General features: G+C 40.8%; 6 protein-coding genes across 8 annotated transcripts; 3 read left to right on the top strand and 3 right to left on the bottom strand.

Annotated features, from left to right (window-relative positions):
* Positions 1 to 7,086: 7,086 nt before the first annotated feature.
* On the bottom strand, positions 7,087 to 26,329 carry RRAGD (Ras related GTP binding D). The gene is made up of 7 exons (XM_082302737.1): positions 26,020 to 26,329; positions 19,253 to 19,548; positions 18,637 to 18,836; positions 17,547 to 17,661; positions 11,822 to 11,964; positions 9,921 to 10,069; positions 7,087 to 7,998 (listed from the first exon to the last, which is right to left on the bottom strand). Exons 1-7 carry the CDS (start codon positions 26,165 to 26,167, stop codon positions 7,847 to 7,849), a joined length of 1,203 nt encoding a protein of 400 aa, XP_082158863.1. The 5' UTR covers positions 26,168 to 26,329; the 3' UTR covers positions 7,087 to 7,846.
* A 61,224-nt stretch (positions 26,330 to 87,553) lies between these two features.
* On the top strand, positions 87,554 to 119,780 carry ANKRD6 (ankyrin repeat domain 6; the record flags this gene model as incomplete). Its single annotated transcript, XM_082302349.1, has 15 exons — positions 87,554 to 87,673; positions 96,176 to 96,274; positions 104,452 to 104,550; positions 105,054 to 105,152; positions 108,395 to 108,493; positions 109,404 to 109,502; positions 111,096 to 111,194; positions 111,421 to 111,498; positions 112,314 to 112,418; positions 112,667 to 112,807; positions 113,035 to 113,211; positions 115,219 to 115,371; positions 115,927 to 116,040; positions 117,781 to 118,123; positions 119,221 to 119,780. The coding sequence occupies 15 exons, from the start codon at positions 87,554 to 87,556 to the stop codon at positions 119,778 to 119,780; spliced, it is 2,385 nt and encodes a 794-aa protein (XP_082158475.1).
* A 3,534-nt stretch (positions 119,781 to 123,314) lies between these two features.
* LYRM2 (LYR motif containing 2) lies at positions 123,315 to 124,668 on the bottom strand. The gene is made up of 3 exons (XM_082302675.1): positions 124,606 to 124,668; positions 124,310 to 124,450; positions 123,315 to 123,717 (listed from the first exon to the last, which is right to left on the bottom strand). The coding sequence occupies exons 1-3, from the start codon at positions 124,648 to 124,650 to the stop codon at positions 123,637 to 123,639; spliced, it is 267 nt and encodes an 88-aa protein (XP_082158801.1). The 5' UTR covers positions 124,651 to 124,668; the 3' UTR covers positions 123,315 to 123,636.
* A 161-nt stretch (positions 124,669 to 124,829) lies between these two features.
* On the bottom strand, positions 124,830 to 218,728 carry MDN1 (midasin AAA ATPase 1; the record flags this gene model as incomplete). Its single annotated transcript, XM_082302889.1, has 102 exons — positions 124,830 to 125,766; positions 127,110 to 127,252; positions 128,900 to 128,963; positions 129,952 to 130,066; positions 130,160 to 130,233; positions 130,912 to 131,086; positions 131,704 to 131,819; positions 132,205 to 132,294; positions 134,067 to 134,224; positions 135,692 to 135,862; positions 136,330 to 136,531; positions 136,690 to 136,791; positions 137,169 to 137,330; positions 138,842 to 139,161; positions 139,823 to 139,955; positions 140,599 to 140,742; positions 140,985 to 141,166; positions 141,396 to 141,533; positions 141,757 to 141,898; positions 142,017 to 142,178; positions 142,550 to 142,722; positions 142,951 to 143,097; positions 143,444 to 143,670; positions 144,200 to 144,679; positions 145,703 to 145,818; positions 146,914 to 147,019; positions 147,951 to 148,077; positions 148,497 to 148,643; positions 148,812 to 148,968; positions 150,409 to 150,604; positions 150,794 to 150,867; positions 151,316 to 151,425; positions 151,702 to 151,848; positions 152,974 to 153,098; positions 153,799 to 153,893; positions 154,132 to 154,227; positions 154,894 to 155,129; positions 156,105 to 156,378; positions 157,057 to 157,218; positions 158,194 to 158,890; positions 159,981 to 160,090; positions 160,296 to 160,677; positions 160,777 to 160,991; positions 161,133 to 161,303; positions 162,185 to 162,311; positions 163,126 to 163,357; positions 163,498 to 163,708; positions 164,552 to 164,672; positions 165,025 to 165,185; positions 165,772 to 165,905; positions 166,553 to 166,662; positions 167,344 to 167,476; positions 168,288 to 168,401; positions 169,421 to 169,641; positions 170,752 to 170,954; positions 171,438 to 171,583; positions 172,131 to 172,339; positions 173,467 to 173,583; positions 173,861 to 174,020; positions 174,533 to 174,803; positions 174,946 to 175,206; positions 175,301 to 175,390; positions 176,176 to 176,364; positions 176,943 to 177,050; positions 177,142 to 177,339; positions 178,234 to 178,356; positions 178,883 to 179,091; positions 180,529 to 180,726; positions 181,458 to 181,688; positions 182,250 to 182,379; positions 183,489 to 183,633; positions 184,141 to 184,271; positions 184,361 to 184,499; positions 185,440 to 185,578; positions 185,655 to 185,789; positions 185,917 to 186,058; positions 186,779 to 186,925; positions 187,999 to 188,207; positions 188,582 to 188,760; positions 189,210 to 189,361; positions 190,153 to 190,263; positions 190,428 to 190,575; positions 191,171 to 191,284; positions 192,497 to 192,593; positions 193,886 to 194,030; positions 195,025 to 195,128; positions 196,554 to 196,765; positions 197,261 to 197,321; positions 197,421 to 197,569; positions 198,110 to 198,222; positions 199,190 to 199,285; positions 199,946 to 200,027; positions 201,051 to 201,244; positions 202,800 to 202,914; positions 204,432 to 204,535; positions 206,003 to 206,134; positions 207,369 to 207,581; positions 209,538 to 209,730; positions 209,810 to 209,917; positions 211,252 to 211,476; positions 212,919 to 213,145; positions 218,627 to 218,728. 102 exons carry the CDS (start codon positions 218,726 to 218,728, stop codon positions 125,578 to 125,580), a joined length of 16,722 nt encoding a protein of 5,573 aa, XP_082159015.1. The 3' UTR covers positions 124,830 to 125,577.
* A 255-nt stretch (positions 218,729 to 218,983) lies between these two features.
* On the top strand, positions 218,984 to 240,321 carry CASP8AP2 (caspase 8 associated protein 2). 3 transcript variants are annotated; one of them, XR_014227368.1, is made up of 11 exons: positions 218,984 to 219,347; positions 220,470 to 220,545; positions 221,621 to 221,701; positions 223,103 to 223,203; positions 224,375 to 224,449; positions 225,771 to 225,886; positions 227,960 to 230,442; positions 231,446 to 234,380; positions 235,973 to 236,072; positions 237,396 to 237,893; positions 240,178 to 240,321. XR_014227368.1 is itself a non-coding variant. In XM_082303226.1 (10 exons), the coding sequence occupies exons 2-10, from the start codon at positions 220,497 to 220,499 to the stop codon at positions 237,450 to 237,452; spliced, it is 5,958 nt and encodes a 1,985-aa protein (XP_082159352.1). In that variant the 5' UTR covers positions 218,984 to 219,347; positions 220,470 to 220,496; the 3' UTR covers positions 237,453 to 239,831. The 3 variants fall into 3 exon arrangements, 2 of the variants coding, with proteins under 2 accessions (XP_082159352.1, XP_082159351.1); XM_082303226.1 differs by lacking the exon at positions 240,178 to 240,321 and having other exon boundaries at positions 220,470 to 220,506; positions 237,396 to 239,831; XM_082303225.1 differs by lacking the exon at positions 240,178 to 240,321 and having other exon boundaries at positions 237,396 to 239,831.
* Positions 240,322 to 244,225: 3,904 nt separating this feature from the next.
* Positions 244,226 to 256,213, top strand: GJA10 (gap junction protein alpha 10; the record flags this gene model as incomplete). The annotated part of the gene is made up of 3 exons (XM_082303227.1): positions 244,226 to 244,268; positions 247,528 to 248,867; positions 256,164 to 256,213. The coding sequence occupies exons 2-3, from the start codon at positions 247,544 to 247,546 to the stop codon at positions 256,211 to 256,213; spliced, it is 1,374 nt and encodes a 457-aa protein (XP_082159353.1). The 5' UTR covers positions 244,226 to 244,268; positions 247,528 to 247,543.
* Between the last annotated feature and the right edge of the window lie 3,136 nt (positions 256,214 to 259,349).

Here is a 259,349-nt window from a genome sequence, read left to right as displayed (position 1 = left end):
TTCCTTCTGGGAAGGGAGCACCTGTCCTCACAATTACACATGAGGCAGAGGGAAAGCAGTCAGGTTTGTCTGTTGGACTGCCATCAACCCCATCCATTCCAAAACTGTTACTCACAACTTTAATGTGCACTTGCATGTTCCTGCCTGCATACAGCTCTGACTGACTCAGCAATAGAAATGAAGGATTGGTGATCAGGCTCTTAATTTAAAGCTCCTCAAAAAGCATTTACCAATCAGTGTAAGCTTACTGTGTCATTAACCGAGATATTTTCAGTTACCAGCTCTCTTCACCAGCCTCCTGTAGATATGTGGGACACACAGGAGTTTCTCAGATGGTTAGTGGAAATCTGTGGCTTGATTCAATTGCACACACATAAGCATCTGATGCTGTCTGAGGTATCCTAAGGTACGCCAGATATCCGTACAGAGCAGAAAGGTATGGGATACTGGTGCCATTCTGAACACAGCAGCAGCATGAGGGCAGGTGAAGTGCCTAGAAGCGCCTTCAATGACACAAGGGGTCCATGTGGGCACCCAGACTAAAGCCCTAACTAAAGCCACAACAGTCAGGAGAGCCCAGAGAGTGGCTCTGCTGACTGAACATGCCTACCCTCTGGCAAATTGCATTGCTCCCTGGACTCCAGCTGACTGTACTGCCTGATCTCCTCTGCCTGATACCAGGTCGCTCTCCTCTGCATTTTCAGCTGCTTGGGCTCCACAGTCCAGTCCTGGTTGGGCTTAGCCCCGGAGCCTTGGTTCAGCATTCTCAGAGAATGAGCTGCACAGCAGAGCCATGCAAGGTAAGACAGGCCCAGACATGGAGGTAGGGCTGTTGAGATATGGTCCAGAGAAAAGGCAACGGTGTTGAAAAGGTGTAAAATGCTGGAAGTAAAAAGCAGGGAGTCAAAAGATGGAAGTTTGGTGACACTTGAGCCAGGGAAGACTCATTTGTTGTCTTGCACAGGAAGGTGAGCATGTTCATGCTTAGTCTATATTAACCAATAAATTACTACTTTACATTCCTAAATTGTCTGTAGCTGCTTGCAGGCTTTTTTTTTCCTTGCTGAATGGTGTCTAGCAAAGTGACTCATGGGGATGCAGACTTGCAGGGGATGCAGGCTGCAGAGGAATGTTATTATTCTGGAAGAGAAATAACAAAAGCTAAAACCAACTGTGCAGCCTGGTGTTGTCATAACTATTCAAATGACAGGATTTTTATGGGGACTATTAATGGTAGCAATATAAAAAGGGGGGAGAAGAAGGAAAGAACTTCTTCCATCCTGAGAAACTTCTATGAAAGCATTCAGTTCATGGGAGCAGGAAGCTTTCATGGGAGAGAGTGTACTGAGTAAAGCAGAAAGACATTTATAATCTGTCAAGAGAATACTAAATTTAAAGCAAACACTCAAGTTTCTGCATAATGGACTTTATGAAAAATACAAAATTTGAATGACAACTGCTGCTTTATAGACAGAAAATGTGGAATTGAAATATGAAATGGAATTACTGAAGGAACAGAGCTAGAAACAGTGCTGAGGAAGGGGAACAGGACTGGTGGGAGTGAATTAATTTGTGTGCCTCTGCTGCAAAACTTGCATTCAGCACTTAGGATATGAGATCAAGGCAGCATGATGAATGACATACTGACAGCCCAAAGAAGTTCAAGCAGCTGCAAAGGGAGTATTGGAAGAGAAGCAATTTGTGGATCAGACCATTTGGCTCACCAGAGGACAATTCAGTCATTGAAAATGGCATTGCAGAGAAACAAGAGTATGGTTCCACTTCTCAGCACAGGGTTTGGAGACAAAGATGGTCCCAGGACCTTTTGATCTGGCACTACTGGATTTGCCAGAAGGCACACCTGTTCTCTCTGTATACTGCTGTGCAAAAGGAGTTGAAACAGGTTACATTTCCCACAGCCCAGATGGCTCTCATTATCAGAGCAGCCCCAAAACCAGATGTGGATGTGCATAAGCAATGGGAAAATTCAATCCATAGTTGACTTGACCTCAGAACAAGCCAGAGTTGAATGATACCACCGCACTGGATGGTGGGGCTTCTAGAAACCCCAGGAGTGCTGCTGAAAGGTTTTAAGTTTATTGCTGGGGCATCCATCACTCCATCCAATTAGGCAGTTTTATCACCAGCATTAAGAGGAACTCCAGCTTCAGAAGAGAGCTTGCAGCACTAGTTGTGATGGAGTCTGAAAGCACTACTGGCTCCTAAACTGTTGGATGATTGTTTTATCTGGATAACAGAAAGCTGAGGAAGGACTAGTGCAGTATTTATCAAGGAAGCAAGCACTAGGTATGCGACTTGGGGTTTGTGTGGGAAGGAGTAAGGAGGCAGCCCAGTTTTGAGGACCAAGAACATAAATTTGCAGTGATGCATGGATTGAACTGGCTGAGTGGGCACCTACCTGACACATAAACACCAAATGCAAACATAAGTTCATCTGGGTCAGAAATTTGCAGTGCTGATGAGGAAGTGAGAATTGACACACCACAACTTACACCCATTTTCACTGGCAAGCTGAGGTTGCTCTTGGATGTAGTCAGACTGTTTGCTCTCCCTGTGCTGCTCTCCTGCTTTAGAATTCTTTTTGATTTCCAGTGTGAATGTGTTCATATGGTTTACTTACATTTGTACTGACACTATGCTGCAGTTCAGCACAGTTAAGAATAGCATTTAGTTTGCACTGAATGGAGATAAAAACCTACACAAAGGGTAAATCCTGCTATAAAAGGAAAGGCAGCTTTGATACTGTCCTGTTGCTCCGTGTCAGGGCTCCTTGGGCCTTTGAGGACCATATGGTGTAACCAACCTCAACCACATCACCTCCCTGTGGCAGATCCTGCTGTGATAAGCCCATTATCTTTCCTTAGTATACATTTTCACAGAACCACAGAATCAATTCAGTTGGAAAAGACCTCTGGGATCAAGTCCAACCTATGACTGAACACCACCAGGTCAACTTAGCACTTAGTGGCACTATGTCCAATCTTTCCTTAAATACCTTCAGTGATAGTGACTCCATTACCTCCCTGGGCAGCCCATTCCAGTGCCTAATCACCCTTTTTGTGAAGAAATTCCTCCTAATATCCAACCTGAACATTTTGTGTAAGGCAGCTTGAATACACCGCAGTGTTCTGGCCTACACACTGTACTTTTTGCTACTCTGTACTTTTTTTCTTGCTTCTCATGTTTGCGCTCACCCATGTATCTAATCCCAATGCTTCTCAATTTAGGCTAGTACATGTTAGTTGTTGGCTTGGTTGTTTTTGGTTTTGTTTCTTTAAGAAAGGACATCAATGGGTTTTTTTCTCTTTTTCTTCTGCTATTCTGCCATTCTGAAATAAATAATCCTTCTTTCTTGTAGCAGGTCCAGGTATTAAGGAAAATATTCAGCACAATATCTTCTCTGACTAGTGTCATGAAAATCTTTCACCTTATTGAAAATGTTAGTTTAGTCCAAGAGGCATTGTGATAGACTGCTGCACTAGGGTTTTTGTCCTGGACATATTTAAATATTTTTTTAAATTTTAAAATATGTTCTGGAGATGATTAATAAATGTTTAAAATCTGACTACAAATATAAACTGTAACTTCAATATGAACATGTATTTTATGGCATGCATAAACCCCAGGATTACATAAGTATGTTGACTCTTTTTAAGGATGTTAATAGCATGTAATGGATTTTTACAATTTAGGTGGCTTCGTACTCAATATTTTTTCAGTACTTTTTAGCTCAAGACCTAGCTTCTGGCTCATAATGCCTAGAAGCCAAAGGGAATAGGTTGGCAGGAACCAAGGAGACTGGGTATCAGAACTGGGTACAGAGCAATGTGAAATTCAGAGATAGCAAATTGAGAAAGGTAACACAGAAGATACCAGGGAGAAAACAAAAGCAACATTCTGCTAGTGTCATTTTTAAATGTAGCTATTTGAAGATATGTGCATGAACTAATATGCAAATATTAATACAGTGAGAAATCAAGTGGGATGTCAACCATATGCCACCATATAGAGGAGCCCAAAAGAACTTCCCAACCAAGCTTATTTCTCATTTTCCACATAGCTCAAATGAGAGAATTTGATGTGTTTATCTGTAACTGAGCAAATTCACATGCGGCTATTGATAAATATTTAGAATCTGAAAGAAATTTTGGTGTTAATGATCTGTCTATCAAACAGGACAGAGATAAAGCTGCAGCACAAAAATCATGACAATGTCATGTACATCAATCAGTACAAAAATGGAAAAACCTGTGTTCAGTTTAAGAAAAAAATATTCTACAGTGACTATTGCAAATGACAGTGACAGTAAATATTAAAGTCATTAAAGCAAACAGTGGCTGCTGTATACAACAACCTATTTAGGGTTATTTTCTTTAATTCCTCAACTTAATCTGATGATGCATATAAAAATAGAGGGAGTTTGTAGCTTAACATTTCTTTTAAAAATTCCTGCAGTACTTTCACAGAATGAACTCCCTTAATATCAAACCATCAGGAGTGCAATTTCACATGCAAGAAACCACAGCATTTTTGTTTTAATGAGAAAAAAACCTGTGCTATCATGAAACATGAGATCTCAAATGATCCATCTGACTTATGCTTTATCAGAGTATTTGCTCCTGTCAATTACACTTCCATGCCAATGCACAGCATGTTGGCAATCACAGGATTTTAGAAAGTATTTCAGCACTGTAACATTTTAAATAGCCATTCCAGTGCATGCTCAAAGGTGCATTTTAACTCTTCAGAGAATCCTTTAAACACTCTGAGCTGCTGACTGTTGAATTACTTAGGGGGACTTCCTCAACTATAACAAGTTCTTGGATATAACTATTGTATAGTTATCTAGCTCCTGACTTTAAAATGTCTGTGAGATACTAAATTGGTTTAGGTTTATTATAAACCAGTGTTTTAAAATTGCAGGGCTAGTTCACTAATGGTCCCTAGCATTTTTAGTCAACTCCAATGTGGATACAAAAATGCTGCTAGCAAGGATTTTCTTGCTATTTTCTAAGTCCATGAGAGACTTTTCTCTCTCACAGAGATAGTGGCAGAGTTATGTAAACAACCAAACACCTGCAGCCTTGAAAAGCCTTGTTTATGGTATAGTAGAAAAATATTTTGACAATGGATGTTTTAGGATTTTAGCCAATCACCCAAGGGGTGGCTGATCCTTGTCCAATTGGACTATGAAGAAAAAAGTCTATAAAAGTTTGTAAAATAATTAAATGAATCAATCTTGCTGCACAATTCCTGCCTGCTGGATCTTCTCTCCTCCTCCCTACGGCTGCGGGACGCGGTGATATACCCTAGGGTTGCAGTAATACTCCAACGATAAATAAAAAATGGAGACTCTTGAATCAGGTACTATAGAAATACTGGACTATTTGGAAAGTAATTACTTCTTGCACAATTTCTAATTTTAGAAAAGGTGTATCAACACTGCCTTGTCCTAAGTGGCTCTTGTAGCACATGGGGTATTTCACTTCTTTAAAATAAAAACTAGAATCTCAATAAAATTTAAAATAAAGTTTTTTAAAAGAAAAAGCAAGTTTTAAAATATGTTCTTAAAAAGAATGCCTCACTCAGTACTCAATCACTTCAGCTAGAATATTACAAAATGATTACTCAAAAGTGAAATGAGTCATCACCTAACCTGAAAATACCGAAGTTAAACACTAAAACGAATGAATTTTTAAAATTCTTTCAATTTTATATTTGAAACAGAAGTAATCTGATGAAAATTATACTTACTCTGATAATATCCAAATGGAAATTTTATCTTGGCTAAAGTCACCTTCACTAAATCATGCTAGATAGTCTATTCCAAATTCTAAGGGGGACTGCAAGAGCTAACTCCACTGTCTTAAACAAGCTGATGGTCTCTAATACAAGGGCATGCATGACTACATGGAATTCAGGCCAAATATATGGAAGCTACATTCAGTTATGACTCACACCATAGCCACTATGATGAGATACTTTATTTACACATTAAGAAAAAATCTGGCCCAGCCTGGTAGGTGTTCTTAGTCCCACATAGCCACCTACACCTGGATACGTGTAGGAGTGAAGAGCAGACAGAAATTGTGACCCAGTGGTGGATCTCAACAAATTGAAAGTCCTGTGGAAAGCTGCCAAAAGGTGCTTCTTACCCATCACTGCTTTGGTGAACTCTGAAAACAGCTTTCCATTACTTTACCTGAGGGGCTAGTCAGAAGAATTGCCCTCAACTAAGCTATTACTGGTGACAGTACCAAAAGGAATCTGAACTCTGTGTTTTTGAAAACACACTGGTTTGACTACAGCTACTGTCACTATTCTTCACACCAGCACCAGGATCAGTGGTTTTCACTATTATCAATATTTCTTACCTTCCTGAGCACCTAGAACTGCATTACTTACCACACAACTCTTGACAGAGCTATTGGTTCGATCCTCCTGCCTGCCTCCACAGCTATTTTGGCTAGGGGCAGATTAGCTGTGAATAAGGTACATTTCCCCTTACCTGTTCCTGGTGTACAGCAAGCTGCCTCCCATTCTGGTCAAGTTCTTCTCACTCCCAAAAGCTGCCAACAAAATCACTGGACTATGCATGCAATTGGTAAAAAAAAGTTTCCCTTCCAACTAGAAACTATAGTTTTGTATCACTAATTAAACAAAAACACTGAATACAGAACATGGAAAGTAAGTGTTGCTTCTTTTTAGGTTTGAGAGTGCTTGCTGTCCTGGCTGATCCTGTGGTAAATCTCCCCATATTCAATATTAAAATAAGAAGTAGTAATGTAGGCTGATTATTACAGCAGGTAGATTGTCCAGTCCTCATTTAATGGTCTCGTCTTGATTTCAGTCACAGATGTACCCATTAGAGGGAATCAGAACCCAGTGCTCACATCTTTATGACTTATCAGTACATCAGAACATCAGGGTGGAAATACATACAGATTCTTCACTGCGCCAACTGTACATGTGCAGGCTCTCAACACAAACTTAGCCATGTAAATCCAGCCGTACAGATACAACATACTCCTCTGAAGCCTTAGAAAAATACCAGTGCAACATAGAGCCATTTTACAAAACAATCATCTTTATAGAAAGGTATTTTAGTGGTATATGCTGAGGTAAATAATAAAAACAGACCCAAGAGAGGGCATGACCAGTGTTAAGGAGAACTCTGGATGAAATTTGGCCAAAAGCCTGTTTTATAAAAGCTAATATTTACCTACCAGTTACGATCCCTGGTAAGGTGCTTATTGCTGTAATACTTCAATATTATTCTTCAGTTTACAAATTGAAAAATATATGAAATTAGATCTGTATGAATGTTAGGTATTAGTTGTCACAAATTTAAAAAGGCATTGTACCAAGTTTTCTTAATTGTTTACTAACCAATTTGATTGTAGCAGGTAAATAAACTACAGCATACATTTTACCTGACACCATGCATCAAAATCACCAAAAAACCTAAGTTTATCAAAGTCCAACTCCACAAGGAAAACATGAAAAAGTGCAAATTATGTACCCAGTATTTCTGTCACAGCTGTTTTTTCTTAATATGGCATGAAAAAGGTTTACAGCATATATTAAGAAAATTCTTACAAGTGTTCACCTCAATGTTTATATATACAACATTTTGCTCAAAGTGCTCACTATATGAAAAAAACTGATTGGATAAAAATATTTAAACAGTGCTTTCTGAACGTTCAGGGAAAATTCATATAATACATCAGTCCCATTTGTTCTCCTCTTCACTCAGTGCAATGAGATGCAGAAGTCACATCAACTTCCTGAAAACTTTGCTTGCCACTTTGCCAGAAAACCTCAGTTACAGTGGCATTCTTGGTGTCCCATTGGGAGTGGGTCTTTTATTTTTTTGTAGGTGGCTTTGATGTTTTCGAGATCTTACTACTTTCATTCTTACTTCAAACACTTCTTGTATGGCTTTTCGAAAACAATGGAAATTGTAGTCTATTAATCCTACAGAGACAGAAATGTTTTACATATTAATAAGGACATTCATATAAATAAGGTAATGAAAATATTGCTTATATTCTATGTTTAGTGAAATACCATACTCTCTGTCTGGAAGTCATATTCAGTAAACTGTCCAGGAATTTCTTCTGTGCTAAGCAAAAGCATATTTGATAAATACAAATAATTCAGTAAGCATTACAGCTTGATACCATGTCTGCTATTAAATATACCTGCAAGTTTTAAGAGAAAACAAATAGAAGTTCATTGGCAGATAACAGAGCCTTAATTTCATAAAGGGCTTTGAAAAAGTGCTCAGTATACTAGAAGAAAAACTGAAATCTTTCATAAAATATGGTGTCATTTTGGAAATAACTGTGATAGAAATAAGTAGCATCTATTAATCAAGAAATGTTCCTTTTTTGACAATACATAAACTTTGAAATGGATATTTGATAGAACTATTACCAAATCTCAGCCAGCTCTATTTCATCTTACATTGTAATTAAAAAACAACACAATAGACATGCTGTTAGGTTAGATACTTACATAATAGGCAGATCACATTACCATGTCAGTGGGCTGAATGTGATCCCACAGAAAAGCTGTAAAGCCATATAGGTAGTCAATTGGAAGACTTACTGAGTGCTACAATTCTGTAATACCACAATACAATTTTAGAATTTTGGTACTGAGCTCATGACCTCATTCAATGTTAATGCCATCAGCTTTCTTAAATACTGCAGCATTTTCCACTTCAATTTCCCTAACAGGAGATACATATTTTTAAGTGGTTTAAATCCACCATGTTACACTTTGGGGTTTTTTCCCAGGAATTATCTTCCCTCTCCCTAGAGTTCAGACAAAATATTACTTGGAAATCATGAGGCATAAAAAGCTCATCTCCACAATAATACCAGAACTGAACTGCAGAAGAGTGCAGGCTACCAAGTTTCCCAACTATGCAGACACAACAACCTCACACAGTTATGGACAAACCCTAATGGCTGTTTATTCACCATGGTGTCTTTTCTGAAACAGTGCTGCTAGTAAGTATGCAGAAATAACACTTTTTATGCTTACAACAGAAAGTGTCTGCATCCAACATTCATATGCAATAAAGATGGTAGAGGTATGGAAGAGACATTTGACCAGTTTAAGTTCTACCAGAAGCTCACCAGGCTGTCAAACAGCCCAGCAGACACGGTACAAGTGCTGCATTCACAAACACACCAACACTGACTGGTGAATTAATAGCACAAGATGGGGCACACAAGCCCAGATGACGGCTTGCTCTTCCACTGTTGAGTTTTGGTCTCAGGGCATGTCACAAAGACCAGTAACTCAGTGAACATCGTGCCAGTGAGCAGAGAGATCATGAAGTAAGGGTTCAGTATTGACCTTGACCAGGGTCAGAGAGACAACAAGGAAATTTTATGCACTTTAACTACAAAATATTAAAGCAGTCCTAAACAGGACTAGGTCCAAAATATGCAACTTTTCAAAAACCTCCTTTCAGATATAAGAAAAGCAAGAACAATCTATCAGCCAGTTTCAAAAATTTTCCCTTGGCAAGCAGGGAAGCTATTCCAAATGTGTATGCTGGTATCAACAGTTACAAATCAGTGTCAGTCAAGACAAACAAACACAGTCTACAGTTGCAGGTGGAAGCTTTACTGCATCGGATGTAAGTTTTCAAATGCTTTCGTATCAGAATGTTGTCAAATATGCTTATGATTTCATCCCATCTTAATGCCAACACAAGTACTTCATGCCTTTAAACATGTTATGTAAGCTTTATCAAGCTGTACTTACCTCAATATTTATCATACTGTTAGAAACTGTTAACAGCTAGTAACAACCTCAGTTATTCATTAACTCAGTAATACAAGGGAAAATTAATGCAATACCACAAAAGGGGAAAATACCTTTTCTCTCAAAGCTTTCTTCTCTGACAAAACAAACAAGAGCGAGGAATTTTGTCACCTCTTTTAAATAAAGGACAGTTGTATTATTCAGTTTTATGATTGCCATTGATTCTTTGTCATAAGGAGTTCCAGTGCCATCATCTTTAAGCCTAAAGAGCAATATTCAAACAAACAAGAAAAGGTAAGACACCAGATTAGCTAGCAAAAGTACTGCTACATTGGTTCTCCCACCAAAGAATCTCAAACTTTATGAAATCTTCATTTTAACCTTTCAGGGGATCTCTTCTTCAAACTACACACTACGTAAACTAAGAAGACAAAGAGATTGTTTATCCGATCACACACCAAACCTTAGATCTGGAGCTAGAAATCAGATTGTTTGGTTGCCACGTGCCTGAACTGGAACCTTATTTTTCCTCTGTAAGTTACAAGCCATTTGCCACAAGGCTGCTTTTCTTTTAATCAGTGCTTTATATTATGACATCATAAACATGTGAAACAGTAGGTCTGTACTGGTAAGTCCAAACCCAGTAACCTTGCTTGAGCGGTGGTGGCTGACTGATAGTTTAAGACATCATGAGACTTTCCTCATGAGATGTTGGCTTTTGCAACATCGTATTATGAAAAGAGATTTCTCCTTCACAGATGCTGTGTCATGATGATCACTGTATTATGTTTTTGTATGTTGTAACATTGTAATTTTATCCTCATTCCTGAATGCACACACAGAGATTGTTAAATGGGTAGTTGTCACCAATCTCCCAGAACAATTAGTCTCAATAATATATTAAGTTCCACAGGAACAGAGGACAAGAAATTAATTGTAGTATCATGTCTTTGGTCTGTAACTAAAAAGTGGCAAGCAGATCTCTGGTGATAAATGCTAAATGGCTACACAACCAGTGGCAGAATGATATTTTGTAAATAAAGAGCCCCACAAGTGGTGTTGTACAGATAATTATTAAATGGACAGTCTTTTGAACTACACAGCAGCATCTTTCTCTCTATAAAAATCAGCCATCCTTTATTTTATACCTCTGTAAAACAAGTTCTTATACAGTTACTGAAGTGATGACTCCAAAATCTGAAATGCACAGTAGAATATACAAACTTCAGAGATTTTAGGTAAGTATTCAACAGTTTATTGCTCCAGTGCTTACTGCACATCTGCACCAGGACTCTCCCTTGTACCTTCTCCAAGAGTGCAAGTCTGTCAGTGGGTACAAATGCACAGCTACCTCAGCCCACCACTCTCTAAGCATGCTGTGCATTGGCCTCCAAGTGTAAGCATCTTAATGCACTAACTCTTCATGTGCTCCTGCCTTTCCTAGGAATGGCTGGCATTACATTTAGCCAAGGGCCAAGCCACTGAAAACATAGCTTGCAAGGAGATGTACATGCCAGCCCAGGAGATTCCCACTTGCTAATGTATAAGAAGGGGAAACTGAAAAAAACCAGAAAGGTTATGTAGGGAATAGAGGACAAACAGGGAACTGAAGTGAGAGTGAAACAACTCTCTGAGGTAATTAGAGGCCACTGGCTATTAAATGAAACTAAATATGGCCCCACTTCTTTTTAGAACAGGAGGCATCCTTCTGTTGACTTCATCCCTAGGGAACAAAAAGATGATGTTTCCTTTTATTTTAGGTTGGTTTCTTCCCACTTCTTCCTCCAAATAAAATTATTAGCATAGAAAGAGGAAGATGCTCACAAAAGAGGCTGAACACGGAGCAGTGCTTGTTGCTGGGAAGGATCAGTCCCTCAGAAGCCAGCCGCTTCCTCCTCCCCTCTCCTGGCAAATTACCCATTCTCATTATTGTTTATACCCACATCACTCTAATTTTGAGGCTATTCAGATTGCCAGTACACAACTTTATGGAAAACATTAATAATTTACTTACCCATATATACAAGAAATGTCAATCACGACATCTATCATATCACAGCAGAGCTCGTAAGTTTGCATATCCACTGGAGTGCTGTCCGTTGCAATATAGATCTTACTGACTACATCAAATAAAAACGCTTTTTCAATCCCAGAATTCTATTCAAGAGAAGAAAAAAAAGAAAAAAAAAGTGGAAGCCACGCTTTCAAATTAACACCAAGCTTTTTTGCTCCCTTACTTGCCTGCTGTACAAAACAACTAGGCTAAAGAAGTTAAACTGCAATCAAGCTCATTTTGAAAGAACTGTACATACAGCACTGTCATATTTGTAACAAACCACAGTGCTCACAGACCTTCCAGCAGTATCTGCCTCTGAGCAGACATAATGCCAAATTACACTCCCAAACTTCTCCACCTGGAGAGAGTACATTTCTTTTCAGTGGAAAATGCGGGGGAGCAAGGGGGGTAAGAAAAACCTTCCAAGTTCAAGCTTTTGGCGTTTTAATTGTAGCAACAGACATAAAAGAAAGCTGGAATCCAAAGTTTTTCTAGCTGGAAATATAAGAAGATAGAAACAAAGGAAAGAAAACACTGATGGACAAAGAAGACAGTATTGTTCAGGAACTGATCTCTCAAAGAAACTAAGAATTTTTTTCATTGGTCTGTAGCTGTTCTACTGTCTGGTTCTGTAGAACATCTTTTAGGACCACAGGAGAAAGACCAGTGTTTTGATGGTGCCTTCAGGTTTCATGTAGCACTGGTGGTTAAAACCATGTTTAAAATGCTAAGGCTTGTTAAAGTGATGACAGCTATGTTCCTGTCATCTTGCCAAGCTGGTTAAGATGCTCTCCATACTGGAGATGTATCGTATCCACAGCTCTGAGAAGCTAGCCAGGAATGCTAGCTCTTACCCTTTGTGTAGATAAGGTGAACTGCCATAAGGCTCTGCTTCCTGGAAAAAAAATGTGTACGGCTTAACTGAAAACAGTAGCCTTGCTGGCTATCTGGATATCAAGGGATTACACCTGAGCAGTTGTCCCAGCATGAAAAGAAAGGGCAATTTCCCAGTATTGCTAAAGTTATAGAATACACTTCAGTATCCACCTATACCGGAAGACAAGCAACTTTCTTCATCCAACTGAATTGTCTCCATATATGGGATTCCCTTTTTAACATGGGTTAGGACTGCTGCCACAGTAGTTTTGTAACCACCAAAAACCACACTGAAAATCCCTAACAAGTTTTAACAGTTTCAGCTTCTTTTGTAGTTACAGAACTTTTCCTTTTTTTTCTTCTTTCTTTTCTAAGTCAACTATTTAACACATAGTTAAGTGACTAAAGTGACTCTCCTGCTTTCCATATTTCCTGAAATAGCCAGAAAAATTTCCAACACTATATATGCTATTGAACAATGGCCAGTGGCATTTTCTTCTTTAAAAGGCATCATTCTTCCATCACTGCACACAGAGCTAAGGCTGCAAACATCCATTAGTAATAACAGAGTATAGAGGTGAATTTCTTGCATTTCATAATGGAAAAGACTCTCTGAGCGGCATATTTCAATAAGTCAGTAATAAAAAATATCAAAACAAATATACACTGTGGATACCTTAAGTATATGGGCTGAAGCACAGGATGTACAAGGAAAGTCTAAGAGAAATGGCTTTGTTCAACCTGAAGAAGAGAAGGCTCATTGCTATCTACAATATCTAATGTAAGGGTTCAGAGAAGCCAGAGCCAAACTCTTCTCAGAGCTACAATGTTGAAGGATAGAAGGCAAAAGGCACAGGCTGAAATTCTGACTTGATGTAAGGAAAAAAAAAAGGTAAGAGTGGTGAAGGATTGGAAGCATGCTGAACTGAGAGTTTGTAGAGTTTCTATCCTTCCAAATGCACAAAGCTGAACTGGACCCAGCCATAACCAGCTTGCTGTAACTGGCCTGACTCTGAACAGCAGCTGACCTCTAAAGGTCACTTTCAGCCTACAGGGCTCTATGAATCTATGTTCTTTGAGCACAAAGAACAAAAATGTATGCATATTTATGCTGGTTGTTCTGGCCACATATGGTAGTTCCGTAATTTTACTTTTTAAACAGTAATTCTGACAGCACCTCACACAGTTCAACAGATGCTGTCAAATAAGATTAATTACAAGATTCACTTGAAATATCATGTAAGTACATAGCTGTAATTAGTGGCCAAAATTGTATTTGAAAATACAAGTAATTTCAGACAGAAGAAGCTGGAACATGAGACCTGCAGTGTCATTCTGGAGAAGTCAATTACAAAATTCTGTATTACACAAAGAGAGACATAGCAACAATTTCACCTGTACAATTGCACCGCTAAGATGCACTTTAAATTATTAGGATGTCAGTGACAATATAGTAACGTTTAACAATGAGAAGTGATGTTTTCATCTCAGAGCTCCAGGTGCTGCAGCCTGCCTGTACTTGCAGTGACAGTTCAGAAAGTTCTCATCTTGAGACGTTTGCCATGCCAGCCATTACCCGTGCTGGTAAGGGCAAAAATTGGTCTCTTAACTTAAGCTTGTTTTCAATTGCAACTCATCCATTGTGGTAGGACCTGCTGAGAAACTGCACGTATTTGCTTCCTTAGAACTTTTTATGGTGACAGAAATCTCTGTGAAATGGTAGGATGGACTGCCAGGAGTAGTAACCACTAAATTGTACCCACATGTCTTCAAATATTTCATTTGCCAGGGTTTTTATTACAACTGTAACCGAAAAATCAGAGGAGTTCCCAAAATTTTTGTGTGGAAATTACTCAACACCGTCCTCGCTCCACCCCCAGCCCCGAAAAAACCCAAACAGAAATTGTAGAAACAATAATAACAAGTCATAAAAAACCCAGGAAAAGGTGGATAAAAAGTACTATTCAAAGAGACATTATATCATTAATACTCAGGGAAAATGGCAATAAAAAATCAACTGTTTCTGTTACTAGAGCAGGTGGGTTCCTCACTGAATGAAGGGCTGCCACTGATTAAACGAGAGCAGGGTCTCAATAAACACCAGTTCTCTCTGACACAACCCTACAGTCTGAAGAGATGATGTAGTAAAATGTGCTAAAAGCACTCTGAATCAACGTAACAATATTCCATGGTTAATCTGAACCAAGACATTGTAAAAAATCTGCAATGAATATATGAAATTTTATTTTGGATAGGTAAAGATCATGAGGTACTTGAAATTCAAACCATGTTTCTCAACTATTTGTTGTATGCATGATGATGTAGAAGACAGCTTCTATTCGTTAAATAGAATGGGTTCAGTAAAAGTGGTAGTATTACTCCAATTCCTAGGATAGGTAAGCAGGCCTATCTTTTTCTGTCTTTAAAGTATAAAGAGTAAGCCAGAATCTGGCCCTAAAAAGTGATTCTCAGAAGAACTTAAGAGGATATTGCCAGTCACATCCAGTTAGGAATTGATTTTGGACAATTATTTAAACAGGTCTTACATCAAACAGCAGATTTCATGAATTAATTTAAAGCACTACCTTTGAATTTACAGATTACAAAATTTAAGTCATTAAATGATCAAACCTGTACATAATTTTATTTTTACTTTAATAATTGTTTCATTTTATGCATACATTTTAATATCCCTCGAAACAAACCAAACAACCCTCAAATGAAAATACACATTCCCATGTCACACAGCTTGACTGGTTGATAAGGCGACAGTAATTAAGAAACAGGCATCCTTCTATATGAAGCTGGTAAGTGCGTTAGGTAAGATTTACATGGATTTTGAGTGCCAAACAAACTGTTATTTTATGACTTACAAGTAGTTAAATTAAAGAATGCAGAAGCAGTATTATCACACTGATGGTTCCTTAAACATGCTTGCACACTGTGGCATTATAAACTTAGGCAAAAACCTGCTGTGAACCTGAGAGTGATTGCAGGTCTATTTTTGTAATCGTCAAGTTTTTGTGTTAGAACTCTCCATGGCATGTATGAAAGCACTTCCTCATGAATGCTGCTGCAAAACCAAAAGTAGAACACGAATACACCCACACCCTGATATCCAACACGCTGGCTTCCTGAGGTAGGGTGTGACCAAAATCCATGCCAAAATTTGTTGTTACTAAGTTGCCAAGGTAAAGAAGCACCCCCTAACTAATTGTATACGGGAGAACAATGTTTAATCTTCCTGTGGTTTTAAACAATCATTCTGAGTCTCTCTGTCTACAGACAGAAGATACAAGCATGCTCTGAGCATAGTGATGCAGCTACACGTGGCCCTTGGTCACCAAGAAACTGGAGCCAAGAAACAGTCTGAGACTCTTTCCCATACTGAACAGGCGAAATAGCACACTGCCCTTGCTTTTCTGGACTTCCCATTTATTTGAAGTACTTGTTCTTCCTTACAAATTATACCTGATATTCAAGGTATGATTGGGGCTGGGTGTTCCAGACACATGAGCAACTGTCATCAGTCATTCAGGAAGCTCCTTGTGCTCAGTTCATGTGGAGATTCTGTACAAACCCTTCACCAAGTCCAAACAGTGAGGAGACTCCATACAAAGCTCTGACACACAATGAGGGACTGGGGTGACTCTGGCACAAGGAAGACTGTTATTCAGACAGCTTTCTCTGTAAGACTGTGTGCCAAAACCACTATCTAAATGGTCTAGAATTGTTGGCATCATTTCTTCATTACCTTTCTGTCATGGAGTTTTGAGACTACGTGATAATAACTAATATACAGTCCAGCTGGTTTGGAAGAAACTGATCTTTGTAGTAAACCATTCATTATGAAACAGTATAAATATGTTGTTTAATAGTAAGAGAATAATAATTTCTTATGTCAAAATCACAAAAAGACACAACAAAATACCTTGCTTGGAAATTGAAGCTTCAGAAATTAGTGCTAGATCCAAGTGCAAAATTAGAATACTGTGAGAAAGGGTGCAGTTTTTGGAGCCACTATGACCACTAAAATAGGGAGTTTCCCCTTTTCACAACCTACTCACTGTGCTCCCCTTCACTCATTGCCCCATGTTTCCATCTCTTACCTTGTGTCATAACAAGAGCATGTTGGACTCCACCACCACCTGCTTTTAACTAAATTAAAGAGTGCATAAGTGCATGTCATAGAAACCCCAGGAGGGAACAGGTGAGTGTCAGAACCACTACAAAGGAAAGGAAGGGATCAGACATACAAGAAGAGTGGAGCAAGCAATCTCTTCCACAGTGATAACAAACCACTAGAGATACAAAGCTCCCTAACTGGCCTTCAGAGTAACTATGGAAGTGGTAAAAATTGTGGTAGACGCTACGTCTAAAAATTTCGCAACGTAAGAAGATTTTCTTAAGCTTGGTAAACTTCTGATACAAAGTAAAATTAATTCTGGGAAGCACTATAGACAGCTCCACAAATGAGGTTGGACTAGATTATGTCTTTAAAGTATTTATTCATACAAGTTTTAAGCACAATTTAAACAAATGCATGCAGCACAGACTTTTGCAACATTCAGATTGAGGCTACAATGTGACTCAGGAAATACTGTGAGTATCTCAGCTGATCACCAATGCTGTTTAATAGAAAGGGAGGTGAGGCCAAGCTGCATGGAGGTGCATTTCAACTAAGTTCTGATACTTTCTCTGAGAGTTCACACTGCTCATGATCTCTAAGAAGGCAGTGCACAGAGTATCTGAACATGCATGTTGGACATAGCCAGATCTACAGACAAAGGATATGGTAAGTACTTACTGAAATAAAGATGTTAAGCAGGTTTTCCAGTGTTGGGAGCTGTGGAATCAGTTTCTGTACCACTTTGCTAAATGCTTCAAATATAGAATGATCATATATGCTTGTCAGATAAAAGCTGGAAAAAAACGTCACCACATTTTCCTTTTAGCACATACTGTGAACATGATGTACCTTTCATAATATGAGTGAAATAAAATATTGTCAAACAGTAAGTGCCTATAGTAATGCAATTACCCTGTGATCAAAAGTCACGATATGATTGCAGCACAGGACTTCATCTCTCTATTAAAAAAACCCCAGCCTAGACACTGAAACCTAGACCTTGATGTAGAACTTTTTAATGCGACTCCCATGCTGGTATCCTTACAAAACTATTTATCAAATTGCAGGAGGGGAGTATTACTGACTATGTCTGTTGTGATCTAATTTTTGAAAGCTGTGGACCCATTTATCAGTGTAGTGATGCAGTCGAGTAGTTAAGAGCTCTAAAGCTGGCATGTTCGCAGAGCAGGCCTCTCTTTTTAATGTATTTGTATTTGGCTTTAAAGTGCTAAGAAAGCCATGACAAATTGATGTCCTCTGGTTCCCAGCCTGCAGAAGTCCACTATTTGTCACTATTTGCTACAGTAATCCACTTTACCAGAAGACACAAGGCAAGAATACAGCACAGGTCCTCCCAAGTGGCTCCAAGCCAGCTGCAGCAGTGAGGATGAGCGACTGGGAGGGGACTGTGTGGCAGAGAGCTCTCAAAGAAGGCAGAAGTGATGTAGTGGCATACACTCCACTGCCTGGAACTCTACTGGTTGCTGTCACTGTCCAAGCCAACTTATTTCAAGACAGCAACTGCAGCAAAAACTGAAAGGACTCTGGCATGTTTGTCATCTGTTATTAAGCAGCTCTCCATCTTTCACTCCGAGACAGCAATCAGAAATAAGATACTTTGGCTCAGGTCAAATGTAGCATCTCTGATTATCCCTTTCCTTCACAGATCAAAAGCACATTGCCTGCTACTTCAAGAAAACAGAAAATGGTAACTTGTCAAATGAACTGCTCTCCTCTTTAGCATTCTCTGCACAGCAGCTTTTCTCACCTGAGGTGAATCTTCTCCAATCCAGCATCTGCAAGGTCATCATTTGCCCTCTGGTGAATATCCCTCTGCGTTTCAATCTTGTGATCATCAGATAAACCATCCACTTTATGGATAAAGATTTCAAAGTTGATATCTGGATTCACTTTATAGGCTCTGGTCACAGTAAGATGCAGCCGAGCTAATGCTTCCATATAATCATCCTAATAAAGGAAAAAGAAGAGCTACAAGTTATGAAAGTATTTTAAAATATATGTATTAAATTTTATGATACTTATTTTTAGATAGTACTACAGCTCAACAACAGCTTAATTTTTTTTATGTTTTATAAGTAGAAGCCTGAGCCTACATCCAGCATGTGCACCAATCTCATGCTGTCAGCACTGAGGAATCTGAGTAAGAACCTTGAGATGTTAAAACAAATTAGTTAAACTTCTGAACATACTGCAGAGAGAGATTAAAAATAGCCAAGCAGCTCTTCAAGTTTTAATGACTTCTTTTAATGTGTGTTTGTGATGTAGATTATTTATTTGCTTTGAAAAAACCTTATGCTTTCCAACCCATTTGTCTATTGCTGAAGGAAGAAAAGAAAAGAGTAGCTTAAAGCCCCTTTTTTTACCTGAGAATCAATAACAAATATCAGTGCTCCAGTGCCTCTGAAAATCATCTCATAATCAAACGTAGGGTCAAAGAAGTCAATTTGCCCAGGAAAATCCCATATTTGAAAGTTGACAAAGGAGCTGTTGGAAACATCCTCTCTGCAGATCTTGTTTGTGCTCTCCAAGAAGAGAGTCTCATTCGGCGACATTTTGTGAAAGACAACTTTCTGAATGGAAGACTTTCCACTTCTTCTCAATCCCATGAGCAGGATTCTTGGCTTAACTTCAGTACTGAAGGGATCATTGAAATCCAAAACTGAATAAAACCACACAAGAAGAAAAGGAATATACTATGGCAATATAATTAGAAACTGCCAGATAACATGCATTTGATATTTATTTTCAGGAAATTTTTATTTGAATTTATGCAAATGTTACCAATGTTTAAGCTTAGAGAGCAGTGCTACAGGCATTTTAACTTATTTGCCCCTTAGGCTATACTATCAGAAAATCTACTTCTCACCTCTAAGACACAAACTGTAGAAGCCTTGACTGCTCTGTTTGTACGTGAAAAATCTGTTATCACACACAGACATCCTAAAATACCTAATTTTACTCTAATTAACACTATGCCAGATATATTCTTCTTTAAGAGTATCATCTGATAACAAATACCCTTTTCAGCTGATAGCTACATCACACTGCTGGAAGAACAGAGTAAGACTGTGTTAAGTACTTCTGCATGATCTTCCTACCTGAGGGCTTCCCTTCTCTAAAATCAACCAACCAATAAATAAATAAATCAATGAAATCACAAATGCAAGGAGCTACAGGAAGAGTTCAACTCAGCAGGCACACAATTCTTCTATGTTGGAACGTGCAATACTGAGCTCACGAGGAGTCCTTTTCTAAGGTGCTTAGGATTTCACCTGCTGCTCAGTAATTTGTGTTACAGTCTGTAAAGTTTTGTTACCCAATAAATAAGATTACAGCGTATCATCTGCCTATTTGTAAAACAAAGGCCTGGAAACACAGGAGTTTCATTGTGTTACCTACCCCAGTTTGAAATTGGTACCACTTTTCCTGGTGCTGATGCAAGTTATATCAGCATCAAGCAGTTCTAACTATGCTGTTATATCTCTAAGGACATGAATGCATAGCTATCCATTCCTGTAGGCACACCAACTTTAGCTTCAGGAATCTCCAATCAAAACACCTACAGCAGTCTAAATTGCTGCATTTAGTTGGCCTGTAACTTTGAAATGTCTTTTGGTGCTGAGGTGAAATAGCACTGCCCTTGTAAGTAAAAAGCTTTCTACACCTCTGTGAAACTTTCTGCAGTGCCAAACACAAGCAACACAAAAAAATGAGTTGTCAGTGCTAAATCCACAGAGTACAACTCCGAGTACACAGAGGTCAGGTTTAAAATACCGATCACACAACAGGCTAACAGGCTACTGATCACACAACAATCTAGTGATGTTTGGTAGACCTCCCAACCATTGCACTACAGACTATTCAGATAATACTTCATAGCACAACATAATTGCATTGCATTTCCTTCCCTTTTTCTGCTGGGTAGGTTTTGAATTGCGGAAAACTGGCACATATTTATTCACATGCATAATTCTTGAATATGCCCTGCATACATTAAGCTTTACTCCCAAAATATGAAAATCCAAACCAATAAACCTTAGCAACAATTTGAACCTGTCAATTTATTACATAGCCCTCTCCGCCAAAAAAGATGGAAAGCTTAAAGGAATCTTTCCTAGGAACATGTTTTGCACCCAGGAGTGGTGACCACATCTTGTGTCTTCTTGTGTCCCTCAAGCCTCATTCACAGCTTCCAGAAACACAAGAGCAGGGTATGTCTGCCAGGAAGGTACAGAAGCATGTCCAGGTCTGTTTGTGCCTCCCAATTTGAGTGACAGAGAAGTAGAGCTTCTCAAACTGAAGGTATTGCAGTGTTAGCATAAAACATCTCCTGGCACCATCTACTGGCTTGTGGGAGGTTGTGCCACTCGGTGTAGCCCCGTGGCACCAGTGACTGACAGGAGTTTTCAACTCATATCGGTGGGATACTGTCCATTTCAAATACAATTGAAAAGCCTTGGCAGTTATTACCACTTACTGTGGTCTTGTCAATTATCACACATGAGCACTGCCAGGCAGGAGTAGTGCACAGGGGAAATGCCTTCAGGCAGAACAGGGATAGGTAACTGTAAGAATCTCATCCTACAAACACAGCCACTTCTGCTGATCCACACACAACAAATATAGGAGGTAAGAAACTGAGGTCAACATGCTGCTCTACTCTTCCCATCAACTTGAATAGGGGTAGTACCTCCTGTGGCTGAGAGAAACATGTGCCCTACAACACTTCACACCTACAGAAAACATCAGCTCTAAGATGATGTAACAAAATTTTATGTTTTGGGGGTACTGTGTTGTCAATTAACCAAACCAAACATGCAAGATTTAATGGTGTATCCTCCATCTCACTCTGATTTTTGGCCATCAGAATGGAAAATAATTTATCCAAAGCTTTAAACAGACTTTATAAAAGCATATAAAGAACAGTCTTCAGGTTGAGGTTTTATTGCATGTTTCAAAAAAAAAAAAAAGCCTCCCATTTGCTCTGTACACAACTGAACTTACAAAGTCTCATCTACCATGGATTTGTACTTTGTGTCCCCTTCCTCTTCCCACCACAATAACACCAACTTCCTCCTGTATGTCTTATGACATCTCCTCCAAATAACAGATATGACATGCTGTGGCTGATCTGGAGCTCAGCACATTTCAGCTGGCTACACCGTGTACACCCGTCTGCCAGCTGCTGCCACAGAGAAAACACAAAGCTGCTCCCCTGTTCCTCTGAGGACACTTCATTTAGCTTTCTCCTCTCTTCTGAATGCCAGTTTTCCTCAAACTTGTGGGAACTTAATAAACTTTAAGACGTCTTTTGTTCAAATTTGGTTGAAGGTGGACAGCAGTTTCCAAGGTTCTGACCACTGACGAGACAACCTGAGGACAGGCTACCTACCTAACTTCCTTTTCTTTAAGAAACAAGCTAAAAACCCACATATATCTGAAGAAGTATTTTAAATAACTTGGTGGTTTTATGTTGTTGTATTAAATTATTCCAGGCTGTTAAGATTTTTACTGATTGTAATGCTTAATACCAAGAAATTGCTTTCTATTAAAGCCATACTAAAAAAAAATACAGTTGCAACTGCAAACAGAATTAGCGATGAGAAGAATGAAGACCAGCTCTTCTGCTAGTAAGACTGTTATTTAGCTTTTGAAATCCTGCCAGTTCAAAGACAGGGAAATGTTAAGAGTATCATCCAAACCTGATGAGATAGCAAGGCTTCTATAGCACTTCCCTCTCAGAGAGAGTTAAGAGATTACCTTATATGTAAAGGAATTGGACGATGCTTTGCCTGCCCACATTCCTTTGCAGGAGTACTTGACAACTCCTTTTTTAATTTGCCACAGAAATGCCAGTAGATGTATCACTGCAACTTCCCAGTCTAGGTTACTGAGTGAGATCATAATATGCCCAAGAGAAACACTAAACTCTTCTCTGTTCTATAACGGGAAAGATATTTTTCCCTATTGTGAGATGCAACACATTTCCTGCTTCATTCACTTCTGCAAAAAGTAAATGTAAAATGCCAGTCTCTAATGCATATCAACAGCCCTTCATATTTCAACTTTTCTAAGCAGCCATAAAGAACAGAAGCCATGCTGGTTAGAGACTATATCCTTTGAAGTATTCACGAATTTAACTCAACAAACCTAAAAGCACTTTCCACTAGAGAAGCACTCAATTCCTTACAAAACTTCTGTTAACTGCAGTTGTGTCCTAGCTTAGGGAGTGTGTTTTGCATGCATTGCAACATGCAGAAGAGCACAGCTCTGAGGAGTTGAGAACTCCACGCAGCAGTCCCGACCTGTCTCACCAGGATGCACAGTACAGAACAAATACTTTAATATCTCCTTTATGCTATTAGATACACATGGATAACTAAAACAGTTTTTGAAGCCCATCCTGAATTCCAGATCAACTGCAATTAATTATCAAAGCAGGTGACTATCAGTGCTTCCCAGGTGTATGGGATGGGGATGCCATGTTCTGTACATCCCACCAGCTTTCAAACATCCAAATAAAAAACATCACAGCTCATCTGTTCAAGTAACATAAAGCCAAAAGGAATTGTTTCGCTCATGTTACCATCCGCAAGTAACAAGCCTTGGAGTCTAGCTTTGAACTAATACAGCTAATAATGTGGTTTTTTTCCCACTAATGCAGTTATATTAAGTTTTAACCATTTCTGTGTAAAGGAGAGGTAGCCGTCCCAAACTTTCTACTCTTACCTTCAAACCCATTCATCTTGTAGCATTTCCAGTACTACTGTGACTGTGGTATTTGCAGCACTTTGGATTGCTGTCAAGACAATGCCCTTACAAAACACATACAATGAACATCTTCAACTCTAACACATGGCCTGAGACTAAAGAGTTAACAGAAAAAGCTTGTATGCAATAAAGAAGGCTGTTCAGCTACTGTGGGTTTATAGACATTGAAGAAACGCCTGGTGGAAGGAAATTCTTGTGGCTACAGAAAAGACTCAGAACCAGAAGACCTGGTTCCACACTGCCTCAAGTGCAGCACTCTGCAATGCAATGTCTTAAAGCCACTTCCTTGGACACTCTGCAGAGGGCTTCCCTGCTTCTAAACACTTTTTAATTGCATATTAAAAAAATTTGACTAGGCTTTATGTAAATTTTAGTGTTTTCAAGTCTCTGAATATGTGTAAGCTAAGGACAAGAGCCATGGTTTTAGCCATTGAAGCTGGAGACACAAACCCAGTATGGAGTGAGAGATGACCAATATGGAGTTTTGAAATCTTCTGCATGCTTACAAGAATCAATTATGCTTTTACTTTTAAGCCTGGCTTCTCTCTTCACTGTCAACAGCCATGCATTGAAGTCGTCCTTCTTATACTGCCCTTTTCATTCTTTCTTTGTAGAAAAGTGAAGGCTGTGATACTGAATTTTGGACTACTTGCTGTACAGAGCCAGGAAGAGAGGACAAAATATAAGGGAAAGCCTCTTGCCCTGCAGCCCAGTGTTACACAAAACACAGACCTGAATCCCAACCCCCTCCATTTCAGATGCTGTATGTCTCTTTCTCCAGACAATTCAAAATGCAACAGAAAACCAGGGAATCTGGACAGTTAAAATAGATTTTGTTTTAATCCTGCGTAAAAAAGTCCCTGCAATGGACTGTCTTCTCCTACTATTCACTATGTAAAGGTTTTTTTCTGTTAAGTACAATATTTTGGTGTTATTGTAAAAAAGCAATTGCAATTTTTAGCAGTCTAACAAGTTCCTATTCAGAAATATCCAAATAAATTCATCTGAACACAGAATACGGATTACTTTCTACAGAAAATATTAACTCAGTGTAGCACTAAAGAAATTAATTAGAATTTCTTCTCTTTGCATCAAAATGAAGGCAGTTCTTTAGCAGGTTCAAGTAAGACTTTATTTAGTCTCAGTTATACCCTTACAGTCTAACATTCCTATGGCTTTTAACCATGAAGGCTTATACTCAAAGCACTGACCTTCCTCCCCTCCCCAAAATTACATTAGTCAATGCAGCACCTCCCATGGCAGCCTGTAGGACTGGGCCTTTAAGGAGAAGAGTTCCACACACTAATATAGAAGTAGACTTAAAACATGTGGCCTTTTATTATGCTCTTATAAAAAAGCACTTCTTTTTTTATCCTGCTAAACTGAGAGTTCTCCAAGCTCCTTTGTGAAATATGTCTCAGAAGAATGAATTCAGGCTCTGAATGAACGCAACAGGCTCTGAGCTGGCATTTCCTTTTTCTACTGAATGAGACTGCTTTTCCTGGTAAGCCCGTCCTTCTTAGCATCACCATCCATACTGCCACGGACATGCAGTGAGTAACGCGGGTCCTCACAAGCACAGACAGACATTTAGCAGAGCCTGCCACCGTGGGACTGACACTCGCAGCTGCGGAGGAGCCCCGGACACAGAGCTGCGTGTGGCCGCTGCCTTTTATAGCGTGACACCCAACCCCCCACCTCCTTGGCACACTCGGGTCACATCACCAGGCTGTGGCTTCTAATAAGTAATAACTCCCACCCCAGACAAGAAGAATACTGATGAGAGATTACACACACACACTTTGCCTGCACTCCCCTTGCCTCCTTCCTCCTTCCCGACGCTTCCTGTTACCTGTCAGCCCTTGCCCCGCTCCTGCCTCAGAGCTCCCTGCACCCTCTGACCCACCGAGTACGGTGTCCCCGTTCCGGCCCTTCCCATGGCCACCTCCGCAGCATCCCCGCTCCTCCCGGCCTCTCAGCGCCCACCCCCGTCCCCAACTGGGCCTGCCCTCCCTCTGGACGCCTCGTCTACCCCGCACCGCTGTCCCTGGCTCCCCTCGGGGAGCCTCGCCTCGCCTCCTCCCTGACCCACATCCACGGGCCGCCAAACCTCACCTCCTGGCGGCTGCCCCGTGCCCCCCGCCACCGTCCCGGCCTCACCCCCACCCCCGCCCCCGCCCTGCCTCACTCCACACCCACACTCGTTGCCGGCCGCTGCCCCGCACTCTCCTCCGAGCCCGATGCTGCCTCTCGGCCCTCCGGGAGGAGCCCCAGCCTCCGCCCCCGCAGCCCCGCGGCCGCTGCCACGCCGCTCCCCGCCGCCCCCGGTGCCGCTGCGGCCGCCGCGAGCGGCACTCACACGCCTCATCGCCGCCGCTCTCCGCGTCGCCGTCCGAAAAGGACTCGGCCCTGTCGGCGTAGCCCGCCAAGCCCACGATCTCCTCCTCCTCTTCCTCCTCCTCGTCCCCCTCTTCCTCCTCCGGCAGCTTCCTCGGCACCTGGCTCATGCCGGCCGCACTCCTCGCGGGGCTCCGCGGCCCCTCTGCCTGCGGCGGTCGGGGCGCGGGGGTGCAGGTCCCGCGCTGGCGCCGCGCCCGCCGCCGCTCCCCTCCTTCCCCCCGCACGGCGCTGGCGGAGCGCGGCGCAGCTGCCGGCGGGGCGGGCGGGGAGGCGGCGTGACCCGCGTCACCTGACGCGCCCGGTCACGGGCCGCCGGGGCCTCCGCGCTCGCCCGAGCCCGCTCCCGCTCCCAAGCCCAGCCCCGCCGCTGGCACCCTAGCGCCGCCGGGCATAGCCAGGCGCTCCGGGCTCACCAGCGGGTCCGGGGACTGCCGGCGCCGCCGCCGCCCGCCCCGGCCCTGCTGTCCCGAGGGACACCCGTGGGAGCGGTGCACATGCGAGGCGCTGCTCCTGGCGTGCGGGGCACCATGGGTGGGCGAGCGGAGTGGCCAGGTGTGCCAGGCAGCGGCACCGAGATGGCACCTGGCCCTTCTGTTACAAGCAGCCCTGCTCAGAACCCTTAGAGTCATAAAATCAGTTAGGTTGGAAAAGACCTCTGAGGTCATCGAGTCCAACCTATGACTAAACACCACCATCTCAACTACACCGTGGCACTAAGTATCACGTCCAGGCTTTCCTTAAACACCCCCAGGGGCGGTGACTCCACCACCTCCCTGGGCAGCCCATTCCAATGTCTAATCACCCTCTCTGTGAAGAATTCCTGCCTAATGTACCACCTAAATTTCCCCTGAGGCAGCTTAAGACTATGTCCTCTCGTTCTGGTTGCCTGGGAGAAGAGTCCAACCCTTATCTGACTACAATCTCCTTTCAGGTAGTTGAAGAGAGTGATAAGGTCTCCCCTGAGCCTCCTCTTCTTGGTCGTGTCATGCAATCTCACCCGGCACAAAGCCCAAAGATGGACTCGGGACTCTCCTGCATCTCCCCTACACACCTTCAGCATGTGGGAGACTGTGGGACCTGGGCGGGACCAGTGTGTCTTTCACCAGTCTAAGCTCCAGAGTGTGTGTGTTAGTCCCTGGCTGTTATCCCATGCTGCCCACTGTGGTGACCGGCAGCTGAATTCCTTATTCACCAACACCAAATTTTCCTGTGTTTTTGTTTCTCTCTTACTACTTCTTCTTGTCCTGTTCTCCCTCCTTGCATTCATTATAATGATTAGATTTCTGTTTGGAGTCTCCACGTTTTTCCCTGCAGCTGGTTATTTTTTCCCACCTCTGTGTTGCACTAACCCACTGGAGATAATGGAGGTACAGGTCTGTTCAGAGGCGGGAGAAATCCCCCTTGTCTATTAATATACATATTTATCGAAATGCCTGCCTTTATTCTCAACTGATCAACCTGCTTAGAAGTTTTGCTTGAACAGATTAACAATGTACTAAAAGATTATGGGAAATGTTTCAAAGTTAAACCCTGTAAAAGAAATTAGAACTTAGGTTTGGAGCAGGACTTTTTTACCAGTCATGTTTTCAGCATTGTGTCTTGGGACAGCCCTGGCAGGCATTAGCCTGCTGAAAACTGATGGAAAGAGGAAGAGTTTCCAGGTGTGTAATGAAGGGCCATATGTCTCACACACCAGCTGACCTCTTATGCGCACAAAGGGCTGTTAGGTCTCAAGGCCAGCTTTGGATATTGGGTCTTGCCCAGAAATCTGTCTGTATTAGGTTTCTTCTATACAAAGAGCTATGAAACATGACCAATGAGAGAGAGAATAATTTGGATATATTAAATACTAAATCAGGCTGTAGAAACTTAAAAAAGAGGACTGGTTACAATGCAGCTCTTCCCACAACCTTCTCGCAGCTGACCTCCTACCTGACCACAGCTTCAGGTTCAAAGCCATGTAGACTCCAGGCCCATTGCCGGATAGGCTTTTAGAGTAGGGCTGAGGAACTTCTGCCAATCCCTTGACATAAGCCTCAGGGCTTGCTCCTCCTCTGTCCTTTTGCCACCAGGTTGTTTTCAGTCCCCTCTGCACTGGGCCTTTTTCTCCTTTTCCTTTAGTCGGGTCACTTGACTTTGAAGCTGGGTGCACATAATGAAACAGCACCCAGCCTTCAGTCACAGGACTTGTAGTAGGGGCAGGTAAATAAGAGGTTGATTCTTTGCATATATGACATGTACAGTGTTAGATGTGACTGTGTCCATGGAGAGCTGTAGTTCATAGACATGATATACTTTCTGTTTCATTCATTTCTCTTCCCACTAGAAAAAAAAATCCAGAAAAATACAAAACGGACTGTCTGGATTAGAAATGGTTAATGTCAATTAAGCACAGGGAATGGTCCCACTGACATCCATGCAATCAAGGAGCCTATCTGCATCTAGGTTTGCAAGATCATGATAGGGTCTTGTCCTGTTCCTGCTAAAGAGTGAAAATTTCCATAAAATACATTGTTCACAGATCAGTGCCAAGAAAGCCTTTTTCTACAACGTGCTAACATCTTGTTTCTCAATCATAATGATCAAACATAACCAAAATAGTTCTGCAAACTTTTACATATATGGAACTTAATTAACATACAGATTAACTGTTACTCACAGAAATACTTCTATTTCTACATTAGAATTTTGCACAATATCAAATTAAATAAAATTCACATGAAGTAAGCCTATCCTGAATATGGAAATAAGCAAACAGAATTGTAGTGTGAAGAATCACAGTGCATTTTTATGTGTTTTAGCAACTACTCTTTAACTTCGGTAATGACACCAGACTTCAGATTAATGTTGGAGTTTTGACAAAGCCTTGCTGAGATCAGGGAGGCATCAGAACAGTAAATCCAGTCAGTCATTTGTGGGGAGCACCAAGGGTTTTGATGTGAACCTATGGTATGACTATTGCTACAGAACAATGACTACCATAGTAATTGCTTAGTGAAAAAGGCATAAATAGAGTAATCTGAAAAAACATTCAAAAGAATGTATTCATGACATAACTAGGAAGTGGCTGTGATACTTCATTGTTTAGCTTGTTTAGGGCATCAGTTCATTTAGGGCATCCTGAGAATGCCTTCAAGCCAGAGAAAGAGCCTTTGAAAGCGACCAGGCATTGTATGGGGAACAGCTGCTTGTTTTCTATTTTCTCCTTCTTCCAGTCCCACTTTTATCATTTTACTCAGCCTACTCATACAAACTCCTTTCTCCTCTACCAGCGTCTACAGATGGTCCTGTCTAACTTGCCTCCCTACCAGTTTGTGAATTACTGACATTCACCCATAATTGCCCATACAAACACATGCCTTGGGTGAGCGGAAGGTCCCAGGGATGTTGTGGTAGCTGGAGGGGTGGGTGAGGCAGTAAGGAGGCACAGTCAGCTTTCAAGGCGTCCCTCTCTGACCTTCAGCTCAGACTTCAAAGCCCGCTGACTGGCTCCCTGCTGGAGGGAAGGGCATCTAGCCTGCCCGAAATTGGGGAAATTTTATTGTGTCCGGTTTATTGTGTCCGGTTCTGGACTCCTCAGTACAAGAGGGACATGTAGCCGCTGTGGGTCCAGCAGAGGGCAAGGAGGGTGATTCAGAGACTGAAACAGCTCTCTTACGAGGAAAGGCTGAGGGAGCTGAGCTTGGTTGCTGAAGATGTGACTGAGGGGAGACCTCACTACTGTGTATAAATATCTAAAGGGAGGGTACCAAGAAGATGGATCGGCCTCTTCTCGGTGGTCTCAGCCATTCCAACACGAGGCAATGGGCAGAAAGTGATGCATGGGAAGTTCCACCTGAACATGAGGAAGAACTTATTTACAGCCCAGAGAGGCTGTGGAAGTTACCTCACAGGAGATATTCAAGAGCTGTCTGGACGCAGTCCTGTTCCACGTGCTCTAGGGACAGCCCCGGTTAACCAGGGAGGTTGGACCAGGTGACCCACTTTGGTCCCTTACAACCTGACCCACCCTGTGATTCTGTGGCTTTGTAGCGCTTCTGCTCCTACGCAAATTGTTATGAGCTTCCATAATCAAGTTGCAAAGGAGCTTCGGTCCAGGAGAGCGTCCAGCCCGCGTGGAGCCTGGCTCCGGCCAGAGCCCTGCGTCCCTGGCGGGGCTCCGCGCTGGCTCGGCCGCTCGCCGGCGGGGCGGGAGGCGGCCCGGGCCGATGGGCGCTGCCCGCCCGCGGCGGCCGCTCGGTGTCGCCCTCGCAGCGGGCACGGAGCGGCGGCGGCACCACCCCCGGGGCAGCCCCGGCTGGAGGGGCAGTGCCGAGCCCGGCCCGGTGGGAGCGGGTGCCGCGGGGGAAGCGCAGGTGAGCGCGGAGCCCACCCGCGCCCCCGCCGCGGGTTGCGTGTGGCTGCGCTGGGGCGGGGGAGCGCGGCGGGGGCCGGGCGGGGCGGGGGCGCTTCTGGCGGGGCCGCACAGGTGATGGCGGAGGTGGCCGGGCTGTGGCGGCGCTGACGGATGGGGACGGGGACGGGGACGGGGACGGGGACGACCGCAGCGAAGCCAGTGCCCCGCACCTGAGTAGTGAAAGTGTTGCCTTATTCCAGACCGGGGAGGGACCCCAAGTTAGGAAGACACGGACCCTTCGGTGTGCCGCGGAGGTACAAGAGCCTGTGTCGACGTAGGAGTTCAGTTGCAGGTTTGGGGGTGAAAATGAGGAGTCTTAACGCTCTTGTTCCAACTTTTAAGGGCGCGTCTGATGAGAAATGGAAATCTGGCTCAAAGTCATCCTTCCTGTTGTTGACATCACCTGAAAGCTCCACTGGAAATATTTCCACTAGTTTGCTGCAAACATCAGCCTCCCCTGAGGTCTCAACACCTTGTGAGTACACACTGGCTGCTGATAGAGCTCTAATTGTGGAAATCCATGGCTACGGCATGTAATTGTTCTGCAGTGTTCTTTTTATTGCAAGCATTAATAAAGGGCTTATCGTGCCCTGGGGTGTTGTGTGCATTATAGCATAGGCTGTAGACAGTGCTCTGTTTTTTAAAAAAGGCATAACCAATATCTTCATATTTTTATAATTATATGCAAAGTGACTGTTCGGGTTTCTGCTTGGTATTTCTGCAATAGACATGACCAAAAGGACATGTTGTCTGCTACTGAATACCTTTTGTTCACAGGGAAAACACTGAGAGGTTAGAAAGTAGCTTGTTGGTAGGTGCATCAGTGAATCTTTGCCCCATGAGTTACTTAAATTAACCTAGAATGTACTACCAACGTTAAAGGAGTAATTGGGAAGATCAGTAGGTCTGCCTCTGTCCAAAAACAGAGGAACATAACCATGTCTTAACTCTTATGCAGCACTGGTTAGGCATGGATCCGATCCCCTGGTAGGACTGTTTGAGTCTATGGTTTATTCTGAGGAGAATGTTATTTACTTTCTTTCAAGGTGATGTGTCACGCTGCGCAGCTAGTTTTATAACAACTTATTTTGGCAGGCTCAAGTTCCAAGTATTGTGTAATCTTCATTCTCTAGATAGGTGGAAAACAAAGTGTTTCTGGAGATGTGTGATTACGTGTAAGATATGTAGTTGCATTGCAGACCACAAGACATGGTGTAATGACTCTCATTCAGAACTTCATAATAATTTCTGAGCAGAAAATACTAAAAATATAGTTAAATACACTGCATGTTGCAAAACCTACAGTTGAGTGGCTGCATAAAGTGTTTAGATGCTTGGTATGTAGATCGATGATGTATGCCTCTTTGTCCGTGAGGACCTATTAGTCTGCAAGGCTAAATGGGGATTGTGTAGCAGCAGTAGTAATGTCCCTGCTCTTCTCCTTGTTTTTTTGTTTGAAAAAACCTAATAAAATAAAAAAGGACCTTTGTGATAGTAGTCAGTTGGAAAATTTTCACTTTCCTCTGCTCCTTAATATTTACCCAGATAGTGCTACCAACCTCATATAGGAGACTGGCTTTGAACACTAGAAATGAACAGCCAGTAAATGATGGGAAAAAATAAACTGATAACCTCCTGATCGTGCAGGTGCTTTCGTTCACGATTTTTTCACAGAGGTCTTTTTGGGGAACAGAAATTGTGTGAAGTTGTCTGCACTAATGGGGCTCCCATGTTGGCTGTTGTAGTTGCAGCACCAGGCTTAGCATCTTGCCCTGTCACAGGTGGCACGTTCTGGAGTTCACATTATCAAACTTATTATGTTCTTGGACTAGATGAGATGAATGATCTCTTAATAAATCAGGTGCTTGTAGGGTGTGGTACTGAGCAATTGAGCCTCAAGCTGCATTTCTCCACATGTCTTCAGCTTCACCTCTGTTTGGCTTTGCCAGTGAGTAATTTTGTGATGTATAAAAAAAAGACCTTACTGCCCCTTATTTGCTAAATCTGCATAACAGGATGAACAATGCTTATTGGTTTGGATAGGTGGTGTACCAACGAACATTTGTAAAGCACTTTCAGGTTCTTAAATTAATTATACTGACAACTATATTTATTCTCATTAGTTTCAGATGTGCAATTCCTCTTTTTCCCTCAACAGTTAGGACTTTGGATGAACTTGCAGAGAATTCACAGCTCTATCTTTTTTTAGAGATATATCAGTACAACACGTCCATAGTGGAAGTATTTTATTTAAAACCACAATTGAGGTGCCCTATTTTATTGGCAAGATTGATCAGGGAGATATATTTGTCAAAGACATAAATTTATTGTAATTCCTTTGGGCAAATAAAAATTTGAAATAAATATTTTTGGTTACTTTTGTTTATTCAGGGATGAAATATGTGACTTCCTCAAAAATGATCCAGCCAAAAATAGAGGGTGTAGAGCTGTACTTCAGAAAGACCTTAATTCATAACAACAAGGGGCTAATTTTCTTCCCTGCCTCCTATGCAGCTATTTTGATCCCCAAAATCTCCAGAACAGTTTCTGAAGTACAGTACTAGAAATATTCTTGCATATCATTGCTAACTTGTGAGCCCTTTAGGAACAGCTTAGTTGCTTCTCACTTGATTACTCCACTCCCTGTTAGCAGGTGCAGCTGAATAGTTTGTTACAGTTTATTGACAGCAGTTGTGAGAAAAGTGAAATCCTGAAATACCCCAGGTCTTGCTTGATCTGTCACTGAATTATGTGTACTGGTCTCTTTCTAAACTTTTTCCACTCCTTTTGTCCCTATTTGGTTTATCTCATGCTGCCATTCGGAAGACTGTTGGATTTGTGAAGGCAGGTGTTCCAAAGTTAGGAAGAGTCAGAATAAGTGTGTGGAGTCCTCGCTTATTTGTTGCATGGCTTTCAAATGCATGAGGGTTGAGATACTGCCTGTGACTGGGATGTTCTCTGTGTATTGCTTCCTTTGACAGGTTGTGCATGACACAGTGATGCTTTGTATTCAAAGTGGTGCTGGTTTGGCCAGACAGGTATTTTTCTTGTTTTCTGGAAAATTCTGAGGTCCAGTTGGAGGTGTGTCTTAGGAGTGAAGCAGGAAGGATACTGTTGGTGTGCAGTAGTTTGATACCAGTGTCAAGAATGCTATGAAAAAAAAACGGTGATGAAATGAGCGTCAATTCAGGACACATTTTTGAGAGGTGTGTGATAAATGAGGCATTAAGGCCGCACAGGACTTCGAGCTTATTGTCTATTATTAATCTAGCTTATTACCACTAACAGTTAGTTGGATTTATTGAAAGAGGAAGAGGTCCTGTTGCGATAAATGAATCCCCATTGGATGGCCTAATGGATACAGTACAACAGCTTGAATTCTTGCATTATCCAGTTGTGGGGAGGTTGTCTTGGTAGCCTTAGTGAGGTACTTCTGATGCAATATCGAATGCATAGGTAGCTCATGGTATGATGCAGGACTGTAGGTTGCTGGCTTGCTCTTGCACTGTTTTACTTTTGATCCTTTGTCAGGGATCCTGCCATGTGTGACATGAAATTAATTAGAATGAACAGGAAGACTCTCTCTTCCAGCCAGCACTCATATCTTCCTGCCTTCTCCTCTGTGGCTCCTTCCTTCCCACTCCCCACACCCACTGCTTGTCCTCCAAACCCTAGGTGCATCTCAGCCAAGCCACAGCCATGGGGGGAATCTGGCTGTGATTAGGGATGGGATTTGGGCACGTCTGTGGGAAGTGGTGGATGGAAGTATCTGGTATGGATGCCAGCCAGATGGAGCATACTGGTGCTACGGGCTAGCTGGGGTGTGATGTGCTGAGCATAGGTAGCCTAGTGGGATTGCTGTAATCCTGAAGAAATATTTATATACTCCTACGTCAGAAAAGCCTAGGCTTTTTTTCTTACATTGTGTTCAAAAGCGTATTTGGAGTACTATTCAAATCATGAAATCATACCTCCTTCAAATCCTGGATTTAAACAAGCTTCTCCTAACATCCTATCCCTTATTTTCCCTTTCTCTCTCATGATTTGCCACCTTCCCCACCTAAGCACCATCCACTTTGTGAAGTGAGCCACTGAAGATACAGGTTTTGTGTGCGTGTCTTGACATGCTGTTGGACAAAAGCATTTTCATTTGCACTATGGAAAATGCATTTGGATTCGATGGAAATTAGTTCCTTAAGAGTGTGCATCTTCATTGTGTGTGCATTGCAGTGGGATAATTTCCAGTTTGAGATGCCAATTGCTTTAAGCCAGTCAGGAATATTTTCTATTGGTTTTAACAGCATCTGCAATATGACATCTTAGGAAGACCTGTTGCTAGTTTATTTGTATTGTGTCAATACACTTCTGAGTTCAAATGCCCCAAATTGTATCGGATGGGTCAGTCACTGAGGAAAAGTGCCAGCTTTATAAACTAAGAAAGCACTGTGAATGTATGGTAATTATATATGACCTTAATATTTGAGTAGCTTCTTAACAGTGATCAGAGTGAATCATTTTAGATATGTTTTACTTGTATGCAGAGTTTGATGTCTGTGTGCAACAGATGCAGAAGTTGCAGCTGGTTTGGAGTCTTGGGTAGGATGTGATCTTTTCACTGTATCACTGCTGTCTCAAATAATTGCTCTAATAACTGCCAGGTAGATCTGTTGCTTAACTTAGTTTGTTAGTATTTTGTAAAGCTTACATATGAGTAATTTTCCTTCATTTTCTGTCTGAGCACTTTCGGGATTAGACTCTGGTCGAAGTCTTTCAAGAGGGATGGAGGGTGTCTTTCTTCTGGCTGCAGAATATCTGCCTGACATCTACAGTCTTTCATTGATGTTATTGTTCTGGTTTAAATCCAGATTTTGAAAGTGCAGCACTTTCGTATCAGTTTGGTTTTTCTGGACTTTACAGCAGCTCCTGAATTCTTGCAAGTTTGTGTTTGTGGATACAAAAATGCTACTAGCAAGAATTTTTTTGCTATTTTCTAAGTTCATGAGAGACTTTTCTCTCTCACAGAAGAGGTACCAGAGTTCTGTAACCAATGAAACACCTGCAACCTTGAGAAGCCTTGTTTATACTATAGTAGAAAAATATTTTGACAATGGATGTTTTAGGATTTTAGCTAATCACCCAAGGGGTGGCTGATCCTTGTTAAATTAGACTATGAAGAAAAAAGTCTATAAAAGAGTTTGTAAAATAATTAAATGAATCAATCTTGCTGCACAATTCTGCCTGCTGGATCTTCTCTCTTCCTCCCTACGGCTGCGGGACGCGGTGATATACCCTAGGGCATTTTAATATGTGTTGTTCTTTTTTCACAGCTTCTGTGTAAAATCAGGCCATGCTCTTTCTGTGTGCTTTTTTAAAAATTATTTTTAAGTTTATGGTGGTTTTTAATGTTTATTTTTAAGCTTATGGTGTAAGTATTGATATGAATGGCAGACTCAGGTGTGGAGTAAGCTTAAACATGAATTTGAAGTGTAATATTTTTTTAATGAACAGTCAGCTACCAAGTTGGATTCTCTTCTTTCCCTGTAAGACTACACTTAATCAGTTTGGAGAAGCCAGGGTGTGCACTGGTGAGGCTGTCATCCATTTCACTTTCTCTGGTGTCTCGACAGGCAAGTGGAGGTGCCCCTGCAGGTCAGCAGCTTCATTACCAGCATGCCTGATAAAGCAGAACTGGGTTTGGTGATGAATGAGGACAGCTCAGTCAAGAGGGTATGTTGATGTTAGCTGTGTTAGTTGCTGTTAGCCTCAAAATAAGCAAGATCAAATTTAATTTTTTAAATTCTAGTAATGTAAAGAGTTTTCAAAAGCTTACCAAGTGACATAGATGCTTTTGACATAGGTGGAAAAACAGAGTGCCTAACATTAGCAGCTTCTCTGTGTGACCATTTCTACAAATCATACTTCAGTTGAAGGCAGGGAGAGGTGGACATCTCTCACTGACTGGGACACGACTGTCTGTCTGGGCAGATTTCTTTCAGCTCTTCCTGCACTGTGGCCAGGAGCTGAGCAAGGTATGATGAGCCTTGTTTGGAGGTGCAGGTGAATGGTTTCATGGTCAGCCTGGCTAATTCTCATCTCTAAATTGGCTGTATTTCATTTGCAGGGAAAGATGGCATATATTCTCTTTAATGCCTTTTACTCTTGTAGGGCATCCATGTCAGTGAGTCTCTCAAGCTGAGGAGGGAACATGAGTGAACGGTAAACATCCTGAGAAGATCAGAGAAGAAAGGCTATGAAAAACACAGCTTAAAAGTTGCTTTATGATGAGAGCTATTTCTTCTCACTTGTTTTGAGCCTGAAATATGCTGGTTTAATCTGATGCCTTCTAGTATTTCTCCAACCTGATTTTCTTCTACTTAATTATATCCTACCTTTGGTTGTCTCATGTTCTTCTTCCTTGAAACTTTTCTAGTTTTGCTAAGCCTTTTCCAAGAAGAGAAGGCCAGAGTTACAACTTCTAAGATGCAATTGAGTTTGTTAGATTAAAGGTGGGTTTGGTTGTATTCTCTGCAGTAATGATTTTTTTAGCACTCTTCCTGCTTTTTAACTGTGCTGATGCTTTTGTAAGAACAGTCCACCGTCAACCCAGGATTTCATTCCTGAATCATCCCAAACCCATCATTATGCATACGAAGTTGACGTGTTTTTCCCCACCACAAATACCAGACTGTGTTTAAATGGTGTTGAAATCTACCAGCCATTTTAACAGTTGTAATCTTTCCCTGTCCCCTTGTGACTCACTAGTGGGTATAATGAACACAATATATGCTTAATGCAGATGGCCGTGGGGCTGCAGGCTTAGTGTCCTTCTCCTGGGAAGACTGACCTTGTACTGTTTATTTCCTGTCTAACTGGTTCTCTATACAGATGAAGACTTTTCCTGTTATCCCATGACTGCCTACTTTTCATAATACTGGGATTTTTTTGGTGGGTTTGCTTTTTTTTTCTTTTAAGCGGCTTTCCTTCCTTTGAAGAGAATCTTTGGGGATTGGACATGAGTTATTGAGGAATAACTTCACATCAGTGAAACCGTGGTAACAGGCTATGTGTACATTCACCACAAATGTGAAGTAGCTTAATTTAAACGTCTGTCTTATGTCCAAACAATCAACATTCAGCTCTAACTTGTCTACATTGCAATCACATCCCAGCTTGCTTCATAAAATTTTAAGTTTCAGTGTTCTGTTTGGGATTTAGTTTTGGTCAGAGTGTGCCCCAGTGTATTATAGTAACTCACTTCTGTTTCTCGTTCTTCCTACTTGTCAGACCAGGTTGACTATTTCTATATTTAGCTCTGCTTTGCTTATTCATCCTTGCTCAATAAGAATTTTACACTTTGTTTACCTGGAAGCAAGATGGGACCCAGTGTGAAAGTGAATGGCAGAATTAAAAGAGTGGTATGAGTACTTGCACTAAGTAGCATGCCATATCAATAAACCAAAGCAGAATTTGTAGATATAAGCTCTGATCCTTGGCAGAGTCTCTTAACTGAAAAAACCTAATATTTTAAGAAATTGTTCCTAGATTCATAGTCTCCATACAAGAGTAACATAGGTCAAAAAAAAAAAACAAAACCCCAAATTTTTTCTGCCTCCTTTCTGTTCCCCTTGTCTCTGCCCATCAACACATAGTTGAGAAGTTTAAAAGCTAACTTCTGAGTTCCATATTCTTTCAGAGAATTTAGCCTTTCATGTCTGTAACTGCAGACATACAAATGAGGCGGGTGTTGCTGCTTTATTTACTAGAACTGTGCCAGGTTTTTCCTCTTTTTGTTTGTAATCCTCAAAGTAGGATACTTGGCATGGAAGATAGAAACACATTTTATTCAAAGTCAAACATACAGAACTTGGATACATGTATTTCCAGCTTTTAAAAATATTTCTTTTGAAAAGTTGTAATAATATGAATTTGCTTGCATTTCATATGTGGGTTTGTATATGCAGCAAATGTCTGGATATACTTACATGGGATGAGCTGGTTTTGGTAACAGGCACACCAAGAAAACAGGTAAGGGTGCATTCAGAAGAACTCAGCACAGCCCTTGAAAGAAAAAAACCCCAACATTTTAAAGGTTTATTTGTTCTCCTCACAATTTGAAATTAAGACTCTCTCCTTGACTGAAACAAGTGTTGAGCTACTCAGGAGGCTGTGGTTTAAAGCTAGTTTTGTCTGGGACCTGTTCTCAGTCTTTCCCAGACATGGAATAAGGAGTGTCAGTGAAATTGAGAACTTGCTCTGTGTTTCAGTCCTGTGTAACTCTCATGAAACACACGGATACTCTGCCTTAGTGGAAAAAGCACTAAATGCTCTTTTCAAGTAAGCTAAGCCAGGGAGAGTTGTCAGAGGAGAGAGACACTATGATGGAATTTCTCAGTCCATTAGTAAATATGTGCTACAGTGTTTCACGCTAAGATGAAGAATTTTTCTGTCATTCTAGGGAGCTGTATACTTGTCATCTTCCCCAAAATACTAAGATTTTGAAAATCATTAGCTATATAGGCAGTGTCTTAGTTTGACTGATATTAATAAAGTTGCATTGTAAATTTTAATGTAGCAGCAAGCATCTGTTGTATGTCTGTCCTTCTTACTTGTAAAAAGCAAACTGACCTTCAGTTGATCAGTTGTCATGATTCAACTTTTGAGTATGAGTACCCACTCTTCTGCTAACAAAAGTTTCTCATGGTTTGTTTATGTTAAGCTTAGCTCAAAATACATATGGTCTTCCAAGAAAAACAGAATCAGGCAAAAGTGTCTGTAATGCAAGAGTTAGCAGATTTTACAGTACCACTTAAAAATCACTTCCCTTATGCTCTGTAAGTGGCATTTTCAGGCCTTCCTTAATGAGGGATCAAGAATAAAGTGATACTAAAGTAATGACTCATTAAATAAATCACATGATTTATACTCAAATAACAGTATGGCCCATAGAGAGGTAATTATCAACAGCTTGTGTGTAGCAAAATTATAATTAGTTTACTGTATTAAATCTAAGAAGGGTAGAACTGAAAAACAAAACCCCTAACCAGTTTTGGCATTATTAGTTTAAAGACGGATGCTTCTTATCTTGTTCTTTTCTAAATTGAATTTTATGTTGTATTTTGTATCGGTAATGCTGGATCAAAACCTGATTTCCCTGCTTCTGTGGCTGATCTCATTCAATTCAATGACTGTTTATGTGAATAAGACCCAAAGAATGTGGCTTTGTATGAAAAATATCCTCCCAGAGGGAGTTGTAGTAGGCTCACGCTTAATATAAAGGGGAAAAAAAAAAACCCAAAAAAGAAATGAGTGTTTATGTTTCCTTGTCTTGTTGTACAATGATTTTCAGTGTAGTTTCATATTCCGTGAAATTAAATCTGTAGCCAAGATGATATGATATTGGACAATTTTTATAATTCATCATGCAGGTCTGTGCAGTTGAAACAATAGGCTGAGTGTTTTTAGGTGCAGATAGCCTGACTAAAATGATGTGTTGCAAAAGGAGTTGCAGTGCATTTTCGATAATGTTGAGCAGAGATACTTGTGAACTCTGCATGGTGTGTTACAGTCATGGGAGTAGTTAACAAGATAAAGAAAATCTCAGCTTTCTCTCTGTTTACAAAACTGGCCTTTCTGGAAGGTCTGGAAAACAAGAATACAAATATATAATCTGCTTGCCTTCTCTTTCTACCCCTCCTTTCTGCCTCCCTGTATTGAGCCAAGAATAAATGGGAAGGCTAAATGTAAGAAAACAGCACTAGAGTCAGTGCTTAGTTTTTGCTCTCTGTTTTATACACCACCGGGAGCTGGTAGTTGTGTGGCGATGCAGCTCCCCTGGTAAGGTGTGATTCAGTCCTGTAGTGCCGACAGAGCAGAACTCTGCCCTTAACTCCTCCTCACTCACACTGCAGTACCTGCAACTCCACAGATGGATCAGCATAGTTCAGGAGGGAAGTTTGATTTTGTCTGCTCTGAAACGCCAGTGCGTGTTTCTACCATATTAGACCACTCCTGTGATTTTAAGGTAATGAAAATGTCCTTGACATCTTGTCCTTTTTCAATTTAATTTTCCCATTTTCTCTTCATTTTGTGCCACTTCTAAAAGCTCTGTATTGTTCCCCAATTTTGTCTTCCCCCCTCTTTTGTCCTAGTACTTTTGCATCATTGATCTGAGAATCATCTGATTTTCTTTGATCTGTTTCTCCTCCCCTACAGATCTCCTATTGTTTTGCTAGCTGTGCTCCTGACAGTGGTTAATAAATTCTGAGTCACCACTTGGAACCCAGAAGAGCTGTGAATAGAGCAAAAGGTTGTTTGACAATCCTTTAAGAAAGAATTCGTCAGAGAGTGAAAAATGATATGTGTCCCTCTTCCATACCTTTCCAGGTGATCTTTACAGATCAGACTGATTGTCGTGACGCATCTTCCAAGGCTTTTTGAAAGCTTTTTGTTCAGTGTTTTCTTCCTTGTCCTGTCCTCTACCCTTTACCTGTCTCAATTTGCAATCTTATTTTTTCTGCTTTCACTTCAACTCTAGTGTTGTTTGAGTCTTGGGGCATGTTTTTCCATCTCTGACAGCTTTCAACTCTGTTCCAACATCAGTAGCTTATGGGCTTTTGTGGTTGTGCTTCCAGCTTTGGTAGGCTTCCAATCCTTATCAGTATATTGGTTTTTTTGATAACAGTGGTCCACTGTGTTCCTTGGTAGGGAGTGATGGTTAAGGAATATCTATTTCTATCTTACTGGACAGGAACTGCCACCTCCTTGGGATTTTTATTGTATTTTTCTTCTATGTTGTAAAAGTGAAAATGGAATCCCTTTCAAAAGGGTGTCCTCGAATATACAAGGCACAGAGATGCTGAGCTTCATGAGGGTAGGGAAGCAGGCAGCCATGAGGAAAATTTTTCTGCCTGTTTCTGGGAACATGGTCCAGGCACGTGATGTCACTCTAGCATGATCCTGCCCTTCTCTGTTTTTCCATCATCAGGTTTGGGGTTTTTTTTGCTTCTTATTTCTTTTTAGAACATGGACAGTCTTTGTGGACAGATAATGTAAAATGTTTTCCATGTCTTAACACAGTCTTATATGAGCTGGCCTCTTGTAAAGTATGAAGGAGACTCAGATATCCTGAAATTTCAGAGTATTCATTAACTATAAAGCAGATAACACTGAACTCCATGATCCTTTTCAGTCTCAAAATAAGACCAAAGCATGTATTTTGACTGAAGACAAATTAGAAACATAAGGGGACTGAAATGGATGCAACAAATAGCATCATTCTCCATGGTTCCTATCAGTGGCTGACCAAGGAGGTGCTTGTACTAAGGGATCCTGACTTCACCAAGGTGCTGTAGGTAAGCCCATGTAGTAGCGCTTTTCCAGATTTTCCTTTCTTTCAGGCTGTGGGAAACATCCACAAGCATTAAGAGGCTGAGTGTCTTTAAACCAGAGAGATGGCTTCCACTGCAGGATTGCTCCTTTGGGTTCCTGCAGTGCCTGGGAGCATACAGGGAAAGAAGGGGGGGTCAGGGAGTAGTGAGGGGGAATGGGGTCCTTTGTGTTCCCTTCGAACTCTCAGCTCTCTGTACTTGACACGAGTACAAATATTTCTGGATGATGAAGCTGTGACTTCTTGTGCGCAGCAGCCACGAGGGCAGAGTCTTCACTGGGAGCTGAGGTTCTGTCCTGCAAGAGGAGAAGCTTTCAAGAAATGCAGTCTCTGTAGTGTAGATTCTTGAATCACCTAAAATTATACTAGTGGTGATCCTTTTAATCTGTACAAAGAGCCTGCTGGTGTGGGAGATTTTTATTTTACCTGGTTGCGTATCGCGTTTCGATGCAGCAGATGGCATGTGTATGACAAGTGCCCTTTGGTAGGAGAGTAAACACAACAAGAAACACACCCCAACCCCCTGGCATTTTCTTAGGCCTTTTGTAACATCAAAGCACCCTTGTGCAATGCTCATTACAGTCACCTGATGCAAGAGCCAAGGTTTTGTGATAGCTATTTTCTTCTGTTGTTCCTATGTTAGTACAGCTGGCAAGATTCTCGAGATACAGGGAAGAGCACGTGATATTCAAGGTGAGATGTGTTAATTGAGCTGTAGCCTGCACTGAGAGAGATTAATTGCAGTTACTTGTCCTGGAAGTATTTTTTGTTGATCCATAGTTTTTTAAAATTAATTGAGATCCTACTTTGCAATACAAGTAGGACAGGACAGAAACATACGATTTTGTTTATTTTGAGCTTGGTGGGGAGGCAGTCCTCATGATTCAAATGCTGAGTTGAAACTGTTGCTCTGCATGGCTTGAAGAAAAGAAATGAAGAAGGACGTTTTGGGAATTGGGCTGTTCAGTGGGTTGGAACAAAAGAGCACTGAGCTAGGGAACCACTTTTGTTATCTGACTGAGATTTCCACCAGTGAACTTCTGCATGGAGTGGGGAAGAGTCTTCTGCAGAACTTCCAAAGAATTTGACAAGTATTAAAGATAGCACAGAGGGTGCCCACAACCCACTGAGAGATCCTTCAACTCCATGTCTGCCAGGGGGCCAGGCAAGAGGATCAGAATTTCCAAAGTGTTGTCTGCATGACCTATTTGGAGATTACTCACAAACATCACCTGTACAGATACAGCTGTGAAGGGTAACTTGACCTTGTGGTATTACAACTTCATAGGGGAATTTAGATGTCTTTTTGCAAATACTGTTTCTTTGGCATCAAACTCTTTATAGTCCATGACTATTTCATGATAACGGTGATTGGCTTAAACATCAAAGTCTTATTTCTGTGGGGAATCAAGTCCCTAGTCTGGTCCCCCAAGTCCAGAATTTGTCATCCTTTTTGACCCTTCCTATTTTGTAATTACTTCAGACATCTGCTTTCCACCTATACTCTCTAATTACCTAGGGGCAAAGTTAAGCTTTCCTTTTTGTTGTTCAGAGTATCCAGTGGGAATGGCTTCAGAAAACCGTCAGACTGACACAGGATATAAAGCAAGCCTATGTTCCTTCTCTGTACTTTGTAAGTCTTACCCATGTGCTTTCTCAGACTTTCTGAAAGACTATGTTTCTCCTGGTTCATGACAACCACCCTGATGGGTGCTTTTCTACACCAAAGCAGGTTATTTGCTGACTTTAAAAAATAAGACTGAGTTGACTTTTCAGATAGTAATTGCCAAGATTCTCTCTCCGTATAGGATAATTCCCATGGTCACGTTCTGTCTTTGCAATAAACCCTATTTCAGTTTTAATTCACCTTATTCTTCACATTAACTGTGTTATCTCCTGTTTCAGTAACAAAACCTTTAGGAATTAGGAATCCAAATGTAATCCTGTTGCACTTATCATGCATTAAAAACCTCGCTGACAAACGGAATGTCTAAGATGAGCAGAATCATGGAGTTGTACACTAGTGCTACTGTTCTCATCTACCTGTGTTTATTTTGCATGTTGTAAAGCACCAGCAAGAACACTGTGGAGGAGTGATCTGAGTATCAGAGCGTTGCATCCTTGGATATGAACAGTTGATGAGGAAAATCAACTTTGCTGTGCTGACTAGGATTATTGACTTAGTTCTGCTTGTTGCGGAGAAACTGCCTTACTTTGGGTTGGTTTGGATATTCTCGCATTATGGGTGGAGGAGTGTCATGGTTTAACCCCATCTGGAAACTAAGTCTGACACAGCTGCTTGCTCATTCTTCCCTACTGGTGAGATGGGAAGGAGAATCAGAAAAAAAGCCCTAAGAAAGTAAAAAAAAAACCCAAACCACCTTCATGGGTTGACATAAGAACAGTTTGAAACACAGTAAAATATAATGCTAATACACTACTAATGATAGCAGTAATATTATACTAATGGTAACAATGCTACTACTAAAAAAGAATAACATAAAACTCCAGAAAACTAAGTGATACACAGTGCAATTGCTCGCTACCCACAGATCAATGCCCAGCCCATCTGCAAGCAGTGATTGGCAGCCCTCAGATAACACACTTCTGTTCATGTACCGAATGTGTTGCTTTATGGTATGGAATAGCCCTTTGGCCAGTTCAGGTCAGCTCTCCTGGCCATGCTCCCTCCTGGCTTCTTGTGCTTCTCCTCACTGGCAGGGCATGAGACACTGAGAGTCCTTGACTTAGTGTAGGCACTACTGAGGCACAACCAAAACATCCATGTGTTACCAGCATGATTCTCATACCAAATCCAAAACACAGCACTGAACCAGCTACTGAGAAAATTAGCTCTATCCTAGCAAAGACCAGGACAAGGAGAAGGTGTAACAAGAGTGGGCAGGGGGTGAAATGGACTGGTGCAGCTGAGGGCTTTTAGTAGATACTTCTTCAAACCTCTGTCGGCAATGTTATTCACCCAATTCTGGGACTGTCTTCAGACTGTGTTTACATAAACTAAACTTATTCCTGGATTCTCATGTTGTAGTGTCTGAGTCAGCAAATGTGTCCTACTAAGATATTCAGCCCAGTATGTTTTGATGAAACAAAGGTCTTGTACCAAAACTCTGCTGCTGTCATTATTGTGTGGTCTGTCCCAGCACATGCCTTTTCTCAAGCATAACTCCCCTTCTTCCCCCAAAATCTACAACTGTAAAAGTCTTACTGGCCTGCCAGCACATGTCTTCAAAGAACCCAAGGGGCATTTTTAATGAGAATTGCTTTAGAATTCCTGGCTTGATTTATGAGGAAAAGAGAAAAATAATCATAGAAACATTATCCTCTTATCTGTTCAAATTTTTGCCTTCAACTTTATGGTGATAACAGCTTAACTTTTTGCAAATGGAATAACCAAATGTTTACCTGTTTTCCACTTAGAAATACAGACTTTCTTTGCTTAAATGCAAGACAGTTTGAGAGAAAGGGAAGTGGAAATGTAAAGGACTAGAGGTCTGTGTTCTAAATTGTGGAATAAATAAACGTTCAGAGCCTCAGCACTGGAAGTTTCCTGAAAACTTTTCCTGTAACTTGTCTTTGGGAAATAAAGCTGTAAAGTTTTTTAGCAGTTTGCTATACTGTTTTAAGAAGGTTTTTGTAATTTGTACAAAGTGAGACAAACATGGCAACAGGTCTTCACTTTTGATTTCCTTTCATCAGCCCACCAGTGTTAATTATGCATTTCTTTCTTTCTTTCTTTTGAGCAAAACCACATTACAGCCACAGAAATAAAGCAAGTACAATCATTCTGCATTACTTATATTAATGCATTCATAATCATAATTATATCATAAGCATGTTCACAGGTACAGAAATCCACTCCAGCCCATGCTGAGGTCACCAGTTACAACAGGTGCCCTAAGTCTTATCAGCATCTTCACTGCATTTCAGAAAGTGCCAAACCTGTTCTCATTTATGCTGCACTCAGCCACTAGCCATAATTTCTCACTATTCAGTAACACCTCTCTCTCCTTCCCCCCCTCCAAAAAAAAGCTTGACTCCCAACATTCCTCTCATGTCTTACAAATATTTGTGTGAGACTGTGGCAACAAGCTGACTCTATTCATCACCACTAGCGAGTCCTTTTCTGCTTCCTTCTTAAACCTGTGTTTTCCAGCACTTACTCCTGTAGTTCAGGTGCTGGAGAAGGCGTGTACTGTGGTTTTCAACAACCTTGAGTGCAAATCCTGTGGATCGTTAGCATAGGCAAGTGGTATGAGAGAATGCAGAGGCATGGCGTACTGCTGTATATTTGGTTTTCCGTGGCTTTTATTTGAAAAAGGAAATTAAACATGAAAAACCATAAGAAGAGAATGCTGTGGTGTAAACCTTAAAGACATCATCGTGTATTTGCTGCTCTGTGGGAGACGTGCCCCGTGTGCTGCATAGGAGAAGCAGTGACTGGGCAAGGCTCTGGAGAGGTAAGAGTGCACTTTTGTGTGGAAGCTGTGACCTGGAACTCAAGAGCAGGAGCAATGCTTGACTAATTCTGGCAGTTCTGCTCTCTCTATGATTTGCTTGGCAGCTTTAGTGTTACATTAACTCCTCCTTAGTGTTACATTAATTCGGGGCAAACAAGTTCCTTAGGTTTCCTGTTGCACTCCCAAACAAGACACATTAATCAAAACTAGGGTAACTTTCTGTACATACCTCGCTTTTACTGTATTCTTTTGCAAGCATTTTCACTGCATGCAAGTCTGAACAAAATGTGTTTCATGGCTTTTGTTTCCTTGTTTTAATACCTATCACTGTAAGTACTGTACTGAGGGGTTGGATCTCCAGGGAAGTTTGTTTGCACTGCACTTGCGATGGTCAAGTCACGTGAGTTTAAATCCAAGGAACGAAATAACAACAATATTATTATTATTATTATTATTATTTTGTCTCTTGTCTGGTCCAGAGCAGAACTGCCTCTGAAAATGCAGAGGTGGTGTTCTTCGAGAGGAGACTGGCACTCTGTTGCAAAGGTTGCCCAGATGCCAGTACTCGAATAAGACATTTTTTGCCCATGTTGGTTCTGCTGACTTTGTTTCAATCTCTTAATTGGATTTTATAAACTTTGAATCAAGCAAGCAAGAGCAATATTCTTCTCATAAAAATGGTAGTAAAACCCCCTGCAGCTTCTGAAGTGAATTTCTGTGTACCCTTATCCTAGTAGGTCTGTTAGTAAATCGACATGCAGTCTAGCAAGGAGGAAACTTTTCAAGTAGAACTTTTCCTAAGCAGATGAAAATACAACTCTCCTGCTCTCAATCTGCAAATCTAGTTCATATAAAATCTCAGATGCCTTGTAAGAGAACAGCTGCAAGTCTGTTGATGCAAAATTGCAAGTATTGTTCTTGTGTATAAATAGTTTGTAAATATTACTGGAGGTACCAAAACAGAAAATGTAAAAAGAAAACTGTGCTCACCAAGGGGACAGTCCTGCTCTGCTTGGTGCTTCTGACAGAAGTTGTGCTGTGGAAGACAGGAACAAGATCGATTTCAGATTCTTCTTTTCTTTACCCTCTGCTGCTTCCTGCTGAACTACCTTTTTTTTTTTTTTTTTTTTTCTCCCAGTAGCCTGAAACACATTCCAGAAATGTCTGTCTGAGGTAGAAGAGTAAGAGTGCCAAGGCTGCTGATGAATAAGAGACTTTGTGATGAATCTTGTAAAATTGGACCTTTTCATTCAGACAGTGGTCTCCATTACTGAGTCTTTTGTTGTCTTTTGAATTGCTGAGGAGATGTTAAGTGTTGTCCTGCAACACTTCCCTCTAGCGTACCTGAATTACCAGAGGGGTGAATTGCTTTGACGGGGTGGGGGGGTGGGGAAAATGCAAGAGGAAGTTGACTCAGTTTATTAAATCTGAAGGTGCAGCAATGGTATTACTTCACTTCTGAAACTACCCAGTTTTGGGATATTTAAGTTCACGTTGGAAGTTTGATTTTGAACTTGCTGATCCAAGCTGAGAGATGATAATGAAAACTTTTGACTTTAAAATCACCACTTCTTAAACAGATACTCAGATCCTACTGACTCCCAGTTCCTTTGAATAAATCTGTACGTTCTTTTTTTTTTTTCTCAATTCTAAGCTATTTTGCAACAATATTATTATTCTAAGATTTGGTTTATTTGTTGATATTTCGACTTGGAGCTTCCTACAGGGAGAATTTGGATTGCATGTATATTTTATCCAGGCAATGTCAGAATCCCAAACATACATTTTTTTCCTGCATAGAGTTTTCCTGTAGTAACCTGTGGCAGTTTCTATCAAAGGTGGCGTGCAGTGTGTGGTCAGGGCTGCAGCAGCTGTGTCCCAGGAGTGCACCTTGGTGAAGTTAGCCATCATGCCTCAGATTGTAGTATCTGATCACTAATAGGCAATAGTAATATGTAAACATAGATGTGTAAGCTGTCACTTCAAGAAGGAGCACTTGATGCAATGGAGGAACTGCCTTGTAGTTCGACAGGAGTCCTTGCTTGTGAAAGCTTGCAGTTAGGAGAATTGAGTCTCATTGACTTGTCTCCAAAACCTTAGCTCTTCATTAGGTCTGACAGGGTATCACACAAATGTCTTTGAAATTAATCCATTATTTGAAATTCCTGTGGTCATTTTTAACTTAAACACCTTGAGAGAGAGAGAGAGACGTGTCTTTAAATAGTTCCGTATTTTTCCCTTCAATTATTGTAGGAGCTCCTACTGTCTCCATTTGCAATGCTTCCTTCTCTCCCAGGTTGAAGTGGGCAGCTCTGTTACAGCAAACACTGTGGTATCCTTTCAGCATTGCTTCCAGAGCCATCAGTTTCCAGCTTCAAGGGAGCTGCCCTGTCTCCAGAGATTCTTCCAGCTTTTTGTGTTGGCTGCTGGTGCATTGGCTTGGCAGCCACTCTTGTCTGGGAGAGCTTTTTAGAGACTCCAATGCTTATTTTGTATGGAAATCTTCTGGACAAAATGTCTAATTCAGGAGGTAGGCAGCTGCTTTCCACACTGCACCAAGTTCTGCATTTCACTTCTTTGTTACGTACAAGGGGTTTGGCTGGGAAATCTGTGCTCCCTCTCTGTGCTGCTTGTTCTTCTGAGCAGTTGCAGCAGCCAGCATCCCTTCAGATCTCAGGGGAGACCTCGGAATGCAGTGAGAAACATCCAAATCTTTTCAGTGCTGGGGAAATGCCCCTGGCAGGGTGCTTGTTGAGGAGCACTGCAAGATATCTGGCTAGATGGGGCTACTTCCCTACATCACCAAGCAAGAAAGGAGAGAAACCAGAAGTGGGTACAAAAAGTTTCAAGAGCAAGGCAGGCTCTTCTCCCTGTACCTGTGAGGGAAGCACCCCGACAGCCCATGCTACCTGCTGCACCTGATGCAGAACTGCACTGATGCCTCTTCCCTTCTTCCCGCAGTCCAGAGATGTCGGATGGGCTCCCTGCTCTCCATGACGGTTTTGTTGTGGCAGGACACCCCAAGGACACAGTCCTTCTGAAGAGCTTCCACACTTATGGGGATAGTGCAGGCCTGCCAGATGCACACCACAGATGAGTGAATAGTATAGGGTGAACCTGGTCCTGATTTCTAATGTGAAACCTTGCTCACTGATGCAGGGGGAGAAGACAAGCACACTCCTCTTTTAAAAATGCCTTCTGTGACCAGTTTTGTCCTCCGCCCTGCAAAAACTGATAAAGCATTTTAAGGGAATGAATCCTGTCATAAACCAACATTGCTGCTTTTGTTCACATGAGAAAATTCACTGTGGAGTCTGTTCTTCTAGTTGGGGAGTGCAGCACTGGCCTCTTGGGAAGCAGATAGATCCCTGCAGAAAATAGAGCTGTAGACACATGGTTCCCTGCAAGTGTGCTGAGATACCCTTTTCTCTTGTGCCAGCAGGTGACAGTCTCCCCTCCCAGCAAAGGGACTTCCTCAGTCTTAACTCTTTAACAATACTGTAAAAGTGAGGCTCTGTTCTTAAAGCAAGATGGAGGAGCTGGCATCCTCAGTTTTCTTCAGATATGTCTTAGGTTTTTTTATGGGCTCATAGAAGCTACTGATTCAAGTCAGAAAATACAGAATATTGTGAAAATTGCAATATGAGCCTGCCCAAGAGAATTTGTGGCTGTGTATTACACTTTCTGCAGAATGGTGTGGAGAGGAGTAATTTTCTGCCCATTCTGACGGTTTGAGTGTTTTGGTTTTTTCTTTTTTTAAACCAAAAATCTAGGTTGTTGCCTAGTGTTGTTGCTACAGATCTCCAAGAGGTAGCGTCCAGGACTGAACATGTTTTGCAGGATGTTTGCATTCTTGTCACTGCTCTCCTCTCCCTAACCCCAGCTTGCCACTTCCTCATTCATTTAAGGAAGACAGAGGGTTCTTTATTGTGTGATAGTCAAAATGTAATGTGATAGTGTTGCAGGAGAGCTGGTGGAATGGTACCAGCTGTTTGGTGTTTTCTGTTTCAGGGAGACCTGTAGCTATAAGGATGGCTTCTGTCTTACTCAGTCCCTAAGCAGGAAGGGAAGGCAAGTTGGGAAAGCTTTGTGGCACCATCAGTGCAGCCACGAGCCTTTCCAGGGGCTGCAAGTCAATGTGGATGGTGTTGTGAGTTAGGTGCCTCTTAATCTCCTGAGGAAGAACAATGCCAGCTGCTCAGACGGAGGTAAGTGTGGAGCTGGGTCTCACCGCATGTGAAAACCTCTGAGTTGGCAAACCAAATAGATGTGAAAACCCGCAGAGAATCTCCGAAAGATCCAATTTTAGATCACATTTTTTCATGAAGGAAGTGTGGGGAGATCTGTTGTCATATAAAGGCATCAGGGTGGTTGTGTCCCTGGCCTCTTGTGAAAGAAGCAGCTGAGGTTTCCCTATAGAATATGCTTTTAGTTAGCTGGTCAGATCCCTGGCCTCTTGTGAAAGAAGCAGCTGAGGTTTCCCTATAGAATATGCTTTTAGTTAGCTGGTCAGATCATCTGTTGTAGATATTCCTTGTTGTTTCTGTTTCATCTTTTGTTGTACTCCAAGTGAGCCAGCACATATTACAGTATTGTCTTTCCTGATGGGCAGATGAGTAAAGCAGGACTGATAAATGGTTGTTTCAGAACTGCTTCTTGAAAGACACATCCATAATTTTGTGGACAAATTCAATAACCAGAACATGCTTTCTTCATTTTTGAACGTGTGTCTCATGAAATGTGTTATCATACATGTTATCCCATGAACACATTGTTCTTTGGAGGTAATATTAACTGTGCTTATTAATGCACAAAGTCCTTGACAAAGAGAACTTGCATAGCCTATATGCAAAAGTAGCTTAATTCTCTTGTCTTTAAGATTAGTTACATTTTGGAGCTTCTCTCCAGCAATTGGTTTAAAATAAGACACTGCCAGTAGTTGTCTTGGACAGTTAAGTCATTAAGGCAGTCTCAGAATGAGTTAATAGCAGTAGCAGGCTCCTGTTCTCTCAGAGAAGGATGTGTGACTTTTTCTTCTAGATAAATTGTATATCGGAATTTAGAAAAGGCTTATTGTAAATATTCCCTTGCTGAAGGAGTGTTCAGCCCACCACTGGATGCAATTATATGCCCATATGAAACCATCCTTTGACCCACTAGTATCTTGTATTTCTTCTGGCAAGTAGAATATGTGCAACATAAGCCCTGAAACTGAATTCTTACTACAGTCATTGTACAAATTAATTTATTTCAGAAGTGGCAAAGTCTTTTCATGTTTTCCCAGTATGTATGCTGATTAATATTTTCTAATTTCATTCATACCACATAACAGTTTGGTTTGGAAGGGATGCCTGGAGATCTGTGGAAGCTACACACTTTATATATTGGGACAGTGCTTTAAAAACCTGAGGGAAACTAAATCAGGTCCTCATACACTGTGCTTTCCTGATTGAAGATGAAACCACTTTTGGCTCAGTAGCTTTCAGTTGTACTGCTGGTCTCCCAACAGTAGCACACTGCTACAGATTTCATCTCAAGTAATCATTTCACAGCTGCCCTTACATCATTGCCATGTTTTTGTCCTTCACCCTTGACTGAGCTTTTGAGCAGTGAGCATCTGGTGAAGGTGATGATGATGATAAAAATGTAGCCATTCAGAAAAAAAAGCAGCCAAGGACGTTTGCACCAAGTGGTTTATGTTGGGTATTCAGCTTCGTAGGTGAAGCAGTGAAATCTCATCAGGAGGTCATTCGTTCTGAGAGTGATTGGACAGGGCATTGCAAGTTTACATCTTGTGTTATGAAGAGTGGTCATGATGGTCAAAATTTCAAGCTAGTAAAAAGTCATCTCTTGATTTTCGTTTTAAAAAGAAATCAGCATCTCTTGCTGCCACAAAACTAGCCTCCAGAAAGAGAACCTCTCCTCCACCTTTTCTCTCATTACTAGATTTGTGTTGGTGGTTGACTATCCTGATGATCCTGCTCTTGTCTCTTTTCTTCATGGCAAACTTGCAGCCATCTATATTTGAAACTGCGTTAAGTGTTGGGTCTCTGCAGGCATTCCCTCTTCTCTTGCCTTAGTTTCTTTGCTGTCAAATCACTAGTGGTCAGATGTTTAAGGGATGAGTGAATGAGCTCTTGATGAGTGTTTAAAGACAGCCCCATTGATGTCCTGTGCGACACCAGACCAGTAGCTCATTTCTAAGTAACAGCACAGTAACAAATACAGATCGATTGTACAATTACGCAGGTTCAAATGACAGAAAATCCCATAACTCACCAGTACTGGGCTAAGCTTAATGTCCAGGTGCACAAAGACTTACATGATCATAGTGACCAGGTAGGCCAGCAGGAAGCTGGGAATGGCTTTTCTCCAGGTGATGAGTGCATTGGGTTTGCGCAGCCAGGTTTTGGTAACAGGTGGGCTACAGGGATTGCTTCTCTGAGAAGCTGCCAGAAGCTTTCTCTGTTCGATACAGGCAATGCCAGCTGGCTCCAAGACAGGCCCCTGGCTGGGCAAGGCTGAGCCCATCACTGATGGTGGTAGTGCCTCTGGGATAACAGAGTTAAGAAGGGGAAAAAGTTACTGCATAGAGGCAAATTGCTGCCAGAGAAGAGAGGAGCGAGAATATGTGAGAGGGACAGTTCTGTGGACACCAAGATGAGTGAGGAAGGAGGGGAAGGAGGTGCTCCAGGAGCCAAAGCTGAGATTCCCTTGCAGGCCATGGTGAAGTAGATGTGCCCCTGCAGGCCATAAGATCCATGGGGGAGCAGAGATCTACCTGCAGCCCATGGTGAACCTCACGCCATAGCTGGTGGGTTCCCAAAGAAGGTTGTGATCTGGTGGGAGCACTGAGCTGGAAAAGGCTCCTGGAGGCCCATGAGACCTCGTGGAGAGAGGAGCCCACACTGGAGCTGGTTTGCTGGCAGGACTTGTGACTCTACAGAGGACCCACATGGGAGCAGCCTGTTCCTGAAGGACTGCACCCCATGGGAGGGACCCACACTGGAGCAGTTTGTGGAGGCCTGCAGCCCGTGGGACAGACTCATGTTGGAGAAGTTTGTGGAGGACTGTGTCCTGTGGGAGGGACCCCAGGCTGGAGCAGGGGAATAGTGTGAGGAGTCCTTCCTCTGATCCTGGTTCCCCAGAGGAGGAAGGCAGAGAACCAGGAATGAAGTTAAGCCCAGGAAGGAGGGAGAGGTGAGGGGAAGGTGCTTTTAAGATTTGTTTTTACTTCTTGTTATCCTACTCTGATTTGATTGGTAGTGAGTTCAAGTTGAGTCTGTTTTGCCTGTGATGGTAATTGGTGAGTGATCTTTCCCTGCCCTTAGCTTGACCCATGAGCCTTTCATTATATTTTCTCTCCCCTGTCCAGTTAAGGAGGGGGATGATAGAGCAGCTTTGGTGGGCACCTGGCATCCAGCTAAGATTAAACCAACACAAGGAACAACTTGGACCAGCCATGGGGCTCAAAAAATACCAAGTTCTCCAATAAGATGATTTCTTTTACTGCTGTGTAAAAAAATGGTCCGTGACCATGTCCTACTTCCACTCCCCCCTTTGCAGTTCTGTCCTCAGTGTGCTCAGGTGAGGAAATACTGTGTAAGGCAGTACTAGTCCCATGCTTACACATCTGTCAGCATCAGTTGGGAACTGATTATTCTGTTTTCGGAAGGAATCAGTGGTGATGGTGGCGGCAGATGTTTCCCTGATGTCCAAGTTATGCTCTGCTCCCGTGGCAGCTGGTGGTTGTAATGGATGATCTTTGTCTTCACTGTTCGTAGAGATTTATTTTATGTGAGTGTACTCAGTTTTCTTATGTTCCATTCATGGACTGGAAGGAAGGCAAGCTTTCATTTCCTGATACTTTTAAGGAAAAAATAAGTGGGATAGGGAAGGGGGTCATTTAGTCAGTAATGGAAGTTGGGGACAGGAGTAGGGTGGCCACAGGGTGCCAGACACCAGTTTTTTCTCAGGAGTGCTTTTGACTGTGCTCATATGTTTTATTTCATGAGTTTTTAATGTTAGTTTTTTAAAGGTTAGGGCATAAATGTAAAACTTCTTACGACTTCCTTAAACTAGAAGGGGATCAAATTTAGGATTTCTCTTCTCCTCACTTGGCCCTTACAGGAAATGTTTGGTGCATTTGTGGCTTTCCAAAATGGACAAGGAGAGGGGAGTATCTACTCATGAGGGTTACTTCATTACTGATTTTCCAGCCTGTCCTGTGTATTTCTTTACCTACTATATGCTGACATCATTTGGATCCAGCTGCTGCTGAAATAAAAGGCCATTTTGCCATCTGTGTTCACCTGCCTAAAAAGCTACTGTAAGCAGGGAAGAGAGAGCAAAATACTTCGACTCCATCTGTTAGGATGGACTAACTGCTAATTTAGGAGGGTTGTTCAGTCCCATGGTAATCTTTGCTGTGGGCATGCGAGAACTGAAATAATAATTGTAACAGTCTAGTTTCTTTTACAGTCCCTCAAGGCAAGTGTTTGTGATTATTTGCTGTAAGATACAAATCAGAAGCAATACATGCATTAGGATTTGGGAACCGTCTCATTTCCCCAGTGTAAGAGGAGAAAAAAGAGCCCGGGTAAATTTCCTCGTGCTAAGGGAATTTCTTGCAACACCCATTATCTGCAGCATAGATACCACAAGCTTTTTAAAAATGATACCTCTTGAAAACGAATCGCTGAAAATCCATTTCTAGTTGATGGATCAGAAAGCCATTACCGTCTTGTACAGCTTTTGCTCCAGTATCCTGCATAGTGCTTTATCCTGTGTCGTCATTTTGCTGAGCAGCGGAAGGCACAGAAGGAAGGAGGGTCACTGCCTGCTGTGAAACCTCTCCTGCAGCCCTGCATTAATAGGCTCCTTTTTTCTGGCCTGTGTAATACCTGTTAGCTGCCCCTCGTGGCATGTTTGCACAAGGATTATTCCTGCAGTGTATTTGGCCCCAGTTTGTGCTGTGGCTGAATTAGATCAACCCAAACCTATATGTAACACTTTTTCCCCCTGGTTAGATTGACCTTGGGAGTAAACCTGTTCCCTGGGGCTATGTCTGGTTTTATGTATGTGCTGGGTCAAGGTATTAACTGTTAGTCAAAGTTGCTGGCTTGTTCACGGTTCATTAAAAATAAAGCAGACAAGTTAACACTGAACCACTGCTCTAAAGCTGTGTTAATGTTTTCCTCCCTGACACAGGTGGGGACCTGACCTCTTTCCTCTTACCGGTGGTTTTGCATGCAAGAAGCTTAAGTTGTCTTTAAAGTCTCACTTATCAGTAAAAACAGCTGTGTTATGAAATACAAAAGCTCATCTCATCTGGTAAAGAAACATACTCTTGCCGTTACACCGTACATAGAAGGGCAGTGTGGAAGTGCAGTCCCTCTTCCTAATAGAAATGAGTAGGTCGCTCTGAAACTCTTAATTGATGTCATTTACTGACCCTGGGTGCCTTTCTCACCTCCTGAGCATGGCCCCTAGGCAGTTTGGGAACTGACCAGTGCATTAAAGGATACCTGAGATGCTTCGTGTTCCCAGGCAGTGCAGCTGCTCTTATGGATGCAGTGAGAGCTGTACTCCAGTTTTAGAACTCCTTTTACCCTATACGGGTAACAGCTGCTTTTGGCGCTGATCCTGAGCACCTACAGCTGTGAGTTACTTCTAGCCTTGCCTCTTCACTTCTGTTCAGAAGTGGTGGTACCACTCTGTAAGTCAGATGGTGGGTTGTGAGAATTCCTTATGGAAGTTGCATCTGCTCTGTTAACTTCTCTACCCAGAGCAGCACAACTTCTTGTGACTGCTGTGCTCTGCTTTTGTCACAGTGGTCCTTGCTGTGCCAGAATGCATCCAAATGAGACCTTCCACCCTTGTTTGGCTTCCTCAGGGTAGATGAATTGCACCTTTGAGAGCAGTAATAAATGTGAGTTCAAATATTGCTTTTTAACTTTTATATTTCTTCCTCAGTGTTTTGATTAAGGCAAATTAAAAATTAATAATGTAGCAGCCTGTATTCTAAGGTCAGGCAAGTTAGCAATTTGAATTCGTTGAGTGTGATGGGGGCATAAAGACAAAATGAGAGGTTTCAAGGGGTCTTACAATACTAATTCCTTAGGAGTGAGCAAAATAGCAGACTGAGATTTGCTAGACTCAGAGGGATGCCAGGATAATCAAACCATCCACAGGTCTGGAATCCTGTACACTGAGATACTAGATAAACATCTAGACCTGTAGACTGTTAGATCATCCATATTTCGTTGCCATTTCTTTGTCAGTACAAAAAAACCCCAGTACCCAAATGGGGACAAAATGTCACGTACACTTCTGTGTGTATGACTGTATCTGCTGTAAGTATCTTGTGCTTGTTTTAATTCTGGCTGGAGATTTGTCTCTGGTTTCACCGTCTGGAAGCTGGGATATTGGTACCACAAAGTACCTTTTTGAACAGCTGAACTAAATGTTACCTTTTTTGAAAAAAAATGAGTCAGTCAGTCATCTTCTTAATAATAATAATAATGATGATGTATTTTTATAAAGTATCTTACATAATTTTCTAAAATCAAAGCACTGGGACCTAAATAGCTGAGGTTCATTAAGCAGATGAAATGAAAGAAGAGAAGCATCTGGCAGAAGAATGGAGGGCAGTGTAAAAATAGAGGCATATGGTAGTTCGAGTAGCATTAGTAATTTCTGAAATTACATTGCCTGTGAACCTCTGCTTCATTCAAAGTAGAAGACTGCACCAACAAAGCCAATTTTCAGGACACTCACACAGTGTTCCTGTCTTCCTGAAAATAAGTGGCCAAAGCTAGGGGAAATCAGAGGTACCTTTTGGCTAGCAGAAATTTTTGCCACATGGACAATTTGATAATGTACCCCAACTAAGCCTTCAGAAGGTGAATCAGTAAATATATTTTTTTAATATGCTGTTTTCCTAAAACATGTGCCCTGATTCATTGTGACTAGTCAGTATAAGGATCGTGGAGAATATTCCTTAAATAAACACCCCCCTTATTTGTGTATATTTATTTGCATAGACCGTCTGAAGAGGCTGGCTTGCTTTGTGCTGGGTTGTGGAGGTTTTGCCATAACATGGCTTAATGGAAAACTGTATTTCAGAAACATTAAGGATTTTTCAGACTTTTAATCTTGAGTTAAAGAGTCAGTTTTAAATTTCTATTGTAAACTCCTTGTTTCAGGCTTTTTTTGGTTTGTTTTTTGCATTCCTCTTTGTTTTTTCCTTTTCCTCCCCTACATAATTTCCCCCTACTCTCAACTGTAATCTTTTACGTTCCTTCTAAGAAACTTAGCTGGGTGTAAATGGTAGTGCATTACTTCTTGCAGTATCACCATATGTCACAGTAAACCTGGAATCAGTGTTTTTACAGCTTGTAAACCAAAGGTGTAGGAAAATTAAATGACTCTTTCAACAGCACAGAGAAAGCCTCTGTCAGACCTGGGACTGGAATACAGATAGGTATTCTGGTCACATCACTGGTCCCAGCTACCTCTGTGTCTAATTGCTGCTTTATTTGTCTGTCTGACCTTTTCATCTTTCTCATCTCATTGCTCTCCTAATCTGAGTCTTCTCAAATGGTCTAGGTTGCTTCAGGCCTGGCCACTCTGGAACTGCTTTTGTGGGCATGTTCACCTGGCTCTCCATAATGCTTTTTTTTCATCGTGGCAGTAACATAGGCAGGCTTCTAATATCATAAATATGCTCAATAATAATATGGTGGGACCTGGATATATTGCTTACTAAGAAAGACTGCAGAACGTATAACTGCTGTTATCTATGGAGAATAGGGTCTTCAGGATTATTTCCAATTTATGTACTTGTGGGCACTATTATACTCAATGTTTCCTAAAGTAGAGAAAGTCTTTTTGACAGTTTGTTGAAAATCCCCTGGTGTCTCTGACTGTACTGTACAAGTAATGTGGCGTAGTCACTAGGGGATTATGTTAAATTGGAAATGCACATTTTGCATTAATAGTCGAATGCTTATTAGAAGGATGGCAATTGACAGCTTGCTAAAGGAGGTTTTCATATTTTAAGATTTTAATAGTGATAAGTACAATGATCCTGTATGCTGCATGCTTCTAATTGTGAAATAAAAGGCACACTAAAATCAGTTTTCCCACATAAAGGTGGTTAAAATTTATTTCTGAAATGCAGAAGCTATTTAGCTCTGTAGAAAGTGGTGAGACCTGTGCCGGTTTGGAGTTAACACTGGAGAGGTTCAGCACTGGGACTGTTTCATTTCACTCAGTTTCCAGTGAACAGCTGCAAGTGCTCAGCTTTTCATGCACATTTTAAAAGCAATTTGATTAGCAAAAATGGGATGATGCAGAAGTTGCTTCTCTTAGAAAACTCACTGGTGAGTTTTACTATAATTCAATATGGTCTAGTGGTCACATTCAAAGTGAATAAAATGAAAAATACCCATTATCAGTGTCCATACTTCACTTAGTCCCATTTTTGAGGTAAAGAGATCTGGAGGGACATGAGTAACTCTGATAAGTAGCCTCAGAATTCTTTATCAAGATATGCTAAATTAATTAAACATGGGCTGCTTAACAACAACATCACTTTATTTTTTGTGTCAGTTTAATAGTTGTTTTTAAATCACAATAAGTCACACTGGCATATCTTATTCACACAAAAGAGCCTCTGCATTTTTCTTCCTTTGCCTACTAAAATCAGCAGTTCTCTAGTCACTACTTATATATCCAGCCTGAGAGGTATCTTTTACCCTTCAGCACTGTATTCTTCATTTCCATTTAGGTTTTGGTTCACTGTGTCTTATAGGTGTTTTTTTTCCAGTACTGCTGCTTAGTCAGTTCATTCCTATTTTTGCATTTGTATGGAACTTTTCACTTTATTGATTGCATCCTCTTTATTCCAGACCATTTCTGCAATTTGAAATTACTTTGAAAAGTGATCTGTCTCCCTCTAAAGAACTTGAAACTTTACCCATTGTGATGTTAGAGACAGATTTCACAAGTGTCATCTCTGTTTTCTTGATCCCACATGGGACTATTGAACAAAACTGGACCCAGCATATACATATATAGGAGCCTATCAGAAATTGCAGGACAGTTTGATAAGGAAACTGTCAGAGATAACTACTGAGCTATTGATTTTCTAAATCACTCGGGCACCTAGCTTACACCCATAGGTTGTATTTCCTTAGTTCGTTTGTCGGTGTCAAAAGCCTTACTGAATTCAAGATGAATACACTGCTTTTCTTTGTGACCCTGTCAAAGAGGAACATTATATTAGACATAATTTTTGATGATTTTTCTGCTTAGTTTTGTTAGCGTACTTCCATTGTTGTATTCTACTTGAGGCTGCTTAACAGTTTATTTCTGGCTGATAAGGACAGGATGGCAGTTTGTAATTCTTTTAATTTTTCTTCTTTTCACCTTTTCAATGACAATTTTAACGTTCCTCTGTAGACTTCGTATTTTCTCTCTTCTGAGCAAGTGTATAAATACGAACCTAAACAGGTGTATGGATGCTGGTTGAGCATTTTAATTGATAATATTTTCCAGAATGTCCTGACCTACCCCTTATTTTCTCTCATGGGCTTTCTTTGGTATAACAAGACAATGCTGGAAAATGAGCAGCTGTATTAGCTTAGCTGGAACAAAAGCTCTTCTTCCTTGCCTCACACAGTGGCCAGAAGTATATGGCTAGAGAAGAGAAGGAAGAAAAATGATCTCTCCCGTGCCTCTATATGATCCTTCAATATCTACAGCATCCTTTTCCTGGGTAAGATGGGATTGGACAACAGTGACCTAAGCTTGATTTCCTAAATTCCACAAATGAATGCTTATGTTAATTTCTGGAGGTAAAACAGTTCTTTTGCTATGGCATAATTGTTGCTGGATATTTAATCAGACTACAGTCACATAATAAATGCTTTTATCTTCATCAGAACTTTCTGGTAATTTTTCATGATGTTACTCTATCACTCCTGTAGCTGCAGATAGTGTTCTTTTACCCTAAACAGTGGCATGACTTTGAAAGCAGTATCTGGCCTAGAGAGTTAAGGCAACTACTTATATATTGTGAGAATTGAATGACAGCAATGTTATTTTGGGGATATGAACATGACTGATAAAAGGTTTATCTGAAATGGTTAAGCAACATTGTTGTTATTTTAAATTATATCAGTAAGCTGTTTTTAGGGAAGAATGATGAAAGAGGGATGACAGACTGAGGTGAAACAGTAGGAGGAGAGCAATACAAGGTGCAGGATACATTTGGTACAGCTGGGTGAACATACTGAAGTCATGGCGCTTTGAGCTGAAGGGCTGTAACTTTGTATAGGTTTTAGAGACTCGTCCATGAGATGTGAGTGTCAGTGTTACTTGTGTGTTTTCTGAAGCTGATGATTGGGAAAATCAGACTCTGCAAACACGTCACCTGGTCTAGGAATCATACCCTCTGCTTTATTTGCTTGTAGTTCATCTGTGAATGAAAGAAGAAGACGATACAATTTTTGTTTCAGTGTTGCACCTAGCAAATCTGAAAGGGTCTGCTGTTTCTCTTGACTGCTTTACTTTTCACCATAGCAGTGTTTCGAACACCGCAGTCTTCTCTGAGTGTGTTGGAGGTCTCCAGGGAGGACCAGCATGATCAGGATGGGCATGTATCCAGCTGTAGGCTGCAGACTGATAGGATGCAGGAAACACTTTGGCTACTGTAGTGAAGTGATGCATCTTCCTGAACATAATCCAAAACAAAACAAAGTAACAAAAAGGATTTTTCCTTTCCTTTCCTTTCCTTTGGCACTCTTGTTGTGATGATTACTCTGACATCACCTTTCCAGTCATTCATGTGGCATCCCAGGAGAGGCAAGACATGAATTTCTAATACGAGTAATAAACAGGAGCTTTCCTTCTCTTCACCTAAGTATGTCATTTAATATTGCAGGGGCAGAGGATATGTTTTCTTTGGCAGGTCATTTTTAAGAGTCTTCCACACAATTTTTATGCCAAAACACTTCACTTAAGTAATTCTGTTACAGAGAGACTTTAAGAAGCTCAGGCAAGAAAGGCAAGACACATTTTCTCCTTGGGTTTGAAACAAGTTAGAAAGTACATGAGGGAGGGAGGTGTACAAAGGCTCTTCCAGATTTCATGAGCAGGGAGATGTTTTGCACCAGCAGTGCATTTGGATGGGCACAGAAGAGGCTTGTGCTGCTTCAGCCGAGAGGCAGGAACATCCTCTAGGGAAGAGACGAGAGAGAGCAGGCTCCCAGCCCAAGGGATGTGAAGGCAAAGCTGTGCCATGGAGTTGTGCAGACTTGGGTTTTGTGATGCTCTGTCTCTGTCCTGTATGGCACCAGGTTATGTGTGGAGCAGTGCCAGAACAAAATGTGGCCTTGTCTGAGTTGCTTGCAGATGAGGAACAAGTGTGTTGGCCCATCATGTTGTTCAGTCTGTTTAAATTTGTTAATGCATAATAATGTGAGAATTTAGCAAAGATTCCCATTCCTTCCCACTTCCCTCTGCATTGAAGCTGCCACTTGTATTGTTTCCTTTCTTCTTTTCCTTCTTTCTCTTCTGATGCTCACCAGAAATCTGGAACAATGGAGTTTTACACTGCTGCAGAAAGTGCAGCACCTGCCATGTGAAATCTCTCCTTTTCTCTTTGGGTGAAAGCTTTAAGCAACACTTGTCCCAGACAGAGATTAAGGCTTCGGTATTGCTGTCTGGGCTGCACATTTGATTAATACAGGGTCCCTTTATTGTCACCCTGCCTTTCTGCTCCTCCTCATTAGAAATCAGTGACTCTTCCCCAATTCATTCATGACACAGAGAAAAGAATGTCTAATGATACATATAGATAAAGAAAATATATAGCATGCATTCAGCTAGTAAAATGAGCTCTTTTCCCACATGGGGAGGGGATTAGGCAGGGGGGCATTTGCCTCCTGCAGCTGCTGGTAGAAGCCTCTAACAGACGGCAATGCAATATATGTATATGTGTATATATATATATACACAAACGCATGTATGTGCACACACAAGTAGGAGAGCTAAATACAGTTGGTGTTGACACATAGTTTTGTTTTGTGTTTATGTTTCAGTGAAAGGATGTGGTGGCCTGGAGTTGTGGGGGTGTTTGCCTTTGGAGGTTGGAAATAGTTTTGCTCCTGCAAGCTACTGTTTCCGTTAGCACTTGACAGTCCCGTTGGCACGGAGAGGATTTATTTGCTGGGGATTATCCAGGGAGGCACTGCAAGGAGGGGTGTGGGGGTGTGTTTTGGCCACAGCATGGTGCTCTGGGGACATAATCCTTCCTGTAAGGAATTGCACAATTGATTTACAGAGATAGAAATGGGTATGTTGATAGTTTGCTGTAACCCTTTTAGCCCTTATATCCAAGGTTTTCTCCACTTTTTAGTGATGCAGTCCTTCCAGACACAGACAGGGTGAATATGTGTATCAGTTCACCTGGGGTTGGAGTTCCACAAGTGCTTTTGTGCTGTGCTCTCCCTGCTGCCTCCCAGCTGAGCAGCTGCAGGTCATGCCAGGGCTGGTATCTGGGGCTTGCTGCAGTTCCCTTCAGCCTGGGTGGGAGCACGAGCACAGGACCTGCAGTGCAAAGCCAAGCCAAAAACAAGCTCCCTTGGACACATGCTTATCCTGTGCCAGGGCAGTGTGGAGGGACTGTTGGTGCAAAGAGCAGTGGGAGTTGCTCAGAGGAGACATCGCAGGTCCAGCTGTTACTGGATTGATTTGATAGGGAGCAGCAGCTTTCTTCTGCAGTGACAGGGGGGTTATGTGCAGCGTTGGTGGTGAGACCAGTGATGCCAGGGCTTGCCTTACCCCAGGGCAGAGATGCTGGAGCTTGAAGCTGCAGGGTTTGGAGCTGGCTAGAGCCTAGCTGTAGGGATACATGCTAAAGGTATGCCCAGAGCAGGGTTACCAGGTTCAGTGTGATAGGTGGTGTTACAGAACAGAAGGAGGAGGGAAGAATCATCTTAGGTATTTATAAACCATAATGCAGAGTGTAGAAAGTAATGTGAATAAAACCATACATATAAAAATATATTTGATATATATAAATGTGTCAAATATATATATATATATAATTGCTATATATAAATATATTATGGGTGTAAGGAAAGCTTCACTCTGCTCACCTTGTTGGTCTTCATGCTCGACCCTGGTGGTCTTGCACTTTGGTCATTCAAGTCTCTGACAGAAATAAGGAAAAAAAAAAAAAAAACAACAACCCAGCCAGCAACTGTGGTTCTAGATGAGTTCAGGTGAAATGAACATGAATGAGGCAAATGTAGTTGGACGGTGTTTTGTGAGTGCTTTCTCAGTGGAAGATGCTTGTCTGTCCACTGCTGTGGAGGTTCTTCCTTCAGAATGTTCTGGATCCACTCCAAACCATAAGGTGGCAGTGGCCATAGTGTGCCTTCTTTTATCTTTCAGTTGGTTTTACTCCTGTTTTTAATGTGTCAGCATAGTAAAGCTTTTATTATCCCAGCACCTCCCTGAGAAACTTACTCTACTGCTGTATGAAGTGACCTGGTTAATAACTCTGTTTCAGTATTAATTTTTTTTAATGCATAGTTATGTGGGTACCTGAAACTGTCAGCTTTCTTTGGTAGTGGTGCTACAGATCAAGAACCCAAAAGTCAGACCTCATAAAGTGAGTATTTCCACAAGCACCTGTTCACTTTGTTTATGGAGGAATGTCTCCAGCACAGAATGAGCTTCATTCTTGCAGCTCTGGCAAATGAGCTGTAACACACTCTTACTGATGCTGCTGCTGCAAGTAATCAGCTAGAGGTTACTTTCCTGGATGAAATACATTTAAATGGCAGGGAAGGAGAAGACTGTGATTTATTTTGATTGCTTTTCCCCTTGATATTTGAATACTGCAGTATCTGATATGAACAGGTATATACAAAGATTTTTTTCTCCATACGACACCATAAATCAAGAGAGAGTTTAAAAAAACCCAAATTGCTTTTACTGACTTCACCTTTTCCTTTCAAGAGCCCAGGAGCTTAGATCTGAATGCTTCAAGTGAACATATTGTTCTATTTATGTTGAATGAAGCAATATATTTTTATGTTGGGTAATGTATCTCTGAGGCAAATATCATCACATGAACGTAATAAACATTTAGAGCCAGCCTTCTTTGTTTATGTTTTCATTCCCAGCTCAGTGCTAAAGAAATAGTTACAAATCTGCTCATCAGAGGTTTTGATAAGCATTTTTCTATAGTTGCAAAGTGATTAAGATATAATAATGTGTTTGAGATATGTTTGAGGAATAAAGTGCTTAATAACCCAGCGCTATACTAGCTGTTACAAAACATCTGTAGGTTTTTTCTCCTTACCAAAGAAGTGATAAATTAGGGTGTTTCACTGTGGAAATTCCATCCTTTTTCTTAGGTTCAGTTTCTTTTAAATTGACCAGAATGGGAAAACAAATATGACAAAAATAGGTATAATCGCTCAAAATTCTTCATTAAGAGTGTGTGACTATAAACTGGGGGCACAGGGGTCAATTTGGAAAAACAAAAACCATAAATTTTACTCTGTGATATGTGTGTAACAGGCTCAAAAGATACTAATTTAAAAAGTGTGAGGGCCTTTGAAGGAACTTAGGCAGCAATGGAAGCACTCGCTCGCTTGCTGGCTTGTGCATGCAGGCATGTACGGCTGCTTGTTTTTCAGACAATTGTGCCAGCGCTGTAACAGCTCTTGTTTGGCACAACACCCTTCAGTGCACTGAGACTGTGCTGCTTGTTTCATCCCAGCATCTGGTGAGATTAAGTATTAGTGCTGCTGTTTAACGAACAGTGTGCGGATGTGGATGAGTGGGGTTGTTTTTGTTTCCTCTGGTTTGTAGCCGACAAAGCCGTAGGGATGAACAAAGCCTTCCAGACTGCCTACTATATAGATTAATTTACAGCTGCCAGTTTATATTAGTTGTTCTATTTATTCTGCTTCGGTGCTTTTTTGAGGAAAGGAGTATTTCTTAGTCAATTGTCTGGCAAAGAGAAAGGAATTCAAGAAATGTGAGGCAAACAAATTTGCGGTAATTAGACAAGCTTTTGGCAGCTGAGCTGTTTGCTCCCTTTTCCTATGATATTATGTTACATGGGAGGACTGAAGTTTGAAAACAGAATTTAAGTTGATATCTGAACTTTGTCTTTACTCTCCTGGTCTCTGTGTTGGCGATGCTGAGGCTTGATCGATAGCAGCTATAACCACATTTCTTGTTGGCCTACTTAGAAGCATAGCTCTACGGGAGGTTTTGACAAGCAGAGCAGTGTATGTCTCTTGCCTCTGCAGCTTCTGTGATGCTGTAGGTTTATCAGGAACATCTAATGCTCTTTATTTTTGTTTCCCTATGACTCTCCTTCTCTCTTTCTGTTTGCACTGACTCCTGGTGCCATGTGCTGACCACCTGACACAGCCAGGGACTGCTGACTCTAGCTGCTGGAGATGTCCAAAGCTGTCCACAACCCTGCACACCGTGAGAGACAGCTCTGTGCGTTGGATGGTTATCAGTGAGGGCATGAGAGAAATATCTGAGAGTTTATCCAAGAGCCTTATGCAAATGTCTGGATATTGATAATACAGACTGACTGATGTCTGTCTTCTAAAATAATTGCTGTGGAGGACTCAAGTAGTTCAGAAGGGGATTAGTTGGTTTACTTACAGCAGGATCAGGCACGCTGGGGTATGTGCTCTTCTTCCCCACCGCCAGTGGAGCCAGTAATTTGTTGTCCAAATTACAGAGCATAGGCTCAAACTGGGCTAAATATAATCTTGTACGATCCTGCACAGAGGGTTCCTTCTCCCACTTCCCTCTGCTAGGTTGCAGGGTGGGGAATAATGCACTGTGGGCTTCTTTGGAAATCAAGCAGAAGAAGGAAGACATGAGACACCCCAGGTGTTAAGAAGAGACCTTGCAGGAACAGGAGCCACTGCTCTCAGGACCCCACAGCGTCAGGGGAGCCCATTCTCCACCGAGATGTCCCTGATGGACCGTCAGCTCTGAGGGAAGGCAAGGAAGTAAAGTCTCCGTAATTCACTCATAAACCTTGGAAGGGAGCAGTTAGAATATCTTGTGCACTTGGATGAAAGTGTCTAATGAGAGATCTGTCATGCAGAGATAGATACAGAGGCATATATATACATGCTTATTTTTTTTGCTGTGGTGGGAAGGTGGTTTTGCTCCATAGTAGGTGATTAGTAGCAGGCATGACACTGCCATTGTGATATTTGCTTTCTTCTGTCTTGATTGGACTTTGGCTTTGGAGCTTGCAGGTGTCTGTGACAACAGTGCAGCTGTGCAGTGTGCAGCTGCGTTTGAGAAATACTTTCTACTCCTCTTGTGATCTTCATCCTTTTGAAGGTCTTTTAATTGATTTGGAAATACCCATTTAATGAATGTTGTTCTTTTAACTGTTTCATATCAGATGTTTCAAGTATATGTGTGCTCCATTAATATGATTTTTTTTTGTTGACTGTGTCAAAAGTTACTTGATATGTCCTGTGTGGTGTGAAAGATTTCAAAACCTTATTAGCTAATCTTGTTGTTTTTAAGATTGTCTGGCAAAATGGAGCTGGTACTGGATTTCTTCAAAGTATACTTTGGCATACAGTGCGTGCTTAGAGTTTAAAAAAACCCCTTCTAAATGCACCAAAACAGTAAGTGAATTATCAAAAAGAAAAATGTTATATGTGGGGTATTTTTTATTGTAACCAGTCTTTAAGGTGGTTCAGAATAATTAATAAAACTATTTTAAATCCATTATTTTTCACCATTGTAATTGAAGTATCATTCCCTCCAAGAACAGCTGTGCACAATATTGGGAAGTAGCAGTCATACTATATAAAAAAGTATACCAAAAATTCACTGTTTTCTGATACTTTTCTTTGTACTGAATAGACATTTGTGAAAATATAGTACTTTTTTGGTTAAAAAGTAGAACTGTCAAATTTTACTATAAAGTTTATATTTTGTTGCAATTGATTGTGCGTTTATCACCAGGGATGCCAAGCTTTCACATTTTTTAAATCACATGTAAAATTAGTTCCTAGAATTAGGTAAGCTCCTCCCAATGCCTCACTTACATGCCAGTTGAGTCTGCTGCTCGAAAAAACTCTTAAGTAATCTTCTTTTGGGACATGAAATCTCAGGGCACGTTGGGTTGTCTTCAGAAGGTGTAAAGCTGAGTGAAATGTATCTTTTTCTGTTGCAGTTGTGGAAGGTTTTACTCCTGGGTCAAAATGGCAAAACTTCAGCGCAGCCATGTGTCCATTTAGCTGCTGGTAGGGATTAGATGTTTAGGATGATTTGCTCTACAGCTGGGGTGGGTTTACAAGTGTGCTGCTTTGCTTTGGAAACATCCAGTTCCTCTGCCATGGACTACATCTGGAGACAGCCTGGGTAGCTGTTTGCTGCTGAACTTCTCCCCTCGTAATGAGATGATACAGCAGATATAGGATACTCTCGGGTAATACTTTCAGGCAGTGTTTTCCTTCTGGTTTTTGATACAAACAAGATGACCAATCAAATGGTTTTTAATTTAATTTTTTAAAAAATATATGTACATTTAAATTGCCTGCTATTAAATCACTGGGTTTTTTTTATGGGATCACTTTTGGAAATTTAGTATGGTTCTCTTTTGTCAAGGAAATTTTATTTATTATTTTTTATCATATGCATTGTTCTATGTAACAGCTGAATAAAGAATCAAATTTCTTCGTTACTACATGCTCTACAGCAATCCTGAGTAGATGGAAGAGAACTAGAGTATATCTCAGTACCTGGCTTCTTTATTCCATGTAGTTTGTGCTGCTTTGGTGGGCATCTAAAATCATTGCACTTATTTTGATTCTTATCAGAAATCAAAAAGCCTGACAAAACTGCAGAGACTTGATTTTTTTCTTTCATTCTGCAAAAACATGTATTATTTTCTATCTCACTATCTAAGTCAACGGAGGCTTCATCCTTGTGTGTGTGTGTGAAAGGGAAAGTGCCCTCCTGTGCAGATGAGCAGGGAGCAGGAATCAGACAGTATCTCCGTTAAGCTTCCTTAAACATCTAGTAAGAGTTTTAGAGTAAAACCTTTGAGAAATATTGTGGTTTAATGCCTTCACGTCAAATGGTTGTATGGGTTTTCTGGTTTTCTTTCATGTGCACAAATGACTTAACAAAAATAATGGCTGTTGACCTTATAGAAATATATATTCAGAGCATACATAATTAATAAGACCTTATAAAGTAATTGGTGTGTATAAAAACCCACAGAACCCCACAAAAAGACTTTAAATTACATATGTTACTTTCTTTTGAATGTTTTCCTTTCAACTCCTGACTTTCTTTTATTTTTGTTTCCTTCTGCTGTTTCTATTGGAGCTTACTCTTAGAGCGCATATAAAGCAGAAAGTATTCGGGATATTTTTAGGGTTTTGTTGCAAATACCCAGGTTGTAGCTATCCAGTTGTGTTAGCTGATTTTGAGCCTTTTGCCTGTTTTATTTGTGGCACAGATGGGAAGCAGGCAGTGTGCTGAGCAGGTATGTGGTCGCCAGTACAGCAGGTGTGCTTTCTGACAGACCTGCCTGCCTGTCCAGCTGTATCTGTGCATCTGCTCGGAGTTGGATTCTTATGGAAAGACTGGAAATGGTCAGTAGTGGCAGAACAGTGGAAACCACCACCGAGGCTGAATCCCATCTTTGCGTTTTGATATCCAAAACAGAAATGGGACTAGTCTCATCCCCTCACATACATACACAAAAAGCATGCTTTTTAGTGTAAATTAGGTAAGGAAAAGTAGTTCCTGTATTTTCTAATATGATTTAAACATAGTGATTTGGAATGAATGTGAGAAAGTAAACAGGTGATTTTGCAAAGTCTTTCAGGTGCTAGTGAAACATCAGGCTATTCAAATTTGGATGCTTGACTCTTAAACCAACCTATCTTCCTGGGACTCTCTCTAAGCGAATGGAAAGAGACATTTTTCTTCCAAAGGAATGTTGGAGGAAAATCCAAAATCTCCGAATTAAGTGCCTAGTGTGGACAGCCTTCTGTTTCTATCTCCATAAGTGTGCTCTGCAGTCAGTGAAGAGAATGGATCTGGGCTACCTCTGGATACGTATTACCAGTCCCTTGTCTTTCCTGCAGGGTGGTGGTGAGGGAGAGAGATGGGGCAGTGTGGCCACCAGGTTCTTCTAGGGGACAAATCCAGCAACATGCTCATTTACTTGAAGTAATTCCTACACATGATGGTCCTAAAATTCCCCATCTTTTAGAGAAAGCTGAGTAAGTGACATTTCATAGGCTGTCCATTCTGTTATCTAAAGAGCTCTTCTGTTTTCATGTGGAGGGCACCTCATTCCCACGGTCACAGTGCTCCAGAGCCCTTTGTTCATCTTTGCCTCTCTTTTTGCCCCTTTTGGATGGAGGGGCATAAATCTTTTTGAAACATCCAGCTTAAATGTCAGGGTACTTAAAGAAACAGTGACGCAGCTACTTGTGTTCATCATGAAGCGTTTGAACAGAGAACAATAAACAGCCAGTAAATTCATAAATAAAAAGGTATGTTTTCCTGCGAGAACCATAACAATTCACTGGTGTCTGTGCTTTGCAGCCTGTCACGGTATCTGGTTTTAATGTGTGTGCCTTACAGTGGCTTTGCAGGTAGTTGAATTGTCCTTCATTTGGCATCCCTAACTTTAAGTGGACTAAGTTCTATCTGCTTAAACTTCCCCTCTGTTATTTCTTCCCTTTCTCATTTGATTTTCTTTTGAAAAGCAGTAAAGAAACTAGCAAAAGAGAGGGAAGTAAGATCTAGTGGAGAAATGCCATAGTTCAGTCTAACCCAAACTTGAATTAAGAACTGTTACTTTTACAATTTGTATTTTGGAGTCGTATTGCAGGGTGGCAATCCCTGTTCTCTTCAAATACGTTGCTTTTAGTAACAAACATTACACCTAGCAGAAAGAATTCTTCAGCATGCTTTGTTATAGATCGAGAGCCACAGACTAAATATACCGAAATCCAAAAAAGTAGCCTGGAGATTTAAATGCATTTGTAAATATGAACAATAAATTAATATGTAGCTCTCTGGGTATCAGGAGTTGGAGTGAAATCGTCGATGTCAAAAGCAAATTCCCTGTGATGTAATAGGGTCAAGGATCATACTTATTTTCTACTTAAGGTTTTGCATATGTAAGGTTAGATATACTCAAGGTGGCATGAGGAATGGCTTTGCTGCTTTAATAACAGCAAAATGAATGGTGGTTAAAAGGTGCTGGGTATCGTATAGCCTCAGATGAGAGCTAAGGGCTATAATGACAGTTCAGAAGACAGTCTAGAAACAATTTCTAGCTCTTTCTGTAAAGAGAGGGAAGCCTTGACATAGCAAAATATTTTCTCTAAAGGATGGCCAGTCTGTTGTTACATATGGGGTTCTCATATCTAAGTAGAGGTGTGTGAAAATTAGAGGTGAGGTCCCTTTGCGGTCAGAGGAAGGGACAAGAAAGAAGCTGGGACACCCCTATGCCTGCATTACAGTTGTTTGTCTTTCTCTGTCGATGGTAGAAGGAAATTTAACTAATCTGAACCAAAACTCTTAAAATATTTAAGTTATGCAGCAAAGTGTATCCAGCATGGTGAGCAAAGCTTTGTGAGGCACTTGTATGCTCAGTCATTAACCTCCTGTTAAGAGAAAGAAGTGGAGGCAATGACCAATGTATTGCCTGTAAATAGTGTAAAATAGAAATATAATGAGTGGGAGGAGCAGGGAATTGCAAAGAATTGGCTGAAGTCTCCAGGGTTTTGTCTTTTCCCTTCCCCCTTGCACCTGGGTGGATCAATAGAAAGGGAGAGCAGTTGTGTAATGGCTTTTTTTGCCCGTCACTGTGTGCTGTTAGTTTGACACATGCAATTTACTTGGAAAAGCTTAAGTAGCCTTAATAACAGAGAGTCCCAGCAGAGCTGACACTAATGGTCTCCCCCGTTGTCAGTCTCAACAGAGAGATTAAGAGCTGAATGAACAAAGAGACCCAATTACCATCTCCCCCCTCTGGATGTTGCCGCATGAAAACAGGTATGAGCTGTGACAGTGGGTCTTTGGACAGACTCTGTCTCTCCCCATGCCTTGGTGTGAGAGGGGGTTTTACTGTGCTCTCAATTTAGTGCCTTTACTGAAGGCTGCTGCAACATCACCCAGTCCAGCTTTTTTGCACAAATAGTGAAGTTCAGTCATCTTGAAAGAAATTCAGTATATCATGCCCTGATAATGCACATTGTTGAACACTCTTCAGACACGATCCAATACACTGTGCTAAACCTAGCCTGGCTAGGTCTGCCATTTTTTCTACTCAGTTTTGCACTGCCAAATCATCTTTTCTTGGCTAGAGCTTGTAGGGAGCTGTCACAGTGCAGCTCTGCAGGGTGTGCAGCCAGAGACAGATGTGTCCCCAGTGCACTGGGTTGAACTTGCAAAAAGTCTCAAAAAAACCAGAACATCTGTTTCTGCTTTCATCTGGAGCTTGGAGTGACTTGGTTAATAACAAAATATAAGCACGGATTGTGAATGGCTACACACTACCCTTTATGAGTGCTGTTCCTCAAATATATTATAAAGCACAGTGCCAGCTCTTTTTTGCCTCCCTTCTTAGGACAGGTTTGTACAATCAATCCAATATTCAGTTCAAAAAATTGCTGCTGCATGTGCTAATAATTTTGTGTCTATTTTTTATGGCTAATATGTCTTTATGGCATCAGTGGAAAGCTTTAATTGGAACTCATTTCTCAGTAAGACTGGCCTTTTTATAGGAATTTTGCTATTCTTCTGTTTGTCTAGCATGACAGACCAAAGATTTCTCACCATTAGGAAATAAAACAAATGTGTTTCAGGAAGGCTCTAGGTGGGCTTTACCAACATAGGGTTTGATTGATGATGATTTGATTGATTGATTGATTGTGAAAAGTAGCTATCCCACCTCATTCAGTCTCAGTATTAAGGAAAAACATCACCTTTCACTTAACAGCTGATTTTCAAAGATACTGTCCTATTGACAAACCAGTTGTTAAACCGAACCTGTCTCCCTGGATTTAGAAGATTAAAACCTAAATAATACTTATAGCATCAGTATCAACATTGTCTAGCCTTGTCAGTCTTTGCTTTATAACTCATTGTGTTTTCCAACATCACTTAAAATACTTTGCCAGGTACACCAGGTACCTGGTGGAGCTCAACATATTTATATTTCAAAGGTAGATGCTTAGCATTTTATTAGCTGAATGTAAGTATATGAACATATTCAGTTGATGGTTCTATAGAGGAACAAATGCTCTTGTACAATATAATAACTAATATTTATGCTGCTAAAATGTATTTAATATGCATGAAAAGTAATGGTTTTGGCTAAACTCAGGTTTGTACAGCTTTGTATGTTTTTCTGAGTACATACAGTTGTACTAGTTTGAAAACAAACCAGTGGAAAGCACCAAGTCAGAATAACAATTTAATGGAAATTAAAGAAAAGGGGAAAAAAAGGTAAAAGAAAACACTGGTTCAAAACTGACAGAGTCAAGATACAGCCTGAGTCCCTGTTAGTCAGGGTGGTGATAGCAGTCTGGTAGAATGGTGGCTGCAGTCCTCTGAAGTGGTGATCCTGTAGAAAAAGGATCTGCTCTTCCTTGGGAGGTCCAGTGGTGGCTGTGTAGTGCCTGTCCTCTGGATAATCCAGTGGAAGGGTTGTCTCTGGTGTTCAGAGTCCCAGATTATATCCACGATGGGATGCTTGGTTCCTCCCTCTGGGTGGAGCATCTCACAATGGGGTAATGAGTCATGAGGCCAAGTGTTGATTGGGCTCATTAACAGAAGATAGTCTGGAGGGAGTTATCTCTGAGTCATGAGGCAGGACAATGATGGGCCATTAACAGCAAGATAGTCTGGGGGGAGGAGGCAAGGAAACACTGCCCCACCTGATTTCAACAGCTCCTGAGGATGGTAATAAAATACACTGCAACCCAGGACAACAGTGTACAAACAAACTCTGCAAATTGAATGAATGCAATATTTAATCTAAAGTGAAATGCTTAACACTCGTAGCAGCAGTTCAAAGATGAAGACAGCTTTATTAGTGTTTTAGAGTCACGCTTTCTTAAACCCGAATTCTTGTCTTACTGTGGATAATTAAAGTTTTGTTGTTGATCTCCAGTGATTAAATTTGCTCCCTTATATATCACAGTTACAGTGTTGGTTTTTTAAGTGATTTGTCCATATATCAAAAATGGGGGAGAGGGGAGAAAAGTGGTAATAATCTCTATTATCAAAAGACTTGCATGACTGATACAAAAGACAGGAGTATATAAACTTTCTATTCCCACCTAAAGAAAATTTGAAATACCTCCTCCTAAAAGGACTGGAGTGCATTTTGGGAAATACCTGAGTGTTTCTTTAATCATGTGCACTAAACAAATATGCCAATTTATAAAGAAGCAGTAATTTATGATCAGTATTTACAGCCCCAGTGAGGTTTTTGGCCGCATGGGCTTGTCCCTGGGAGATTCCCTTTTTTCTCCCTCCAGTTCTCTCTCAGTGCAGGAACTCAGCAATTGTTTTGAAGAGAATACTGGCAAAAGAAGCTTTTTCACTGCTTGTGTTCTCTTCTCCTTTCTTACAAGCCATTCGTTCTTTAGCAAAGGCAGAAGTTCTTTGCCTGCCCTCCTTTGCTAACCCCTCCACTTGCCCTGATGAGTGTGTGCAATCTCAAACCATTTCTCTCCTTTTTCATCTCTTCTCTTAGTATCCACCCTCAGGTCTCATTCCTCTGGTTTTGCGAGCAGCATAAGCTCATCTGAACCTCTTCCAGCATGAAAAAAAGACCAGATCATCACCAGTTACATTTGCGCTTCTAGGTACCTTCTGCAATTCTCTTCTCCCCCTTACTGATCAATGTGCTGTCAGTAGTTGTTGGTGGCACCAGTGCCTTTTCCAGTCCAGCTTTGCACATTTCAGTCTGGGCAGCATCTTTCCTGACCTCTTCCTCACCAAAGGTTACAATGTGCACTTCCTCCTCAGCCTCACATCAGCTGTCATCTGTCTGCAGTCCCCAATGTTCTTGTAATCCTGCCCATGCTTTTGTTCCCTGATCTCATACAAGATGCTGGGTAGCACGCCTGGGCTCTTAAGCTGTTCATGGCTTTGCTGCTGGATCTCTCCTACGCTGTCTGCCACTCTGTCCAATTGCTGCCGCTTGATTTTCCTCACAAATACAGAACAGGGATCTATTTCACCTTTTGGACCCCTTTCTTTGAACCAAGTCTCAGATTGTGAGTAGTCTTTAACAAATAATGTGTGAATTAGCAGCATGCTGTGTTAATTTCATACTGTAGGTGCTATTTGCCAGGCAATTTGAATAGATGTGGAGTTACTTCTGTTAGTATACAGTTTTCAAAGAGTATAGATAAGAGATAAGATACCCAAGTGAAATCACACTAGCTGTCTTCCTGATGAACCTGGTGAGATGAACAGAATGATACAACTAATCAAATTATCTTGAGTTGGGCTTAATCACGCTTCTGCACTAATATTTCTGGTTTGTTTGTTTTTTTTTTTAAAGAACCTTCTAATTTCCCAGTTCTTATATGCAATTGTAACAGCACATAACCTATGGAATTTGTACCACCTCTGAGATATTTTAGGAACCTGTTTTCAGAGTATACCATTTATTCCTAAACAGAAGTAGCATGTAAGTTCATCCAAGCTGTAAGAAGGGATGAGCTCTGGAGATGTCTCTCCAAGTTTTGCTTCTTGATTCTAACGTCAGGCTATGTCTTTCTGCACATCATCTTGAATGTGACTATTGATAATCGACCTGTAGTTTAAATACTCTTTATTTATTTGGTTCTTTATATTTCAATTGGTATTTCCAATTAAAATGAAACAGCAAGGTGTATTCACAAGATAATGACATTCTCATTGACAAAATTTTTGGTACAATGACATTGACATTGTCATTGTACCAAAAGGTCAAGTCACAGACATAACTAGTGCTTGGTTTTCCAATGCCTTTATGTATTATCAGGTGGTTTTTGTACTTAAACACATCTGCTGATCTGAATGCATCAGGAAAAAAGATAGCAAAAGCAGTTAAATTATGTGGTGATTTTAATTAGTAGGAAAGAGGGATGGTAAGGTCTTCCAATAGCATTTTCTAATTGAAGTCACTGAACTGGCATTTCAGCAATGATTTCTGCTTCAGAGATCAAGAGAGATTATTTATCCTTAGCAGTTTTCAGCTCTCAAAAGTTCATGCAGGCCAAGTGACTTCCATCATTTCTGAACACTGTTGTGAACTTGTCCCTTTCCTGATTTTATTGATTTGTCACATGATTTCTGGGAAGATACGAAGGTCTTTGTTGCATTTTCCTTGTCCTTATGAAGCAGTGAGAGCTGCACAATTTTATTTTCAGAGGTCAGTTTGTGGGAACCAAACTGGAGAGCTGTGGTTGGAACTTGTTTATAATGGGAAATGGGCGTGTAAACCTCAGGAGGAAACATCTGGGTTTGCCCAGGTGTATGCTGGCAGCTGAGTGCTGCAGAAAGCACTGGTATTAAATTTCTGTGTTTCTCAGTCTGCTGTGATGCTCCATTTATGATGTGTTTCTCCTCACCCAGGAACAGTGTACCATACTGTGGTACCGAGACTTGCTGTGGTCAACACTGGGAAAGACTGGAGCTGGCATCCCCATTGTCCTTCTCTAGAGGCTGTCTTGCAAGACACAGCTGTAAAATGTTCCTCAGAAAAAACTGAATGGTAGATCCTTAAGAGTGAGCAAAAACCAAATACGACCTTTCAAAATTTTTTGTCTAAAATTTATAAAAATAATGCCATGCAGAGTTGCGTTTTAGAAATGCGTTCCAGTTCCTGAGTAACGAGGGGTTGTGAAGAGCTTGGAGTTACACCTGTGACACTGGGTTATGGTATTTATGTCCCGCTGCTGTGTTCTTTGGGGTGTGCAGTTCCTTGCCTCCTCTGCTGTCCTTGTTACACCTCTGTTGAACTGCATTTTTAAGGAACCAGTGGCTTGAGGAGTGTCAAATATCCCACTGAAATGGGATTTCCCTAAGCAGGAGGCTAGCTTCAAGACATTCTTCAAGAATTCTTCAAGACAAAGTCACAGACTTTCCCTCTAGGAGGCCCTATCCTCTGCTCAAGGAGGGGCTTTCCATGTGCTGAAGTTTTTCATTGTTTCTGAAAAATCAGGCACTCTCAACATGGAGAACTAGCTGCGCTAGTCCTAGTGGGACTATTGGGATCCTAGTGGGATCACTGACTAGGGCTTAGAAAATTAGACCCGAGAGTGTGATGTGATTTCTGAAGTCCATGCAGAAGACAAGTCGTTACTGAGATTTGCTGATGCTTTCAACACCTGTTCATTTTTGCATTTTTTTTCCAAACTGAGTGTTTTCCTATGGTAAAGCAGAGTGCTTGCTTCAGATGTTTACTCCAGCTCTTTGGTCCCACTGTCCTCAGCTTCCATGATGGATACCTCTGATTGAAGAGGTGAGTTATTTGACAACTATTAACTGTCAGTGTCCAAGGAGAGTCTTTTCCCTTGTAAAGCATCCCTCATTATCATGCTATCAACACTGCACCTTCTGGTTTTGCCAGAGATTTTTCCATTGAGATAATCCCTGCACAGCTGTCTGTTGTCACCCTTGCAAGCCAGCATGAAAGCAAGATCAGCCATGCTGTCAGCATTAAGAGATCTTCCAGTTAATACCACAATACAGTAAAGCAGCAAAAAATGTAATCTGATGTGGTGCATACAGCCCATAGAATGTGTGCAAAACACCTTATTTTTTTTAGTTTTATTTTTAAAGTTATTTTTATCCCCTGGACTTGTTTTTCACAAAGATTTGGCTTGCTTAGGTACTTTGTATTGATTAAGCAGTCATGGGTTGCTGCTAATGAAAGTAATTGCTTTATTCCTGAGGGGACTGCAGCTTGTTGTAAAACAGGATGTAACAGTCCTTTAATACAACGTAAAAGGGTTTCCAGGTAGATGCATTCTCTGTTGCTGCCTGAAATGTTTGTGGGCTTTGGTTCTGCAAGTTATTACTGCTTCTACCCCTCCTGCTTGTGTCACTATAGAGAAATGAGTGTTAAAACGGGACCATTGGGCTCCTCACACTCAATTGTGTTCTTCTTGGTGCCCCCAGCTTATGAAAAATACAAACAGCTTTTAACCATTAATTCACAAATCGGGTGATGGGACAGAAAGCAGTGTGGGAGGGTGGAGTAGGGAGGAAATGCAGGAACTTCAAAAGGAGAGGACATCCATGGGGATTTAGGTCCACTGGGTCCAAAATCAAGAGGATTAAACTCTTCTGAGTTGAGTGCCAAGCACTACACTGTAAGAATGGATCTCTGATTGCTACAAGGTAGAGAATTACTTTTTAAGCTGCAGAAATAAGTCTGAGAATTTGGAGTGTGCTGGGAAGTGAATTTGATCTGTCTGATGCTGTTGCAAGGAAAGGCAAGCCCAGAGCTCTGGGATGCAGAGGTTGATCTGTAGAGGAGATCAGAGGAAATTATTAACTGCATGGTTGTCATGACCTGAAGGGTTAACTGGCCTGCAGGAGTAAGAAGATTTTGACCATGGGGGGGGTTTCAGGGATTCTGTAATACAGAAGTGGTCCCAGGGGAAGACCAGTAAAGTGACAGGCAGAGTCTCATGTCAATGATAAGCCTTGCCATGAAGCTGGGAGTCAGCCAGACATCCCTAATGAGAGTCCAAGAGTTTGTCTAGGAGATTTTGTGGAAAGTTCGTGCAGGGAGCTCAACCTGTGTAAGAAAACCACAAGCAGTGCAGGAAATAACCAGAGGATAAAGCTCCACTTTGGGTAAAAAGTAAGTCCTTTCTATGGCAAAAAGACATTAGAGGGTGTACGACAGCAGCCAAGAGGTGCTGCAATTTCTATTTTTCAGCTGGGAGAACCAGTAGATGATGATGATTTCTCATATCTCAGACCAATTTTTGTTTTCTAGACTGTTTCCTGTTCTTGTAGTTAGAAGACCCAATGGCAGTTGTTGAACCTTATTTTCTCAGGATGTTTTCCCCTTTTTCCACCTTTCCCACTTTTTTCATCTTTTCAGATAATAAGTTCCTTGGTTTTGTACTTCTCAATGGTATCTCAGGATGCCAGCTGCCCTTCAAAGATGCTGACTGCATTTCTCAAGGATGCTGCTGGCTCCCAGGTTCACAGTCCAGCAGGCATTTCCTATTTCAGCATACATATTCTGCTCAGTAATTCTCTCCTTGCAACCAGGTTGCCTTTAGGGCTGCTCAGGTCAAGAGTCCTCTGCAAATACTCTCCACAGTTTTGAGTACTGAGCCTCAAAAGAGCTGTCAGGGGATGAATGAGCAGAGAGCTGGAATAAGAGATCTAGAGCAGAATGACAAAAAAACTTCAGTGCTTTATCTAGACAAGGAAGGAGTAAAGGAAATTGGAAAGGGGACAGGGATCCTGTAGAGGGATCTTCCATGCTTCATTACGTTTGTCAATATAGTAGAAAAATACAAGGTCTCATTTTGATAAACCGGCTTATTTTGTGAGGAAGAGAGTGTTGTAATTGCCTGGGGTACAACACTGACAGTATTGAAATCTCTGTTCATTGCCCCAGTTTCTGTGCCACTACATGCCTTCACGTGGTAGTCCAGTCTATTTGCTGAAACTGCTGACAAATGTATCCTTTGATATGTTTTGGAATCTTTTTGTCATTTATGAACATCTTTGCAGTAGAATTGGAGCAGAGACCTTCTGTGGGTGTCGTTAGGATCCTGCACAGCCATGAAACAGCAGTTTTGGTAGCTGATTTGACCTGGCTACCAAAGCAAAATTGAGCCCCTGGTCTCAAGAAGAAAAGCTTTGTCCCCTTCAGCTGCTGCTGTGTAACCCAAAGCACTGAGCAACATGGGAAGTGTGCAGCATGAAGGCTTTGTGCACTACAGCGGAGAGTCTTTGCTGTCTTTGGCCCAGACTTGTGGATAAAGTCCCTAAACCTACACTTTTCTCTCCTTATTAGGATCTCCTCAGAGATGATTTAAAGTTGCTCCCCACTTCTTTCAGGGCTCTTTCAAAGTCTGCTGAGGTCAGAGGGAGCCTTCTGGCAGACTCAGCAGGTTTGGGACCTCTCCTAAAGTGGTTCCCTGTGTGAATCAGATGCAGCTAATTTTACCTCATCAATAATGTTTTTTTCTTGGCAGTTACAGCCAGCTTCTCAGCAGCAGCACTGGGGGATCAGCGCATGGGTTTAGGAAATGAGAATTATTGTCCTAGCTGTGCTGACTGGTGGGGTGATTCCATGCAATAAAATATGACCTCTGTGTTTGCTTCCCTGCTGTGCTTGGTTTCTCTCACTTGCCCATTTTCCAGGGTGTGCCAAATCCCTGGATATTTGTGCTTCCTCTTGCTGTTGCAGTACCCTGGGGTGGGAGGCAACCGGAAAAATTGTAATCTCTTCATGGTAACGGTGTGCACCATAACCGGGGCACACACCTCTCGGGGGGTTACAGTGGACAGACTCAGCACTTCTGCCCATGCTTGTCTGAATACATCTCTCTCCCACCCTGGCCACTCCATCCCTAGGATTTCATCCACTGACTTTCAGCTTGAGCCTTGTTAAGCTTTTAATTGACACACTGCCTGCCAGACCCTTGCTCTCATGCCAGAAGCCTAGCAATATTGGGGAATATTGTGCCAATATCCAAACAACTCACGTTGTCTCCATGATTCAGTGCTGAACTGGGAGACACTGATCCACCTATCTCACCACATCTCCCGGTGCTCTCCCAAGACATCAGCTGTGAGGGTAGAGGAGGGGCTGCATCATTGCTGCTGGCAGCTCCTAAGTCATGTTTTTCTTGAAGAGGAAGAACATCTCCAGTGCTCTTTTTCCAGCTGAAAAATATTTTGAAGCTAGGAAATGTGTTCTTTTCTTCTCTGCGCAGTCAGCCAGAGCATTTCCTGATCACTGCCTGGCTGCACATCTTTAATAATGTGTATAAAAGATAGGACTAGCTCAAATAGGAGTTCGTGCCTTGGTGCTGGTTGGCATTAGTTCATCATGGTGGTGTTTTCTGGCTTTGAAAAAAAAATCTGTAAATGTAGGAATTAGTTTTTTCTTGAAATTTTCTGGAGTGTCTTTTTCAGTATTAGCCTGAGTTGCTATTATATGCCATCTGGGAGAGTGTGGGGCTGCTTGTGCTAGCAGGGAAGAGGGTTCAGGTCATACATGGGCAGGAGGAGACCTCTTCACCAGCACTCTGACATGGCAGCAGCAGGGTTCCCAAACTGAATGACAGATACTGTCCATGCTAAAGGTAATCTGAACCCTGGCAGCAGAGGACATGCTCTGGGGGTAAGAAAGGAGGGAAGAACAGCAGAGAAGGAAAGGAAGTTGGTTGTGGAAAGGGTTATAGCACTTTTTGCTCACAGTGAGGTCCTGCAGTAATTTTAATTGGCTCCTGCACAGAAAATGATGGTGAGGGACAATTCTCCCATCCAGAAGCCCCACTGTGTGTGAGGGTAACATAAACCCCCACTCTCCCATGAGCACAGCCGTGTGTCTGCTTCGTTCCCAAGGTTAGGCTCCGGCACTTCTGTTAAGCAGCAGTCAGCTGGAAAGATCTCCTAACTGGTTTTATGCAAATGGGAGCAGATATGTCGTGATTGTGTGTTTGCACACTGGCACTGTCCCCTATCAAACAATAGGTATTGTTTTGTCATGTAAATAGTGGTCAACTGACAGGCCTTGCTGTGAGTTGAGCTTGCTTCTACTGAGTGGTTTTGACGTGTGTGTACGAAGGTGTTGAAAGAGAGGGAGTGGGGAGTAACAAAGCTGTGGAACTTCAATGAGATAAGCCAAATAAACCCCCCAAATAATGTTATATGGAAGGTGGCAAGTATATAACCTGTGTGTTGGGTAAGGGAGGTTAGGGCTACATGGCAGAGAGGTAAGTAAAAGGGGAAGAAAAACAGTTGTTTTTGTACAAGATTAGTAATGTCTAAGCAATGACTTGAAACTGCCTCTGATCTTTGTCATTGGTCTCCATGTGTCCGTGCCTCTCTCCAAGAGCGTTGTGCCTGGCAGGTGCCACTCTGGAGGTTGGTTTCGATGGTACCAAGGCATTGCCTGAGAGCTGCCAGGCAGCTGAGGATTTACACTGAGTGCAGCCAGTGGTGGAGGCCGGGCACAGAGATGGGCTGGACAAAGCAGTTGGGGAAGCTGCAGTCGCTGTCTCCCCGTGCTCATTGCCAAGCCGGGCTGGCCGTCGGTCCGGCTGCGGGTGGCCACCTGCAGTGGAGCAGTGACATCAATCAGTCTGCTCTGGTTGTGGTGGGAAGCCTGATGAGCAACTGTCATGCAGATGCTCCCTGGGAGGCTGCTAAATAGTCATTGTTGAAGTAATTAATAGCAACAAGCGGAAAAAAAAAGAAGCCCGGAAAATGTTTCCAGATGTCCCAGACAGTGGTGATGCTTAGGGTGATGAATATGCAGCTGTCCATATGAAAACTGAATAATTGTACTTGCCACCATAAAACACATAATGAAAACAGTACCCCCCCCCCCCCCCCCCCCCCGAGACCAACATACAATCTACTAAATGTCTGTGTAGATGTCCAGTTCAAAATGTTGATTGGTGTAAAACCTAACTCCAAAAATAGTATTGATGATGATGTAAAGAAAAGAAGAAAAGTGTGAATCAAAAGCACATTGTTCTCAGCCTGGTGGGGGGCTTTGCTGTTTTTCAGATAAAGCTGCTGCTGTTTTTCACAATTACACCTTTGACTGATTTTTAAGTTTCTTTTGGGGCAGGAGGGGGTGAGAGGCAGTGTCCTCCCTTTAGCAAAATATGTAGATATTTCTCCTGAGTAGTTTATACTGGATCGATGGTGGAACTAAAGAAAAACGACTGAAAGGGAAGTAGTGCTGCATGTCTTGGACAAGCCCTTTTAAAGTCAGCTGAGAGAAATGGCAGATATATCAGCATCCTGCAGTAAATGATAAATGAGTTCCAGGAAACTCACTCTTTCTAATGCAATAATCCATTCTGCTGAATAATGCTGTTATTCTAAAGTGAATACAATCTTAGTGTTTACGTCATATTTTATGTATGACAAACTGCTTTGCAAAGAGGCTGGACAAGGAAAAGAGCATTTTATAGATTTTATACTGTTATGTACTAATAAAAAAAGAAAGCCATTTTCCTTTGAGAGTTAAGCAAAGAAGAGATGAGCAGTATTTAGATATAGGAAATTTTCTTGAAAGACTATTCTTTATTTTATTATTTTATTATTATAATTTATTATAAATTATAAAATAATATAATTTTATAATTTTACTATTACCAAATAGTACCTATTATGTACCCTCCCATAACAAAATGGTCTGGCTCCATATCTTAATGTTGGGGTATTCCAAAATAATTTAGACTAATTTTATTCCATTGTTTATGTTGAATGAAATAAAGCTACCAGGTGCTGAGAGTTCTTCTTGGCCTACAGGGTCCCCAGGGCAGTGGTCACAGCCCCAAGCCTGCCAGAGTTCAAGAAGCATTTGGACAATGCTCTCAGGCACATGGTGGGATTTTTGGGGCCAACCTGTGCAGGGCCAGGAGTTGGACTCGTTGATCTTGGTGGATCCCTTCCAACTCAGGAAATTCTGTTATTCTATGATTCTGTGATTCTCTTCAGCATAATTTTGGGTGATAAACTAAAAAAGAGAATTTGGGATCCCTTGTGGGAAACTGCAGTCCGTTCTTCTTTTGTTCGCCTTTCATCTTGTACCTCAGTACACATGGAAACTTTTTGTTAGCTATATAAGCATTCTTTTATTCAAATACTAATTTAGCTTAGTGATTGCATTGTGAATGACCTGTGCTCTGGCATATCATCTTTTCCATTTAGCACAGAGGACTTCTTAAAATTGATTAGCTTATAGCTCCTAAATCTTTCATAGTTTTGGCTTTTTTTCTCTTCCCTCAGAGAGGAAGCTGCTGGTTTTAACCCTTCCCATGAATTTAGGAGAGTCTATTGCTTAGTCTTTCAGTCTCTGTGATGTGTGATGTTTCCTGGACTGTCCTTTGGCTTTCAAAAATCATCATTCCTGTGCTTTTTTTGTTATTGACGTGTAGGCGCTATGGCCACTGAAGCAGCCTGGCAGCAGTTTGGAGGGGAGGGAGCTGGGGAGGGGGAAGGTGCAGAGACTGTGTTTTGCCAGCTCTGCCAGTTGCATGGGAGAGAGGACGGAGCTGGGAGCTTTACAACCCTGCCACGGAGCAGCCAGCTGCCCACCCACACCGTGCTGTGCCACCCCAGGCAGACATCTCCTAAGCATCCGTAGGGCAGCGTGGCTCAGTGAGCTGAGGGCTTAATCCGTGGGGATGCAGCTGGACCTGAGTGCCTGGGGATGGTGCCTTGCAGCTGCCAATCGGGAATACTAATCCACAGTCAGCCTGTCCTTTTCCACACTCCATCGATGGGGTGAGCACGTTATCCTCAGGGCTGAGCCAGGTTATCCTCGGAAGGGATTGACCCACAGCACAGCAACTGAACCTGTGGGCATCACATCTGGCCAGTTTCCTTGGAGAGGCTTGGGAAGTAGGTGTTGCTTTCCCAGCCTGCCCCAGGTAAGTAATCTGATCTTAAACAAAGAAGCACAGAGATGCTGTTTTTTCACTTAAAAATATGCAAAAGCAAAATAATTTTTTTGTTGTTGTTTTGAATGCATAAGGTTTGAATATTCTCATGCTCTGTGCCTCCCTTGAGCTTCTGGATCTTGGGGGTGATAATGAGGGATTTAATTCTGGGCAGCAGGTGCTGGCAGCAGGGATGCGATGCAGTGTCTGTAATCGTGTTGTCGGGTTCATTTTGCACCATCTGGGTGTGAAAGGAGCAGTCAAGCTTTTAATTGCAATCCTTGGGCATCTGGTACCTTCCTCCTGCTGCTGGGGGTGCAGACGTGGTCAAGGGAAGACGCTCTGTGTGTCTGAGGCACGTAGAGAGTTAAAGCTGGGGGGAGCGATGCCACTGCCAGTGTAGCCACTCTGCTGGGATTGGGTCCATGGGGAGGGGAATGGGAAGGCTGTTCCCACTTCCACTGTTCACCCATCCCCTTTTCTACCAGCTCAGGAGAAAAGCAAAGTTGGTCTTTCAGTTGTCTGGGCTTCCTATTCTAATTGGATGCTCTTTTCTGAATTGCAAATAAGCCCAGCTGAGGAGATGTAAAGCAGATGTGGTAGGGAGTGTGACCTGTTGTGCAAGCAGGAGCCAGGCTCGTGCCATGACTGCCCTCTGGGAACAGGACCGACACCTGCTGGAGAGCTGGGCAAAGTGGGAGATACCCCTGAAAGATGGATAGCTGAATCAGCTCCTTGCTATGCTTTTGTGTATGATCCAGGGGGTGGAAAAGGCAAGAAGGCAAACTCCATGATAGCCCATGATAGCAGTGACGCCGTCACAGTCCATCACTCCAGTGTGGCAGGGCATGGCAGAAGGAGGCTTATGATCTCCATGTGCTGCTGTAGTGGGAAGGCAGCATGAGAGAGGGAGAATAATTGAATAGGGAGTATGATTTCCAGCATTTACCTTGCATAGATTATCCAGACTTTTCCAGCCCTACATTGTTGAGGTGTTAGTGTGTCTTTCTGGTGGTGTGGTTAATATGTGATGAGCATCTATGGTTTCTGCAAAATTGCTCAGAAATGTCAGTATGTCAGGAAAATGTCTCCATTGAGACTGAGATTTGTAGTGAATATGCAAATCTGTCAGTGACAGTGATGTCACTGTTTTGTTTTTATTTATTTATTTATTTATTTTTAAATTTATGAGGTAAAAAAACCAAGCAGGATCTGACCACAGATGTCTTAAGATGTCAGTGTGTTGTACATGACTCCAGCCAAAGTGTTGGTAGCCAGCTTAGGGGTAAGGATGGGGACAAACAAGTGATGGCACAGTTCACCTGGAAACTACCACTGCCTGGGCAGGGGCTGGCACAGAAACACACCATCCCTCTGCCTGAAAAGCTCCCTGTTGTAAGGTGTGCCCTGCACTGTGTACTGGTCACAGAGAGGAGGTGAGGGGTGTGCTCCTGGGTTATGGAAGCAGCACTTTGAGATGTGATGGGAGGGTCAGGGATGTGTTGGGAGCAGGGGGACGAGATCATGGGTGGGTGGTGGGGGGTATGGAGGGAGGGTGGGTGTTCAGCTTGCTTTGGAAGCACGAGTCACTGGAAATCAAATACTTGAGAAGGTAAGATTGAAACCTGTGGTGTTTGTCACAGATCAAATTACTAAGTGTAGACCATCTGTATTTCTTGGCGTTTTTTAAATGGTTTGTACTATAATGTGTATAGCACTGAGCCAGAGGAGCAGGGTATGGTGTGCTAGTTAAGGACATGAGGGGTTTTTCTTCCATCTTCCATATTTTCCATGTTACCAGGGTGTACAAACTCTGTCCATCACATTGAGGGTGTGGGTGAAACCAGTCCAGTGGCACAGGGTACAGCACCACTCCTCTGCTGTCCTGTGTTACTCTGAGGCCCAGACACTCTTTGTCTGGTTTCTCTGAATAAATGTGCCGCTATTTCCATATTGCTCCAAGCATGTTTGCACTTAGAAAGGAGGGGGAAGGTGAGGAAAAGCTAACCTGAGTCTTTTACCTAGAATCAGTATTGCCTAATGCTTACAGTTGGAAGTCAAGCGTCAGTTATCTGGAGTTTTTGCTGGCTTTGGCATAACCTTCTATTGACTTCAGAGAAACCAGTAATTTTTCTATGCTTTCGAGGACCTTTTTCTAAAATGCATGTAATATTCTTCTACATATTGTTCACCTCAAAAGGTGTTACAAAAATTAAAGCTCATAAAGCGTTCTAAGATTCGTTAATATAAATTACCATAGGAGTGCAAATTAACTTCTGCTATTACCATCTACTACTACAAACTAACCTACAGTTTTAGTTATTGCTGTTGGGAGATGTATTTAAAGGATAACGTAAGGGTGAAAGACATTGTATTCCACTATGAATCTCCAAGATCATCTGGACCCTGTACCTATTACTCTTGAACTATGCAGTGTGTTTAGTCCTGGTGGCTGTTACGGAGCAGTGCAGTGATATTTCAAGAGAGGAGGACAAATAATTTGTAAATACACTGGATATCTTGAAGGTGTTTTTCCTGTACTGAAACAATTAAATACTAAAGTGGGAAAAGCACAAATAAAGCTGAAATCTTCCCAAACTAGGCGGGTTCTGGATCCCGCAGCTCAAAGTGATCTGTGGATACATTTTCTGTAATTATATGAGAAAGCTCTTTCCAGCTCTGATGGCTCATTGGATGGGTCAGTGGAGCCCGGGCAGACAAACATAGTTTCATGATGAGTGCTAAATCTGAATTGTTTCTGGGGTCAGTGGGGCATGATGTCAGCTCTGTGGGGAGAACATAATTTCTCAGTGACAGCAAAGATGAGTGTTTCCCAATAGCAGGTTGTGATCTCTCACAGTGGTGTCCTTGGGATGGTTCAGGGGGAGGCTGTGAAGCATTTCATACTCGTGAGGGAGCAGTCAGCTGCCTTTAATTGCTGGCTGCACTCAGTCCTTCTAGGGCAGAGGTTTGTATATTTGTATCAGCAGCCAGTAACTATAACCTATTCTTGTTCCTTTGGCTGACAGTAGTTAACCCATCCTTGGCTAGTTAAGGACTGGGAGGTCTGTTGGGGGGGAAAGAGGATGAAAGGGGACCACACAAATAGAGGTTAGGCCAAAAGAGAATTAAGCTCTCAGAAAGTTTAAGGATTTTTGTCCCAACCAAGGGGAATGAGGGCCCATTGGAAATGTGCTACTGTCTACATCTCTCTGCCTTGCAACAGAAGTGCAATGTCTTCAGGAGTTTTGAGGAGTTTTTGTGATCCCCTCCCAAACCAATGCTAGATGAACGCTCAGGGAGGAGCTGCTGTAGTGCTCTGTTTCTGAAATCTCACTGACAGCAGTGTTGTTTTCTGATCCATAGGTCCAGAGGATGGCATAGCAATAACGTCACTGTCCAGGGAGCTGGAGTCCTTCCTCGCCTGCCTGCATGCTGCTTGAACTGATCCCAAGCCTTTGTTTTTGGACTGAAGAAACCTGAAAACCTTTCCCTCCTAATTCATGAGCCAGCAGGATGTGGTCGCTGTGCTTTCAGAACGCCTGCTTGTAGCCGCCTACAAAGGCCAAGTGGAGAATGTGGTGCAGCTTATCAACAGGGGTGCCAAGGTAGCAGTTACCAAGGTAACGAGAGAAAAATGCTTTGCAAGAGCCCTGGGAACTAATGTAACTCTTCTAAACCATTGTCTGTGAAAATGCCCTCCTAGCTTTACCAACCTGAATGTGACTGAAGTTAGTGTTCAGATTTCCTTAAAGTTTGCATTTAATAGCTCATGCAAATTTGCAATATAGTGCACATGTTGTGTTTGTACCCTTTGCAGTGGGTGCAGCTGTGATGAACACTTCGTCCTTGGAAACATGGTGTGTCGACAGAGCGGAGCAACATTTTTCAAAGCATGCATTGACTTCTGAACACTGTGTGACCTGATGAATGCAGCAATTCATCACTGTCACGAGAAGGCGGTTCAGGGCACCCATCTCCCCCGGTGAGGGGATGGGGAAAGGCCACCTCTTGTGGCAGGGTAAAGGGACACTGAAAGTGTTTCCTGCTGCTGAAGTCTCTTGGTGCAGCAGCCTCACTTATACCCAACATCGTCATTGATTTGTTCTGTGTAGTCCCTTAGTCAGTTTCAAACTTGGGGGTTGCAAATTGTGTTCCCCATACCTTTGCGATAAAGTCAGTCAAAGGATTTCTGCTTAGATACAAGAGAGTTCAAACTGATGCTCACCTTTTCCTAATGCTCAACATGTTATAAATAATACTGTCTTAGAAAAGATGAAATGTAGTTGCCTGTTGCAAGAAGGTTTTATCAGCAAAAAACCTTAAAAGGAACTAGGTAAGTTAAATCTTTAGAACTGTAACATAAAATTTGGGGTGTGCTGTTTTGATGAACTGTTTTTCTCTATCCTGTCTATTTTTATTTGTGTTTCCATATTGGTTTTGAACATTCCATATATATGGGAGGTAATATTTGCAGATAGAAAGCACATTTGATAAAAAGAGGAAAGGACAGAATACTTATCTGTCAGTGACAGTTGTTTTCAGTCCCTTCACAGTGTTTGAGATGTAGATAATATTTATTTTGAAAGCTGGAGTGATCCAAGGACAACCTGTGTTTGTAAGTTTTGTTTGCCAAAATAACTATCCTCTTGTTTGTAGATACAAAGCACAGATATAGTAAGCGTGAATAGTCTCATGTAGATGCCTGTTTGGATCTGTTGTCCAAGCAGCTCTGTAGCTGATGAACAACTATTAAAGGTAGTCAGTAATAGACCAGGAAATACTGACTTACACATACCTGAATGGTAGCTCAGGGTTTTGTGGTTGTGTTTTCTTTTGTTTGTTTTTTTTTTCCTTGTTTTTTTGGTTTTTTTTAGGATGATGAGCTTTGAGGCTGCAGAGGGATCTCTGCTAATTACAATAAGAAACAAACAGTGTAGATTTGACTTTGAAACACAAAATCAGGTTAATTTGATATAATGCAGATTTCCTAGAGTTGACAGGTTTTTGTTTCCTATATGACATAAGTGGCTCCCTTGCTTTGTTGTTTTACCCTGTGTGGAAAATCAAAACAAAGCTCATTTGGCAGTGAAATCGCAGCCAGGTGCAATGTGCTGGAGTTTCTGTTTGAGAGATGTGCTTGCCAACCATGCTGGAGAGCTGTGGGCTCTGAGGCCATCCCTGTAGCTCACTTGGTACTACAGCATTGTAGCTATTCTTTCCTAGAAGTTGTGGGTCATCCCCGTGGAGCCCAGAGAGGGAAGATGGCAAAGGCTGTCCCTGTTGTCATGCTGGATGCATCCCAGCACACTGACAGACAGTACAGATGAGGTACTTGGGTAGCCTGGTGACAAGCCCTGCTCAGAAGAGATGAAGTCAGAGCTGCAAGACTGTGGAGGAGTGCACAGAGGAACAGAGTCTCTCAGAGCAGCAGCCAAGGCTGTACTATATACAGGGTGTTTTGGAGGCACACACACTCTTTCTCCTCCCATGCTGTGAGCCAGAGAGAGCTGAGCCCAGTGCGAACCAAGAGGTGTGAGACCAACCTGGTGCCCTCACCAAAGCCCATCTGTTCAGGCTCTGTAATGTCCTGTTCAGTTGTACACAGCATGGAGTTTGCATGGGGCTCTCAGCCAGCCAGCCGGCTGCATAGGGAGAGCATGTGCATAGTTACCTACAAAAGGCTGTATAAACATACCCTGGAAGAGCTTGGCTTTCTAAGCTGATGGCACACATAAGCTGGAAGGAGAAAGAGCTGTTTAAAGTTGAGGACAAGGTTGTCACAAGAGCAAGGATGTAGAAATTAGACTCAGGTATATTTGAACTGGAAATCTGAAGGGGTTTTTTAGCCATCACACCAACAGGTTCTTGTGGAGTCTTCCAATAAGCAGAACAAGCACAAAATAAGAACAACTTTCAGGATAGGGGTTCTTAATTTTAGAAGGGAAATTAGATGGCAGGCGTCTTGTAGTGCAGTAAAATATACCAAGCTCTCAGGTAAGTTGAAACTCAGAACCCTCTTCTCCCCCAAGATAAAAGTCATTGCACAGTGAAGCATAAAAATAAATTTATCCATGTGCATGACTTAGTTCTGTTTTACATGTATGTCTTCTGCTTTTATTAGTAGTTTTCAGTTTGTGCCTCCAAAAAAAAAAAAAAGGATTTGATACTTGTCAAGCAAACTTCTGCTGAATTCTTTGGGTTTTATTGAAGGAAGGCACATGGAAGCAAAGCTCTCTGGAGGGAAAGAAAAAGTTCCCATATCACAGTAGGCTTTAAATGTATTTCTGATCCGCATCTGTAAGCACAGACCAGTTGCTGTGAATAACACTGCAGAGCCACAGATTAAAGTGTACAGGATCCAGTGATAAATCTAGAGTTATTTATTCAAAAAGGATTAATTGAGCATAGCTCAAGAAAAATGAAGGATATTTTCTGTAACAAACCAAGTATTAGTAAATGCTTTATAGCCGACTTGTCCAGTTCTATTTTTGTCCTGTATGGAAGGTCATATGATGTGGTTAATTGTTGCTTCAGTAAACAACAATTCAGCTGCAAAACAGTATTTCATTTTTGTCACTTCTGAGTAGATGATTTCAGAAAAAGGAGTAAGAATATGAAAGAAACAAAATCCAATGGAAAATACACATACCTGGGTGCTCACTTCAGCATTACGTTGAGGATGCACTTGTTTCATTTTGGCAGCATTACTAGCAAGGCATCTGTGCAGGTGAAGTCAATATGGAAACGTGCACCTCCTCTGACTCCAGTGAGGGACACTCGGGCTTGTTCCAGATTTGGGGCCTTTTAAAATATGTAAAGAGGAGCTGATGGCCCCTAGGTCACACCAGTGCCAGCAATCTGACATCCGGGAGCCCACAGTGAGAGAGGGCTGGTGACGCTGCGTGGCACATGCATTGAGCACTTGTTGTGTTGCTGGACCTCTGCCACCAGCCACACGGGGTTGTGGCCTAGGGCAGGTGTGGTGCTCAGCAGAGGCTTTGTGGCTCTGCTCTTCTCAAAGAGCCCCTGCTTGGTCAGGGGCTCTGTTGCTGCTCTGCCTCTTATGACAAAGAGATAATTTCCATTTTTCTGCCTTTTTGTCTGACATTCTTCGCAGGTGTGAAATGTGTAGCTGATTCCTTTATGAAATGGGGAAAATAGCCTGAAAAACTGGTCATACCTACCAGCTGATCCAACACACAGGTGCCCTTATCAAGTACTTTGGTGAATAAGCTGCAAAAACTGGAAAACTAGGAACTTAAGCCTTTTCTTCCAAGCAAGAAAGCTGGTCCCTTCTTTCAGTCCTTTTGTAGTAGAGCTGTCTTTCAGTGAAATTATTGATAGCTGCATCTTTGGCACAAAAGCACTGGGACTTTTGCTGAGCTGATGTGCCTTGCTGTCCTCCCAGGATGTTCTTGTCCTTTTCCTGACATGGGGGTTTGCATGGCCAGGTTTTGGTAGTGGGAAGGGCTACAGGTATGGTTTCTGTGAGAAGCTGCCAGAAGCTTCCACACGTCTGGCAGAGCCACTGCCAGGTGGCTCCAAGATGGATGTGCTGCTGGTCAAGGCTGGGCCAGTCAGAAATGGTGGTAGCACCTCTGGGATAATATATTTAAAAAGGAAAAAAAAAAGTTAAAGAGAAGATGTAATTACAGCCAGGGAACAGCAGTGAGAATATGTGAGAGAAACAGCTCTGCAGACACCAAGGTCAGTGGAGGAGGGGGAGGAGGTTCTTCAGATGCTGGAGGTGGGATTGCCCTGCAGCCTGTGGTGAAGACCATAGTGAGGCAGCTGTGCCCCTGCAGCCCATGGAGGTTCATGGGGTTGCAGAGATCCAGCTGCAGCCTGTGGAAGCAGACCCATACCAGAGCAGGTGGATGCCTGAAAGAGCCTGTGAATCCATGAGAAACTTGTGCTGGAGCAGGTTCCTGCATTAAGATCAAAGCTATAAAATTGAATTCTGCAGAGAATGGATGATAATTCAGGAGAAAAGCCTCAAAGAAATGCAAAAGGTAGTGCATCTGTTTTGATTCAGTAATTGTTTGGTTTAACATTTGAACTAGTCATGTTATGAACACACCATATGGCAACACTTTTGTAATGCTAGGGTACTTTAAGTCTCAACTTCAGAGCATGTTGAGTTCTTTAAAGCAGTCTCTCTTTTTCTTCTTTTTTAAGCTAAGGCAGAAACAAAAAAGAAATGTATTTTGGTGCTTTCACATTTTTGCACTCCTTCAGTTTGAAAAGCTATTTGTGTCTGTTTTAAACAATAAATAAAGATAAATTAAAAGGGACTAACACACACTTAGGAACTTGCTGAGTGCCTATTGAGGTCAATGAGAAGCTTTCTGCTGACTTGAACGAGCAGGTTATTCATGGAGAACAGTCTAACAAATCAGCAGTGTGAACAATGTGACAGGACTTGGATTTTGCTTTCAGGCTTTCCAATAAAATGTGGACAGGCATGTTTTTTTTGAGTGCAGAATGGATGAATAAATAACAGTCCTTGTGCATCACAAGAGCAGGGTGAGATGGAGAACTGAATGTACCTGCATAAAAGTACCTACATACGTAAACACAAGGAAAGATCATGGAGCTTATGGTGCTAAGGCCCCCCTGTATGGATTTGGTTGTGGAGTGCATGTACATTGGCAGCAATGCTAAGAGAATTCTGCTTTTAAGTGGTGTGTATCGACAGCTGCCTGTCAGTGTCTGGAAGTTAGAGCATGGATTGAATGCAAACAAAAACCTACCCTTGCATTTTACTGCTGAAGTTCATGTGGCTGTTTACGGTGCTGGGCTGCCACCCGATACACCCCACAGCTACAGCAGTGTTTCACGGTGGCTGGAAGTTGCAGTCCAATAGGTCCCATTTATTTTGTCAATAAGTCCATGACACAGGACCATTTGTATGATTTGTTGCCTCTTGAAGCAATTGTTTACATTTGAATAGAAGTCCAAATTGCCTTTTTTTTTTTTCATATGAATGACTGCTTTATTGGTTCATTAATCCCAAGCTGTAGCAGTCTCTCATTTGTATTTGTAATAACCCCCAAACCATTGCAGTTCATATTTGGCAATGCTCACAAGCTTCTAAGTCAGTAATCTCCATGTTGAACAGTCCCTGGGTTTGGTGTTGTCCTTGAAGTGAGCATGTAGGAGACGCTCTGGCTTGTATGTTTTCTTTCCTGCTAGGACCCTTGTGTGTATTCAGATAAACCCCCTCTTTGCTGCTGCATTGAGTGCAGAATGTCTTTATGGAGGAGACACACAGAGGCAGTTTTGTCTGTCTGTGTTCATCTCTCTGCCCCCTATATATTTTGGGTAGGATGAATTGCTGTGAGAGAAAAAGTTTGAGGGCTGTTGGTTTGACTTACAGACATGAAGGCAAAAGCAGCCCTGACTACTGCTGCTGTGGCATGGACTCGTTCAGTGTTTCTCTCCAAAGCTTGCTGTGCGCCAAGTTGGTCATCACAACACGAGGGGCACCCAAACTGCCTTGTCTCTTCCTCCCTGTTTGTTCTAGATTGGAGTGCGCATGTGTATGTACATCCATACCTCTGTGTGTGTGTGTATGTGTGTGGGGATTTGATGTTTGTCCAATGTTTCCTTGCCCGCACTGGAACAGTGTCCAGCTGTACTGCCCACCTCTACTCTCATTTGGATGTTGCTGGGAAGAAAAAGAAAATCTGGCATTGCTGGTTCTTGCAGGGCTGTGATTAATCTTGAGATGATCAGTACTCTTCCAAAAGCCTGATCCTCTAATCAATGTAATATGCTGGAATTGATCCTCCTTCCCAGTCTCCTCTCCTGGCTAATGTCATAGTTTTTGTTTATCGTGTCCCTTTAAAGTAGGAAGAACTCAAGGACTGTATGTGTGCAGAAAGTCTGGTTCCTGAAGCCTCTCTTTAGAGTTTCCGGTAGGCGAGATGCCTCTGAACCTATGTTTCTGGATAGAGAATCTGAAACACACAAACATTCTGGAGTAAAAATGATCCTTTAGTCTTTCAGTTCAACCATGCCAGCAATTGCCCAGGAAGGTGTGTTGGGTGAAGAAAATATGTCCCTTGTATTCAAATAAACTCCTATTCTGCTTTCATAGCTTACTTTTAACATAATACCTTTAACTGCATGTCAGCATTTTTTCAGTGGTTAGAGCTGGTTATCTTATCAGAAAGTTTCCCTGCTGGAATATATATTCATGTTGTTGACACTTTCCTTTTAAAGCACATGAGCTGGCTTCAAGTTGGGTTTGTTTGGGATTTTTCCTTCTCCGTGCACAGATTGCTATAAATTGTTTTCATGGTGTATTAATAACCTGGGAAGTGAGATAGATGCCTGGATTGGGTGATTTACTTATTGGCATTAAGGAATGTAGAAAGTCAGGACCTGTAAATCTGAGTGTGCTGGAGCACATGCTCATAATCCAGACGTATTGTTCATGGTCGGGAGTGATTTGCCAGTTTGGTATTTTTTTAAATTTTATTTTGTTCTTTTTTTTTTTCCTTTCTTTCTTTTTTTCTTTTTATCCCTGCGTTGCCTGGGGATTTTATGCCTCCTGCTGCTGAGTTAGCTGGAACAGCAGTATAGCCCTGGCTCTCCTCCAGGCTGATGGAGAAGGAAGTGTGGTCAGTGCAGCTCAGTGCCCTTCGATACAGGGACAGGATTTTAGGCACCTGTGGCCAGATTGAGCCAGAGGCATCCAGGCAGGAGCCTGGATGGTGCCCAGGGGCAGTGGTGGCAACAAAAATGAGCCCTTCTATGCCTTTAGCAGGGCAAGAATGGAAGTTTTTCACGTGGGAATGTACTGCTGCTGCCAGCAGGGGGACAATATACGGGTTTTGAGAGGCTCAAGTGTCATACTGTGGGTGAGGATTTTGTCCTCAGATCTGCCCCTTTAAGTCAATAATGTGGGACAATTAATCAACACTTAATGTTTCCGAAGCTCAGCACAACTAACCAGTAATGGCACAGACATTTTGCCTTCAGCCATTCTGTTGAATTCCAACTGTGTTTTTCCTTTTTGCTCTCAGGAGCCTGAGTTAACAAGGCTTTACCAGCTATGGGGGTATGGGGTTTGCTGTATGAAAACAATTTTGTCTTGAGCTTGGTTTATTATTTACTTGAAGTAGTTTTCTTACTGAAGGAGTCGCTTAAAATCTTGGAGAGCCAATGGTTGCCTTCTGTGTACTTCAAGCCACTAGTCAGACAGCTATTGAAGTGTTTGCCCCTTCTGTGGTTGAAGTATTAGGGCTGTTTATCTTCCTTTGCAGGGTAGATCATTGGGTGGAAAAATAGACAATAGCACCAGTAGTGAAGGAATAGATATATAATAGATACAGGTGAAGAGTAATGTGACTTTTAATGTGATCCTCGCAAAATGCCTAGTGGAGAAAACAGCATTCTTTGTGATGATACCTTGTGAATTTAGCAATTGCTGGAATCCCATTTTCTTTATTGCCATTAAATAATCTGCAGTGAATAGTTTTAGTGTTGCTGTTTCACAGATCTTAAGACGTTTCACTCACGTGGAGATTTTAGAGAGAGAGGTAAAAATAAGTATTGTCTAAAAAAGCCTGGCAGATCTTTAGCGAAATGAAGTTGGTGGTCATACATGTGAGGTCACTTGGAGTGACTAGAGGTCTTCCATTCCTTTTCAGGGGAGCATCTGTCATGTGCAACAGTTCAGTGATTCTTATCTCTACTGCAAGGACAGTGCCTGTTACAATATATGAATTAGCCAGCTATTGCAACTTGGCTGTACAGAGGGAAGGTGACAGCAGTTGACAGTTCTGTGCTCCAGAGGGACAGAAACAAAATGGTCATGAATTCTGCTCAGGCTTGGACACAGAGCCAGATCTGAATTTGTAAGGAAGTACCCTTATGTGAATATAATATCCCTTTTGTAGAGTGTCATCGGGATAAACTGAAATGTTGCAGAAGGTGGAGGAGAAGTTTGCAGCTTTCACAAAACCAAGGTAAAGCCTTTGTCACACTAATACATGTCAGTTGATACTATTGCAGGTTTCAGAGAGTGAGGTACAAGCAGAAGAATGATGACTATTCAACTACCATGCATAAAAATTCATCTTAAGGTATTATTATTTTCTTCTCATTCATAGCATGGCCGGACCCCCCTGCATCTTGCTGCCCACAAGGGTCATCTCCACGTTGTCCAGGTTTTGTTGAAGGCAGGTTGTGACCTCGATATTCAGGATGATGTAAGTAGATACAACCTTCTAACTTGGGGTGGAGAGGAAAAGGTGATTTGCAAATAACAGTAGACCTTCACTTCTTTGAAGTAGGATTAAATAACAACAAAATCTCTCTCTCGACTTTCCAATTCAGAGATGTAACCTCTAATTTGGAGATGCAAAAGTGTATGGGAAAAAATGTAAAATGTGGTGGTTTTCAGTGAATAGCTTGGTCCTCTTGTTCAAGCTGCAGAGCTTTATAAGAGCTCTGCTTGTGCCAGGTGGGTGTGAGAGCCATCATCTGCTGTTTCTTGTAGAAATGCACTAGGAGTTCATTGTGGGAACCCGCTGGAGGACATCAGGTAGGGGATACAGCCTGTTGTGATGTTTGCCTGAACTGGGAGATGCTTTTTGAGTAGACACACCCCTCAGCATCTAGAACAGCTGCCCGTAGCACAGTGCTGTGCCATGGGATGGCATCATGCTTCATGTGGGGGTGGTCACATCTCTGAGGTTGTTGTGTGGTGGGGCATCAGCACAAAAAAGCTTTGAATTTACCAAATGGTAGTTTGTCTTCATTTGGTAAAATATGTAAGTTACTGGAATTTCTTGGGTTTCTATAAGAGTTGTTCTAATCTTGGACTGGGCTTTAAGGCACTTTGGAGTGACAGGTAACGTGGAATTAGTTCCCTCACTCTGGTGAAAAAAGGTGTAGGCTGAAATGTGCAACAGCAGTTAAATAAGCATGATTTCTTCAAATTAATCACTAACTTCTGATGGCACACTGGAAGAAGTTGAGGAAGCGTTGCTTTTGTTCCCCCTGTAATATATAAGGTGGAGAGTCTTCACAGGCCATAGAGGTCCAGAGGTGTTAGTAAAGGCACCTGTGTGACTGTTAGGACACTGGAAATGTCTAGGTGCCTTTTGAAAATGCCCTTGGGCATTTGTTTGCATCTAGAGAGTTAAATGTCTATAGCAATTGGAAAACTGTTTTTTTCTCTGCATGAGTAGCTGACTCCCTGTGAGACAAGAGCAGTCTGCCTGACAAGCTTGGGGCTGGAGTACTGATGTGGCCAGCTTTCTACAGGGAAACTTAATTTTCCACAAAGAAAATTTGCTTCCTGTGCTCTTTATTCTTTCACTGTGCTCTTCTGTGAAATGGAGCAGATTTGCAAGTGGAATGGGAAAATCAGTTTATTCAGATGTATCCTGGGTATGCTTTTTGACTTCTCCCAGCAGAAATGATTCATTAGATATTTAAGACAAAACTGCAGATACTTTACAGATACAGCCAGTTTTCCTGAGAAAAGAAAACTGCTGCTCTAAGAAAGCAAGAGCTTCCACTTATTTGGTCAAATTTGGTTTCTGTGGAAACTGTTTTTTGAATAAGTCTGGTTCATTTGTTTTAAGCCTCTAGGAATAAAATCTAGGCTGTTTATATGTAAACATGATAGCCATGATGGAAAAACAGTAAAGCAGTGTTCAGCATCATTTCAGTTCAGTGAAAAGTCTTGCTTGTAGAAATGCTCAGCTCATAGAAGACATGTTGTCTTGTGAGCTTCTCAGAGGCTTTGTTCACGACAATTGGATAGTTCCTCTAAATGTGGTGATTAATGTGAGCAGAGAAGACGCATAGATACTGCTTCTTTAAAATGTATTTTGATGTGTAGCTTTGTACTTAGTAGAACTAGTAATTTGGTTGGGATTGAGGGGAGCCTCAGGAGTTGCTGAATCTCAAAGGGTATGTTTGGATTTGTCTTGTAGGAGGTGGAAGGCTAAAACTCCAAATGAAGATTTTTGCTTGTGATAGGTATTAACTAAAATATTTCTGCTTTCCTTTTACATAGGTCTTCAAAGAAGGTTCTCTGCTTATGGCTTCTCCTTGTATAATCCATTTTACAGTTTATGCCCCACAAAATATGTTTGTAGTCTCTTTTAGTTGCAATCTATTGATTATACCTTCTGTCACTTTTACTGTGTACTTATGTGGCAGTGAAGGCATCTTAGTCTCAAGTGTTGATTAACATCTGTATGCTTCATTGCTGTTTTTCAGCAGGTTCAGATATGAAAATGCCTGTGTGTGGAGTATTATATTTCATTGAAAAGCAAATTATTTTGTTGATCTTGGTCTATGGCATTGTTGTGATAGCACACAAAAATCCAAAAAGATGACCTACATTTTATTTTTCCAAATAACAAGAGAAACCTAAACACTTTATTTTGGAGTTTTGATCAAATTCAAGACTAAGTTTTAATTTGCCAGATGATAAGCAGAAACTTAAAAGCTGCTAAATGTTGTGGAGAGATTAAAATGCTCCCTTTCATGTTCTACAGATATATTCCCTAAACACGGTAAGAGCCTTAAGAATTAGTTGAAGAATGACCTCCAGTGGCCTGGAGTGGGATTATTACGAGTTTCAGCCGGTGGAGTCCAGCTCTGTAGAATACGCCACTCCGGGAGCTGACTCTTTCCTTCTCCCTGCCAATACTGACAACTCTTACTGGGATCCCAATGCCATCTCTGAATGGTCAATGAGTGTCCATACAGCACAAACCTCAGAAATAGTCCAGGAGAAAATTGTCCCGGTGAAGGAAATCAAGGATGAAAAAAATAAGAGAAACCAGAAGAGAAAGGCTAGGAAGGAACCTAGAAGATCAGAAAGAGAGAAGGAGGTTAGAACTCTCTTGCATCGGCCCTGCCCTGCGCCTGACGCCTGCTGCGTGCATGCTGCGAATCCTGGTGCGGCGCTCCGGCGTGGCCGAGCTCCCTGCGCTGCATGGCTGCATGGCCCGCTTGGCGCTCCCTGCTCTGCATCCAGTCCCCTGCCTGTCTGCACCCTTGAAAATCTAACTGGGAAAAAAAGTTGATTTAAAACAAAGGCTAGAGATCCTGAAATTTCCCTTCTGGAAGCTCCAGTTTAAGAAGCAGAAAATTAGTTTCAAATGGAACAATAGCCCAGGGTTCATAACCATTTCTAGCTGAATGAAAATATGCAAAGGGGCTTATTTCTGTGGTCCCATTTCATATAAGCTGTAATTTGTTCTGTTCATGATTATTTTTCATGCCTTGATCACTTCTGCTGGACATGCATCATCATCATTTATTGTGCAGAGTGAAGTTGTTCTTAACGGTGTTTCATGACTGCCTCTCTGTAGCAAAAGGGGAGGAGAGCAGCACAGAGACATTGAGAAACATGAGAGCTTATTCAGTTCTCTTTGTGTACAGCTGCTTCAGAATATCCACATATGCTTGTATGCTCCTGCAAGTATTTAACACTTGGTTATATTTTAACTTCAGAATATTTTGATTCTGCTGTGAATTTAGTGGCTTGATTTTATATTACATGACTTTACAAGCACCATTCAGCACTTTGTATCAGGGATTGAAGCCATGAGTTTTTCCTGGTTATTTTAGTTGGTTGTTTTTTTGGTTGGCTGAAGATGTGGATGCTCCATCCCTGGAAGTGTTCAAAGCCAGGCTGGATGGAGCAACCTGGTCTAGTGGAAGGTGTCCCTGCCCATGGCAGGGGAGTTGGAACTAGGTGATCTTTAGGGTTCCTTCCAACCCAAACCATTCTATGATCTTGGTTCAATTTGCCTGTAGCAAGATAGTCTGTTGATTTCTGCAAACATAGAAGTGAAGAGGCAAAGTGTGACATGGGAGAAGGGCTTTAAAGGAGATTGTACAACTGTTGGATGCTCTGGAGAATAGGAATGTGCAGGAAAAAATAGGGTTATAGGTTGGGGTTTTTTTAATCAGAGAAAGGAAAAATAACATGTATTACAAACTAATGTAAACCAAATCTCATTAATTTGGGTCTGTAGAGTCTATAATAGAGACTCCAGTAACCCAGGAGAGCTGTCAGAAGTCTACCTGCGACTGTGTTGGAAGTCACTTGTGTTGTTTCCTTTCCCTTGGGATGAACTTTGGATGTAAATAGATGCCTGCCCAATTTCCAAGCGCCTGTTCCCAGTGGTTGCATCCACTGTTCTAAGGTAGCGCATGAGGAAGCTCAGGGAGATAGTTGCAAACACCAGGACACTGAGCAAATTCCACCAGCAGTGCCAACAGAGGAGTGCTAAACAAAGGGTAATGCTGAAGTCCATGGGGAAAAATCAAGATGTAAGTGTCTGCCTTTCTTCAGGACTCCCAGCCTGTAAGCCTCTCCTGGAAGCAGGTGTTTAAGCCCTCTGTAGAGAGCATGGTTTCCCCCTCTGGAAATATACCTGCTGCTCTGCAGGAGCCCAGTTACAGGCAGAGCTCTCAAATGTGCAGTCCTGCATCCTTTGCATCAGGGGATGCAGATTTCTATCCCAGTCTCCCAGTGTCAGCCTCTTACTATCCCAGTGAATACCGAGATTTTTTCCTAGAAGTGGAGAACTTTCAATACTGCAGTGCTGTCATAGCAGGACGACCTGGGCCAGTACCGCTACCTCTGGGCTACTGTGGAAGAGCCAGTGGCCACTTCCTTTGCTGGCTTGATTTTGAAGGGTTGCAACCATACCGGCAACATGTGTGGAGCTTCTTCCATCAAGCATGTGACAAGGGCACTCACGGGGGCAGAGGGAGGAGGGGAGCTGCCTGCATTAGGGCTGTGCAGGGCCAGGGTGTGCTGTGCCACCGTGACACAGCGCCCTGTACCCACCCACCTTGCAAGGTGACATGTCCAGGGTGTGTACACGTTGGAGTGGAATCTCCTGAGTTTGAATTGCCTTCAGGGCTGGGCAGAGTCTGAGGAAGGGGGTTTAAGATTCACCAGTGTAGACCTTAGTGCCTTCCTTCTATTGAGCCTTTTTGGCTTTGGGCCCATATCTGCCTTTGGGCAGACTCTTGTTTCTATCAAGGTCATGTTTCTGTGACACGGCACTGGAGTTGTCTCTCTTCATTGTTACTGATCTGCAGCCTCTTCCTAAGGCATAAATCTCTTGCAAATAGGATCATAAATTGTGCCCAACATAATAGTCTGGACAGTTAATATGCATTTACCGGTGTAATTGCTCTCTGAGCCTCTGGAACAGACCCCTAATGCTTTGCTAAAGGCGGAATTCTAGTGAGTGCTTTCAGAAATGGTTATTTTAGCAATTAATAAAAGGTACACAAGTCAGTGATTACACTGTCTGAAAATTCATGCTGTGAAAAAAATGCAACTCATCTGTTTTCTCAGACTCCATGAAAGACGAGGCAGGGATTTGCTCCATTGCTGATGGGGAGGGAAGGCAGGTTAGTGTGCAGTGGTGCAGGCACTGTTATTTATAGGATGACTGTGCCCTCCTGTGGCTGGGTTGCTCAGTGGCTGTTACACAGAAGCCATCACAACCTGGTGGTTCAGCTTCCACAGCACTTTAAGCAGTTTAATGTTTGTGCTGAGGTATAAGGAAACAGTGGACCAGGTGCTGCCCTGTCCTGCTGGCTGAGGGATATGGTGGTGGTAGGGACAGACCCTCACCAGGACTCTGACGTGTGCCCTCTCTTCACTGGGAGGTGCCTCAGTTGGTGAAACAAGGTTCGAGATACTCTTTGTCACTCCCTGTTGCATGGATGAGGTATTTATTTTGTCCAGTCAGGGTGTGGGTTGGACCTTACTCTTGGATGCTCTTTTAGGGAAGATGTAAGCACCAAAGTCCATACCTTGGGCAGGAAGCACCTGAGCCTGCCATTTGTGGGACTTGTGTCCCTTCACCTATGTAGGCTTCCATTTCAGAGACCAGAATATATTTTAGGACAAAACTTAGGCATGGCTGAAGCTGTCCCAGTACTGCTGTGTATTGCCAGTGTATGGCCCCCCAGCATACGGGTTGGGATTACCAAGGGAGACCTGGTCTCTCAGCAGTGAGGTGTGCTGCCCACTTTCCAAACAGACAAATGTGTTTGTTTTAAATTTAAATGAAATGCTGTTAGAAGTAGCTGTCATATCAACAAAGCCCCAAAAGCTGAATAGTCTTTGACCTCACTGTGGTTACTGTGATGGGGACAGGAACAAGCCTGGGTTTAAACTGTCCCAGTAAGAAGATCCTTAATTACAAACCAAATCCTGTACAGTCCCTTCCTGTCCCCAATTTGATCTTCTCCAGAGTAATTTTCCAGGCTGTAAAGCAGTAGGAACTAACCATTCATTGTTCAAATTCCATCCACTGCAGTGGCAGTTGCCATTTTGTTTTAGTCTGTTTTATAATATCTTTTGTAGGTTTGCTGGTGCATCAATGCCACTTGGCCGGGGTAGGTTGGCAGATTACTTTCCACTTCATGATAGTCAGACAAAAAGACTTTTGCATTGTCCCACATGACTCACTACTGCAGTAACAGTAGCTGTGCCATTATCAAAAATCAGGTATCAAATTCTTTCTCAGTTTGTTGGTGAGCAGATTTCCATGTAGTCATAGTAACCAGTAACTATCTGACGTTTGTACTTGTGAGATGGTAAAATTTAGACATTTTCCATAACATTTTGGTTGTCTTTGAATTTGGAACAAATACATAAGTTCAGAGCACTTGCCATGCTGTCAATTTTCCAATACTTCTTGTTTTCCTGAAAGTCCCACTTCCTGGAAGCATTACTGTCTTTGTCTCTTAAAATACATTTTCAGTCACAAAAAAAAAGCAAAAATATGTAACCTCTAGAAACAAAAAAATTAGCAGGTTTTTAAAAAGCACCTTCAAGACAATTTTTTAAAATCAACTTCATGATTACAAGCTAATTTAATGATTTACTGGTAGGGATTACTGAAAGGTTGTGGTTGGCAATGCTCATTTTTTTATAGATTAATAACTATTTTGGTGTCATTAGCACGAAAGCACCCCACCAAGAGCAATTTTTCAGTCAGCTGCTAATTGCCTTTGAGAACAAATTGTTCAAATATGCCAGTTATCCAAAGACTCTAGAACAGAAAATACAGAAATTCCTCTAGTTTTAGTATTTAATATAATATGCTACTATCTGATAACGAATTGTAGCAGAGAAATTTTGTATCTGTTTAGGACTTGGCTTCCTGCAAGCTGCTTTTCTTTAGGACACGTGGCATATCTCTGCCCTGTGTGTGTTTGTGGTGACCATTATCTAGATAAGCAGAAATGGATGGGATTCTAAATCTGTTTATTCATCACAGAAAAGTCTGTGTGCAGCTTTGAAGCCTGTCTTTGTTCCTGGACTCAGGCTGTGCTTCAGCGTTGATGGTTCAAAGCAACTTCAAAGGAAAGCCAAGACCAGTTGTTGTGGCAGCAGTGGAACTGCTACAGCTCATTTTCCCATTGATCCCTGTGTTACATCCCTATGCACTGCTTCATAAATCCTTCTCTAGCCCCTCTTTTATCAGGTTCTCACCAACATGTACATAAAAACATATAGATAACCCCTGATGGGCAGGGACACTGGTTTAAGTCTGCCTAGTCTTCAGTTTCTGGAAGGATTGCAGAAAACTAACCTTGGGCTCTCTAGCTGAGCAAATGAGTTCAGCAGTTTTTAGAGAGGAGATAGATGGGCAGTCAGACAAGATGACCACATTGGTGTAATTTCTTTTAGAAAGCTGGCCTTAAAGGAAATAAACTGATGTAAGAGACTTGCTAGTTGCTGCTGCGTGGTGGGTCAATGAGAAATGAAAGTCCTTTGGACCTCAAGATTACTCAGTTGCTCGAATGAAACAAGTGGATGGTCCTGCAGTTGTGGTCCTCATTGTAAAGTTGCCTCCACTCTTAGCACGAATGGGTAAATTCATCAGAGGTGCTGAAGAGACAGATCTCATCTCATGCTCCTTATCCTAAGCAGGGCTGATGGAGCAATCAGAGCCAGAACAGGAGAGCCTTATCCAGTTAGTGTAAGTCCTGGAGGATCATTATGATGAATTACAACAGCCTGTAATTCCCTTTAGTCCCTGACAGACACTGTTGACTATTAGACACATAGAGCCAAATGTGTTCAATTCACTGCCTTCTAATACTGCCATGTGTTTAGAATGCTTCAGCGCTGTATATGGGATTGTGATGACTTGCAAAATACTGTAAATGGTTTGTAGCTCTCTGATAGTTTCAATAACTTCATTAATCTTGGAAACTTCAATGATAGTTGTTTATGGGGACTGTTTTCAAAGGCAGCTTGGATTTAAGCAGTTATGTGTGTCAAAGGTGCAGCCCCTGTGTATGTTGTCTGCATTTGCATTGAGTCAAAATGAGGTGGGAATTGTACCAATTACAAATTTGCTTCTTTTTGCAGGGTGACCAGACAGCATTGCATCGGGCTGCTGTGGTAGGGAACACCGATATAATAGCAACTCTGATTCAAGAGGGCTGTGCTTTGGACAGACAAGACAAGGTAAAAGGCAAAGCAAAAGCCCTTGGGATGGCAGCCTTTGCAGTCAGTAATGTTAAGGTCTCAGAGAGAAAGTTACAGTTTATACTCCTTAGTAAGTGTCTGATGCTTTGAGAGTAATTGGAACAATTACACTGAGAAAAAGGCTGCACCTTCTCTTTAATTCAAGTGACTGATTTAGTTATGCTTTTATATTAGGCTGATAGTTTTTGGTTTGAGAGTCTGTTCTCAGCTCATTAAGGGATGAATTAAAGGAATGTGCAACCATACTACGCCCTACACAAAACACTGCACAGTTCCCATGATTATCCCAGAAATTGAGAATCCCAGGCTGTAAGTTTAATTTAGGAGTAAATATAACTAATTTCAAGTTCCAAACAAATAATATTTTTACCCTCTTCTAAAAGTAAAATAGAAAACAAGGTAGTAGGAAATGAAAATATTTTTAAGAGAGTAGGTTGGTTATACAGTCCCTAACCTTCTACTCTTGTGTATGTGCTCTTCAGGATGGGAACACTGCTCTTCATGAAGCTTGTTGGCATGGATTCAGTCAGTCTGCCAAAGTGCTTGTTAAAGCAGGAGCCAACGTTCTTGCCAAGAACAAGGTGAGACCCATGGAAGAGGAGCTTTCAGTTCTGGTCTAAGGTGGCTGTTTCTCAGAACTGGAGATTTCTGGCCGTGGCATTTCTCAGCAGGTGGGGGACCAGCTCTTAGTGAGATTTTTTCTTCTTTTTCTTTTCATTTATCACGCCTGGATGGTTCATCCACAGGCATTAGGAAATTCATATTTTGGCAGCTGACGCAGGAGAAACTCAATAATGTGTTGAATGATACATTAATTACAGCTGAGGAACACTGCCATTCCTGTGGAAATCTCCATGGTGCTCTAATTTATACTGAGGAGATTCATTGTGATTGGTGTGATTTAAAATGGAAATGAATTGTACTAATAAGAAAATGGTATTGAAAATCTGTTTTTTTCCAGAAATTAAACAGCCAAAGGAATGTAAGCCACAGAGGGAAACAAAAAAAAGAGTACCTTTTGTTACTAAATTCTTACTAATATATTAGCATAGTCTCTTCCCAGAATCTTGTAATGAACCTGGATTATGTTCCTTTTGGTATTTATAAAACCTTGAGAGCTGTTTAGAGGAAAGAATAACAAAGTAAAGGGGTTTAGTTCCACTCTAATTGTTATAACTGAGGGGCACTTCAATTCAGTAATTCAGAAGTTAATGGAATAGTCCAGGAAATGGTGGTAGCAGCCCATGGTGTGAGCAGAGTCAGGGTTTGGATGGCTGTGCTGCTGGGTTGCTCAGATCACACGGCTGGCACTGTGCCCTAGGTGACAGGGAGAGGGGCTTTGGGATGGCTTTAGGGGATGTCTGAGCATTTTTGGTAAATTTCTTTTTAAAACAGTAGCTGGAAGGGGCTGGGAAAGAAAGGAGACAGCTGGTCAAAGTCTAAGATTTAGAGTAAAAAGGCATGTTGCCTGGGCATAATGTTTCTGTATGTGCACGTGTGTATACGTATATGCACTATAGAAGCATATGTTTGTACAATTGTGCTCTGCAATTACATCGTCTTCAATATTGTTTTATGTGTATCCCTTCTTTTTATATTATTTCTACTACCAATTCTTATTTTCTGTAATTACTTTTGCTGTAATGTCCACCTAGATTTGTATCAAGGGTACTTTAGAGAACTTCTCATGCTTGACTATGAAGTCTTGTTGAAGCTATCCCTGGATACGCTTGTCTGTGTATAACCATACACTTCTGTACAAAGGTGTGGGCTTAAGATGCAAGTCTGGTTATCCTGCATGCTTGTGTGCCTCAGGGAGTTAGAAGATTTCGCTTACAATCCAGTGTATGTCAGCTGGAGGCAACCTCTCTGGGAAAGTATGTGCACAAAATAGCTCAGCAGGGTTGATGGCTGAAATATGACTGGCAAACTTAAATACTACCTGAGCAACTCCTGTGCTAGTCTTTGATGTCTTACCCACACAGTCTTACCCTTTGCATTTCACTCTTTGGATGTTTTCTAATGGACAAGATATATTCTCAGGAGCTGCTGAAAAATGTGGGAATCCTGCATGCTTGTATGTGCTTTTACCCTTTTGTTTTCAAGAAAAATGAAGAGCTTAAATCTACTTAATCCCAAAATGGTTTCTCTGTTCTCTCAGCTTTTTGTGTTACTGATGACAAGGCATTATCATTCTGACAGCTTTTCTGGCAGCCAGGGTTGAGTGCCATGTGCAGGAGCATCCCACAGGCTGTTGACTTACACCTAGACAATGTGTGATTTGGGATGGACGGGACAGATATGGGCTGCTAGATTTGCCAAATCTGTGAAGCAGCAGAAGATGGGAAGGATTTGACACTGTGTTTTGGTTAGCTGTATTCCTCCTGCACAGCAATCGCCCTGGAGGTGCAGTTTATTTTAAGTTGGCTGAAAAAAATCTCTTCTGCTGTGATAGATCATTCAGTGAGATCAGTTGTAGCCTTATTTTTAGATTCTCCATCAGTCTGTACATTTCAGTGAAGACTCCCAGACTGGTACAACTTGGACCCTCTCTCCCTCTCAGAAGTTGGTGAGAGATTTGTCGCCCCATGGGAGATGAACCAGATGAGCCACTCTGTGAGCTCTGACCCTTGGCACCGTGCTTCTCCCAGAATTGAAGTCCTCATCTGCTGCACAGGACATCTGCCTTCCCACCAGGGCCAAGCTGCCAAACAGCAAATGGTAAAGGCATTGCAGAGGCTTTTCAGAGATAAACCCGGGAGGGAAAAAATGAACACTTAAATGCAATTTAGCTGTGAAGAAAAATGTTCATGTCTGTCACAGCTTAGGGACTGCATTCAGGTCTGTAATATCGAAATGAAGACCTAAGACCACATCTAAGACTTGGCCTTTTGTAATTCAAACCCTGCAGCTTTGATCTGTGTTTTGAAAGCAAGGGGGACAAATTAAAGGACATAATCAAGGTGAACAGGCAGCACAGTAAGCCTGGTAAACCTTTTTACCTGAGGTGATTTAATTTCTAGCTCCCAAGAGCCAAAAACTCTGAATGTTTTCAGGCCAACAAAAGCCAAATGCTGCCAGAAAAACTTGTCAGACCAAAAAAATCATTCACCACGTTAGAGAGGCAATACACAAGCCAACACTTCTTTGATTTCTATCCATTTCTGCACATTTTCTTCTTTGAGGAACCATAGCATGTGATTCTCTGGAGCTTGGGTGGCTTTTTGCCCTCCCTTCTCGTCTTGGCTGGAGACTGGTGTGCCTCCTGAACATCAAAGCTTCTTGAGAGCCTAAAATCTATATCCTGCCTAGTGGGAGCACCTACAGACCCAGCCAGACTTCGAGATGGTTTGTGTTATGAACATAAGGAGACAGGAGTTGTGACCCTGGTCTGCTCAATACCCTGCAGTAGTCATGGCTGGGATCAAAGATCCTGTGCCATGGCAATTTGGTTTTTTGTGTCTGTGCATGGGGGAAACCTGAAACACAAGAATTACAGTTCTTTGAATTAAATATTTAACACTGCTGTTTGAGACTAATGAATGAGACAGTTTTTAGAGTTCTTTCTTCCTGTAAACAGATTTGACCAATGCAGATATCATTAGACTGTCCTGTTTCTGCCTTTATTATGTCTCAGGTAAGCCATTGCCAGAATGAAGCGGGGATTTCACTGTCCAGGTTCATTCACCTCGTATCTTTAGGAAAATAACAGTTTCCCACCCTTAGGTGGATCTTTTTGTGCAAAGACCTGTGAGGTTTTATTTTTTAATATTTATGTCCAATTTCTAAATATGGCTTTTATATTTTCCTGTATTTCTCTAAGGCAGGTAACACACCTCTTCACCTGGCTTGCCAGAATAGCCATTCCCAGAGTACTCGTGTTTTGTTACTTGGAGGATCTCGAGCAGACCTCAAAAATAATGTGAGTTTTGGAAATAACATGTTCATTTTTGTGTGACTTTGTTTTAGCTATATTGCTTTAACTTGTAGAAATACTCAGAAAGGCTTTAAGCTATGATTTTTATTATAAATTATATTGAAAAAACCCCACTATCCAACCATTGTATTCATCATGCACAGGAATGCTTTTGGTAGGACTGAGTGATGCGCTACTTGTGCATCTCTTGAGCAGGGATAGAAGGAGCCACATGGGGTTTTCCTGTTGCACAGACAGTGGTGAAAGGCTTCAGATCTGCAGATCACATATACTGTGTGTTAGTCTGTCAAATGAGGTAGATTCAAGGTGGCTTCAGTTCCAGACAGCTTTCCTTCTATTTTGTAATGATTCTGGCATGATAAATAAAGAGATAAGCAATCTACAAAGGGAAGCCAAATGTTTTTGCCCTGCTTGATAACAAAATCGGCAGAGAAATGGAAACCTGTGGGGTTTTGGTACCCAGGCTCAGCTGCACAAGTGCCACCCTTCATGAAAATGCTGCTCAGGCCACCACTCATGTTTTCTACACTATGTGCAACCCTAAGGTGAGATTCCAAATTGCACTGGTTTGTGGTTCAGAAGAATAGATTTAATGGGAAAATATAACTAACTTGGGGTTTGTAGTGCCGGTAAAATAGCATTTATAATTCCAGTATTTCCCATCAGTGGTTAAAGAATTCATGTTCTCACCTTGCCTGACCTGAGCTCTTGCTAAACTTTCCCACCCATGATAGCAGATTTTGTACTGCAGAGAAGACAGCATTGCTGTTCTGTGGAGGTGTGTGGTGTTTACTGCTCTTTCTGATTTAGTAGGATTATTTCATCCCTGAACACCATGACAAATACAGGCTTTCTCACTGTGATTACATGCTCAGAGCTTTGTTTCTGTTTGCAGGCAGGAGATACCTGTCTGCATGTGGCTGCTCGTTATAATCACTTGCCCATCATTAGGGTGCTGCTCAGTGCTTTCTGTTCTGTCCATGAAAAGAACCAGGTCAGTGCATGAACCTCATTGTGACTCTGTGCCCTTTGCATACGGCCAGTTGTTGGGAAGAGGAATTCCTACCGAAGTAATCCCGCTTCACTCTGTGTGTTCCACTGTACCACCAAATGCCTAAGCTTTTAAGAACAGCCTTAAAGTAATGGCATATCAGTGGTTTATTATTTTGCCATCGCATTTGCATTATTTCTTTAAAGCATTGCTTATTTATGAGGCGATTTAATGATCTTATAGCCATTACAGAGACATTGTGAAGCACAACTCACTGACATTTAGATGCTACTAAAGTGCGAATTCCTCTGGAATACTTTTCTTCACTGTGTTTTGCAGTAGAGGGAATTAAGAGGACATAAAAGTGAAGACAAAGTATGCTCTAAATTCAAACTAATGATCAGTCCAGACTAGGATTAATCATGCATAGTTGTTTTATAGAGAAGTAATTGATTGCTGTACCTATAGCATAGCCTAATTGGGTAGTAGAAGGGAATGAAATTAGTACGGTAAAATGTGTTAAATCTGCTAAATAAACATATTATGTGGTGCTTAACCACATTTTCTCATGTTCCTGGGAAATTTTCCATGTGTAGTTGAGGATCATAAAGATGTTTTCTGAACTGTACATTTAATGTTCTTTCTTCACTATGAGATATTACAGCAAACAAAATGGGTTTCAGCATGTTAAATTTACTATGTAATTTTATTTGGAAATGAGTTTTTTAAATTGCAAAATGAGCTACTGAATATTAAGATCAACTGGTGTGAACCTGGTCCAGAGAGATATCCCTTTCCTTCATTCCCCAGCACTACCCAAAGTTGTTCCATATTTGCCCACAGAATGATTTGATTTAGGAGTACACTTCATCTAAGTTAGCAACAAGCAATTGATAACCACTAGTCCTGAGATCTAATTTTATGAAAGCAAAATGCAAGACCAGGGGGACAGGAGGGCATTATACTCATGTGTCCACTCTCACTTGAACAGTTGTTGGCTCTGTTACCAGTGCTCAAATCTGATCATGGCTGTGTTCACCTCACTGCACCAGGACAAGGGCAGGGCAGTGTGTTAGTGCAGGACCTGGACTGCCTCCTGGCTCTAATCCAAAATCAGTTTTTCCTGAGGAATCTTGTGAAGAGAATGCCAATCATCTTGCTGCCGGTACTTCCCGGAGTATTTCTGAGTAATGTGATACATGACCACCTGCACACCAAATAATCAAACCTGGGGAAAAAAAAAGAAGAGAAGGTTGTGGTGGGAAAACTTGTTCTACCCTCAGATGTCGTATCCATTTGCTGGAGGTAGAGCTGGGCTGTCTCCAAGATGCATCATGTGTCACTTGGTTTAGAAAAATCAGATCACCAGCGCCCCAGCTGCATTTCTCAAACCCAGGCTGAAGTAGCTCTTTGCCTGCTCCTGTCATCTTCCCACTCAGTTATTTTTTATTGACCAGACCTTATTTAAGCTTAGTTGTTGCATCAGTAAGTGTAGGTTTTTTTCATCTCTGAGTATCTTTTAGGAAGGTGTGAATTTTGTAGGGTGAGACCTGAGGACTTGTGTCACAACTTTGTTTTCTGCTTTCTGACTTGCAGGCAGGGGATACTGCACTCCATGTAGCTGCTGCTCTAAATCACAAGAAGGTGGTGAAGCTCTTGCTGGAGGCAGGAGCTGATGCATCCGTTGTCAACAATGTAAGCAGGACACAGAGTTTCTTTGGTATTTTATATTAACGTAGAGTCTCTTCAACATTCTTCATAGGCTTGGTAGAAAATACTTGGTTGAATTATATCTGGGTAAATTAAAGCAATTAGTCACTTTACTCTTGTGCACAGAGTATATACCAACTTGGTGGGAGAAATTCCACATTTTCAGTAGTTTGTGTTTTGAAGGAAATGCTGTTTTCTTTTTTCCTCTCAGGCAGGCCAGACCCCTCTAGAGGTTGCCAGACAGCACAATAACCCCGAGGTTGCGCTCCTGCTCACTAAGGCATCACAGGTACATTGCACATCTCTCCCCAACACACACATACACATGGAGCTGAGGCCACTTAACCTTGGGAGGCTGCATCCCCTGCTCCTTGTCTTCTGCTGTGAAAGGTTCCTGTGTTTCTGCTGGCATTGTGGGCTGGCCTCAGGTCTATTGACACAGAGCCTCTCAGCCTCTCGGGTGAGCAAGGTGTGCAGATTAAGCCTCAGGATGAAGTGCTGTCAGAGGTTTCTCTGTCCTGACTGGCAGAGTGTGGAGTAGTCAGAGGCACTTGTTCCCTGCAGTGGCCCAGGAGTTAGAAAGTTGCCCTGTACCCAGAAGCTCCTGAGTTGTGTCACTCTGCTGCCTGTCTCAGGCATATCCCATCCCCAAAATGGTGGTTAGCACTGGAGGATGCTTTGCAATGGGGACAAAATGTTTATGTCCTGTTTATACTTTGCAGCTGTGTGTGAAATGCTGCAATGCTCTGCAGGCCAGAAGGCAGGTGGGAGGACATGAGACCAGGCACAATCCTTGCCCTCAACTTCCTTGTCACCTCTGCATGAAAAAGGCTGGGCTTGGCTTGGGAACCAGCCCAAGGACAGCAGAGGAGGTGCTCACCCTTCTAGGGGACAGCAGAGTGTCCCAACAGACTGAGCTCAGTGGTGGTGTGTTTTAACAGCCATAAACACCCACGTTGCTTGGCCCATCAGTTTCCATCTGGCAGGGCACTCTCCTTTATCTGTTGCCTTTCAGACAGGCAAGGAAAAAGTCTGCTCTATTACTTGTCTTCTGTGGTAGGAAAGAGCATGACATCACTGAGTAACAATGTGGTCTGCCTTCAGGTCTCACGTTTTAACCGTGGGAGAAGCCTGAGGAAGAAGAGAGAGAGACTGAAGGAGGAAAGGCGAGCTCAGTCGGTGCCACGGGATGAAGTGGTACAGAGCAAGGTATGGCCTGGCATTACCAGCTGGATCTGCTGTGAAGAGGGACTGTCACTAAAACCCATGAGGAATCAGTCCATTTGGAGCCATCACTTGTGCATGGCCCCAGCAGCTGCCTGAGGCTGTCTGTCATGCTCTGCTGCTAAAGCATTTCCCACTCACGTGTGCAGAGCAGCTTAAAACTGGGCAATCGAGGAAGAGGCTCCTTTTCCCCATCTCTGCAACCGCTCTGAACTCGCTGTCTTTGCTTCAAGCAGGGCAGTGTCTCAGCTGCTGACGACACACAGAGCAGCGACCAGCCGCCAGAGAGGAAGAACAACCTGAAGGATAAACCCCGGTCAGCCTCACCAGATCCCAAAGGAAAAAAGAGCAAAAAGAAAAAGCCAAAAGAAAAGGTATCAGTAGATTTAAAACAGCAGGGAGAGAAGGGATAGCTGTTCAGAAGTGGTGTGGGTGTCACTTTAGTGTGTTGGGGCAGCAGCCCCACCATGCTCCTGGGGCAGAGATAGTCTTCAGGTAAAACTGATTTTTGCTGTAATTGTCTCAAAGGATTTGTCCCATTCCCATCAGGAATAGTTTAGCAGGGCTCATATAGGCAAAACACTGTGTGTATGTTATGCAGGTTTCAGCACTCTCGGACCCCATCTCCCCAGCTGATCAGCAGACACTCCCTCAGCCCCAGAAAAACGTGCCTAAGCGCAGAAGTAAACACCACTGCTCCTCTCCACCCCCTCCCCACGAGGTCCGAGCCTACCAGCTCTACACACTCTACCGAGGAAAGGATGGGAAGGTGATGCAGGTGAGCCACTGCCCTTTCAGAGGGAGACATTGCGAGCAGCGTGTGCAGCTGGGACACAGGTAATGGATAGAACATATGCTCCACTACCTGCACTCTCAGGGACATGAAATCATGACTTGGGATTGGTTTTCCTTGCTTGGGCTTCAGCTGCATTTTGGCCTGAATTCTGGCAAACTATAAGCTGGTTTTGTGCCTGTTAAAGAAGCCACACTTGAGTAGTTTTGATCTGCAAAGATAAGGCGTGAACAGTGATTGGAAATGATACAAGAACTTTCATGATATACTTTGAAACATTAAGAGTTCTGACAGGAGATGCAAAGAGATTTTCCAAGGAAAAGCAGTGTGTGAGCACTGAAAGCTTACTGCCTAAACCAAGAGGTTGAGTAAGCTCAATAGATTTTGTTCCAGTTCTTTCTGGGTTTTGCAACATGTCTTTGGGGATTCTATGTTTACTGGGGGCAGGATTTCTATAGAAACTGGTAAACAAATAAACCTGGAGCTACCAGCCCATGTGCATTTATTCTAGTTTGGAGAATGATATTTTAGTCACTTTATTACACAGTTAATTACCAGTAGACATTTACAGGAAAGCATAAAAACAGTCATTAAATTATCCTGTAGACACGGTAGACAGCTGTATTGTTGTTTTCTTAATACTGTCCTCCTGTACTCCTATGAGGTCTATCCTTTCATTTCCGTAGCTTCTCACATCCATCCATCATCTCTTGTTAGTTCATTCCTGTAGTTCAGAATTTCAGGAGATTCTGAAGATCATTCAAGTCAGACTTCAAAGGTTTTACTGGCTGTTCACTGCTTTCCAATCTCTCAGTGTAATGTCTGAGAAATTTCCAGACAGGGACACTATGGAATTATCCTCTAGCAGACATCAGGAAGGATGGAGGGCCTTTCATATATTAAAAGGAGTATCTCCCTGCTGTGGGGATCTGACGGGCCATAGGAAGGACTTGTGGAGCAGAGAGGTACAGAAAGCAGATAGAAGAGATTTGTATACAAATCTCATCTATTCACAAAGATTAGCTTAATAGAGCTAGAGTCCCATACAGTTTTTCCTGAAATACATGACACTCCTCTCTCCTTTTCTTTTTTGCTTGTCTGTCTTCTTTGATGCCCTGAGGCCATGAATAGCAAACATAATTTCTGAAGTACATGTACTTCTGAAGCTTTCTTTAGTACTTAGCAAACCACCCACCTTTCCCTCGCAAGGGAATAACCCCCAATTTATGAAACACTGCTGCGGGGCTAAAGAAGACGGGGAGGCTCCTCTGCAGACAGATTCAGAGCAGCTGCTTTGGGCTCCTGGTACAGCCCCTGAAGGAGCCAGTTTTTGCCTTTGGGCTGCAGAGGAAGCTGATGAGGTTTAGCTGTCCTTGCTTAAGGGAGCCTTTTGTGAGCATCTCCCTGAGAGAGTTAAATGTGGTCAGTGCAGTTGCCCTTGCAGAGGGGCCATGGGATGGTGTCAGGTGAGTCAAAGGCAGGCAGAGCAGTGCCCAGCAGGCAAGGGGCAGCTGAATGCCAGAAGGGTGAGGGCAGACAAAAGCAGCGAGGGCCTTGCCATTCAGTACCAAAAAAAAGGACAGAGCACATTATTGGCATTAGGTTAAAAAGCAAATGCACATAATCCACAAAATCAGATTTTTTTTTTTTTACAATTGAGAATTACAGCATTGAGACACAGGGTATAGGCCTGTGATGTACTCCCTCAGCCAGCACACAGGGTCTGAGCACAGTGCTGCGTGTAGCCCCAGTGAATTCAACACTGCTGTGTGTTTGGGTGTGTCCACACACATCAGATCAATCCTTGTGTAGGCTATGCTTTTTCAACTAACAGCCCATTTGCTGAGCTGCTGTAAGATACTGTCAGGAGGGTGAGATACAGTACATGGGATAGAAGAACCCAAGACTGACTGAAGGAGGCTGTGATAATGTTCCAGGTGTGCTAAGAGGGTGGTGGGGTGTAGCAAGTAAATGTATCATCACTCCTTTCAGGCACCCATAAATGGATGTCGTTGCGAGCCCTTGATAAATAAATTGGAGAATCAGCTGGAGGCAACAGTGGAAGAGATAAAAGCTGAGCTTGGGACAGTACAAGATAAGATGAATATTAAGCTGGGCCAGATGGAAAGCAAAACTCAACATCAGGTAAGAATATGACCTGAAGGTCTGCTTGTCCATATGGTTTAGAAACATATCCTCAACTTAATTAATATTTTCATTGTAGTGATTCATTTTTTGCTTCTTGTGTTGTAAAAGCAAACCTGAACTCTTAATACTGAAGTCCAGGGAACTGTGACATTCCACTGGGAAATGATGTTGTGAACTAGGGTCTTGAGAAAAAACACATTGAATGTGTTAAATGGCTTCTGGTGCTTCTTTAGACAAGGAAACTTAAGGGCTTGAGGCATTAAGAGGGAAAAAAGGCAGCCCTATGGCTGGTCAGTTCATAGTTGTCAAAATCCCACTTGCTGAATTATGTATGGATTGACATACAAGGTCGTCTAAATTACTTTTTATTTTTAATTTAGTAGTTATTAATTGGTAATTTTGTGATTGAACCTCTTTGCTAGCTACATCTAATTGTAGTTGGGAGCATTCCTAGAAATGAAGACTGAAAGACTATACTTTGGTTTACAGGGTTCACAGATGGGAGTTTGGTTTCTAACGCGATGATCTCAGCTGAACTGTTTTTCCCCACAGCTGCGTGTTTTGGACAAGCTTATGGCTGAGCGACTGTCGGCAGAGAGGACAGAGTGCCTTCACCGCCTGCAGCAGCACACGGAGCTGGAGAAGAGTGAGGGGGAGAAGCGGCAGGTAGGGCTTGAAACAACTACTCCCTCTTAGCTCATCCCCTGGCAGCTCAGCTCAGGAGTTTCATTCTGGCAGGCAGAAAATATCAGAGATGTGTCTCATCTGTTCAAACAGGTTAAAGAGCTCTAAAGACTGAATTATTCCTATCTACCATTTTAGTCACTCAACCAAATTTATGAAGTTTTTGCATTAGAAATGAGGAATGTGACATCCAGTCCCACTGCTGTAATTTAATTTGGTGTGTCTCTAGTGTGGGATCTACAACAAAATACCATTTTTCTAACACGTTGATTTGCAAACATTTCTACCACTAAATTTTTCACAGTTGTGCTTTCAGCTTTTGCTTCATTAGAGGACATATGCAGGAACACATCCAATCAGTAAAAAAGGCTAAGGTCTGTGTTGTTCCTTTTCCTTCTCATTCATTTGGTTGTGGGCCCTGGGAATCTCTCCCTTCTTCTTCATCTGATCTTTTTCCCCCCATGTATTAAAAGGCTGAAGTTCTTTCCTCTGATGTTAGCAACACGGCATCATCTCCAAGCTGTGTATTACTGACAATGGGAAAGTCTTTTTTGGTATGCTTGTTCAACCAGCAGTACAAGAATAACTGTTCCCACAGAGATCCAGTTCTTGCCCTTCCAGCTTCTGCAAAAACTCACCATTTAAAACCTGCTGAGAAATTTGTGTTTCTCCACTCACAAAGATGAATTTAAAATGCAGTTCGTTTTCTCATTATTGGTATTCTTCCAAGAATTGAGAACTACACTTTGTGTTAGGAAAATGTCATGAGTGTTTGTAAGACCATTCCAAATCCATGTAAAAAGACTGACAGCTGTGATAATCCTTGCATAAGATACTGATCAAGATACTTGGGTCTAACATCCAGCAAACACTCTTTTCCAAAGAAAAGTACTTACCAAACTAAGGCAGCTTTAATTTTTATTTCGTAAGAGACATAAATATTTTACTGGCTTCTGAACATCTAGGCTTGTGCTCCATCTCCCTGTAATCTCCATTTAAGAAACAAGATGCTGGAGTGATACATCAGGTGAACGGAATTAAGCGATGTCAGCTGTTCTGGCTCAGTTGGGTCTCATTGAAACAACTGAAAAAACAGAATTGGGCTTTACTAAACACACTGACTAAATATCCTTGTGCCTAGGAGGGCCTGACCTAAATTTATGTCATATGAACAACAAAGAGCTACTCCTGTTTTAAATTATTTAAATGCATCTGCAGCTGACACTTATTAAGCATCTGTGTAATCTGAAAGCTGTTAGTGATTTATCATATAGTGGGGGGCTCTCATTCATCACCGAATGAAGGTGATTAATGGTGAGAGAAGCAGAGGCTGGTAATTGTATAAAGCTGTCCCCCAGAAGCATCTAATTTGAATTTCACTCTTAAAAAAATGACCATGTGGTGTTCCTTGCACTTAGAAAGTATCATTGACTGTATGATTAAACAAGTCATCAGAGTTGCATTGGAAGTAGCATATTCACATCTAAGAGTGGTAGCTTGGACTAAAAGAGGCTGCCTTTCATTAGCTAGTGCATAGTTCTCCACCTTTTCTGATCGGCAATCCTTTAAATATTCCCAGTGGCAGCATGTACATCTGAATAGGGAGTCTAAGCTCATAGATACCCAGCATGCTTCTCTTTGTCCCTGCCACATGTCCTCAGCAGCCCAGGAACCATGGGATCTCATCATAGGATCATGTAATTTACGGTCTCTTTCTGATAGATTTCCTTGGTTGATGAGCTGAAGACCTGGTGCTTGTTGAAGATTCAGAATCTGGAGCTCAAGCTTTCTGGAGATTCCAGGTCATCAAGGCCAAAATCAACTTTGTCCACTTGTGAGTCTCTCACTGAGACCCTGGATACTGACAACAACCCCCACAGTGCCAAGGACTGTAAAGCCAACCAGCCTGTGCTGCAGTCAGAGGGCTCCCACCAGCATTCCTATATCACACTTCCAAATAGCCTCTTGGAAGATGGGGGAAGGAGCAGAGTCCAGATGCCAGAACAAAGCTTTGGGCAACACTTTTGCGTTAAACAAGATGGAGCATTGGGTACAACCACGTCAGGTACTTAGATGTCATATCCATTCAAGGGCGAGCGCATTCACTGAGGGATACTTGCGTTAGTAACACCACATAATTCTGGTGGTGTGCTTTCCCCCATTCATATGCCTCATGTCTTGGGATTTGAATACACAAGGCAGCCACTGGGAATATTTTAAGATGTGGCTGGGTGGAATTCCACTGACTCTTCCTAATGCTTCCACTGTGTCTTTGAAGCAAAAGTCCTTTGGTCCTTTGAATAACTCTTGGCCCTGGAAGCTTGTGAGGGGAAAAAAAAAAAAAAGAGATGTGCAGAACGGCCAGGTCTCCACAGCCAAGTAGAATGCTGTCAGAGCCCTGGCTTCTCTAAAATACAATGTATATGTCCCCTAAACACTACTCAAAGTGAACAGACATGGATGCCCCATCAAACTAGAAAGGCTCATAAGAGATCTTGCAGTACTTGAGTGTGAGCTGTTCTGCATTGGAACTGTTCAAAAACATCAACGTGTGACCTTTCCAAAATCACTGGGACTTCCAGTTTTATAGAAGCAGGGAATTCATAAATATCAGCAGACATAACCTACTTTGGAAGTCTAGACTGATACTTGTTACACGTCCCTCCAGTGAAGTCACAGAATCACAGAATGGTTTGGGTTGGTAGGGACCCTAAAGATCATCTAGTTCCAACCCCCCTGCCATGGGCAGAGACAACTATACTTTCCACTATACCAAGTTGCTCAGAGCCACATCCAGCCTGGCCTTGAGGAAAAGGCTCAAAAGTGAAAACACTTCTGAGGATGGGGCATCCACAACTCTGGGCAACCTGTGCCAGTGCCTCATCACCCTCACAGTAAGGAATTTTTGCCTAATATTTATGTCCTTTGCCTGTTGTCCATCTGTAGCCCCACAGCTGCAATGCAGCACCTTCCTGCCTTGGCCAGCTTTTCTCTTTTAATGACTTCTATTACATCACCTGACTGTGAACATATGATAAATTAATACAAGCCTCTACAACATACACACAAAACCACATAATTCATCAAACACCGAGGTCTTCTGAGTGCTAAAATAAATGCCCAGAGTTTTTCTTAATATATTGTGTATAATTTATTCTATAGGTACAGAGCAACAGGTAGTGGCTGGCGGACCAGTTTCTTCTTCTGCCCCTTCTCAAGATGTCAGGCCAAAGGACAGAGCTGTGAGTGCCAGCACGTTCCACAAGTTCCAGCAGGAGCTACCCTCCTCCGAGCTTTTGGGCTCCAAATTAAGACACGTTAAAGTTCAAGCTGCTTTGCAGCCATTGACTGAACCTGCAAAGACTGAACTGCAGAGCGGCTACTTCATTGACAAAGGAACTCAGACAAAGAAGTCCAGCAAAAGCGGGCAGTCGAGGCACAAAGCTCTGCACCACACCGGGGCACAGCCTGGCCAGGAGCAGCAGCCCTCGGCCCCGCCTGCCCCTCCGCTCAGAGACACCTCCCAGGCTCTGGAGATTACCCAGTACTTCTTTGAGGCCGTGTCCACGCAGATGGAGAAGTGGTACGAGCGGAAGATAGAAGAAGCCCGGTGCCAAGCGAACCAGAGAGCGCAGCAAGACAAAGCTGCACTCAAGGAGCACATCAAATGCTTAGAAGAGGAGCTCTGCAAATTAAGGACTAAGGTGCAGAAAGAGAGCTAGCTTCTGCCAGGCAGGTAATCAAGCAACAGGACTAATTCTGGAACCTGCCATATGGGAATTTGGAATATTGATAGATATTTGTAGTGCCTGTTACATCCAAACAAAACACTCTTTTTCAGTAGAAATAACTTTGGAAACTCCACAACTGAGGAGAGTTCATATGCAAACTCTATTGATAACAAAGAGATGCTGCAGATTATTTCCAAGAGTCTGTTAATATTGCACTCTCACTTTCCAGATGCTGCTTGAAACCAAACTGCATTAGTAACCAAAACTGCTTTTTGAAAAGGGAATTCCCTTACTTCCACACAGGACACAGGCTAGAGGGTTCCACTGTATGCTACATGGAAATGTGTGGTGATACCAGTACTGAAATAAATCCAGGATGTTTGAAAGCTTTTGACAGAATTACTTAGTGATGGAAGGGCTATTGATCCTATTTTAGATACTCCCAGGGCCTCTCTCTAGTCAGGGGAGAGAAGCTAAAGAACCCACTCCAGTTACAAGCCCGGGTGCGTGACAGATGCAGGCTTCCAGCTGGGAGACGGCAGGCAACCATGGAGGGAGATGCTAAGGCGACTCATCCCATTAGGTACAGAGGCTTCAGCTACCACTTTGCTTTCCTCTTGGTTTTCCATTACTAAAACAAGTGTTAAATCAGACTTGTCTTATTTTTAAGGTGTCCTGGTTGCAGAGCTCCTTGTAGTTACACTATTGTTGGGGCTGTACTCCAGTAATGTGACTGAGAACTTTTGTTTAGGGCATGGATGGCAAGTATTTTACTGTAAGCGCGGTCTATTTGTTAGGTGTAATTTTTATATAAATATCTTTTCCTTCAAGCAGCACATGGCTGAATTCTCTACTATTGCAGAGGCTTGAAAAAGTCCTTTATCTAAGGAAGTGAAAGCTTGGTTCCCTGTATTCAAATGTTTATTTTTCTACAGTCAGGATTTTTTCCCAGGCACCTTGTCCAGACTGTCTACCTTTGTACTTCTAAATGATTCCTCTGTTTTTTTCCCTTGTATCTCTAAAATGGAGACCAGGTCCTGGCGAGTCTACAGGTTTTAGGACAAACAGTCCCACAAAACAGAACTCAACATTTTAAAGGTTTTATTGATGTTTTGTTATAAAATCAGAACTTCCACTGACCCATGCTTTCCATGCTGACAGACTCCAAATAATCCAGAGGCACTGCAACTCATTGCATCTTCACCCCTTTAGAGTTTCTTCCTTATACCTCTGAGAAGGCACCATCAAATTCTGTTAGAAAAGAAGTTTACTTACCAGATCATGATAGAACAACTGCTCAGAATCAGTTCCAACACAGGACAACTGCTCAGAATCAGTTCCAACACAGGATGGTACTGTTAGGCCAAGGAGAAGAAGACTTTTTTTTCTGTACTAAGGAGTTCTAAAATCAATACAAAATACTTCACAGTGTTGAAGAACACCATTCACTTATTAGTAATTAAGCTTTGGTCTTCTTAGCAGATGAATAAAGCAAAAAAAGTCATATAACAATATTTTTAAAGTTCCTATCACTGCACTATCACAAGTGTATCTGCAGCTATGGAAATCCTGGTTTTATTGCTCTGACTTCTGTAGTCTACTATAGACACTTTGGTATGTTTACAGTTTTGTTTAAGCTACAGTAGGAATGCAGAAGCATGCTATTGAAGTTTTGTATCACCTGGATGAAGCTAATGTTTTGCCAAGCAATTAAAGTAAGTGTTGCTCAGAAATGCGTGGTGTAACGTTTTCTAGGCAGAGAAGACTGACACAGTCCCCTTGCTTGACTTGGAAGGGGGAGCAGAAGATTGGACTTTCAACTTCTGAGCTTTTTGTTTGTGGTTATAAAACATGGAAATGGAGTCTGCCATCTGTGCTGAGGGAGGCTGCAGGGACTGAGTGCTGTCTGTTGGCTGGTGCAGGCCCCCATTTCAGAAGTTACAGGCACAGGGCTGAGTTGTGCACTGATCACACACACACTCCTGAGCTTGCCAAGCTCAAGGAGAGGCTGCAGCTTTAGCTGCTCTACTTCCCATACACACCACACTACCAAAGTCATAGGTCCAAGTACTTCTAAGTAAATCCAAGTAATTACCAAGTAATTTAAGGCAGTAACCTGGCTGCAGGTTACTGATTTTAAAGGTTCTCTGAAGCCAATGACTGCATGGTAAAACGGAAGCATTTTCTGCTAACTCCTTTCTATACCCCTCCCTTCTTCACAGTTGTGAAGGACTTCTCAAAACACGTGCATGATCTACCTACCTTTCTCTGCAGGTAAATTTGCTTACCCTTACAGGCTGTACTTGGACTCCTTAAGGTTTCTGGCTGCCAACATTATCTTGGCAAGCCCATGGAACAGTGGAGATGAAGGGCAGCAGCACTGAAGAGGTCAGCATCTGCCTGTCAGTCCTAGCTCTGGATTACATGCCCACAACCTGGAAATGTACGAACTGGGAGTCAAAGGAGTAATGCAGGCTCTGGGTTCCAAAAGGAAAGCACAGTCATGAGGCAGCAGGGTAAAGCCTCCTGATTAAGGAACAGAAATCCAAGCACTGGCTGAAAGGCTACTGTGGTAACAGCCAACATTGGTTATGGCTTGTTCAGTCAAAATCCCTTTCTAAGAAGAACTTTCTCCAAACATGAAAAATAAATCCCCAGCACACAAATGTTCTGTCAGTGTGTTCTACAAGAAAATGTTAACAACATGTAAAATTTTAATGAAGCATTTTTACATACATATTTTTCACAGACTGATTGAAGCTCAGAGGATTCAGTCCATACAAATCTGAACCACAGTTCCTGCTTCCAGCTGGGGTCTTTGTCTTGTATCCTGGAATACTGTCCTGTCCTTTCCCTGGTGCCAGTGGTGATACCTATTTACTGGATTTGCTGCCAGTCTGTCCAGCTCAGCAACTCTGCAGCAAACCACCTTCGGAAGCAGGGGTGTTCCCTAAGGAAACTACAATAGCAGAGTGGGAGAGGGAAGAGTTCCTGCATGTCTTGGAATCACCACCTAAAATAGTCACGCATTTATCTACTGCTGCCTGTCTGGTTACGTGAAGAAAATCCCCAGCTCATCCAGGCATTTTTAAATTATATGGGGAAAAAAAAAAAAGATACACTGCAGCTCAAGGAAAGCAAGAACAGTTGCAAGCTAACAATTGGAGAAGTATAACATTTGAATAAACAAACCACAACATTTGCAATTAGTATTTTCTACCTCTAATTCTTCCTTATATATTGACTTCTAAATACTAGTTTGAAGGTACTTGGTCATAAATGTTTTGGACTATATATGAAAATGGGAGATTTTAAAGACCTCCCCTTTTAAGTTTTATTCAGCTACTATTGAAAATCAACATCTACACACAAAAAATTAAGATGATGTTTGTTCCGGGCTAATTTATTTATCCTCAGTTCTTTCTTTTAATCACAAGTTTGGATGAAAATCCTTGGCATGGTACATGAAGAGCTGTTATTGTGAATATTACCACTTACAGTTATCACAGTAAAAAGCAGACAAAATAATCTGGCATATATTTATTTTCCATTCCACCAGCATTAACACAGCTGTTGTAATTTTTGGTGCTTTCTGCTTTTCCTGCAGCACATGCTACATCATCCATGCAGATCTTTAAAGTCCTTTGTGTCGAAGTGATTTCCACTTTTGAGGGTAGCCAAACTGAGAAGTGGATGAGGAAGAGGAAAAAACAAAACCCCCGCTGTAGTAGATTCCTCCTTCAAACATTACCAGGTTGTCAGCAAAGCTGCCATTATAACCACATTCTGGAAAAAACACTGTGCTTATTTGCAGCAGATGAAAAGCGAACTGTCAATAAAATTAAGATCAAGATTTTGCCAGTTTAAGTGTTCTTTGAAGTTCCTGAAGTTGCATGTTGCCCTGAGTAATCATCATCCTGATTGCATCCTGTAAAATACAATGGAATCTAGTGAACTGAACACCCCCCCATACACAGCACAGGTTTCACCCAAGCACGCAGACTTCTAATGCATTAAAATACATAAAATTCTTACTGGCACTGCTGTCATCTACTTCTTTGTGTGATGTAACATTACAGTCTCTGACGTGGTTAAAAACCAGGTAAATAAATTGATTAATTTCCTCTAGTTCCTTAATGATATTTTTGCCTGTGGCTTTGCTTTAAAACGCAGTTTTTAACAGGATTCAAACTCCTAATAATGTTTCCTTTATGCTTCCGTATGTACTGCCTTTGCAAGCTCAGTAATGAGAACTGCACACAGATATGATGGAGATGGGTTTTACAGAGCAGGTGGGTGTTTCTCTCAACATTATCTAAGGACTCCAAGGCTTTGCATAACTCAGCCACCATTACTTGGGCCCTGGCTAGAAAAAGGAAGAACTAGGAAGCAGAGGACTGGAGTCTTCTCACCAGTCTGGAAGCGACGCCTACAAAACAAACCCCCGAGACACAGGACAGGACATGGCAGTGACCATTCCCGAGGGCAGGCCATCAGAGTTGCGGGTTCCCGATCCTCACCTCTTCTGTAGCATCCTTATTTCTCCTGAATTCCTCCCTGGCCCAGTCCTTTAAGTAGCGGCGATCCTGCTCAGCAGGAACCTCCCGGATAGCCCGCAGGATCTTGCGGTACAACTGAAGGACCTGCTGCCGCCTCAGGAACTGGCAAGGAGAGAGGGAAGTCTGCCCGCTGCCCCAGGACAGTGCTGCCAGCTGCACCCTCGGCGGCTCTGCTTCGAGGGATATTTAAACAACCACCGAGTTCCCCGTCGTACCTACAGGACGCAGTTTTCCCGAGCCCCCCAGCCCACCCGTACCTGCTTGAGGGTAAGCGCGCCCGGGGGGACGCGCCCGGCGGCCATGACGCGGCTCCGCCTCTGCCCCGCCACGGGGCCGCCGAGCCCGCCCCGCGCGGGCGGGGCCAAGGCCGCCATTTCCTGCGCCGTCCCAGGAGTGCCGGCAGGGGCACCGTCCGTCGCTTTATTTAAGCTTTGATCAATTCAAGGCACAGACGTCGTAATTACAAAGAGCGGTACCTCTCTTTATTACTACAGACGATACAAGATGCATAGCTTTTGCAATGAAAAATCCCGTCCATGCTCTAAGACACCGGATTTATGAAACATCCCCAACGCCTGCCTCGGACAGGGGTAAACTCCACAGTGTAAACTGGTAAGGCAGGGATCAGAATATGACATGATTCGGAAAAGTCCCTGCTGGTATCGTCAGGCAAAAATCAGAAATAATTAAAAAAAAAGTGTTAAAACCGCAGAATAGTTTCAAGTATTCAAGTACTTATTTTTTGGTTGTTCAAAACCATCTGCCGCCCCTGCTCCCCACTCCTTCCCAGAGGCACCTCTATGTGGTGCTAAAGAAGGCTTTATTTGCAAGACACCTCAACTAGTAAAGCAAAAATGCTTTTCCAGGAGCAAGACTGGTTTTACTTACAGCAGCACGGAGAGAGCAGCAGAAATAATTTTACCTCTGTTAATATTACAAATGCTTTTTTTTTTTTTTTTAAGGTAATAAGTTATTACAAGAGGAGTTGAGACAGGTTTTACATTACTTGTGGGAATACCAGGAGGCAATCTCACCATTGCATAATTGTCCTCTGACACTCCTAGGGGGATGCACACAAACCATTCTGTTCTTACACAGTCTCTGCCCCAGGGCAGCTCCCACAGGATAATCCCAGTTAGGAGAGCCTTGTGACCCCTCCCGTGAAATGCAGTTTCTTGTATTTCAGCGGTTCAGCAGCAGCAATCAGGTCCTGACCTTGTCTCCAAAGTCTAAAGAGTGTCAGAGGCAGTCACCAGTTCAAACCACTGTCTGAGGGCATCACTCAGAGTTTCTGGGAGCGCATTCACATCTCTAAGGATCATGTAGAACGGGAACGGGAATTCTTCCATGTAAGACCTGATTTCAGGCAGTTCTCCAGGTCCTTTGAATATGGGTACTTTAATGTCCAAAATAGAATCCTGTAAAAAAGTACTGATGTTACTACTAAATGAGACACATATTCTATGATCACTGATAGAATTTACCCTGTTTTCTAAGTACTTCTAATTCTCCCCCGTTAGATTAAAAGTTAATAAAATACTTTTAAGATTAAAAGCTGTAAGTGTTCAGTGGTAAATCAGATCAGAAGCTGAACATAAATCAGTTAAATGCTTTTGCCCTTTTAGATAAAAGTGTACTAATCCATGAATTACAGGCTAGAAGAGACTAAGCTGAAGCTTCTGCAAATTCTGTAAATAAATTCTGTCTTCTCTTAGCATTTTATGATTTTATTGTTGGCACTTTAGTTCTATTAATTTGATGCCTTCCCAAGAGAGTCTGTAAGCTCTTTACTGCTGAGTTCAACTCGTATTTGTGCAGTGCTCTATTAAAAGATTCTTTATAAAGTTCATAGTATTTCAACAGATACTACAAAGACAAAAATCAGATTAAACTCCAGCTGTGCTTCTTGTAAAGTAACTTCTTAGTTGCTCAGTGTAGCAGCTCAGAAATAAATAAAGCTTATGGAAAACATCTTTTTCTCCCTGGAAAAAAAAACTTATGAAAAGCACCCAGAATTTTCACTTGATACTACAGCCAGGTTTCATTGGAACCTTGCAGCAGTTCGTCAGCAGGAGAACTGTTGGTTTTTCAACAATAAATATAGCAGATGTGTTTTGTATGCAAAAATAAAGATACAGGAAGAAAACATGAACCACAAAATTGGAGTCTTTACCACATAATTCACTACCAGGCTTATGTTTGCTCACTTACTGCACTACAGAGTCTTCCTGAAACACTCCCAGATATTTCAGCTTCCCATCCAAAGATATTTAAGTTTTCTTCCCCCATTACCAGATGCAGGACTCAGATTTCCCAACTGAGGCATTAAATAACTCTCACATACTCCCTTCTGTCTAATGTTTAATCTCATACTGGCTCCAGCTGTCATGTCAATTGGAGACTGCTGTCAGAAATTATCAAGTTGAATCAGAGCTGAGATGGAACAAAGCATCTCTCAAACTCCAAATCTGTCAACTTGCCAGCTGCTTCCCTGGTGGCCCAGAGCTACAGCCATTCTGTTTGAAGATGGGAGCTCTTATTTAGCCTTTCTGTGGCATGCTAGCCGAGATTTTTTTTTAAATACAAAAGATAAGAAGCACAGTAGGAAGAAATGGTAGATCTGACAGACGTGAAAAACTGCAATTGGGTTCAGTATCTCTGACCACTACAAAAGATAAGGTAGCTGTATGACATTACAAAAGACAAGAAAAAGATCTGTATCGGTTTCTCATTCACTGCAGCTGAATACTTGTTCACTTACCCGGGAATTAGGATTGTCCAACACTACGAAAATAACAAAGATATTGGCATTCCGAGCTGCTTGAACTGCTGCTGTCACCCGTTCCTTGCCTTCCAAGAAAAGGCCTCTTCCATCAGATACAATCAGAAGCAGCTGTGCCGTTTCTGAGCACAAAGAACATTAAAATTCCAGTGAGTTCAGAGTAATCCATTTAAAAGGCCACCCCCCCTATTTTGCTGTTTGCCCTGTGGATACAATGGAAAAAGGGGTATTCCTAAGGAAATTAACTCTTAATCAAATAGAATTATGTAACTTAACATTAAGCTGCTGTTACTCGTAGGTCAAGAAAGAGAGTAGTGTGTGATACCATTGAAAATAATGGGGTAAGGGGGTGGTGACACCCACAACACACAGATGACTCGTACCATCCATCAGTACTATAATCAAGGATGAAAGTCATGGAAAATACCAAGCAGACTTAGTCACGGACTTGTCTTTCATGCCTAGGGGTTGAATACTGACAAGAGTCCAGCCCCCAGCTCAGGAGAGCACCAGCTGCTTCAATGAAATGGAGCTCAAATCTGTTCCTCTAGAAGAGGCACCTATGGGTCCATCTGTAGGCTTTTCTCTGTTGTCCCCACTTTAACAGGCTTGGCTTCCATCAGAGAACAATCCCGGGCTGCCCAAAATGGGTTATTTTTGGAAGAAACTAAATCAAAAGATAGGCTCAGAGGCACAGTCAAGGCGGTCCAGCTATTTTGAAGTAAACCTCCTGAAACATCAGACACAGCACCCATGCTGGGTTCCTCAGCACCAACCATGTCTGGAGACATCTTACTTGACTCAAGTTGCCTCCAGAGTCAAGATACATCCTTCTGCAGGTACATTCTAAGTTATGCATCTGTCACTCTTTAATTACACATAAAACCACAGTAATTACAGTCAGGAATGCAAGCCCTAATTGTTACAGAGGGATGCAGAACACACTTCTGCAGACAGGCCCCAAATGTGACAGGGCTTTGTCTTTTTACAGAAAGAGGTGAAGGATCCTATGGCCTTTTCTCTTGCCAGCTCTCTAATCCTAAGGAGCTGATTGCTGCTGCATCCCTGTCTAGTTTAACAGAACTGGATGCTGCTCCTCCTCAGAATATTCTGACACCCTGGCCACCCTGTTGCAAAGCAGCTGTGGATTATAAATCCCAGATTGTCCATATCTTGGAGTACTTCAACGAGAACTTATAAAAAATACTGTTGCCACCATGACAAGCTTTTAGCTATCACAAAACAATCTTTTAGACTAACTATGGGTCAGACACAAGGCAAGCAGTCTTCCAGCTGTTCTGGGAAATTCAAGCAGCTTGTGATCTAAAGCTGCAGGACAGTGAAAGGCAGGAAGGAGGCAAATTCCCTCCTCAGAGCGGTGTGCTTCTGGATATCTAGAGAACTCAAGCTCTCAAGCAGGAGCAGAAGTGTCTAGAATCAGGGTCCCTATGAAGCTGGACAATGCTCCAAGCTGGCACAGCCTAGGCTGTAACACAGTCTGCAAGCATGAGGTAAAGGGAGACAGGTAAGGCGTGCCTTTTAAAAAAGTCTTACACAAAATTCTAGTGAATTATTGACAAATATCAAGTAGGTGTCTCAGGTTTTGAGCTAAATTTCAAGCAAACATTGCTTTTGACAAAGCAAAACTTAAAGCCCTAGTGCAAGTGATGTTTCAGTGCTAGGAGCCTTCCTGGCAGGATCCTACTTCAGGACTGTAGTAAGCATTCTGCTGCCAGGGCAACAAGCACAGTAACACAAAAAAAACTCACCCGGACTAATATTTTGAGACAACTGCTGTGCTGCAGCAAACATATTTGCTGATGATTCTAGAAACTGCAGAAGAAATCAATAAGAAAATTAAGTGATTTCATCATAAAAATAATAATAATGAAAACATTTCTAAAGAACACCTTTCTCTATTTTAAATGCTAAGACAGTCTGACCACCTAACACAGATACAGTTCTTGGCATTCTCCTGTATTAACTCCTGCTTGAAATTTATGAAGTACTTTTGAACTAAAGAATCTTCAGAGAAGCCTTCAAACAGGATTTAATTTTTTTCCACTGCTAGAAAAGCCATCAAAACAGTACACTGCTAAAGAGATTAATGGCATCACCTAGAATCACAATTTCTAGGCTGAACTTCTTTGGCTTCAACTTGAAACAGAATTATCCAGTTTCATATTCCCCATTAAAATTAAGAACATCAACAGTCAAATCCTTCCAATTTTGGTTTATAAGATTACTGCTGACTATTTGGGTCTCCTCTGTTTCCATTTAATATCAACAGAAAATCTTACTGAAGCCTGGAAGGGTAAGACTGCAAAAACCTTCCTAAAAGAAGAAAACTTTTCAGCTCTCCGTATCTGTATTCCTATATGCCCATTTTAATAGTTTACTATATTTATGTAATTTACTACAGGGAATTATTTTTTTCAGGAATCAGTCAAGTCTGACAAACTTAAAGCTCTTCCTTCTAATACTACAGTGGAATCCATGGCATGGAATTCTCCTAAAGTCTCACAAACTTTGATGGGATTTGGCATTGGGGTACTCAATAGCTTGTACCCAAAATACTTTTGAAGACCCAATACAGAGAAAGGTGAATGCTTCAAAGTGGTGTTAATCAGAACTAGAAGTGAGAAAACACTCTTCCTGTTACAAAATTATGACCACTATTTCTTTGTATCTAACCTGCTATCAGACTCTCAAATACAAAAAAGTAGTAAGTGTTACAAAGTGATCATGAAACCATGAAGCTGCTGATATCTTGTCTGGAAAAGATAGGCAAACCTGTTGCCCTCGAGGGATTCTTGTGTACCTGAGCTATTTTTGTTTTCTTCTGCTGAAACTTGCAAAGACGCAATATCTGTGTCCCTGACTGGTCACTGAACTGCTCATGGAATGGGTGCAGCAGCTGAACAGTCTCTCCAAAGCTTTAGAAAAGAAGAGAAAATTACAGCATGAAACTGGTCTTTACATTCTGCTCTGAAGTACTGAAGAAAAGTCAAGATTTCAAATAAACTCACCTACACACAGCAATTTGTCCCACTTCTAGAAGAGTCAGAGCATTTCCAATAACTGCTAGGGATTCATAAGCAAGCTATTAAAGAAAAAAGTTACATCAAAAATAGCATATTCAGTGTTTTACTCAAAGCCCAATACTAAATATGAAGAATGTTATTTAAATTATTTTTCTTCATCTAGAAAAACAATTGAAGAGACTGCCTATCTTTTTGCCTGTCTTATGTAAGACAGTCAGTGCAGTAAAGATACACTAGCTCTGCTTGAGGGCTTCAGCTGATTGATTTAGAGACACCACTTCATACAGGCTAATAAGTAATAAATAATACATTAGCCTTTATGCAAGCTAATAAGAAATAAATAAGTAACTGTTTAGAAGGAAACACACCATTTCAATTAATAAAAACCCTACAAGTGGGCTAGGATGAATGAATATTTAGTGCTCCAATGAACTGCCAGATAAGGAAGTTTCAGCCTTTTGTAGGCTACAGAAAGTAATTTTACAGTGGGATATGTACACCTCTGTCTAACAAACAACAGCTCAATCCTTTCAGCTAGTTTTCACTGATCTTCTGTTAATAAATCTCTTAGGTATGAAGTGACAAGAGTTCAAGCACATGGACTGTAAAAATAGCTGCTCTGGAATTATCAGTCAGACTTTCCAGCAGCCACCAGCCCTGTATGAAACAAGTCAGCAACTGCCACACTCATCAATGACAGGCAGTTTCTCCATACTTCTCCTGAGGTTTTATTTTACCTGTTTAGAGTGATTGTCAATCATACTAGAGGAATCATCAATAGCCAGGCAAATCTGGTACTGTCGTTTACTGGGCTTGGTCCTTCGCAGCCAGATCTTGTCTTTTCGGAACTGACTGGCAATGTACGGGATCACTTTGCGCATGTTCAGTCTCTTCCCTGTTCTGTAGTCTCCTCTGAAAGTTGAGAAAAAAGACATAGTGACAGGGATTATCAGCAAATATCTCATTCTGGAAATCCACGGCCTATGCAGCATATACCCCACATAAAATTTTTTTTTTAAGTACAAAAAATCCAAAATTAGTATCTTAACACTTATATTTCGTTATAGATAAAAAAATCCCCACATTTTTAATGTAAGATGGATATTCAGTGTTTTTAAAAGAAGTGTACATCCAGGTATCTAAAATGGAAGGCAGACCTTGAATTTAGATTCCACCAGTTCGAAACAAGTCTGTATCTCTTAAATCATTTAACGTTATAAACAACATAAACATTTTGACTTTTAACATAATCTTTGACTTCACTTCAAATGGTGAAGTTGATTGATCACCTGCTGCATAGGAGAAAAAAAAGTAGGAGGAAGTATCCTCAGGATGGGTGCCTACTACTATATCATATTTGCATTTCATAAAATAACCTAATGTTCCCATACAAGGAAATTGAAGGCATTTGCAAACAGGAATCATTACTGTAACACAAGAACAACATAAAGCTGCAGTTTTACAGAGGCTAAAGCACCCTAAACCCATCAGTTTGAAGAAATCAGAAGCCTCAGAAAGACCCAACTTACTTCAGCTTGGCGGCCTGAGTGGGTTCCAGTATGAGTCGCAGCTGTTCACAAAGCTGCTGTGACAGAGGAGCTGTCAGTACTAAATACCTCTGCCACAACTGCGCTGCTTCCTTCTCCTACAACATCACACAAAGAAATTAAAATGCATTATGAAAAAAAAAAGTTGGAGACCACTGTCTGAAGAAAGAAACCAAACCTCAGTGCACTAAGGTGAAGGCAGTGAGGGGAGGGCAGTAACCAGCTAAAACTGAGGGTGTCTTATATGACAATCTGCATTCACATTCAAAACAAGATCTGAAACATCATCCTGCTTCAAGAATAATATAATTTTTTTTTCAGAGTAAGTTAAACGTAACAACAAAAATAGTATCTAAATCATGTGATTTTGAGTATTTAGATTCCAGCCTGCTTGGATTCCTCAATGTTTTAGCAGTAAAAGAAGATGAAATAATGCAATGAAGGATTATTATGACAGTTTTATATTCAAATGAGGTCACAAACCTCCTCTGGAGTTCCAGGCTGTTGTGTCTGCCAAGCTTCCAACTGCCTTTCAAGTTCCTTTCTTAGCTCTTCAGGATCTCTAACAATGTGCTAGAAGTGGAATTATGAGTTTTATGAGACAGAAAAATAAGTTTACACATCTGGTGATCCCCAAAGTATAGCAAACTATAAAAAAAGTATAAATGCATTGTTCTTATTCTTTTAAACAAAAAAAAATACCTGAATACCTAAATGAAGATTTTAAATCTCCATGTTTTTTAATAGCTTCCATGTACATTAAAGATAAATACCTCCCCCATAAATATCTGCATATGTGATATAATCAATATAGAAACAAGGCTAGGAGCATCTATGATGCTGACACTGAATATAATAAACCACAGAATTTCAAGATAAAACAGTGAAATGATCTTTACAAACACCAGATTTAATGACAGTATAATGGAGACCAAACTATTGAACACTACACCTACCTAGTATCTTTGAAAACAGTGTACTTCACTTAATTATATTTTTTTAAAAGCTTCATTCAAACCACTTGAAGACTGAATGACATCATCCTCCTTACCTGGCACCAATACTATTTGATAAGCCATTCTGTTAAAGGACACCCAAACTTTATGATACTTCTTTTACTTTCATTGTGCTTCCACTGACAACCTCTGTCCCTGACTTACAAACTCCCAGCTTAGCAGAACAGCAGTACATGGTCTGCATAACCTGCAGGTTTATGAATTAAGGAAAATAAGCCCATGACTGCAAACTCAGTAGTCCCAGTAACTTCTCATTCCTCAAGAAGAAGCAGCTGGTCCCACTGGTCAACTACTGTAGGTTTAAGGAAGGGAGCAAGAATATACATGGAGGGGATTTATCTCTTCTTCCTTTCCCTGAAAGCTGAGAAGTTGCACTTTTCCCCCAGCAGCCTCGTTCCCTTCCCCTTTAATGGTGCTGCAAGAGCTCCCTCTCCTGTTTCACATTTTGCATGCCAATTGGAAAAAAATCTACAAACCCCAAAACCACAATTATTTTAACAACAGGAGAATGCTTGCATTCAGCAGCCTTTTTCCAAAGAGCTGCAATATTTGGCATTAAGACAGAAATACTCAATGTAGCTGGGACACAATCCTTTCTGTATTATGCACAGAAACAGTAGAATAGCACCCTCCAAGTGTGTACTTAGGATACCATACTGTAAGAATGAAAGGTCAATCCTTCTAAAAAAACTAGACACTGAAAATATTTTTACTCTATCAACTGGTTATTCACCACCAACTGCTTCTATGCCATAGGTCTTTATGATAAAATGTGCTTTTTCAATGAAGTTTGCACTGGAAAACCCTGAGTGTTACATGAAGCTCTAGGATCTTCTAGGCCATAGTATTTTTTTAACTGAGACATTCATAAAACGCTCAAAAAGGTTCTACAATACCTGCAATCAGCTTTTATAAAGAAGTAATATATTATAATGAATTAACTGAAGTGTGGATTCTGTATATACCCTTTTGTTGTCTTCAGGCCACATACCCTTGCCCATTGCTTTCCACTTTAACCAAGCATTTGATGTGCAGATTCATCTCAGCAGAACAGTTCTTTACAGTTAGAAAAACAGAAGCTTCTAAAAAAAACTATGTGAGAAGATTCCATGCTAAGGATGGGTAGTAATTTTAAAGGTATCATTCAGCTGCATATACAACAGTATATGTGTGTTACTTTTCATTCTGCTATTAAATAGTATCAAGGTACTGAGTTGGCTGAAAAAAAGTAATTCTAGCCTTTTGCATTCAGAGTTTCATTAACACAGGTCAAGTAAACCCATCTTTTTCTACTACTGTAGCTGGAAGAAGATAGCCTGGGGATCCTACCTGGGAAGTGTCCATCAGAAACTGGTGGGCTGTGTGTATGGTCGAGTCCTTACTTCGTTCTGGCTTCTCTTCAGTCACCTTTGGTAGCTTTTCTGGTGCAGAGTCACTGACATTCTCCAAGTCCAAAGTCTGGATCTCTGGCTCCACCTCACCTGGTCCTACAACCACAAAACTAATTACTGACTTCATGGATCACACATAATACAAGAAGCAGTATCGTATCTTGACTATTTTACAGAGCATCTCATATGCTTTGTAGTGCAGCCTAGACATTTTCTTTTAAAAGAAGTGCCACATTTTAAGACATTTAATTCTAGGAATGGGATGAATACACCTTGCAACTCACTGGAACAGATAACCATGCATTTCCTAATGCAAATTGTTTTTCTGTCTTGTAACCTTCTTGCCAAACAAACAAAATAGTAGTTAAGAGATCTTTAACACCTGACAATGCCACTGGTGAAATACATTTATTGACTCTCATAGCCTCTGACAGAATGATAGGACGTATAAAGTCATTTGAGAACAGTCAGAAAATCATCATTAAAAACCAGCAATCTTTGCTTATCTTTTACTCTCTAATTTTTTAACAGAACAGTTTTCTATAAATCAAAAATCAATTTACAAATAAAGGAATGGACTAAAGAGTTTGTTTTATTACTATTGCTACTGTACTATGCTGTTTAACAACTAATTTCTTAAGAAATATTCTAAAGGAGAAAAAGTATAACATTGTAGGAGATGTTTCGAAGACTTCAGTTTTTCAGAACATACAGTTAGAGAATCATGTGGACAAACAAGTAGACTGATTACATGCACACCTGTACCATAAAGCTAAAAGAGTTTAGCAAGAGATTTAAGTGATTAAAGTTCATGGGAGTGGGACGTTTGTAAAACTTGTCTCCGCTCTCCAGCCAGGCTGTGTTGTTCAAGAAGAAAACTGTTCAAAATCTAAGCTACAGTGTCATTTACTCAGATTCATCAAAATTACAATTTCTGTTGCAATTGGCAAGAGATACTTCTATCTAGCTTATTTTGTTTGGGGGGGGCTGTGTGGCTGACAAGTCAGATCTATCTTCTCCTCTACCAGTCACTTCTGTTAGCTGCCCAGTTTGGTTCCCACTTAAGAAAGAAGGCAGTGAGAGTTTGGTGCTACCTCATTGGATGTTATTCAGACCAGCTCCTCAACTTCTTGCTGGTTTATTTGGTTTTTTTGCCAGAAGTTATACATAAAACAGTTGAATTACATGGTGTTGATGGTGGTGACACTGGAATGCATTGTTATATGCCAATTAATTGAATTGGCATTGTGTTGAACAGCAGGGAAGTGTTTGCTTTTTATTTCTTCAAAGTGGTGGATAAAGATTAGAGACCATTAACTTGAAAGAAAGCAGCAAACCCCTCTGTCACTCAATCAATTTAGCAAAGGCTAATGCTGGTTATTAGGCAGAAGTAAGAATATTGCTGCAGAGGAATCAATTTAGAGCAGGCATTTTAGCCTTACAAAAGATTTTACAACAGATGAGTCTTATGAAACTCATCCACTACATGCAAATCTAAATACCTACATATACATCTAAGATCCATATCAGCATATATTCAGAATACTTTTTAAGTTATTGTACCAGGAGGTTTAGTGGCAGTAGACTTCTTTTTTTCTGGCTTCAGCTCCTCAGTGTCTACTGCTCTGAGATCCTCGTCCTGCATTTCTGTTTCCATTGCTGCATCTTCACAGTCTCCTTCTTCCTTTTCCTCAGGAGGCATAATAGGTTCCTCTTGCTCCTTGCTAGCTACATCTGCACAAAGACAACAACACGTGTCAAGAGGAAAGTGGAAGGAGAAGTAGTCAAGTTAAAAAAAATGTTGCATTTTCTGAGGCCACTGCATATCAGTTTCAGCGGACTTAGAAGAGATCTGAGGCTCAAACCCCTGTTTTATCTTTCATTCTGCTGTGCTGTGTCAAGTTCAGTATTGCGTGGATTAACTGAAGTAAGATTTGAAGAGAACAGATTGTAAAGATATATATTAAGATAAAATCCATTTTTATAAGTCAAATCGGTATTTTCAAAAGTGTTATTGTTAGTTTGAGTCTGACTGCCAAAGAGTAGCATTTATTGCAGTGAAATGGTGCTGCATCTTTAACCAAAGCAAGGATGGTCAAATGTAACGTTATAAAGCAAACAGGGAAAACCACAGCAAATACGAGTGTTTCAAGGTTTGATTCTGCAATGACAACTCTTTACACCCAGAAATACCACTGTACCATATGTCTGTGCATCATAGTGTTCAGAGCCTTGTTTAATATGTTCAAATGCTTCAGCTTCCTCCACGTTTTGTTGAGGCTGAGTTATATCCTGCTTTGTTTCACTGCTGGATTCCATGGTTCTCAGTCGCTTGTGGATGCGTTCATTGTGATCTCCCATTGAGCGCTCATTGTCTGCCTGGCCAGGTTTCCTCTTGAAACTCTGAAAAAAACAAATGAACACCATGAAATTCAAGAGAGGTGTAACCCACCACTAATGAGAACAGTGTTCTAACAAGGAGAAACTGAGTCCTGCCTATTTACTGGTTAATATTAAGACATTTAAACAAAAATTTAAAATTTTTTAAAACAGAGATGAACCTGTGTATTTTTCCTGCTTTGCTTCTGAGAAGCCATCCGGGCCATGCATGTGGATTCATGGCCTTCTGACTGATTTGCACTTGAAGCTCCAGTTCCACTTTCCTGAAAAAGAAAAAAAAAACCTCAAGTGTAACTGAAAATAGCAACTACTGTTAACAAACTCCAGATGTTAAAACTGCAGTGCTTTGCTACGTTCTGTTCTGAATGACCAATGGCTCATAACTGCAAGTATAATTCTTATGGAGAGCAGACAAGCCACTTCTGCAGTTCAACAACTACCCTAAACTTACCTTTATAGTAGTGAAAATGCAGGGTGTATCTACATGGTCTTGAAGGTTTTTTTCAGTGAATTTATAACTGGTACAAACTCAGGTCTTATACACAGTTCTTACAAACTATGGCAGCAGTTCCCTAATTTCAACTTGAAAACATATTCACAAATTTAGCATTTTTAACTCAGACACTTCCACATAATTTACCTCTTTAGACTGGTCTCTTTCTGAAGCCTCTCCAGCCAGCTCAACAGCACTGTCACTCTGCAGATTTTCTTGCCCAGTCTGCCCTTGTGTTTCATGCTCCATTCTTTCCTCAGCCTCAGGAATCTGTTCATCCATCTCTGAATTATCTTTATCCTCCTCTTCCTGAAATAACATCAATTATAACATTCTAAAAAACACTGAGAACTGTGTGTTATTGAAAGGCACTTAAAGATGAATAAGGTCATCAGGCACAGTAAGGATGGGTTAACAAAGGGAAAGTTCTATTAAATTTGATACCCCTTCTAGGATGAGATCATGGGCCTAGCAGATGAAGGGAAGGCAGTGGATGTAGTTTTTCTAGATTTTTAGTAAGGCTTTTGATAGTGTCTCTCACAGCATCCTTTTGGACAAGCTGTCTAGCTGTGGGATGAGTGGATTCACAGTGTGCTGGGTGGACTGCAGGGCTCAAATGGTTGTAGTGAATGGGGCTTCATCTGACTGGTGACACTCACCAGTGCTGTTCCTCAGGGCTCAGCTCCAGCACTAGTCCTGTTCAATGTGTTCATCAACAACCTGGATGCAGGAGTTGAATGCACTGTTAGCAGGTTTGCTGATGATACAAACTGGGAGGTGCTGTGGGCTCTCTTGAGGGACAAGAGGCCTTTGCAGAGGGATCCAGATAGACTGGGGCACTGGATTATGATTAATGGGATGAAATTTAACAGGTGCAAATGCTGGATTCTGCACTCAGAATGGAATAATGCTGGGCACAACTGGGAGAAGAGTGGTTGGAGAGCGGCTCTGAAAAGGGATCTGGGGATGCTGCCCACAGCAGGCTCAGTGTGAGTGAACACAGCCCCAGCAGCCCAGAGGGTTAATCTCCATCCTGGGGTGCATCAAACACAGCAACACCAGCTGGTCAAAAGAGGTGGTGAATCCACTGTATTCAGCAGTGGCCCAGCTTCACCTGAGTGCTGTGTGCAGTTCTGGGCCCCACAAGCTAAGAAGGATGTGAAAATCCTTAAATATGTCCAGAGGAGGGTAACAAAGGTGGTGCAAGGGCTGGAAGCAACATTCCATGAAGAGTGGCTAAGGACTTTGGGCTTGTCTGGTTTGGAGAAGGAGGCTGAAGAGTGAGACTACATTGCTCTCTACAACTTCCTGAGAAGGGGACATGGAGAGAGAGGTGCTGATCTCTTCTCCCTGGTACCCAGTGATAGGATGCATGGGAATGGTCATTAGGACTTTAACATCACTTCTTCACTGAAAGGGTGCTCAAACACTGGAACACGCTTCCTAGAGAGGTGGTCAGTGCCCCAGAGCTGTCAATGTTTAAGAGGCATTTGGTCAACAGGCTTAAGAATATGCTTAAATTTTTGGTCAGCCCTGAAGTGGTCGGGCAGTTGGACTAGATGATCACTGTAGGTCCCTTCCAACTGAAGTAGTCTATTCCATTCTAACACAAGGCCAAGGAGGCAGCAGGAACACAGACAGCAGAAACACATGTTTAAAAGAGCATAGCTTTTGTTATCCTGATGAAGGATCTCACTAACATTGTATCTACGAATGTCAAATTTGTTCTGGAGTATCACAGAACACATCCATTTCTTCAATCTTGTATAAGGCAATTAAAAAAAAAAAAAAAAATCATTCTTTTATTTATTACACTTTACCTGAGGTTGAAGGCCTTGGTCTTCATTAGGGATTCCCTTATCTTCAGCAGATTCATTTTTTTTCTCATTAGGTGGTTGTGACTCTTCCTCTTCTTCTTCTGCATCCTCAGTGTTCCCTGCATCATCTTCTTGATCATGAACATCTTTGTCTCCTTCATCTTCCTTCTCCTCTTTATCTTCAGAAACACCTTCTTCAGCTGCTTTTGCATCTTGATCATCTCTTTCTGTCTCACCAGTATCCTCTTCCTTCTGTTCTTCTGTCTTCTCTGCCTCATTTAAATCCACAGGTTTCTCATCTATTTCAAAATCATTCTCTTCTTCTGGATTAAAAAAAAAAAAATCAGAAAGGTATATAAAACTTTCAGCAAAGTACAGAGACTGAATATTCAGATATTTGGAATAAAACAGCCCAGTCTATCAAAAACCCATAAAATACTGAGTTCTATACACAGAATCTACGATTTTCTATAGCCAGATAATTCCTTTAAGTCTCAATTGATTTCTAACTAGCAATATAGCAAGATGAATTCCTACTAACTTCCTTTAACCAAATATTCCTGAGGGTCAATTGACTTTTAAGAGTACAAATACTCTTAAAGTATAATAGAATAAAATATTATATTATATAATGTTCTTGAAAGCATAATAAAAAAAATATGAAACCACAAAAGCAACTGGACTATTAAATAAGGAGATTCCAGCAAAAGTCAGGCTGTATCACTTGGATAACATGAGAAAGCCTGCTCCACAGCGTGCATGAAAGGGAGGTAAAGGAAAATGCTGTAATGCTGAGTTCTTGTCTGGCCTGCATTTGGTATATTGGTATTTTGATACACAAATGAATTTGTAGCTTCTTGGTGGTTATACAGAATCCTTCCACCACCTCTCTCCTTTCTATAGACAAAAAGGGCTCATGAACTGATTATCCCCTCCATTTCCATGTGGCTTTCATCTAGGAAATGTAGAGATTTTCAGCTGTACCTTCATCCTCCTCATCATCACTCTTCTCATTACTCTGCAGATTCAAATTATCAGGAAGGTCCAAAGGTTCAACTTCAGGCTCCTTTTCTTGCTGGCCATGATAAGGATCTACTTCATTCTCATCATACTCACGCTGTCAGCAAAAGAATGGGGGAAAAAATAACAGGCATGTACTAAGTGGGAGGATAGGCAAAGATAAGAAATAAAATGCTACTGTGTTCTCTAGGACAGAGAAATACTGGATACAATATTACATTCTGATCAGTTAAAAGTGGATTTCCAGCGGTACACATACTCATGCATTAAGAGCAGAAAGAAAAATTTCAGCAAATGCATTTACATAAATTGGTGGTACTTAAAACCAGCGTGTTTTGTGTTCAAAAGCCAGTTCTCCTAGCTGAAACATTCTAAACAGCATATGCACTCTTGGAGATGCTAAATGCGCACAGAAAAGGTGTTTCTGTCGCTAAACACACCAGAATTAGAGTTTTAAAGCTGTGACCATCAAAACATCAATTCACTGTAAAGCCTGTTTTGGCAGCCATTACAAGTTCAGAGTGCTGCAAAAAAAAAAATTCTTTCTGGAATAAAAATCAGAAAATAAATGTATATTATAATGGATACAGTATGGTTTACTTTTAGCTCTGAAATGAACTTTTTTTCAGTGCACTTCACTATTAAAAAAAAAAACATTTCAAATTCTGAGAAACACATGATATGAGCAACAGAACGTGGTTTAACAGCAAGATACTTCATGTAGTCCAAGTAATTTTTACCTCATCAATTTGTTCATGGATTTTCTCTTTATTTCCACTGTCCTCTTCCTGTTGCTCTTTTTCCTCATTCTTGGGAGGTTGTTTTTTATTATCCTTGTTTCCTATCCCCAAATTGTCATCTTTTGCCACAAGCTCTGAATCCTCCTATTAATAAATCCAAAAGACACTCAGTTATGTTACCTGCTTTTCAAAGTCTCAGTGACAAGACATCATCTCCTACAGAAAAAAAAGACAACATTAAACAAAACCCCTGAAACACTAAACAAAATTTAACTCCACTTCCTAAGGCCAAGAGCTCTGAGAGGCAATTCCCATTCTAGGTCATATTAAGTTAGCAGAGTTCAATTCCTTTGATACATTTTTCCCCCCACCCCTTTCCTTATTACCTCATCCATTCCTGGTCCAGTTTCTTCTGTTTTACTACTAGCATCTTCTTCATCATCATCATCATCATCATCTTCTTCATCCCCCCAGAGCCTTTCATCTAGTTTATCATCAGCTTCAGCATTATCAAGATTGCCCATCTGCTTATCCAGTTCCTCCTCTTCATCTGAATTTTCCTCATCTTCTGTGTACAGTTCAGAATGTGTTTCAGTACAGAGGAGGGAAAGCTAATGTTTTTGTTAACTTTATAAACAAATAAGCAATCATACTTTGAACCTTAATTTCATCACCCCATTCACTTAATTGATATATGCTGAAAAAGACACACATGCCCATGTTACAGAAAAGTATCAACCTTTACTGGACCGATCTATAACTTTTCTTTTAAGTTTGCCATAGTGGAAGAACCAAACCTTTTTTCTCCCGTTCTCCATCATGCATCTTTCCTTCAAAGTCTTCAGACATTTCAATTGCGTTGTCTTCTCCTTCAATGTCTGGTTTAGAATCTTGATCCTCTTTCTCCTTCTCTTCACCCTTTTGAAAACTGTCTTCTATCTAAATTATTGGTAAAGCCAAAAATTACAATGGATCTTGCCTATATAGTAAAAGCTTAAGTATCACAACAATATTTATAAACTGATATGCAAAGATGAAAGCCAAAATAAATAGGTGACTGAAGGTAACTTTGGGTTTCTTCTACCCAAGACATCCACATCATGGATTTCAAGAGCTTTTCTAGTTTTGCTTCAATTAAACAAGAGCAACCCCAAACACTTGCCTGATCTTCACTTTCTATTTTGTCGCTCACATCCTTCTTGCCTTCCCCTTCTCCAATACCACCATCCTCATAATCATGGAACTCTGTTGCTCCCTCTCCTGCTTCATCTTCAAGTAATTCTTTTGGCAGACAAAACCCCTGCAAAGGCAAACAGAAACTCAAAGCCTTCTTCAGTACTTAGCTTAGTTTCTACTCAAGACTCTTACACATTAAATATATGCTTGCCATATACCCACTGTTATCTCTAATAACTTACCTTTAGGGCAAGCTCTGTAAAAATGCTGGTTAGAACAGAAAGCAATTTTCCAGTACTCCTGTGAGATGCCAGTGAAACAGTGAGGTAGAACAGGATGAGGTCTGAGTACTTGCAGAGCATGGGCTGTAGACGCACCAGCAAATAGCAGGACTGGTTGAAGAACTGCAGTTAAAAAACAAGAAGAGCTGTCAGTCATTATTTGTACTTAGTGACATGCACCTCAGAGAGGGTCATGATAGTGACTATAAAGAAATGCTCAAAGCAGAAATATCAATAAGTGAGTTTAAGTACAATTTCTACAGTTTCTGGAGCTTTTCTAGATTTTTCACAAAAACAAAAACTTTGTCTTCTTACTACAGAAATGTCTGACTTTTGCACTACAGAAGACTACCTTTATTTGTCCAGTTTCTCACATGCTTCTAGTTTTAAGGCACTGGGCAAGTAGCGACGCGCATTTAACCACCAAAGTAGTTCACAATTCCAAATCTCTTGAGACTCCTAAGCCAATAAACTCTTGAAAAGAACAATTCTACCTTATGTTTATATGAAGTACAGTCTTCCCTGTAATATTTCAGGATCTCCAGGAGCTCTGAAACACCTAAAATTGCCTTCTGCACATGTAGAGACTCCAAATCAGCAGACAGATCTTCATCCAAAAGTTTAGTTATATGTCCAGCTTTAACCACATCAAGTAAGGCTGCATCCTCTTTGTTTGAAATACATGAAAAAAATGGAGATCAAGTCAGACAATCTAAAAATGTTATAGTAAGAAATCTGGATATATCTACCCTATCTGTTTAAATACACAACTTCTATTAAAATAGCAATTTCTTTGTGTATGGTACCTCTGACACACACACACAATTTAAGAAATTTTAAGGTTTGCATTGTTTAAACTCTTCTGCTCCCCACTCAAGTATATTGACAAACTTACCATTTTCCTCTGAAGATTTTTCTTCCTCTTTTCCACCTTCCTGTTTTCTCTCTACCAAACACTGAACAGCATACAGAACAGCACGGATAACAGTCTCCACTTTTGTTGAGAATTGCTCCACAAACTCTTCATCCGACTGTTGATTTCCTTTTGAACCGTAACATAGGCAGTTTTACAAGGAAACACATCAGATTACAAGTTCCTATGTTTCCTTTATGCAAGGACAATGACAGCACTATGCAATTTTTACTACCCAGTTCTACCAAAATATCCTTGCTAATCCTGATCTTCAACATGGTGTAAGATCTGTCACTAACAGAGATGGTAAAAAAATAATACTGCACAAATAAAGTCTGGACTAAATTTTGAAAGTTTGAATTTCATGAAGTTTTTGGATAACAGAAGGAACACGGGGCCACCTTCAGCAACAACCACACTAATAAATTGTGTCTTTACCAACATTACAAATCAGGTAGAGAAATATTATCCTTACCACTGCAATTTGACACAGAAGCAAGAAGCTGTGTTCTCCAGGCTGTGAAGTCTGAAGACGTGTTATTAACTTCTTCTTGTATATACTTCAGGCTCTTGATGAGGGCCATCTGATTTGCAGCTTCCCTGTCTTGCCCATTTGGAAGAAACAGGGACTCTATGCTTTGTAACTGGGCTGAGACTTCCAGCAAACAACTCACAGCTGATGTGCAAACCTCAAAGTCGCTCCTGCAACAGAAATACCATAATACTGAATGAAGAACAAACAGCCCAATTTAAGATTAAACTTTTTCTGGGGCATGGATAAGGGAGAGGCAGCATATCTCCATCATGAATTTATTAAATAAAAGGTCTGACAACAAGCTTATATTCACACTGTTTGAAGCAGAGAGAAAATTAGGAGATTGTTATTAAATAGGCTACAAATTTCTTTTAAAATGAAAATTTCTTCATTAAATTTTTATTTGAAATTCACCTCATTAGCTAAGGAGCTATGGGGATAAAATCCTGAGAGACCAAAGACAAAGTGGGAAGCTGAGATGGAAATCTTTTTGACTTGTCAGGGGAGTGGGAGAAGACATACATTTCTTTAAAGAGTCAGGCACTGCATTTTGCAAAAAAAAAAAAATGAAAGGAAAAATGTTTGAAGAGCATCTGAACCCACTTTTCAATATATGCATAGGCAAAAACTTTCAAAATGACTTCACACATATTATGTGAACATAAAACAGAAGAGATGTTCATGTGTAGAACTCACCAGGAATAAAAGGAGGTCTCACGTGACTGTTGTCTTACTCTGTCCACTTCTGCTTTCATGGCCTTCACATTTGCCATCATTGCAGTCAATTGTGTGGCTACCTGCAGCCACAGCTGATCCTTATTTCGCATCCTGCATCCAGGAGGCAATTGCTCAGTTGTTACTGGAGACAAGTGTTTTAGATCTGAGGGAATCAGGTCAGGTATTCCTGCAAGAACATTTCCCATTTCAGGTACTGAATTCTGAAAAATATTGGGTTTGACATCGGTCCTTTCACTCTCATTGGACCTGGCTGACTCTTCTTTTGGGCAGCACTGGATAAACCAAGACAGATCCTCAAGAACCATCACGCACTGCATGGAAAGTTGCTGCAGTCTGTCTGTCCATTGTTGAATACTGTCTTGAGGAGGAAATGCTGAATTGTATTCTCTGTCAGCAGTCAACCTAGAATCTATCTCTTGTATACAACTCAGGAAGTTCCTAGTTAAAAAGAAAGAAGGAGAAGTTATAATCACTGAGTTTTATGTTGTACTTCCTTTTTAAAAGCTCTACCTTTAACTAAATTAATTAAAAAAAAAAATCTAGATAATAACCTCTCCTGGAAAAACTAAAAAAATATTTTTATCTTTTTTTTTTATAAGTTGTTTAATTAGTGGCTTTTTCCCTCCCTGAATTATGAAATACTCCAAAACCCAGGAAATCTGATTTGCTATGAAAGTCATAGTAATGCAGATAGGTGTCCTGAAAATTTTACTATTCCTGTGACTGTAAAGCTGAGGAGTTTGTTTAGTTGGGTTTTTTTATTTGTTTTTTTCAAGTTTCCTGGGGTTAGAATAAATTTTGCACCTGTAATCTCCGGTCCAGAATTCCTTCTCTGTACAAAGGTACTAGCTCCTAACCTGACTTCAGAAAGTTTTGTGGATTACAGTGTGCTGAGCACAAATATGCTCAACAAAGGTGGCGTCTGCAATCACTCTGATGACTCAAGCAATGGAGTGAAAAATCATATCAAGTAAGAAAGAGTCTTACTTTTCTTGTTACAGTTTTGACACAACATTTAGTATGTCCCACCTTTCTAGAATTTTTCTTTGTAAGCTGTTAATGCTTTATTTATTTTGGCTCAAAATACCACCCAGATCATTTATTTGGCCCAGGTCAAGCCAACAACTTGAATGTGAACAAAATTAACTTAGGCCAATACCAAATGAGAGAGATAAAACAATCTGTAAGTTTAATGGTTTAACTGTGAAATTAACTACAGGAATTATTTCACATATATGCCTAACTTGTTTTACAAAATTATTTTGATTCCAAAATACTGGCTGCAGTGATAGGATAAACTTAAATCTTTTCTATCTAGTTTTAAATGAGGGGAGGAGAAACATAGGGAAGCAGAGGAAAAATTTGTTATTCTCTTCTACCTTACTTTCCATCTTTCTTGAACTGATGTGCTTACTGTGAAAACTTCTTGCCAGCATTTAAATGCTGGAAGATGGAAAATACCTCAGTAAGATCCACTGTTCTGTCAATGCAGTAAGAGATCGCCTCTGTCTCACAAGCATCTGCATGAGGTGTGCAGTGAACCCTTTGCATCGTTCAATGCTACCTAGTCCAATATCCTAAACAAAACAGAGACAGAAAAAGTGGGAGGGAACAGTTAGATAAACAACCAGACAACAGCATTCTCTGTGCCTCCATTTCACTGAGCAGACTGAAAGATTATGGTTTAATTGAACAAGTCTTAATATACAGACTAGAGTTACAATTACTAGTTTCCCCATCTTCATCTTTTCTGCATCTTCTATATATCCTGCATACAAATCTGACTTTCAAGTAACTTCTGCAATAGTCACATTACACGTCACTCCACTGCAGCAATTCGTATCAGGAATTTAGTTCCAGTATTAAATCTACCTTTTATAAGTAATGATTAAAATCTGAAGAGATACCAGTCTAAATACTTTACATTCATGACCACTGCTAAAACCATTCAATTCATTTTACCAGATACACTGACAATTACTTTCACTCCTTTCATTAGAAGGGGGTCACATCGTAAGGCTCAGAATAAATGCTCACAACACAAAGCATAACTGATCACAGTCATGTTCCACTATTTGTATCCAATATCAGGTGTGACTTTGTAAGATCATGCTGTAAAACAAGGGGTAATGCATAGCGAGAGGAAGAGCATCTGGAAGAGACACTTTGTTTCTGAAATGCTGCAAAAGTGGTTCTGGTTTGGCAGAACTCATTTGTCTGTTCTACTGATTTTAGACCAATCTTTAAATGAAGAAATATATTGGCAATTCTTGTGTTGGACACAGACTTCAGTTATGCCCAATTATAAATATCAACTGATTTCTTCACGAACACCAAATAACATTGGGTTTATTTTCCTTACAAGTTTGGATTCAGCATTTCATGAGTTCCTTCATGCACAACAAGTAGCAATTTGGGATCTGATGGGATGAAAGACACTGTACACTGAACAGATCATTAACTTCTTTCCCTAAACCAATTTTGTCCCTTCATAAAACAGCAGGTTTTCACATGCTGCATTTAAGGAGTGGTACAAAAGTGTCATATTTAATATCATATTACACAACATAGCATAATCTCCCATCACCTTTTTACTGCTAGGAAATTTCAGTCCAAGCTGGTAAAATGAAGTTAACAGAATTAAGATTCTATTTTTACTTTGCTGTTTTTACCTTGGCAGGTGCTAAGAATGCTGTCTGGAGCCGAGAGTGACGTGCAAGTGACCGATAGAAGTACTTCTGGCATCCATCCCAGGCAGAAGAAATCTCTGTCAGCAACCTGGCAGAACACAAAGAGATCTGGTATTAAAAAGTACCTCAGCATGCTGGAGCCACCAGGTCAGCTCTTCACCTCAACAGTTTTGCTTGAAATTTGTTGTTTTGCAAATGCATTCATCTTGCAATTCTTCATTTTATCTAAAAATATTCTAGTCTTAAGAAAACATTAAATTTTTAAAATAAACTCTAAGGAAACCAAATAGCAATAGCAGCAAGATCACCATCTTTGAATACCATTTAATGCTTAATTAGTGATACTGTTTTTTTTCCCCTCATGCAAATAAATCCAGCTTCACACAGAAGCTTTTCTTTTGGCCCTGATGCAAGGTACCATAAACTAAACCCTTACATCCCAGAAGGACAATAGCCAGCATGTCTCAGTAACAAAAAAAAGCACTTGTTGACAGAGAAACAATTAAAAAAAAAAAAATCTGAGAAACCATCTTTCCTCTAAGAAAGTTTTTCTGTTAATGCCCACTTCAAAGAATTTGCATTTTCTCCTGAAATATGCCATTATTTAATGAAGACAAAACAACAAAGTAATCCCTGACAATCACAGCTCACCTTCAATAAAATCACTAGCAGTTTACACTCTAATATAATGCTAGCAAAGCACCCCAGGCAAGGCTGGACAGTGGAGGGCTAACTGAAATCTAATTCATGGAAAGAATGAAACTGAGGGTACAGTTGTTAAAGTGCAAATTAAAAAAAAAAAACAACCAAACAAACAAAAAAAAAAACCCCAAAATGAAAAAAACCCAAATCCTTGCTCAGTTGCACATACCAAACTGAGAAGTAACAGAAGGAAAGGAATATGCAAAATCCTAAATGAATTACCATCCAGAAATCCAGTCTAAATCAACAAGCAATAAATTCCATGTACTACAGCTGCAATTCACACAATCTGAGGGTAAAAAGTCCTGTGTACATACGTGGCATCCAGTTCATGTGTACAATTCACTGCAGCCAATGCACTACACAAGTCCAGTGGACGAAGGTAGAGAACTTCCTGGTAGTCTTTGGAACGGGACCAAGACAGACCTTTCCGGTACGACAAACCTGGAACAGTATTTGAGCACACATCCTTTGATGCCCTCGTTCTTCACATGAAAAATGTCACTCATACAGTTGGTAGTAAGATGCCAAATGTTCTTATTTCGACAAGTCTTTGAACATGCTGCAAGTTTTGTAATGTAAGAACACATTGTAGCTGAGCTATCTTGAGCTCAACACAGCCGAACAACACAGCTGAAATAAGACTAACAGACCTGTGTGCATTAAGGACTTTTCACTGCCCCATGTCCTTTAAGAAGGTTGAGTTAGGGATCATTTTTAAGACATGTAAAGGCTGATGAATGAGGAAGGTAAAGGTGTTACCTGTCATCATATTATGGTGGGTTTAGATGTACTGGCAAAGATAGTAAAATGCTCAAGAACTCTGTACTTTTAAATCAAGTCCATTTTTAGTCAAAGCTCACCTGTTTTAGCAAGGCTTTTAAAGAGATCTGACAAAGCCCGTTGCTTTTGCATCTGAATATGCTTTGCCTCGGATTTCTGCTTCTCCTTAGTTGCTGTCTGGTCAAATGTTAAATTTTGCAGTTCAGCTACAGAAACAATAATACCACCTGTATAGAAGACAGCAGACAAAGGTAAGAGACTGAAAATTTCATGTACACAAAGCAGCTGTGCAAAGACACTCTAGGAAGATGACTATATATCTGCACTTTTTCCTGGTTTGTTCCATTTATGTTATAGATGTCAATTGTGGTATGGAAATCACAAGAAAAACTAACCTGTGAACTGGTCGAGATTTTCCACCAGGCTTAGGAATGAATTATTTTCTGTAACTGCTGTACACATTTTCTTCATTTTTTTAGTAAGCTTAGACAGACGATACTGAAGAGATTCTGTATGAAATGTAATGCCATCCTGATATTCTGGGAGTGCCCTCTGAAAAAAAAAAATGAAAGAAAATTATACACAAATATTCAAAGCTCTCATTTGATCACTAGGAGTAAATCACTTTAAAAAAAGGGCTAAATTCATCTGAAACCCCAAAACATGCTCATGTGATTCTTTCATCAGTTCAGCACCAATACTCGAGAAGAATTATAATACATGTATGTCAGGCAGACATTAGTTTTGAAAACAGTCAAGCAAATGAAAGATGCTACGATCTTACTGTCTTAGGCATTTGTCATTACCTCCATGAAAAAAGTAATCACTGCTTCAGGTCAGCTTCCTCTGCCTTCCAAGTTTAAAGGTATTCCCCTAAATCACCAATGCCCTCAGGATGCCAGGTAAGAACACCCTCACTTACTTTCCACGAGACACCAATTTTGTTCTTAAAGAACAACGAAACCAGTGTGCAAGTAGAAATTATTAACTAACAGAATTAATTCCTCAGCACATCCAAAGCTAATCCTTTTGTTCAATTTATGTTTGCATGCATCTTCTTTAAGGAATGAAGACATCATGAAACTGCAAGAAGTGAAACCAACAACCCTGTTAACTAACAGTAATAGGCTTACAAATCACTGACCAACAAACCAAACCCTCAATCAATCAAACATGTTAGATTTGCATTAGATTTCTGCCTCCCTGCTCTACCCTCCTGTACAGGACACGAGCAAGACCAGCCCTGCTCCTGGTCTGAAGAAACTGAACAAAGCTGAGTGTAACTCAGCATTTCCCACTCACCACCAAATTCTGATGAGTTATGACTGTCTCCTTGCATCTTGTTAATAAAAACTAACGATATGAGTAGGAATTCTTTCAGGAAGAAATTTACCTGGCTTCCTCTCTGAGCTGGGCAAATTAATTAGAGTCATACTAAACTGACACTCTGGGGAGCAGGATTGTTCACAGGCAAATGTTCACAGTCTAGTAACTGTCAGCCAACAGCAAACATATGACAGTGTAGTGCATTCCCCTATCAGTAGCCAAGCTGAAAGTGACTTAATATTTAATCAGAGCTTATATACACAAAAATCCCACAGCTACACGATTGTTTATTTGGGCCCTTGTTTAGAAAAAAATAATAACTTCAACTCCCAGGCTATTTTACTGCACTAATAGTAGAGAAGTAACAAATTGCTGCAGACAATACATAAGCAAATTGGAGATGAAATGTGTGACTGCCTCATCTCTCTATCAGAGCACAGATATAGCACCAGATCAGTACAGACCATGCTTGTCATTCCATGCTGCATTCCCACCCATCTGCAGTGTTGTGTAACACTGAACACAAGTAAGACCAAAGAAGTTTATGATATATTCAACAGATTCGACACTTACATAAGACCTTCCTGAATAAATCAGTGAAAAGCAACATATAGATGAGAACACAGAAAATATTCTTCCCACACTTAGAATAACTCATTCAGTCACCTTGGTAACATCTGTTCTAGCAGACAGAACCTTTCTTAATGTGTTGTTTAGCCTCTGAATTTTGGTTTCTTTGTCGTCAGATTCTTCTTGCTTTTGCATGCAGTCCAGCTGCTCTTCCTTACCAATTTCCACCAAGGCAGGCCGACATGGCTCATCCAGAACAACTTCAAACTTCTTCATGAATTTAAAGAGGGTTCTAATTACCAAATGAAAGCAAAAATGTTACTGGGTTTTGTAATCCTGGAAATCTCCCAGCTGCTGGAAATAAATGTTTCCACTGTGTTATGAGCAGAAGAAACATTTCTGCATTCAAATGCAACATCAAAGAGAAATCATCTAGAAGGAAGGTTCAAAATAGGGAGCTTAATTTTAAGTTCTGGCTTACCTCCGTATTTTTTCAACTGATTGCTTTATAGCCCAGAAGCTGACATCATTCCACCTGGAAATCTTCACAAATTCCTATTGGGAAAATGAATAATCAGTGGGATTACTTATGTAAATGAAATGAAGTATTTCCCTATCAAAGATGATCTTTAAACCTAATAAGCTATGATGATCTGGTAGTCTTAAAATGCAAGACATTTTAGTAAGTGAGAAAATTATTGCACAGGCATCTTATTAATAAAGTGTTTGCACTGCATAAAAACTGCTGCATAGCCAAATGTTATGAAATCCAAAGGGGCTTCACCACTGGTAGAAACCTGCATGGATAAATGGGAGTGATCAAATCTTAAAGCCTTCAATCAACTCATCCCCCACCTCAAAAATAAATTCTTGCCAAAGAAAATGTGAAGTTTAGTAGGGATTACAGTGGCCAACAGAGCTATTATAGACAAATTCAAATTGTATCTGCTCCACTGTTCCTTTGATTAGACCGATACATTGTCCGAGCCAAGTTTCCTTTTACCTTAAGTTCCTTTTCTATGGGTTGACGAAGTTCAGTGATTTTGGCCTCAACACACTCTGAAAACTGCTTATAGTAATTGTATAGATTCCACAGGATGCTGCACAGAACATCTAGAAGGGAAAAGGGACAGATAATAATAACAATAATACTAATAATCATTATCATCCTTCTTTTACCAGAGGATATTCTTCAGTACCATTACAATAAATGCACCCCTGTTATTTTTGGAAGTTTAGCAACACCACAAGATGGGGTAAATTGACCAACAGGAAAACAGCACCATTGGTTTGTGTTCTACTTAGGAGCTTAGTGACCTGTTTGGAAAGCCTGGAACACTTGATGGCCAGACTGCTGGACAGATAACACAGATAATGCTAACAACTTACCCTTTTCAGCTACTTGAGGCAACAGCAATACATGGCAGTGAAAAACCAATAGTGCTTGGAGCCGTGCATGAAACTCTCCCAGAGTAGAGCCTTCAATGAAAGCCTGTAAGGTGCTGACCAGCGTTTTCAGATCCATTTGCTCAGTTCCTGAACATTGGACCAGAAATTTAGAAAGAGAGTGAGAGAAAACAAAAAAACCCCCAGAAGATCTACATGAAAATTGTTGTCTGCTCTTTCTAAACTTTCACCTAAATATTGTATCTCGATTAGGAAAAGTTCAAAACAAAATAGGACAGGGCAGAGAGGGGAAGAATTCTGATTTAATAAGTAAAACCAACAAATGCCACACAGGGCAAAGGACAGGGAACAAGAAGCAGCATTAAGATATTGACTGAGAAGGTCAGTAATATGTCCAATTGCAGAGTCAGTGCACTGAGTATTTACAGAATACTTGCTATTGTCTATGAATGAATGAATGGCTTTTTCAGTCAGGATGAGCCCTACTACAAATTAGTCACTGCCAGTTTCTTAACTCCTCAAAGTCATGAGAAACAGATCAGAAGAATCTGGTAGAGAATACAGTGTCTTTGGAGTATTACCTATGGAAGAAGACATGTGGTCCCCTTGGAGATGTAATATAAGCTAAGAATCTGAAGCTCATCAAGTGCATTAAGTAGTCATGAGATTGGAAACTCGACCTCAAGCCAGAGGATACTGCTTTCATCTTTACAATTCCATTAAATATGGGGGAGGCAGGGTACTGCCCCTCATTCCCCTATTTTATGTAACTTGAACATGTGTGGACAGATTTGCTAAGAACAGTACATGCCAAAACCTACTTATTCTAAGAATACTTTAGGCTTTATACAGAATGTTAAAAGCAGTTCAGCTGGGATGAATTATGCTTTCTGCAGCTAAAACAACCGAGGTGCCTTTTCCAGTTGCAGGTGGAGGCCTCCTACCCTCCAGATCTGTTTGAAATGTTTGTATGTGCATGACGACATACAGCTATCACAATTCTACTTTCTTTTAGATACTTTTTAAAGACATCTTTTCTTTACATTGCAATACTGGCCCTATGAGCCACCAAGTTGTTTCAGAAATACAAAGTTCACTCCATATGGAAGACCCTACACAATCATGGAATTTACTGTAGGGCAAAGAACTATACCTGAAAAATGCATTGTCAAATTCTGGCATTTAGGACCTTAAACATATATCCTTAGTAATCACTAGAACTGCATCACACATTCATTTTAAGCCAGCACTTACCTTCTGTGTTTGCCTCTATCTGTTCTTGAACATACTTCTCAATCATCTGATAGATTGAGAACCAGTGCTTTGTGGATTTCTCCACATGCTGCTTCATAATATTGTCCAAACTTACTGACCAGCAACTAGAAACAATAAGAGAGGAGATAAATCAAAAATATCAGGGGTAGTTTGGGTTCAAAACAACAAAAATTTGTTTTCTGTTTCTATTTAACTAATGGAAAATGTAACAGGATGAAAGAATCTGCACATAGGCTTATATACATACATTACATACATACATATCAGCATATATACAATCAACTCCTGAGGATCATTGTTTTGGCAACATTATTAAATATGTGAGAAGAAATTATAGAATGGTAAAGCAAAATCCATCAGAGGCAGATTCAAAAGTTTATTTTCTCAGAAACTGAGGTGGACTTGTAGAATACCTGATTGGGACATACTGTGGCTATAAAAATTTTACATGGTCTTAAACAGGAGACTGGACAATAATTTTTAAGTACAATTTAATGACGGTTATTAAACAGGAAAAAACCCTACAGGGTCAGGAAACCCTAGGACGAAAACAGGAGAGCATATGTAAAACATTGCTTCTACTTCTCCTGAGGCAAATACATAGGGTCACTACGGCCTGGACATGCTCATTCTGAGCCACTACAAATCCTCGTTGGAGGTTTCTTTTCCCCCACATTTTCACTACGACAGACGCACAGAAGCATGTTCCAGGATTAAGGCAATTCTGTGCTGGAATGTGCCTCCATGTGGAGATGAAAAGCTTACAGTATCTAAGGAAAAGCAGCATGGAAGGACAGTTCTTACTTCAACTCCAATCTACGCCACTGAATAATCAGTTGTGTGACCAGATCAAGATGCTTCCGCAAGGACAAGGCTCGACTAGCATTTTCCTCCCAGTCCTGGAAAAGAAAAGTTCCCCTTTACACAAAGCCAGAAATTAGTCACTGCCTGGCAAGACTCATGCATTACTCTGGATTACTGGGTTCTTGCTCTTGAAACTTTCAGCACGGAATAAGTTCACTTCCCCAAATCTTGTCAAGCAGACAGCTTTCACGTACTGTGTTTGTAACATGGTACCAAATATAGGTAAGGAAGCATAAAAGAGAAAACAAAGCTTTTCCTTAGCCTTTTTCTTACCTGTGCCTTTGCAAGAAGAATCTCCAAGCCATTCAGAAACTTTGAGAGAGGACTAGAAAGTGGAAAACTTCGGATTCTGTCCATCACAACTAACAGCTGCAGAATAAAAACAAAAGCATTCAGCCCATAGTAAATGCACTTTCAACAGAAGAAGCCGTGAAATTGAGTTAATTTCTGTTAGCATAACCATCCCCCGCAAGAGACAAGAATTCTTTTTTTTTTTTTTTTTACATTCATAAACTGCTTTCTCAATTTAGTATAAGCTCACTAGTTCAGTAAGGCCAATGCACTTGGGGAAGGTAGCACAAATGACCTAATGCAGAGTTCCTATAGAATCTGAGTTTCTACATTACTCTAAGAAATGTAACCTGAGGACCACATAGATCCCATAAGAGAGCCTAAAAATAATTATTCTAAAGCATTATGAAAGAAAGAACTTCGGAAAAAAACAGGAGTAGAAACAGCAAGATCCCAGGGATCTTTGAGCTATGGCAGACTGATGATTGCTTAAAGTTCTAAGTTCAGAGTTGGCAGAACCCCACCTAACATTTCATAACTAAAATAGAACAGCTAATAATACCTATACCTTTTATGAATTAACAGGTATGACTTCAGAACATCTGCATAAGTAATACAGACAACATCTACGCAAGCATATGAATGTGTATGCACATGTCTATGCATATCTATAGACTTATTTACACCTAAATGCAATCCTAAAATGCTCCAGCTTCCCCCAAACATTTGTTGAGGTGTTTTTACCTGCACAAGTACAGGATGCTCTGGCCATTCCTGCAGTAGCCCATTTATTTCCTTAGCAAAATTGTCAAGTACAGGTTGGCACTGTCGGACTTGCTGAATATTGGGATGCTGGTAGAAGTCATATGGGCCATCTTGCTGCAGCACAAGATCTGAAGCTACTTCCTCAAAAAAGGTATTGTGAAGAAGAGTGCTAAGCAGAAGTTGGCTTCCCAAAAGACTGTCATTCATTTCAGCACCTAGGAAGCAAGTAAGGATGACATCACACATGCTATTAATTCTTATTTCAGTTGAATAGATAAAGTTGGGGTTTTTTTCCCCCTGTATCCCAAGCCTTAGCATGTTATCTTTTACAAGGATATAGTACTATGTCACTGGAATAATGAGATGGAGTATAGAACACGAGACATACTTAGAGTTTATATTCTCTATTTTACCAAATTTTTCTACAGAAATACAACCAGCATTCTAAACGTGGGCTGTGATCCTATCAGAAAAACACAGTTCCTCTGTATGTAAATTCACATCAAGAGATATTACTATAAAACTAGTAGGAAGGCTCTGTGGAAAAGTAATCCAACATACAAAAAAACTCCCACATAGATTACACCTCAAGTGCAAACACAAAAGTAAGGCACTGTAGAAACATCAGCCCTTATCTGCTTCATTTTAATTGCACACATGCACTTATTACATCAGAACTGAAATATACAGCTCTGCTTTGAAAAGTGATGATTCTGAGTTCTCACAGATTGTTAAAACAATTGACACATCAAGTTTTCCAAAATTCAGGGTGGAAAAAAAAAAACCCGATGCCATTTTTCTTTTCAACTATATACATAAGCTAAATTGAAACCAAGTGTTTAATGAACTTCATTGCAAAATTTACTTCTGGGAAATTTCTTCAAGTGCTTTATCTTCCACAGGACTATGTAGATCCATGTGATCAAAATGTCACTCAGCATTCAATACATTTTTAAATTGTGTTGGTCTTCTGTATTACCAAATGGAATTTAAAAAATGCATAAAAGAATAAAAATCAAAGCATTCCATAAGACAATTCTGAACTTGGGGCAAATTCTTTGGAAAAAGAAAATTCAGGTTTGTGCATTGTCACCATAATATGTGTGTTTCATGGCCTGTAATGCAATTATTTTTAGACAAATCGTTACAAATCTAAACCTGCATATCTGAAATACTGCTAGCAGTCTTACCAATTAAAGGATAGAATTGTGACACCAGGCATGCACCAGTCTGATAGCAGGAAATAAATGTACTAAAATAATGCTTGGCCTGATGAGAAGGCAGACTCTGTTGATACCACAGGGATCGAGCAAAGTTTAAGCACAACTGTTGATGAACCTTCATTACTGTTTGCATAGAGCTCTTGGACAAAAGGGCTCTGTTAATTTCCAGCTGGTCTTCCACTGGATCTTCAGTTTCCATTTTTTCTTCTAGGCTTGGCTGAGCTGTGATATCTTCAAAGTCCTGCAAATTACATGAAAATCAAAAGTAAATTTTAATTTCTTCCTTTAATGCCTCCTCTCCCTATCTCCTTTTTTGGGTTTTTTTGGCATTGCAAGGACATGCTAATGATTTGCAGCTGGTACCATACAGACAGACTGCGAGTCTGAAACAGAACACAGGTGTACAGAACATTTCAGGGCATAACTACAGCAGGCAAGTGTGCAGTACAGTGATCCCTGAGCTGCTGCCAACTAAACCCCTTTTCAGAAAACACAGCAGCTGTGTCTGCTGGTAAACCACCTCAACACTGTGTGGTCGCTTGAGGACCTGAACTGTTCTCTCCCAGCTGCTTTATTTAATCAAGGAGATCAGCCTTCTCCATAGGTAGTAGGACCTCAGATGACTTTACTTGCTAAATTAATAAAATTCCTGATTTTTACAAGTAACTACATTATCATTCAGTTATATAACTTGGGATTATTCACCCAACCACAGTACTGGAAATTAATCCCAAAAACTTTTTGCAGTCAGAAGATAAAATAAACCACAGGCACGTAACTTAATACCTATCAAAATCTACCCCCATCTGGCTTTTGGTTGAAGGAAAAACTGCTTCATTCCTGATGTCATTAATAGCATGTATTTTCAGGAGCAACTTCAGATGTAATTTTTGTATTTCTTAACAGTTACAGCTATTACCTTTTCATGAAAAGGAAATCTCTTCCTAAATTCTTCTTCTTCCTCTTCTTCCTCACTCTGTCCTTTCCCATGACTTTTACTCCTGTATCTGTACAGGCTGCGTTCTATTGCCTCCTGCTCTTGGGCACGGCGTTCCTGTTCATCCCATTCATTTACAATTGCCTAAGGAAACACAAAGCAGGATGCTTCTACACAAGTTAACATTTAAAATCATCTCCTATTCCTTCAATGGGTCAGCATCTATTTTGCTTGGCTCTTCCCTCCTCTGTGGCCTACAACAGTAAAAATCAAAGCCATCCAACATTTGTGAACTGCCCTCTTAACAAGCTAATGAGGTAAATGCAAAGACAACAATATGCAACAGAGTATTCAACCAAATTCTAGTCTCCTTTCTTAAACATTTTATAAAGAAACACTCTACAAAGTTTTCTTTGGGGTGTTTTTTTCTTTGTGTCCCCATTTTTGGGTTTTGTTATTTGAAGTTTTTCTTATATAAATAAAATCTTTGGTAATTGTTACAGGCTCTAATTTTATGCCTTGATAAATCCAAACAAGTTAATCCAGTATTTTAGATTATCTTTTACAATTAAGTGGGAAAAATTTAGAAAATTTTAAAGAACATCATACTAACGATTATCAAGATAAGGACCTCTAAAGATCATCTAATCCAACCCCTCTAACATGGGCAGGGACATCTTCCAGTAGACAGATTGCCCAAAGCTCCATCCAATCACTCTCAAACACTTCCAGGGTTGCAGCATCCACAACTTCTCTGGACACAACCTGTTCCTGTGTCTCACCATCCACATTTTAAAACAATTATTTTCATATCCAATCTAGATTTACCCTCTTTCAGTTTAAAACTGTTATGCCTTGTCCTACAAGCCTTGGTAAAAAGTCTCCTTCCATCCTTTTTATAAACCCCTTTTATATACTGAAAAGCCACAACAATGTCTCCTCAAAGACATCTCTTCCTCCAGCTGAACAACCCAAACTCTGTCAGCCTTTCTTCATAAGAGAAGTGTTTCAGCCCTCTGATTTCTGTGGGCCTCCTCTAGATCTGTTTTAAGAGATCCACATCTTCCACAGGGGACAAGTTCAGTGCAAGAATTGCAGTTAGGGGCAACAAGAGCTTACCCGACACAGATGTCTGAAGAGCTGCAGAGATTTCTGGTCCATCTCTCCTCTGGATAGTACATGGCATCGAAGATGCAACAAAGCATTCACCAGGAGTTGTTCCAGAGTTGGGCAAGGCTGTTCAGCTCCCTCAGATCCTCCTTCAGAGTGCTTCAGAGAGAACTTTTTAAGTCCATTAAGTACCCCAACTGAATTCACTGAGCATAAAATTTCTGCCCGAGCAAAGTAAGTGGGAAGGGCATGGCCAACAGAAGGAAATGCCAACAAAGAAGTGAGGAGGTTGGTGAGATCAGCTGGGCACACAAAGCTCTGCAGCACTGCACACGCTTCAGAAGCCACTAACCGCATGCCGTGTTGCAGCTGCACAATGGCAGCTTGGAGCGGAATGATGGCATCAGGGAACGCAGCATACTCCTCTGCCAGGTGTTTTCTAAACTGATGGTGTGACTGTTGCCACGATGCTTCTTCATTTAACAGGCTCTGTACAGCCTGCAGTGATTTAGGTCTCTCTCCACGGAGGAGCTGCAGAAGGCGGGCTAGAAGGTCTTGGACTGAGGAAACCCGTGCTATGCTGTTGATGTACTGGTGAGCCTCCTGGTACAAGCAATCATACAGTGGAGCTGGAGGCCTGAAGGCCTTCTTTCTAGAAAGGCTGCTTATCTGCTCCTTCAACCTTTGCATTCTTTCATGCAACAGTCTGTTAAGAAATAACATTGACCAGTTTAGACATAGAAATATGGTTCATACAAACCTGTTTAAACAGCTCTAACGTAACAGTTAGCTACAGAGGAGGATTAATCAGAAATACTCTGCTACTTTGTGCGAAACAGCAAACAAGGGAAACACAAGGGACAGCCGTTTAGCACACAGGTGTAGATTTCTCTCCCTGTCACTTCAACAAGTTTCAATTACTTTTTTCTTGCTACCTGACAGCTCTGTGAGCATTAAGAAAAAAAGTAATGCAATTGGTAAAACTCAGCCATTCAGAATCTGCTTTCAGTGATTATCATTCTCTTTAAGCAGTAGCATGGAACTAGCAGGTCCTCTACATGTGTAATAATGAAATCAAAAATTCCTATTAAAAGTGGAAAATTGTGAATAATAGATAGTTTTTATCTCCATGTACAAGGAACACACCTGGAAGGCTGCACAAAGGAGAAAGCTGTATTTGCTTCAAATTTCCTCAGACAAAAAAAGAACCACAAAAAGCCCCAAACAAAATAACAGTGGCTACAGATTCTGAATGTCAACAGTGTACTCTGTGTGGTAAGAAATTTAATTCATCCGCAGCAACACAGGCAAAGGCTACTGCTAAAATACACATATGGAGATTTCTCCCCAATTATACCAGCTGAAGAATTTTGCAAAATAGCACTGTCATGTATAGTGGCCTTGAGGAACTACAGTGATAGATAAACAATTCATCTCATTTCAACTGACTGATAACATTGTCACATTTTAACAAAAGTACAGTAATTTAAATGTATAGCATTATTTTTACTTCTGGGCATGGTTTCAACTTTATGAGTATATGATGGCCACTGCTTTAATTGCTCTATTTACAGCAGTACAAAGTGTACCGACAATTCCTTACTGCAAGTAAAGAGCACAGCTTCTGTATTTTTCTCTTCCACCTCAATATGTAAATTGATACTTTAAAACCAGCAACTCTAGTTTCTACAGAAAGAGAGAAAAACTGTAAAGCTGAGGAGAAACGCTTCAAAGCCTGAGCACACAAAGATGACATGTCCAAACTAAAAGAGATGGGTTCAGGGCCGGGGTGCTACCTGATATGGGGATGAATATAGTTGCTGACTGTTTCATCTTCAATACTTTTTCCTGTATGCAGTTGGGATGAAAAGTCATGTGTTTTCCATTCACACTCCAGCTGGTATAACTAAAAAGGAAAGAATAAACCATTCACAGTAGTTCTGATTTTAGTAACCAAGTAGGTACATCAACTTCTTGGACATTAAAAGAAGTTCTAACTGTATAGTTTAAAAATCACGACCAAATATTTGCCCAAGGACCACCCAAGCCAAACTCCTCTGTGTTGATTTTATACATAACAATGGTAAAAGCCAACTTGGCTTCATACTCACCTCTTCTTTTGAGTACTTGAGCTTGTATTCTCTTTTAACAGCTGGATCAAACCTGGTCTGTGGAAGCCACATCTGGATCTGCACCAAGCCAATGATCACCCAGAGGCTTCCTCGCCAAGCTGTCTCTGGTAACTCCTGAAGCCCTTCCCCATAGAACTGATGCAAGCACGTGAGCAGAAGAAACAGAAATTCTTTAGGAAGTAGCTCCTGATCAGTGATGCTTCCAAGTATCTTGAGAAGGTACTCGTATGCAACAGGATCCCTGAGGTAGAGCTTCTCACAGCACTCCAAAAATTCTTCTTGAAGATCCATTGGAACCAGATCTACCAGGGCAGAGAGCTGTCTGCTTAGCATTATTCCTTGCAGTCTAGCATCTGTGTGTCTGGAGGAAAAGGAATGAGAAGAAGTTTACACACAGTAAGCAAACTTCTGTAACATGCTTGGTTTAAATAACTTATATGTGGAAGAGAGGTCTTAATACCTAAAATCTGCTACTGAAGAGACAGCCAGGTTGGTCCACAGTGCTGTGCTGACTCTGTGAAGCTGCTGTGCTCTCTCCATCCATTCTCCCAGTGTTACATGGGATGATGACAGGACAGGAAGCCCACTCACATCCCACTGGCTTGTCTTGCTGCTGCTAGTTAGAATTTCAAAGAAGCACTTTGAGAAAACAGCTCGGGTCAAAATGCCTGGGCCCTAAATTAAGAGATTAAGAGTTAGATTGTTCAGATGCAACTTGCACTGACTATGACAGAACTTACAATGGCTTTAGAAAACTGCTGAATTAGTCAACAAGAGCATTCAGCCTCGAATTCGATTAGGTCAGAAGAGACAAACCTTCATAGAACGGTTCACATGGGATTTAGAGAAGCTGTTTTCCTCTGTTGCAGGCAGTGGCCTCCAAGTCAACCAGTAGTCTGGGTCCATAGTGAAAGTACTGTTCCAAAAGGATGCTAACACAGCATTAACTAGCTGAGATGACAAAAGAGACATTTCTTCAGGGGATATCTAAGGAGAAACAAGAATGTAGAGGTGAGACTAATGTACAGGGAGCAAAAGAGAATTAAGCACACACACGTACAAAGAAAGCATGACTCTGTTTCTCAGTAGGGACAGTACAAGATATTCTCCAAGATCCTTTCAAATTCACATAGTATTTCCTTGCATCTCCTCAACACAGAGTACACTTCCTGATGTCAGCACTGTCTCCTGTCTGTGAAATATGCAGCATGTTTACAGAGCAAGTTGTTAGAATACAGCCTCTAGCCTATGACTGCGCAACCTTTTGTTATGATACACGAGGGTGCAGAGGCATGAAACAAGTAAAGCCATCCAAAACTCTGCTCTGAAGCATTTAAAGTGAACTTGTGCCTTACTTAGCTTTGTGGGAACACAACCATTGTATCATAAATATTAACCAGAGTTATTAAACGTTCTACAGAAAATGCATAAAGTAGTTTTATCAGTCTGTTTGATTTGCAACAGATCTAAAGGGACATGGGAATAGAGGAAAGCATTTTTCAGTGTAAAGTTACTTTGAACACATAGATACAACCAAGCTGGCACCTGCCACCTAAACAATTTCCTGTTTTCCACTAGGTCACAGATGCATGTATGGAACCATACTACCAAACTAAATCATACAGTACTATGTTATTTAAGACTTTGTTGTATTTTATCTTTCAACATTGTGCTTTAATTACATTTTCTCAAGGCTCACACTTAATAACCTTTCTTGTTAAAAGAAGGAACAGTTTTTGTCAGGCAGAGGTAGAAAAACTGCATGTCAAAAATCTTAGTGATATATGTATTTTGAAGAACCTTTGAAAACTTCTGCAAGATTAATTAAAGATCTGATTTAATTAAATTAAAATAAAACTTATCCTTACTTCATTAAGGTGTAACAAGTGCCACAGTCCAGAGAGCTGGTGAGAAGCAGCTGGTGTCAACTTCAGAGAAAAAGCTATAAACTGAGCTAGATCTGAACATATGCTTAATTCTTGACTGCAGTTATTCCTGTAGCAGGTAAAAAAAATACAACCTAAGCAATGCTTAAGCAGGGCACATGAAACAAATCATTTGGACAGTAAAACAAATTGAGATGGCAAGCAAAGTCACCGAAAGGTTAAAATGACAGCATTTCAAATGTTGGAGAAGAACAAGCAAATATTACTCAAAACACTTGAATCCTTCAAAGTTGACAAAATCTAAACACAAGAAAAAGGGGGAAAAGTGGAATGTCCTGTAGCTATAAGCTCCATGTTGAGCAAACCATACAAAGCATTTGGGGAGAAACTGTTTTCTAGCTTTATAGCTTTTGTGAAAAGTCAGAACTTTGCTGAATTCAAGAGTGAACCAATGATTCTAAGAGTCTCATTACACAAAAATTAGCTTTCACTGAAGTCCATAAATGAATAGCTTTCTTTTAAGGAATGGTAAACCAGACTAAAAATAAATACACTTGGCCCCTTGAAACAACACAAACACTTCTTAAATTAACTATTAATTTAAACTGTGATTCTATGAATGTATAGTTTACACAAAAGGAAGCATGCATGCTAGTTTACTTCCTTCATTTCCAGGTCTAGTTTAGTCTTTCTGCAGTAGCCCCCTGCAATCTGGTGATAAACATCTTCTGTTGATTCCTAATACCCCATGTATTTGTGTGCTGTACAGGTATATATGCACATGCACACAGGTGTATATAGATTACAAATACATACACACAGATTTACATGCAGATGTAAAGCACCAAAGTTACAGCTTCTAGCTAGGGATTCTGAATCTCATGAAAGAAATAAAGGATTTCTTTCTCCAGCCTTCTTCTTACCTTCTTGCACAAGCCTTGGCCAGCCAATCTGCTGTCAGTTTGTACTGCCAGAGCACCCCTATGTATTCCATTGCAGGCCACAGCTGAACCTGACTGCAGAGCTGATTCAGCAAGGCAGGGTCTAACTGGCTGGAGATGGTGTTTTCAGGAAGCCTTTCTTCTGAATAACTGTATGTGACTCCTTCTGCTTTCAGTTGTGAATGTAGAGCTTTCAGAAATATCTGTAGTTGATCTGTTTGACAGAATATAAAAGGCACATAAATGCACGTACTATGTTTCTTGTCAGTGAACATCTAACACCCTTTCCATCTGTGTATGAAAGAATGGAGATGCAGAAACCATCCTGCTGGGCTCTTACCAAGTGTTACCTACCCAGACTAACATCTTCTAAATGATTGGCTCTTATTATCAGGCCATCAGCTTGCAGCAATGCTTTCTTCATCTTTACTCCTGCGGCAGCGATTTTCACACAGCACATTTTTTCCTGCCATCTACTTTCTCCAAAGGCCAATCTTAGCTCCAAGGTGTTCAGTGCTTTGCTGAGAGCTTTTAACTGAGCAAAACATTCCATGCCCAGTTTATCCTGGAAACGTGAAAAGGACAATTTGTTTCAGCAGCACTAACAAAACCACAAACAAGATTTGGGACTGCAGTTAAAACTAAGATTTTGAATTCACGTGCACACAACTGAAGTATATATAAACCAGCCTGCAACAACAGCTTAACAATAATCTTTTAGTAGTCTGATTCATTACAGCAGGAAGACAGAAATTGAAACAGGTGACCACAATTCCTCCTTGTCAAGTTAGAGTTTTTTCCCTTCATAAAGAAACTACATATATTATGCAGACAAATAATACTTCAACATGGCAACTTACCTAAATCAAGGGAGATAAATACACAAAATGATAAAAAAACCCCCTCAGGATCTACTGTGACTTAAAAGAAATTGCAGTTTACACCTGCAATTTAAATACATTTGGATGTTTAGATACATTAGATACATCTGGATGCTTAAATGCATTTGGATCTCTCCAAATTCTCAGTAAGCACTGAATGTTCTTCAAAGTCTCACTAAGTAAACCACGTGCATTTTTTGATAGCTGAGTATCCTTGAGAGATAAGGTAATAAAAACCTAGGACTAACTACTGGTCACCAACATGAATGCAAAGGCACCCCTCTGTATTAAACAAATATTTTCTATACCTATCATAATTAATAGTAGAAATGTTATCTGGATAACTGATATATTTCTCAAAAGATCTGTACATTAATATATGCTGAAACTTTCTTTTAATCAATCTAACAAACACAAAAGAAATGTGTTTTTGCTGTCCTGGAAAGCAAGTGCTGTAAATACATTAAAGCCTATCTGGACATTGCTGGAAATACAAATCTTTTGCAAACAGAGCAGAGTATCGATACCTTAAAAGGAAGGGGTCTTCCTAGAGACTTCTGTAGTATCTTCATATTGGCTGAAATACCAGAAGGATTGACCAAGCAGCTCTGAATCTGCTGTGAAACAGATTGAATTTCCCTGGAAATCCTTGTAGAGAAAAAACAAAAAAAAGGGAGGGGCAGAGGGAAAAAAAGCCCATACAGTTAATGGAAGTTTGAGAAACAAGGCAAAAGGATGCATAGGAAAGTCTCTCTCTCATCCTTTCACTAAGGGGGTAAAATTTCTAGATGATCATTCGAGCACGCGGACGCACAGTGCTAGGAAACACAAATTTTAAAAATGAACAGCTACTTAATACATTGTTATTTGCATCACTAATGGAACATGACTTGGGACACTAATCCAAACAATGCTAATTAGCTGTAACACTAACAAAAAGAGTCATTTATACAGCCATGTAACAGAAACAAATCAAAAACCACCAAACAAAGCCACTCACTTGTTCTGGTCTGATCCAATAAGCATCTGAGGAATTCTGTCAATTAGGTGTTTCATAACCCAGTGCCAGTGCAGAGCCAGAAGTGACAACCCTGGCGAATCCACCGTGACAGTGTCAGACACTGCCCAGAACCGGTCCCGCCACAGCGAGCAGTAGAAAATCTAGCAACAAGCCAAGGAGGTTACAGTGTTACCACTGCTGCAGGTTACACAATACTGCGTGGTTCAAGCAAGAGAAAAAGCAAAACCATCACCATGTATTAACTTAGAGTCCCACAATGCTTTGTATTTAGTGCTACACAACCAGGACTCAACTGCAGGCTCTCTAAAAACACCACACTGGCAGGTGGAACTACACCAGCCAAAACCAACCAATCCCTGCGCCAAGTCTACAATGTCAAGATTTCAGCAAAATTATATTCATGGTCTGAAAAGGGAGAGGGAGGAGTGAACCACCCCTGTGACCTGGATGTCAGCTGTCACGGTTCAGATATTCTTATCACAGATAGAAATGGATACTCCCTTTATCATCAAACAGCCACTTCTACAGCACAGTTCATGCCATCCTAAGCAGGTATTAGAGGGCACAAATACAGCTACTGAAACAAACATGATCATTTGCCTGCTGTTAGGCATATTCTGAATACAGACAGAAGCACTGCTGTTTATTTCATGGTCCCTGAAACTAGTGTTCTGCACACAATCACATTTCACTTAACCCTAAATGTACTATGGAAAGTCTACTCACATCATGCATGTCATTGTCACTTAAGGCCACCTGATTAGACTTCACCCAGTGAAGTGCAAATGCATCCCAAAGTTCAAAGAAAGCAGCAAGGTTGACTACGATTCCATGAGGAAGACAGTTGTAACTCCCTGGATCTGAGGTTTGGGGAAGAGGAAAAGAAAGGGAGGGACTGAATATTCCAGCCACATCACATGACACATAAGGGTCAACTTCTGATCACTAGAACCTCTCTATAATTGAGAAAAAACCCCACAGCCTTGGAAAAGTTCCAAGAAATTAAGCAATATAAGTAGTCCTTCATTATTTGCACAATTCTCTATTACCTCTTTGCATTTTATACACTTATTAAAAAAAACCATAATGAGGGATTCCTTGATCAATTGCTTCTATGCAGCATACTAACCTCATCACTAAATCTTACCTTTTGTTTTAGAAGTAAAACTTCCTACTTACATAGTCTGAAGAACTTGGTTATTCATATTAGCTAAAGACAGAATGCTATTCCAATTTCTCTCCACTGTTATCCTAAAGTTTGGTTAATTAAGAGATAAATCATATCCACTCATTACCTCGTAGAGGTGGGACATAAATAGTGTAGCCTAAGGTATATCTAATTTAAGAAGAATGTGTTAAGATACCACACTAGTCCTCATCTCATTGCTTTACATTCACATACTCTTTCTTTGCACACCATGTTTAAAGTATACATTTCATAACAATGCAAATTAACCATATTTCAAATTGACTACAGAACCAAAAGGAACAGCAAAAATCAACCCACTTTTGTGGAAATCTAGAGACATTCTTAAGACACTGTTTCTTGGCTTCTTGCTGGCAATCAAATTCTTCTCAATGTAACTTCTTTTTTCTCGGTCAAGAAATAACACTGCCCTGAAGTAAAAATAAAGTTGTTACCAATCCAGTACTGCTTTAAATCCTTGGCCTTATGACAACGGTGAGCTACAACATGACATTTGAACTACAAAGTGACATAATGTATTCACTGTATTATGGAAGAAGAACCAGGTGCAGAAAATTGCAACAGATAATTGCTTGAATATGGTTTCTGTAGAAGCAAGCTTCACAAGGAGCAGACTCCTGACTTCACCAAGAAGGAAAAACCAGTGAGCTACTTAACAGGTGCAACACCATGGCCTCTGGGATATGTGAGCAGCTGCTTCCTTACACTTTAACTTCAGAATCTATGTACTTTTTCATCTTGTTAGGAAAAACAGTCCACATGCAAAAGCAGGGCAACTATTTCAGCTTTTTCAGAGATTTCACACTGCTGCTTCTGCCTCTTTAATGCTTTATCCCAACATTCTGATTTGTCCTTGAAGTACTGCACCATGTATGGAATGCTGGGAGCTCTGCTCCCTATAAGTGATTGTGTTTAATATGCATCTACAGAAAACAGAAGCAAAGAATTTAAATACCTGTACAAAACCTCTGCCTGGTATTTTAGATCACATCTATCAAAACCTAAAAACACATGTGGCAGACACCACAAAGGTTTACTCAGCACTGGTTACAGGCACTGGGCACTCTTTAAAGGGTTTTTTTGTAACCCACCGATTTGCTGCAGACTTCAAAAGGATAAGAAGCTGGTCTGTGTGTTTCATTTCTGTATCAAAGCTCATTGAATTTCTAATGATTTCCAAAAACTGCATGTTCCATCTTGGGTCCAGAGGCATCACATGTTCATCTGGAAAGGCAGACAAGACAGGACAGCAGTGAAACATTACTCAGTTCTTTTCTTGATCCCCCTGCCTATACAAGAACATTAGGGAAATAAAGAAGCAGCCGAGGAAGAAGGCAGTCAAACTCTCTCACTCCAGATATCCAAACAGAAAAGCATTAAAACTGACTGCAGGTTCTGGAAAACAGAACACTGACAATAAATTAAAACAGGGGTTAAAGCACCCAAACACAGCTTGGAAACTCAAGTCCAGCTCACATTCCAGGCAATATACCCAGGATCATCCATAAAAGGTCCAGTGTCACTGTATGTAGTTTTCATGCACCTAACAAGCTTGGAAATGAAGCCACAGGCCTGAGCCCCCACAAAACACCAAGGGAAAATTATAGGCCAAAACAGGGGTTTCAGATGGACTAACACAAATCCTGGGGAAAAAAGACCAGGGTGCCTAATCTATCAAGTCAGAAAGGCAGTGAATATTTGAATCACTCTTCAGAACATCACCCTGAGCTGTAGGAATACATCTGAGTCACGGATACACAGCCAGGACTCATGGGCAGGGCACTCATGTCTAACTTGAACAGGATGAATGCATTTAATTGTCATACTTGCTGTTCTAGACAGCAAGAATGTTTGTATTTGTTGTAATTGATTTTTTTGTTTTAATTTCTTCGTTGTACTTTCTTTTATGACAGAAGCAACATATATTTAGAATTGAGTCTTTGTTTTGCTACATACATTTCCTAAGAAGGGTTGCAGTGTGTTCAGAGAACAAATAAAGGAAGCAATGTCTTACATCCATCTTTTTCAGAAGTACCTGTCATAGTTGGCTGTAGCAACTTGATCATGTTACTGACTCCAGATGAGAGAGGACTGGCATAAAAACAACCAAGGGCTACAGCACCTGCTTCCAGCTGAATTCGCACTGAATCTGCAGGTGAAGAGGGGAGAACATGGGCACAGAAGAGCCTTTAGTAAAAATCAAGAAAGATAACTTCAACTGAGCCAGCACAAGCAGATTGAATCAAATCTGTGCATGCACTCTGGATATGCTGGTTGGTCGTATTTTGTATTAGCTCCAAAAGGTCTTAAAAGCACCAGAATGTCATGGCTGACGACATAAATCCAGCAAGGAGGTCTAGTTGAACTGGTGATACTACATGTATGCTATTAAATATACGGTTTGTAAAAATCCTTGAGTTTATAGCTTCAAATCTTCCTCTCAACACATCTGTTGTGGGGGGGGAGAGGGTATTTTCTTTAGAATTTAAAAAAAAGCATACTTTTCATTAAAAGTAATTTTTTAGGTATTTTCTACTTTGCAAACCTACCTGCCTGAAAAGACAGCAAAATAAAGGGGAAGCAATCCCATTAATATAGGGACAACATAGTCTGAGATTTCAGACCACAGAAGAAAGCTAAATGGGTAAATTACTCGGACTAGTGCCTGCCTAAATGCTCCAAGAGTTTAATGAGATTAATACTGTAATTAAATGAATAGCTCATCTCAGCTATTATCCTGAATGTTCAGACAACACTGCTTCAGGAAATCTCAGTTCTACAGTTTCTTGGCTTTCTAAGCATTTGTATTTTAATACCAAATACACAGAAGGCATTTGACTGCTTTCACTATCACTAAAAAAAAAAAGTGAAAAGGTGTATTTGCTTACACAGACCAAGATCCATCCAAAAATAACTAATTCAGAAGTGGCACAAGTTACCCACGTTTGAATAATAAAGGATAATGCTTAGCCCAAAGTCTCCTTATTTCCCTAACATGCACAACCTGTTTCTATCCCTCCCTGGAGCATCCATGCCCTTGAATTAGTGTGGATAGTTGAGAGTCTCCATAGCTCAGATAATTTGAATGGTCTGGATGTTTTCATAGAACACTTACGATTTGCAAAAACTTAACAAGTCAGCCTTTAGACCAAACAAATTATTACATACCAAGCACCTGTGGCAGATTTTTGGCTAAGGAGTTAAGCCATTTAACTCTTAATTTCCAATCTTGATTGGTCGCCTTTTCTGTGAACAACTTCACTGAAGCCTGGAGAACTTCCATTTTGTCCATCCAGTTTGCATCAATCTCAACAGCACTGAACTTGAGACTCTCGGGATTAGTGGACTGCATAACTTTCTTAAGATCTTGCAGAGTCACTGGTAATGTCCTGAAACACAAAGAAATCCAGCAATCAAGGGCTTGAACTGCCAGATCCAGGAAAGAATATATTTTGCAACCATCTTTAAGCATCAGTGTAGCAATGCAATGATCTTTCCTCCATTACTTAGCTTTAAAACCACTTTTCAATTTCAAATCCATTGGGGGTGTCTACTGTTAGGAGCTCACTGTTGCCAAAAATTCATGCACTACCCCAGGTGAATATGCACAGAATTTCACTGAGAAATTCTAATTGATTTGTGCACCAGAATGATATACAAAGTTAAATTAAAAAGACAGGAAAGTAAGTGTCATTGATTAAAAACAAACAAACAAACAAAATAGCAAACAACACAGCATGTTGCTAAGGTTTCACAATTTCAACATTGTATCTTAGTAGCAACTTCTACAGCTTGTTCTTTCACTGGAAGCAAACTACAGTACCTGTCCAGAGTAGGCTACTAAGCAAAGAAGGCAGGAAGGAAGTTTTTGCACCAGTGTTGTAAAAATTATCAGCTATATTGCACAAGAAACCACTAAAAAAAATTCTTTTATATACCCCCTGCACATGGGCCTCTGCTTCTTTCAGACAGCTCTGTCTGAAGAAGGAAATTTGTGCTTTTATCTGAAACTACTGGGCCTAAAATTACTGATGAATAATCGATTACATGAAAACAGGAAATCCAGAGAATCATTAGTATACTTTAAAGTAGTTCAATGCTCAGGTTTTTTAAAGCTTACAAGGAAACTGAAGGAAGAGATTTTGGGGCTCTTATTACCTACTAAACCCAGTGTTTGCATTCACATTTTCTGCTAAATGCTTACTCCTAACATCTCTCAAAATGAGTCAAATGCACTTATTGAAGATCTAAGAGACAAGTCTTTTGAATGTATTTTGAAGATTTAAGAATAAAGCAGTAAATAATTAAACTTTCATTTGCAGTAGTTGTATGGAAAGGTAACAGGAACACAGTTACAGTGCATGACAATCACAGTCTCTACCTGCACAATCTGATAAACACAGAATTTTGCAATAAACAATGAATAGTTCACACGTATTGTTTCTTATTTACTAGACAAAAAAAAAAAAAAAAAAAAAAAAAAAAGGTTTCCTGCCTACCTGCAGTTTCTGAGGTTTAGTCTGTGCAGACAGTACATCAGGACCTGTCCATCCTGCTGGACTGTGGAAAGGAGTGAGTCTTCAGCTGCAAACAGACCTGAAGGCAGCGAGTCTGGCCACAATCCCACTGCTAGCAAGGACTCACCCCAAGTGTCAGGGGAAGCCAGAGAGGAAGCATGCCTCGTAACCAATTCTAACACAAGCTACAACAAACAACCAAAAAGCAGCTTAGAGTCATATTCAAACATGTAACATGCATTCAAGCACGACGGCTCAGGAAACATTTTCATTACATGTATTTATTATTAAGTTATTATAGACCAAATCTTCTACAAACACTATATAACATACACAATGAAAGTACCAATACATTCCTACCAGAAGGGAAATAACACACTATACAGTTTCAAACAGGAAGTGAATGTGTCCACAGATGACAGTGTGCACAGTGTTACAGGCTACAGCTCCATCAGTATGAATATCCCAATATCCCAGCTGAAGCTGTTACAAACTACAAGCCTAGAGTCCAAACAGGGTACTGTTTGGTTCATCTCTCCAAGAGCACCATCTCCATCAATCTCTTGCACAGGCATGTAGGAAACAGGATCTCAAATACTAGCCTCATGCAGTTACATTTTTGACTTATCTAGTTATCTAAGAAAAGCTTTCAAATACAGGACTTTTACCTTTTGATTAATCTGCAGTTGTTGTGAGCGGCCATAAACTTCCCAACAGGCTCTGTAAAAAGACTTTGCTAATCCAAGGCCTCTTTGTATTTGCTGCACAATTAATACAGCAGCCTGAAGCAAAGGTGACAACGATGACACAGAACCTGAAAGATACACAGCAATTAGGGTGATGTGAATGTTTAGCAACTGTCAACCCTTTAATCTGACAAACACCACTTTAGGTGTCATGATACAAAACAAATATATCCTCCTGTCCTGAAAGCTGAGTGGATTCTTCCCAAGGTTGATAAGAAAATCTGACAAGATTGTAAAAAACAGATGACCAGCTCAAAATAAGACATCAAACAGCTGAGATGAATGAAACTCAGCTGCAAAGAAGAACTTGTGCAACCCCTCTCTTTTGCTGATTTTCACTTACATACACTGCCTTCCCTATTACAAGGGACAACAGACTAGTGCCAGAGTCTGAGGTCTCTATAACAAAGCACTGTAGTTACCACTTTTTCATGACTTGGGCCTACTTCCTGGGAAGGCAAAAAACCAATCCAAAACTACCTGATTATAGTTTTATGTGCTTACTTATATTAGCATATAACACAATAAAATAACCAGGGTTTAATACCGAAGAATTCATCCATATATATGTAATGAGCCCACATTGCTAAAAAACACCAAGAAGATTTTTTTTACCTGCTATTGCTGCCTTGGTTTCTGAATGCACAGCCAGAAGTGCATCACAGACACTATCTCCAACTAAACCCAAACCATGCAGGAGTAACTTCAAATCCAGACTGTCCAATACATTTCCATCAGTCTCCCCAGGAACATAAATTTCAATACCACGATTCCGCATGGCTCTGGATATTTCCCCATGAACTGGATCCATAGAAAGGAAGAGCCTGTTGGATATTGGAAAAGAATAATTCAAGTTGATAGGGACCTACAACAATCATCCATTTCAACTGCCTTAAATTCTAAAGATGTAACTTAGGTCCTTAAACTATCTGGAACTACCAAATCTGCTTCTCCATAAAGTAGATTCATCTTCGTAAAAATGGGGACATGATATCTAGAAAGCCAGAGACAGCTACTGAATTTAAATGAGAAATCTGTATGAATAGTTACACTTTGCAATTAGACACAGATATTCTGCATGACTTTCAACTCATTATTATCTGAGTTATGACTGTTTTATCATTTGCCCACTTACAAAGAGAAGTTAAACTATGCCTCTGAGCTATAAAGGCTTTTAAAAGTCTTAGCAACAGCGTCAAATAAATCTGTGCTATTTAAAAACCAAAGTATCCAACATCCAAGTAGTTAATACTATCAATAGACACCTCTTAAAAGCAAGGAGGAAAAAGTACTTCTGAGACACAAAGCAGTGAAAACAGGTTTCTGAGAAGTCAAAAATGTTTCCAATTCAGAGGAGCCAGAGAGTATCAGTCCCAATATCCTTGTTATGGATTTATAAAAGGTAGGAATTACACAGAATCCTGTTATGTTCTCCTCCCATCTTCCCCAGAGACTACTTCAGGTCTGAGAGAATAGACTGTCTGTTTGGGTGGTTTGTTGGGGTTTTTTTAAGTTCTGTCACTGCAGGAAACTGAAATTTATAGATGGGTTGGAAAAAGCTGTCAAGAAAATTATTATGCCCATATACGAGTTTTCATAACCAGCACACCTAAAGACTTCACCATCCTCAATGCATGTATCATCAACTTCATTACAGTGCTAAAATCCTAAATTAGAAATGCAAAATCAAGGCAGAGGCACACTGCTATGAATTTTCCAGTGTAATAGTTTGTGTTGCAACAGGGATATAAAGCAAAGCCTCTTAACCTCTCTTTTATATGCTCACCACAGTGCAGTTGTCTTTCTTGCTAGACAGTGTCACTACACTACATGGCAAACTGAACAGCATTCAAAATACCAAAAGACCGGCTCACTGATGACACCTTTATTCTAAACCTATTTGATAAGGGGAAAAAAAACCTCAAAAAAAAAAAGCAGAAATGCAAAGTACCTGAAGTTTGGATGAGGAGTTATTGTAGGAATTGTGCCATCTATGACACCTCTCTCACTCATGGTCAGAACACCTCCTGGTTCAAGCAAAGCATTCAAGCGGTCCAGCACAGATGGGCTACATTCAAAACAAAGTCATGTGGTCATAAAAAGGTACCAATTTGATCCCTTTCTCCTCTGAAATCAAAACGGTACCCATCTTGAGCAAAAGACAAACAGGAAAACAATCAAGTGCTAAGCTGTCTGAGAAGGAAGATACTCTTCCAGAAAATCTAATTTATTGCTCCTCTGTATTATCAAATGCAAAATACTCAGTTGTGAACCACACAGTAAGAGGCAAAGTCAGTTGGGGAGGTCAAAATATTCACTGAAACAAGGCCACTAAAATCTCTTACTTGCAGAAATTAACATTGTCCATTAACAGCCAGTCTCCAGATTGCAGGGCCTGAACCAACATCCCATCCACCCATTCAAAAGTGCCATGGCTGTTGCAGTCAGCAGCCTGGGCCTGCTGCAGCTTGAAACGTCGGAACTCTTCTACCAGGTGAGCAAACTCTGAAAGGAAATACATCTTACACTGAGACTTACATCAACAAAGTAGCTTCCAGTTCCATTCAAGAAAAATAGTAGTTATTTTGTTAATAAACACATGCTTCCTACTTTTTAGGGGAACATAACAGCAGAGGCTCCAGCTCTTCAGTAGCCTCCCATGGGCAAAATCCATGTGAACAGAAAAGGTTTGCAAGCACAAAGAAATATAAAACAGATCGACACTTTACTCCCTAAACAGGTACTTTTCTGCATCCCTTCTCCCTCTTTAGATGAAATTTGATGAGTATTAATGCCTTATTTTAAACAATGATTAAAAAAAAGAAGGAAAACCAACTCATACATTATTCTGCTGACATACGTGAAGCACAGCTATCAGTGCTTCCAAGTACAAATGCAAGAAGAACGTATCCAAGTTCCCTTTATTAGGAATACAAGGTAAGAGCTTGTATTGCATCATACATTGAGTAGCTCAGTACAGGAGAATTTCAGTGCTTCCGACTGCCCACCATACATACCTGCCTTTGTGTAAGAATTTATTTTGTTGTTTAGTCTCTGGGTAAGTACAAGTATTCCTTCCAGTTTGCTCACTAATTCAGCTGTAACACTTCCACCTCCTTCCCCCAGAGATTTGGGTTTGTAATTCAGGATGAAATTGCTCCAAGCACGCAGCACGAGTTCAGCATCATCTGCACAAAGTTCTGCCAGGAGAAGACTGTCCCTTACGAGTGTGCTCACGGCATTCTCCACCCTTTCCAAAAGGCGCTGCCATGGCCTGTTGATATCAACCTGCAAAAAGGCCATTAGGGAGTCAGTTCATGCAGAAGACTGTGGTGCCAAGGCTCCATTTACAAACACAAACTCACTGCAGACTGGCCACTATTAGGTGGGAAGGAGAAATACTGCCAAACATTACCAAACCAGTATTTACCTGCTCAAATCCACCCAGGAGTTCAGTTGTATCCATCGCGCTGTTCATCGCCATGATTTTCAGCCGGTGGCCAGTGAGATGGGCCAACAGCTCCACCAGACTGGTTTTGCCAACAGCTGCCGGGCCCACCAGGATCACCATCCAGCTCATGTGCACACACTTCATTATGGGCTCCAGGGACTGCAGTGAATGATGCAGAAGTGAGAGAGTTCTGCCAGAATGAGGAATGTAGTTGCCACGAGAAAGAACTGAATAACCAATCTGAAAGGGATGACAAACAGAGGCAAATGGGAGTTTAGCTGTGCAAGTTTTTTCCTTCCCTATCCCATCACAAAATCCCTTGTCAACAGTTTACCTGAACATTATATGGATTGATGTGAAACTCCCTGGTTCCTGTATACACATTGGCCTCCTGGCCAAAAATGTCTCTAAATACAGAAATAACCTAGAACAGTTAAAAGAGCAAAAAAGAGACTTATCAGTTCAAGTTATCCACTGCTCCAAAGATTCACTTCTAAAGATTTACGTCTGAAGTATCTTTTTCTCTCAGCTCCACATCTGTATGACAGTAACTAACACAGTAAATCACAAGCTCATTTAACTCAAATTGCAGCAAGCCATGTGAGTGTGAGCTGCTCACAGCAACCTTTTCATTAATCATGGTTTCCCCAGACTTGAAATACTGTAAGCAATGTGTCTCTTTAACAACGTAGTGGGATAGAATTCACTTCATAAATAAGCTCTTTGGTAACACAGAAAAATATTACAATGTTACAGGGAGGGGAAAGTCAACCCATGAGGAAATATCCCGTCATGTACAGCCAGTAACTTCAGTTTTACAATCTGACTGACTTTCAGTTTAATACCATTTAAATGCTGTGAAATTAAACAAAAGCACAGGATTTCTAAGCAAGAGAGGGATAAGTAGGTGGCAAACATATTATTTAATACAAAACCACACAAGAGTATGTTGTTTAAGTCCTTGATTATTTTACTTGTCTTCATTTACATCAGCTGCCTGCTTTTACACTAATTAAATTGGTATTTCAAATGCCATGGGGAGCAGATACCTATATCAAACCTCAAAACCCCAAACAAACCTATTTTTCTTTTTTAAGAGATAAATGTCTATGAATGAATAGCAAGGAATCTTCAAATTGGAGATCTATACTTGGATTTCTATAAATATTTCCTGACCATCTGAAGAGCAAGGAAGAACACATGGCTCACCTTTTCTTTGTCTTCTCTGGTTCTCATTCTTTCTCCATACACCAAAAACACATGCTGGCCTGGATCATAACATCCTGGGGACTGGTCAACAAGCATAAGCTGGCACCAGCGGAAAAGATCACGTAAGTTGAACTCCCAGGGTCCTCCTTTCTGTCCCCACTTCTTTTCAGCCATTACTTCTTTTTCAATCTGAAAAAAAAAAAAAAAAAAGTAATTTAAAACCTAGTCTTTTATTCCACCCACAAGCTGGTCTTCAAATATTTTTTAAAAAACTCGACTGAGCTTCTGCCTTGGTACTGCTTACAAGACTGAGACAACTGAAGGAGCAGGCTGAATTTACTTTGCTGAACATGTTAGGAACTAAAGCTTGGTTTAGTTTGTCTCTTCTCTACTATTCCTCTAACACTCAGCTCAATTTTCCAATTTGCTCTTGCACTCTTATAAATGAATATGCAGTAAGATGCTGACACAAGAGATTTTACCCAAGGTCACAGAATACTACTTTCTCCTGTGTATAAATGTTTTATCTTCCATGAAAACCAACGCCTTGTCAGTTATCAACCAACCATCTGACTGTCGTGGTACAAGAATTCAGGTACCAGGTTTAGTGGTGTTCTTTACTTTCTTCTGCATACACTTTCACCCCTCTTTTTTTACCCACACACTTCTCTATAAAAATGCTTGGAAATATAACATTAGACTTAATTTTTTTCTAGTCTTATTGCATTCTGCCTACTTCGACAGAAGAGAAATTAAAATATATTTACCTTGTTATTGAAAGCAACCATTTTAGCAATAATAGTTTTATCAATAGCAGGAAACAATGTATTCCCAATAAACTTCATATCTTCTGCTGACAGTGGATCAACATACACCTATAAAATCAAGAGAATTCAGAGTGTTTATACACCCAGAAACCTACAAGACAGGATCACGACGTAGTGTAAACCAAACAAATAAGCTTGCCTGTGTAAATCTATTAAGAAAGGACTTGGGGAGACCCTTCCTTCCACCTCCTTGTCTGTATGGATTCTGGCATCCAAAAATCTTAGTCGTCTTGTGCTGTACATGAAAATTCATTCCCAATTCTGGAACATAAATCTCAGCTCTGTGGTCAAAGCATGCATTTAGCCCTTCTAACACAGACTGAGAAGCCAGATTCAACTGAGGAAAGAAATAAGGATACAATATTAATGCTCCACAAAACATTTTTGCATAGTCTCTGGTTTAATAATCTCTAGTTTAATAATCTGGGATATCTAGAAGGTAAAATTCCATTTCATTGCTGTTCTAGAACTAGCACATGTTATTACCACCAGCTAGCCTGTTATTACACTAGAGCAACTAACCCTTATACTTGTTATTTGTACTGTTTTTTTTCACTGTGATAACAAAACAATTCTCCATCATAAAAGCTGCATGTTCGAGATGTTTCTTCTGAATTTATGTTCACAGATTTGTGGCACTCAGAGCATTTTGTTCGTTTGTTTTTTAAATTAAGGCAGTCTCAGCTATTTAATTATAGTGGTTGTTTAAAGTGGCATTCTTCACAATAGTGGGGGAAAAGAAGGTAGACAAGGGGCTACAGAATTGAAGATTTTGCTCTCTAAAGTAATTAGAATGCATATTGCCAAGAAGGCAGATCTGTGCACACACATGCGTGAAAGCACGTGCTACATGGTACGTGAACAAACCTGCAGTGGCAGGATAGCTTATACTGGCAAGATGGAACTCTTTTCCATCTCAAATCAGTAACCAACACAGTGTGTCAGTCCCAGAAAAACACCTTCTATTTCAGTGGAATTGCATCCATGGAAGAACACTTGCCCCAAAACTTCTGTTGACACTCTTCCCTAAAAACTTTCAAATGTAAATCAAACCTATCCTTGGTTTTCTGCAGCAATTCAAGCTGAGATTCAACCCTTGTCCTCTTGTCTCAAAGAAATCTAGTCATCACCTGCCTCCATGAAGGGAGGGCACTCAAAGGTATTTATTCCACAAGACAAATCACCAAATTTCCTCTTCTAGAACATTCCATTTTATTTGTCCTGAATTTACCTCATCTAATACAATCCAGTGTCCAGCCTTTAATGCTGCTAAGAGTGGTCCATCACGCCAGGCAAATTCTCCTCCCTTCCCACCTTCAACAGGCAAGTCTGTCCCAAATAAGTCTGTCACATCCTTTGGGAGTAAAGAACAGAATGGGGGAGTTGAGGAATTACAAAATTAAACAGAAGTTCATAAACAGCATTTGTTAACTTTACTTAACATTTTCTCCCTTCCCTTTTAATACCTACACTTTAGGTCTATTTAAAAATTTTCAGTAGTTGCAAAATGCTAAAAGCTTTTCCATTATAGGACTCCAGTGACCAGCTATTATATTTAACAACACAAATTTAAATTGGAACAGAAAAGCTAAAAAGCCTTAAAGCTGTTTTCAAGTAATGTTGCAGAAGCCAAGAAAAACACAGTAGACAAAGATACGCATGACTTCACCTGAAAAGAACAGAAATATCTGGGAATTGGCACTCACTCACAGAAGCTTACTGCTCTTTCTGGTTCCCCCTCCCATTCAGTTTTATCTTGAGACCAAGAAGGAAGAATTGACATTTCAGAGACAGTGCTGAAGAGACCTGCACTTTAAAAGTTACTCAAGGCTTCTACCCTGCCATAAACACTGAGTAATGAAGATAATATTTTATTCTACCGTTTGCTCAGACAGGTTGATTCGAACAAGACAGTTTCCTGAGGCTTTTGCCAGGGCAGCAACTAGGCTGGTCTTGCCCACTCCTGGTGAGCCCTCCAACAAAATAGGTTTGTTAAGCTGTAGAGCTCTTAACAGTCTTTGTGCATTCACTGCTGTAGTCCCAGCATTTAAAGCATAATCTGTCGTGTTGTTCCTCTGGAGAACAGGGCCTAAACCAAAGGAAAAGTAAACCAGAAAACAATTAGACCAGAATGTTTATGCTGGAGGTGCTGACAGTGTGCCTCTGAATGAGCTCACTCTGTCTGTAAATTGCTGATCTCAGTACAGCAAGCAAGGGAGATTCCAGTTTATATGCCATTCTCAGAGATCAGGCACACACACTTTCTGTTTGACCCATAGCTGCATCTCAGCCCAACTCCATATATTTATGTTGAATTTAGCAAAAAAAGCATACGGATATATGATTTATTTTGCATGAAACTTCAATACCTCCTGGTTCATGACTTAAACTAGGCATCTATCCCTGAAAAAACATAAATCTGTCCTTGCACTTCAGTCATGTGGATCTAACACTCAAAAGCAGCTCTTGAAGGATTGACACTGAGGAATACAATTCAGTCATGCTCCAGAATAACATATTAATCTATTGCATACACTGCCAGTTCTGTGAAGGAACACCCCTTTAATTAAAACTTTGCTTTTTCTTTACTATTATTATGGCATACAGAGGGGAGAGAACACAGAGCTTGTCTGCCAAATTGCCAGTATAGCTCCCTGGACATCACTCCCCCAAATGTGTAATACAGCATTGCTCAGGTATACAAGGTGTTAATCACCAAGGCATCCTACACATCTTGATACCTGTTCTGTATGAAAGGGATCCCAAGAGATTCCTTTTGTGATCTAATCAGCAGAGGGGAACTCTAAGCAACTTACCAAAAAGCATTACTTTGCACAATTTTATGCATGACTACCACAATCCATGAATGCCAGAAAGTTCAAATATGAACAATTAATACAGCATTAGGAACACATAGGTCCATGTGCTAAAAACTAACCAGGTGAGTTAGAAAGCTCACAGTCATCAATTTTTAGTCCTGTCACTGCATTTTAAGGGTAAGAAGCAGTGTTTTGTTAATTCCATTTGCATTAATTTGTCCCACAAGGGACTGAAATGCAGGGACTAAATAATTTTGCAAAAATTGTAGCAAATCTTTGAGAGCCTAGAGCAAGGCCAGGCATTAACCTCCAGTCTGTTTAGCTTTGTATTTAGGACCCCTGCTTTCCATGCTTTGTACAGCTTTAGTTAGTGGAAGTTAACAGGCGTTCTGAGCATGCAGAAGTGACAGAAAATCACAACTCCAAATTAAAAAAAGCTTTGTTGCACCAAAAAACAGTCTATGAAAACTAGCCCATTAACCATTAAGAAGTAATGAAAAAAGGGAATGAACAGATGTGTCTTCTTAATAAATGTGACTGAGTTGCAATCTACACACTTGGAGGCAGAAAAGGCATTTTTCTAAGGCTTAAAAACCAATAAATTGCTCTCTGATGGTTCAGGTATCCTACTGAGATTTAGTGAATAACAAAACTACTGAAAATATAAATCACAGAATAAATGTCCACCCACTCCCACAGTCTCTTGCCTCTTGGAATAAAAAATGGGTGAATTCCCATAAAGTTGTCCATCCATACGAACTCTTTTTCCTTTGTTCTGTCATAAATCTTTAGTTCATTCTTCTGATAATCAGTCAGCTCAAAGAACTGACTCATTTTCTCACTTAAGAATGTCAGGCATTTATCACGAGCTAATAAAGCCATGTCAGCTGAGCAGGATGTTGTACCTGTAATTAGAAAAGTTAAGTGTGCTTCAAAACATAACTAGGCACATTCATCTTATGACAAGAAACTCAATCCCTTCATGTGCATGCAGGTTTTTATTTCATTTTAATGTATTTGCTTGACAGTGCTTCCAGTACTATTTACCATGGACAGATTGCTCTGTGAGCAACAGAACTAAGGGTACCGTATTTCCAACTCCCTTTCTTCTACCATCACAACCACCTTGATCCTTCACCATAGCCCCCCCCAGGCTTTCTTTTCTGGCATTTCTTGTGCCTTTCACTTTCCCTCCTCTCCCTTATCTACTATTTATTAGCTGGGCCAGCAGCCAAAGGCACAAAGATGCATTCTCAGCTATGTGCATGGTACAGGCCAGCACAGACAGATGCTCACATGTGGAGCAGGGGATAGAGAGATTAATATGTGCTCATGTGCTTAAGTACTGTATCAGCTCAGAAGACTCAATAGAAAACACAGCTTTTCTTTACTTGTGTGCTAGCCTTTGTAATATTATTAATCCCTCTAATTTACTTTAGCTTGCTGTATTACTCAAACTCTTGCTACTGAAACACAGAAAAGGCACATGACATAGAGATTGTTAAATAGAAGTAAAAGCTTCTCTCAGAAGAGTCCCATGCTGCCCCAAAGCATTTTGTTTGCATTTGACTAAAAAATATTAATACAAATACACAGTTTCATATTTTCTGCTACCAAATGAGCACTGAAGACTTACCTGATCCTATTCCATCAATATACACCAAACATGCAGCATGGATAAAAGACATCACTGGGGAAACGTTAAGGCGGCTACATGCCTTGGCAGAACCCGACTCATCCTCTACCATGACATTCATAAAATTAACCCAGGACAAGATGTCTCTCACACTGAGAATACACTGGCGACCAAACTCTTGATTAGTCAGCCATTCAACAAAGTCCATCATAAGTTCTGCTATGTCTGCCCCTAAAAAGAATGTAAACAAACAAACAAACACACACAAACCCAAATAAATTTGAGTTGTAAAATAATTGTTTTGGTCACATCTGCTACACTGTTGTAAAAACATCTCTAAAGTAGGTACAGCTGCATGAGCAATGTGGATGGGTACTCTACATACTAGAAAAACAGTAACACAAGAGTAAGTTCATGCCTGAGCTGTCGTTACAGATCCTTTTAAATACCGGTAACAAGACAGAATCAGGTGACTAATACTAACAGTGAAGCTGCTGGCAGAAAGTGAAGTGTCCAGTCTTTCAACACTCTACATTAAAACCAAGTTGGGACACTGAAGGGCTGGGGATAGTTCAGCTATCTGGATGGTGAAGTAAACACAGCCCTGAACCTACTTCTGGCTGTAACATACACAGTGAGGGAAGAACAAACTCAAAATATATCATACTGTCCTAAGGGAAAAATGTAGCAGAGAAAGGGTCACACTGCTATAAATTCTGAAGAAAGGTTGGCAGCCTCCAACCTCCTTATTTTCTTAGCAGTATTTGAATACCAACACAGAGAAATACCTACCCTCGTGATTTATTGCACCCAGAGACAATCCTGGATGAAGATTGTGTTTTACAATCTGTACCAAATCATCCCGGCCATTGCTCTGTGGGCACCATATTTCTGTAAATCTGTTGCGCAGCGCAGGGGAAAGCTGCAAACAAGCAGAGTAACAGAGCAATTAAAGATTCATTACATCATCTTCCTTAGGGCTCTGTTAACAACAGCCTTGTCGTCACTGCACTTGTAAACAATAAATAAAGTGAACAAGATAGACCTTTCCTTCTAATTTTGACAGAGACACTTTGCAAAATCTTTGCAAAAAGGAGGATTTTTAAAACTTCTAGTAGTGGTATCAATGCAGGAAATGTGTTGTAAAGAAAGTTCAAAGGAATACGGGAAGAAACTGAGCTGGTTTGCAAGCACCAAACCTACATTTCATTCTAGGACATCATGTATCAAACAATGGCTCTGTAATCTCCCTTTGCTTAAAAGAAAACCACATGGAAATTTGCCTTCAATTACAACCCGCTTCTCTACTTTCTCTCTTTCTTGGCTGAATTGGTCAAGCAAAAATTAGTAGCACAAATGCAATGCAGAAATAAATCCTGTTTAAACACATGGCTTCACAATGAGTGGTTCTCTATTCCAGAAACCACTTTAAATGGAGTACCCATCTTGTTTTGAGTAAAAGAGCTTCTGGTTCTTTTTTATAGACCTAGCTTCCAACACTGCTTAAAAGTTGCAGGGTTTTGTTGTCTTATGGGTTTTCTTTAACATGTTTTAAATTACTTAATTCTCAACTTCAGAAACCATTTTTTGCAATAAATGAAAAACATCTTCTGCGATGTGATGTTCATTATTCACCAAGAAACACAAGAGGACCATCACTGTCTGAATAGGATTAGTGAGAACAATCTGTTACACAACTTCGTACTACCCCAGAGAGCTGGATTTACTTGCTTCACAAGTCACAGATCCTGCACTTGAAGTATTCTACATATTAAGCCTGAGTATTGAGAGGCCTGAAGCTTCCTTTGATGTTTTGCTGAGTAGTCATTTATAACACCAAAGTGACAGCCCACGGAAGTGGCAGAAAACAGATTCACCCCAATCCTCATTTAGAGTGATGAAGCAGATGCCAACTAGAAAGCACTGGATGCCAGAATTGGCATGACACATTTTGGCATTGCACCTCCAACCACTTAATGGCCAGTAAAACCAGAAAGATGCATGCTGTATTTCCAGATGTTTTGACGTTACCTCTTTTTTCCCAAAGTCACCTCCAGGGTTCATGGTCGCAAGGATACGGAATTTCTTTCCTGCAACTAATAGTTCTACCTCATTCTCCTCATCATCTTGACCACCTTTTTCAGCAAGTACCAATGTCTTTTCAGCTTCAAGAACACTAGAGAAATGGATAAAAAAAATTGCTAATTTTAAATTCTGTTCCACACTTCAAAAGGTCACTTAAAAATGAAAATCACATTAATCGGCCTGGATAAACTTTCCTTTACCCAATATAACAGGTAACAGAAAAGACTAAAATGAGGGATACTGCAAATAGATAATGAAGTTAAACTTATATTTTAGTTGTTCTGGTTTTTTTGTTGTTGTTGTTGTTGTTTTTTTTTTTTTAGACACACACAAAAGAGGGGAATAACTAGATTTTGTTCCTGGGATTTGACAAGAGGCATAATTTCAAGAGCTCGCTGACAGGCTGAAAATATTAATACTGCAGATGGTAAACTAGAGATTTTAAGTTTTATTTGTACCATTGTCCTTTTTAGCAAGAGAACACCTCACCTAAGCCAGGAAACAAATGTGCCTAAAAGAAGTCAGATTTACCCCACTTATGTTTGGATAATGAACAGACACATTGAGGATGCTTAGTACTACCACATTTAAGACATACCTGTTAAGTCGCTCTAGTACAGAATCATCAGCTAAAGAAATTTCATCAAGGAGAAAAAACCCCTCCTCTTTCATTGCTAAAACAAGAGGTCCATCACACCACTCAAAGAGTCTAGAACCATCAGATTCCTCCTAAGAAATGGAAAAGGAAGTGAAGTCATAACCGCTACTTTTTACTTCCATGGTCCCACCATCCAAGCTATTACTGGTGCAAGACAAACCTGGTCTTTGGACCTCTGCCTGACTGGTCGCAGCCCTCCCAAGAAGTCTGATGTCTCCATATGCAGGTGGCAATTCACTGAGTACAGCTTCTGATTTGCTAATGCTGCAAAGATCTGACAAATGGTAGTTTTACCACACCTGCAACGAAGTAATTTCATTAAAAAGGATGAATTTAAAAAAGAAGCAAAACCAAACAATCAGCTCACTTTGGACAGGATTCATACTTTCATTGAAGAGCTATGAGGCAAAGGCCCAACACACAAATTTCCTTCTGCTCCTTTCCTTTAAAGAAATGTATGCAAAGTGAAGCCATTTTTGGCACAACTGTTGCTGACTTGCCCAAGAGGCCTTTAATTAAATTTAAATGAATACCTGCATAGATACATTTCTGCATGTTGAAAGTCAAATTTTTTCAGCTTGCCCTTACAGATACCCAACCAGCCTAACATTTCACTGAACTAGAACTGCTACACGTCTGGACCAAGCCTAAGTCCGAGGAAATAAACCACCGAGTACCTAGTTTTCATTTACTACCCAAGTAAATTTTTCTTCTCTCTTTTCTTGCATTTTTCTTTCCTTCTCTTCTACAAAAATTTAGGCTACAAATTTATAACCAGCACAAAGCAGACATTATCTACTTCTATGACCTCCTCTACAGCATATGAGGTGAAGAAGTGGTAGCAAGGCTATATTCAAGCTCTTAAAACATGTAAATTGAATGTGTTCTCAAAGAGAAAAATGCCACAATACCCCAAAAGCAGGCACTACAGTGAGGCACACTGAGATTCTACAGGGCACCTTGTAAAGATGGGGACAGAAATCAGCTCATTTTCATTTTACTACTTTTATATAACTTCTGTGTAGTTATACAATGCAGATAAACCCATCAAAGACTTGGGTTAAACGAGATGCAATTGCTTCCCCTCAAAAAGGAACTGTGAAAAACAGCAGTTGCAAGCCTGCCATGAGAAAGGCTCAAATGTCTCAGATCAAAGAAGCACTGAAGCCCACACAATCACTGTGTCCAACTCAGCAGCCAGTGAAGCACTACCAAGAACATCACAAGAAGCAGGATTACCCAGTGTCTCCCACCAGCAGTACTGGTTCACCAAACTCCAGGGCTCGTCCCACCAAAATGGCAAGTCTCCTCATCCCTTGAGTCCAGACAACATGGTTAAAATCTCTGTCCATCACTGACATCCACGTGGAAGACTTAGCTGTACAACAGAAAGCAATCCATCAGCTTCAGTTACATCTAGAGATCTACCAGTGGGGTCCCTATAGGAAACTCACCCAGTAGCTTTTTGACACTTTCCCCTGAGAAGAGAGACTCAGGGTATATTTTTTTCTTGAAGTGTTTTTCAATGACATTTTGAATAACATCCACCTCCTCCTGTTTCCTGACTCTGCCTGCCAGAAGCATAAAACCTGCAAAACAGAGGAAGAGAGAAAGCAATTACTACCTGGGTAATCAGCAACAAAAATTTACACTTAAGAAGTGGGGCTGGAAAGTGATTCTACAGACACTTAAAAAAGCCAGGGCAGCAGAGCTCACCATCATTTGCTAAGTGCTGAAGCCAGTCATACTCCTTCTGCAGCTGTTCTGCCAACCTGTACCTTTCAGCCCAGCGGAACAGATCCCGCAGGGTAATGAATCCATGCTTCCCAGCAAACACTGTCGAGCCTCTGCGGTAAGACTGACACAAGAACAAAATGGGAGCTATTTTTTCATGAACTCGTCCAAATACTTCAAGCAAAGCTAACCACCACTCTCTGCAGTGACATTGTAACAAGAAAATTCCATGAACAACAACAACAAAAAACCCTAGTAGAGTCACAACTCTTAAAGACTAATTCTTTTTAGGCGGGTATTTGATGAGCACCAGGAACAAAAGAATTTCGACAATAATAATAATTTTTAAAAAAATCAACTAAGAATAAAATAGGTACTTGGAATAAAACAAAATCCAGTTTGTGCTGCTGTAATTGCTTTCAAATATGAGGTAGTTTTAGCTACATAATAAGTGTCAAATGCCTGTTGAATACAGGAATGGCCAAACATATCCAAAATTGCTGCTTAGAAATAATACCAAATTTCATGTGACCCAAAGACACCTACAAATCCAGTACTGTACTTTGGCTCCAGAGAAAGGGATAATTCTACACATCAAATCCCAAGATGTCTGGTTTTTTTGGTTTTTTTTCCTCGTAGCTTTCTCTCAAATCTGACATCAGCTTTCCAATTCTTTGTCTTAACCACTGAAATTTGTACCTTGGTGGGTTCTCTCCATGGTTTAGAATTGTAAATGTCCATCAGCTAACAATACCTCCCCCTCAAAGGAATTTCTACTACTTTGTACATGTTACTTTGAAATATGTTTGCATTTGTTAGACTAAAAGAAGGAAGACTCTCATACTTGCAGGTCTAACATGACTTTGACAAGCTTGCTGCAGTAAGAAGGTGGCAAACTGCATCTCCTGTGCAGGATGGTTTCCAGTTCAGCACTTGGCAGTTCATCAAAATGCAGCTCCACAAAACGATTTCTGAAGGCTCTGGACAAAACCTAAAATATGAGACCACACTACTGCTCAAACTTTTTCCTTTGATATTGCTTATAGATCTTCCCCTACACAACCAAAGGAAATAGGGATAGTGTCATAGCATACCAATTAACACACACACATGAACATTGAAAGAAAGCACAAGAGAGTCTGGGTGAGGACAAAACCTTTAAAATGGATTGTGTGTTTTAAGGGCCTAGGCAGCTAAATATTGTAAAACCACAAGCACACTCTCCCTACAATGGGAGAATTGGAATGATAGAAGTGATAAAACTTTTAGGCTGAGACAAAGACAGTTTCATAAGTAAAGCAAAAGGTGCGTGTGCAAACAAAGAAAAATCAGGAATTAATTCATTGCTTCACATCAATAAGCAGGTATTCAGCCATCCCCAGGAAATATGGGCTTCATCACACACCAGTGTTATTTAGGGAAACAAACACTGAACATCCCCCTCTTCCTCCCCCTCCCCCCAGTTTTGACTGCTGAGTTTTGATATATGACATGGAACATCCCTTTGGTCAGCTGTCCCAGCTATGTCCCCTCACAGCTTCTCCAGCACTCCCACGCTACTCCACAAGTAGGTGGGGCAGTGTGAGAAGCAGAAAAGGCCTTGAAGCTGTGCAAGCACTGCCCAGCAATAACTAAGACATCCCTGTGCTATCAACACTGTTTTGATCACAAATCCAAAACACAGCACCATACCAGTCACTACAAAGAAAATTACCTATTCCAGACAAAAACCAGTACAAAATGGACTTCTATAGCCTAAGTAGAATCTCTTTTCCAGTGCTCTTGGACAAGAAATGCTGAGTCACGTAAAATACACATGAACTCCAGTTCAGTAAATCACTTAAATCTCAACTACCTAAAATGAATTAGAAATTCTGCATCTGTGAAACAAGCAACTCATCTAAACAGAAGCCAGCTGTACTGACAGTCCACAGCCACCTCAACTCCCTCCCTCTTGAGAGATTCATGCTGCTACACATGAAAAGGTTCTCACATCACACTTTATGTATGAGAGAGATTAATTCCCTAAAGTCTTACCTACCCAAATAAATAGATCATACAGACCTTTCTGCCACCATAGAGACCTGGAGGGTTCTGTGTGGCAAACAGCATGAAGCGAGGGTGAGCTTTGACAACTTCCTGAGTCTCAGTAATGAACAGCTCTCTGTTATCATCCAACAAGCGGTTGAGAGCCTCCAGAACATCAGTGGGAGCCAAATTCAATTCATCTAGAACAATCCAGTAGCCCTTTCTCATTGCATCTATGAGAATGCCTTGGGGGGAACGGAAAAATTCCAAGTTAAAAATCTTATCAAGCAAATCTAACAGAAGCACGCACTCAGATACTTTTACCAACCCATTTTCATTCAGGATAAACACTGATCTAGAGAAGGAAGCAACAGTATTGTTTAAATTGTTGACTTATCATCTTTAGGTCCAATAGGACAAGCATGATCAGACAGACATGAACTTTTCAGAATTCAATGAAATTCACACAAGTGATTACGAATAAAGTGCAACTACTAACTTTATGACAGGTCATCTCTCCATTGTAATAAACCAGACATGTTAAGCAGAAAAGAAGAAAAAAAGCCCTGGCCATTGAAATGAGACAGGAATTTGGAGTATATAGAACATGCTCACTTACCCTCCTTAAATACCAGCTTTCCAGAGGCATCTGATGTGTAACAGCCAATATATTCTTGGATATCAGTATGCTCATGGTTGTTAATCCTTACACAATGATTCCCAGTAGCAGCAGCCAACCAGCGAATTAAACTGGTTTTACCAACAGAGGTCTCTCCTTGAATCAGTACTGGATGAGTCCTAAAAGCCATGACCAAAATAGTGGGTTAGAAGCAGGAGCCATGCCTTTCTCACACACAAGGTGTCAACATTATTAAACCACATTACCAAAACACCACCACTTCACTCATTTAGGGTATCCAAGATCACACACTAACAGGCAAATACAAATAACTTTACTCCCAAGTGCTAACAGCTACCCCTGAAGTTTTTCATGGCAGTGTGAAATAAGCAGGTTATTCTAACTGCAAATTTCTAGATCAGAATTTAAATAAAACTAGGTATGGCAGCAAGATGTTTTAAGGAAACAAGAAACATATGTATAAATTTCAAGTCACTCTATAATGAAAAGTCAACTGTAAAGTAGAAGGAAAATAGACATTATTCATAGACTTAGAGGGGCACCAACACTCAATGCCTAAACAAACATATTTAACCTATATTTTTAACTAAAAACTTGAAACACTTACCCTGCAGACACAACCCTGACAATGTCTTTCAGATTAAGCTTAACTGAAGGGGTGAGCACGTAACTCTCATCTACTGTAGGTTCTTTGTCCCCAGCTGAAATCCAGTATCCTTCTATAAGTATAAAACTCCCTCCTTGGGGTTTTGGTATTTGCTAAGGAGACATGATAGAAATCACAGATTATACAAACGGGTTTCAATTTACTAATGAAAACAACTACTGTTACACCACTGCTACCTATGCTGTAAAGAAATTTTAAATCAATCCCTGAGCACTCCTGCAATAAGCACTGTCACAGAATGCAAATTACAGGAAAAACCTGACCAGATTATTTCAGGGTCATGAAGCAGGAATCTTTGCCAGTGCCATGAAGATAAAAATGTCTCAAGAGCCTAGCACTGAATTTTGAAGGGCATTTTCAGGCAGGAACTTTGCTTTAATCTTTTTATGCTCAGACACATTTTCCAGTACGAAAGGGTTGATTTTGAAACCAATACCCATCTCTTAAACTGGCTTCCCCATCCCCCATGCAAACTCGTGCTCGGTTCCCAGCACTAGTGATATTCTTCCTTTCCCATAAAAGACAAAGCACAGATGCTTCTTCATATCCATATGTTCTGCATTCAGAGTTTAAAAATATAAAGCCTGAGAAAGCTCCTCAAAAGTCTGTGAAAGCTTTACAGTTGGAGCCACTGCATTAAGCTGCCCACACTCCACAGTGCTGGAAGCCTGAATAAATAAACAAATAAATGAGCTCACATACAAACATTCAAGCAAACTGAAAAACTACAGAAGAATGGTACTAATTTTTTCTAGTTCTTATCTTTATAAAATGAAAAACAGAACTGCAAGAAGGAAATGTAGAGGAAAAAAAGGAGAGAAGACAACTCAAAATAAATTCCACTTTAAATACCAGACAGATCTTCATAATCTTAGTTGCCTACCTGCTTGAGAAGGCTTTTGATGTTGCCAGAGACTATATGCTGGCAAATTAGCTTTTGAACCACTGGGTGAGAACCTCTGTCAAGCTGTGTCAGGAAACTCAAACAGAAACCCTAAGAAGAAGAATTATTTTCGGTGATAAATACGAAAAGTAGGGGAAAAGATACAGATTAAAGAACCATTTCTGTTCAATACTGAACCTAGAGAGGATTATCTTTTACCCAAACAACCTCTGTAGTGAATACACACTGAAACAAATGCTAGCACAGGTGATCACCTCATACAGGGAGCGCGCTATGCTGCCACACGGATTAGATGCTGCAAATCTCAATGCCCTGCACAGGGTACGGAGACTGTAGTGAGGTCTGTGGCCAGTTCCATCCACCAACTTTGTTTCTGCTTCCTTTCTCACAGACAAATAAAAGCTGCAAAAACAAATTTACACAGAGCTGTTACTGATCAGACCACTGCTCCAAGGAATTCAAACCCAAGTATGAACACCTCAGCTTATTCCCAACTGGAACTTTTCTTAGAAGCTCCAGGCTGGGAAAGCCATGCCAAGCTTTGCCATCTGTACAATCAGTGAAGCAAAACAACAGAGTATTTTTAGAAGTGTATTTTTGAGAGAGCTTGATATACAGGGAGTGACTATAAACTCCAAGTATTCTAAATGTGAGATAGTTCACCTTACACTACAGGAAAGAAAAGTAACTCTAGACAAATACAACCATTTTAGTCTCTCAGATATGAAACAGGACTGAAACAACAATACTTTTTAACTGGTGCCACCAAGAAAACAATTCTGAATTAATAAAAAATAGAAATCTCCTTCCCACAAGTACAGAAACCCTCAGAATCAAGATGGATGTCCATGCTCTTCTGTTTCCTAAAGCTATGCCAACTGCTCCATGGGGAGCATTACAGTTGTTTCCCAAAGCAGTTTAGCCATGGACTACAGTTACATACTTTCTTTTTGTGACTTATTTCATCAAGAATTATAAGAGATTACAGTCAACTCACTTCACAATTCCTTGTACTGTGCTTTTGTTCACATTCAAGCTTCTCAGATAATCCATGATAAGAATCTGCAAGTCTCCTTCATTTCTCAATTCTTCTACATAAAGTTCAGTAAACCTGAAAGAATCAAATCAATCTGTAGCACTTAAGGCACCTGACCATATTGAAAAATCATGTTATACATAAATCTCATGGCATGTAACATTTTAAATTTTTAAGTAACAGAATACGGGTAGTTAAAGCTATAGACCTATAGACTGTCAAACCTACAGACAGACTCAAGAACCAGAGCAGTTGAAAAATAAGGTATTACTAATACTTTCAAGTAATTTATCTGAATTAGTTTAATTTCTTAGACTGAAAGTGAACAATGTGACTTAAATTACAATTTTAAACAATTTGCAATAGATACCTGAATGTTACAGCCTGAACAATGCAGTACTGACACAGCTGTAGCTATTTTTGACAAATAGTAGTAGGTATTTTTGACAAATAGAAATACAAATTCATTTAAACTTAGCAAGTTATGCTGACGCTGGACTCTCTCCTGTATTACAATCACTTTCTTTCCTTTCACGATTCTGCAAGACAGCCAATAGCAATAAAACCTTGCTTTGCCACTGGAAACTACAAATGACTAGTTACACATAGGTGGTGCATCCCCACAGTCTTGCAAAGTGTTTAGGAATCTGGGAAGGGACTATACATGCAACTTTTGGCACTCATGAGGGAAACTGCATCAAGCAGGACATCTGTGCATACAGGAAGGTAGATGGCACTGAAGAATGCATCCGCCACAATTCCAATTTCCTTGCCACAACTTACATGTTTTAAGACCACACATCAAATATTTTGAATATCACACATCTGTGCCACCCTGCAAATCCTCTTCCTTTTTAGTGAACGAGACTGGACATGAAGCTTTTTGCAAGGATCATCAACACTTCTGAGTTATCAAGAGAATGGCTGCTAAACAGACACAAAGCACTTACTTGTCTTTATTACTCCAATCAGGAACATAAACTGCTGCAGTAGCATTCCCAGGTACTGACAGCTTGTGAAGAATAATAATTTCCTGCCCCCACTGACAACACTCTACACTACTGCTAGACCACTTGCTCACAGCTCAGCTACTTCACCAAAGTATTTTGCTGATTCTATTTCACGAAAAACCTTCACCATAATGTGGAAAGCATCTCTCACAGGCAGTAAATTTGAGTCCAGACTTGTATCCTCAGGCTTCAGATAAGGCATTCTGGTCAACTCCTGAAACTAATTAAACTCTGAAAAAGACAGTGACTATTTTGTCCCAGAATCATTATTTCCTACCTGTTTCTTATTCCTAGAGGAAGATTTCTCTTTCCAACATCTGTAGCTGGATTCATGCATGCAAACAAGCGAAAATCAGGGTGACGGACAAGAGGCTCTAAAGTAAAGCAGAAATAAAAGACATAAGGTTCACAATAAAAACTGGATATTTATTATGTTAAATAAGGTATATTTTATCTAAGGCAACTTTCTATTGCTGCACTATTAAAATTCCATAAAAATTCCAGTGGCAAAAATTTTCAGAGAACCCCACATGATTTTCTCAGAAGTACCTGCATCTTCACAACAACCACAGGCAAGTGAAACCTTGACTTTTTTGTGCATAGCAAGATGTTTTAACAAATGTCTTGGGGTGACCTTATGATGTGTATCCCATAATGCTGCCTATGCCCAGAAATTAATTCCTGTGCCTTTCTATGACTCTAAACTGAGCCTGAGAGGAGGAAGGAAAAACTGAGCAAAACTTTTTCAAAGCAGTTTGCAGCTTGTTCAAGGTCACACACAGATAGCAATTTTTTTTTCCCAGTTGCAGCGGGGGAACAAGGAAGCACCCGGCTTGCTGCTCCCGGGTCAGTTTTTTGGCCAGTTGTTCAGCTTCTTTTTCTCTGGAGAGAGACTGTGAGTTGAATTTTCCCTTTCCCTGGAATTTCAGATTTTCCCCTTTTCCACTGGATTGCCTCAACATTCGAGCACATCAGGAGGACTTTTCATCAGGCACAGAGGGCCTGGCCCTGGGCCAAGCCCCAGCTCCGAGGAGACCAAAGGGAGGACTCGAACACTTTCTTCTGTTTTTTCTCACAGCAAGAGATTTCATTATTTAGCATTACTATCCTTTCCCTGTGTGTTTGGTAAATAAATAGTTTTTATCTCTTTCACTTCCCTTTGAGGAAAATTTATTTTCCCCAAACCCGGTGGGAGAGGGGTGGTTGTGCCTTCTCTCAGAGGATATATTTCTAAATTTGGCCAAACCAGCACAAATTTAGTTCAAAATGTTTCAAAAATTATGTAAGCCCTAAACTTGCAACTCTTTTTGTCTCTTTCAGAACAATAGCCAGTGCTTCCCTTGGCCAGGAAGAAAATCCAGCCTAGGATGCTCACACAACACTTGCCTCTGTCTGTAGCTCTTGAGAGCAGCATTCAGCAACTGCATTTTTTTACCTTTACATCTGTAAAAGGAGTTAACTTCCTACACAGCAGCCCCTGAAGTGCTGTTGAGAACACACCAGTGTTTTGGACTTCTTGCAAAGAACTATAAAGCCTACAAAAAGCACATCACTCTTTTGCACACATTCATTTTAATGGTAAATGAGCTCAATTTATTTTGAGCTACACAGGATAGGGAAGTCAGCTGGATACCAAGATACAGAAAAGAAAGCATAGAAATAGTACCTGTGTCTCCTCTGTCTAGTAACACCAGTGATCCCGATGATCCTTCCAATAAACCACTCAGGCACTCCAAAGTCTCTGCTGCAGCCAAGTTAATTTCATCCAATAAAATCCACTCTCCTTTTTTTACTGCTTGTGCTAGAGTACCCTAAAAATAAGACAAATTCCTTAATCATGTTGCCAGCAATGATATATCAACTGAAGCATTCAGATACTGGAAATACTTGGTGTGCACTCTGTGCCTTGATTAGACAAATGGCAGTTCCAAACCTTTTACAGCAATAGCAGTTTTACTGCTCTCTCTCAATAACAGCAATTATTTTGCCAGTCACAGAAGTCAGGCAGTTATCACACCATTACATCAGACACCAGTTTGACTGGTTAATGTAAGATTTAAGATCTCTTATTTGTGCAGTGCTGTCTGTTGGTGATACCTACCACTGACACCACATAGAATAAAGACAGTTAATCCAAAGACACAAGCAATATTATGCTCCTATGGAATCTGTACCTTATTAATTAAAATGATGACTATATTAATTAAACATGACTATATTTAAGTCAAAGGTTCTCCAACTATTCATACATACATTTTTTATAGAGGACTGGTCAACATTTTACACACTTTACATGAAATTTGAGCGCATATATTCAGACTAACAGGGTGACAAGGAACAAGCATGCATATACCTCACAATTTCTCCTAATCACACTTAATGTCATTAAAACATATTATGGGTTGGAAATGTTTTGAAAAATCACTTTTAGATAAATAATCAATCCTTAATATTAAATCTTTCACAGGAATCCCTAGACAGAAGCATGAGCTACTGAAGACTGGTCAAGAAGTTTTTTCTAATCTGATACAGTTGAAAAGATGGTACAACATACTCTTTTATCATACCAGTCCTAATTCCTATTATACAGCACTGATTTAATGTGCTACCACAAAACATTCTCCCACTCCCCATCTAAACATTGCCTCCTTGAAGCTGCACACTTTGTTTCATGAGTTATCATGGAACACATTTTACTTCACAGCAAGGTTCTTGCCAGGAAGCCATTTATATAATACTGATTGCAAAGTCTTTTAAATACTTCTCCTTATTCCTCCTAGCACCAAAATGCAAATCCCTAAATACCTCAACAAATGCAAAGAGAAGAGCATTTTCTGTCATTTTCATCTGTTGATGAGCGTGATTCAGTTTAAGACCAAATGCCTCCCACTTTTCCTTCAGTGGCAAGCCTGCAAGCAAAACAAATTTAAGTTTGGACCATCCAAACAATATCACAAAAAAAATGTCTGACAACAGCACTTTAATCAAGTTGTTTCCAGCACAGAGGCAAAAGCAAGCTTGAGCAACAAAAACATTCGAGTCCTGCAGGTGACACACCACAAATTAAAAAAATAATTTAATCTTGTTTTGGTTTTTGTGTGTGTGGTTTTTTGTTTTTTAAATTTAACTGTACCCATATATGGATAATGTTCAGATAATTTGCTATTCATTCCTAGATGAGGAACAAACACTTATACTGCACTTTGTTCCAGCATGACTGTTACCACTCTGATTTCCAGAGAGAGAAAGACATGTCAAAAAAATAAATCCAAATTTACAACCCTTATGACAGAACAGATTAACAATGAACACTTCAGTATCAATAAACACACTGACGCTTATCAGTTACAACATTACTTACTATAGCACTGATTTCAGTTACTTGCTAAAAATCACTAACTGAGCTACATACAGCATCAAAATTCCTCAAGAAACTTTGCAAGTTACAGATTTCAGCTTGTCTTTATTTTAGCATTGTCAATTCTTGGATTAACTAGTCTTTAAACCCTATTTTTTTTTTTTTTTTTACATTTGTGGGCATTTCATTTAATATCACTTAAAAGAAGAGTGGAGATAAAGTTCATAATTAATTTTACTTAACCCAAACTGAATGAAAGCTACAACTTCACTTATTCTGCTGGTCTAGAACCAGAAACAACTCCGTACAAGACAAAGTATCAACGCTGCCCCAGCCCCAAAATGGGTTGTGAAGTATAAAACAAGGAAAAACCTATTTGGAAACTAAACCCCATAGAAACAAAATAAAACACTAGGCAAGTCACCATCACTGCCAGAGGAACCAAGGCAAAAGCAAGCTCTTAAAATTATTACTACCCTAAACCAGTTATTACTTCGGGCTTGGTTTTTTTGTTGTTGCTTTGCTTTGTATTTTAAATCGGACATATTTGTGAGATATAAGCAGGTTCCAGGACTGACAGTATGAATGCATTCACATAGAAGATTGACACACAACCAACCAGGACTGCTCACCAGCACAGCAAACAAGTGCTGAGTGGAGACCAGATGTCAAGGGTACCATAGGGCAGACAAGTCAACCTCCGCACTGTCAGGCATAGCTAACAGCAGAGATGAGTTAGAAAAAGGAAAAACAAAACAAAACACAACCCAATCACTATTCTAACAGAGTTCTGAATGTCTTGTTGCAATGTTGACATTGCATTTCTCAAAACCAGAAAAAAAGATGTAATATAGGGGGAGGGAAAACCCCCTAAACCTCAAACAAACCCAAATTAAAAGAACAGAAGTCACCAGTATTTATCTACCCTCTGCAGTGGTTCAGCACTAATGTGTGTTTGATCCATCTGAAGTCTTACCAGATGCATTTTCTTTTACTTCTTTATTAATAGCAGATTTATGAATATGTTGCATTAGTTTTAGCAGATCATGCCAACGTTTCTGCCTGTAGCAAGTCTGAATGTGTCCCAAGAATGTTTGATTTTTCTTCCTAGAGAATGTCTGAGAGAAGAGTTCTTCAAAAGACTCTCGCAGAGGGAGCCAGATCAGCTTGTTATCCACAGGCTTGTAACTGAAGAGAAGCAAAACAGTAATTCCTCATGTGAGACAGAGTTATCTTTGAACTTAAAAAAGAAAACAACCCCAAAACCAGTTACTTGTAACAACAATATGCTGCATGGATGAAGCCTTGTTTCCGAAGTTTTTTACTCAACTAACAAACCATGTAAAATTGCACATATTTAAATGTACCTCATGAGGCGATTTTGTAAAGACAGGAACACCCTGACAAGCAAAATATTTGTAATACTACCAAACAATATGTCCAGTGAATATTACATCAGATTTCTATTGAACAACTTAGCCATTTTTAAAGACATTGGGCTGTGTTTCTGAATGACGCAATCACACACGGCTCTGCACACAATTCAGTGAAATTGCTCTGTTCTGCAGCAAGGACAAGAGGGTTCCTGCATGCAAACATGTTTCTTAAGACATACATCCTACTATTAAACAGATACTGCCCATTTGTTACACAGAACAGACAGAACAGTGGTCAGTGACTCACCCCCCTAAGAGATCTGCTGTGTCACTTTGTTGGTTCATGTTGACAACCCTCAAACGTTGTCCTGGAAACAGAAATAGAAAGTGCCATCAACTTGTGGTTTGTTCATTTGTTGTTTTTTCAATTATCTTCATGTAAGTTACAATTTTCACTCATTATTTACCTGTAATGTGAGCTAGGTACTGAACTGTTGAAGTTTTGCCAGTTCCTGTTTCACCAACCAAAAGCACAGGCTCTCCTTTGACAACACACACTGCAAGCTGTTCAATCAATACTGCAGATGGCCGTGTGGCAGCAAAGGTATGTTTTGCCCTGAAAAAACATAGCAAGTTACTCAAAACTAAGATTTAGCAAGGAGCTCATTCCAATTTTACCTTCACCATTTTTTAGAGGAGTGGTTTGATTTAGGATTTTTTTTTTTAATATAGGTCTGAAAAGAAATAGTTCTAAGATATCCTTCTAAGATACTTACTTTTCTCAATATACAACCTAAAAATTCAGGGTTTCCAACTTCCTGGCCAATGGAGTTAGCAACACATACTACAAAAATCTCCCTTTACAAAGGCAGATCCATCAAAATCATTTTATAACTGCTGTGGCTCCACACTGCTTTGAAGACACTCTAGTTCAAAGAAGCTGAAAATCTCTATGGCTTTATCTGCCAGAAGCACAATGCAGACAACTCTTAAAGATACACAAGGTAAAACTAAGATCGAAAGGGAAAGAACTCTCACATTCCTTTCATTAGAATGAGAATACCCAATTCACATTTTCCTTAACCCTGTGACTTGCAGTCTATTCTACTCCACCACAAAACATTTCAATTCACATGGAAACTACAGGATATTTTACCTCTGTACAGTGAGAGCCTGGTTCTGCTTCTTCACAAGATGCACTCTTCCAACAGAGACTTCTTGTTCCCTTATTGAAATTTCTGGTTTATAGAGCTCACAGAAGAACTCCACCTGTGAAAAAAGCATCAACATTGCCAATACTAATGCTGCTTACATTACACTAAGAACACCCACACTATGCTACCAGCATTACTTTGCAGCAAGCTAATTTTTAATGGTAAAATTCTAGATTTTTCAGGTTTTGAATACACATCACCTAAAACAGTGAAGGACGTCAGAAGTGTTTTTATCTGTACAAGCAAATTTCAGTTTAATAACTTCATAATAGTCTTTGCCACTCTATTTCTACTTCACCTACTTCCATGGTAGTTCAACTACATAAACTTGAACTGTTATTTTAACAATAAACAAACAACCTCCCTTAAAAAAAACCCTTTGTGTAAAGAAGGGTGTTTTGCCACTTGCAGGGAATAATACACTCCTGTAATGAAATAATGCGAAGAAGGACAAAGAAAAAAACCCACAGAAGTTTCAGGGATCCATCTGTCAGCTTACAGGAAGGAATTTGATTTGCAGACTTCTACAGTCAGAAATAGTTGACAAAGAAATGATTTAGTTTAATTCTGTCATTTATAGAGCTCCAGAGAGGCAGCTTATTTTGTAATCAGTGAGTACAGAACAAGTAGCAGTAAAGATCATGTTTCCCTCTGATCTCTCTGTTTAAATGATTAACATGCACTGTAAACCACCTAAGAAAAAACCACATTCTTTACTACCCTGTGCATCTAGTGATATCATATGCTTAGGCAGCTGTGCAATCCTTTTGCATCATGAGGCCATTTGCTCTAAAACAGGTTCCCTGGAACCCTCAGATTAAAAAAAAAAAAAAAAAAGCAGCTGAATATAAAATAGGAGAAAAACAGATCCTGGGATGGAACAGAGTGCAAAAAATCTGTTTGGGACAGAGAGGTGGGCATAATTTTAAATAAAAAATAGCATAACATGTTACAGAATAATTGCAAGCTGTATAATACAGAATACTACCAATAAAGATTATGTTAATTATAGCTCAACATACCTTTTTTTTTGAAATGTTTAGGTAACTTCCAATAACTTTTGCCATTTTCTGTCTGCTCCCTTGGTTGGACAACATGGCTGTGAAACAGTCCAGTGCCTGTCAAGGAGAAAACCAACTTGTTGAACACTAGTTTTGTATGATTTTATCTGACAAGCACCATCTTAATCGAAACGAACCCAAATCCAATCCAACCATTGCAAATAAGACTATTTCACTGTCCTCAGATCAAGTCAAACAACAGAGTTCAAAAAGATGTAACAAGGACTTCTAAACTCTGTAATGTAGTGGGTTTCTACCAAAAGCAAAAACTTTTCAATGCCCAGTCACAAAAGCTTTTTTTAGATGAATGGACCAAAATGGAGAAGGAAGCAACATCTCAAAATTGCCTCTGACTGATGCACACCCAAAAAATTCCCAACCTAGACTGTAGACTGATCAACAGGAAAGTAGAAACACAGCCCCATGTTAGAAGACAAAGAAAGGTCTCAGTCATATGCAATCCCAGCTTGTATCAGTTAAAATTATATGCACCATGCTGTTTGTATGACAGCAGTAAAGTCTTTCATCACCTTACTGCAAACAACTTTCCTAGTAGCAACAAGAGCTTCTGATTAGAGATATCACAAACATTCCAACCACAGTCCAATTGCTTCAAACAAACCCCAAAAAATTCCCATCTCACATTCCCAAAGAGAGTATTTTGTGAGACAATGCTAGAATTTGGGTAATCAATTTCTAGATCAAGTCTTACCGCACCTCCTGAAAAATATTCACTGCTGTGGTTGAAGAGTTACTGTCAAAGTTGTAAGCAATCCTGCTGCACCAATTCAGCAGGTCTCTAAAAAGAAAAACCAAAAAGATTTGGTACAAACATGCCAAAATACACATCACCTTCTTTCATGTTCAGCTTAGGCCATGACACCATCTTCTGACAGCTGCACGTGTAGTTGTTGTGAAAATTGTACATGGGAAGACACTAAGAGGTTGATAACTCTGAGGAGTAGCTGAGCACAAAGACCAATGTTGCTTATAAGCAGGTAATACATACTCTACTAAATCATAATGCAGCTATGAAACTGAAAGGTGTTAAAGAATCCAGGAAAGTATAAACCCCTCATTTTTTCAAGATACAGATTCCTTATCAACAACAAGATCTTCCAAAAGGCAAGAAAAGGAAACTTTGTTCTAGAAAAAAACAATGTTCTTATGTTCCACAAAAATATTAGGTACTACCCACACCTAGTATTTACTAACTAATTCACAAAGCACTACTGGTTACAGAAATTCCAGATGAGTAGAACTGACATTTGGTAGGAGAGGAAGAAATAATTCAGCATCAAGCTACATTTCATCACAGAATTTCTGAAATTAACAGTACATTACAGATACAGTTATTTTCAGTCGCCTTAAGTTATAATGCTGAGAATGTTCAGTATGAAACAATTTAGATAATATACTCAGTTGCTGAAAACATTATCTTCTAGCTACTGAGAGAACATTATACAGCACCTTCCAGTTTTTACTTAGTACTGATATCTCGTGTTAACAATAATTAAGAATAAATTCATATGGCCTGATACCAACTAAGCACTGCATATGACAAAACCTACACGTTCCCCCACATCCACCAAAAAGGAAGTACAGCAAATAGGAAGTTTAAATAATCCAGGATGAGTTTCTTTAAATGATATATTGATCATTATTTTAAAACAAAAAATGTATTTTCCCAGTTTTTGCAAAATTCCCATTTAATTATTCAAGCTTTTACAATTATTTTTAAAAAATTAAGAAAAATAACAAAAATAAACCCTTCTATCTCTGTAGCTAGCTGACTTCCAATAAACATGTAAGAAAAGACAACCTTAGAGATAGTTCTCGTCCTTCCAGATTTGGTTTCTTATGTTCTGATCTAGATTCTGATGTTGCTTCTGATGTATGACTGGAGCCAGCAGCACAGCTTTCTGGTGACTGATACTTGTCTCCTGCAAGGTCCATGAAAATGTCTAGCAAGTGATCTGTCACAAGAGCAAGGCTGGGGTATCTCCTTTGGAGGACCTGAAAGAAGAAACAAAAAAGAAAAAAATGAAACGAAACAACAAAACAAAAATCCCACCTGCACTGGAAAGAAACCAACCCCGGTTTTTACCAGGAGATGCTTCAACAGATACTTTAGCCAGCAAGCTACATGAAACTGCTCCCTTGCAGTCTCTGATCTGAAGAAAACAGAAGTTATTACGACTACTATGATACTGATTTTGATGCCAAAAATGAACTTTGCCAACTCAACTCTACTCCAATTCATTTAATACATTCACACAAATACAAATACCTACAGGAAGAACGGAAAGTACATTCAATCCTATCTGAAGCCAAATCATGACCACACAACTTCACAGCTGATTACAGAAGTCCTTATCTCCCACCCTTCTTTTTATGACTAAATTCATTTGAGTGTTCAAATTGTCTTTTCACTGTGCTGACAAAGGCACTTTAAGGGATAATCTCCTTCTGTAGTTTCCTTTCACCTCAGTTATCTCCACTAAAGTTGCCAACCAAAATATTGCTTCCCAAAATTACTTTTCACAGACACAGGCCAGGAAAACTGGTCCTAACCTGCCAGACTGACTTTTAAGATTAACAAGAAGAACATGAATCTGTTTTTAAGGCAAGCAGGTCAGTGTTCTCGAACATTGTCTCTTCTATCACTACTACTGAATCTTAGTGCTTAATCTATACATTTTTGTGACTTAAGCTTCAAAGTTGCAGAAAAATAATAAAGAGAACCTAGTGGTAAGCAACATATCTAGCCCTCAAGTTTTGTTTCTTCATAAGGTTTTGATAATTGTTCTTGCCCCATTCCTAACAATTAGCTGACAAATGACAAGAAAGGAAAAAAAAACACACAGAGATTTAAGGCCACCTAGTGACCTAGTGCTGGCTGCTGAATGAGTCCAAATGAGTGAATAAATTCTACTGAAAAAACTATCTTCTTCATTCTAGAAAACTCGGAACTGTCTCCTCAACTCTTCTGCTAGACACTATTCACTACCTTTTCTCTTAACTGAGGGTCTTGTAAGACCAGATCCTGTTTTGAGCTCTGTATCACACGGAGAATCACCAGAGAATTCTATTTTCATATGAGCCTTAAGCTGCTTTAATCTTCTTAAGAGCTACACAAAGCAAACACTTCCCAGAGATGCTAACAAAAGAAAGATGTTAATAGAAGCAATTATTTTTAATTGATAACTGACCAACTATTTTTCAACTCAAAGCTTATAATTAGAGTAAGCTCAATTTTCTTTTTTGCTATTTCTCTCTGCTTTCAAGTTTCTGTGGGCTAATAAGTGGCAAAGTAACTTGATTCTTAGACCCACACAAAGCGGAGTTGTGTCTGTCAAGGCAAGTTCCAGGAATCTTTGTTCAATTCACTTCAAATTTTCCTGACAAACTGCCTGTTTACCTCAAAATTGGCAGCACAAAGCTGAAATTGTAAGGGTCTATTTTGGAACTTGAAGATAAAAATAAGGATTCAATTAACTACTGAAAAACATTTATTACCCTAGGTTGAAACAATTATTCACACGCCACAATGGAGCAACACACCCCATACCTCCTTGAGTTCTCCTTTGCTCATGTTATCCAGATGTATTTTGGTCCAGTATTTGTCCAGAAGAGCAGCATGGCTGCTTTGCTGCCTGTACCAACCTCCACCACAGCTGAATATCCTAAATCAAAACAACATGAAGAAATGCAGCATGTTGAGTGTGGCTGAAGAATTCAGCATTTTCAGTGCATTTCTGTGCATCAAAGAACATGTTACATAGAGCTGCTACAGCATAATGCAGCAGGCATAAATGACACTGTCACTGTACTGTGATGTACCCTACCCTGCCTAACCACACTTTCTGAATTGCCTATTATACAGTGTTTTTCTTCCTATAATGCAAAATCTCCACAGAGATTCTTTTTCTGAAAGACTTAACTTACTGTCGGCTGTCTATCAGAAGCAACATATAGAACCCTTTGTAAAGAGAGAAACCTGACGGAAGTGGCCTGTGAAATATCTTAAAGGATCTGTGCTCTTACTGCAGAGATGCAGGAAAAGCATCTCTAGCTTGTCCCCTCCACATTGGTTTATGATTATTCTTCCTCATCCTCCAGACTCAGCTCTTGCCATCATACATTTCATTCCCTTTGTTCTTTTACTGCAGCAATAACTATTCAGCCATGTGGTTTTTTACCCACTGTGGAAGTAGCCTTGCACATGTAAAATATTAGATTTGGGGTTGTGGTTTGACTTTTGTTTTCTGGTGGGTTTTTGTTGCTCTTTTTCTTCTTTGTTGTATTGTGTTTGGTTTCAATTGTTAAATACCATTTCCCAGCTGTAAACTCAACAGATTTAGGGAAACTACTCTAACTAGCCCAATGAAGACTATAATTTGCTGCTATACAAACTGTTCACTGATGTGCTAGCTTTGGCTGGGATAGTTAAATTTCTTCATAATAGCTGGTATGGGGCTGTGTTTTGCATTTGTGACCAAAACAGTGCCGATAATCCAGGGATGTCTTAGTTACTCCTGAGCAGGGCTTCCACAGATTCAAAGCCTTTTCTGCTTCTCACCCTGCCCCAGCATAGAGGGTACACAAGCAGCTGGGAAGGGACACAGCCAGGACAGCTGATCCCAACTGACCACAAGGATATTCCATATCAGATGGGATCATGCTTAGCATATAAAGCTGTGGGAAGAAGGAAGGGTGAGGATGCTCAGAGAGACGGTGTTTGTCTCTGTTTGTGTGGAAACCTTTTGCTTTACCTAAACTCTATCTCAACCCAAGATTTTTCCCACTTTTACTCTTCCAGCTCTCTCCCCCATCCTGCTGCAGGGGAGTGAGCGAGCGCCTGTACGGTGCTTAGTTGCTGACTGAGGTTAAACCATTACAACCATGCATTCAGAAATAAAAACTATTAGGAAATGAGGCAACCAGAAGAGTTGAATACAAAAGACTCAATTCCAGAAAAAATAGATCAGAAGAAAAGAACTAATTTACAGAAGAAAGACAAAAGCAGGAAAATATGTTAAAGGCTTTGAAATAAACTATAAAAGATTTGAAAACAGCTTCTATTGCTTGTTAATTGGAAATTGCTAAAATACTCCTACACAAGTATCTTGCACTTAAAAGTACCTTGGACTTAAAAATAGGATACCCATGCTCTCAATCTCATTTAAATTCACAAACCTACCTTCTGGTTGCAAAAAATTGGAATCCTGGTGCTACTTTTAAACAGTCACCACGACCAGGAATCAGTAACTCTCTTTTCTCCAAAAGAGGAATCAGCACAGAGATCTGGAAAGAAAAAAAAAAATTTTTTTTGATGGCACTAACAGACAGCACAACCATCCACACTCATTTCACACTTGAGATGCTGGAGCAATGCCACAGAGCACCATTCCGTTGCCAGCAACTGCCATTCCCATAGATTGCACTTCCAAGTGATGCTAACAGGAATTGCAGGGTCCCCAGCAATTTTAATCAGCAGTGGAAGTCATAGGTGTAATGTTTACTTACCCTTTTTTCTCCTGTATTCAAATTTAATGATAAGAGAATGGAATAACAGCCTTTACACTGCAAGTCCAAACCAAAACTATTTATTTTTAAATTATCAAATGACTTATTAGACATTTCCACACCAGAAGCTTTATTTTCTTTATCTGCCCAAAGAAAGATGACTTGTATCTCAAAGATGTCATTCTCAAACATCAACCTTTTCCAGTGTATACACTGCTACCCCAGGAGAGCCTGGGGTCTATTTAAAAAATCTACCCTTCCCCAGAGAAGGACAGTAATGGTCGTGGAAGAAAGAAGGGAGGTATGACCACACCGACCACTCAGCACAGAGGGAGGCTCACAGAGATCCTCTGATATGGAGCAGACAGGATGCCTGCAGGGAGGACCTGAAGAAAGGGATTTGATGAATGCAGGATACTGTTCAGGGTATGCTTATCATGAGTGCAATGAGTTGAGTCCACAGAAGCAAACAAGTGCATGACCCCCTAGCAGCGAACTGTCAGTACATACAAGCAGTATTCATTTGCTTTCTTATTTTCTATTTCTAATATCAGAAGCCTGGAACCTAATAAACAAACTGACAGGTTATTCAGTCACACAAAGGATGCTTTATGGAACAGATATGAAAGGAAACCACCAGCAGAATGTCCAGCAAGCCTACGCAGCAAAGCACCTCTATCACACCATTCTTGCAAATGACTTGTTTTCAGTAGCCATTACTTCAAGAGGCAAGGATGACTGACTAACTAGTTGTTCTGGAGCCAAAAACCAGGAAATCTTAGACCTTATAATGCTTAGTGCAACAGCACATTTTTAATGTGTAAGAAATGTGTAGGAAAAGATGTGGAAGGAAAAAAAAGCCCCACACAACAAAACACCAAAAAGAAAATCTTATTAACAGCACCAGCCTCATACATTGACAATATTCTGCGGTGTTCAGGACCACATTTGGTTTCAAACACCAAAACATTATTAAATAGACACATTATCAGCTCATTATCAGTGTCGATTTCAGTCTTCAGAGTGAAATTTGGCATTAGTGGCAGAGTCATGACTACCCTGTAACAAAGACAAAAACTAATGACGTGTGCAAATATGCGAACAAAGACAGATGAATTCTTTCCAAGCCCTTCTAAAGCAGCAGCATTTTCAGCGTGCTGCTACAAAACCCTGGTGATTAGACTCCCAAAACTGTCACCACGGGCATAAAGACCAGTACTTTAAAACAAACATAAAGGTACATACCACATCCAGAGGAGCATAATCAATATCCTCCAGAAGTATCCAGTGACCTTTGGTCACAGCTTGAGTCAAGGTCCCAGGCTGCCACACAAACTCCCCTGGTACATCTGTGCATCGATACATGCCCAGCAGCGTCTGTGACAGAAACCATTGGCACATCAGAGACCCGGGCACCACATCCCCAGAGAAAAGGAGGGCAAATAGGACCAAAGTTGGGACATAAGTGACATTCAGCCTCCACCTCACTAAACGATCTGTCTGGCAATCTCTGCCCAGCATTGCACTTTTTCTAATTAAGAAGAAAGGTTTCCCCCCACTTCCAGTGGCAATTTAACTGAATCACAATAATTAAAACAAACCAGGTAATTGGAAGTGGATTTAGGAGCTGTGCCACCCTAATTTACAAGGGACCTAAAGTAACACAGAAGACTGGGGTCTAGGGTCACACTGAACTTTATTTCATGCTTTTGAAAAGTCTGTGACTAAGGTAGTAAAAGGAACTATAAAGCAAGTTATTCAAAGGTAAAATCCAGTCAAAGCTTTGCTTTTCTCTCAAATTGACACTTCAATATTTAAGCATTGCTTAAAAAATTGAGTTTATGATTTTACTACTACATATTTTATACCTTGAACTTCATCACTTTTTCTTAAATATGATTTTCTTAGTCTTGTATATGAGACAAAACAGTTGTGAGATGGTGAAACCAGGTGTTCCATGCAAGCAAACAAGGTGCTCATGCATGCTAATAAAAACCTTCTAATAACTTCTTGTGGATACTAACCACCCTTGAAAACTAAAAAAAAATCGTGCCAAACAACATAAATCAACTCAAGCTCCAAAATTCTATATGCAAAACAAGAAGTACATGAAATTACCTACAGATAGAGCTTAATCATTAATATGTAACTGCAAGTCACCTCAACATCCCAGTATCTGACTTTATCTCACATTTATCACAAAAAAAAGGCATCAGATTAAACAGACATTAGCTCACTTAAACTGAAATAAAAGTGTTCATACAACGTTTGGCACCAGAATCCTGCTTTTTCCAATACCAGTCAAATTTTTTTATATTTAAAAAAAAAAATCAATAGAGCTCTTCCCCATAAAAACAAAGCCCTGATAAAATATAATTTGGATGACACAGGTTCAGCACAATTATGCAAAGAATTTAAAACCTACTGGAAAATAACTGCTATTTTTCTTGTTTGTTTATTTATTCATTCTCATCAATAGTAAGACCAGTACTAATGAGTTGAGCAGTGTAGGGTCCTTGAGTGAAAACATTATATTATTAGAAAATTAAGTCCATGCTTTAAGTAAAAGTTATGTCTCATGATCCAAACATAAAACAAATCCATCAGTTACCTTACTATCAGTTTGATCTCCAAGCTGAACTTTCAAAATATGAGGAGGTTTTGCTCTTCCCGTAACAGCTGCTAAATATTCAATTAAAGAGGTTTTGCCACATCCTATTGGTCCTTCTAATAAAACAGGAGTCTGGTACGCTACAGCAATAGCAAGGTTTTGAAGATTTGTGAAGGCAGATTCAACCAAAACAAAACTGTTGGTGTTATTTTCCTGTTCAAACATAAAATTTGGGTTACTACACTGAATTTGCTTTTCTTACAGTTGTACAACATAGAACAATTAGGAAAGTGAATCTAACAACAAGAAAAATTTTGGCCTGCAGATCTGCATATCAAATAAAATAAGGGAATCTAAAGTTGTATTTATTGACAGGTATTAAAATAGATTTAATCCAAAACCTATTATAGGTGAAACACTTAATGAAAAGTATACATACAATTTGATCCTAAGGGGAATTCACACCAAGTTGTCAGTACAGGCATAGTAACTATTCAGTCATAACTCATGTCAATCAAATACAATTTGCAATGTAAGTGAAATTCAGTCATCAGAATGGGTCCAAATCACAGAACAAATCAAACAGCAGTTGCATTCAAATGATGCAAATATGAATATTAAATGAATGAATATGAGTATTTACTTCTTTCTGTAGAGGCCAAAGTACAAGATTATTAAACTCAGTGAATGAAAAAAAAAGGTATATTCAATAACATTTTCATTTTATTCAAAATTAAATGAATGCAGTTTATTGAATGGCAATTAATCAATGCTACAGATAGTCTCCAAATATTCAGACTCTTACAGTCATATCAATATATGGCACAAAAAATAGTGCTTTGTGCCAAAAGGCTCAGTGGAAAGAAATCACAGCATTAAGATGAGTGTCTTGTATTTAAGTCTGACCTTTTTTCAGATATAGCTTGATGTACTTCTCTGGAAACAAGAGAACCTGCTTCCCCTCACAGTTTGCTCCTACATCTTCATCAGACCTCCTAAGCTGTCACTGGAACCTCCCTATTGTAACTGGAACTACACTGTAGACCAGATCAGTGAAATACCTGTGGCTATTAAAAAAATAAAAGCATTCCTTTCAGGGAAGTTCTCTCCTCCCTCATAGATAATGAGTATTCTTTCAGTAATCCAGTTTACTGCATGGCCTGGCTTCAGCACAGTTGCAACAGCTGTGACACTGCCATGGGAGCAAGAATCTTCTTAAACAGCTCTACAGTTTCCTCTCCTACAGCGAATTTCAAACCACTCTCAATCCCATAAAAAAAAATCCCAAAAGGCTAGAAAACAGTGAATTCAAAAACAGAAGTGGGGAGAAAAACGGGGGGGGAAGAGGAATCTGGAGGAAAAATCCTCTTTCCTTGCTTCTGCTACTCAAACAATTCTAGACACTAGTAGTCTTCATTCATTTCTTTGTCGTGTTGTAGATCACTGTTACAAAATTAAACAAAAAACTCAGCTAAGAGCTAAAACTGCTACCTAAAGGAGAAAAACAGTCAGGAATACTGGCTGTAGCTACAAAGAGGGATCTGGAGAGCTTAAGTTGAACAGCAATTAAAAAGAAAAAAGGTTAAATACTGTTTGTTTAAATACATTTAGCCTTCGATGGGTTTCCCAAAACTGTAAGGCACAATAGTCTGCATTACACTTTCTCAAGTGGTGACAGTAAATTCTTGTTCACTTCCTTTCCCCTTTCTCTGCCTTCAAGAAAAGTTTAAGTAGCAGCCTTTTTTTTTTTCATAGAAGAACTGAGCATATGTTTGGAGAAAGGCTGCATATAAGATGCCTATATAGCACAAAAAAACCTATGTCATGCAGGTAAAAGCATCTGTCCTAGATCCTGGCTTTAGTCAGCTATGGATTATTACCCTGAGATTGGAGTTACTATGTAAGGCTGAATATTCTTTTGTAATATGTTTCTACAAACTGCTACATGAAGGTAAAGTGAACAGCACTATTGTTCCTTCACTGCTTCACTCCACTGCAGAGCTTCTTTGTGGTGTCTGTATTATGCAACAGTAGTTTACAGCACACACTGAGAAAGATACACACATTACCCATAGTATCTCAATGCCATCTAATCAGGAAATAAAGTCAGTTCACTGGGCTTAGAAATTCCTAAACCAAAATGTACTGATTTATCCGCAGATTACATACCTGCTCTTCAGAAACATGCTGTAGTCTAGGCAGCACAATGCCACAGACAGCTACTACATGTGCAGAGAGGTCGCCCGACACAACGTGTCCTTGTGTATAGTGCGGTTCCTTCTCCTTTTGCCAAAACGAGGAGTCTGGATTAGCCAAAACTAGGGCTTTTTCCACATTCTGCAGCTGAGATTCTTCTAGCAACCTGTGAAAGCCATGTTTATTAACTCAGCTGAAAGCCATCAAGAAAAACAAATAGTGTTCATGATTTTAAAAGTTCTTACTTTAGTCTGAAATGTATCAGCTCCTCAGGATTGAATATTTTCTTCAGGAAAGATAATTTATGCTCATCATTCATGCATGTAACCAGAGCAAGACAGTTTGAAGTATACCTAAAAATTGTATTTAGAATAAAATATGTCAAAACAGTCTTAAGAAATGTAGTTTGACAACTGTCAATTGCATACCAAAACATTAAGTTTGGAAAAACGTGCAGAAAACTTTATTCATAGAAATTATTTTAGCACTATGCTTAACATCCTTTCAGATTAGACAAATATCTCAGAACTGAGAAAAGCAATTCTGTCATGGCAGTTTTAATTTATACACCAATTAGCTAACATTTCTCTGAAGAACTGAATTATCAGCAGAAATATAATAACGGAATGCACTTTCCCAAGTAAATGAAAGTTAACATATGAGACAAGGAATTGAGGTCATCTTTGCCCAGTTTTTTTTCTCCTACCATTTTCCTTCCAAACTTGCATTTCATGCTATTTCTAAAGTAAACCTAATGCAATGAAATCAATTCTGAGTGCCTAAAAAAGCCAACAACTCCCAAGTCATGACTACATAAAGCTGTCTTGCAACAAAGGAATATTTAATATAAATCATAAACCAGTTTTCATTTATTATAACACTGGTTTTAATTTCCAAGAACAAAGTTTTGTTCTATGAGCGTGGTGGGGGGGAAGGAAGAGTGGGGAGAAGAAGATTGTTTCAGGACAAAAGTTTGAAAGTCAGCTCATTCACTGACTTAAGACTATTGGCTGAACACCAGGTAAAACAAATCTATCTAGTCAATGAATTACAAGTCATCTCTCTTTTTCTGAGACTAAGCCTGTAATTTTGAAGAGCTTCATAAATGATTTGAAAACACTCTTGGTTCTGCCCTTCCTAAATTATACACCTTACTTAAAATATGTGTTACTAACACAATTCTGAATTTATGTTTTAAAAAGTGAACACTATTAGAGATCTTTTTAAAAATAAAAGGCACTGTCAATACTACCACTGACATAAATAAGGTAGAGCATGTGATCAGGTTGAAGCCCTGCAGGCACAGGCCTAACATCAAACATTGGACCAAATTCCCACACGAAGCCTGTAACAAGGCCAATACAAAGTGCAGCTTAAATAAGCCAAGTTTTACAGCCCCTGAGAAATCTATATACAAACAATTGAAAAAAGAACCAACTTGGGCAAACTGAAGTTATTTGGAAAGATTCTCTAGACCATAGTTTAAACACTACTAGCCTAAAATTCACTTTGTGATAGATCACTATAGATTTCAAAAGGTCAGTTAAGAAGTACAAGTACAGACACCATTGGTAGGGATTTCTGGTATTATTTGAAGATGCTTTCTATGGCATGTGAACACTGCTGATTACAACTCAAGACACAGATAAAACCTCCAAATCTTCTTCAGTGAATAGATGTAACTTACCAACGGACTAAAGTGTCATGACTCCTTAGGAGTGGAACACACACACTCCAGTCCCATAGCTCCCGGAACACTGACTGCTCCTTTTGTAAAAATCTGTAGGCTGCCTCCATGAGGTCTCGTAACTTCATTCGTCTGCGCCCATATCGGACTGTGTTTGCATCTGAGCTCTCCAGGAAAAGCCTCTGGAAAACTGGTGACGTAGTTTTAAAGTATCTTAAAGCAAATCTTTAGAAGAGAGAGAGAGAAAGAGATGGAACACAGACATGTAAGTCAGAAGAAGGAAAACCAGACACTAACAAAAATGTCAGGGCACAGGTCCTAGGACAGTAACTGACAGTACTAAGAACTAAGGCCTATAATTAACTTTATTCACTCGTGGGAAAGACAACCACTTCAGCAATCAGCTGACAACAGACACTTAAGCTTATTAGAAATCATTACTTAATTAACAAGGGGAAACAGTACTGCCTTTGGTGAAAACTCTTTGATTGTTCTTGTTTACTGAAAAAGAAAGACTGATTCCTACTTATGTACCTTTATATTCTAGTGGCCTAGAGGTCTAATATTAAACTCAAGAGATTTTGGTTGTGAACTATTTTCATGGCAGCTGTTTTGCTTTCCTGTACATCACAGATGAAAGCCACATTGTATCTTACAACACAATTCAACTAAAATAAACTGTGTTTGAGACTTGTATTTACTAAATAATTCTTTCCATTCAAAACACATCTGTTATTGTGGGAGACTATTCAAATCTTGACATCACCTCTCTTCACCAGGGAACATTAACAAGCACATACTGCCTGGATGAAATGTTAACTGCAATGCTAATGGTTAATGTCTCAAACAATTGTACATTTGCAAAAGCAGCAGTGCTTTGCTGAGGATGTGCAAGGTCACAGCCCAGGGGCAGAGGGGGTGAGCATCCACCGCCGGGGGCTACAAGCTGTGGTTTGGGCTATGTCTGGAAGAGGCCGATAAAAAGCAAATCCTGCAAAGTGGGATAATGCTTTTTATCATTACAATGTTCTCCCTTACACAACTGGCTCAGGTGCAAAAACTCCCCTCGGGGAAAGTACCAGGACATTCACATGGGCCTGAAGGTTTTCATCCCTTCTGATGGGGCATAACTGGCTGACCTACATTCGAGGCAGCTGTCATGTCTTAGGAGGAGTCATAAATCAAAGAGCCCCGAAGTACCCCCAGACTCACTTTTAGGAACTTCCACCAGAGAACTGGGCATGATCCACAGTGTTGCAACACAGTGTACAACTCTGCCCTGCTGGGGTGGGTACCTGGGCATTCCCACCTGAACCTGAGCGTTTATCAACCCAACAAATTTTATGTTTCATGGGCTTCCTCCATCCCCCGATGGATCAACACTTCGACCATTGCTTGGACCAATGGCCACTGAAACTGCGACATTTTTTATGCTTATATATTGCTGTATTTCTACAGATAATAACCAAAACAGCTACTTATCTCCTTTCCATTGCAACCAAATTGTTCTAAAATAAACAGCACATGCATATATATAAAAACATCAGTCGGTATGTGTACTCCTCTCTAATCCGCCCCAAGGGATCTATTAACAAGAACCTGAGTTACCCTTGTCTCTGGGGGTTCTAACACTTCCTACGTTCAAACACTGACATCTCATTACTCACGGCAAAACATCAGGGTGGTCAGCAACCAGCTTGCTCATTGCTACACACAGCCTTTCATGCCGATCATGGTTGATCTGGCCACCAGCTTTAATAGCTTCTGCATTTCTTTCCAACAAATCCAGCAGGATGGGCCGAACTTGACGGCCGATCAATACAGTACATTCTTTATCCAGCAATAACTGTGCTAAAGTATTGAGGATGCACTGGCGATCCTGCTGAGTCCAAACCTAAAGGAATGGGAAGTAAGAACAGGTTAAATGGAAAATGATTTTGACCTTCAACTTCAGAACTATTCATGCAGAAGTCAGAGTGAATTTTACAGGAACAAATAGTTCAAAACCAGAAGGGAGTCCAAAATCCCAAAGCAAGTACTCAATTGACACAGTTCTCTGTATTAAAAAAAAATTCCTTAAAAAAAAAGAGAAAGAGTAAGATGCAGAATGACACACTAAATAGGAATTACAAAGTAGTCCCAAAATCCTAAATCATACTTTACAACTGAAAGATAAAGCAAACAATTTACAGTATTTTTTTTTAAAGAAAAAGATTAGGAAAATGTTATAACAACTAATACATCTTTCTGCTTAGAATTTCCATTGACCTTAACAGCTTGGTTTCATGAGAGCCACAAAACATTTAAGAATTTGAGTTCTTAAATTTATGTTGCTTCATGGTCACTCTCTCTTTACAAAAAAGAAGCATTTGATCAGTCATGATCACAGCCTTATTTTCATAGCTCTGACAGGGATTATAGCGAGCAATGCTCTTAACAAGAAGCAGCTCGTATCTGCAATTTTGAAGTTGAAAATCTTTTTCTTTTTATGCTGTTACACAAAAATGGTCATTCAGTGCTTTAAAATACAAGGAAAACATATTCGCATCTGTTAGAAGAAAGAAAAAAACCAAACCAACACACCTTACCCTCACATCTCCCCCACCTAGTCCCCCCAACCCTCTTAACTTTGTAACAACCCATTTCTTGTGTCTTACCCATAAATTTCTCTGGTCTTTGAGGTTATGTTACTAGCCAAGCATCTCTCCATTTCCATGATGCTTAACATATAATGCAGCATAAGTAATTTTGGAAATCAGGATTATGAATTTGCACTATAGTGGTTTTGCTCTTAACTCGGATGCTCCACGCTTCCCTCCCTTATTGAGTGAACCCTTAGCCAGAAGTATTCTGTAATTCAGGTACTTTTTTGCTTCAGCACCACATGCAGCCAATTTCTGCTTCTCCTAGGCTTTTGTTACTCGGGTAAAACTTGTTCCTGGTCTCACAGATGGGATGGTTTCATCGTTACAAGAGTGCAGTGGTCCTCTGAAAGGATGACCTCCTAAGGCTCTACCACCGTCCACACCCTCCTAGAACGCATGCAAACCTGTTCCTCGGTCTCCTGAATTTGAATAGACATTCACCCCCATACAGCATAAAAAGCCAGGGAAACTGAGGTATATACACTACAAAGATCAAACCCATCACATTAATTGCAAGCAGTTTCTTACAGGCCTTTTGATTGCTTTTAGAAGACATAAGTTTATCTTCCTCTCATCTATCACAGCAGCACAAAAAATAATTTTTAAAATGGAGTGAGGCCCTGTTCATTACAGGGAAGCAGATTTTGAGTGGCAAAATGACTGGTAAGTTGTTCAAAGGCAGAATGGCTCAAAAGAACCAGAAATAAACTCCACTGGAAAAAATAAAAAGTACCTCCAGTTTTGATATCAATTACATCTTTGGCTACCCAAACAAGGCACAACAGGGTGCTTAATTTACTAACCAGAGCTCTGAATATCTGAATAAAGCCAATTAACAATAAAACAGTAAATAATGTGACTGATTCAGTAAATTCTGTATTTACATGTCTATGGTACAACAAATTCATGCCATTAGCAATTTTGTGAGAGAAAGCAGGTTTTTAATCATTGTGTGCAGTACCCTTAGGATATATAAAGCTGTTCAGAAATCACAGTGGCAACATTCTCATTCTACAAAGAGACTGTCTATCTGATTTCAGAGTCTAAATTAAAAATTTTATGGAAAAGCAGAATACTGTCAGAGGGGATTTTTTAACCAAACATGGCTTTGTGAAACACCAGCTTTCTCAACCAATAGCAATAGACAGCTGATCTGAAAGTGTTCAAGCCTGGGATAGTAAATCTGCACATGTGGTTCCAAGCAGCTGCTTTAAGAAAGCATCACAAAAGACTGTGCCTCCAAACACAGAGCACATACACACACTGTCTCTATTATTAATGAGACACACGAAGCAGATACAGCTAGGATTGAGACCTGGAGTCAGACATGATCCCAGGTGCTGCTCTAGCAGCAGGATGAGCATCTCCTTCCCAACCCACACAGTACATTTGCTCAGTGCACACAAGGTACAGAAATCTTTAATAATACCCAGCTTAATCCAAACCCTAAATTCATAAACTAATGGATCACAGCAAGGAGCAATGTGGTCCCACATGAAAACCACACTTCTGCTCATGACTCACAGGTTACACCAGACACAGATTTAACAGTGGGATACTTCTAAAGAGTAGGAGGGCATAAGGGCCACACATGGGAAATCTTTCTTCCTCTCCAACACAGGAACTCATGTTGTTGTCTCTGTTCCACCACACAACAGCTCTACCACTGTATGACTGTGCAGCAATCAATTCAGCAAGATGATCCAAACTAATCTTTCTTATGAAGTCCTACACTGGGTGGGAAAGTTGAATGTATTTTCCAAATCAGCAGGCTTACTGGGCTCAAGATAAGAGAAGCAACACAAATGCGTGGCTTGGCCTTGGGAAGAGGCTAAAAGAAAACAGAACAGCACCACTCTTTTTGGCAGTTGTTCAGTTCAGCAAAATAAACCAAAACACGAGCCTGCACTCTTCCTATAACCTATGCCGTTCAAGGGAAAAAAAAAAAAAAAAAAAAAAGCAGGGGTGATAAGCAGTCTCACAGGGAGCACAAGCTGGAACTTCCTAAACCTCCTTCAACACATCTCTGACAGAGTCAGACAGATCTCTCCCTCACAAGAGAGGATGAAAGCAAGAAGTTTCTGGTTGACTTTGTATCATTAACACACAGTGTCCCAAAAATCACAGCACTTCAAAAACTAGCAGAAGGAGATGACAATACAGCCCAAGATGGAAGCCAAAGTGCAACATACCTTCCCTTATTTCTAATGCTACATGATGCAAAGTCTAACTAATCTTTCAAATAAAATGTTGAAGCCATATTTCAGTATGAAAAAACCTCTGCCTTAGTTGCCAGAGCATCAAGACATTTTTCTGGCAGACAATGGGTAGCTGTGTGAATTTAAGACCACTAGGTTACCTCATTTTTCCTACACTTATTAATATAAAGGAATAAAGGCATTTTTCAACATCAAATGCTAAGCCTGAAGGACTCTAAAGAAAAGCTTGGAATTATTATTAAGACAACTTTCACTGCTACATAGAAAAATGAAATGCAAAATGAAGGATGCCAAGCTAAACCACCAAGACATTAAAAAGGAAAATCAAGAATGGTGTGCTCAAGATCTCCTGTCCACTTAGGATGGTTGCATAGACTAAAGAGAAGAAATATCCAAAGGGGTTAGGTTTTTTGATATATATCTTTCCATATAAGCACAGTGGTAGATGCAAAGGACAGAAACAAGAAAGGGTATTTTTGCATTAAAGTTCCATTCCTAATAGTGTTTTAACCTTCACAGTAATTAACTTCTCTACTGAAATTACATGATCACAGGGAACCAAAATACATACATTTGCACAAAATTCACATTTGGAATTCTACGCAGGAAGACTTTCTGGCACACCTTTGGTAACTCAGAGCCAAAAGCACATTCCACTTTGTGGAGACCCATTGTTTCTACAGTTTGCTTAAATTATTCAAAAATGTGAAGGTGGGAAACAGGTCCAGAGAGCTTTTCATCCCACCTTCCTCATTAAGAGCACCGAAATTTGTGGTATCTTTGCAGAGTTCATGGTATATAAAAATACTTTACAGAAAGGGCTCTAATTCTATTACATACCCAAGCACAGAGAACAAAACCTTCCATGACCACATGAACTGTGCCACACTATGAACCTTAAAACACTGCTCCTTATTTAGCAGTTGTGGGCAAGTTTCATTCCTTTATGGAACACTGAAGAATAAGTTGCCAGAAAGACATAACGAAGCTGTACAGCAAAGAGAGCTCTAGATTTCCAGAATGCATGCTTCCTAGGTTAGATACAAAGCAGCTTGTAAGAAATCAGGTATGACGTTTAGAGACGAAGTTTGTTTACTGGCAAGACAAGCTTAAAATAATCCTAGAGCTGTAGCTTTCAAGCCTGGAAACAGCAATTCAGTTTTCAAAAGGATGTGTCATTGTTAAGTATTGTGCTGTTCCAGGCTCCCTCTATACAATCACTCTTTAACAATTTCCACCTAGCAAGACTTTTAAACCTGAAGCACATCTCCAACCAGTCACCAAAAGGGAAAGGGCACAGTTTCTTTCCCAATCTCAGATCTCAGTGACTCACTTCTGGTTCACTGCTCCATCTGTCTGCTACACCATGCATCCACACCATCCCCGCCTCTATTTCTCAGCAGTTTCTCTCTCTTGAAAAGCAACTCTTCATCACTGCTTCCCACCAATTAGCTTCAACTCAGGAATATATATTCATGTCAATTTTACTTTAATCCTGTGATTTGCGGCAACAGAAGAAAGAACCATCTGTCTACCAACAAGGAAACTTGAGTACCAGCATGAAAGTCTTCCCCAACCATAACTGAGACAGCAACTCAGACTGAAAGCAAATATTCTGAAAAAATATGATACCTTACACTTTTCATCTTCAAACAACTGGGACATCTCCAAGACACTCAAAGAGTAACAGAGACTTTGAGCCCCAAAATGTGTACACATCTTAGGGGCTTCAAAAGCTCTACCATGAAAAATATTAATAAAACAACATCTGATGTGCTGACATCCTGGTACTACATGTCTTCAAGCATTTCAGAGAGAGAAAGGAGATCGGCCTTAACTCTCCTAGAAAGCAGGTGTGCTTTTCAGAGCTAAGGCAGCCTAAGCATGAAAGTGACTACAGGATCATGTTTCCAGCATCACTACAACCTGTGAGACTGTGATTAAAAAAAAAAACCTCAAAGCAAAGCCTAGAAAATCAATGCTTGTTTTTATCCCACATGCTGCTTGAAGGTAATTAAAGAAGACACGAAAAATAGCATCAGGGTAGGGACTAGTTACTGTCTCAGTGCTTGGTAACAAAATGACAACTCTCGCTAACACGCTTCCAGAGTCACCTCAGGGGACACGGAAGATATCGGAGATTTTAACTGCGGGCCGAAGCGCAATAGGAACGATCCCAGGATAGAGATGAGGATCTTCCTCATGGGCTGCACCCGCGCATCCCTGAAAGGAGCGGGGGAGGCAAGAAACAGCATCAGGGGGAGAGAGAGAGGGAGAGACAGAGAGAGAGGGAGAGACAGAGAGAGAGGGAGAGACAGAGAGCAGGGATTAGCTCCCGCTGGCCGCCCGAGGGCCAGGGACGGCCAGGGGGGTCGGGCACACACAAAGCTGCCGGGAGGAGACGGCGGCACGCTCCCTCCGCTCCACAGTGGCCCCTGCGAGACGCGCCCGCACGGAGGGAGGACGGACGCGCGGGGGCTGCCGCCGAGCCCCGCGCCGCCCGCTTCTCACCTGCTTCGCCAGGAATCTGCTCAGCTCCACGCCGCTCTTCTCGTTCCGCCGCGCCACCAGCTGCAGCGGCTCCGCCAGGTGGAAGCGCAGATCCGCCGCCATCCTCGTCCTGCTCCTGCTCGTCCCGCGGCGGGGCAGAGCGGCGGGAGGGGCGCGGGGCGCGCAGCACGTGCAGCGCGCAGCGGACGCGGCACCAGCAACTTCCGCTCCGCCGCCGTCACGGGAAGCGCGGCCGCCGCCCCGCCCCCCGCGCGGTGCCCTCCGCCCCGGACTACAGCTCCCGGCGTGCACCGCGCCGCCTCCTCTCTCGCCGCGGGCGCCGTCCGGGAGCGGAGCGGGGCTCTCCCGCTGGCTCAGGGCACTGGAAGTCCGCGCGTGTGGGGCTGCGTTTGCCGCGTCCTCGGCCTACGCTGCTCCCTGCTTCCCGGAGAGCCATCTGCCGCTGCTGCCGCAGGACTCGCCCGCCCGTGAGCCCTTTAAATCTGGGTCAGGGAGGCGGCCGAGGGCGGGCGGTGACGGGCGCGGCAGCGGGTGGCCCCGGCTCGGGCGGCAGGAACGTTACGCCCCCGGTGGCAGCCGCTCGCGGAGGCCGAGCGCGGCTGTCGGGCGGTAACGATGTCCGTGCAGGGGTTTGGCAGCGGGATCGCCGATAGCAGTAGCCGCCGGCATTAAACCTTGGGCTTCCCGGGAGCACCGCCTTAGCAGCGGGGAACGGCACCAGGTGAGCGCGCGTGTGTCGTGCGGCGCTGCCCCAGGCAGCTACCAGCTGCCGCGACACCGGCCTGCGTGACCAGCGAGTGCCGCGAGTTCCGGGCCGGAGCAGGCGGGAGGCGCCCGGCTCGTCCCGCCGGGAGCAGCGCGCGATTTCCCGCGCTCGGGGCCGGGCCGGGATGGGGCCCGCGGTCAGGAAGGGGCGAGGGGGCGGGGCCACGGCGGAGGGGGCGGGGCGCGGCCGCCGCGCGCGTCTCACTTTGGCGCCAACTGCTCGGGGCCGGGGGCGGGGCTGTGACGTCACGGCGGCGGATGCGCCGTGCGGCTGCGGCCGTTGGCTGGCGCGGCGCTGGCCCCGCCCCCCGCGCCCGGCCTGCGGCAGCGCGGCGGCGGCCGGTGAGTGCCCCGGCCCTGCGCGGCTGCCCCGGCTCGGCACCGCCGGCACGGCACCCCCGGGCACGCGCCCCCGCGGGCACAGCCTGCCCGCCGCCGGCGGCTGGGGGAGCCGCGACCCGGGGTGCTCCTGCCCTGGCCCCCGAGAGGTCCCGAGCTCTTCCGCCGTGGCAGGAATTGGGGCGGGGGGGAGCCCCTTCCCCGCGTGTGCAGGGAGGGCGAGGCCTGGGGAGTGAGGAAGGGCCGCTCTCTGAACGGGCTGGCGGCTGCTCCGCGCCTGTACCCTCCCCCCCTGCCCGCCCCCCAGCCTGAGCCGCTGCCAGCCCCCCTGCTCGGTACTGGTTTGACTGGTGGTATCAGACAAGGGGAATTTCCTCTTAAATGGTCAGTAGGGAAGAAGTCAGAATTATTAAATCAGATTATTTTAACTGGGTAAGATACCTGTTCGCAGAATGCAGTGCTGGTTTTCATATCAGAATTTCTTTGTAGGATCTGTAAGTGACAGCTAAAGATCTTCAGGATGCTTATTTAAGTAACAGATAATTTCTTAAATTTCTTGAAAGCTCGTTTTGTTACCTTGATACAAGAGTTTTCTCATTGTAGTGCTAGATTTTATTGAAGAACAAGGGCCACAGGTAGCTCACGTGTAATTGACATACTTCAAGATGATGCTGCTTTATGTTGCTGTTCTGAAATTGTCAGTTAATTGGTTCTCTTTGCTTTGATATTTTCCTCGTAGATGGGGAAGCCATAGGGAGTTTGTATCATGGCAGCAGGTGAGGATGGACTGGGACTGTTTGATATCCGCTACAGTGGTAAGAAGTGTTAGATTACTTTCTGATTTGCAGGGAAGTAATGCAAGCAGTCTTATGCTAATAAATAGGTCCGAAAATAAGTTAAAAAACAAGTTCGAAGTTGTGACAAATACTGATGAGCTTCAACTGTAATTAAATGGCTGTGGCACAATATCTTGCAAGCCATATCCCATTAATCAGTTTGTATTTAAAACCATACCTGTACTTTGGATTTCTGAATGTTTTGAGGGATGCCTGGAGCTGGTCTCTCCCCTGTCTTTCCTGCTGTATAATTTAACCTTTAGCTGTATCTTAATGAAGCTTGCATTTGAACAGTTAGGGGCACTGCTCTTTTGTTTGCTGTTTGTAAGAGCCAATGTGTACCCATAATAAGGTACTCTATTTCCAGCTCCACAGTTGGTTGCCTTGAGACATATTTGGGAGATTCCCAGCCTCAGAAGGACTGTGGACATTGATGTTTTTCTTTATAGAAATAATGTTTGTTGCAGAACTAGAGAGGTTCACATGGAGGAGACGAGAGTGATAAGAGGCATTGGAAAAAGACATGAAGAGAGAATGAGGAGATTTAGATTAAAATACGTTTGCAGAACCAGTTAGTGTGTGAGTAGATGACAATACTAAAGCAAATTGTTTGTGTTATGATACAGACTGCTACAATACTTTTTTTTTAGCAAGAAATGTTTCTTCTAACAGTAGTGGTTTTATTGTACCAAATCTTTTCTTTTTGTTTTTGAGTTGTATAAGTTTTGTATTCAGTGCATTCTAGAAAACAGTTTCAGAGTTAGATCAAGTTTACTTAATTTATCATTTTAAAATCTATTTGCCATATAATATGCTTTATGCACAGTTCTTGTAGTATTTACAAACTGATCTTACAGGACTGTCTTTGCTCCCTGGTGAATAAAGATCTTTTCTCCACAGTAGCAGTAGTTTGCTGGAAAAATTTCCCTGTCTTTCACTGGTCTGTACTGTTACCTCTACTATTTTCTAGCTGCACTTACTTTATGGGGAAGGTAGAGTTTGCAGTTTACTAAATGATTACTTTGGCCTTTTTTTCTTTTTTCCATTGCTTTAGCTGAAGCTTCCCCCTTCAGGGAAGGAGATGAGAGCTCAGTGGATATTTATGATGGCTTGGACAGCAGTGTGTCGGTTTCTGGTAGGTTAATTGTGTCCCACTGCTTGGCTTGGAACATGATAGAGTCTCTGCTTCTTAGGCTGATTTCAAGTAAAACAGTATTTAATTTTAGGTTTACATTTAGCTGGTGTAACCTATGCTTCAGTGAGCAGCTTGTTTAAGTTCAAGACATATATGTTAGGCTGTATAAATGCAGCAGAGAATTCTTAAATCTATTAGTTGAATGAATGAGAGTTTTCCTCTGATACTGGCTATTTGAATGGACTTGGGCATGTAAGGGGTGCAGAGAAACCCTAGCTATTCTATCTGTGCTGTGATACAGGACATTTTATCTTGGGAAAAACACCTTTATTTTGTGTTTATGTAAGCTTCAGGACCAGATCCAACAGTCACTGATCACAAAATCCCCAGTGAGAGATCCAGTGCATACTTTCTATGTGATACAGTATATTCAGGAGATCCTTTTAACCTTTTGTTACTTTCCAAATAATTTGACATGCTAATGTAAATTAATTTCTTCTTTTAACTTCTTTGAAGGTGAGTAATAAATGGATCCAGCACATGATCTTTTTCATGAGCCTTAGTGTATCATTTAATGAGATGCTGTTTCTAGTATTTAAGCAATTATTTCTCTCCTGATCTTACAGCTGTAAGACCACTGAATTTTTATGGAAGGACTGTGCTATATCCTACAGACATAAAGCATCTATAAATTTTTTTATTTTGCATTTTGTATTTCCGAAGTTCATATTTCACATACGGAGATGCATTGTTTAGTAAACATCAAAGATACAAGGAGGAATAGCAATGTAATGAAAGCATTTTATATAGTCCATGTCGAATTTCCCGCACTCCTCTGTCTCCCACAAGTCCAGTTTTGAGGGATCTTGGTATTTTAAATTTGAAGAGAGGACTGGTGAGATCTTTGCTCTGTACAGATAAGATGTTATTTGTACATCCTCTTACATTGGTATTGTCCAAAGGATGGAAGCACAGCTTTGACAGCTGACTTCATTTTTGTGTCGGCAAATGCATCTGTATTTCAGGGATGTCATAAGCCAGGTCCTGTCAGTTAAGTGTACTTGGTGAACAGAGCACCCATGAGGATTTGAGGAAAAAGCACTGTCATTAAATAAGTTGGGTGTTTGGGTGTTGGCTTGTCAGTTGGTTTTGTTTGGGTCTTTTTTTCATTTCACTTTCATTTCACTTTCATTTCACTTAGAGATGGCTATTTCAAGAAACCTTTGTACCTTACTGCAACATGATATGCCATGAGCATGTAATAATTCTTTATTTTGTGTGTTGTTACCTTGTAAGTACAAGAAGTAGAACCAAAATGCACAGACAGTATAGAACAGTGTAAACAATGCAACTTGGCTAGAAAACTACCTTTTCCTTATGTCATTGCTTTTCTTTATATAGACAATTTTGCACCAAATACTACACCATCTAGAAGCAGCTTAAATTTATTTGATGAAATATTAATTGAAGAAGGGACTGCAAAGAAAGCATCCTATGATGAGGTATGTATTAATATGGAAAAAAAATCTGGTGTTTTTGGGGGTTTTTGTTCCAAATTTTCTTGTGTAAAAAGTAAAGTACAGAAAATGTTGTCGGCATGCTCACATTGTTGGAAAAATAGGCTGTTTTTAAATAAGTAAGAACAAGAGTGTGCTAATAAACTCTTAGGACAATGAGTTCATCTGAAGAGGGAAATCTGTCACTCTGTGACATGATGTGTTCCCATTTCTTATCCTTTGCATGCAGTTCATGTATCAGCTACATAGTGGGAGAATGTTTTGTGGTTTCCCTCTAGTCAAGGATCTCATCAGACATATGATACAAAGCTGGTCTTGACATTTCTCCCAACAAATTTTTTACAGAGTAAAGCAGATAAATCCATGACCTATCTTATGTTTTGTTAAATTCTGTCCTTGAGACTGAAGGTGGCCATGCAGTAGGTAGCTGCTTCCAGCAAATCAAGGCAACACTCACTTAAGTAGCATCACCAGTCCTGGCCTACAAGACGCATTTAAATGGCATAAAAGGGACAGACATCCACAGATGTTGGAAGGAGCAGGAGCAGAACCTCCAGGACTCCACTGAGTGATGAAAATGTCACTTTGCAAGTTTGAAAGTTGTTGACTGTTTGTTTGAATGGAAGTTGTCCATTCTTCTGTGAAAGCTTTGTCACTATCTACCTCTAAAGAAGAGCTTCTGCCAAGTTTATTTTGCTTAACTTTGTGATCTTAGCAGCATCATGTCCTTTTGCAGTCTATTTTTGCAGTCCACGTTTGTAGTAACTTTTTGTTGTGTTTTTCCTTACCTGTTTTGTGTTACATAAAATCTGACAAGAGAGTCCCCATCTACTTGGCTCTTAGAACTCCTGCTCCTTGGTAATTGTGTCTTTAATTTCACAACAATATGGCTTTCTGTTATTCTTTAGCCTATTACTGTTAGGCAAGCACACATAGATTTCCTCTTACCCTGAGTGTTTGTGTCATTTTAGAGACCTGTATACTAGTTGGAGCATATTGGAGCCTTTTGTTTCAATACAGCTTTAATATGTTTCTTTGGGGGAAAAAACAGGTTTGTAATATACATTAGTGTGTTAACTAGGTATAAATCTAGAGAAGTAACTCTTCTGTGTAATTAAGTCCACTCCTATGCTGTGAATTCTTCTCTCTTTGACAGTTGCAGGCAGAATATGGAAAATGCCAACAGCAAATTAAAGAGTTGATGAAGAAATTTAAAGAAATACAGGCACAGGTATTGTAGTTCAAAGGGAAATATTGTCAAGATCATGCAAAGTAAACTGAATATTGCTTTGAGAAAGAAATTTTACATGCTTTCCAGACTTGATCCATTGCATGGATAGTTTGTAAAGCGCTCCTGTAGATAGATGCTAGGAGCTTGTTCTGCCTAGGATGGTTGCTGGGATAGCCTACTGACAAAATCAGTAGGTAAATTGTTTCACAATGTTGTGTGCAGTAAGACTTTATTTGGTTAAAAGCTGTCTTGTGTCTTCTTAATTAGAAAGTGAATGTGTGAAATGAGTAGTTATCAGAAAGCTATCCAGTACTCTTGTTTTTTTAATGCACTAGGGACAGGGCTGTAAAGGTACCTGCACTGTCATTAGAACTGGAAGCAGATGCCTCTGTTGCTTTGAGCACAGTGCCAATTTGAAAAGTCTGAGCTGCTCTTCAACTTGAGCTGGTGTTCCCTTGCTGTGCCATTCTATAGAGCTGGATTATTTGGGGCAATTCTGCAGTGTGCTCTAGTGCATATTACACATAACTCCCAAAGGTTCTAAGGTTCTCAGTGGTAAGCAGCTGCTGCCCTGTGACACTTCTGTATTGTTTTCTGTAAATCTTGTCTGCCTTTCTGAGCAGGCTTTGCTGAGGACAATTATCAAGAGAAGGGACTATTTCTAGGATTGACAGGGTTCTAGAATATCATGCCTAGAAAGGTTAGAATGATAGAGTACCCAAAGCTGGTTTTGATACCTTGAAAAAAATATGCTCTTTCTCTGAATGTGCTTTAGAGCTACGTCTCTCATTTACTGCAGTGACCAAGAAAGCAATAAATTGAGTAAAAGAATGAAATGAAGAGGTGGATTATCATTTTTTAGCTCACTTGTTTTATGGCATATTTCAGTTTTATTAAATTGTATGCTTGAAATGTTTGAAATAGTTACCAGGACCACAAACAGGACCATAAATGTGAGTGATGTTACAAAAAAAGCAAAAAACCCCAAAAAACTAAAACAAAAAACCAAAAAAAACAACCAACAACAAAACCAAAACAAAAAAACAAAAAAACAACAACAACAAAACCAAAACAACCCCCCCCCCCGCCAAAAAAAAAACCTGACAGAAAACCCCCAGAAAAACCCCAAACTTTTTGGATGTCAATAATTTTGATTTCTTCGAAAAGTTTTATATATGTTTTACTGTCACTTTGCCAATTATGAGACATTTTTCTAGTGGTTGTCTTGCACTATTTTTCATTACATGTTTGGATACCCAAGCTAATTCTTGTTTTTTCTTTCCCTCTCTCTTGCTGTCTGTTTTATATATATTTAAAATAGAATATCATTCTACAGAATGAAAACCAAGCTCTCAAAAAGAATATTTCAGCCCTTATCAAAACAGCAAGAGTGGAAATTAACCGTAAGGATGAAGAAATCAGTCATCTCCATCAAAGGTACAAATAGACAGTAGAACTGAAAACATGCTTTTTTTCTGATCATGTTTATATACTTGTTAGAAATTTTTATATGTATTTGAAGAAAAAGTAATGAAAAAAAATTACTTAGTAAATAACTGTAGTTTAGAACCAGTACAATCAGAGGAAATACACAGATATCTCCTTTGCCTGATGGGGTCTTTGGTTTCTACTTAAGAAACCAAGAAGGAGTCCAAATGGTGACCTTTTGCATGAATTTTTGTTTGTAACCCACTGTTCCTTGTGGGTTATCTAACTATCTTGCATGTTTCAAAGCGGGTACTCTACACAGTTCAGCTTCAAAACCAGTCTTGTTTTATGGCCTCAGATTTGAATTCCATGGAACTTGCCAGACAACAAATGAAAAAAAATTGATTATATAATGTTTTCATGGCAAGATGTGAAATCCCTGTCTCCAGTGGTGGGGGATAACAACTGGAGATTTATTGGTTATTTCTGTGTACCACTAATGTTACTGGAAGGAGTTGCAAACAGTGAAGTATGGGTGGGAGAGTAGCTGACAGTAAGGTTTCTGAACCACATGAAATCAGGGCAGGGCTTCAGGATTTGATCTAGGTATTTTGGAAGCATCCATCATGGAAAATTGTGGGAAAGGTGGCACTTTGATATCTTAGAAGTCTGTTGCATGGTTTATAGTAAATTAGCTTAGTTTAGACAATGCATCTGTGTGTAAAGATTATTTCAAAGTTAGTATCTCTCAGGGAATTGTTAGTGTTTATCTCAAAAAAACCCCTCAACTTTAAAACCACAAAATCAAACAAACACAGCTTGGATACAGTAACATTAATCACACATATACAGATTTAATAGCAAGCCTAAAGCATAGAAAAAAATTATCAGTTTCATTCAAAATGAAACAAATATAAGATAGGATTTTGTGTTACAACAGCTGCAGCATTATTAGGGTTCAACATTCAGTTTACATCACAATGTCATGTTTTTGGAGTAGGCCCAGTTGTGTAAGGTGTTCATATCATATTTAAATTTACTGTATTGACCCATAGGAAGTATTCCATTTTATAAAGCAAAATCAATCCTATTTTGTATTGGAGATAATTATTTTACACTTGCACTGCTTCCTTACAACTGGATGCTGCTTCATCATAGAATTTCAGGCCAAATCCAGATGTCTGTGTTGCAGCCACTTCATCCTTGACTCTCTGAAACAGAGCCAGACATTTAGTGGTTTGGGGGAGACCCCAACAGTTTGCTGCCATCATTTGTTGCTATGACTTTTATTTTTCTTTCTTTCTACATGGATTAGACACCATCATTCTTTTTATATAGTGGTGAGTGTATAAGAAGGTTGACCTTGTCTTTAGTGATGATACTTGAATGAAATGTTGTGTTGACTATGGTAGAAAAGTGTCTGGTTGTTTTTGGTGTTTGTTTTATTGTGGTGGGTTTGGGAGGTTGCTTGTTTGTTTGTTTTAGTAGTGAGGTAACTGGTGCATTCTATCAGTAATGAATAGGAGTTTATGCCATACAGGCTACATGTACCCTTCTAAATTTGAGTTTTTAAATTATTTTTAATATTATGACTTCTCAGCAGTAGCATGTGGCATTGATGAGGCTTGGTTATCATAATGTACTACTTGTCTTCTGGAGCTTGCAACAACTCCCAAATGTAGTTTATTTGCTTATTGATGGTTTTTACATTATAATTATTTTAAATCACTAATGCTGTAAAGAACAACTTTTTTTACCTGGGGGAAAGCTCTCATTATTGCTGGACAATGATACTAATTTGAATTACTGAAATTGTTAACTAGGCTCAATATAGTACTTTTTCATAAATCTTGATTTTTCTTCAGATGAATTTCCTTTGAAAAATATGTATATAAATTATATTATTTTGTTCTGTGCTGATGGATGTTATTAAATGTTTTTTATATCGCCCACTTTTATTCAGATTGAAAATGAAAGAAAGTGTTAACAATTTTTGCAGATACATGGATTCATTGCAGTTCAGCTTTAGTTATGTTTAAATAAATTTTAAAAGAGCATAACATTTTTCCTTTTTATAAACAGGCTATCAGAATTTCCCAACCATCGAAGAACATACCTTCCAGGATCAACTAAAACAAAAGATTCCAAATTCAGACCTTCTGATTTAGGTGACAATATGAAGATGGAGCATAGAATGAAAAATGAGTGTTCAAAAGATGGATACCACAGTTACTCATCTCATAACACGGACAGTGGGAAGTCTGGCTCTGAAAAAAGGAACACTCCATTTTTGCTGAGGCACCCTCCTGAAGAGCTCTGCAGTGATGGTACTCACACGTGTGCACTGAGCTATGACCATACTTCCAGCAAGGAGAGCAGAAAGGAAAGAAAAGAAACTAAAAGTAATGAACAGTACAACAGGGGAAATGTCAACAAATACAAGAGAGAAGTACATCAGAGCACTGGAAATGATGGTGACAGTGAGGAGGGGAATTCAGATCCTCAACAGAAGCTGAAAACCCTTTCAGAGAAGGCTAGTAAAAATGAATTGCAACAAAAAAGTCAGAGCATGAAACTCAAATGCAGTCCAAGTGTAGAAAGAAGAGTAGAAAGGGGTGTTTCTTCCTGGGAGAAACAGACAGCTGGTAAAGACAGGTTTCAAACAAGAGGTGAATTGTATGCTGATGAGAGATTACAAAATGGATTAAAAAAAGACATTAAAACACATGATAAAGGTGAAAAACATGCTGGCCAAAAAAATAAACCAACTGAAAAGCTGCAAGAGCAACCAAGGAGGCCTGGTAGGGGGAGCAGTCCACACTCCAAGAATGAACATTCAAAGACTGTTCATGAATCACGCAAATGTCGTTCGGAAGAGTCTAGGAAAGTAAAGCACATTGACTGCAAGAGAGACAGGGGAACAGATGATCATATCTCTCGAGAAGGAAGGACTTCACCTTCTAATTCCAGCAGCAGAGAGCATAAATATGCACGCTTGAAGGAAAGTAGTAGTAGACATGAATGGGAAACAGCACATTCCAAATCAGAAAGACACAGAACTGAAGAAAAAAGGAAAAGGGAAAGAGAGGATCAGGATGAAAATAGACATTTTAGAAATGAAAAAAAAGTTGCAAAAGAATTTTCTCACCAATCTGTAAAAGACTCCAAGAAAGGTACAGATGTTACAAAAAGCATGAGAAAGAAATCCTGTAAGCTGGAAGAAACATCCAGAGTAGCAGATAGCTTAAAAAATGATAAAATTCCCAAAACTAAAGGTAATCGCACTGGGCCAAAAAGCAAAGACTTAAAACTTAGCTTTATGGAAAAGCTAAATTTAACTCTTTCTCCTAATAAGAAACAATGTCTGTCTGCAGTGGATAGGCTTAGAAAACCTTCCCAGAAGGCCACGGATGAGGGAGGTACAGAGCTCACACTGCAAGCAGAACTCTTAGATTCTGCCCACCCTCTAGACTGTGGTGCCACAGAGCACAGTCATTCAGCACTACAAGTTCTGGACGCTGCAGCTCAGAGCAACGTGGAACCATCGCTGCCTGTTTCCGTCAGTTCTGAAAACAGAGCCTTGAAAGTAGCAGCAGCAGATCCAGCACAGTGTGAAGCGTTGCCAGCAGTTGCAGCTGATGAACCAAGCTCAGAAACCTTACCAGAAGCAGACATGGGTCAGGTACAGCCCCAGACATTGCCAGAAGCAGCAAAGGTGCTGGTTCCTGATGAGATGGAGGCAGAAACGCCATCAGAAGTGGCAGAGGCTTGTGATCCAGTTGAACTGGAAGCCTCAGGAAAAACAGCAGCAGTGACGGGTCTGAACCACCCTGAATCTTTGCCCCTGGAGGTGACAGGGAGTATGGCAGAGTGTGAAGAGTTGCCTGTGACAGAGGGTGAGATGCAGGATGGTAATGTACCAGCAGCAGAAGTGGCTGAACCTGAACCTGCAAGTGCAAGTATGGGAGACCTTCTAGAGTCAGCAGCAGAGAAGAAAGAGGAAGATAAAATATGGCTGGCTACTGACAAAGAAAGCTCTGCAGGTCAATGTGGCTCTCAAAATGTTGTCTTAGATGACTCAGAAGCCAGAAGTTCTGGTGATCTGAAGTCCTCTGGTACTGCAGATGGCATCAGTGAAACAAAACCAGACTGTTTAATGGAAGTAGTGAGGGATGATGATCACGTGGCTGCAGAAAATGTTGACTGTCCCATGGAGGAAAAGAGTATCTGTGAAATTAGTACATCTCATTTACTGGACAGAACTATAATAACTGCTAAGGATGAACCACTAGTTGACCAGAATACTTGTAATCTGGAGCCAGACCTAACTGATAACAGTACTGCAACAGCATCTTCTCTCGGTGGTGAGATGTGTCCTATAACTAAAGAGATAGAAACTAACCCAGTTTCTGTTGATGATGACAGCTCAATACTGAGCATTGATCTCAATCACTTGAGGTATATTCCAAAGGCAATCAGCCCACTGAATAGTCCAGTGCGTCCTTTGGCTAAAGCACTGAAGATGGAAGGTCCCTGTAAAGGCCTTGTGAAGACTTACAACAAAGGTATTTGTATATGTATGTTCTAATTTCTTTTCTACATAAAGCTTAGAAGATCTGCTCATGGAAAGCAGAAATTACTTCTTTTAACTGCCTTCTGAAAGATACAAATTGTGTTTTCTTAAGCTGTGTATGTCTCAGTGGTCCTTTTTGTTAGTAGTGGAAGCATTTAATGTTGCAGCCAAGATTGTAGCTATTTGAATATTAGTGCTTTAAAAATTGGAGTTGGTCACTACTGGCAGAAGATTGGTTGAAATATGAGTTTTGTATTAACTTACTAAAAAAATACATACGCATGTCTTAGTTGCGGCTAGTTTTGCATAGATCCCTTTAGGTTTTCCTCTGAAATTGTGGAAGCAAAAGTTACATAGGATCATATTCTTTCAAGTATTTGTGAATTTAAGTCTTCCTTGTAATGTCCTGCTGCAATTAAAACAAAAATTCTTGGAAGTTTAGATTTCTTACTAGAAAAGAAATGGTAGAGTGGCATTGAAATCTTTTTATGTTTCAGAGCATAACACTTTATGGGATTATTAGAACATTAATGGGTCATTTGTTCTCAATTTGTTTTAGTTTTGAAATTTAAAAGAAAAGCCACCTATTGTATGTAAATGATGTTCATAATGATGTAATAGTTGTTATTTAGCTGGTACAGTAATCAGAAAGCTTGTTAAAGTAAATGGAAAGAAATTCAAAATTGATGAAAACTGCTGTATTTTTCTCTTTCCAATTGATGTATTTGTGAGATAGTTCGCATGTGTTTGGTGAAATGTTGAGGCCACTTAAAGCTCAGAATTTGCTCAAAATAAAGCTCAATTTGCCCCTTAAAGCTCAAATCCCTTAAACTGCTGAAGCAAACCACCCAAACTTGTTATAGCTCAGGCTTCCCGAGTTCAAACAAACAGTTCTGAATAGTCAGTTTACAGAAAAGAATCTTGCAGGTCTTTCTGAAAATGCTGTTTCAAATTGCATTCTTTATGGTGATTAGCAAACTGCTTTCTTTTTATAGATTTAATTCCTGAAGGTACTGTTGTCATCTGTCCCTCAAAGAACTTGTCAAAGGAGGTAAACAAAGAAAATCAAAAGCCAGTTAGTATGTCTGATGAACACTTAGAGATGGAGTCTCAGCTAAGTATCTCTTCAGATGAAATAGAAGAAGGCGAAATTGTGAGTAGCGAAGAAGAGAAAGAAAAATCTAAACCAGAGAGAGGCTCTGAAAATACAAAAAAGTCAAGACCAAAAGCTTCTTCTGAGACACGAAATTTGACCAGCAGTCCTCAGAATCAAAATAGCAAAACTGTGCACTGCAATGAAGATAATGGAAAATTTGTTTCTGTGCAAGTAGGCACACGAAAGAACAGAGAGAGGCATAAAAATCAGACCTTCAGATCTTCAAAGAATATGAGGAAAAACAAAACTGTGAGCATTGCTTGTCTTGAAAAAATAGTTCATGTTATTGTTGAACCTTCAAATATACAAGAAATCATGCAGATGCTCAGAGCTATACGAAAACAGATGAGGAAAAGTTATATGAAGTTCAAAGTACACTTCCCAGTTCAGCATTTTCACAGAATTATAGAATCTGGGATCATAAATTTTACAGCATTAATAAGATACTTGAACTTTTCCAAGATATGTGCATTAGGTGATACATTAAAATTGAATATCTGTGATATTATAGAGTCAAAACTTAAACAAGTTAAAAAGAATGCAATAGTGGACCGTCTTTTTGAACAGCAAGTGTCAGATATGAAAAAACAGTTGTGGAAATTTGTAGATGAACAGCTTGATTACTTATTTGAAAAGATAAGGAGAATTATAATAAAGCTATGTGATGTGGGAAATGAGGGTGAGGATGGGAAGTTCGAAAGAGCTGGAAAGCAAAACCACAAGATCAGTCATAAAAATGATGTGCAGAGATCTAGAAAAAAGTCCCTGAAAGATGGTTCTCAAAAGCCTGAAGAATATATTTCAAAGGAAACTGTGGATTATCAACAACCTAAGTGTCACCATGAGAAAAATAAGACAGGTACACCAAAAACTGCCTTTACAAAATGTCTTAACTCCATTGATAACACAAGAAATTCCCAAACAAAAGTTCACCTCTCTAAAGAGAGTAATTTACAAAGCACTCTTACTCCAGTGAAGGGTGTTAAACATGAAAAGGAAGGACTCCAACTATCCAGAGATGCTAACAAGTCTGATCTTAGTTATGAGCTTCTCACGGAACAACAAGCGTCCAGTCTTACATTTAATCTTGTAAGTGATGCTCAAATGGGTGAAATTTTTAAAAGCTTATTGCAAGGCTCTGATCTCTTGGAAAAAAATGGTGGCAATATCAACAGAAATGAGTGCGAATTCAGGACACCAGAAAAACAGTTTTTAGACAGTCATAAATGCAGGGATAATGCTGCTGAACTAGAGCAAGAAATTGCTCCAAAGGATGCATGCATGGATTGTAAACAGGAAGAGGGTATTAGCTGGACTATTGTTTCACCTGTAAGAGCTCCCTCACTAGCATCTAGGCCTCAGATGCCTGTTGATCCAGATGTGCTGGATGAGAGCTGTATGTTTGAGGTTTCCACAAACTCGGCTTCGTGCAAAGAAGATGAATGCAATTTGCAGAAGAATAAATCATGTGTTTCTTCTATCCTTCTTGAAGATTTGGCTGTTTCCTTAACGATTCCATCACCTTTGAAATCAGATGCTCACCTCAGCTTTCTAAAACCTGAGAATAATTCTAGCTCAGCTCCAGAGGGTGTTGTTAGTGCACATTACAGCGAAGATGCACTTCTTGGAGAGGAGGATGCCACTGAACAAGACATTCATTTGGCTTTAGAATCTGATAACTCAAGCAGTAAATCAAGTTGTTCATCATCGTGGACAAGTCGGCCTGTTGCTCCTGGTTTTCAGTGTCGCCCCAGCCTACCAATGCAAGCAGTAATCATGGAGAAATCCAATGATCATTTTATTGTAAAGATTAGGCGTGCAGTGCCATCTGTCTCACCAGCTTCTGATCAGATGGCTCCAGTGAAGGAGGCACAGGCATCCTCAACCAAGACTGGAAAAGGAGAAACGAGAACTGGGGGAAAAGAAAGGGACAGCCAGAGTGCCACCGTGAAAGAAGCCGTCAAATCAGATCTGGTTAAGATGGATCACTTGCCTCACGTCAGTGCTGAACAAGAACAAAATCCTACCTTAGCTCAGCCTCTGAAGGAGTCACACAATAGTATTGGAAAGGAAGAAAGTACTGAGTTGCTTGGGACCCATAGAAAATCTTCAGACAAAGAGAGCCACGACACTGAAAGCCCCGATAAAGGCTCTGAGCAATCTGAGGCACACAAATTGCAAGTATCCAAAAACATAAATGAAATGCATGTTAGATCTCAAGCTTCTTTTCCTGCTGGATGCAATATGAAGTCATACATAACAGATGGTGTTGTTAATGAAACTTCATGTCATGCAGTGGAATCCAGAGCAGATAACGGGACTCGGGAAACTTCAACAGGAAACTCAGAAGTCAGTGATAAAAAGGAAGAACTTGAAGAGTGCTTCAATGCATCTATAGACTTAACAGAAGAGCTTTCTGATGAGACTGTAGCAGGTGAATGTGATCTTGAAACAAAACCCAGTTCAAAGACTAATGGAGGGTGCCAGATAAGTATAGATGATAAAACTAGTAAAAAGAGGAAAAAAGAGACCGTAGAAGAGAATTCCGATTCAAAAAGGCAACGAAAAGGAACTGAATCAGCAGGTGAGGGGAGTGATGGAGGTAATATCAGGTCTGAAGATAGAAATTCATCACCCAAACAATGTTCCAATAAGAAGAATGAGCTACAGCAGAACAAAGACTCTTCTGCCTTGGGTTCATCTCCATCATCACCTAGCCTCTATGCCAAAAACATCATTAAAAAGAAGGGAGAAGTAGTAGTGTCCTGGACAAGGTAATTTCTAATTTGATCTGCTTGATTGCTTTAGGGCTTTTTTAAACTACCTTATACACTGAAAAGAGGGAAGAAAAGGGTATTTAGCTGATGACTGAAGTTACTTGGTAGCGCTACACCCTTCTCTAAAAAGTGGAATGGGACCCTCCTTTTATCAATGCAGGATTGCTCTGGGAGATTGATGTCCATCACTTATCCACATATCCCAAAGTAAGAGTCCTCCTGGCTTTTGTTTTGAAAGTTATGGGCCATAGGTGACAAGACCTACTGTAATGCACTGTCTGTTCTTGTTATTTGCCCTGCCCAGTTTATTTCTTCTGTCCAAAAATTCCAGCCAGGCTTGGTAGGGAATGGAGGTCCTTGATGTTCCTATGAGGCATCAGTGACTGGTGAAGAAGAATAGCTAAAGATTTCCCCTTCTGAGGGAAGGCATGAGAGCAAACAGTTTTTTGTTTTTGGGTCTGAGCTGCTCAATATGTGGAAATGTACTAGTCAACCGTTCAACTCAGGTACTCCAATTTGCAGGATGTGTGTGACAAGTGAGGTGGCTGTACATGTCAATAATTCATGCAAAATTATCGTCGTGTATTCTTATTTTTAAGGAACTATAGTTGGCAGGTTTTGCTGGTTTTGGTACAACTTGATACAATCAACACTTTATAAAGGGGGTTCTAAAATTTTTCAGGACAGACCTTTCTAAACTATAGTTGGGATATAAAGTTAGTTTCTAAGTAACATTTTAAAAGAAAATCAGCTCCTTCATGGAAAAAAGACAGCAAAAGCTAATGTGATTTTTTTTAATGTGCACACCAAAAAGGTAGGAAGAGACTTACAGTTTTTCTTATGAATATGACCAGGTTTTCAGTTTCACACTTTTTATTTATCTTTGGACTTTTGTTTGTTTTTTAGAAAAAAAAGGCATTTATTTAAATAATTGGTCATTACGTTTTTCTTTGAAATTGAAGAAAAGAAATATAATTTATTGAAGTATGACAGGTTTCAGTCAAATAAAATTACTGTCTATACACATTTTGCCTAAATCGTTGATGAGACAAACAGGAAACTGGTGACACACTACAGAATAGACTTCTGATTTTTTTATTCTCATCTGAACAGTAGATGTGCTCCGAGTATCTTTATTACATTAAGCCACTTAGAGAAGTCAAGCGCCTCTCTGGTTGATCTTTGAACAGCAGTGGGCCTTAGGTGAAAGCTGCTATTCAGCCATGCAAACTGAGGCATGTGCACCTGGAACTACTGACCCTATTGAATCTGAGTTCCTCTCAATTCAAGTTTAAATGTCTGGTTTAGAAGCTTAAAATTCTTTGACTTTGGTTTGGGGCTAACTGTTATAACAATCCTGCTCTTCCTAGTATGGGAACATAATCTCCACTACCACTTGTTTGTACTGACGCTATTACTCTGTGCTGGTAGAAGAAAGGATCCTCCACAAATTCATTGCTGCTGTTTGAATTCATATTCTGTAGTTTGGAAATACTCCAAATTTTATATAGGCCTGTATGTATTATTTTGCTTGTGTGCACGTACACAACTATATGTATGAATATTTTAAAAATTCACTTTTGCTGTAGAAATGATGACCGAGAAATTTTACTGGAATGTCAGAAAAAAGGACCATCAAGCAAAACTTTTGTTTCCTTGGCCACTAGGCTAAACAAAAGCCCAAATCAGGTAGGTGATGATATTCTTATGTTTACTAACAGCAATATTCCTACACTGACAATTGTAGTTGAACAAAAATCTTTAGAGATTGTCTGCAAATCTGTAGTTTTCTTTTCCTCATGTCATTTTGGGGGATTCTTGTAAAAAATAATCTGATTCTGCCAGTTGTTACTTCTTAAAAATACACATTATAGGAGTATTATGGGGATTCCTCAATACCTGTTTGATTGGTGTGTTGAAAGTGCTACACTCATAAGGGATTGTTGTTGGATCGGCACTTAGATAAAGAAAGGCAATTTTGAGAGGCCTGAAGCCTTTGCACACCTTTAATAAATTAGGAAAAAAATTGAAGTTAGAGCTCAAAAAAAGTACCAGGGTTGTGCAGAAAGGACATTTTTAATGAAGATGTTTCATTTTTCTTTCATTTTTTAATTAAAAAGTTTCAAAAGACACAGATAGCAAATTAATGTAGAGTATTTCCAGAGGTTTGCATATAACTTTACACTTAAGTTGAATTTTTCTCTTAATCTGTATCCTGAAAATCTAGAAAGGGAGAAACACATTTGACTCCATTAGGAAATCCTGCATGATTGGGATTTGGCTTTTAGAGTGTTGTTTTGTATGGCTGCAGGGTTTTTGTGGGGTTTGGAAGCTGTTGGGGTGGCTGGTTGGATAAAACAATGTTATCTGTGCATTTATGCCTCTTCCCAGTTAGTTTGGTGATCATCAATATGCTATAGCAATATGTATATAGCAATAAGAAACACTAGCTTAGAGCTGAATGAGGTCACTATGTCAGCTGTAGCTATATTCAGGAAAAAACTTTTTACTCTGATCTACAGACCAGTTATGTAAAATCCCTGGTGGGCAGATTACTCCATGATGAGCCAAAAATACCTGAAGCAACAATTGTATAAGAGGGTTGAAAATAACCAATAAACAGTGCTTTTTGTGGTGTACAAAATAAGCTTTTGTCTTTACATTTGCATCTTACTCATGGTTACACATGGCAAATTCAAGGCTAATTGTCTTTGAAGCCTTCATTTTTTTCCCTCTTCTTGTAGGGAAACCTGTGTTAAGCCTGTGTTGGCTCTAGCTCTCCTTGATTAACGTGGAAGCTATTTCAAGTGTGAAAGGTGTAGGAAGACTTCCTAGATCCAGTTAATCTGTTATTGGTGCTCCTACAATTCTCCTACTAAAATTTCTTGTAAGCAAATAGTGATGGTCTTAAAAAAAATTGATGTCAGATCAATCTGTCTTGGTAGATGTGGAAGTCTGGGTCTGGGGCCTTAATGATGTATCTTTTTTTTTTTTTTTTTTGTCCTCCATTAGGTTTCAGAAAGATTCAAGCAGTTAATGAAGCTGTTCAAGAAATCCAAGTGCAAGTAGACTCAAACCAAGTTGCTTCATGGTTACAGGGCGTAGCTGTTACCTGCAGGGATGGACTGGAGCCACTGCATTAGTATGATGGGATTATGGGGTGGTATCCAAGTCAGAATACTGAGTTTGGTAAATCCAGTGCACTGTTAGTTATTGTCTGCGTTTCCTCTGACGTTCTTTAACAGGGTAACACAGAGGGAACTTCACAAACCAAGTGGCTAGGGAAGAAAGGGCTTTGACACTGCGCATGGGGCAGTATCATTTCAAGTGGGTGACATCTCCTGTTAGTTAAACGTGTTCTGTGAGCGGAGACAAGGGCAAGCAGTTGAGTGGGAATGGTGGCTCTTGTTTCGCTTGACAGAAGTTCTGTGTGTGCTGATGTCGAACTCTGATCTTAAAAAGTGAGAGTGCTTTGGAATCCAGTTGGCAGATAATCCTGGAAAATGACAGGTAGGTCATCTTTGTGACTGTGGAACATATTTTAAAAAGTGAGGACTTGTTCTTTTAAAATAAGGCAGGGCAATGATTCCAGAAGTTGCTTGTCTAGTAATTGAATTCTGTTGCTCAGGAATAGGTGGATCCTGCAGCTTGTTTTTAACAAATATTTGTGACAATTGTTTACTTACTGGAGAGTTAAATCTAACAGAATCTGTTTTCAGAATAGTCGGTGTGCAGGGTAGCTTAAGTGTTACTTCATATGAGCACTACTCTGCAAAGGCCATTATGTTTTTCTGTTCCAAATTACATCTGGAAAAGGTACTTTGTTAAGGTCTTCAACATAATAAACATTCTGTTTTGTTAAAAAAAGAGTAAATATTGAGAAGTGATTTTCTGTTAAAAATTAATTTAGAAACAGACAGACCTTTACAGTTTCATGAAGTGTGACTTTGTAGCTACTAACCAGAAACAAAACTTTTCTGTAAAAACAAGCAGTTTTCAAAAGCTTGTCAACTTGGCATGTTTTGACAGCAATTGCATCTATCTTTACAAATTGTTTAGTGCATTAGAAATTCATTATGTTCTATTTTAAAAAATCTGTTATAACTGTTTCCAGTTTTACTAGAACATACCTAAAGTGTGTGTGTGTGTGTGTATATATATATATATTTACACACACATCTCATACACACTGCTGTTTTATCCCAAATTTCTAAAAAGGTTTTTTTTTTTTTTCTTCTCTCTGAGAAACATCCCTGGAAGTTGCAAGGGTTTTTTTTTTAATGAGTTCATTGATTTTTGAGGTTTTATTCTGTATGGAAGACCAGAATTGCTGTAGTCTTCAGAACATCTGCTGAGTTCAGTTAGACTTCACTTAATAGCCCCACCAAAGTGCATTGCCTTTCAACTTGGATTGAATTGGCTCTTTTTCAGAGTCCAGTGACCATTTCTTCAATGTCAGCATGTTTTTTTGTTCCCTCTCCAACTGGTGGGACAGACCTCTCTTTCTAATAAACCATCAGATAATTTGTCCGTGATGTTGTCACTGACCACTTTGGAGTATTGTACATGTGACCTACAGAATGGATTGTCATGCTGCCAAACAGTGCATTGCCCTTATTTTAGGTAGTGCTCTGGAAACTGTTACAAGGAATGACTTGAGTAGGTGATGATGTCAGTTCTGGCAGTCTTCCGTCTTAAATGCTTGCTTCTGAAATGTTTGCTTTTAATGATCAAATCTCACCTTCTGTGCTAATGCTGGCAGTGCCTGGTGATTTCAGTGGGGGATTGGTGCACCAGCCTGTGTTTGTTCTTAACAAACATTTGTGACAATTGTTAATTTGGTGAAGACTTAAATCTAACTGAAACTGTTTTAAGAACAGTAAGTTTGCAGAGAAGTGTTCGTATTTGTGCAAAAGTTGGACTCTACTAAGAATATTCTTTTAACCATATCCTTATGGATCAACATGTGCACAGTACTGAAGGCGCTGAGGGAAGTCACTTCTCTCCATTTAAATGCTTCCTCTCTGCAGGCAGTATTTTATTACAAAGTTGTTTATTCTTTATCTGTGTTACTTGTTTTCATATCTGTATAGGTGATGGGAGGCAGGGTTTGACCATTTTGAATCTGACTTGGGATTCCTTTTTTGTAAAGTGTGAAACTTGGTTAATGTTCTCTTTATTGTATCTATGTGTACAGCTTCCTACATGGTCATGTAAAATATCTGATGTTTGTATATATATAAATATATGTATAAAAATAGGAGGAGCTTTGTTTAGCCAAAGATGATTTTTTTTAACTATATAAAACTACAGGTTTATTTTGTATAAACTAAATAGTTTGCTTACTGTAAGAGCAATACAAAAAATAAAACTGTAAAACTCACACACATGTTCTTGTTGAACAAAGGTTGTCTTGGAGTGGCTTTGTACCATTGTTTGTAATTTATTTCTCCAACAAGAATTTTGATACATATATGCCAAATGTACTGTATGTAATTGTACAGTCTTCTTTGTGAAACCTCAGGTAAATCAAAATATTTTCTAGAACTGTTGGTTAATGGCTTGACAACTACACATGCTGTGAAGCAGCATTAAAATTTAGTTCCGTTAGTTGGTGTAAGTGGGTAGCCATGTTGACGTTCTGGCCAATAAACATGGAAGTTGCCAGCTGGTGTTCTACTGTAATTACTGCTCTGAGTTGTGACTAGAAATTGGAGAATTTCACAAACTACGTAAAACCCTTAAGCCACTTATGAATCAGGACCTACAACTTTAATCTTTTTTCTGGAAACAGGGTTATTGTTGAGTGGAATATTACAGAGGAGAAAGACCTTTTCAGGTCCAGGACCTTTCACTGGAAGAGTGTAGCTGGTGGCCCTTCAAGAGTCTTACTCCAACTTGCTGCTGAAGAATAGGTCTACTTCTGTCCAACACACGTATTTTTACAGGATTCTGTTTAATGGATGTGAGTATTCAAAAATTTTTTGGAGTTGAAATTCAGAGAGCGGGGTTTGTGGAGATGTGCGTGACAGTGAAATCATCGAGCACTGGGCATTGAATTTTGAGGGATTCTCTCTAAGGCAAAGTCTGTCTGCAGCTAAAGGTGTACATACAACAGTTGTCTTAACTCAGGGCACTTCTCTTAGATGTCAATCCAGCAGCAGATAGCTATTTCCATTGAGGCTTTTGTCTAATTGTATTCACTCTAAAACCAAATGCAGAAGAATCTTCAGTAATTTGTCTTCATGAAGGGAGGCAGCAGTAATAAGGCATGCTGAGGAACAGGCTTAAGGATTTCTTAGAAGACTATGAAATCAGTCAAGAGGCTTTTCAGGAGCGGAATTGGCTTTGCTAGGAAAGATGGATAAAGTTTCAGGTGTGGCTGTCTGGTTCCTATGAAAGGCAACTTGCTCCAGAAGGAGTGAGTTAGCACCAGTATTAACAGTAATATTTGCCTGTAGTAAAATGGAAAAACGAGTTCAAGTGAAGTGACTTTTTTAATAAGCCAAGGGGTTTCTAGACAGTGAGGGTGCGCTGAACCAGGTTAGTGGTTTAGGCTAAAACTAAAATTCTGTAGTCTCATCTTCGCATTTCATTGTGCTCATACCTGAATTGCTTTGGCTGCAGCCTGTTGTCTGGCTCACTGTTCACATCCATTGGCTTCAGAGTTTTGTGATGAATTTGGTGAGATGGCAGAAAGCATGTGCACTTTGAAGTGGCTTTGACCCTGTACTCTTAGCTTGTTGTGATGTAACAATTGTAAAGTATTAGTACAAGGAAATGCTGCTGTGTTACAAGAAGATTACTATTAGTTCCCATGTATATCCTTTTCTGTTTTTCAAATGTGTGAGTCCCTGACAAGAATATCAAAAGCTGCAGTGCTATAAAAAGTGTATTTGGACCTAATACTTGAAGAACTTATTTTGTACTAGCTGTCGCTTCTAATTTAGAATCATAGAATACCCTGAGTTGGAAGGGACCAAGGATCCAACTCCTGGCCCTGCACAGGATAGCCCCAAGAATCCCACCATCTGCCTGAGAGGCTTGTCCAAATGCTTCTTGAATTCTGTCAGGCTTGGTGCTGTGACCACTTCCCTGGGGAGTCTGTTCCAGTGCTCAACCACCTTCTGAATGAAAAACCTTTTTCTAATATCCAACCTAAACCTTCCTTGACACAACTTCAGGCCATTACCTTGGGTCCTGTCACTGGGCACTGCAGAGATCAGTGTGTGCCCCTCCTCTTCTCTTCATGAGTTGTAGACTGCAGTGAGGCCTCCCCTCAGTCTCCTCCAGGCTGAACAGACCAAGTGACCTCAGCTTCCCCTCAAGGCCCTTCACCATCTTCGTTGCCCTCCTTTGGACACTTTAATAGCTTTATGTATTTCTTAGACTCTGGTGCCCAAAACTGCAAACAGGACTCAAGGTGGGACAGTGTCCTCCCTTGCCGTGCTGGTGATGCTGTGCCTGATGCCCCCCAGGACAGGGCTGGCCCTCCTGGCTGCCAGGGCACTGCTGACTCATGGGCAACTTTCTCTTGACCAGGAGTGCCAAGTCCCTTTCCATGGCACTGCTTTCCAGCATCTCATTCCCTGCTCTGTCTGTACATCCAGGGTTGTCCCCATCCCAGGGGCAGAAAGAATCCTGCTGTCACACACAAGACAGAGTAAATGCCCCATACTGGATTTGGACACTGGGATTTATTGAATAAGCACCAGGACTAGACCTTTCACCCTCCTTGGTTGTGATCAGCTCCTGCCCCAGCACTGTGTTCCTTGTGATGCCTTGAGAGGCCACCTAAAAACAGAGACTAGACAGGAGTAAGGGAATAAAGGTAGGTATTTATTTGAAGGGCCTTCAAAGGAACCCCCTGGGGAGCCAGAGGCTGCTGCCAAGATGGACCCCAAGATGGACAACAGGTCACGAGTTCTTCACACTTTTATAGGTTTGGTTCATTTGCATATCAGGGTTAATTCTCCAATTAAAGCTTCAGTTAATGATGTAATTTTCCCAAGCTTGCCCCCACTTTAGAGAGGCTTCTGGTTTATACTTTTTCGGCCTAGGATGGTCTGAGTGTCCTTGGAGAGCAGGCCCAGAGAGGCTTTGTTATGTCTACCTAGCAGGAGAGAGCAGAAGTTAACAGGCTACAGGAAACTTCAGAGTTACACACCAGGCAGTACCGGATTTGAAAAACATGAACGTTAAAACCTGAGGCTTCACGTTAAAACTCTGCTTCCTAGCAGGGAGGTCACTCCTGGTCCAGGTAGGTCAGGCATGAAGATGTGCTGGTTCCTACTGTACTGCTTCTCACAATTGCCTATTCCAGTCTCCACTGGAATTCCAGTCTCTGATTTGCAGGACATCTTCCCTCCCAACACATCCACGCACAGCCTGCTGCCATTCACATGTAAGCTGATTCTATGTCAGATGCTTGTAGGAAGGGAGTGTCCTGAGGCACCACAGAATCTTGCTTCTCTCCAAATGCAAACACCACCATCCCTGTGCCCCCACCCCTGCTTCCCTTTCATGCACAATTAATTATGTGGTCCATTAATAATAAGCTTGTATGAGCAGTCTTTTAGCAACATTAATTATTCTGCTGCTAAAGCAGAAATGCAACAAATTGTCCCTGAACAGCCAACTGTCACCCTCCCTGTCCCCTGAGAAAACCAAAACCGTAAACCAGGTTGCTCTGAGGTTCTGGACCAATGGGGAGATGGAATGGGACAGAAATGTGCTGGGCCCAGAATGAGCTGCTTCTGCAGTGAACAACAGAGCTCATTCTCTGACAGGATGGACACGTCATAGGTACTGCAGCTCTTGCTCTTTTCTCAAGTTTTCACAGCCAGCAGAGGTGAAGAGGGTGCTCCTGGGAAACACCTGGGCACTGCAGAAGCTGCTGGAGATGTCAGGTCAACAGTATCTGATGAGGCAGCACAGAGGACCCAGGCCTGAGTCGAAGCTCTGAGACAGCTGAAGCAGCAAGGAAAAGCCTTAGGGGCTTGGTGACAAAATTTGGAAAGAAGAGACATGAAAATAAGATGGCAATGACAGGCACGAGAGTATAAGGATGAGAAAGGCCTGTGGCAGTCTGGGTGATTCAGATGAATATTAATGCATCTCTTAGGAGTAAAAACTGTAACCCTACTTCTCCTGAAGCGTTTGTAATGTTTGCATAAACCATACATCTGCTGTGTTTGGCTGAGGCTAGAGGAAAGGTGCTGTAGCCACCTCACATGCTGCAGGGCAGGGCTCTGAAGGTATATTCAAACAGGACTTTCAGGGAGACGTGTACAGCTTGTGCAAGAGAGAAGGATGCAATGGTACATAAATCAGAGATAATTCCAAAGAAGGGGTGGGGCTACTGTCCTTTGAGAACTGGCCACTCCTCTTCTTATTAGTGGGAGTATCTTTAGGGAGAAGAGTCCGAAACAGAAATAATTTCTGTGCCTTATAAAATGGAAGAAAAGGTCCAGAAGTTCCACAACAAGAGAGGAAAAAAAAAAGAGTATTTGGAATTTCCATAAAATTTAGGCCTGGGCCTGGGCAGGACTAGGCAGTGGAAGGTCTTAGTATCAGCAACTCAGCTCTGGTAGCTCTGATTTCTCACAAAATCCCATTTTGACAGCTCACTTTCCTTTTTTAAACCTTGTCTCTCACAGATACCAGTCCTGAATGGTCTTGGGGGTGGCTCTTCAAGGGCTACGGTGCTGAAAGCCTGTGTTTCTAACTCAAGACTCGAGTCTCAGTTCCTGTGGCCTCCATTTTCAAAGGCTCAGTCTAACGCATCCTAAATTAACTCACCAGGCAACAGAGTATGAAATCGGACATGACCGATCGATCCTCGAGCATTGATTCAAAGCGAAACTAATGGAATGTAAAGAAAATGTAAGACTCTTTTGTACTGTAAAGTACAAAAATGGCTACCTATTTAGCCATTTTATAAAATAAAATTTCATTTGGGAGCTGGGTGAAGGTGTCAAGTTTGAAGAACTGACTAAAACAAGGCATAGGGACATTACAAACTGCTGCCATACAGATTGAGCCTTGGGGGAATGGCTTTGGTAGACACCGCTGACTAAAATAATTGCACGATAATTTTGGCTAGAGGCACCATCCTATCATCTGATGATTTTTAAACCGTGTATGAATAGTTTAGACAGAGCGATCTGGGCATCCAGCTACACAGAACTGAGAAGCCTGTTCAGTGGACCACGTCTATGCTTTGGCTCTTGGGGAAAAGAAAAAAAAGAAAAAAAAAAGAGATGTCCTAGGATTCTCAAAGACAAGTCTCTGAGAAATAACAACAAGCAGTTTTGCATGCTCCTTCTGCAATGCTCTAAGAGACTAACCAAAGGCTTTCTCCTAAGGTAAGTAGCAGAAAAATAATTCTTCCTAGGGGCAGTATGGAGCAGGCAGGTGCCTGTCAGACTTGAAGCAATGCAAAATAAATCCATGAGTATTTGCATCTTAACATTTAACTTCTTCTGACAAGAAATTTAAAGTTTAATGCTGCTTTTTTATACCTCAACTGATGCAAATCTGGCATGAATGTAATACAGAAGTCATTTGAATAGTGGCAAATGACCAGGTTAATTTTAAAGAAATAACAAAATCAAAAATTAAAGGAACTTCCTCCAGGAGAAATGGTGGATTCCCATCTGTTTCTAAGTGATTACATGCATGAATTTTTATTGTTTGAAATAACCATATAAAAATACTTGAGCCGACACAAAGGTAGTCAGATGGCATAATGAGAAACATCTCAGGCATGTACTTTACTAAAAATGGTATATTTCTAGTCTACAACACTAGTAATATAGAATAGGCTGCACTACTAGAATTTCTAGTCTACTAGTAAACTGGAAATGATGATATTGATTTTTGAGATTACTCTCTTACAGTAAACTGAAATTACTCTGTTACACAGAACTCAATTAAGGCCAGGGAAGGGAAAAAAATGGAAGAATTAGAAGCACATTGCTATGACAAGGTTGTGAAATAGTTTGGGCTGATTTCTTAGAGACTCTGGCTTTTGTGGCTCTAACTTCTTTATTTTATACAACATTCACTGTGTCAATATTTATGCTGCAATTCTACCAGTGCAGAGCTGAGGGCAAGTGTCCTGGTATCACAGGGTCACTTAGAGGGTGAGTTATACCATTCCTACAATTACATTACTTTCCTCTGTTGGCTTTTATAATGCAAAGGTGAGGACAGAGTTATTTAAACAATGATAGAAAACAACTTAAGAAACAAAACTCTATAGAGCTGGAATGATCTGTTTATATACCTCTCTTGCCCCAAATAGTTACATCCACTTTCTGTTCCAGAACAATGGCAGTTCCTACTGCTAGATTAATGCATTTTATCTTTGGGATTAAAGCGTATCTCCTTTTCCCTTTTATTCCTGAATTTACATTGTAGCGTCACACTTGGGGTTTTATTGTTTGGTTGGGTTTTTTTGCTGAGTCTCTCAATTTCAGTGAGGGATCAGCCATTTGCAAGGCAATGAGTATATCTAAAGCTCCTTTGTTTAACTGTTGCATTGGACTACAATAATTATTGCTGACTTTTTGTTTTCCTCATGTCTCATTGCAATGATATGTGTGGGAGGGAAGGAGTGGGGAAACAAGATATTCTGGGTGCATCACAGCACCTAAGAAATTGCTTCACTCGGTATGTTTCCTTAGCCAGTACCATGTGTGAAAATTCAAATTTGCAGACTGAAAACAGTCCCAGAAACAAAATAATGAAATCTGTAGGATGCCTGTGCTGAGAATGACTTCACTGCTGGTTACAACTGAAAATCTTTACTTGCAGTGTGGAAAAATGCAGCCTTGAAGCAGAATTGAACTACATGGGATCATGTCATGAACCAAGCCATATTAATAATGGTGATATCACCCAGCTATGCTATCATTTAAATACATACAAGATTTTGGGCACATCAACCAGCCACTTTCAAACAAAAAAAGCTTAGAAATTGCACTTTACTAAAGGTTGTGGTTTAGTGGAATTTGGGACTTCTTTAAAGTATTGTAGCACAAAAAAAATTCAAGTGTGAACCCTAAAGTAGATATGATCCCAGTTGCTTTCAATAATTCATTACTGTATTAGTAGAACACATTCCAGGGTCTCAGCACCAAACATGCAGTTCATGCACAAATAAGCAGTCAAATATCTTACATTTCAATTCCCCACATTACCCGAAGCTCCAAAATAGTTTCAGAAGAAGCAGCTTGTAAATCAAGCATCTGGTAGCAGAACATAGACCAATTTGCTTGTGAATCAAGCACTTTGTTAATAATTTTCGTTAAAAGGATTTTCATACACTCACTGTTAAAAACCTCCACATTGCTCCATGATGTAATCCCTGATTTCATTATCTCATATGTTAAAATTTATAATTAAGATGAAGTCTTGGTGGTCCAGTAAAACTTGATGCATAAAAATAAAGGTAATAACCCTAGGAGCACTCAGTTTATTGATATTGTCCTAGAACTGAGACTGCAAATGTAAAGTTATGTGTAAATCAGCTACATATTTGTAGTTTTAGGAAGCCAAGAGAGAAACTTGTGAATTGTTACCCAGGTAGGTGGGAAAATATTGGATGGATGACACTAATATTGCTACGACCTTGGGGTAAAAATGAAACTTTTTTTTAGTCAGCTATAGGACACTTCTCAAAGCTTTATCCAACAAATTAAAGCTAAGAACATTATCTATTATGGCAAAACTATGGCAAATTCATAGTCAATGTGGAATGGAGTGGGTGTAGAATTAACCTGTAGTTGGTAAAGGATTTGCAAAGTGGGAAAAAAGTCTTCATTTCTAGTGGGAAGAAAATAATATAAAATTATGGGCAGTTATGAAGTACTGTGTATTACAGCTGAAATTAATCTCTCTTAATCTTAAAATAATCTCACATTTGCATCTTTGACCAGTAATCATGAAGTTTGCATTCATTTAAAGACCCAGTAAGTAGAAAATAATGATGAACTTCTAAGAGCTCTCCAGCTACCAGAATGTATCTGAAAGACATTTATTAAAATAATAAAAAACCCCCAAACAAACGAAACTTAAAATGTCCATTAAAAAAAAAAAAAATCATTGCATGAAAATAATTTTTTTTTTTTGTTTCCAGAAATGAACTTCTGACCATGGGGGACTGGAACTTGTTGGGCAGCATCCTTGAAGAAGTGCACATCCACTCCACCATAGTTGGCAAAATCTGGCTCACGATCCTGTTCATATTCCGGATGCTGGTGCTGGGAGTGGCTGCTGAAGATGTCTGGGATGATGAGCAGTCCGAGTTCATCTGCAACACAGAGCAACCTGGCTGCAACAATATCTGTTATGACAAAGCCTTCCCCATCTCTTTGATCAGATACTGGGTACTGCAGATCATATTTGTCTCCTCCCCATCCTTAGTGTACATGGGCCATGCGCTCTACAGGTTAAGGGCGCTCGAGAAAGAGCGCCAGAACAGAAAAGCCGACCTGCGGGCTCAGCTCGAGGACCTGGAGCCCATGCTCGAGGAACACAGGAGAGTTGAGAGAGAACTGCGCAAGCTGGAGGAACAGAAGAAAGTGAATAAGGCACCCCTGAGAGGGTCTCTGCTGCGCACCTACGTCCTACATATCCTGACCCGGTCGGTGGTCGAAGTGGGCTTTATGATAGGTCAGTATCTTTTGTACGGGCTTCACATGTCTCCCCTTTACAAATGCACTCGGCCCCCTTGCCCTAACACGGTGGATTGTTTTGTGTCCCGACCCACAGAGAAGACCATCTTTATGGTTTTCATGAACAGCATAGCCGCCGTCTCCCTCTTCCTCAACATCCTCGAAATCGCCCACCTGGGCATCAAGAAGATCCAGAAGAGCCTCTGCGGGCAGCCGCAGTGGCCGGCGGGCCCCTCCGAGGAGGACCCCGGCCTGTACATCTCCAAGAAGAGCTCGGTGGTGCCTCCGCCGCCCTGCCTGGCCAGCAACGCGTCCCCGCCGCGCCCCGCGCCCGCGCCGCTCCCGCCGCCCGCTCCCGCCGCCCCCGCGCCGCCGCCGGCCCGGCAGCACCGCGGGCAGCTCCAGGGGACGCCGCCGCCGCGCCGCCGGCACCACGGACAGCACCAGCCGCCCTCCTCCAGCAGCGAGGAGGCGCCGCGGGCCGCCCCGGCGGGCGGCGGGGCGGGGGCGGCGGGGGCGGCCGCGGCCGCCGCCCACCGGGCGCCCCGCAGGCACAGCCGGGTGAGCGCCTGCCGGGATCTGGATGAGGAGCGCGGCGACTCCCCGGACAGCGGGCACTGCCCGGGCACCCGCAAGTCCAGCTTCCTCTCCCGCGTCTTCACCGGGAGCCGGGCGGGCAGCGACAGCGAGAGCACCGCCTCCCGCGGCGGCTCCGGCTCCGGCTCGGAGGGGAAGCGCCGCGAGGAGGGCGCGCCCAGCCCGCCGCCCGCCGCCGCCTCGGGACGCCGCGTGTCCATGGCAAGTAGCGCCCGGGGCAGCCCGCGGGAGGGGGGCGGCGGGGGGCCCCGGCACCCTGTGCCGGCCCTGGGGAGGAGGGGACGAGCCAGGGGACAGGACGACTCGGGCAGGACTTCCAACACAGCCCCAGCGCCTCGCGGCCTCCCGGACAAAGTCAAGCTCCCAAACGCTCGGCCTCCTTCTGCAGTGAAAGCAGGAACACCAGGGAATTACTGAGTCCCGAGGACCTCTAAGTCACCGAATCCCAGCTTCTTTATATTCATTCCATCATCCCAATCAACTGGACGAGGATTGTCCCAGGGAAAATTTCTTCAGCTCCTGCCAGTGTAAGAAAAAGAAGCCTTGAATGCATTGAGTTCAATGACACAACTTCTCTCAGTTTCGGATTTGTCCCAAAGGTGACCTCCAAGTTGAATAATTGTTCAATGAATAAATCAAAAGATCTACATTAAAAAAAACCCCACCAAATAATTGCAATGCCAGAGCCAACGACTACAGAATTGCTTTTTCAGCAGCTCTTCCTTTTCTTTGGCCACATGCTCTAGGCTTGCTTACAGTCATAATGTTGATAAGATACAGTGCTTGCACTTAAGAATCAACAAGGCTTTCTTAAAAGTGATTTGAATTGTGGTTGCCTCAGATCACAGTTTTGTTCTTTGAGAGCACAGAGGCTCCTTTACAATCGCTTGCAGTAGCAAGCCCATAAATACCTTTTTCTGGGGCATATAATAAACAAGATCACTTCACACAAAGCTCAAAGTCATAGATTCTGTTCAATTTTTTTTTGCTTGCTCTTCCTAAACACCCGCACTCCCCTTTTTTTCTTATATAGAAAACAAACAAAACCAACCAACCAACTTCAAATCTTCTGTGGTAAGAAATGCAAGGCACCGTTACATTGCTCATCCAAAAACTGTTTGTGGGTTCCAGTTTTCATGGGATGACAGTTCCTACAATAAGCCAGTCAGCATAAACCATGTTAAATTGTCACTTAGGTGCAATTGAACCACTTTCCACTTCAATCTTTCTAATACAGAGAGAGGGCCTAGAGCATAATCTGTTGATCTGCTGGGTTTTGATATTCAGATAGAAGGCTCTTTAAAAAAGTGAAGTGCAGAAAGTTATTTAAAGCAAGACAGAATTTCAGTAGCACCCTGTTGCGAACTCACAGAAGTTGCTTGGCAGCTTTTCCTGTGTAATGACAATGACTCTATCTTCCAGGGGAGCTCTTCGGAGAAATACAGTCAGTTTGCAAAACAATGTCATTACTCTTGAAAGTAACAGTGCTCCAGCATGCTGTCTTTGGAGATCATTACGTGTAGGATTTGTGCTAGCATTTTAAAATGTGACTGATGTAGGTGTGCTACCTGGTGCTTCCTGCTTACAGCACACAATATTTAAAAGTACATGTACTTCTTAATACAACTGAGTCAAGATTTTGGCAAATGCACTTCACTCTGGCACTGCTGCAGCATTTTATGAATACTGATTTCAATACACAAATATGCTGGTGCATCACAAATATGTGGAACCTGGGCATTAGAACTTGAAGACTCTTACAGTCTGTATTCCCCAATTCCTATATTAACCATTTAATTTGGTCAAAGGCACTCAGCATTGGTTTGATATGTTTTAACTTGATTTCCAGAGGACAATCATAATGTATTAATAATAGAATCATAGAACGATTTGGGTTGGAAGGGATCTTAAAGATCATCTAGTTCCAACCCCCACCCTGTCAAGGGACACCTTCCACTAGACCAGGTTGCCTGAAGCCCCTTCAAGCCTGGATTTGAACACTTCCAGGGATGGGGCGTTCACAACTTCTCTTGGCAACCTGTTCCAGTGCCTCACCCCCCTCACAATAAAGAATTTCTTCCTACTAAACCTACTCTCTTTCATTTTAAAGCCATTCCCATTTGTCCTATCACTACAAGCCCTTGCAAAAAGTCTCTCTACAGCTCTTTTGTAGGCTCTCTTCTACTTACTGGAAGGCCACTACTAGGTCACCCTGGAGCCTTCTCTTCTCCAGTCTGAACAACCCCAATTCTCTCAGCCTTTCCTCATAGGAGAGGCAATGTTTAGAGAAAAGAAAAATGTGTATTACTAGATTTATCTGTGTGATAAGAGCATTCAAAATCTATTGATCATGTTTTTTAAAAAAATAAGTACTTAAAAGTAATTGTATTAAAAAATTCCAAATGAAGCTTACAAAACTATGCCATCCTACTGTCATCCCTGATTAACGGTGACTTGCAACAGTAATGCAGAGAAAGCACAGACACTTTTTAATATAACAGTGAATCCACATGAACAAACATACTCTAAACAGCCAAAATGGAGTCTGTTCTAACCTAAATTTTACTAATCTAAGCTGGGTAGCCTAATAGCAGAATTGACACTGTTCTTCAATTTTCTTTGATAACTTTCCCAAACTGTCATCTTTAGTTCCATACTGGTTCAAGTTTTTTCTTTTTCCCTTCATCCACACCATTTGGCCAGAATTTGTCTGTAGCATTCTTCGTATTAGGTTCAATGAGAGATGAGTATCAACTCAACATTGAAAATACCACTTTCTGTAGCTCAGTAACCATTCTGGCAACCTCCAACCAAACACCTACCCATGTTCTGTGGTAAGACAGCAGGACAACTGCAGCTGCCCACAAACACCATAGTTTTCTTAGCTGAAAGAAAACCTCAAAGCTACACAAAATCTATCCATCCAATACTGCAAGAGTGTTCAGACAAGTCAACTGCGCTCTGTGAGTCAGGACATTGAAAGTACCAAGTCTAATGGTACAGTTTATGGATGCTTGATCTTCAACCAGTGATGAGCTTCTTCCTGACCAGTATTATCACCGCCATTTCCACAGCAAAACTGAATCTCTTACACGTAAATAATAATCATTAGGCACAAATAAATGTTTTAAAAGTTACCTCTTGTAATGTATTGCACCCTCTGGATCAAACTATGAAGACCAGGTGATGGATAGTAATTGGTCAGGTCATATCATGGGATTTTTTTCATAAGTACAAAACTGCCTCTCTCAAAGAGAACAGGAAGTTCTTCTTAGGACTTCCTCTTTGGAGGAAAGGTTGCTTTGGACCCTTAAGAGAGAATTCATTTAGTTCTTCACTGGAAGCCCTTATGAAACAGCGCAGTAGGATACTGAATACAAAATGCATGTTTGGCTATCAGGATTCCTCAACTTTTTCAGACTTCAGTTCAAACCAGACCATCTCTGTATATAAAAAAGAAGAAATGCCCTTCCCATTGGTAGAATTTATACAGGGCAACCATGTTTGGCCACAATGCAAACTAGAAGGCTGTTTAAAACTTCCTCATCTGGAATTGGTGGAGATGAAGAGCCATTTCATCATTTCGCGTCCAACTGCAGTATAAACCCCTGACAAAATATTTACATTGCAACTGTTTAGTTTTACACCCAAACTACTCACTCTTCATGTTCAGTTCTGTTTCTTTCACACTGCATTGTCCAAAGTTAATCATTATTCAGACCAGGAAGCCAAAGTGAGAGAGACAGAAAACCTAAAAAACTTATTTGGCTAAAGATCCATTGGGAAAAAAAAAACCCTTTTTTTTGAGGCACTGCTGGTCAAGCTTTAGGTTTATTAGATTCTGAGGACAGAATACCAAAACTGGACCTTCGAGCACATAGCAAAGCAAAGATGGAGTCAATGCATGACATGAGGGTTATTTCTAACTGATTTCATTCCACAGTGACAAGAGCATTGCTGACTGTATGGATGAGCTAATCTCAATATAATGTTACAAAACTCTACACTGACAGGGGAATCCAGCAACTGTGTACAGCTGAAGTCAGACTATCTGCAAGTCTCCAAAACCTTGGTCCTGAGGACCACGTTCAGCATGCTTTGAAGTGACAGAAAACAATTTTTTCACTGATAACTGTCTCCACATTAATAATTTCCAAGGCTCACTTAGAGGATACATTTTAGAGAATATACAGTACCTTTTCTTCTACGAAATATGGTGGGTACACACATAGTTCTGCCCCAAGGTTTGCATCTCTCACCACATTTTAACTTTTATTTTAGGGGAGATATAGCTGTGGACCAAGAGGGCATCTTCTGCATGATCCCAGGCTGCCAGACACCATTAGGCAAAGCAGGTTTTAAATGGCAGCTTTTCACACACAGTTGAGTGAAAAGAGCTTCACTGAATTTAGTATATCCACAATCATAACTGACAGCCAGGAGCTGGATCCACAAAGGTGTGTAGGAATTATGCTGCTGTCAATAGGACTCTGCACATGAATGATATTATGAGAAAAAACCCTAATAATTTGCACCAGTCAGGGTCTTGACTAATGGATAATCCATGCTTAAGCCTGATAAGATTAATTGACTGATGCAGTCAAAGGTCAGTATATAATGAGTACTGATACAACCTGTGCTCTCTTGAAAATAGGCAGGGCCAGGAATTACAGCCCAGAATAGGCACTCTCGGGGGATTGCACTGAGGGCGGTTGTCTCACAGCCTGTGCATGCAGGGCTGTGTGAAGCCATTACAACCATCCAATAACTCTCTTCTTATCTCTGGGGGCCATGAAAAACAGATCTGAGCACTCCAAATGACCAATTAGAGAAGACGGCAGCTTTACTTCCAAAGGCACCGTTTGCCAGAATCAAGCAGTCTTCCTCCTCACCCATTTTCTGCAAACCAGGGAACGATTATAGAACGAACAGAAAGCTCATCTGAGATGACCACAGCCTGAGGTTCCATCTTCAGAGTGTCACAGTGTCATCCCAATTCAATAGCTGAATGCAAGCATTTCTACAAAAGCTGGAGGCTGGCTGGTGTTTCCTTGCTAGCTGCATTTGAAGTCTTTGCTAGTCATGTTTCCTGCCCTTCTAAAGCAGAGGATTCCAGTTGCATGCTACCTGAGCATGTCCAGTATCAGTTCTTTCTGGTCTTTATCCATGTGATAATTTTCTAAAGAATTCTATGGTGTACTCTAAAACCTAGAAGTTTTAATTTGGCTAACTGGGATTTGGAACATGTACACTAGATTGGCAATTCTCTTCACAAAGGCACCAACTTTCAGATGACTTGGAACTAATTATCACATTTGCAACCCATGCCTAAATCTGTATTAAGAGAACTACTGTGCTAGTGCTCTTGCTAGAGTACCCAAGGGTATTCCAAGAAGATGGGGGGCTTGACATTATCTAATGGTTGTGTTTCTTCATGAAGCCATGATAAGTTCCTAAATCACAAAACAAAACTGGAAATCACGAGAAGATGTGTAATGTTCTTAGCAACCAAAATTACTAGATCAAGATTTTCATAAAGAATTAGTCCTTTTAGGCACTCCAGATTTTTGTTTTTCAAGAAGTGCGGCATCTTCCCCATCCTCTCCTCCAGAGTGCCCTGTGCTTTCACAGTGTAATTTTTCTAAGTCTGTATTTTTGGCTACAAAGTAACCAATGTATCTTTAAAAGCCAGGCTCCCTTCTCATGGTGAATGAAGGGATAAAATTGACAATGAAGCAGATGGTGACGCTGATACCCTCAGATTGCAGAATTGGTCTGAGATAGGGCTGCTGATTTTATTCATTTTCAGAAAAGGAAGTCTCTGGGGATGAAATCCTGGTTCTGTCAAAGTTGGGGAAATTTTACAATTCACTAGGTTTGGTTTCCCTCATTGCACTGCTCTTTTATTCCTCTATGCTGTTCAATTTTTTCCTGCTTTTCAATTCTCCATTCAGCTTTGAGCCTCTTACCCACTGGGAAAACACTCCATAGTGAGCAGGATAGGGAGGAGAAAGCTGCTGTTCAGCATGAGTGCTTGCCATCTTCTTCAGAACATGGCATGTTTATTCAACCTTTCAACAACATGTAAGGAATAAATATCCACTCATTTAACTAGCTGCTCACCTGCTCTTGCTTCTGGGGCTGCAACAGCTTGATAAGAGTGAATGTACATTGAAATAACAAACCTGATAACCATGGAGGAGTTATTTATACAGCTGAGCTCCACCAGGAAAATCTAGAGGTAGGGTGAGGGAGTGGCAAAACCCTGTGTTCCTCTAGGATTTTTGAGAATCCTTATAGGTATTCACATTTACACCTGCTGGTAACTACTGCTGGTTTTGTACAGCTTTGCCGTGAAAACACCTCTTTAAAAAAATAAATAACTCCCACAGTGTTTGTATCTTATTCTGCCCTGGAGCACTCAGAAGAAGCTTGTGGTGATGACAGCAAGTGTACCAATTATTCTGCAAAAGCCACTTGGCCTCCCAAATGTAACCATTCACCACTTGCACAAACACAGATAAACTTTGGGTGTTAGCAGCAGTTGAACACTAATTAACCCCTCTGAGGATTTGTGCAGCAACAAACAAGCTGGATTTTAGAAAGTGGAACTTGTTTAATTGAGTCTGTCTTTGTTAGGTTTTAAAGAATTCAAAAATATACAAGCCCCCTTACTAGATATAGGAAGAGCTCTAGGATGGGTTCACTGATTTCAAACAAATTATTAAAACACAGAATTATAGAATCAGAATGGTTTGGGTTTAAAAGGACCTTAAAAATAATCTAGTTCCAACCCCCACCCCCATGGGCAGGGACACCTCCCGCTAGACGACGTTGCTCAAAGCCCCACCCAACCTGGCCTTGAACACTTCCAGGGATGGCACATCCACCACTGCTCAGGGGAACCTGTTTCCATGCCTCACCACCCTCATAGTAAAGAATTTCTTCCTAAAACCTAATATAAACCTACTCTCAGTTTGAAGCCATTACCCTTTGTCCTATCACTACATACCCTTGCTACCAGTCCCTCTACAGCTCTGTTGTAGGCCCTCTTTAGGTACTGGGAGCTGCTATAAGGTCTCCCTGAAGCCTTCTCTTCTCCAGGCTGAACAGCCCCAAGTCAGCCTGTCTTCATAGGACAGGTGTCCCAGCCTCTCTGCCCATCCTCACAGCCCTCCGCTGGACTTACTCCAGCAGCTCCAATGACATTCTTATATCAGGGTCCCAGAGCTAGATGCAACACTCCAGGTGAGGTCTCACAGGAGCCGAGTAGAGAGGGAGAATCGCCTCCCTCAACCTGCTGGTCACTCTAATGCATTCATGTGTTTATTCTGGTTTAAAAGCAAGGTGTTTCCCCTCTTCCCACCCTCCCCTTAGCATTGACCAAAGCCCTACTAGGCAAGTTTGTTGTCAGCTAAATGTGTTGGGGTTAATTACTACGATAGCATTTGTTTTTCTCCTTTAAGCCAATTCATGCTTTCTTCCTCTTGTTATCTTTCAGAGTATGCTCCTAGAACTATCATCCATCATGAAAAAGTAAGGACATTCTAAGGAGAAGAAATAAACCAAGGGATTGAGCACAAACTGCCTTGAGAGACAAAAAGCAGATTTTCTGTTGCTATGTTCCCCTCTCCCGCTGCTATAATGTGTAATTGATAATACAGTTTAAAGAAGCAAACACTTATTCCTCCATTTCATGCCAATCCCAGCTGTACTGTACTCTGCCTGCTGGTGTTAATGGGTAGCTCTCTCCACGACTCAAGATTTCTCTCACGTAGACTGAGCTGGATCTTGTCAGTGTGTGCTGCCACTGCAGAAACACCCTTGTGTCTTTGGGGGAGCCTTTTGGGATGTACAACTTGTTGTGCATGCTAGTGGTGTTCATATCAGAAACCAGCCTGATCCACAGACCTTCAAGGTAGCGTAAGACCCAAGGCACAGACAAGAAAGGAATAGTTTGATTTGAAAGTAACCTGGAAGGCTGTGTGGCCTCTATCTCTCCAGACTTCAACAACCAATGAATAAAAAGACAGAGGAAACACTCACAGAATCTGAAAGGACAGAAAATTAAAGCGAGGGAAAAAACCAGTTGAAGAATACCTGCTGCTCGTCTGCCTTTGCTAATGCAATCCTCAAACTCTGATAGAGCTTTTCCACGCTAATGTAGCCTCCTCATAGCTAATGCTTTTGGATTCAAAATTGAAACTGATATCAGACAATTTAAGTGCATAACATCTATACTTTTTAGTTTGCTGTTTGAGAAGATCACATCATGGTCACAAAAATCTTATTTGTTTCACAGTCTCATTAATTCATACAGAAGAACCAAAAGACGAGCAAAGCCAAAAAGAACTAGTTTCAGTTTGCTAGGACAGCCTAGCTCTGGAGGGTTGGCTTTCTGGGTTTTATGCAGCCCAAGAAAGCATCACTTCCACTTGTGTACCTGGAAAATAAAGCACCTTCTTCTGACTGTCCCTGACCCTGTTTCTGGCCACATACTTTAAGCTGCTTTTATTTGTCAAGCTTATCACAGTTCACATTTGCTATCAGCTCAGCAGGGAGCGATGCTTGGAACAAGTTCATTTGCTATGCAGCTTTCCCTAAACATAAAAATCCTCCATGACTTGACAACTGTAAGGCAAGGCTAGCAGAAAGCAGGACTGCTGGAAAATAACTCAAGCATAAAGATTGCAATGTTTTGTTTTTTTTCAAGTGTGTGTGATTTACATTCATATTCTGCCTCACTAGAAACTCATTGACAAATTGCCTGTGCATTTGTTCAGTATTTTAAGGCAAAAAAAAAAAAAAAAGGAAATACTTGAAATGGTGGCCATTAAATGCCAGTAACAACTGAGGGATGGAGAAACAGCTTTGCTAAAGTACTTAGTCTACTGCCAGGCTGTGTAGATGCAGTGGATGCAACATCTTCTGACAGATTTGATAGGGTGGGAAGCCTTCCTCATATTCATATATGCTCAACAGGAAGATTCAGAAAACTGAGTAATGCAATGGAAAGTAGTGTTTGATTTTCTTCCACGAGAACCTTAAGACTGAAACACTGCAGGCAACTTTCACTGCTGCAGATGGAGGAGAATGCAGCTTGCATCTCTAAGGTTGGTGGCCCAGGGAACACGATCTACGGTCTCCTGTTTGGTGATAAAAAAAGCCTGGAGACCTCCCTCTAGCAGCTTGCCCTCCTCCCCACTCCACAGAGTATCAGCCAGCAAGCATGTGGGCCAGGGTAGGACAACTGGTCACGCCATTCCCCCTCCCAGGGTCTCCTGCCAAGCTATTGAGCAGGTTCCCAGCTTGTGTCTGACACAAGGAGAGAGGTGGTTGATGTGGGAGCCCCAGAGCACAAACAGTCCCCGCTAGACCCCATGTCCTGCTTGTGGTAATAGCATCCGAAGCTGTTGTAATTTCTTCTTTCCTTTCTGGCTTTTCTGCTAATGGTCCATGGCACAGGTTTCCTCTTTCAGAGAGGAGCACTACAGAGATTTTTCAGCTATGTTTTGTTTCTACAGAAACCTCTCTAAGTTTCTCTCACGTTTTCCTTAAAGGGGAAACAAACCTCAGCCTCTTCCCTTACCTTCCAATAAGTACACTGGCTCTTCAGAAGACCAAAACAAAGACTGAGCAGAATTGCCTGAAGTCATGCACTAGGGGAATGCATATAGATACAGCTTATTTGATTTTCCAAAAAAACTTATTTCACGTTTGCAAAGGAACACCCTGGGCTGTTCCTGCAGATCAAAGGTAACTGGATTCCTGGATCAAAGACTACTAGTGAATTAGCAGTGGGACCACGTGAGTAGAAGTCTCTTCATCAGTCTAGAGATTCACCTGGCAGTAACAAGCACACCCAACCTACCCTCCTGAATCTCACCTACAATCTGCGTGTTAACCGGGCCCTGCAACATTGATTTCAGAGTCAAGATGAGGCGATTTACAATACATAATGATATGTCTTTATTTCATCAACAGAAATGGTGTCTAGACAAAATTCAGTTAACACTAGCAATTCAAATGAATGAAAAGGGATGGGTGGTTTTTTTTCATTTTTGTTTTTTTGCACAATACTGTATTTACAATGAGTAAATGACATTTTAAATTCATTAGTTCATAGCAATGCTTTCTTCCAAAAAGGTAAAAATTCTTAGTAACAGAGAGTAAGCATCAACAGCCACCTCATTTATTTATACAATAAAAATCACAAGAAACCACAGTCACCTAGAAAAAAAAATAAAGACAAGCTTAAGAACTAGTACAATAAAATGATGCATTGAATTAAGTTACATTAATCGCATAGAATTTGTGTAAAAAGTATGTAGAAAAAACACCTGATGTAACCTGTTACAGTCATTGACCAGTTATGAGAGGTACAGAGGGTTATACAGGTAGATATGTGTGAAAACTGTCCATACTGTTTGACCTGGGGAGGAAGAGAAGAGGGGTTGCACCCCCTTGCATACACTGATAAAACCCTGTTTTGAATATGGCCTCTGAAGTTTGTAAGGCATATATAAGAGGTGCACTTGTAACCAACTGGTTCTGGAACAAACTCTTAGGGCATCCCCACCCTTGAAATCAAAGGTGATGCTTGGAACTTTGAGTAAACAACCACGCACCGAATATCACCAAAGTGTTTAGTATCATTCCTGCTGGTCTGAGGGATCCAGAGAGCTTC

The sequence above is a fragment of the Coloeus monedula genome, assembly GCF_965178545.1.
Source record: "Coloeus monedula genome assembly, chromosome: 2".
Taxonomy (NCBI): domain Eukaryota; kingdom Metazoa; phylum Chordata; class Aves; order Passeriformes; family Corvidae; genus Coloeus; species Coloeus monedula.
The sequence above is the reverse complement of the archived record's forward strand: the minus strand, read 5'-3'. Positions and strand labels throughout refer to the sequence as shown.

Bases quoted from the DNA above. Each gene is read 5' to 3' on its own strand.
- CASP8AP2 (XM_082303225.1), top strand. From the start codon at position 220,497: ATGGCAGCAGGTGAGGATGGACTGGGACTGTTTGATATCCGCTACAGT. The intron at 220,546-221,620 runs GTAAGAAGTGTT...CCATTGCTTTAG, and splicing joins GTTTGATATCCGCTACAGTG to CTGAAGCTTCCCCCTTCAGG. The intron at 230,443-231,445 runs GTATTTGTATAT...TTCTTTTTATAG, and splicing joins TGTGAAGACTTACAACAAAG to ATTTAATTCCTGAAGGTACT.
- RRAGD (XM_082302737.1), bottom strand. From the start codon at position 26,167: ATGAGCCAGGTGCCGAGGAAGCTGCCGGAGGAGGAAGAGGGGGACGAG. The intron at 18,837-19,252 runs GTAAAAAAAGGG...TTCCTTTATTAG, and splicing joins TATTTGTTATTGATTCTCAG to GATGATTATATGGAAGCATT. The intron at 17,662-18,636 runs GTGAGAAAAGCT...GTTTTTTTCCAG, and splicing joins TTGGAGAAGATTCACCTCAG to CTTTTATCTGACAAGCATAT.
- LYRM2 (XM_082302675.1), bottom strand. From the start codon at position 124,650: ATGGCCGCCGGGCGCGTCCCCCCGGGCGCGCTTACCCTCAAGCAG. The intron at 124,451-124,605 runs GTACGGGTGGGC...TCTCCTTGCCAG, and splicing joins GCGCGCTTACCCTCAAGCAG to TTCCTGAGGCGGCAGCAGGT. The intron at 123,718-124,309 runs GTGAGGATCGGG...TGTATTTTACAG, and splicing joins ATAAGGATGCTACAGAAGAG to GATGCAATCAGGATGATGAT.